We start from the raw sequence: 285976 nt of genomic DNA on the forward strand, positions 1-285976 counted from the left end.
CTAAAAAGTAGTCAATTCTGGAAAAACTCCCATGCAAGGGGGAGAAAAAGGAATATTGTCTGTCTGAAATGTGCTGGAGCCTCCAAATATCGACCAGGTCTAGAGATTTCAGTAAATTGTTAAGAACTGAAACAGATTTTAGTGACGGCGCAGGTTTAGCTGAAGATCTATCCCAATGGGGGTCAAAGTAGCAGTTAAAATCCCCACCAATAATTATATTGCAGTCAGTATGCTCAGCGACCAAATTAAAAACTTTACAGAAAAAGTCAGGACAGTCAAAATTAGGGGCATAAATATTTAGAAGAGCTAAAGGAACAGAATTTATTGCGCCAATAACAAGAACATATCTCCCACCTGGATCGGCAACCATAGATTTAAAGGTGAATTGAATAGTTTGGCGGAAAAGAATGGCAACCCCTCTCACTTTAGAAGAAAAGGTAGATTGGTAAACATGTGATACCCATAAAGATCGCAAACGCCTCTGCTCTGTTGGTTGGATATGGGTTTCCTGTAGAAAAATAATGTCAGCTGATAGAGATTTTAAGCGTGAGAATACTTTCCCCCTCTTAAGAGCTTTGCCCATTCCTCTACAGTTCCAGGAGGTGAAAGTAATAGGACTCATTCCAGGCCTTGATGAATTATCATTTTGCATTTAACAGAAAATGCAATGAACTAGAAGGACTGACATGCAACGTGGATATAAATGGCAGTATAACAGATAGTAACAACAACAAACCCCAAAAAACACCCAATGCCGCAAAAAACAGCTGCGGATCCCAAGAACTAATGTGGAGGCTGCCGGGTAACCGAGCAAACAAACCGTACATTTAGGAACCAGCCTATACTAACCGAACCGTGCGGTCTCTACTATATAAGATAATTAACTGTTAACTGCGCATATTGACATATCAAATTATTAATTATGTCACATATTTTAAAGAACAAGTTGGGAGACAAGAGAGTCTAAACCTCGCTGATGTGTGAGATAGGAAATAAAAAAGGATGCACACCGGGCTAATCAAATATTCGTGACATCTCAATAATAAAAAGGAAAGGGAAGGAGAAAAAAAGTACAGATGAGAAAGAAAACCCACCGGTGAACATTTAGCACATTGGAAAACACATCGTTTATCCAAATGCATGCCTGTATGCATGATAATAGTCTGTACTCGAAATTATATCAAATAAAACAGGTCGTGCGTGAAGAAATAGCTACACAGGATAGTGCCATAGAAGAGAGAAGAGTCAGCAAACCGTTCTGCATCAGCTGGTGACTCGAACGTGTTGACCCTGTTGTCTATTGCCACCTGGAGCTTTGCTGGAAAACGGAGAGAGCACTTGGCACCGGCCTCCACAAGCCTTTTCCTAACGCTGCTGAAGGACTGGCGCTGCGATGCTACTTCAGCCGTGTAGTCAGGAAATATCGAAACCTTCTCACCATGGTAGCGTAACGGTGCATGTTGGCGGCTGAGCCGGAGGATGCTGATCACGTCGGAGTCATTGTGAACCTTGGCGATGATGACTCGCGGCCGCTCGTTAGCCTGGGGTTTCGTGCGCAGAGCACGGTGTGCACGGTCTATTTCACGGGCTTGGTGAAGTTGTCATGGCCAAGTAGCTCCAGGATTAGACGTGAGATAAATTCCGTGGGACGTCCGCTTTCTTCACCTTCTTTAATGCCCACGATCCTTATGTTAAGCCTTTAGCTCTAAGAAGGCTGTTAGCCACCTGTAGATCTTTGCATGTAGTTTCCAAAACCGTGAGACGATTATCAGCAGCAGACAGAGCCTCATCCATGTCATCCATGCGATGTTCCGCTTCGCGATGTTCCTTTTGAAGAGATAACAAACTGGCTTCAACTGAGTCGAAACGCCCCTCCATAGACTTCGTCAAGTCGTCCACGAGTTTGGAAACTTTAGCTAGCTCGGCGCCGTGGCTGGTGATGGCAGCTAGTATAACTTCGTTGCTAGCTGCAGGCCAGCTCGTCTGGGATGCAGACCCATGGCCTCGGCTGTCGCCTTTCTATGGTGGCATAGCAACAAAACGAGTCCAACAAGTTGCGTGACAACTTAATAACTAAAGTGACTATAAATAATGCGCAGGTGCAATATATTAACGGTATATTGGAAGACACGACACGGAGGTCCGAAAAACTACGTCTACTCCATTACTGCGCACAAGCGCCCCCCCAAGTGCTTTCCCTTTCTGACTTGTATTTTCCTTTGTTGTTTGAGCTTCAGGTAGATTTCCTGCCTCAGTGTGATGTTAGAAAGTTATTGCAAAGCGTAAATGAGGAACTCACTCTGACTGATTGAACAGGGTTTTTTGTTTTGGCTCACCTTTGCTGATATGTTGATGGTTTGGATCATATGGTTAATTTTTTATGTATATCTTTTATGGCAATTTTTTTTATAGTTCTTTTGTGGCTATGTGTGTGTGTGTGTGTGTTTATTACAGTTTCTGTTAAATGGGAGATATTGTTCTGAGTACAGTCAGTGATAGTATATAACAACCTTTTGGAGGCTGTGTAATTGCATTTTACTCTGTCGTATCTTATGATCATATATTTTATCACATATTACATATCCTTCTGTATTGAAAGAGACCTTAAATATTATTTAGAAGTATATTAACAAACGTTTTCATTTGTAGATCCTAATAACTCTTGGACATTCATCTGGAGGATTTTCATATTTAAATTTTTCAATTAGAATTTATATATTTAAAAAAAAGCTTTTTCAAGTGCAGCGACAGCAGAGCAACATCCTGAGCAGAAGGATAAGCAGAACTGAATAACCACACAGTATATGATGCACACAAAGTGACTGGGGCTCACAATGCAGTGGAACACTTAAGCCTAAAGGTTCAAAACGGAACAAGTGTCAACAAAGAAAGTTGTCTGTTTTTGTATGAAGGGTGTAAAATTTCTATCAAAGTATAATCTGAAAATGTAGCAAACGGTGTCCACAATATAATAAAGCAAACAAAAATCTAATTGTTAGATTGTGAGAACTATTAAATATTACAAACAAACATCTTTGAAATGTGCCTTTGATAGTGGTTTGAATGAAAATTAGATGCAGGGTTTGAAAAATGGTCCAAGTATGGGCTCACCAATTTACATCAGCTCCACAATGCTGGTAACTTAAAATCATTTGCACAGCTTTCGGAGGAATTTAAACGACCAAGCACAGATTTCTTCAGGTACCTACAGCTAAGGGATTCCTTATTAAAACACAAGGACTGGGCTAAAGTTGTTAAGCCAACGCTAATTTGTTGATCGCAATTGTTGATAAAAGTACGAATAGGAAAGTCGGATAAGAAACTAATAAATTATTGATACCAAATATTCTTGGGCATGAATTTGAATAATCCTACACAGATTAAAGAAAGATGGGAAATTGATATTAATTCCAGCATATCATGCGATATGTGGGAAGAAATATGTACTGGTGTACATTTGGTAGCCTATTTTTATTTTATTTTATTTTATCTATCACATTTTTCTGTATTTCATTTATTTATATTTTCTTTCTGTCACTATAGCTCCGCCAACATTTTTATTTCATAATTGTTATTATGGCGCTGTAAGCACCAAGTTGTTATGAAAATTTTGAGGGGAAAAAAAGGAAAAAAATAGCAGATATGATTAATGTGTTTTTGTATATATGATCTGAATGAAACTGAAATAAAAACTAAGTTCAAAAAATATGACTGAGTCGTAAAACTGCTAAGTCGTCTGTGTTGGTTGTAGTAATTTGGTGAGTAGCTACACAATTGTTGGGGGTCTGGGGTCCTGGAGCACCTCAAATTGGTAAACCAGCGGTAAAGAGCGTTCAAGCATCTTCAGGGAAAAGACTCCCTCAACCAGGAAGCTATTTCTCAGTCAATGAGTTACGACATCAGTAAAGTTTGAGAGAAAGTTTCTCTGCCTCCACCTGCATCACCCTCTCCTAAAGATGCTGAAGCTGTTTGAACATGATTGACATCAAATGTCTTCAACTTCACATCATTTCCTACTGAAGGCGTGTTGACGTCTGACAAATCTTGCATCTGGTGTGAAAGCTCACACTGTTTCATCACTCTCACTGACCACCAAAGTGCGTCCAATCACATCAAGCTACAGTTCGGTAGACATTGATCAGATGTAAAGATGGAGGGAAATCTGATGATGTAATACTTTGATGCTGTGTGTGTGTGTATGTGTTAGTGTGTGTGTCTGTTTCCTTTTTTCAAACCTTGTTTCACAAACCTTATTTACCAGCCACTGTCAGATACTACAGGCCAATGGAAACGCTGTTTGAAAAATTAGCCAGGAATATGGACACATAAGCACATTGCCAGCAGGTTATTGAGCAACTTGGCAATATGGCCAAGATTGCAATCTGCTGATTTCTCATCAATCAATTGATTGTTTGGTTTGTAAAAATTCAGGAAATAAAAATGCAATCACAAAAAGTGACGCCTTCACAATGCTTTGTTTTCTTCAACAAAAAGCACAAAATTCAAAATGAATGAACATGAATTAAGTAAAAATTATAATAATAATTCAGAGAAAATCAGCAAGTGTTCACAGACAGGAAATGCTTTTCATGAAAAATGTTTGTCAAAAACGGTTGTCAAAATACAGTAGTTGCCAATTATTTTTTTGTAATAGCTGTAATTTTCCTTTCAATTTGTAACAAAACATCATATTTTATAAGCTCCTAAGTTGCTTAAAGTTCTTAATCTGTAAAGTAACTCGTAACTAAAGCTGTCAGATAAATGTCCTGGAATTCCCTCAAAAATAAATGTTGGATGGAAAAGTGGACATGTAATTCAATTCAGTTCAATTTCAATTCAATTTTATTTATATATCGTCAAATTACAGCCAAAGTTGTCTCAAGAGTCGGCGAGCCATCGGCCTGCTAGCCTCCCGTCAACTCCAGCACCTGCCTTGGCTAGCCAAGACAGCTCTTATTTTTTTCAGTGAAGTTTATGCACGAAGTCAGGCTATTATGTGCATGTCTTTGTACCTGTGGGGGAAACCGGAGCACCCGGGGTAAACCCCACAGGGATGGGGAGAACATACAAGGTTCACACAGAAAGGCCAGTTTTTCCTGTGAGATGACACTGTTATCCAGTGAATTGCCTTGCCTGCCTCAAAAGGCGTGTTGAACATCTTTTATTGTTTATCTGTATTGTCCTTTCTGATTTGAAGTCTCCTTCTTTCACATCTGTGGTTTCCTTAACCCGAATGTGGATTGTGTTGTCTCTGGGCTTCTCCTCAGAGACTTGAGGCTCTTTCTGGGGTTTGTATGGCTCTTTCTGGGGTTTGTATGGCTCTTTCTGGGATATAGATGGCTCTTTCTGGGGTTTGTATGGCTCTTTCTGGGTTTGGTATGGCTCTTTCTGGGGTTTGTATGGCTCTTTCTGGGGTTTGTATGGCTCTTTCTGGGGTTTGTATGGCTCTTTCTGGGATATAGATGGCTCTTTCTGGTGTTTGTATGGCTCTTTCTGGGGTTGGTATGGCTCTTTCTGGGGTATAGATGGCTCTTTCTGGGGTTTGTATGGCTCTTTCTGGGGTATAGATGGCTCTTTCTGGGGTTTGTATGGCTCTTTCTGGGGTTTGTATGGCTCTTTCTGGGGTATAGATGGCTCTTTCTGGGGTTTGTATGGCTCTTTCTGGGGTTTGTATGGCTCTTTCTGGGGTTTGGATGGCAGGTGAATTAGGGGCGGACTCTTTCGTGTTTCATCCTCAGGCTTCTCTTCACGCCTGGCTTTTTTTCGGGGAGGTTGACCGTCTTCTCTCTCATCCTCAAGCTTTGTGGAAAGTTGAAGGTTGAGTGAGATCTGAGCATTGAGCTGAGTTTTCAGCTCCTCTATTTCTCTCCCTAACAATCTCTCCTTCTCAAAGACATTTTGCTTAAACATATTCATTTCCTCTGCCATCTTGTTTAAGAGGGTGCCCTCCTCAGCCCTCAAGGTGTTGATCATATGCCAGCCTTCTGACACTGTGTTTGTGTGAGACTTGATTTCATTGTCAAGGGCAGACTGAAGGGTGTCAACCTGCTGTCTCGCAGTGATGAGATCAGCTTCATGCATTTGGCAGATCACATGGATGTTCACCAGTTCTTCCTGGAAAAGTCTGTTCTTCTCCTTCTCCTGCAGGAGCTCATCTGTGAGCATCTGCTGGCTAACTGTATATGCCTGTTGGAGCTCTTGGTTATATCTTAGAAGGAGATCCTTCTGCTGGAGTTCTTGCTCAAGCTCACACTGAAGGCTGTAAGCCTGCTGTCTCACAGTCATGATTTCAGCTTCATGCCTTTGCCAGGCCTCATAGTGTAATACGTTGAACTTTTCTAGTTCTGCTTGGCGGAGAAGGTTGTTCTTCTCCTTCTCCACCTGGAGCTCAAAAGTGAACCTCTGCTGGCTAACTGTATATGCCTCTTGGAGCTCTTGGATATGTCTTACAAGGAGATCCCTCTGCTGGAGTTCTTTCTCAAGCTCACATTGAAGGCTGTAAGCCTGTTGTCTCACAGTCATGACATCATCTTCATGACTTTGGCTGATTGCATAGTGTGAAACATCGAACTTCTTCAGCTCTGCTTCGAGAAGCTTGTTCTTCTCCTTCTCTGCCTGGAGCTCAAAAATAATCCTCTGCTGGCTCAGTGAATATGCTTGTTGGAGCTCTTGCAAATAATTCTGAAGGAGATCCTTCTGCTCGATTTCCTTCTCCAGCTGACAGCAAAGGCTCTCAGCCTGCTGCTGGACAACGTTGATTCTCTCCAGTTCTTCTAGGGGAGCAAAGAGCCAGAGCTCATGCTCCGTCACCTCAAACTCAGCTCTGATGTCTTCCTCGCTGTTTACCTGAGCTACTTGCATCAACTCATCATCTATCTGGCAGTCTGTCTTCTCCTTCATCTTGGCACTATCCTCTGCCTCACTGTCAGTCTCTGAATTGAGACTTTCCAAACAGCTGTACGTTACCTGACTGTCCAGCTCTCTCTTCCTTTTCCCCCCCTTCTTCTGCTCGTCAGTACATTTGTCCACCTCTGTGGTAGCTGTGGTAGACACTTCATTGTCTTTTCGATCTTTACATTGATCCCTACGGGACCTATGTGCTTCTTCTTCTATGTTTGTCATCATTTTGTTTGGCTAGTAGAAAACATCTCAAAGAAATAGTACGTTGTTGTCAAGTTTTAAAAAAAGTTTGAAATGATCAATTTGATGCTGATGTTATAATACTCATCACAATTTTCTTTGGCTTTAATTTTTGGCTTTGATCTTTTGCTTTAATTTTTGGCTGTAATTTTTGGCTTTGATCTTTGCTTTGATCTTTGGCTTTAATTTTTGGCTTTGATCTTTGGTTTGATCTTTGGCTTTAATGTGTGATATTTGCGTAAGGCAGAAAATTACCCTGGTGCGCCGTTGCTATGGAAACGGGAGGAATCAAGCACGTCTGCGACGGAGTCGAGCCTGTCACTTACCTGTCAATCAAAAAAGGAAAGGGGCGGGCTAAGGTAACGCAACAACCAATAAAAAAGTACTCTTGTCACGTGATTCTGCTACAGCGGAAACCGCGGAAACAGATCGGGTGAGCGCTACACAGGAACAGAGCATAGAACAGAGTAAGTCATATCGAGTTAATATTATAACAAATTCACACCTTGTTTGACAACTTGACTGCTGTTAAAGAGTGTTGCCCAGATAATTAGCATCGACATGCGTGTGGGTACGATGCGAGTGCATCGGTAGTCGAGCAGCCATGCCGTTTTGGGACAAGATGCAGATGTTGGTGGTGCGGGGGAGGCAAAACAAATACACACCCACCAGCGAAGTACAGTATAACAACAATAACTGACGCTGGTCAGTAATAGTAACTGTAAAACTAACGTGTTTTTAAAGCAGCATGTGAAAACCAGGAAGAGTGAACATTTTAATTTGTCAGCTGTTTATGTCGAACACATTTTTTCAGGAAAAAACAAGTTGTCTCAAGATGTTTTTATACCAGAATGCGTTCCAGCTTGTGAACCCATTGCGTTCTGCAAAAAAGAAGCACAAGGTTTTGGCTGTGTACTTGTCTCTAGTCAACGTGTCATGTTGACCACATGCAGCTGGTTTTATTGTGCACAGAGAGAGATTTTAAGGAATTTGGCCATGCCAAGGTTTTTTCTGAACTGCTTACTGATCTGAAAGAACTGGAGGAAAGTGGGATAACAATGGGAGATGAACTTGAAGTAAAAGTGCTCTCCACTGCTTTGCTGGGGACAACGTTTCACCTCTCACATCATTGGGGGTTTCACAGAAAATTTCATTTCATCTCAGTACAGTACTACTGCAGATATTGTCTGATTTCTCGAACTGAATTTCAGGATGCTGATCCTAACATCTGTGGACTGGAGCAGACTCCAGAAACGTACACATCATTGAACAGCTGGAGACAGAGGATGCTCCACAAGTACAACAGATAAAGTTCAGGTCTGTATTTAATACTACAAAACTTTGATGTTTGTTCACCTGGCGTGCCCCCCTGTCTCGGTCATGACATCTTCGAGGGTGTCCTCTCATGCTATGTTGCTTTTTACCTGAAGTACTTCATCAGCCAACAAAAAAAAAATGGTTTCACAATTTTGAACAGGTGAATCAAGCAGTTCAACTACAAAGCAATGGATGTTTGCTCCAAACCTTGTGAGGTCAGTCCTCAAACACTGAAACTAAGTGGACATGCTGTTCAAAATTGGAACTTCTTGAGATTGTTGCCTCTGATAATTGGAAACAAATTGCAGGACCCCTAAGAGAATGTGTGGCAGTTATTTTTGCAGCTTAAGAACATTGTGGACCTGATTTGTGCTCAGCAGATTTCCAAGGCTCAGGTCGCCTATTTGGATGTTCTCATCCAAGAATATTTGGAAACCAGGAAGGCACTATTTCCAGATATCAACCTGAGACCTAAACACCATTATCTGCAGCATTATCCAGGATTGATTCTGAAAGTTGGTCACTTAATCAGGGTATGGACTCTGCGTTTTGAGAGCAGACATAGTTACTTCAGATGTACAAGGCATCTGAAGAATTTCAAAACTCTGTGTTAGACTCTTTCAGTGAGGCATGGGTCTGTGAGTCCTCCACCTTTGCAAATAAAAGATGCCTCACCATTTTACTCAGAACTTTGCAGTGAGCAAGTTCAAGGCACAATCCTCCATTTTGGCTTCACTGAAAGAAATAGAAAAATACCTGTTGATATGCAGTATAATGGGATAATTTACAGGAAGGGCCAATTTGTTGTCACTAAGAATGATGATTCAGTGGAGTTTGGTAAACTCATCCTCATCCTGAAAGATGATTTTGCACTTCATTTTCTGATGAGAGTGTGTGGTGGGGAATTTCTTTCACACTACCACATGTACTCTGTAAAAGAGGACACTGGAGGATTAGAATGCAGACCTGTCAGTGAACTGATTGACATGCGGCCTTTATCATATTACATAACAATGTCTCTTTTTTGTGTCTTAACAGATGTGGTTGAATCACAGATGATAAGCAGCAGTGCTCCGAATCTTCCTGATCAAGTCGTCAACTCAGTAGAAGACACTTTGAAGGCACTTAATGCCCTAACAACAGATGATTTACAATCCATTACAGAGGGAGACTTGCTGCCAGTATTACAGCCCATACAAGCCGAAAAGACTGGTTGCTGCCTGGGCCCAAAACAGTGAGTGTAAAACATTACCACCACAACACAGCACACTTCTCTTATAGGGCTGCACAAGTAATGTAATTTTTTATTAATCTTTTCAAAATCATATCTAAATGCAATCAGTCAAAATAAATGCAATAGTTTTTGATAATATCTTGCAGCCCTACTATCTAGAAATGTATCAGTATGCTACATTCTGTTACAGAGTACAAAAACGTTAAAGGTTTAATTAGGGGTGCACGATAAGTATCGGGTCGACAATTATCTGGCAGATAACAGGAAATCATCTAACATATACACATTTTTGTCAGCACGGCAGTGCCTCGCTCCCACTATGAGACCCGAATGGCCTGCAGTGAATGCTGCGTTCTTATTGTTGGTGATTTGAATATCCATGTGTGTTGTGAAGGCAGCCCTCTGGTCAAAGATTTCTTATCTCTGCTTGACTTTTTTAACCTCACTCAGTGTGTGTCTGGCTCCACAAAAAGGGACATACACTAGACTTAGTGATGTCTCATGGGTTGACGGCCTGTGTCAGTGAAATCTGTGATAGTGCCTGTATTTCTGATCACCTGCCTGTTTTATTGTCTGCCACCATCCCGTGCACTGTTGTTGCTGCTTGTCCACCTTCTTGTCATCGACGTGTTATCAGCACCAGCACTCACGCCCAGTTCTCTGCACTATTTAAAGACTCTGTGCTTTCCAGTGCGGATGGGTCCAGGTCCGTCTGTGCTGAAGAGCTAACTACTCTTTTTAACTCTACCTGCAGCAATATCCTGAACTCCATTGCTCCTTTAAGAATTAGTCGTCCTAAAGCACATCATGAACCATGGATAACTGACTCTGTCCGTGCTCTCAGACGCTCATGTAGATGTGCAGAGAGAAGGTGGAAGAAGGATAGGCTGCAGGTCTCCTTTGAAATTTTATGGGACTGTCTTCTGGAGTACCAGAGAGCTGCTAATGTAGCAAAATCCAGTTACATTTCAAACCCAGTTTCTACTAACATTAGAAAACCCAACGTTCTTTTTAGTGTTTTAAATTCAATCGTGACCCCTCAAGATGCTGCCTGCGTTGTTCCTACTTCCACCCTCTGTAATGATTTTCTCAGCTTCTTCACTGATAAAATCACTGCTCTTCGGTCTGTCCCTGTCTCTACTGACCCTGACCCCTGTGTCCCTCCACTGTGCCAAGCTGCTTTTAACCAGTTTGAGCCAGTGTCTTTGTCTGAGTTGTCTGAGGTTGTTCATGATTTGAAGCCTACTAGCTGCTCTTTAGACAGCATTCCCTCCAAGTTTTTAAAGGGGCTGTTTGACTCGGTAGAGTCAGTGCTTCTGGTGTTGGTAAATGCCTGTCTCAGTTCAGGTAGTTTCCCATCAGCTTTTAAACATGCTGTTGTGCAGCCCCTTTTAAAAAAACCTAATCTTGACCCCTCTTTGCTCTCCAACTTCAGGCCTATCTCCAAACTGCCCTTCCTGTCCAAAGTGTTGGAGAAAGTAGTTTTTAAACAACTTCAATCCTTTTTAATTGAAAACAGCGTCTATGAGAAGTTTCAGTCTGGGTTCAGAGCTCGTCATAGCATAGCTCAACATAGCTTTAACTGTTGACTCCGGGTGTGCTGCTATTCTGGTGACCTTAGATCTGACAGCAGCCTTTGACACAGTGGATCATGAGACCCTTTTACTGCGCTTAGAGTATTGTGTGGGGATTAAAGGTACTGCCCTAAAGTTTTTTCACTCTTACTTGACAGAGAGAACCTTCTCCGTCCATCTGGGTGAGTTCTCTTCAGGCGTGGCCCCTCCTTCTTGTGGGGTTCCCCAAGGCTCCATTCTAGGCCCTCTGCTTTTTGTTCTGTCCATGCTGCCCCTTGGTTCTATCTTTCGCAAGCACAATGTCCCTTTCCACTCCTTTGCAGATGATCTTCAAATATATTTTCCTCTGAAAGTTGATTGTAAGGATTCTCTGCAGCCTCTGCAACATGGATGAACATCAACTTTCTAAACTTAAACGACAGTAAGACAGAGGCTATTGTGTTTGGAAATCCAAATGTCCTGGACTGCTCAGCCAATTTTTTGGAGCACCTTGCACCTAACTGTCGCTCCTCTCTAAAGAGTCTTGGTGTGACTTTTGACAGTGCTTTTAAATTTGATAAACAGATTGGCTCTGTGGTTAAAGGTGCTTTTTATCAGTTGAGGCTGCTAGCCAAAGTTAAGCCATATCTTCGCCCCCAAGATCTGGAAAGAGTGGTTCATGCATTCATCACCTCCAGGCTTGATTATTGTAATTCCCTGTATGTGGGCCTAGACCAGTCCTCTATCCAGCGCCTCCAGCTTGTTCAGAACGCTGCTGCTCGATTACTGACTGGAACAAAAAAAGAGAGACGGCGTCGGCTAGTTTAGCTGTAGTTTGGCACAGCTATGGTTCGTTATTGCGTATTCGTAGCCGACCGCCGCAGAGTTAGCCGTGTTGTGGCTGGCTGCTTGCAGCGCTCTGCGTTCGGTAATGACATTCTCCACGTCAGAGGTAGTTGTCTAGAGACGCGGATGTTGATAACATGCCACCACGGGCTCAGAGGGGATTAGCACCAGCATATCATAACAAAATATTGGAATATGAACGAGTTTCGCCGCAGATTATGCGTTATATAGAGGCTGCGCATGGATGCCCCGAGTACTCGCATTATACGGATATACGCGCCGCTCCTCTGGGGCTAATTTCTTCAAAACGACTCCAAATGCCACCAAAGTTGTCTGGGTGAGTAAATGGTCGTATTTAATGCTAGAAATAAGGTCCAGGTTGTAAAAAACTAAAGTTATCATTTAAAACAAAGGGAGAGCGGGCTTTTGCTGTAGCCGCCCCAAAACTGTGGAACAGCTTACCACCCCAGATCAGATCAGCTTCAAGCCTTGGGATTTTTAAATCAGCTCTGAAAACTTACTTTTTCTCACTAGCATTCAACAGAGCTTGAGATTGTACATACACTTTTTATTGTCTTCTGTCCTTTATTTGTTTTATGTAATGCCCTTTTATCATGTACAGCATTTTGGTCAACTGTTGTTGTTTTTAAATGTGCTTTAGAAATAAATTTTGATTGATTGATGTAACGTCTGCATAATCAGAAAAACTCTTTCTCACTGGGAAAAATCAAGAATACCCCCTCATGCCAGAAAACAACTCGTTAACTCATAATTTTGGTAGCTATTGACTTGAATTGATATTGGCAGTATTTTTCCATATGTTACACATAAAAAATGGAAATATGAACTTTGAGAGGCTTGCTAATAGTTTTTCATTGGAAAAAAATAAATATCTCTTGATTTAAAGGGTCAAAACAGTTTTTGGTTTTGTTCATAGTATTGATATCATGATCTTATGTCTGTGCTATTTATTATCGGTATCAGCTTTTAGGAGCTGAAAGTTATTGGTTTTAAAAAACAGTTATCGTGCATCCCTAGGTTTAATGATTTCAAATCTCTTTTGTTGTACTTTTACAAAATCATCCAATCCACGAGAGAGATAGCGAGAGATTATGACTGGTGTTGTTTGTTCTAAGTGGTTGTTGCCTTTTTGTAGTCCTTCATCATTTGTGTTGTTGGTTCCCACTTAAAACAATAATAAATAATAAAATGGAGATCCTACAATGTGGTGGATCAGAGTGAACCAGGCAAACTGCCAGATCTGAATGCATGTGCTTTGTCCCATTATTTCAGTGCGGAAATTGTTGACCGTTTACACTAGCGGTAGCTAGCGGTAGCGTCCAACTTTGGCAAAGTTCAGTCTTCAACCTTGAATTCCCAAAAATGGGCAAAGCTTCCCATCCATCCTCGAGCTCTGCCTTGTCCTTGAAATGGACTCTCCACCCCCTGATTAGATCTTCAGTCAGGATCAGTCGCTCTCCTTCCCTGCTGCAAAAGACCTGGAAACCGAAAAACCCTCCTCAAGGTCCTCCCACACAATGTTAAAATTCTCTGCATCACTTTGTGAGTAAACCTGGAAGATCCTTCTGTCGCTCCTCCTGCACAGAGAATCCCACTGCTGCTATGCTATCAAAACACTCACCAATGTGGACATCAGCGAGATTTAACACAAAGATGGGCAAAGCTTCCCATGAGCCCTAACCTCTGAGGTGTCCACAAAAGACAAATGTTCCTCTCAGCCCCTGATTGGTCTACTCGTGGCCCCCCACCCAAGTCATCAACACATTCCTCTAACACAGGGGTGTCCAAACTTTTTTCACTGAGGGCCACATACAGAAAAATATAGGAGGGGCTGGGCCACTTACTAGAGGTGAGGTATATAGCCTCACCCTTAGTTAGAAAAATCAATTCAGAGTTAGTCAAATATGCTATATTGTTGAATATAATTACAGAAAAACTTCCTTCATCACAGCTTTCCAGAAATGGATTTTTTATTAATGTATTCAGAAAAAGGGTTGGCAGCTCATTCTCAGAACAGCAGCCTCTGATTTCTTCTTAGTGAGGATGGTGACCCCCCACAGTACAGAGAAAGAACAATCAAGGGGAAAATAGGATGGGTACATTTCAAGCTTATTTAACTTATTAGGCCTATTAACACACCTATTAACGCTCGTTAAAAACTATTATCAGAATAAACCGACTGAACTGGACTTAATAACAAGAGTGCATATAATTTTAGTCAGTTATTCTGGTGAGGATCAGCTGCGCTGCGTATTTAAATCAGTCAAGGCGCTGACGGTCCAGCTGCGGTGCTGTTCCGGACAGATGTCACTTTGACCTGCATCAGCTGAGATGAGCTGATTTTGCGCAGTGTATGCGCTGTGCACAGCGATGTGTACTCTGCATGTTGACAATGCATATATAAAAAAAGTGGGAACAGCATTGCACTCAGTGGGAGCAGTGATGCTGCCTTCAGCCTTCTGCCTTGCATTATTTTGGTTCTGCCATGTTTGGTAACCTGGGGTAAATTTGTTTTGTGATTGTGATTTGTTCTGCCTTGTTCAACAGTAGCTCCCCCTGGTGTTAAAACTGTGCAATGTGCTCAGGCAAAAGTTTCAAGAGCAGGCCATATTCTATTCTATTTATAAAAATTCTTGCAGGCCAATTAAAAATTGACTGCAAGCCGCAGTTGGCCCGTGGGCCATAGTTTGGACACCCCTGCTCTAACAGGAGACAGTCTCCCTTCACCTGGATCCTGAGCTACAAAGAGAACAAGTGTTCCTCTCAGCCCCTGATTTTGTCTTCATCTCTGAGGACTCTCCTGGACTGTCAACTCCTCCACCCTGGTCAAAAAGACACAACAGCAGCTTCACTCGTTGAGGAGGTGCTACATAAATCATCAGATCCAGACAGGTGACCAATACATCTAAAAATCTATATGTAGATGCCTTCATACATGAGGAGTCACGGAATAATCTGATGAATATGAAAATGATCTGAATCACATATTGATGCCTTCACAGTCACAGCATCTTAACCCAACTGAACAGCTACAGGAGGTGGACCTCACACACTCGGAGAATCTCTGACAAGCAGCACCGAAGCTGGTCTGAAGCCTCGTAGTGGCCAAACACCAAAAAGAGTCATAACAGGCATCAGTATCAGGGCTGATCATTTACATAAAGAGCCAGGACGGAAGATTATTAGATTCAGACCTGTTATTTAAGTTAAAGTTGTAATAACACATATTGTACTTATGTACTTCAGTCGCTAAAGTAAAAGCATTCATTATGCAAATTGTTTTCTAATATTATATAAAACATTAACACTGAATTAACATGTAAGCAGCATTTTGATATTGTAGCTGGTAATGATGGAGTTCATCTTAACTATACTTTAATGCAGGGGTGGGCAAACTTTTTCACTTATGGGCCACAAAGGGTTCTAAAATTTGACTGGGGGGCCAGACCAGGAGCAGATGGATGGAGTGTTTTGGTAATCCACCTCATAAGAGAAAATAAAGTATCATGAGATATGTAGAAAACATGTGCTTTAATTTCAATTGAAAATGAACAAAAGCATTACAACTAAATATCTGTCTTTGAAGTCCCACAGAACTGAGTGATTTAATTGAAATGACTCTTAAAACACTGAAAATTAAATGAATAAAATATTTTTTTATTATTTTAAAGCACTGAAAGTTGTGTTATCCTTCAAGATATCATCATCATCACTCTCCTCCTGACTGTCTTTATTTAAAAATTGGTAGGAGATGCAGGTCTACTTGTCCTCTCCTATTCAATCATCCCTAAAGCCAAAACTCAACAACGAGCAGCGCGAGGACAGAACAGTGACAGCGCGCCAGTATGTGGAGCGCGTTATATTTGATCGCGTTGTATTTGCGCACTTGGTTTTGAGAACGTACGTGCACCTGAGCACCACATATGTGCATCCCTTAACAGACAGGACATGTAACATGTAAGGCTTATTGAAGAAATTATTTTCAGATGCATTTTTTTTACATAACACAACAGAGAAACGTACTTTTAATTTCAGTGGGAACAGTGTTGTTGGTCTCCCTTTTTATCCAGCGCATCAAAGTCTGGAGTCAGTTTTCTTGCTGTATCATAGTCTTTAAACACCGCCACAGTCTCTTGGCATATTAGGCATACAGCAGCTGATCGGTGTTCAGTAAAAAATATTTAGTAGTCCACTCCTGATTAAAAACTGGACATTCTCTGTCCACTTTTCTTTTATTAGCTTTTACAGAAAGGCTGAGGGTCGAAGAGTAAAGCGAAAACGTGGAGTAATACGCCGCACCTCAACAAAGCTCAATGTATCTAGAGTGCGCCATCTATTGGGAAAAAGCCAGAATTGCAGGGAAAATAAAACATTAACAAAGTTTATTGATATAATTTCGGCGGCCGAATTAAAATTTGTAACGGGCCGCATATGGCCCTCGGGCCGTAGTTTGTCCATGCCTGCTTTAATGTTTAGTTTAATCTGTAACAATGCCTCATATTTTAGAACTTTATAATGTGGAAAACACCTTAATCTGCAAAGTAACTATATCTGACAAATTAATGGAGTCAATAAAGAGTATAAAGCACCAGAAAATTAAAACACTTCTATAAAGTACAGTCTCAGTGCAGTACTAAAATATTCATCCTGTGAGTACTTTCAACCACTGATTAAGAGAAGAAGAAGTCACAGAAGAAGGAGAGGAAGTCAGAGGAAAAGAAGAAATGAAGCTTCTGATGCAGTGATTTCAGCCATTTCTCTAAAATTCACGTTCAGCCTCCAGACGTTACTTAAACTTGACAACAGGTTCCTGCGAGGCCTGAATCCTTCAAGTTGCCTTATTCAACCCTGACAAGCTCAAATTAGGCGTTCAAACTCGCAGTTACTTTACACTTTAAGATTTTACATGACACATGATTATCTTCAACACCTTGTTAAATGTCTGACCCCCCTTTGATTCATTTGGCAGTTTGTTATCTTTGGATGCTGAGGAGAGAAATAAATGGCATCAGTATGCGATAACTTGTCATTGAAATGCTGTTAGAGTTTAAAGCATGATCACATCAGGGTATGTATATATATTTATGCTATGCCCTTCAGTTTTTCAATCTTCACATTCTTTTCTTCTTTTTTTCTGACCAGCACGACACCAGCAGGTCCAGAGCCACAACCAGCAGCACCATCCACAGCTACATCAGCTGCGTGTGAGAGGCTTTAGACCTCACAGCTGTTCGGAGGAGTATTTCCAGTTGGGATGAAACTTCCAGGTCTTGAAATGTAAAGGTCATACTAGTCCTGTCCACCACCATCTTTTGCCAACAACCTACACCGCTGTCTCCACCGTTAGAATCGTGGAGTAGATGTAGAGACATTCTGAATCAAAGTGGTGACCTGCACACCGGCAGAATGATATTGCACCATTATATTATATACAGCAGCAGAAAAAAAGTGACTTGGCAGTATTAATAAAGAGGTGAACTGGAGAGAACTTGCTCATTCTGGTATGGGAGACTGTATTTAAAGGCCAGGCACCAGCAGCCATGAGGCATCTCTGAGCTGGTGCAAAGTATTTTATCTAATATCTCAAAAACACACTGATATGCTAAATTCTTGCATTTCTGAATAATCTCAGGATGTTACAGTATTTCTATCCTTTAAACCTGTATGTCTTCATTGTGCCAATGTTAAAAATACACAGTGTGTACGCACTGTTAGCTTCCTCAACATGCATGAGTTAAACTTTGGTGCTGACGCGAGTGGCAGCCTCTCTAGCAGCTCTGTGTGATCCTTGCGCTCTTTTGTTTTTCTTTTCTTCCTCTTTCTGGGTTTCTTGGAAAGTACTTCTCTATCCTATGGATATGGACTCTTCAACTTCAACGCCGACACTCGTTTATTCGAGGAACTTTTTATCTATCTATAAATTTTTCTTTGGAGATTAATTAAAGTATCTCTCTATCTATCAGATCGACCCATCTCCTTCCTCATGGAAGAATCTTTGATGACATAATGCTGCCCTCTAGTGGTCCATGATTCTATTACACTTTATGTCCGTGTTATCCGTCTGAACCCATTCATTAGTATTACTGTTAGTTAGTCATTCTGACATCATTCATTTAACAACATGTCAATTTTTTTTACAATGTTTTATTTGAAAACAGCTGACTGGGTTCCAACAGTAAAAATAATCAAAAATAAATTCATACATCTTTCAAAATAAGTCCTAAAGTAAAATTGTACTGCTTACATGTTATGAATATACATGAAAGGAGACATATACAATAACTGTCCTTGTGAAGCAAGATCACATGTAATTAAGGACATTTTATTATAACGCAGGGTGATCTTTCTACTATGTACTTGTATATATTATACAAGTCTAGCTCAGCCACTTTTACAGTAATTAATGTTCTATTTCCCAACTGATATTTTCACATAATTTTTTTTATCATCTACTTTGCAGTAGTCAATAAATAAATTACTTTGAAGAAGAGGCAACTTCATCCTTGACCTTGGAGATTTCATGAAATAATGCTAACTCAAGGTCCACTTATTACTTTTCTCATTGTCTTCAACCTCGTCTCATGATCTTCATCACTGGATGGATCGATCATCTCACATTTCTCACCGGTGAGACGTTGTGTTGATGAAAACCACGAGACGCGGTCGAAAGGCTCAGAAAAAAGGTAGCAAATGGACCTTTAGTTAAGATATATTAAGATATATTTTCTGTTTTTTTATTTGTTTCTCTGAGCTTGACAGTGTCGTTACCTTTGCATTACGTGTACATATTACAACCAAACACCAGGAGGCGCCAGCCCATCACAGCGTCCTACATGGCTGTCTTACTGGGGTTGTCAGGGTCAAAGGTCATGATCTCCATGTGGATGAGGCCTGACAGGAGTAAAAAAGGAAAGCAGCATTAAAATTGTTTATTTTTATGAGAGAATGGCAGATAGTCATTCCTGATACTTTCACACCAAATACTGATCATTTCTGATTTACTGTCATACTCCAACGTGTCCAGCCTCCCGTGCTCAGACACACTTACTCTTCCACTCCCCAATGGCGAGCTCCAGGCTCTCGAATGAGTCGTCATACGGGTCAGAGTCTGGCTCGCTCTCTGGGTCATAATATTCAGCCAGGAAAGGGTGCGACAGTCCCTGCTTAGCCGTCAGCCTCGTCTCTGGGTCCAGCACTAACATGCCCTCCAGTAGGTCTACAGCTGCAAGCATCAGCCCAGAAAACACATTTTCACATTCCTGCACAAAACTGCACAGCGCTCTCATTTAAATAAGGCTCATGCTGTGTAACTGCAAACTCACACAGAGAGATCAGGTAGCCCCAAAAGAAGTTAATATATTTTTTCAATTAAAAATGTGTTGGATTTCAGTTTGAATTAAACAAGCAGAAGCAGCTCAGCGCACCATTTTCATCCATGGACACAAACACTTCCTTGAAGTTTCTCTTCTTTTGTGGAGGAAGTCCTTGAACATATGACTGCGCCTGGAAAACAGTCGAGGGTGGTTGCATTTCATTCCAAAGAATGACTTAAAACACAAACAGAATAAGACGCAAGGAGAGGCAAAATAAGTTGTATGTAACTTTCCACCGATATTTGGAGATGCATGCTGCCTTTCTGAGTTGGACCAAATATGAGAGCTGAAAGTGCCGATGTCAGCTGGAATAATAAGGCATGGAGACAAGACAAAACTCACGTCTTTACTCTGCATCCTCTGAACCAGGGAGGAGTCTGGGGTTCCTGTCAGACGGAGGATCTTCTTCAGCTGATCAATACCTGAGCGGGCTGGTTAAGGAGGCCTCATAAAGCACAGGCATTGAAACTGCTTACATCCTGCACGACGCAGCAGCACTGTGTTACAAAGTTCTGCAGCTGCTTCTGATACTGGCTACGATTTTCTCCTTTAAGACACTAAGGACTGATCTCAGCATCTCGACAAAATGTCTAGTTAAAGGGGCACTCCAGCGAAGACGAAGTGAAGCAGCGTATCCTCACTTTAACTCTTTAGTACGGTTCAAGCTCCAAAAACATTGGATTCTACATTTCACATAATGCAACCAACTTTGCTTCACCCTCCTTTTCCAGTAAATGTCCCATTTTTTTAAACTTCACACCTCCAGTTTGATGAAGCCTGAGATAACGCTGACAATAACTCCCTTGAGAGTCACAAAAGACATTAAACAGCTGTTAATCTCCACAGTCTGAGTCACACTAAACTGACCTCTATGTGTAAAATTGGTGGATGAGGTGGTGCTGCAAAAAAACAAACAAAAAAATGTATTTTAAACATGAAAATTGTCTGGGACAGTGTGAGTGTCCTGCTACTGTAACCGAGCTCACGCGGCTTTATTCCAACACAATGAGCCGAATGTGTGAAGATACTGTCGTGCCCTGGGAAAAGCACCTGGCCTGTAATCATCTCGGCCAGGATGCAGGCGGCCGACCAGACATCCACTGCGAGGGAGGGGACGGAGAGAGAATTTTAATAATAAAAATCTAATACTTTGTCAGAGCATGTTGCAAAATTCTGTCATATTTTCAACAAGTTGAAAATGACTATTTGTACCAAAGGAAGGCAATATTATTACCTGTCTGACTGTAGTGCATCCAGTTGAATATGACCTCTGGTGCTCTGTACCAGCGCGTCACAACATACCCCGTCATTTCACTCTCTGTCTGTCTTGCCAGGCCAAAATCCAGGATCTGACCATAGTTACAGTGAAATCATTGATTCATTAAAGTTTGTTAATTGATTTTTCAGCTTTTGTTGAATTTGCTGTATTAGGGTTCACTTGTGTCTTGCACACTGAATAAAAGGGTGAGTTCAACGTCTCAGAAGTAAACTGAATTAAAATGTGCTTTCATATGTGAAGTAGAAAATAATCATCATCTCGATCTGAAAAATCTGGTATTCAAACCTTTTTGAGTGTTTTTTAACTTACCTTTAATTCACAGTTCTCATTCACAGCAAGGTTACCAGGCTTCAGATCCTAAAATCAAACCACATCAGGTTTCTTAGGACTATTATGACTTGACGAAAATACACTACGAAATAGTTCAAGCATTTTTTCAACATAGTGGGAAATACATTAATTTGCTTTCTTGCAGAGAGTTGGATGAAAAGACACCACTCTCATATCTGTGTGCTCAACGTGACGCTACAGTCAGCAGCCTCTTAGCTTAGCTTAGCACAAAGAGCGAAAACAAGAGGAAACGGCTAGCCTGGCTCTGTCCAAAGGCAACCGGCCTACCAGCACCTCCTCTGCTCACTAATTAACATTCAATTTGCAGCGTTTGATAGGTGAATTGAAATATGTAATCAATGCACTCAGTTACATTACTCATTACGTCACTCATGTTGCTCAGCCCAGCCCCAGCAAAGCTGCCGTTAAACAACTCCAAAGCCTCCACAACCACACGGCACATACTCATTATGTAACGGGTGTAGAAACTGGAGGGGTTTACTGACCATCAGCAGCTGTCAGCCTCTGTGCGGCAAGAAGGCGAATAAGCGTATTTCCCAAAATGTCAAACTACTACTCTTAAGTGAACAACTCAAGTAAAAATACACATAGTGTATTTGTGTATAGTTTATAATGACAGTGAAGTGTCCATGAAAGAAAGGTTCAGATACCAACCCGATGAATGATCCCTGCAGAATGAATATACTGTAAGGAAAAGGAACATATGTTTAAGCACACAGTATGTAACAGCTTACACAGACGCACTGCACATACACAAGTACACACACCCACATGCTTATGGCTGTCTAAATAGCACGGTGTAGCCCACAGCCCTTTGGGAGGACTATGTTTTGTATATTTTCCATCCCTCAGAGCTAAACCAGACTCACAGCAGAGACGAGTGCTTAAAGGACACAATGCACACAGATAAGAAGGGGAAAAACGTCTCAGGATCAAAGCTGTTTGCACTTCAATTCAGAGCGAAAGGGCCATTTAGGACACGCTGGTCTTGTTTTCCAGTTTAAACTGTGCTTCCTCCTTTTTTTCCATTGAGCACTCTTGGTTACACATTGACTAGCGCTGAGTGGGAAGGCATAAACAAAGGTAAAGCAGTCACACATCCTGTCTCTGAATGGCATTTATAGTTCCCACACTGACAGCATTAAAACTTGATGTGCTGGTAAGATATCAGAGCTTGTGCACTTAAAGGGACAGCAGGGTGTCATAAAACATGAGGGGTCGAGCTGCTTCCCTGTGGGCGAGGGCCATTCAGTTGGTTGCAACCTGCAGCCTCACCTCGAGATGCCACTAAATCCTACACACTGGCCCTTTAAGCACGTATTTAACCGACAATGATATATTTTCCCACTTAGGGGCCGTGCAAACAAGCTTATCAGAGCTTACAAAACAGCTGCCCGCAGAGAGGTGAAAGTGAGTAAAACCAGTTATGGGGAGTAAAATCTAAACAATGATCTGCACGGATACTAAAAAGCTCTGTGGAACAGAGGGAAACTCCAGAGTCAGTGTGGGTTTGTCATGAATGACTCCTTCCACATACACAGTCATCACTGTTAATATAACAGTTTTCATTAGAAGTAATAGTATCCTGTGTTATCTTGGGACCTTTTTGCCTTTTTGTGCAACCTTATTGGTTTACTGCCAAATTACGCTTAGGCCCCAGAAGGGTTTAGACCAGTCCTTGGTCCCCAGTATTTGCTGCATCAGGTTTTAAATAAATTCTGATATGGAAAATTATAGGGAAGTTATTAAACAGGAAAACAAAACCTTATATTCAATGCAAAGCGTAACCTTGGTCTCCTGCACGCACTGAAACTGAAACTGTTGCTTTGCTTCATCTATAAATATAAGGACTGAATGGATGTGAAGCAACAACACTGCAGAAATCAGCTTCTTTCACACCCCTCTGCAACTTGACACTGAGTGTATTACAACTGCCACCTCCATTTATTTCAAGTTTTTCAGCAGCACCTTTTCAGCTGGGAACAAACATTTTCTTCTGTTTTTATTCTGTATATCAAACGTTGGTTTTATAATGTATGTGAGTGTTTACAGTTCGTGTGTGTGTAAGAGTCCAGATAATTAAAAAGAAACTTACCTTGAGTCCTCTTAAAAGCTGGTAGAATAGGTATGTGATGATACGATCAGTTAATCTTCGCCTCTTCATAATGTGGCCCAGATCCTGGGCTACAAACGGCATTACAATATAACTAAAGAGAGAAGAAGAACAAGAAGAAGAAGAAGGGTGAGGGAGACAAACAGTGAGAAAGAAGCAGCGTATTGATCAACAAATAGGTAAGGGACAAAAAGATAAGAGATAGACCGATGACGGGAGCTCATTGCTATGGTGAGAAAATCCAGCTGCACAAACCAACCACGACAGCCATGAAAAAGCCTGCTCTCACACATCCTTGCTTGTACATTTCATGCATGCACACACACGCACACGGGGTCTCGACAAGCTGCGACTCCCAGCAGAAGAATGTGGTCTCTGGCTGCTCACTCACAAGGTTTGGAATTTTTCCAGCGTGGAGTCCGGAGTGAAGACGTCAAGGAGGCAGATCACCTTTAAGGAAGAGCGCAGAGAAGACATTAACATCCAATATGTCCGTTTTACAAAAAGTCAAGGGGTCACATGTCGGGCAGCGTTAGCTGCACAACCCCGGAGTAACATCCAGCGGACACGTCATGCTTTCAGCACTGACGTTTCTGTGGCAGCTGAAACCTACGTCTCACACTCTCCATCTTTAAGATCCACAGTCAGTGCTGTTATGTGTATGTGCTGCATTTCCCAGCATTCATAAGCATCCATGCATCCAGTGCTGATGTCACTGCCCTTTGATTTTGAAGTTCGAGCTCATGCAGAAAAACAGTTTGGTCCTCCATTTGTATAAAATGTACATATATATAGTAAGCTTTTATTTTGTATTTCCCTATTCTGTTGCTATTTTTTTCCAACTATTATTGCCTGCTGCCTGTAACCCCCGAATTTCCACGGCTTAGGATTTAGTAAGTTAATAAAGTCTTATCTTATCTTATTTATTCTGAATACAAAAATAGAAGCTGACAACACAAGATACAAAATGGATCTCAAGTGTTTTGTTGACATGTCTCCATAATACGACAAAAGAAATAAATAAATTAACAAAGTGGATTTGGTGTCTTGCAAAGAGGCCAAGTCAGTCAGGCAGTTATGCAAGCAAAAATACTGAACCATGAGGGTTCCGACAATACACAACACTCCCAGATTGTGAGCACTGATAAGATAATGGGCTCTTGTTGAACAGTCAACAAAGTTACTTGAGATCAACCTGCCTGGTTGAATAAGGACTGAGCAAATCCCCTGAAAGTACAACTCCACCCTCTGTGGAAGCTCACGCCAAATTCCATCCGTGGCCACGCTTTTGCCAGGTTCTTACATTTTCATGCTGTATGTGTCGGAGCAGCCGGAGCTCCCTGTAGGCCCGTTTGGCGTGGATGAGGGACTGGAAAGGACGATGCAGCTTCTTGATGGCCACCTTCTCGTTGGTCTTCTGGTCAATGGAGGAACTAAGCGCGAATGAAACACAGTGCAAAGGGCCTGACACACAGCGGACACGTAATGACTCATATGGCGACTGTAATCTCATATGGGCTGTGATTATTCATCAGTCTCTTGAATATTTTTTTATTAATTGTGATTAATCAATTAATCATTTAATTTTATAAAACGTTGGCATATACAACCACAATTCCAAAAGAGTTGAGAGGCAGAGTAAAACACAAAAACAAACTATGCTGACAGCAGCTGTACGAAGCCCACGTAGTAACATCCCTTATTTAATCATGTGTTCACAAAGTGGTGAACCTCGCTCCATCCTCGATTGTGAACGACTGAGCCTTTCCAGGATGCTCCTTCCATACCCGATCATGATACTATCACCTGTTACCAATCAACCTGTTTACCTGTGGAATGATCCAAACAGGTGTTTTTGGAGCGTTTCACTACTTTTCCAGTCTTTTGTTGCTCCTGTCCCAACTTGTTTGAAACATGTTGCTGCATCACAGTCAGAATGAGCAGATATTTACAAAAACCAATGAAGATGATGAGGTCAAACAAATTTATTGTCTTTGTGCTGTTTTCAATACGGTTTCTTAAAGGATATTGCAAATCTTCCCATTCTGTTTTATTTATGTTTTACACAGCTTCCCAACTTTTTTGGAATCAAGGTGACGTTTTCAGATTGTTTTGTCCGACCAACAGTCTAAACCCCAAAGACAATTTGCAATCAATTTGCAATCATATAAAACAGAAAAAAAGAGCAAATGTTTGGAGCTTTTCTTGATAAAAAACATAGATGAGCAATCGATCATCAAATTTTGGGTTGCTATTATAATTATTTAATTGTGCACAAATTAGTTTCCTTCCTGTTTACCTCCCATCAAGACTTTGCAGCACATTGAGAATAAATTGATTGGGGATTTGTGGAGTTATGTGTGAGTTTATAAGATAGAAAAAACATATCTTGCATGTTGCAACTTGTACATGTAATTGTACCTGTTTAATAAAGTTATTGTAGGTCTTACAGAAAATAAAATGATAAAACAAGCTTGCTAGAAACCTATTTCTAAGTAAAGTCCAATCTAAAACAATCAGATTAGTCAACTCTCCGGGGCTGATGTCCCCTCTGTTCTACACGAACCCAAATGTCATCAAATCAGGACTGAGGTCTTGACTGTTAGTGTCTTATCATCAGATAGAACTATGTCGGAGATATCTTGGATTCCTGTAGGCTGGGTTCCTCTGTGTTGGTGGGGGAGATTCTTGTCCTATCGGAGGACCTGCGTTGACTTGCTGACTTGCCTCAGGCGGACAATAGTGCTTCTGTTAGCAGATGTCAGTCTGGGCCTCTTGGGCTGAATGCAACAGAGTCTGGAGTGGAATGCAGACTTAAGGCCTGCATACATGTAGCGGCTTACTGAAAATCATTTGTGATGCCCGAGCCTTCAAACATTCACACATCTTATCATGTTTACATGACCTTGCTATGATAAAAACAACAGCAACAACAATAATCATGATAATAATAATTATAATCAGAATAATAATAGTACTTTATGGATGTTGGAGGTCAGTAATTGAAGTCTTAAAAGCCTTATCATGCTCTGCTGGGCTGTGTTAAATAGAAACCTCACAGGAGCATAACTTTCCTGCATGGGGCAGACTGTAAGTATAAGGCAGGACAGCCTTTAAAGACTTTATGTCCAGTATTTTGTGGCAGTTTTAATACTCAGGATTACAGTGTGTTAGAGGATTATTAGTCTACAAGGCCTGAATAGCTTGCACTTTGCAGTGCAAACTGCGAAATGACTGCCACAAGCTCTCTTCGTCAGTCTGGCAGAAGCCGTGGTCCCCCTCCCAGGGTAAACTCACCAAACTGTCCCGTACGCTCCGCAGCCCACCGCCCGCAGCGCCGTGTACCTCTCCGGGATGTCCCACGTCGTTTTCTGGATCTCCAGTCTGTGAAAACCCCGTCTGACGGGGGAATCCTTCACTGGAGACTCCATGGCGACGTCTTGGTTGGATTTCCAGTCCGGCTTTTGGTCATAAACGTTTCTCCAGGCGTGAAGTTTCAACCTGCCAGGTGAGATCTGGCGGCAGAGATAAGATCAGCGCGGGGAGGCAACGCCCCCCCTGCTCTGCACAGCCTGCCCTCTGGTCACGTGGGTGAGCTGTCATTCCCTCCACCTATCGGCTGTCAGAGACATGTGGACACCTGTACGGTGTCAGTGACCCTTTTACCCCTTCAAATAAATGACAAGCATAGATTGAGAATATGAGAAAAAAAAAAAATCATACAGGTGAATCATACCAGGTAATACCAGTGGTGGAAAAACGAAGTACATTTACTTAAGTTTTACAAATCGGAGGTAATTTTGCTTTACTGCAGTCGTTTCTTTTCATGCCACTTTCTACTTGTACTGTATCGCAGTTAAGAGGGAAATACTGTAAACTACAATACCTACCAATTACCATTTTTACGCACAAAACACATGAAGAAACAAAATGTGTTTCAATTAATTAAGTGACAGAAAATAAATTGGTAGCTTTTACAAGCAAAAACATGTCATGCTCTAGCTGCACAAATGGGAGGATTTGCAACTTTTCTTTTGAATATCTTAATTATTGTTAAAGAATGTTGCATGTTTGGGACTGCTGGTTATCCTGAACAAGCACTGTGGAGGTGTCGCTTTGGACTCTGTGTAACTGTGATGACATTTCTCACTATTTTCTGAAGTTTGACAAACCAAACAAGCGATTAATCCATAATGAAAATAATCATCAGTAGCAGTCTGACACAAAATAGTTGAATATGAGCTCCACCTCAGCGCACTACAACAGCAAAATCAACGCTCAGCCGCAGGCCAGCAGAGGGCAGTCACGCGTCATTCCAGTAGGCCTACAAAAGGAGGAGGGTCCACATGGCTTTAAGTCATTGTTCATTTTTATCCCGAAGGATTTTAAAGATGGAGTTAGAGATTAAAAAAAATGTTTTCAAGAGTTTGCACCACAGAGCAAAATGACAACCAATGCCAGCGTGCTGTATTTGTTAGAGCAACTGTGTGCTGTGCAGAGTTAAATGAATATAGTATTTGGTTTGGTTATAAGAAAAATGAAATGATGATCAGAACCAATTGATCAGGACCTGTCTGGTCAAGCAAAGACCGCCATCTATACTGGGTGGAGACCATATACTGATCAGACCTACCTGTCAGCATGTACAAACCCATGTTTCATACGTGTTGCATGTTTTTCAAGTGTACTCAACAGTGTGAGCAGGATCACAGAACCAAGTTTCACATATCAGTAAGTTTAATTAAGTTCATGTTTGTACAATGAGTCCAGCGAGCCGCCGGCAAACTGAACCTCTGTGTCTGAGGCGGTCAGACTGCAGCAGCCCAGCGTCAAGCCAGCAGAGGCAGAGAAACGTGTCTGAGAGGCATTTTCAGAATAAAAGCATTTGTTAGAGCACATTTACAGGTGCAGAAGTGAGGCTAAGAATTCAGTGGGGGCAGAAATAAAGGGAATTTCCTCCAAGCCGAACTATAGCAGAGCTCCAGCTCCACCTGACACGACCGTGTCAACACGAAACCTTTCATTGGATAAAACTTTTTAATTTGATACACAGCCAAAGTCTTACTTGGCTACAGATAAATAGCAGCCTTTTTTGAATCTCTTTCTATGCTTTACATGAGTTTGATTTTTGAGTGTTTTTGTTAAGGTATAGCTCAGTAAAAGCAGCAACGCCACATTGTAGAAATACTGTGACAAGCATTTTAATTTTTCAAGTATATAACACAATTTGACCCCAAGTATTAAATCATTCATGAGCACAGCACCTTAATGTTGCTGCTGGGAAAGGTGGGGGTACTTCTAATCTACAATAGTATGTCATAATTTATAAATAAGCGGGATCCGGAAATGGACTTGTAACTCTTCTGTTGGGTCTATGCACTGAAGTAAGAGTATAAAGTAGCATAGTGAAGAATTACAACGAGCTTTTAGCCGTACTTCATTACACCACTTCCCCATATCGATTTAATTGCCACACATAATTAATGTTCCATTGTTCCCCCTCAGGTGTGACAGGGTTTGGGCATTTATTTTGAAAGCGGCACATGCCGTTTCCTGTCCCACCCTGTCTGACTCCGTGCCTCTTGTCTCAGCTGTCCGCTGTCTCCAGTGGAGACCTGCCTGTCCTGAGCGTCTCTGCAGCCGAACAACAGAGGCTGCCTCATGTCCTGAGGGAAGCACACGCTCACACGCACACACACTAACACACACACACTCACACTCAAACACACACACACACACTTTCTGGACTCGGACTCTACTTTTCGCTCAGTTACTTTTTTAAAAACTGCGGCGGCTTTTTATTATTTTTTTAGGGAAGACTAACAGTATCGTGGAGTGGAGCCGGACCGGATCAGGCAACCTTCCTCTGCCTGTTAGCGTGGATGTGAGGCTGTTTCACGCAACACCATGGACGGCTGATTCACACACTTTACTGACCCAACAGGTAAGTCCAAGGCCAACATTTATTAACACAAAGTACTGATCCTAAAAGCAGCACTTTTGCTTGTCAAAGACAAAAATCCTGATGTTGGCCGTGTCAGCTCGGCACTTGCTCGTGTGATGCGTTCAGAAGCAGCTTTCACGATTCACCGTTCATATCATGAAGTGGTTTAATAGTCCGGCATGGTCGAGGGGTTTGCTTGCTGCTTTCAGGTGTGTGCAGAAAGTCTCAAATCGCTCATGTGCTTTGTTTTTACCTCTGAACAGCTGGATCAGCGGTAGCCTTGAAGTTATTCTGATCGTTTTGGCTGTAACAGGGATGCACAGCAGCTTTGGACCGTGGTGAGCACTGGGCTTCTGTCGCCTGATGTAGGAATGTGTGTGAGCCAAATGTCAAATGCCTTGTTCACCTGCTGGCATTCTGCTGGCTACACACTCAGATGCCTGTTTACTGCCTCAGTTAGACCAAAGCAGGGATCTGCTTTGGTCCTGTTCACTGAACTTGACAGCTTGACAGGAGTTTTGTGGCTTTTAGATGTGCGTTTATTTACTGGAATCTCTGTCACTGATGGGCGATGATGATGATGAACAAGGTATGTTTGTATTGCTGCTGGTGAAATATGAGGAGGAATCAAACAGGCCCTTATAACATGATGAAGTTGGCTCTCGCCCTTTACTTGCAGTAAATCTCAAGGCAAAGCCTCACAGCCAGTTTAGTCTTTAGACTTTGCAGTGAACAGTTGAAATTCCTCTGTCACAGGGAGTGTGTGTTTAGAGCCAGTTATGTGCAATGATTTCAGCTGTTCAGAGACGAGGTGAGGCTTGGCTTTCAGAGGATCCCCCCTCAGTTTGTGTGTTGCACCTGATGAGCCTGCGGTGCATGAGCCTGCTGCATCCGAACTCAGAAAGCTCTCCAGTGTGGGGTGTGTTCCTGATTCTGTGGAAATGGCTAAAAAAGGAAAATGGAGTTAAGTTCGGCAGCTGGTTCCCCTCTTCCATAACAGCTGTTGGATTTTATCTTGCAAAGGGGAAACAGCTTAGAAATGTATCACAATCAAAGCCTCTCCAAAGCATCTCATTTTCATCCCAAACATTCGAATATTCTCCTCTTATTGTGAAGCAGACACTGCTGTGGAGAAGAGCGCTTCTCGGCAAATATATTTGAAGAGGGTCGAATGTTTCGAGAGCGCAATTTCATATACAACCTTTGCAAATATTCTAGTGCTTGTAAAGCCTTGAACCTCACTCTCCTCTTTTCTGTGGTTCTGCTTGGGGTTCCAGTATCCAGGCATTTCTGAATAGCTGGCCATCTGCTTGCTGAGGGTCTGTTCCAGAAGCACAATATCACATTACCCACACTTGACTGTGGGGGATGAATGAAAGTGTGAGTGGTTATGGCATTATCAGAGACTGTAGTGTGTAGAGAAGTTAGATTTTTCACTGGCTGAAGTCCTATTTGTCACTTTTGGCGGGTGAACTAAAATAACTGTGTGGAGCCCCAAAATGAGCTTTAAAAGGTCAAAAATGCAACTGAATACATCAATAAAAAATACTATTAGTTAAATAATTAAAACTGAATGTAAAAAGAAGAATTCTTTATAAAATCACACCAACCACTGAATATTAGTCATCCATAGACTGTGCTTACTGCTGTGATGTCACACATGTAACAGTAGCTAATGCATTTAAAGTTCTCATGAATGTGTAGGTGTTTTTATCACATATATGATGTCTCACCTACATGCCAGTATCTGGGCCAACTACTGCAAAAAATAAAAAAAGTAGTTTCTTTTGCAATATCTTTTTGGAAAACGAGAGAAAAAAAATCCTGCACTCAGCGGCGTATGCTAAATTTGCATCCAATGAAACGCTTTCTAAAGAAATGACTGTGTGCCGCCAGCATGGATGTAGTCTGTTTGCTACAGTAAACGCCAAACGACAGCTGCGACAAGTCTCTCGCTAGCTGCTTGTTTTTACAGGAAGCGTGTATTCGCTGCTCTGGGCATACATTGGCACACCCATCTCGTTATCATTTAGGCATTCAGAAAAATGAAACATGGTGCGGAAACAGAAAATACTGCTCAAGGAGTATAGCAAATAGATAAATGCTTAAAGATAATTTTTTTGATTGGATTAAATTTTAAATGAAAGTATAAAGTTTTATCTTTCCTCATACAGTCCAGTGTTATTGTATAAATAATAATTTGCATTTGACTTGTCTGATAACCTTTTCAACATTTTGTCAGTTTCGGGCCTCCGTATTCCAGAAATGTTCTCCCTCAAAATCCAAAACAATATTGCAGACTGTTACCATTTCTGCATGCAGCACTTTTGAATTCAGACTGGCGGATGATTATTGTCATTAGGTGGCACAGGAAGTGGCTAGGTTACCATCCGGACCTCAAACCTCTCAGACAAACATAGAGGAATGGGTCGAAGGCCACTTCAAATGCAGCTGGTCATTGAAAAGCGGCGCTCTGCAGCTGAAGCGACCGTGTTCCAGCCACTTGTATGTGGTATGAATCATTAAAAGTGAGACTGCTGGGCACGTATGCAGCAAGGACGGGTGTTATGACTTATCGGTGTCAAGTGTTGGGCACACTGTAGGTTAAGTAGTTTGCCTTTCAACAGCGTGAGAACTGGAAATGAGTGGAAACAACAAAGGGATGGGAGTGTTAATGCTTTTTGAAATCAGACGCCAAGGGAGCCCTCCTCAGCAGGCTTTCTCATTTGTTCATCTCATGTGTCACATACTGTAGTAGGATGTTAGATATATTTTTAGCGCTTCTGTCCTACAAGCATTTAGTCGGCCGGGTGACATATTGTGATGAACACAGGGAGTAAATGACTCGGATGGGATATGATGACTTGCTGAGTTTCTGATAAACTCTTGGCCTGTTAATGAATGGCTTGTTGGATGGTATGATTTCATAGTAATTATTAGCTTAGCTCCTATAACAGACAGGAAGGCATCTTGTAAGAAATCATCCAGTGGAAAGAACGCGACCATGTTGATCTTACTGTAGGTGTGCAAGTGTATGAGAGAGAATGTGCATGCCAGATTTTGATGATAGAAGTATTTTGGGCGTTCCCCATTTCGGTCACTGCAACAGCTGGTGGTCCCTCATGGTACATTCTTCTGTGTGTGTGTGTGTGTGTGTGTGTGTGTGTGTGTGTGGCCTGTGTTTGTGCTGTAATGGGGTGTGGGAGTGGAGATTCTGCGGAGAGCACTTGCTGGGGCACCACGGTGGCCACAGGAATCCTGAGAAGATAAGGAATATGACCAGCATTGTGCAAATCCTAAACCTGTTTTTTTCCTCCACTCTGTGTATCACCATGTAACCTCAAACCACTTCTTTATCATTTTTACAAGCGTAGTGGAAATGCTTTACAAATGGTTGACCCTGGTTCAGATATGCTCGCTATCTGCTGGGCACGAGGCCTCGAGGGAGTTTGGCTGACGGACAGATTGGCAGCCTAATAAATACTTCTTTTCATTAGCAGCAGGCTTCCATCCACTGTACTTAAATGGAAATCCCTTGCATTCTCTCATCCTATTAACCACACACAGTCCAAAATAGAGGTACAGGATGAGTAGACTTTTGTTGTGGAAAGTTCATGTAGGATGTATCATGAAGCATAATGGGCCCTCATGAGGCCAGATGCCAATCTTTGGATCCACCATGGCGGTACAAAGTAGTGCCTGATAGTTGACAGTACGTATTTGTATGAATTCAGCCTGAACTAATTGGCACATTGACTAAAGTGAGTCAGTCAGGCGCCCAGATTTCCAACACTCCACAGATCCAAGTTCATTCCTCGGCAGTGTTGCTTCCGGCTCGGCCCAATCAAACACATTTGGCAATGCTCATGGGTGGGAAGCTGTTGAGGGATCCTCGAGTGACTCATTCTGTTTGGTCTGTCTGCATTGTCTTTTTTTTGTCTGCATACTCCCCAGGCCAAAAGTGGGAGTTAACTTACCCGGAACAGCAACAAGGGGAATGTGTCTATTCTTAATTATGGGGATAAAGTAAAAAAAAAAGTGGTACGCTGATTTTTCTCAGTATTGCTTGATGAGCTTAAAGGTACACTTGGGATATGTAATTACTTTTTGAAGTCACAAACGGAAGGCAACACAAATTGGCTTACAAGAAAGCATACCCTGAAGCACTTTCAGGTTTCAGTCCCTGCAAGAAGATTTTGTTCTACTTTTTTCTGACACTAGAATACATTTTCCTCTTTGTGTTTCTACCACATATTGATGGTCATACTGAGAACAACAGAAGGAAGTGAGGATGTGAAGGCTTTGCCTTCCTCACATTTGTGGACTTGCACTCTCACTGTGCAGAGGACAGTGTCACAGGTTCGAGAGTTGGTATAACATAAGTTCACTTTGCCACTTTGTTAGCAAAGTTTAAATCACTTCTGTGCATGTTGAATGAAAGAGTCATCATTGGCACTGATGTTCAAAGCTGTCCCACTTGAGAAAGCTGCAGTGTTGTTTAGCGGGCAGAAGGTCTTGGCTGTTTGCTCCTTGGTGTCCACCTTCTTTGTCCTTTCTTTTACAAGATGCTCATGAACTCCCACATTTCTTGTCTATCACAAGTGCACATAAGGCTGGAATAAATACTGTTTCCTGATCTATGAAGGCTTTGACAGCTGTTAGTATTTGATATTATTATATTATACATATTTATTATACAAGTGATGCAACAAAAATGTAAAGTTTTTGATTTCAAAATGAGCAACATCTCAAATGACAAAGGAACCTTTTAATTACATCAGTGAGATTAGTCACTGAAAGTTACAAGTAAGCATCAACAGTAGTCAAGATTAGCCCTCACTGATGTAATCCTTTTTGAAAATCTAATATTCTTATATTAGGTCAGAAGCGGGCATACCATATTAAACCCGGAGGGTGTGGTGGTTTTTTGTTCTGAAGCACACCTCGGCCCCGAGACAGTTGTGTATGTACCATGCCACGAGCAACAGCCCCTGTCCCCTTACCCAGCTCCCTGGAGAGCCTCAGCCCAGCCCCGAGACAAAACCTTAAACCCCCAGGCAGCTGCCCTATTCTGTATCGCTGCCTCAGGCTCCGTCCACTATAGAATCAGAATATATAGATGTTCCTTTTGTGTACTCAGGGTAAACACCTAAGATTACTGGAATGAAATCTTGATCCTGTTCATGTGGAAGCTGCAATGTTTCATATGTGACGTTTCCCAATGACTGACATGTTCGAGTTCTGTGCAGATTTTGCACTGAAAGTCGTGTGACATTGCTGCTACTGTGGGAACGGAAACTCTTGTGCACGACTGACCAGGTTATCAGCTAGTGATGCACCGGTTAGATTTTTTTGGACAAATTCAGGCTGCAAATTCTTCACTGGTAGTGATCAGGGGCTGATTGACTATAGAACCTGTCTTGTTAACCAAATGACCGCCCATATGTTAACTCGAATTGGAGTTCCCATTCTGTCTGTCTCACTTCTGTCTATATTTGAGTCCTTGGTGCCTAGACTGCTGGACAGCTACATAAAGTACTTGGGCCCAGTTGCCTATAGCCAGAAACATAAACCTTCTTCCCCCAAAGCTGTTGCCCCTGACACGCTGCCACAGGCCCAGGGACAGTTGTCTTTGGACCCAGCAGAGCTATGCTAGCGATCTGACTGACTCACAGGTGGAGCATTCCCTTTCTTGAATAAATGCCTCTGCATTTGTCTGTAGGGTTTCTGGTGTGAGCTGGAGCTTTGGTGGCACTAGCAACTGTCATTAATGCCCTGAAACTGAATCCTAAATGTGACACCCCCACTGACATTAGATTTGTGTTATTGTTAGTTCTCAAGATCAGGCTGGAATTAATTACTTATGCTAACAAGGAGTGAGAATGAATGGTCAATGAACGATCAATATCATTTGCACAGTTGTCAAGATAACATTCGGCGGACTGATTGATCAAACAAACCCAACTCAACTGCTTTGCTTCGCTGTCAGTCTGGCTAATGGATTTGGAATTTACTTGTTAGTGCACACAGAGAGCAGGTCCAGAGGCTATTGCGAAGTCAGCTTTTCTTTTCTTATTGTCTGCAGGGCCGCTCTATTATACGGGGGTTCATCTGATCCTCAGGTTTATCAGCAGTGCAGAGGATTTTCAGTGTCAGTTAGATCCCAGTCGAGTGGATGGGTTAAATCCCCCTCGGCTACTCGAGAGAAGGGGATGAAATGAGAAGAATCTTTTCCTGCAGGGCCACATCTGTCCAGGACTCTTGATTAGCCCATTGATTATCTGCAGACCATGCTGCCTGCATTTATTTTGTCTGTGTTAAACAGTCACTGATATTATTGCCGTTTTGTGACCCCTGACTATTTGAATTTTACAGTTAAATGTAGTTTGGAGTCCTAGTTTACCGTTTGACATTGGCCCAGTGAGTTTTCATTTTTTTTCTTGTGATACTTATTTGCTAATGAAGTAACTTCAAAGATATTAACTGTAGCTCTATTACTTCCAGTACAAGACATTAATTTTATAATATGAGTTTATTGAATTAACCTATTCAGCTTTTTTGACTTCTTAAAAGTTTCTGTGTTCGTGCAGTTGTATTTTAAGAGGATTCTCATAGTGTTTACATTGTGCAATCAGCTCTCATGGTACTTCAGATTATTATGTTGTGATGTTAGGGAAAGTAAAATCCTCTTAAGACTCCCGCTGATTAATGAAAAGCTGAGGGAGAGGAATAAGGTTGAAGATTAAACCATAATACCTTCAGGGTGAGTTTGCCAGCCACCCAGTATGAAGTCCACTCACTGTCTAGGCCAGATAAAGCCGGCTATTGGTTAATTTAAAAGCATCAAAAGCAAAATCACATGTAGGTGACTGTCACTGAGCGTCACGATGGCTCTTCAGAACCTGTGGGTGAGGTCATGGAGGCTGTTTTATACAGTCAATCAACATACGGTCACTAACAACCTTTCAAGGCCTGGTCAGGTCAGAAAGTGGTCTGACTAGGGTTCTCTCCCTCCCCTGGCATATTGTTCTCAGGATTGTTCATCATTTCACTGAATAAAAAGTTATATTGACTAGGGAAATAAAAATTCTGAGAGTTAACAAGCTTCCTAACTGTTGGATAGCAAGTTTATTAGCTCTGTCGTCAATGCTCTCCCATCGACTCCTCTCCCATGACTGCCTGTAAATCATGTCTCTTTTATGGAGCAGTTTATTGTCCGACAAAGGAGATGAAATTAACTGAATGGTGCAACGCAGCTATTAAGCTGCAATAGCAGCTTCCCTCAGGTTGGACTCTCCGGGTCTTTGTTCCTTCAGAGGTCAGCGGTGAGAAGACTGGTTGCCATTGTTCAGTGGTGCAAATTCACAAACCCAAGTTTACCAAAGTTGAGCTTGTGTGCATTCACTTTACGCCTGCAAGCAAATCCATTAATTGCCTGAGTAGCTTTGTTAGGGTACACAAGTTACAGATTTGTCACTACATGATTGGCTGCCAGACATTGACCTCAGTGATCACTGATTGGTTCTGATACTCCACCGCTTGGGTTTAAATTTTCTAATGGTTGCAAATCCTGCAGTGTTGGACTCAAACTGTGAAGCCATACTTAAAATTCTTTCAGGGCCCCTTTTTATCAATAGAGTTTAAGTAATTGGCCCTGACTTTTATGAAAAGAAACATCTGTGTAACATGCATACATATGACTGACAATCATTAACAGTCTTTTTGTACAGTGCATAGTACGTCATGTATTTCATGATCAGCAATGATCTTCACAGTGTGCTTTATAATCACTCGCACCCAATCATGAGGCAAATGAAACACAGTCAAGTTGACCTCTGGATTTATTGAAAAGTGCTGCTGCAACATTTCTTTTTTAAAAAATGGGTAAAATTACATTTTGCTTTTCTGTCAGCAACATAACAACAACACTTCTTACTGAATACAGTATATTTGATCTGAGAGAGATCCACACAATGGATCATTTCACAGTCTTCCAAATAGAAAGTCTGTCTGACAAGCAAATCTAGAAAATGATTGATAATTGTCACCGTCCATTATGATCTTGGTTTCTTTTCGGAAAACCAAGTCCTCCTCTAAAATGATGTAAATGGCACGTCCTCACTGGCTTGATGCATTTTGTTGAGTTGCGCTATAAATGTTGGCATCCCACTTACTGTTAAACAGTAGCTCAGTGGGAAACGCTGATCTCGTTCGATGTATGATTTATCCGGAAGGTTGGTATTGAACCTGAAAAGTGGCTTTAAATTACCCTGCTCTCTGGCTCTGAGCTGACAGATAGATGCTCCTCTGCCAAACCGTTCCAAGCTTTTGTGAGTGGCTGCTCGCTCACTGTTTTATTAGATGAGGAGAGGAGAGGAGAGGCGTACTGTTCTGTGCTCAACGGTATAATTTAGTAAAGAACCTTGGCCCGTGGGCAGAGTTTAGCAGAGAAAACCACGATTTTCTGTGCGATTCCTCCAAATGCGGCAGCTGCAGCAGAAAGAGGAGGAAATCATTTAGATGGTTTGTTTGACCGGTTTGACCACGGCAGTCGAAAAGTCTGCCTCATTTCTGTGATCCAGTTGGCAGTGAGCCACAATGAAAACATGCCTGCTTATTAACATGAAGCCAAGATTATTGACATGAGCAACCTAGACCCCTGTGGAAATTGTTTTTCTGCTGGATTTGTTGATGTCTTCAGTAGGTCAGTACTGTAATTATGTGCTGCTCAAATCTTACAGAACAAGACGTTTAGTCTAGTTCTTCTGAACTGTGTCTTGAATTGATTCGCTGACTTGATCAGTGGTTTTATTGTTTTATTTTTTGTCTAATGCACAAATTTCTTCTTGAAACACTAAAAAGCATTATGATGCTCTTTTTTATTCTTTATCCTTTTTGATCTTTCATTGTCTCTTTTTATTCTTTGCTGTCTGTAACAATTTAATTTCCTCTGCATTGGATTAGTTTTATCTTATCTTATCTTATCTTATCTTATCTTATCTTATCTCTGACCAGTCATCAGTGATGCAGTGATGGGTTGAGTAATGGCTAATCCATTACTGATCAACAACTCAACAGTAATGCTCAGTGCTTTGTTTAGATTTTCCGGATGTAACAGGAGGAGAGGTCCAGCAGTCGGGTGGGGGGGGGGCTAACCAAACAGACTACAGTGTGTCTGAGTGTAGACAGGGAGTGCAGATTTTCACAGTGGTTACAGCACAGATGACCACACAGTGAGTGAACAGCAGGACATGACACAAACACAGTAACCGGATCTTATAGTCCTAATTGTGCGAGAGCTGGACATTTCTGTAACTCTGCTCTTCTGCGCAGATCATATAAAGTAATTCGGTTTCACATTCAGTCAACTGCTTCATATGTTTCTACTTAATGCTGCAAAGAACAGCGGGACAACGCTGCATGAAGGAAATGAAGCAGATTTCAGGTAACCCAGGAACGATTGTTTTCACTCCATTAGTAAGTTTCTGCTTCAATAGTAGACTAAAATCATGTTTCTGTGACTTTGCCATAATAAGACATCTCAGATATCACAGATCATCACTGTACAGTATTTATAATGCCTGGCAGTTCATCGAGGGGTCTATCTTCCCTTAACCAATACTGAGCCCCATGCAGAACATTTTTGCCCTCTCATCCTAAATTGCCCTTTCTTTATTCATGCCTGCTTGTACAAGCATTTCAAGTTGGATTTATCAAACCCTCTTAAATGCACAAACTTGTCTTGAATTGCTTGTTTCAACTTGATGAACGCTTCTGGTGTTGCTGTTTGAAATCAGTAGTCGTATTTGGTTGTATCTGAAATATAATGAGAAGATATTACTACAACTGCTGCAAGTGTCATCGGAGCAGCGGCGCACTGTGACTGATATAAAGAGGGAAAACAGCAGTCCAGGATATCAAGAGGACATGACAGTCATGGAGATGAATGACAAAATATTATCCATTCGATGTTCCTTTGGACAGTGACCTGCATAAAGAGGCGGCTGCTGGAGTGAGAGAACTAAGGACCAAGGAAATACTGAACTCTGAGCTACACAGAAAAAAGCCATTGGCAGTTAGCTTAGCGTAGCTTATCTTAGCTTAGCATAAAGAGTGGAAGCATAGGGAGGCAGGTAGCTTTGGCGGCCTAGTTTGAAAATTGTCTCCCGGCGAGCTGTTTCTCCCAAGTCTGTTGTTGCAGAGACATTTATTTGACTGAACTTGACTACACAGTGAACTTGGTTACGGACAGATGGTAACTGCTCACTGCACGTCCATCTCCACCCCCCCAGTGTTGTTCTGGGTTTACACAAATGATACCTCCCACCAGGTTCAGCCCACAAGCTATGCACCCTGCTTATTATTGTAATATCAAGCTTTCACATGAAAGTGGGTGAACGTAATATGAGAAACAGACCAGAAGTTGTTATTGTGTGTGTGTGTGTGTGTGTGTGTGTGTGTGTGTGTGTGTGTGTGTGTGATTGTGAGTGTGTGCTCCAGGCCGTCAGTGGTCTCCATTAGTTGAACAGTAGTCGGATCAGGTCTGTTTGTCCAGCTGCTGAATCACCCCCTACCAGGCTCTCTCTCTCTCTCTCTCTCTCTCTCTCTCACACACACACACACACACACACACTTGTGCTGACTACAGTCATTCCTAATCCGAAACAAACTTTAACTTTAACCCTTGACCAACCTAACTTCAGCCTTAGCTAATTTTTTTTTTTTTTTTTCAGGATTGAGAGTCACATTGCAGAAAATTCCTCACTCTTAATGTCTAACTGGTTTTCAAGTGGGTTATCCTATACACCCTCCACACACACACACACACACACCATGGCCTTCTGCCTTTGTGTACCATCTAAATGGATCTTCCTCTCCCCCTCTTCTTACAGAGGCATGTCTAGATAGGCCATGTCCGTCTGCCTCTCTCTCCTCCCTCCGTCACTCCCTCCTGTCATTCTTTGCATCTTTTCTTTTGCCGGGGTCCACAGTTTGACCCCAGTTGCCCTTGACACATACATTTCTATAGCTTCAGCCAATCAATACGGACTCCTGTGGCCCGGTGTCAGATGTTGGGCCCACTAATTGAAACCAACAACAACCCGCGGCGAGCGAGAATGAGCATTTTTGTGTGCATCTGTGTGTGCTGGATTGATGAATGAGGAGGATGGAGGATCTGCCACATTCACATGGTGATCACCCAGTCATCAGCTATTGTTGAGACCTTAGGTTTTTGCAAGATTAGCGAGAAAAATCGGGCCGCAATCACGGCCGCTGTATGACAGCACGATGAATGTGGGTTGAGAATGGTGCGTTCCAAAAATAATAGAGTCCAACTTAAAGGGCAAGGCTGGCATTATTCTGTATTTATCGTATTCTCAACAAATCCCAGGAAAACCAACTATGATTGAGTCTGTCTGTCAGTACTTCCTGACTTCCCGAGCTTGTCTGTGGCAAATGGCAAATGGTACCTCTATATTGAGTGTTTGATGTACCAGCAATAATAATTAAAAGGAAGTGATATTCACATGAGAACAAGATTTACACCGTCGTGCATTTGGTCCGGAGAGTTTGTTGCCTTATAAACGACATGATGTGTTTTATTACTCATAGATTCACAAAGCACTTGACTAAACAATAGAACTCTTTCACTGAAAGGACTTCAACACATGTTGGTTGTGTTGATGCGTTTCATGAGCCAGCTGCACTTGCAAGTGAGTCTGTTGACAAAAGAGGATGCAAATGGGCGTTAACTCAGAAGCCCTGTGCCTTTTAGCTCTTCTCCGTGTGACCAAAGCAGGTGACAACAGCACGCTGCAACTGTTGCTCTCTCGAATGCGGAAAAAAGCGCAGGGCACGCTTTATGGAGTGTGGAGTGGAAATAATTGACCAGACAGTAATGTCTGTCTGGGTGTCCTCAGTATCAAGACTTCTGCAAACCACTTACACAGTTTAATTCTGTGCTTGAATGGGAAGAAAAATAATGTCTGAACGGCTGTGTTGGGCAAACACACTGAAAAAAAAGGGGGTGGGGTGGTCTTACAAAGCTACTGTAATTAATCCCAAGCATCAGTCAGAATATTCTCATTAATAATGCATTTCTAAGCATCAGTCGTGACACAGCGAGTGGATCGTCTTTATTCAGAGATTCAGCAACAATAGCGAGCAACCCTCGGAGCCAATCTGCTTTACCCGAAAGCCAGCAACCGAAAACAACATGTTTCATGTTCAGCCGAGTTTAGGTTTTTGAACAATAAGCCACTCGGGTCACATGGCTATCACTATTTTTTTTTAAATAAATCTACACTGCTCCATAGTCTGCCGTCATAACAAACGCACTAGAATCAAATGTGGGTCAAGGTCCTCACCGAATTAAAAGGAACTTGTTTCCACCTTGAAATGAATGATAATATTACTCGTTCTATTACCGCAGAACTTCTTCCTGGTCCATTTTGCAGGTTTTGACGTGGTTTTACTGTGATACACTCACACGATGCCACAAAAAATGGCACCAACACCCTTGTAACACGGATGAATCGTGATCTTTACAGCAGGTGTAACAGGATTTGAATTTGAAGGTTAAGGCTCTTACAAACTGAACAGTAAGAAGCTTTGCAGGCGGGGGGCCTATAGTGGAAGAAGTGCTCAGATCCTTGACGGCTGTCACAAGCCCAAAAATGCATTGTACTATATTTTATAAGCTTATCATACCTAACAATCGCTGCTGTGTGTGGTGCTTAGTGAAGTGAAAGTATTTAGTTTCCTTTCAACCACTAGAGGCTTTTTAATGGAAAACATAACAAAAAAATGTAGCTTTTATTTTCACTTTGAAATAACTGTTTTGGCAGTTGAGTTAATTTGCTTTGCTTTAACCTGTCTGATGCCACGGCCTCATTGTCACAGTGGATGCCATACCAGCTTTGTCACTATGTCACAGTGAGGGCACTGATGTGTGTGCCTGTGTGTGTATATGTACGTGTTTGTGCGTCTAAGAATAATGTTCCGGCTCATGTGGACCGGTTTGAGATTCTGTTTGTCTTTCGCTGGTCTGAGCACAGCCAAAACCATGCGGGCGGGCAGCAGGGCCTCTGCGGAGCTGCAGCGGCTTGGCTTTGATCAGGATGTTTGCTTCCACGGCAGCCTCTCAGGTTTACATGCAGCGGACTCAGTCTGGCTTTTTACACGTCTTCTGTTCAAGTGGTTTTTGTTGCTTTTTGGTCAATTTTTATGTTTTTTTCTGTTTGTTTCTCTCCTTTTTTTGTTAGAATCCCCCCCTTTTCTTTCTCATTATCACACACACACACACACACACACACACACTCCTTTGTATTTCTTCCCCCTCAGCCCCTGTTTTTTACCCACCTCTCCCTTGGTTAAACCCTCTAGTTTGATCAATCATTGATGATCCCAGGTGTCCTGAGAGCTCAGGGGAAATACTAGTTGGCTGCACCCCCCCGCCAACCCCACCGCACACACACCTTCTTTACCCCTCCACAGCCCCTCCTTCCTTTTCAAGATCAGAGTTAAACCCTACTCCTCACCCTCTCCCCAGTCTCGCCCTCTCCTTTGCTGTTTCTTATCTCGCCCTCTCCTCTCTCTCCCCGCTGGACGTCAGAGAGCCAGCTTCAATTAAAGAAGCAATGGGGTTCCCTAAGCCATTAGCCATGTTAGTGTTGGGTCCATGTCTGTGCCCCTCCTCGAACAAAGACCTCTCAATGCTTCCTGGAGCAGTTTGGTTGGCATTTGTAGTCACACACCCTCTTGGAGACGCAGTCGGCGGTGGCAGCGTGGACGTCTTTTTGAATTGTTTTTGAACTTCCAGGTGAATTTTGCCGCAGTGAATATTACTGCAGCTGATTCCCACTGTGCACCAGTGACATTGTTAGTTATTGGTAGAAAAAGATGACAACTGAGTTCATGTGATTAATGACATGTAGGATCCTTTCCCTGCTTTCCTGAGGGTTTTATCGCAGGCTTAACCTTTGGCAATGATTCCTTTGTCCCCAGATCACAATCACACACCTCAGACCTTCAACACAGCCAGACTTCACTCATCAATCATCTTTGATTTTCTGCCAGAGGTTCAGATACTGGGCGTCGGGATACTGTGTGTGTGTGTGTGTGTGTGTGTGACTCTCACATGCATGTTCCCGAGCAAGATGGAGAGAGCACAGTCTATTAAGCATCTGACAATTGAAGACCTCCCACTCTAAAAGACCTGCTCGGAGATTGTCCTCTCTCCCAATCCCAGGAAGCTAAGGGGTGGGGGACAAAGGCGTGTCTCCGGGGGGCGTCCATTTTCTTTCTAATGAAGCTGTCCGTCACACGGCTTGTTGACAGAAGGCCAGGATATCACGCCCACCTGCCCACACTCCAAAAGCACTAGTTCGGGAGCTAAATGAGCTGAAGTCATTTTGAATGTAAAAAAGAAAGAGGAAATGGGATTGATCAAAATATTGTGATTGGAGCATTTTGTCGTGTTCATTTAGGTTCTGCACTACACGTTTCACCTCTCACTCACCAGTTGTCCACAGCAGCGCAGCTAAATCCTGCTACGAGCTTCATGCTGAATAGCTGTAGTTTTAGTAGTCATGTGCCACGTAACAGAAATAGCACCAAGCTGTTTCTGTGACTTGAATTAATGTCTTCCCATTATTTAAAAATAAAATTACTGCAATTTCCCTGTAATAATTAACAGAATCTATGGCTGCCTTTTTGTATAGAAGCCCTGAAACGATCTGGTGTACAGATGATTGAATTATATATGCTTTATTAGTAATTGATGAAATTGCTGAATATTTGTAATGTATGCAAAGTACTATTCTGCATTTCTGGACTTCGATCGTTTGATAGAGTGAGCGCTGTGTTCTGGATCTGGATCTAGTTTATATTAAAGGTATAATATGAAGCATTACCCCATTAGAATCTCTACTAGCCCTGTGTCATATGTTTTGATAGGTTGTTTATTCTGGTTTTTACTTTTGTTGTATTGCTCACTCCAGATGGAGCACGATTATTGACCTTTGCTGTGCCTTTTCGCACTGAAGCTGTCCTCGCACAGGGCTTTTAATTCATGGTTTCTTGAAACAACGATGAAAAGTTAATCATAATAATTTTCATCATCATCCCTGGAGTTTTGTGGAGGGCTCTATTAATGGCAGTGTCTGTCGGTTACCACTTTTCGATTGCCATGGAATTTCTTTCAGACATGGTTGGAATTAGAAAAAGATGAAAAACCGCTGAAATATAAATAACTAGAGATAAATAAGTTATCAAAATAGTTGCTGATTATCCTCTCTGGATCAGGTTTTTATGAATTTGTGATGACACGGTTTACATTGTATTTTTTTAATCCCTAATAATCCTGAGTGTTGTATCTTCTTGATCTTTTTCATTGGAAATTATTTAAAACTGCCAGTGTTGCATGCATCGTTGTTTTTTTAACTCACAGAGCGAATGCACCCTATGACACATTCCTCGGTCAACACATCTCAGTCAGATATGAAGATTTCTTTCTGCCTCAGTAACTGTTTGCAGCTTGCTTTTCTTAATATTCCTGAAAGCATTTTGTTTTCAAACGTGTTTAACTAGCCACTTATACCTTGTCTAAGGACCACACTGGGACCAGGAAGTACCCTCCAGTAGCTACCCAGTGAGCAAACACCCTGTCTGACTGCAGAGTGCGACCGGGAATGAAATGTGAATTAGGAACGCCTGTCACTGGTCCCTTTTTAGGGATTCAGTGGGATTATGTCTGCATGGCTGCTCTGGCCGCAGATGAAACACGTCTGGGATGAAAGTGGGCAGCCTCTGCATGCATGCACATCGAGGTGACCAGCCGTGCCAGTGAGGTACTAAGGCCAAGCGTTGTTGTATTGTTTTTCCCGTGGTTTAGCAGTCAGGTAGCCCCCGACAACCAAGCAGAAACAAACGCTGACAAAAAAAGCACAAGGTGCTTTTAGAAATGTCTCACCACCATGGAGAGATATTAAGTCAACAATTGTGATTCTGAAGGAGTCGCCATCATGTTTTGTATTCTGCCTAATAGATCCTTTGTAGAAGTGTTTATTTATTTCGGGTTGACCACATACACAACCCTTAAAGGTTGCAGAGACCCACGCTGATATTTGATTTTCACCAGTGTGACAGAGCAGTCAGTGTATTCGTAGAACTGACCCTACAACAGTCAATAGGGCTGCAAGTTCAGGTCACCACTCCCAACTGCAAGCACCAGTTGGCACTGCTTCAAAATACATAAAGCTAATAAGGATATAAACTTGTGTCTCCATTTCCTGTGGAGTTTATTACAGCTAGAACAGCTGAAAGTAATTTATCTGCAGTCTGCGGTTGATATGTTTCAAACCATTTGCTGATAATGAAGCAGTTGTTAATTAGGAAGTCATTAAAGTTGAAGTTTTGACAGCCTGACCACTTGGTGTCACCACATCTGGAACCATGAAAGCTGATGCTCGCTAGACTGCTTCCTTTCTATAGTACAGGAGTGTGCAGGGATGGTGAACCTTTTCCTTATCAACTGTTATCAAATGATTTCAAATTTTATGGCATCCTTTGAGGGCTGTACTAAATTATTTAACACATATTTCACGCCAACCTCTGCGACGGCTGGAACCTTCTCACTACATTAGCAATGTAAGGCAACACGTCATAGGTAAGAAGAAATTCATCCATCCATTATCTATACACTACTGAATCCTTTGCAGGGTCATGGGGGGGCTGGAGCCTATCCCAGCCGTCTCTCGGGCGAAGGCAGGGGACACCCTGGGCAGGTCGCCAGCCTACCACAGGGCTACACATATAGACAGACAACCATGCACACCACTCATTCACACCTATGGACAATTTAGAATTATCACTACCTCTACTATATCATTATCATTACCTCAGCGTGTTTTTGGACTGTGGGAGGAAGCCGGAGAACCTGGTGAAAACCCACGCTGCACAGGGAGAACATGCAAACTCCACACAGAAAGATCCCAGGTGGGATCGAACCGGGGATCTACGCTGCTAACCACCTAGCCACTGTGCAGCGTAAGAAGAAATTATTTAAAAAAAATAATGTTTATTGGCTCCAAATAGGAATGAAAATGAAGTATAAGTCTAATGTGTTTTGGAAGGAGTAGCCTGCCTCATAAAGTAGGTTAGTTAGTAAATCATAAATGAAATGTGATTCATTTAAATAAGGGATGGATTAGATATCTCAATGAGATTTATTTGTCAGGAAATAGAAATTATTGAAGTACAGAGCAGTCAGTGTACCACAGGGCATGTCTGTCAACTGCTTCCTGTAACAACCTCCTCCTGTAACACAACCAGCATGAAGTGCGGCGATAACGTTAGCTCTACCTATGTGAGATGAAACCAGAAGCTACATGTGAAAACAGTTGCCCACATCCAATAACAATAGATGCTACCAGCCACGTTAGCCACAGAACATGCTGACACCGAACCGAACAGGCCAACCAGGAAAATAAACAGTAAAGTGACAGAAAACTGGCAAAACCTCCAGGTTCTCAGTTCTAAGTCGGATGAGCTTCAGTTCTGAAGTGAATCCTGCTTTGTGTTGACCCTCAAATCAGTCCGAAGTAAAATTATTAGCGCAGACATACAGCTCAGAGTACAGAGAAGAGTTGTCCATTGTTGTTGTCGTTCCATAATGTTAAGGCGCTGGGTCTTCACTTGGTGAGAGGAGATGAAGACTTTTGTGTTGGTTCTTGCGGCCACCAGCAGAGACATTTGTGTGCATTAGTCATAATTTGACCTTCCATGTCTTCCCTGTTATATGGAGGAAAATAGTAGTTAGTGGATGTAACTGCAGTTCTATGGGTGCAGCTCTCTTCCTGCATGTTATCACAGCCACAGTAAAACGCAGCTGTAGGTCGTCAAAAACATAGATGCAAACTTCACTGCATGTCTCCTCAGAACGGGGAAATCTTCAGGGCGTCCACAGTTTCTAGAAGTCCAGCAGCAGGTTGTTGTTCTACTGTAGCTTCGAGCTCATCGTTGCTTTGCTTTGCTTTGCAGCTCAGTGAGTTCATGTTGTAGGTTGTCAGAAACATCAGCTGGTTCCACATTAAACAGCAAATATGTCCACTTCCTTTTGTTTATTGTTCATGTCCTGAAACCTGAAGGAGTTTTCACTCTCACCAGCATGTTCAGATCTCATAGCAGCTTTTGTTCTTGCAGAGTAGGAAAATGCATTTCCATTTGCACCTGCCACAGCTTTAATTTCACTTCAAATGATGGCTTGCCTTCTCTTTAACAAGGAAATAAGGATTTGTCCATTTCTCTTTCAAAGCGTGACCCTCATCACCTACTTTTGCTTTCTTGACAGTCACCGTGACATAAACCGCTACGTGCATGTTGTGTTCAGGGACCACTTGGAAGCACATGCTAGTGGTTATTTTCTTTCATTGCTGAAATCATTGGTCTTGTATGAATAGTCTTGTTACCGCTCTCATATACGGACTGAAGGCCAGAGGTTCCCCACCCCCGATGTAGTTGGAATCCATGCTAACTTAAGCAAGGACATTAACCAGCATTCATGTTTATTAGATAAGTTTATTAGCCTGGTTTGCTAACATAATAGCAGGATAGTCCTCCTAAATGTTTGTTGTAAACTTAAATCACTAACAATACATTACCAACAGTATGTGGGCCTGTTGGAAAATGGAAATATGTCAAATATATACAATATATACAAATATGTCTTTAAAATGTTTGATCCCCTTTTCCAAAATGGGAAAAATATTACTTTTTGCTTACACTTAAATGAGAAGAATTACCATTTCTGTTCAGGTTTTAAGAGATTGGTCTGGTCTAACCTCAAGAGTATGTTTTTCTAGTTAAGGAATGATGTAATGATATGATACTGCAGCGTTTATCACCAGCAGTCCTGCAGGGACGACAGCCACAAAGAATCCTTGACTAAACATTTAGAAAATGTGTGGCATCCAGATAGGCGCCTGAGATACCAGGCACGGTGGCCAGAGATGGAGAGAGGGAGAGACAGGCGAGGGGATTTGTCGAGAGGGGTGAGACAGACGGGGTTGCAGGACTGGCTCCACTTAGCGTGTTATGAGTCAAAGGTTCGCAAGGGGTCATGAGCTGCAAACTCATTCATGAATAAAACAAATCATGTTCACAGATCCTTGTTCCAAACTCAAATATCCAGCAGTAAGCTCCTCTGGGAATACAAGGGCAGTTCTTTAGACTCATTCTGGGCTTTTGAGAAGACATACTGCATGTTTCATAACCTTAAAACTTATTAAAGTGGAGGATGGGCAGAAAGCAGACCAGATTTTCTACCCTCAGTCTAGGAATATTAGCAATAATGCTCTGGTTCACTGTCACTGGTCTTGTGGCTGGATATGGCACTTTTTTCCATTGTCGACTGTGTAATTCAATAATAGAGCAGAAAATCAGGCTTGATGCTTCCCAGAGCTCCCTGGATCATAAAATGACGCTGAAATTATTTTGCTCAAGATGTGCAAAAAAAAAAGAAAAGAAAAGAAAAGAAAAATGGCTAAGAAGCGTCTCTGGCCTTATAAAGAGACAGAGGAGAGCACAAGTGTTGTTAGACCACAGACAGTGTGACAAGCTGATTAAAATGCCCACAGACTGGGAGAGCTAGACCTCCACTCTCTATTCACTCGACCCAGGCACGTCGTCACGACAACGAAGGACGACAAAGGGCTTTCTCAGGCTATTGAGTGCTGTGAAAGAAGAGGCAGCCGTGTGTGTGAGTGTGTGTGTGTGTGTGTGTGTGTGTGTCTGAGAGAGAGAGAGAGAGAGAGAGAGACTTGGAGTGGACATGTGGCTGTACAAGCCGTAGGTGGTAATGTATGCAGACCATCCACAAACAAATGAATACGCATGCACGTCCCACCGCCGCCTCCTTAGCATTCTGTCACACAATGACCATACCAGTGCGCCCGCGATGACGTGATGCTTCATCCGAGCATATGGCCAGTCTAAATTCAAACCCCAAACTAGCCACAGACTAGCTATTTAAGCTTTCTTTGTCTTTTTTTTGAGACAGAATGCAAATGAACTTTGTTCATCCTACCAGTCAGTTTTTTCCTCCTTACTATGGTAACAGCTCTGGAAGTGAACAGGATAGATTCAGTGTATTTGACGGTGGCTTTAAACCTCAGTCTCTGTTTGAACTATTACTCTGAATCATGGGTAATATTGAAACTTGTACTGGTCTGTTTGACACTTAAGGGAAGACTGCTGTACATTACTTCTGTCCACCAATCAGGATTTAGCAACATTTGAATCTGAATCTAATAACATTTGGAGAGTTGTTTGGTCCCTGTCAATCAAATCTGATCCATCCACACCTGCACAGTCCTGATGAAGGAGGTTAGCTGAGTTTTGAGTGTTAAACTGTAAACTGATAGAACTTACGTAGTCATGAATATTTAATGTTTTAGGGAAAAAATAAAGATTTGAAGCCAAGTTGTGAGGGGCTTTAAAGTGTGTTGACTGAGCTCTGCAGCCATGCTGTACAGCATTTGAGTATATTAGTGAATCATATCAAACTTCAGTCAGTATGTCCATATATATGCTTGTCACTGCCGTCTTTTTTATCCTTAGTTTGTCCATTTACTAACATCCAGAACTGGAAAATAGAAGCATGATGGGATGGTGGGTGAATCTCCCCCATTTAAGAGTTAATAGCCTGTTTGTACCTTTCCAGACCAAACCTTCCTGAGTATGAACAGTCTGAACAGCTGCACCAGTGGGAAAGTTAGGAGGGATCCCAGTCCCCTCTCTGTTTCCTCTCACTCGTGCCTTACAAATCCTTACAGCGTGGACAGAACGCGTTTTAAAAGGGTTGTTTTTTCAGCTCCAAATAAAGAGATACGGCCCTTCCACATATTCTTTACATTTAAGGACACTCTTCATCCCTGTGTTCCTCTTTAGAACAGTTTATATATCCAGCGTCATCTGAAAAGCACTTTAAGCAGAGTGTGGCTCAGTAAGCAAACATAGGCTCCTGTACTTTCAAAGTTTTTTGCTTTGTCATCCGTTCCTCCCTTTTTCTCACGTTGTCATTCGCTGTGGCCGACTGGCTGCCTCTCCCACGGGAGGCCCGAGAGCTGAGCTCTGTAATTGTGGTAGGATTTGTTGGCCGCTGTCTCCGCTGTTGTGATCCAACCCTGTCAGCAGAGGCTCTTTCTAAGGATCTGACCAGCAGTCACTGAACACTGTCATACACACACACACACACACACACACACACACAAACACACACACACACACACACACACACACACTGCCCTGTAAATATTGCTTTGAAAGATTTCATGGATAAGTTTGGGTAAGATTTTTGCGGACACGCATGCTGCACTTAGAAAAAGGTCTGTAAAGGGCAGAAGTGCACCATGGTTAGATGACGAGTTGAGATCTTTGATGCTTCAAAGGGACAATACCAAGGCTGCCGCTCAGGAATCAGGGTGCCCTTTAGATAGATTAGTAATAACATCAAAAAGAAGACATATTTCAAACAAAGACTTTGCAGCTCTATAGATGATAGAACAAAATGTGGAAAACTTTGAATGAAGCAATGTGGCAGAAGTCAATTCCCAAAAATACTTGGGATGTGCAGGTCAGTTCATCAGCAGCCCATAAGATGTTGCCAATTATTTTCATTTTTTAAGCAACAGGGTTTATAATTTGCATGTGTGAGTTGAGTATGGAATTTGATGATGTTACCTTGGAACTATGTTAAGAGCATTAAGAGCGATAAACCATGCAGTTTCACATTTGATTTTAGCAAGACGAAACATCTCCTGTATAGATAACCTGTATGGACTAATATGCTGTGTTTTTATTAGGTGATTACTCAGTGGAACCTTTCCAGAGCTTTGAGAAGAGTCTACAATCATACCTTCTCCCAAAGATGGAAAAGCAGGTCTTACGAAACATGCTTCATGACAACATCAAACAGGATTTCCTTCAAGACGTCACTTAAATTGAGTGATTTTTTGTGGATGCTGTTTGTATTATAGCACTTTTGGAACCTCAAGGTCACCGCGACCCATTCTCGTGAATGCTGTGTCTCATAAACGCCTTGTGGGAATTTCATCAAATTTGATAGTTTTACAAGGTTAAAATTTGGTCATCAAAGGTTAAGTTCAGTGTGACCTCAGGTGGTTTGACTGGTTGGCAGAGGCATACAGCCACGAGGAGGTCGTTCTAGTCTGTTTATTTTTTTGGTGCCAAAGCTTTTTGGCAATTCTTGTTTTTGTTTCAACCATGGGTTACTGCTGTTGGTCGTTTATTTCATTTATTTTCTGATCTTTATGCTTGGTTCACACTGCATTTTTGGTCTTCTTCATTCAGTGCGATTTTAATTTGTAGTTCAGTTGACATTCAGCAAGGACCGCAGGGAGACCAGTAAACACTCTGTGGAAGCTATTGGGGTTCCTATAAAGAATAAAGACCACACACACAAGCACACATCTTTATACTGTCCCTCCGAGGACAATCATGAGGACCATTAATTTCCTTCAAACTGTCTTCAAACATGCATTTGTGCATTTATAACAGAGACATGCTTATTAAGTGGCCATTTTTCACTGGCATTTTTCCACACTTGGGTCCAACAGTTAGGGTCCCTGGTTAAAAAGTTAAATTGGGCCTCAGCTGCTATTGTCAATCATTTTCATTCTCTCTCTCTCCTCTCTCTCCTTGTCTGATTAAGCCCCTCTTCCCCTCTTGCCTGCTTCCTCCTGACTGCTCTTTGATCCCTGTGCTTGTTGAATGTTGAACTGAAGAACTACAGCACCATCAGTTCCAGTCTATCATACTTCCATGACAGCTCTAGTCTCCCCTTTCTCCCACCCGGTCAAGGTCAGAGGGTCAATGGCGTTATGCTCACATGCTCAGTGAAATCAGTTACACCTTCCAATGAAAACCGTCTGCTCTCCTATTAGAAAAACATCCATATAGTTAGCAAGTTAAAAATGCATATATTCATTTTCATGGTGAATTGTAAAATGTATTATTAATTATATTAATCTATATAATAAGGATTTCAAAAATTTGCAGGACCTGAAAATAATAACTTGTTTGATATAAAAAAATAGATATGACATTATGAAATAAATAATCATGTAAATTGAGTTAAATCCTGTATATGAAAGAACCAGTAAATTGTCAAATAATGTAAGAAAATTAAACAAATTATTATGAAATGTTGTTTCATCATTCCAGTTCTTGTCTCTGGAATTCATGTTTATTTTATTATAGATTTTTATAGAACTGGCAGATTTTGTTTGGAAATTACACTTTGATTTCAAAATTTTTCATGATCGTGGTGACCACCGCCTCAACTCTCAGCCAGTTAGCATGAGTAGGTGGCATGTGTCGCCTTGTAGAGCTAAATGAAACTGTGTTTATTTACAATAGCAGCTGGTTTACACAGAATTGCTATGCCGTTGTTGTTGCTCTAGCTAACAGGAGGGAACTGACTAAACTTGGTAACATAGTTGAGCTTGCTAAAAGAAGCAGAGGACAGGCTGTGATTGGCTAAGAGGTGAGGAGGTGTCACTGGGAAAATTCCTCTGTCAAATAAAACCAGACTTTTGAAAAAAGGGCATTTTTAAATAAAAATGTCCATAATTGAAAAAAGAAACTGCAACAAAAGTGGCAGAAAAGTAGACTGATTAGATAACAGTTCATAATAATGAGTTCAGTTTTATTAACTATTAATTGGTTCATTTACACACATTATTTATGATGATGTTTTCCCTTCTGTCTTTATAGCCTTTCTCATAGCAGGGCTTTTGACTTGTCATAGTAGGACAAACAAAGGTTCCATTCAAGTGCTTCATGAAGTCATGACAGTGTGACAGTGAAACTGAAGCATCTTTCATTTGATTACTTAATCATGTGCTTTTCCTACTGTGACATGTCAAAATGCCTTCTGTGAATGCCTGTTTAATTATTTAATGCTGAATGCTTTGGGATTCCTTAAAAATACTTAGAGGTACATCTCTTTCTCACATTGGCGTATTGATGAAGTTGCTGTGGTATAATAAATGGCCTTTTTGGCCTGGACTGATAAGCATTTTTTAAAAATGAGCTGCTGTGTTGAATAATGATCATGTATAGAATAGAGATTATGAAAGATCATCAATAATAGATTAGAGCAGTGCACTGGTCTTACAGATGTCTGCTCGCGCATGTCATGCTGTACCAAGCAGCTAGGCTTAACACCTGCTTTTCCCAGGGAGAGCGTTACTGTCTCCAGGGTGAAAAGATCCTGTCATAAAACGGGCTAAGCGGGTGTGTGTGGGTGTGCGCACATGAAAAACTGTGTTGTGTCTCCGCACTTCTGTAGATGTGTGTGTGGACTCCCTTTCCAAGGGAAGTGGCTTTTATCCTGTGTCCGTTCAGTGCAGCCACTTGGTGGGAGCGCTGTGAAAGGGACACTATTCCCTCCAGAAGCAGACAGACAGAGAGCCCCTTCAGCACACCGGAGGGACCTAGAGAGAGACCCTCTGTGTCTGCATGTGAACTGAGGGGAGAGAGACGGCCATTGACCCTAACGAAGGCGACGGAAATGGAGAGGGGCCAAGCATGTGTACATCTGCCTCTCATAATATTAGCGCTTTTACTGATCTAACCATCTAAGTAGGGACACGCAAGCAGCATCCCCACTGCATGCGGACGTGATCGCACCTCTAGTTTGGTGTGTTTTGTCTGAACTAGAGTGGAAAAATGGACTTTAATATGCCTGCGTTTTCTCCATGTAGCTTCACTGACAGTGACAGTTGGGTTCACACTCACGGTGGCTTGTTTTTTGGAGTTTTGGTCACCTGTCGGGACTTTAGCAGTTAGCCATGTGCTAGGTGGCTACCTAGGACAGGTTTCTAATGTAGAGCAATGATGGGTAACACACGTACTTATAGAGCTGGAGAAGAACTGGAGTTGCATCCAATTAACTTGTCATTTTGACAGGAGGATACTTTAATTCACAGTCATGGAGGGTGGCGATTGTGGCAAGCGGAGGGTTTGCAGCAGAGACGTCTTCAATTACTGAGTCTTTCGCCACGTCTTTACAGACGTCAATCTCCTCCAGCATTAGAAGCAGGAGGAAACACAGCACAAGCTAAGGCACTGAGAATCACATTTTCAGGCTTTGCAAAGACGTTGTTTCAAATCTGTCCACTCCCTACTTTTAAATCAATTGCGTTTACTGGCAGACGCTGGTGTCTGCTCTGCATCGTCTCACTGTTAGCCTGTGTGTGGTCATTGAAAATCTCGCTGAACTCAAACAGACACTCCGCTGCTCTCTCTACTGTACGATCTGGATGGCATCCACAGAAGCTAGTGTTGCAGAGTCTGGGGCCCGGGGCGAGACGCCAGCCGACCTACCGGAACATAACAATGCAAGGCAGTGCTCCGTGGCTCCAGGCCCAAGGTCCCCCACTGTCCCTGCGCCGATGACCCCACATATTTTATGGGGTCTTAGCCGTTCAGTGGGCTGTCACGGCTCATTAGGAGCTTTAAAAATGAACTTGCACAGCAGACTCTCTCAGTGATTAATAAACATGGACAGGGAGAGAAAGCGAGTCGGATAGGAATGGTTAGGGCAAAAGTTCACTGATGAGACCTCATTCTGAGAGGTTTACAGAGGTCTTGAAATACACTTGTTGGTGCACGCAGCTTACAGACAAACTGCTTTACTGCTACTGTTGATTGGGATGTTCGGGTCACCCTGCTCTCAGCAGCTGCAGCAGCTCGCTATTATTATGGGTGTAAGTGGAGAGCTTATAGTCAAACTCCTGTTTCAGAGGCTTTCTCACCCCGACAGCAGGAAAATTCACTCATACCACAGTATGTTTATATATATCCTTGCTTGCATGTGAATATTTACTCCAGGGTTGCCTTGTAACTTCCTTTCCCCTCCCCAATTCAGTTGACAGTCTCATGGTCTTGCAGAGGTTATTTATAGGTTGTTGGACTGTGCCCCGTGGCCCAACATGCTGCCTACCACACACAACTGATGAACTCTGGAGATTGTCAGTGAAGAGCATAAGGAAAACCGCCCCTCTGCTCCTCTAAAGGGTGGCGGTGCTATTTGCATTACTACCAAGCACTTCCACAGTAGCACTTCCAACACTAGTAGACTGTGGCAAAGGCCAGGTGTAGTGTAGATGTAGTGTAGCCTTTTGGATAGTGGATAATGGATTTGTGCATGTTAGCTTGAAAGTAAGCTTGTTGATTGATGCTACTGAAATGTTGTTTTTCCGTGGTCATTTACTTGATGAATTAAGTGAAAATGTTGAATAGCCTTAATAGGTCTCAGATGTCTAAAAACAGACTTCCCCTCTTGTCTTTTACATTAACCACAGCTGTATTTGCTCTGTGTTCCTCCATCTCCGCTTTGTCCCATACCACAGTCATCCTTGATCTCACAGTAGCTCGTAGGACGCCATCATTGCTGGTTGGTAAGAGGAAGTTCCCATGGCGATGGGGTCGCCGTAGGCTATAAATACGCTGACTGCTTGATGTTGGCCGGTCAAAGAGCAGGTGAGGACGCCTGCTCAGAGGAGCAGTGAGAACTTGTCTAGAATTGTTTCCCGGCTCTCTGTTACTGAGGCTGGACGAGGCAAAAAATATCTAGATGGAAAGTTATTAACTTTGGTACTAGATGCACTTTTTCTGTATCGTTTTAATTCTAGAAAATTCTCGAATTAAGGTTGATGTGCTTTAGGAAGTTATTTGGACGGGTCTAGGACGACTAGTAGCTCATGGTGGCTAATGTTAGCAAACTTTAGATCATAATTGTTGATTTATAGTTAGGCTATACTTAGAGTAAAGTGTATTATTGTTTCAGACTCTTCTCTACTTACTTCTTTACTTAGCATCTCTGACAGACAGGACTAAACAGTCGACTGCCGTGCTAACTGTTCAGTAACCTAAACAGCAGTGCTTATAGCTACATGCTAACATACGCACAATGACAGTGCCACCGTGCATTGTCACTGCGACTGGGTTAGCATGACGTTTAGCAGACAGCATACCATTTTAAGCATCTAAGTTTAGCATGTTACCATGCTAGCATTTGCAAATAAGCACTAAACACAAAGTACCGCTGAGCTTGATGTCATTTGTTTTGCAGGTATTTGCTAGCATTTGACACTAAAAATTTAAATCAATGATAGATGAAAATGGCATCACCAGAGTTATAACAACTCATTCTGAGGTGAACATGAACATCTGTACAAAATTTAATGGCAATCCAGAGAATGATTGTTGAGATTTGTTGTGGACCACAGTGGTGGACATTACTATCTCATAAAGAGACCTTGTATCTGAGAGATCTAGCAATTTTGACTCAATAAAACATGGACCGCACAGATTGAGTTTGTTTTACATATATATTTCATAAAGACGGTTCCTCCCATGTCTCAGAGGACTGTGGATTTTCAGCCCTGTTTAACAGACCGTAATGGCCACTCCTCTTGACATCCACACACATGCACGCCGGACTCAAATCCTCCGACAGTGGGCGTGGAGGTTATTACTTATTGTACTCCTTAGTCTGCTCATGAATAAGTAAAGAGGACGCCTGAGACTCCCCCACTTACCAGACACATACTAAGACACATGCACCTGCTCCTGTATGGCCCTTGGTTATGTACACGCACACACACACCCACACACACACAGCTTCCCGTTCCACCCCCCTTGCCTTTCTCCTGATTGCAGCCCCAGGGGGTGGACAGTTAGGTGAGATGGCACTGCATGTGTAATGTCTTAGCAATCTATTCACACGGCAAGGTAATGGTGCACAATACTGCCTTTTTTTCTAAATATTACACTCTGACAGAGACATAACCTTCTCTACACATGCTCTCTCTCTGCTGTTATGCAGAGCGTTGGGGCATAGATGATAATTCCCAGAGCCCAGTTTTAATTTACATAGTTCTGCGTATCTAATTCTTGCATATTGCCAGTTTAACGCTTGCTCGATACACTCTGGTTTACAGGAGTTATTTATTTATTTTGATGTGACCTTTCTCAGGGAGGTCAGTGAAAGGTCTGAGGAACCTGTTCAATAATTAAAGGGGGTTTTATCTCTAATGCAAAGGCTCTCAGTGTCCACAAACCACTCTCTGCAGAGGTGTTGAGTGATGGCTGTGGAAATGGGAAATGAGAGTTGCTGTTTTGAATGCTCCAGCTGTAAGGGACACTGTGGCTGCTGGTGTTTTGATTCCAATGAATACACTCAGCGTGGTGGTAAAGGTGTGAACACTGGCACAAATCATATGCTAGATGTTGTGGAGAGTCACAGGGAGGGAAGGAATGGGATATGATTGCAGGTGATAAGAAGGAACAAGTGTTTAGTTTAATACTGAACATAGATGGTGGGATGTTATTCCTTGAAAATTGCATTTAAAGGATAAGACTGGCAATATTCTATTTGTTGTTTTTATTAATAAATTCCCTAAAAAGACCAAAACCAATAGTTTGTTAGCCCATGTCTCAAAACTTTTCAACTTCCCGAGACAAAAATCTTGAAAAGTCAGTCTATACACTTCCATTTACAAAAAAAGACTAGATAACTTCCCAAAACAGCGAGGACTGTAGTTTGTAACAGATGTTACTCAAACACATTGTGCATTTGTTGTGGGTTGATTTGGTGAACTAGCAGGTATTTACACCAGTAGTACAGTGGAAAAACATATATCAAGCTTTGGCTAAACAGACAGTAAATGCTAGAAGGGTGAATTCAGTGTTGGGTTGTCAGTGATAAGCAACCACAGTTATCCTTTAGTATATTCTTTAAATAATGAGAGCTAGCAAGGAAAAAAGAGCCTAAGAGGTTTTCTTCATCCTCACATTTATCTCAGCCTAAACCTAAGCTCTCTACAACTCTTGAACTTGGACTAAACTCAACTATATGGAAGCAGCTTTTAGCCTTATTTAATGTTGCTGAACCTCCAGCATCTGTTAGTGTGGCCTCTAACCCTGCTGTTTTTTGTCCTCAGAATATTTGCCATGCTACATGGGAAGACTCTGAACGCCACCCTGCTCTTACTCCTCATCCTCATCATCTTTGCCACTGCCCATGGTCGCACTTACCCTCGTTTTTCCCATAATGAGACTGAGTTCCAGCACCTGGTGCTTCACCCAGACCCCTCTGTGGGGACGGTGTACGTGGGGGCGAGAGACCACCTCTTCCAGCTGGATGGATCAGATGGACTCCAGCTGGAGCAAGAGGAGACGACTGGTCCCGTGAGCGACAGCAAAGACTGCCTTCCCCCAGTCACTGAGGTTAACTGCCCCCAGGCCAGAAGAACCAGTAATCACAACAAGTTACTGCTGGTGGATCCTAAGGCACTGGAGTTGATCACCTGCGGCAGCATCCACCAGGGCACATGCCAGAAACGCAGCCTGGCATCCATCAGGAAGGTCCTCTTCTCCACGGAGAGGCCTGTGGATACGCAGTATGTTGCAGCCAATGATCCATTAGTGTCAACTGTGGGGCTGGTGGTGGAGCTTCGCGGTGGGGAAAGGACAGTAATGTATGTGGGTAGGGGTTATACCGCCAGCCACCCGCCCATCTCCACCCGCCACCTTTCATCAGAGCCCATCTTTTCCTACGAGGAGACCGCTAAGCTGGCTGTGGCTGGCCGTCTGTCGGAATACGACCATCATTTTGTGATGTCGTTCACGCGCCGCACGTATGTCTACTTCTTGTTCTACCGCCGTGACATCAAGTCTGCATCGAGGGAGTACCGCACCTATGCCGCCAGAGTATGCCTGGACGACACCTCCTACTATTCTTATGTGGAAGTTCCTCTTGTTTGTCGGTCCCCTTCCTCTCCTTCCAGGACTTACAACCTGCTCCAGGCTGCTCAGGTACCTTTCTTTGTGTGTATGTATGTTCACTGAATGTCATCAACATCCTTCAAAGTACTTGCCTTGCAGGGAGAAACCATTCAAAACATCCCTGAAATTCTTTCATTCTTGCTTTGAGAAATAGGCTTACATCAAGGTTAAACTGAAGCCGGCTGTGTTTAACTTTCCCCACGCCTTTGTTGCAACAGGTGGGACAAGGTGCAGGCAGGGAGGGCGAGGATCTGCTGGGAGTCTTCTCCACCCGCATCGGCTCCACAAACAACAATCCCTTGGACGCCTCCGCTCTGTGCGTTTACCCACTGGACGAGCTCGACAGACACATCGACTCCACCCGTGACCTCTGCTACACCCAGGATGGCCGGGTGGAGGGAAGAGGAGAGGTGGCCTACATAGAGTACGAGGTCAAGTCCAGCTGTGCCAACCTGCCCATGGTAAGGCTACAGTACATGAAGGAAGTGCGGTAAATGTTTTTGTGTTTAAGCATCAACATCAACCAAATATTGAAAGTGAGCCTTTCTCTGATGGAAGAAAAGAAAATATTTTGGAGCTATGTAAAACATTTCTATTGACAATCATACGCTCATATGAGAACCTCAAACTACTGTTTCTCTTTGGTCCCCTTTGCAGAATTGCATGCTATATTTTTTTCTGCGTTGTTTGCTTGTTAGAGCATGGATACTGGTCATATAGTACATACATTAGGTCTGGCATATTGTATGTTGACTCAGTTGGTTTCAATGGTCACAAAAAGACAAAACAGAAAGTAGAGCACAGTAACAAGGGATGGCTGGATTGCTGAAGCCGGAAGAAACGAAGGCAGGCAAGTCTTGTAATGAGACCCTCGTTGAAAAGCCCAAATCGCTCAGATGCCCCAGGAGTAGCTTTGCCCAGCTGCAGCCCCCCGGTGGCCCCCTCTGCTGCCCTGCTCTGGTCCTGCCAGCCCTCAGAACCATTTAATGGGATCGTTAGGGATCAATAAACCAAACTAACCCTGAATCAGCTGTGCTGCCGCTTAATGAGCTCTGACGAGGAAGCATAGCAGTTCTTTTGAAACTCACTGACATAACAGGACAGGGAGTGTGTGTGTGAGAGAGAGAGACAGAGAGAGAGAGAGAAAGGGGGGTGGGGGTTGCTGAAAGAAAAATAGAGAGATGATTGAAGGAAGTGAAGGAGGATGAGAAAGATGCATTAGATCACAGTTCCCCTTGCAGCAACGATAATCCTATTCTTTTGATAAACTCTCAGTAGACTAAAAAAAGATGTCCTATTCTACTTCCTCCTTCAGGACCAATTATCTGGAGCCAGAGCTTGGAGACTTATTGGAAAGCAGGATTTGGAGGGGTTGTTTTGCTGAACCAAAAGAGCGAGTTGGCTGTGTCCATATGAGTCTACTTTAATCTATGGTGCAATCCTCTTACCATGAATTAAGAGGATTCAAAGGCTCTGGGGCAATTGTAGGAAAGAATGGAAGACTAATTGAAAAGACGTGATTATGAATATGTTAGTCTGAAGGTGTTTGTCATATTAAGACCAATAAATCAAAAATAATCTTTTTCATCTGGATCACTTTGTGATGCATTCAGCTCAGATAAATACAATTAAAATGATAGCAATACAACGTTCTGTCTTGTGTTAATTTAAGGACAAACCAGCTGACCGATCTCTCTGTTGTGGTCTTATGTTGTAGAATACCCTCAAGGCATATCCCTGCGGCTCTGACCACACCCCCAGCCCAATGGCAAGCCGGGCCCCCCTGGAAGCTGAAGCTGTGTGGCACAGCTCAGCTGCCCGTCTCACTGCTGTGGCCGTCAGCGTCAGGGAGGGACACAGCATCGCCTTCCTCGGAGACTCCAAAGGGACTCTGCACAAGGTAGCTCATCCCACGAGCTCTCACGAATGTACTTTTATTCTTGTGCCAGTTTCTGTAATCTCTTGAGTCTGCCCCAACATGCTTTAGGTGGAGGGCAGGGAGACGCCCTGGACACATCACCAGCACATCACAGGGATAACAAAGATCATGGAAATATTTAGCCCATTGGGCAATTTCCTATTAAGGCAGTTCACCTAATTCTCCATTCGAGGCTATCACAAAAGTAGGTCTTACTTAATACTTTGATCCCTTGCAGTCGTGCCTTTGCGGCTGTTACCGCCTGCTCCTTCTAAGGATGTCTATGAATCTTTTCCCAGCAAAGCAAACACACCTGACACTGCATAAAACATTTGCAAACAATCTCAGGCATTCTCTATGCCGGTTCCCATATCCGTCTACATTGCTGTGCAACTAGAGCCTGGTAGATTCCAGTCATTCCAGCATTCACAGTTTTCCAACATACACAGACGAGCATACCACCATGATCCCAAGCCTAACACGTTTGCTTTTTGTTCTGTGGTGAGCAGTATGTGATTGTTGGAGAGTGGGACTTTATGCATTTTTGAGCTAATGTTTCAAAGAATTTAAGTTTTTGGAAAACTAGTTCAATATATTTCCATCAGCTTTTTGCAGTATTGTCCAAAAAGTGCTGTGTATCTCCACCTTCAGAGCAACATCTGCATTAATCTGATAGTTACATGTAGGGACTGAGATAAGAGGATTTGTAGACATAACTCTGCTGTGAGGCATTCAAGGAGTTGGTTATCGTCTTGTCGGTCTGTTTTGCTTTGTGCACATGTGTGTCCGATGTGTGTGTGAAAAAGAGAGTGAGACATAGAGTCAGACATACAGTAGTGCTTTCAGGTAGCAGATCAAAGCAGCACTCCATGTAGCCATCTAAAGCGAGCTATTGTAACAGGATTATCGTATCACAGCAGGACGAATTCCACAGCATCAAGAATCCAGAAGTGTGTGTGTGTGTGTGTGTGTGTGTGTGTGTGTGTGTGTGTGTGTGTGTGTGTGTGTGTGTGTGTGTGTGTGTGTGTGTGTGGCTACTTTGGGGGACACATTGCACACTCAAGACCAGTTAATTGGGGATTGCTAGTGCAGTTGGGGACAAAAGCCATGCCTCCAACTGGAAAATAGCTGATTCTCGGTTAGGTTAAGGTAAGGGTTAGGTTTAGGTTAAGGTTAAGGTAAGGGTTTGGGGTTGGCAAGTAGTGGTTAGGGTAAGGATAAGTCTCCTGGAAATTAATGTAAGTCTGTGTATTTTTCTCAGAAGTGGCCTAACTAAGTGTGTGTGGTTGTGAAGTATCCCGCAGGAGTTAGGGAATAATCCAAACATTTTAGAATATATGCAGATTCACTTTCTTACAGACACTTAGATGAGAGGATTTGATACCACACTCAAAATAGGAATATGATAGCACACGTCTCTATGCTAATTATGAAGCTAAAGCCAGGAGATGGTTAGCTTAGCATAGCACAAAGATTGAAAGCAGGATGTAAAAAAAAAACCAATCCTCCTAGCACCATCTCCAAAGCTCAAAAATAAACAGGTAATGTCATTTGTAGAATCTGAACAAATTGAAGTGTACAGGGGGGGTTAGGTGCTGGACTATTTCTTGGCACAGTGATTTATTGGCGTGTCATCACAGTGAGGTTGCCAGGCAACCTGCAGAGACTTGTGGTTTTTACACTTTGGTTTTTTTATGCTGATTCATCAAGCAAGATATAACATGTTGATCAGTTAGCTCTCGAGCTGCTGAGAGGCACATCTTGACCTTTTGCTGTACCTTTTTTCACCCTGCTTGAAGTCTTTGGGCTAAGCTCAGCTAACCATCTCAGAAGAAAGTGGTATTGATCATCTCATCTAAGCCTTGGCAAGGAGCGAATCAGCGTATTTCCCAAAAATGTTGAGGCATTGCTTTGAGGTCAGGATAGGCCTGTAATATAAATCACTGCATGTAAAAGTTGATCAGCGAATGTCTGCCCGTTCGTCTGCCCAGCTTTGTCTCCCATACACCTGTAAAACAGACTGCATGTTCGTTACAGCATCATATTCTCTTTAAAATACGATATGCAAAACGACAAATGTTTGTAAGTCACCACGCATTAAAGAGCTCCTTCTCATGCCATTACACAGTACGCTGAGTGCATTCTCTTAATGGGACAACTGAGTCTCCACTCCGTTCACAGTGATCAAGTGCGAGCCTTATGGAAAGAGGCATGAAAACCTCTGCTAATCTCATTAGCATGAGGTAACATGAGAGTTTGAAGGCCTGGGAATCACTTAAACCAGAGGTGTCTTCCTGTGCTTCATATTAGATTTGACTGTGCCGTAATCGCATTCATGGCCACTTCTGCTGCGATTCTGCACAAGTGTGATTTGATTTGTGTTTTGAGTTGTAAGCTGAAGAAGATATTCCTTTTGCATTATTTTCTTTTTCGTCAGCTCTGTATTTTAGTCCTGCAGTGTGAGGAATGTACCACTTTTCTCTAAAAATGCTTGTCTGTAGATTTAAGACTTTTCTGGTGTACCTCTTCAGGTGTATCTGGGCGAAGATGGCCAGGTGGAGGTATATGCAAACGTGACGATCCAGCCCAACTCGCCCATTAACAGTGACCTTTTACTGGACCAGAATGGAGCACACATCTACATCATGACCAAAACTACTGTAAGTCTAAAGAGGTATTCGCCCTGGTTTGGACGTGGCGTTGGCTGTTTGTACACAGTATGGAAATCAGCAGATTAGGTTAGCAATAAAGCTTTCACATGTGTTTTACCTCGACTCCACATCAGCAGCCGTGGCCTTTGACATTCAAATGCTCGCCCAGATGTCTCCGTACACGAGACTAAACATGGCTTGTCATTCACCGTCAGACAATTCATCATTTGTCACTTTTTCAGGCTTTGATACTTCCTCAAGCTGTGTCTCTCTCACAGATAAAGAGGATAAAACAATAAGAGGCAAAGAGCGTAAGAGAAAACAGAGAGGCCAGCTGGCTGCACGGGGTCAAAGGTCACTAACCCCACTGTGATGGGTACAACAGTCAGCAGGAGGTGTGAGGTCAGACATAACAATGGTATTGATCAGAGAAAGTGGCCTCCATTGTGCTGGCACACTCCCTACAGCGTGTCTGTGTGGGTAGCCGTAGATGCTGATAAATGGATATGGGAAACTGCTAGTCTATACACTGAAAGGCCTGTCTCACGTCTGGACTACTGAAAGCCTTCGTCCCAATGCAGAGCAGTAGCCTCAAGTTATATTTAGTATACATATCCAGAACCACATCAGTCTGAAAACAAGCATTGCAGTTGCCATAATGCTGCTGGCAGAGTGTCATCAGCTGGGTTTGATTTCTTGGAGTCTGAAGTGTGGGCAAAGACAATGAACCACCGCTTTTTCGGCTAAATAATGCAGACTGAACTGAAAGAGGCAAAAGGTAAGAAGACGTAATACTATGAAATGAACTGTAGCCCTCATTACTGACTGAAAGACAAAAAGCCTATAACTTTGTTAATTTAGGAGTTGAAAGTTCTGGGGAAATCCGGTAAGACCTTAATTCTCACAGTAACTTTGAAGCTCAACGGACTCAGCCAGTGTTCGCATGATATATTATAGAAATATTGCGATACTTTAATCAGACATAAAGCTGAAACAGAGAAGATCGGGACTTGTAGCATTCCCCTGGTATTCACCTTATTTGGAAAGTTGTCTTTGAGTGCTGCCCCTCACTCATCTGTTATTTTCAGGTGGAGAAGCGTCCAGTGGCAGAATGTGGAGATCACCTGGACTGCCAGTCCTGTCTGTCTGCCAAAGACCCCTACTGTGGCTGGTGCGTCCTGGAGGGACGGTGAGTCAGTGTGCATGTGAAATGATGGGGCTGCAGCGTCCCGGTCCACGTTCCCTGTCCTCGTCTCTCTTACTTCTCTCCGTGGTATTTCAGGTGTGGTCAGCGCTGGGAGTGCCAGCGAGGGTCTGAGCAGGGCCAGTGGCTGTGGAGTTTTAACCAGACGCAGCAGTGCCTCAGCATCCAGCACCTCAGCCTCTACAACATCAGCCGTGGGGAGAAAACTGATGTAATTCAGGGGCAAGAGTGGGGAACTGATGGGAGTAGTGCACAATGATAGTCTGCTGCATGCCTGTTGTGGTCTCCTTCTTTTTCCTTCCTTTTTTCATGTTCCTTTCCCATTGTGTTGGCCTCCCTCAGATTACAGTGTCAGTAGAGGGTCTCCCCAGTCTAGGAAAAGGAGAGGCCTACTCCTGCTTCTTCCAGGACACAGAAACTCCTGCCTCACTCACAAACACTGGTGTAATATGCTCCACCCCTGATGCCAGCAGTCTGCCCCCCATCAGCCAAGGAGATGGTCAGTCTCTTTGTATTTGCGCAGCAATTAGCATGTACAAAACATATAAAAGCAGCAAGGATATTTAAATCGTTATTGTGGGTCAAAAATGTGAAATTTAGCACTATGATGCTTATGAGAATGACACAGTTTCAGACTGACCCGTACTGGCAACTGCTTTGTTCTGATGCAGAGTTTGTGATGGTGACCCTGTCACTGCGTTTCATAAATGTGACGGTGGTAGAGACAGAATTCACCTTCTACAACTGCAGCTTGGTCCAGCAGCTCTCTGGACGCAGGCCGTGAGTACGCACACACACACACACACACATGCACACACACACACACACGCACACATGCACACACGCACACATGCACACACGCACGCACACACACGCATCAACTCTTCTACATTTTTTTTAGAGGGAAAGTTGCAGCTGAAGTTATGTTATTCTGTGTTATAGTTCAGCATGTATGAGATGCCAGGGAGTGCAAGCACACAGCAAAGTAGAGATGATACAGCGTTAGATGATCAGAGATGTCGTCACAAGGGCTTTCTAACATTTTTACTGTCACCTAATTGTTACCGTGATGTGTTTTGTCGTCCTGCCTGCACTCCCGCTGTGTGCTCGGCTAGATGCCAGGGGTGCGTTAGCAGCCGCTGGGGGTGTAACTGGTGCATCCACCAGCATGTCTGCACACACAAACACACCTGCAGCCGAGGAGTCACCATCTACAACCAAAACGTGAGTCCACAGGAAGGCTTTTGACTGTACAGAGAAATGTTTGAATGCGAAGAGATTTCAGGGGTGTATACACTCTGTTGCCAGTTTATTAGGTACACCGAGCTAAAACTAATGCAGTGTGGAACAACAGTCCTGCAGGAGGTTCTGCCCTCATTAAGGTTAGAACGTTCGCTTTCTGTTGAAGATGTCTGAAGTTTGTGTTTTTGAAGGATGCAGTCATGGTGCTAGTGAGCTGTGTTGCGTTATGTACTTCTAGTATTTTGTCCAACCAATTTACATCAGCGAGTTTACAAAATAAAACGAACAGAAACACCTCTCAGTGTAGGCAATCCAACCTCCTTCACAAAGGCAGGATTTATTTCACGACTGTTGGACTGCGGTAGTTTTAGCTAGGTGTACCTAATAAACTGGCAACCACTGTGTATTTAAGGGAAAACAGTTAAAAGCAGGAGGTTTGTTGTGCTAGCATCTCTCATACTGCACTGTGCACCGTGCTGCACACATTAGTCCACACGTGCTGTCTGTTTGCTGTGCTCGCTCTATTTTTGAGTTTGTTTTCTGTTTGTCTTTTCAGTGCAGTTTGTACCATGAATCCTTTTTTTAATGTCACTCATAAGTTGCTTCTTAATGTGTTTGCAGACCCATTTGTTTTATCCTAATTTTGTCTTCCCCCTGCCCCCCTTTTTTCTTTCTTTCTTTGCTTGTTCACTTGTGCTACTCCCATCGTCAAGTTCAAACCTCCAACACCAAACATCCCACCACCCACCAGAAAACTGACCTCTTTACCTCCCACTGTCCGGGCTGCTACAACAACAACAACAACAACTACAGCCACAGCAACAACACAGCCCCCCCCTACAGTGACACCTACCCCCAACACAGCAGCTGGCCCTTCAACTACCACCACTGTGACACCACCCACCACTCCTAATGCTGAATCCACCTCACCCGTTGTCCTGGCCACTACTTCCCCCTTTGTTAGGATCTTCACCCAGGCCACTACCATTTACACTGGTGTCACCACCACAGGCGGGCCCCACTCTGACGTGGAGGAAGTGACGGAGGGAATTAGTGGCACTACGAGAGGTTTTCCCGAGGATGAGGACACTAACGCCTGGAGTGCGACTGATGAAGCTCCCCACACGACATTACGCAGCAGCACTAGTGGCCAGGTAGACTCTGACCTGAGATACTTAGAGCCGTTTGGTGAAGTGGTGGGCTCCTCCTCCGGCGTTAGCTCGACCACCTCCAGCGAAGTGGACCTTTTCATAGATCTTCCTGCCGGCGACAATAAGGAGGCCGTCCCTCTGGACGACCCTGAAGAGACTGACTCACCTCCGCGGTTGAATGAGTGGGAGAAGACTGACGTGGACTCTGCAACAGCTTCACCTGCTGCAGGCGTCAGCGAAAAGGCCTTCATCTATACACAATCACCTGATATAGTTACTGACCCCAGCTCTGAATCTGCAGCAGACTACCAATCAGACCCTTCGACTGACTCTTATTTCCTGGTGAGTGCAGAAGCCACGTGAGCAGCTAGTGTAGAAATCATACCATGAGAAACTGCTGCGAGGAAAAGTTTAACGTTGTGGGAAATATTATTTTCAGTTTCTTGGTGAGGTTGGATGAGAAAAACCACTTTTACTTAAAGTTCACTAATTAACATGTTATATCTTGTTTAATCTGTCTAAAAGAGCCATGCTAGCTGTTTACCCCGCTGCCAGTCTTTAAGTTAAGATAAGCTAACCATGCCCTGGCTATAGTTTGGCACTGATATGACAGGGCGATCCGTCTTGTCAGCTCACTTTTGACCGAAAGAAGCAAATAGGCACATTTCCCAAAATGTTTTTTCCTTTAAAAATGCTGCAGAACTAACCCAGGAAGATCGCAGCTGTAACCTGCAGTCAGTAGCTCCGCGGTACACTCGTATTGCAGTTATCTTTATTAGCTCTCCTGTCAACAAAAGACAAATGACTGACACATAATCAATGTAATCTCAGACGCGAGGATGGAACTGAGAAATTCAAGGCACGACAGCTCTTATTGACTCGTCTACCCTCTCCATAGCATTTCTGTTCACCTCGCTGAATGCAAGCAGCAGATAATAATGTTCCACCAATCCACGACGTACATTTTCTACTGCGAGCGAAGGAAAGGCGCTATCCCTGATCATGACATCATTTCTTTTTCTCCCGCTTTGTGTTTCACTTGTATGTCCAATGTTTCATTGCTGTGGTGTGTTTTTGTGGTGGTGAGGTCATAAATTGGGTAGAAGATGAGACATCTACTCCCACTTTGGATTTATTTATTGTTATAGAGAGTTTACCTTTTTTTTTATAGTATCTAAATCCTTTGATCATTTTTACACTGTATGACCAAGAGTATGTGGACTAGCTCAGTTAAATTCCTTTGGGCAGGCAGCTCTAGGCTTGCTGGATGGGAGGGGAATGCCCAGACTTTTAATACCAACTGCAATGGTTCAGTTTGAAGGAATGCTTTTCATGGTTCACAGTAAGGCCCTTAGTTCCAGTCAAAGGAAATAGCAAAGGCTCAGTGAAACTCTTCTCATGTTGTAGCATAACAATGCCGCCATGCACAGTGTCTCCACAAAACATGATGAGTTCAGGGTGGAAGAATTTGAGTGACCTGCACAGAGCCCTGATCTGAACGTCGTTGGTACCACTGGAATATGAGCCAGGCTTTATTGCATCACAGCAGCACCTCACCCTAGTGTCACCTGTTCCAACGGATGTTCAAACATCCAGAGGAAGTCGGAGAACTCATTACTGTATGTTCACACTAAGAGCAACAAAGCTAAGCACCAATCAGAGCTTGTGACATAGTTATGTCCTCAACGGCTTGTGTGTCTCTGCAAGCATAGCTAAAGAGCTAAATAACACATTACTATAGCTAGCCATTGTGTGTTTAAAAACTCATATTCAATATATTCATATTCATTCATATATTACATATATATAATGTAGCTACCGCTCTCTGCGAAGCTGCATTGTTCTAGTTAATTTCCCAGTAAAAACAAAATACAAAAAAAGACAGGGTTAAATACCTGATGAAACAAAAGCGTATGATTGGTTGATGCTTCATGTGTCACTGGAGTGCTGACGGGTCAGCTCATTTTTAATTTGTAGTGCGACAATCATTGGCTGTCGGTTTGTACCTTCATGTCGACTTCCATTGAAAAGGACTAGACTGGTGCTTTGTCAGCAGTAGTCTGAACACACCAGAAGTCTTAGCGGCGTGAACAACCACATCTAAATGTCATTATCATGAAATGATGGTTAATAATGTGTCGTCAGGAATGTCCGTGTGTGGAGAGAGTTCAGGATTCCTCTCTCCTGCCTGTCAATGTGGAGAGGAAAGTCACCCTGGTGGGACAACACCTAAACCTGTTTCAGGTAAGGGAACCATCCTCGGGGTCACAGCCCCTTGCCTTCGTGGAGTAAGACTACATTAGCGCTGTGTTCACCCAGGTTATTCACATGATCACTGAACATGAAATTAAATCCACCGTCCAGCTTCATCTAAAGGCTTCAAGTCTGGGATTTGTTTTATGTTATTCACCAACAGTGAGTATGAGAGCAGCCTGAGATACCGGTTCATTTTCTGTTTCAGTTTATAAGGCCATGAAGTCCATTAAAGGTCCAGCGTGTAAGATTTAGTGGCATTGAGCGGTGAGGTTACAGATTACAACTCTCCTCATCCTCCCTTACCAAGCCTGTAGGAGAACCGACAGTGGCCACAAAAAATGCCTCAGTAGAGCCAGTGTTTGGTTTGTCTGTTCTGGGCTACTGTAGAAACATGCCTGTGCGATGTGGCTGACTCTGTGGTAGAGGACCTGCTCCCTCGGTAGTTCTAAACAGCTCATTCTGAAGTAATAAAACACAAAGGTTTTTTATTTTCACTGATTATACGCTGATGAAAACATACTTAATATTATATTTCATTTCTGCAAATAGACCCCCTTAATCCTGCACACTGGACCTTTAAAAGCTATAGAAAAGGCTTTTTGATGTATGCTGTGGTTTAGGATCGATTTTCACTCATATAACAAAGAGGGCTTTATTGTGTCGAGACTTTCAGTGTATTGTTTTCTCTTCCTGATATTGAAATTGTGCAGCTTTTGCAGTGACACTCAGTACCACCTACTGCAGCCCTACTGATGTAGGTGAAACTGAGCTTTTTTTTGTAATGTGTGTGTACATTTAGGATGAGAATTTGGACTACGAGTGTGTGTTGGACATTGAGAATCAGTCGGTGGTGGTGGATGCCTCCGTGGAACCGGACGCCACACAACAATCAGTCTTCTTTATCACCTGCCAAGCCCACCAGGTCAGAAAATATCTCAAAGCTGTGATTTTTGAACCTTTCAGTGCACACTCCTCAAAACTGGAAAAAACTATCTTTCTTTTTTAGTCCTTAGTTATTATGCATTAAAAGACTCGGCTGATCTGCATCTTCAGTGTGGGTGCTGATTTGATTTGATTTGACTTAATTAAAACTTAAAACAACAACAATAAGGCCTGGACTTCACTGTTGGTCTATTTGTCCGTGTTTTGTCCTATTTTTTGAGGCTACAGTTACGAGCTGTTGTTTACACAGCTGATGTTTTATACTGGTTTTTAGAAATATGGCGGTTGCCGGGGCTGCATTGGCTCATGTGTTTCACCCATCACTGTACTGTTCCTCTTATGCTGGAGAGCACCTACACTGAAGTAGGTGAAGTAGTAAAAAAGTCCTTCAGAATGGTGTTCTAAGAACCATGATCCATCCCAGTTCTTGCAGTGTGGACACAATAAAAAGGGGGTGTCCTAAAAACTATGAAGAAGTTCCTTCAGTCCAAAAATGCCTGTAGTTTGAGTCACCGTTGTGCAGCAGCAGAGTAAGAATTTTATCAACTGTATCTCTCCCAGTCTGATGGAATAAACCCAATAATCCCATCTGGTACCATTCAGAACGACTGTAAATCACTATAAATCAACAAAAAGAAAGGTCACAACCAGCAGCAATAAAGCAGAGGCATGCAGTATTAACACACATCAATAAACTGCCGTCTCCTCATTATGTACTCTGTGTGTTTCCATGAGTGTTTCTCATTTGCTCTCACAACCAGATAATTTCCACACATACTGTCACTGCTTTGCACATGACAGCGCATGACATCAGCTCATATGTCAGGTCACAGGTAGCGCTTAGGCTGGTTTGACTGTTTATGCTGTTCTCGATTCAGTATGCCTACTCAGCCTCGATGGAGGAATACGCAGCCATGATCAACGTGAGGAGGAAAAACAACTTCCACATCGACAGCGCTGAGGATCTGTATGGTGAGGACTGTTCTCGGTGTGTGTGAGAAGTTACAGCGCTTGCGAGTGAGAGATGTGAGACAATCTGATCGCATGCAGCAAGGAGTATATATTGTGTTGTGTGGCATTAAAATAGCGTCATTCCCTCACAGACTTTTGCTTCTCCGCCTTGTTTCAGTGACTCTGTTCAATTGCTCAGTGGGACGGTCGGACTGCAGCCGCTGTCGCACTGCCGACCCCAAGTACGGCTGTGTTTGGTGCGGTGGTGCCGCTGGCTCTCGCTGTGTGTACCAGGACTCCTGCACTGAGGAGGTCCAACACACCTGTCCTGCACCAGTCATTCACTTTGTAAGAACTTTATATCCTCTTTTGAACCCTTGTTTTTGCTTTTCTTTACAGTTAAATGTTCAAATTCACCCGCCGCTGAATAGTAAATCATCATTTTGTGTCTTAAATTGACCAGCCACTTGTTTTATTATTATTAGTAATGCTATTATTCAACTAATTTCTCACCCTGTTTATTTGTCTCTGATTTTTTTTTTCTTAGTTCTTTATTTGTATTATTTGGGCCTTTTCTGTCCTAATCATAAGCCAACAGTAGTGATATGGAAATGAGAGGAGAGACATGCTCCCAAGAGCTGACTGTGTTATTACATGCTCACTCGACTTCCAGTCGTATGTCATGCTGTCCTAGTGTCTGAGGCACTACATATCAGAGCAAGGCAGGATATACATGTAATGCGTTTGGTCCTCTTGTGTTTCAGTTGGACCCAGTGTCCGGTCCCATAGAGGGAGGGACAGTCGTGACTATTTCAGGCTCCAACCTCGGCCAGAGGGCGGAAGACATCCAGAACTCAGTCACAGTGGCCGGGGTCCCCTGCAGCGTCATCCACAGCAGATATGAAGTTTCCTCAAGGCAAGTCGTCGGTACCCCTGGGTCCGAACAAGTTCTTTTAAAATAACCTCATCTTTTGTAACAGCGACAGTCTTATGTCTTCATCTTGTAGGATCGTGTGTGAGACTACAAGCAGCGGCGGAGAGAAGAGCGGCCAGGCCTCAGTCAAAGTGAGGGGAGGAGGACTCGGACTGTCCGCTCAGATCTTCAGTTTCCAAGTAAATGCAGCAGCGGTCTGTATGTTTACATGCTCACAAGAAACCTGGTTGCTCTGACAAATCTGGTAACCTCACAGCTCTCTCCTTCCCTAAGCTGAGATTTGTTAGTCAGCTTGTCCTCACAGCACCAATATGTCTGGATTTTGCATCATTGTTTTACAGTTTTAACTCCACGCCCCAACATTGTTCTCATTTTCAGACTAGCAGTCTTCAGACCCAACTGACACAAACTCAAGGCACATCACTTGAAGCGACTTTTCAGCCTGCATGCAGCTCCCTCTGGAGCCACAAAAGCCTCTATGCAAGTGCTTCGAGTAAAGCGGCTGTTTGAATCGGGTTACTACAGAATCAGAGTGCAACTTGCTTACTTTAGTGCATGAAATCCAGCTGAATCTCTACAGGAACTCCTGCCCCACCTACAGCAAGCCTGCCTCGGCAGGATTTTGTAATTATGCTGAAGCAAATAAACGAGCATTTAAAAAACAAAGACATTTCTAGGGCATTTTCACACCCAGTTCACAAGCAGCAGTCACTTTGAATTCTCGCATGTTTCCCCATGAGTTTGGTTCAGTTTCACGTATGAGAGCACAGTAATCGGTGTTGGGTGTGGACCAAAACAGATGCATCGAGTGCTCTGTGAGAGGGGGAGTCCCTTGGTATTTTTCTGAGCTAATCCTGAAATGCCTCCTTTGGTGAATGTGATGCAAATGTGATCTGTCAGCGATTGAGTACGACTTCAGGAAGCATCAGCAACGATCGGCTGTAACAATCCTCATAGCTGTTTAATGTCGGTGTTTGTTTATCCATGAAAGAGAGAGACAGCTTCCTGCTCCCAGCTTTTGTTAATTAGGCTTCACTTGAAACTGGCCCTTGTAAAATGTAAGTCAGCCACTGCTGTGCAGTAAAGTACTAACACGTCTCCTCATTTACATTGCAGTAAAAGGATTGTAGGTTTGACGGCAGCCTTAATTAATTGGCCCGAGTGACAAGCAAATTAATTGTTATACTATCTGAGAGCGAGGCAGCCTTGTAGTGTTTCCCAGAATGCCCCGCTGTCTCTTTTATCTTCCCAATAAATCACCTGCTCGGTATCGGGTTATTGATCATACGTTTTTCCTCTCTGTGCATCTTTGCATCTCATCCTTTATCTTTCCTCTCTCCATCACCAGGATCCCGTACTAAGCAGCATCTTCCCCCAAAGAGGTCCCAAGGCGGGGGGCTCGTCTCTCACCATCAGAGGCCGGAGACTGAGGACCGGACACCCGAGTGAGGTCAGCGTCTTGATCGGAGGAGTGCCGTGTGTGGTGTAAGTGTCTCTGATTGACCACGAAATAAGAACGCCCCGTCTCCTTCTGTGAAAAGCCTGAGCTGGACGTAACCGTGACATGTTTCTGTTCAGGCTGAACATCCAGGAGGATCAGATCAGCTGCCTGACCCGAGGCAGCAACAGAACAGGGGAACACAGCATCACTGTGCGGTTCGGTGGGGCAGAACGCCACCTACAGGGTTTGGTGTATCATTACACCCCAAACCCCAACATCACAATGGCTGCTCCGTCTAAAAGCTTCCTCAGGTGATTATCAGACTAAACAGAGCGATCTTCAGGCATTCAGATATTTCCAATCTATTGTATATGTGGTGTAATTTGACCATGTGTATAATTGCAATGGTGACACTGTTTTCTGAGAGTGGTACAATCCCTGCTCTTAGAGGTTAAGGCAGACATGTGGCAGTAATCCATCTTAAGAAGTAAATTGATGTTTGTGTGTCTTGATCTTCATCTTCTGGGTGTTTCTAGGGAAGAAGCTGGACTGATTTTAATCTAGATTTACACAAATGGCCAGAAGGCTTCAACTGGTACTTGTGCTCAGGTGTTAAAGCAGCTAAGAGCTTTGTGTAACAATGATTTGTTTTTTGAAAAATTAAGAGGTGATGACCCTGTTTTACAGCATATTGCCTTTGCAAAGCCAGGGTATTTTTAAAAAGGTCGGGGTCTTCTGCTCAATCACAACCAGATGTCCATTCTGTTAGTGTCTTAGTACAGACGGAAATAAAATAAAGTTTAAAAAACAAAATGAATATATAGTAAGCAAATCACTTCAGATCCAGATATTTCAATTTTTTTCAATATTTCTCACATTTTTATTGGCATGTTTGTTCTTGTGTGTGTGTATTGTCTGTTGAAAGGTTTTAAAAAATGCCCCACGCTTATATTTCATGGTTCATGGTCTTAGTAATGCTCCACTGAAGGTGGAAGTGACACAAATGTTTGTGACGGTATTTTTGACAGGCTCGGTAAACGTCCCGGTTTGTCAGCTTTTTTTAAAATCTTTCCTCCTTTTCCTCTACTTTCCCCTGCAGCGGAGGCCGAATCATCAGAGTCTCTGGTCAGAACCTGGATGTGGTCCAAGAGCCGAAAATGAGGGTCACCCTCAGTCCTCCTGATACTCTCCCCCCGAGGAGGAGAAGGAGCATCGATAGGAGGAATGAAGGAAGCCTGAGGACAGGAGGACAGGTGAAGAGATGGAGGAGGATCGTCCCAGAGACGGAGTGTCCTGAGGGTACACTCTGTCATTTCAAACAGGTGTGTTTATCTGTGCTGTATCTACGTTGTTATGGCTTTTTTTAAACCTGTAAAATGTTAATCAAAGAAATTCTTGAAAGCCGTTGGAATATATAAACCTCAGCATGGGGAGTGGTGATGATGATCGTTCCCGTGCTCTCCCCCAGTACGAGTCCCGCTGCACAGTGAACAGCTCCTCCCTCATCTCATGTCCAACCCCGGCAGTGGGTCCAGAGGCCAGGAGGGCCAGGGTCAAAGTTCACTTCCTGTTGGACAGCCTCCATTTTGACTTCAGCACTGTGGGGAGTGAAGCCTTCAGCTACGAGCCCAACCCGCAGCTCTACCCACTGAACCAGAACGACCCCAGCAAACCCTACCACCATAAACCTGGCAGCATCATCTCTGTCGAGGTGGGTGCCACTAACCTTTGATGTATCACATCGCCCCAGTGTGAGCCCCTCTCCAGGCTTCAGAACAGTGCATCAACAGTAGCTTTCCCACATACATAGTAAATACTGCAGTTTAACTTTGCATCTTTCCCCTCTAGGGAGAGAACCTGGATCTAGCCATCTACAAGCATGAGGTGGAAGCTCGGATAGGGGAGGGGGTATGTTCGGTGAAGACCCTGACCCACAACCACTTGTACTGCGAGCCGCCGGCCCAGCAGCCCTCGGTCACATCCAGCAACAAACAGGATGGCGTGGACAGTCTGCCTGAGTTCACAGTGAGTACATGTTACTGAGAACCCGGAACTGACATTCACTCCACATTCAGTATGACTGACCTGCAGACCAGTACTCTGGTTAGGTGGAGCGGGTGGAGAGTAAGGATTTAAAACTAAATCGGTATGGAGGAACAACAGCGGGTGATTGCATACCAAGCTGTTTTTCTCCTGCATGGTGTAAAGAGTCTATAATTGTGTTTTCCAGGTGAAAATGGGGAACCTGAACTTCTCTCTGGGCAGAGTACAGTATGACAGCCAGGGCCAGTCTACGTTTCCTCTGGAGGCTCAGGTGGGAGTTGGGGTTGGAGCTTCCATAGTGGCTCTTATTGTGCTCATCATAGTCCTCATATACAGGTATACACATACAGCACACTACAGTTATCATAGATACATTTTTTCAATAGTTGCTGCAAATGTATGTCTTTACCTGAGTGCTGTCTGTGCAACCTTGCTGTTTGTCAGGAGGAAGAGCAAACAGGCCATGAGGGACTATAAGAAGGTGCAGATCCAGCTGGAGAACCTGGAGACCAGTGTGAGAGATCGCTGTAAGAAGGAGTTCACAGGTATGATCCAGACCTTCTGTTACTGACTGTTAGACAATGACATCAGCTCAATCACTGTCCCAAAATAAGGAGTCCCTCTTTCCCTTTAACGTCCTTCAGACCTGATGACAGAGATGATGGACATGTCCAGTGATTTGGTGGGTTCGGGGATTCCCTTCCTGGATTACAGAGCATACGCCGAGCGCATTTTCTTCCCTGGCCACCAGGAGTCGCCACTGAGACGAGATCTGGATGTTCCTGAGAGTCGAAGGCAGACTGTGGAGCAGGGGCTGGTTCAGCTGTCCAATCTGCTCAACAGTAAACTCTTTCTCACCAAGGTCAGCCAGCAGGGTGATGGCTCTCATTCTTAACTGAAGCAGGTTATTGGATGAAGGGTTTGTTTTAAGGAATGTGGGTTATATTAGGATTCACTGAGGAGCCGCTCACAGCCACATTCCCCCCTGGAGAAACACATCTAAACTTTTGAGTGCAGAAACTGTAATGCTTTTTTCCAGAATAATACTTTTCCCAGTCACTTGCTGTTTCTTCACATCTTCTTATTCCCGTTGTCCCTCCAGTTTATTCACACTCTGGAGGTCCAGCGGACATTCTCCCCCAGGGACCGGGCCTATGTGGCCTCTCTGCTGACTGTAGCCCTGCACGGTAAACTGGAGTACTTCACAGACATCCTGAAGACGCTGCTCAACGATCTAGTGGAACAGTATGTGGCCAAGAACCCCAAACTGATGCTCAGGAGGTGGGGGTGAAGTCTTCTTCAGCACTGGGTCCAATGTTCCTCCAACCCAAAGCTGTTTGCTTACATGTGTGCTTTTCTTTTTCCAGAACGGAATCGGTGGTTGAGAAGCTTTTGACAAACTGGATGTCCATCTGCCTGTTTACCTTTTTGAGGGTATGTACTCTAGTATTTTACACCTGATCGGAGACCAGTGAATAATGATTAAGTCTGTATTAAAAGCCCTTATTTAGTGAGGCATAAAGTAGTAAAAACAAGTGATTACACCTATTGTCATCATTATTATTATTGCTATTATTATTATTATTATTATTAAACAGAAAGAACATGGATCACAATTCAATCAAAATATTCATATCATAAACGATTGCACTTTCATTAGTTAAGCAGTTACTCTGTTGTTATATAAAAGCAGCCTCTTCGCCTCATGTCTGAAACTGTCAGAAGCACATGTTACTATAGTGCAGTGCTTTGCTTTTGGCTTGTGATACCTTATAATGAAGCAAAGTCTATGTGAGACCCTCCATCACAGATTGTGGCTTGGCTGTAGACAAGAATTGTTCAACAAAAGAGAGATTTTCCTCTCAGATTGTTCAATTTGAAGGATTTTAAAGGAAGTCTCAAAGTTTTTTCTTATCACTTTATTCATCTACTGACCTTGTATATATATCTTGGGACCCCTTTGGGGGTCTCCAGCCCCAAGTTGAGAACCACTGTTACAGTACAGGTATAAGTAAGTTTTTGTGCAGGAGTCAATAAAATGATTATTTTGTAATAAACAAACTGTTAAATTAGAAAATGATAATTTATGTGTCACAAATGGAAACTCTCTATTGAAGCCAGCACAAATGAAATTCAGCTCATCATCGTGGCCTCGTCCACAGGAGGAGTGAAGGAGGCCGCTTGGTCAGGACGCTTGCTGATGACTCTTAAATTAGACTGTGTTGTGTTAGGACATCGTTGACCTTCCGTCTTTATGCTCGGCCAGGAATCAGCGGGAGAGTCGTTCTACATGCTGTTCAGAGCAATAAAGCACCAGGTGGACAAGGGACCTGTGGACGCTGTGACAGGAAAAGCCAAGTACACACTGAATGACAACCGGCTGCTGCGAGAGGACGTGGAGTACCGCACGCTGGTTAGAGCCCGCTCACATTCAATATGCAGTATATCATCCAACCAGCTACACATGCTCAGTCTTTTCCCCACAAACTGAAATTCTGCACAGTGGTATCACAATACCTCCACCAATAATCAGCCCCCCTGTCTCTCTGTCCAGACCCTCAACGTTGTGATGCCGGCTGCAGCTGCCAGCGGAGGCACTACTACCCAGACCGTACCGGCCAAAGTCCTGGACTGTGACACCATCACCCAAGTGAAGGAGAAACTTGTGGAACAAACCTGGAAGGGAACCTCCTTTTCCCAGAGGCCACACATTGACTCATTACACCTCGGTGAGTCCAGTTTATTTCACAGCATCACACTTCTCCTTAGCATCTGACTGTAGTGATAAGTGGGCTGCTGGTCATATGGAGCAGCTGATCAAATACATACAAGTTTCCATTTTGACTGTGAGTATTTAGAAGAATAGAAGATTTCTACAGTGGTAGCTATGGAAGCCATGCATCAAACATTTAATCCAGCTTTAGAAATGCAGGTCATCATGCTGCTGGTACAGTAGAATTAGAGTATTCACATTGCAAACAGTTCAATCTTTTGATCAGAGAATTGCCGGGCGAGACGAAAAGAGATGAAAACATGTCTGTGGGATTCGGACGTGTGTCATGTCTCTGCCGTAATGGTACTGAAACTCAGGCTTACATCTGCAGTGAGAGCGGTAGCACTATCTTACGTCAGCAATTTCTCCCCAGAGTGGCGTGCAGGTGTTGCAGGTCACCTAATCCTATCGGATGAGGACCTGACGTCGGTAGTACAAGGCTCATGGAAGCGCCTTAACACACTGCAGCACTACAAGGTCAGTGCAAGTCACGCAAACACTAACATGCACACACACACACATCAAGTATTTGTGTAAACACGTTATTGTTTAAGACGGTTTTTCCCAGAGCGTGACAGCTGTGATGCAACTATGCATACAGGTCCCCGATGGAGCGACTGTGGCCCTCGTGCCCAGGAACACCAAACATCACCTGCATGACAGCCATGATTACATGCCTGGAGAAAGTGAGTCTCGTGCTTTTTTGTGGCTTGTACTCAGTGAGGATTTAATTATTCAGACCAAGACCAACTTTACATTCCTGTGGGCCTCCTCCCATTATATATGCAATCTCCAGGCTTTAAAGAAAAATCATGCCACATTTGCCTGATGCCGTTCTACTCTGTTAACACCTCATGTTCTATTTCCACTGTTCATCTTCAGCCAAACAGTTAGCAGCTACATCAGTTTGTGAGGTTTCGTATGGAAAAACAGCCCCGTTCACAACTAGCACAACCTGTGAAGCCTTCCTTGGCATTGTGGAAGCCGGCCCTGGATACTATCTGAGTTCAGAGTAATATTAGTGATTATGTCCTGGTCTTTGTTGGATTTGGGCAACACTCAAGCAACCCCATCTTATGTTGCAACAAAATAGCATTACGTTCATCATGGACATCGCTTAGTCTCGGTCTTTTCTCGTGCAACATTAAAAAAATGAACCCTTACTGTTACTCATCAACTCACTTTTTGCCTGGGACATTTAGCATTAGCTGCAGTCTTTAACATATACATATACATATGTACTGTATGAGGTAGAAAACAACTCAGCCAGATGTTGTTAACAACTGCACCTGAACATGCACTCACACCCACACAAGCAGCTGTATCCAGCTGTAACTGCTGTATAAGCATGTTGATCAATGCAGTTATTCATGTTGTCATGTAGCTGAAAAGCTGAGCAGAGTCTGAATGACCAGGAGAGGTCGCTGTTTGACTGCGTGTACATATGTTATGTTGCAACGGGAGGCTGAGAGTCGGCAATAAAGGTCGTTGTAAAACAGCAACAGGCCAACAAAAATATACTAATACTGTTGCTGTCGCTTCCTGCCAGAGACCCCTATGCTGGATGATGGGGAGGAGGGAGGAGTGAGGCTTTGGCATCTGGTGAAGGCCAGCGAGGAGTCCGAGCTGCCCAAGCACAGGAGAGGTAGTCTGAGGGAGAGGGGTGGCGAGAGGGCCAAGGCTATTCCCGAGATCTACCTCACACGACTGCTCTCCATGAAGGTAAAACTGATGCATCATCAAGGCGGCGATCCCTCACTCATATCTGAAAGGGTTCTGCGTACTTACATGTATCACGCTCGTTAGACGGCCACATTCTTTTCATGAAATAAAGGTGTGTCACAAAGCCGCAGTATTCGAAAAAAAAAAAAAGACAACAGGACACTAACATCAGGAGCTAGCTTACATTGCATGTAACTTACAGAAGGCTGTTGCACCATAAAGAGCAACAGAGCTGGTCTTCTTTTATAGCGAGTAAACCCCTCTGGATAATGGCTGTGAGCATGGCGGCCGTCATCACCATGGCTTTGTGCTCTGCTCTGTCTCAGGGAACACTGCAGAAGTTTGTGGACGACCTATTCACTGCGATCCTCAGCACCAGCCGTCCCGTACCGCTGGCTGTCAAATACTTTTTCGACCTGTTGGATGAGCAGGCTCTGCAGCACAACATCACCGACCCTGAGACCATCCACATCTGGAAGACCAACAGGTAACTGGCCAGCAGCAGCAGCAGAAGGTTTGGATGTTAGAGACAGGGTTGGAGACCAGAAATTAATCACAAGGGGAATTTCATCCACACGTTTATGAACATCTTGTGTCAGCAAAACCTGCCCACACAGAACATATGGACTACAGTAGATAGACTGGTTTTACTATGACCTTGTATTAAGATATACTGGAAATGCAAGAACTTTATGATAAAATATCAAATTTATCTCTTAAGTGGTTCCTGGAAATATCAGCAGATGTCTTGATCCATTTTTTTAGTTTGGTTCATTTGGTCAGAACATGATACATTTTGCACCTTATGGTCTTTGGTGTCCACCAATGGTTGTAATCTGAACTGTTAACACGTGTGTGTCTTTCTCGCCTTGCCAAACAGTTTACCACTGCGGTTCTGGATCAACATCCTGAAGAACCCACAGTTCATCTTTGACGTGCAGACCTCAGACCACGTGGATGCTGTGCTGTCCGTCATTGCCCAGACCTTCATGGATTCCTGCACCATCGCTGACCACAAACTGGGACGGGTGAGCCCATCACTTTAAGGCACTGGCAGCATCATATCACAGTGCTATTCTATACCACTGTGTTTCTGCTATTAAACAAATCAAAGACACTAAACTAGCACTACAGAGTGAAATACTACTACACTATACTGTACAGTAACACAATATCATGACTGTATACAGTACATTCACATCACAGTATAGACATGGATGGATAAGACACTCATAATGTAAAAAACATGTAATATCTAGCACTTAATATTGCTACGAATTGGGATTTGTAAAATGTGTAAAACCAAATAAAATGAAGCATCTTGTACCATGACACCAGCTGCAATGAGCCTTCAAGCGGTGTTCTGTACCTGCTGCATAGTTTAATCACCAAAGCTTCGTCTTACCTGTCATGTGTGATATTCAGGACACGTTTCTCCATTTGTCTTCCTTGCACAGGACTCTCCGATCAACAAGTTGCTGTATGCCAGAGACATCCCACGCTACAAACAGATGGTGGAGAGGTAAGAATATGGCAGCCATTTGCCCCACTGACCCCCAGGCATAAAAAAAACACTGGAGGAGAGAGCAGGAGGGGAAGGAGGGAGGGAGCGAGGCCTAGGACAATCTGTCAGTGGCAGACAGAGGGTAGACTAAGCCCGCGAGGCTTCCATGCATGGATTGTCTGAGAGCAGACTGCTACACTTACTACTGGCACATTAAACCCTGCACATCACACTGGTGATGTATTAAAGCTCGCTGGACCAGGTTTTTATGTAACAAATATGGCTGTTTTATAAGCCTTGTCAATCTTATCTACATAAAAAAGGGTAACTCCTGCAGAAAATTTTCTCCACATATTTTGGTATGCTGCAGATTCATCCTGTTTTCCTATGTGGAATTATGCAGCAGAGACGCTGCACATCTTCTCAGGATGGTAAACATGATTGTTGGCTGATGATTGCTGGCTTAAAGAATAACCAGTCTTGTTTTGCTGTCCTCCCGTGGTTTAACTTCTCACCTTACTGCAGTGATGTAAAGTGTATTCAAACTGGGGTCTGACACTCTGACACCAGTGCTGCTGCTGCCTGAGGTACAGCAAGCTTTTAGCTGTTCAGCCACCGGAGGTCAGTGTAACAAAGCTTTTCTAAGGCTCGTCTTCGTCAGTCCAGAGCAGCTACCGTATATATATCTGTCCCAACACAGCACATATATTTCCTGTTATTATCATTGGCCTATCCAGCTCCTATTTCACTCTGCTCTCATCAGCATTTTATGCTGACAAATGCAAAACTGACTGTGTGTAATGTGAAAGGGGTCGTTCATCGTGATGAACCCACAGAGAGTGATCACCCCACTCTGCAGCCCCCCTCAGCTCCAGGGAGAGTTTCAGTATCTTCCAGCTCATTCTTTAGGTTTGACGGCCCGTAACCCAATATGTTCACCTTGCCAACTACAATTTTTTTTGTTCCTCTTGGTGTCCATGTCTCCCCTCACTCCTTGGCAAATGGTGGTAAATGGTTAATTATTCATGCTTTTACGTCCTCACGGTTGGACCATCGTAATGGTCTTTTAACAGGTATAAATCAGAAGTAAATTAACAGACTCCAAATTGCACAAAAATGCAGCAGCGAGAAAAACAAAAAAGTTAATGATCTCACCCTGGCTGCCCATTTGTTTTAGAATTGATTTCAAAATTTTGCTTATTACTTTTAAAGCCCCTCATGGCCCCAGAATAAATATGAGAACTGCTGTCCCCTCACCAACCAGTGAACCAGTGTGCAGGCTGAGATCCTCAGGAGCCTGCTGCCTGTTCCCAGCTCATGCTTAAAGACTAAAGGCGACTCCTGGGTTGTGGAACGACCTGCCTGAGGAACTCCAGCTACATCAGTCCCTTCTTTTAATCGCTGTTGAAGACGTATTTTTGTTCAAAGGCTTTCTCATCATTTTTGCTTTTAATTCTTACGTTTATTTTCATTCTTAACTTTCGGTTGCTCTGCACCCTTAAACCTTAGCTGATGCCCTGATGTTTGTGTGTAGTTTGAGTAGCTCTGCTCCTCATACAAGCTCGCCTTAGTTCAGTTTGCATTACGGCCGCTTCACATGAATTTGCCTCTACACACTGTACATGTTCTCTGTGCAGTGTGCTGTCAGCATGAGGTGAAGGTGCCTCATATAACAGCTGCTGTAAAATACTACCATGTAGGGATTCACATCGCTCGAGGCGTCAGATTTCCTTAAATTTCCCTGTAGTACACGCGGTTCCTTCTTTCTTTTGCGTGCTTCACTCTCTCCTCCTCTCTCTCCAGGTACTATGCAGACATCCGTCAGACCATCTCCGCCAGTGACCAGGAGATGAACTCCGCTCTAGCAGAACTCTCTCGTGTATGTTACCCGCTCTTGTACTCCCATTTTGCAAAAATAACTGTTTTAGGCAAAGGTTGAACACATAAATCATCTCAGGACCTGCACGTTTCCATCTGGGTGTGAGCGTCACAAGCGAGATGTGGAGTTTGTGAAATATGAATGCAGGCGATGCAGTTTTTAACAGCTCCGACGTTTCTTCACCTCTCTATTTTTACTCTCCCAATACAGAATTATGCTGCTGAGGTCAACTGCCTTGTGGCTTTACATGAGCTGTACAAGTACATCAACAAATACTATGATCAAGTGAGTAAAATGAAAGTAAAAAACCATGACTGTTGGGTTGCACAGTATGATGTGCTGTGGTTCAGATGCATCTGAACTGCATGTACAAACACAGAATCTCTTCAAGTGCTGAAAATACACCTTAAATATGAATTTGTGAGACGTAAGCCTCACCTGCCTCAGTCACCATTACTATGCCTGTAATTCACTTTAGAATGACAACGGTGTTCATATGCATTTTTGAAACAATGGGTCCTGGTTTCAGACATCACAGAGGTAGACAGAAGCTTCTCAGTTGTTGCAGAATGTCAGATTTTTGGGGGTTTTTCTGATCTGAATTTGCGACTGTAGCTGTCAGATGCTATCAGCTTTAGCTTCCTGCACTGTAAAAGAGGCCTGAAATGTGCACATCATGGCTAGATGGTGATCATGCTTAAAGACTGCGGCTAATGCTAAATGTCCCAGGCAAAAAGTGAGTTGATGAGTAACAGTAAGGGTTCATTTTTTAATGTTGTACGAGAAAAGACCGAGACTAAGCGATGTCTATGATGAACGTAATGCTATTTTGTTGAAGCATAAGCTGGGGTTGCTGGAGTGTCGCCCAAATTCAACAAAGACCAGGACACAATCACTAATATTACTCTGAACTCAGGCAGTATCCAGGACCGGCTTCCACACAGCCGAGGAAGGCTTCACAGGTTGTGCTAGTTGTGAACGGGGCTTTTTTTCCATACGAAACCTCACAAACTGATGTAGTTAGCTAATTATGTGTTTGTAGCCAGATTGTCGGGCATGGTAACTATTGCATCTTATATGAGGGCAGACAAATACCCTGTTAATGCATTCTTTACAGACCTGCCATGCCCCTTACAGTTGCCGTTCAGTAGAAGGGGTTTAGTGAATGGTCATTTGCATTCATATCACTGATAAAAAATAAACCCACTGAGATAAATAGGCAATATCCCAAATTGCAAATCTGAATAAGTACAGTTCTAATGACTTTCATCCATATTCTTCCATCCTCTGTCAGATCATCACAGCCCTGGAAGAGGACTCCACAGCCCAGAAGATGCAGCTCGGCTACAGGCTCCAACAGATCGCCGCTGCCGTAGAAAACAAAGTCACAGACCTATGACCCCGAGGACGCGATAGATTTTTCCTTTATCCTTAAAGCAGAGGACACCGATGAGAGAAGGTTCCATCTCCTGGAGTAAAAAGTTTTTTCTTTTTTAAGACAAAGGAGGACCAGGGAACATTGTGGCACACACTGTGATTTTTCTGTCATTTTAGCAGACTGATGGTTAGTGACGGGAGGATCACTGACACCGGCCATGTTTCCTGTCCCGTGTCCAGGAGGTGCAGGAAGATCCCGGCACTGGGAGTAAAATGACACGGCTCTGAGGTGGAAAAAGAGAAAATGTGAAATGAAGCACAACAAAACAGAGGAATTTTCTCTGAACTCTGACACCTCTCATAAGGATTCCCCATACTGACTTCAAACTAAAGGGAAACAACATATGAAAAGAGATTTTTCTGTTTTTCCTACGTGTCTCGGTGGACTCGGTGGAGATTTGCTTGACACACTGCACAGAACATTCCTGCAAGTTTTCAGCTATACTTATTTGTCTTCTGCCGAGGCATGGATGCTGTAGCTGAGCTGGATGAAGAAACCGTGAACGAGGGAGAAAAGGGAAGAGGAGGACTGTAATGTTGACGGCTGTGGCGTTTTCCACATCGTATCAAAGTCTTACATAAAGGAAACATGGATAATGACACGATGTCAGGGTGTTGTGGAGGCCTGAGCGTTTGAAGGATGTTTTCATTCTGCTTTTAGCTTCTTAACTCATTCGACCAAGTCTTACTCTATGAAGTTGAATTAGTTGTTATTAGACAGTTTGTTGTTCTGTGTAAACAATTTCTCAGCATAGGCTTTGTCCTTTTACTGCGATTTATAGATGCTGCCTCATGTAGTTTGAACTTAAAACCAGTGTTTTGTAAAAGTGTTGATTTTATTTCATTGATCTGCTTCCTTCTCATGATGACCTACAGCTATTGTGAATGTTCCTTTTCTTAGGTAATGTTTTGCAAATGTTGATACCAATTTTGTAAACAATTCTTTTCCTCTGCATTAGACAATTGGCAGGGGTACTTATCGCTCACTCGATTACTGATCCGTCCTTAAAGAAAACCATGAAAGTAAAATCTTCTCCACATCTTTAACTACGTATAGACAAAAGCCATAATAGCACCACTGTAATCTGTATTAAAGCAGTGAAAAAAAGACGTTCTTATCACGTGTGAAAGACCAAGCCTGACTTATTAGGAAGTAAATGCACAAATATACGAATAATGCACAAAGAACTGAGGAATATGTCTTGAAAACTCCAGTAAATAAATTCTACATTATTTATTTTAGGTTTTACTGCCACCTCAGGATTTATGTCCCTTCAGCGGTGGATGTTTTTTTTTTATGTAGTGCAGTCAAACAACCCTCATAGGCTCTATTGATGGGTTGTAAATCCTGAGATTTAATGTGACATTAAATGACTACATATCTTTACTTATTTCTCATAAACTGTGTACACATTTCATTTTAGGATGTATTTAAATGGCTTTGTCCAGTTTATTTTTGTATTAACTTTTATTTGGTTTAAGTCAGGTTTTCCATATTTCTGAGTTGTTTTGGCTGTTTTCAGTTTTCTGTTTCTGGATCTACATTTTCTTTCACTCAGCCACTGCTCAAGTGACTCGTTCTCCCCTCCCTGTGGTCTCTTGACTAGACCGCGGTCACATTTTGCTCCTGAGCTGCACCTGTAAATTCAGTCTCCGTGACTGAGCCCTTCAAAGCTGTTGTTTTTTTTTCAGGCTGAAGAAAGTGGGTGATCATTAGAGCATCAGTTTTCCACATCAACATTTCACGCTGACAGAGCAGCTGTGCCCTGATTTTAAGCTTTAATTTGCATTCATGTTTTTTGGTGTCAGATTTTAACAGCAGAGCAAAGCTGCACTTGTTTATCTATAACTGTCCTCTCCAGACTTAAATCAGACGGTGTGATTAATGAACAAAGGTGTTCCCTGTTGCTCTGTGAGGCCACATGTGAAGTCTCTGACTAGTTTTTCCAATTTTATTTATTTTTATTTATTTTAATGCGTATGTTGTTAGATACTTTTTTCTGGCATATAAAATAATAGTGGTTGTACCCCTCCCAGTCAGATCGCGTCTGCTGTCATGTTGGTTGTTTTTTTTTTTTTTAATTAAAGGAAAAGCAAGAGCTTTGTGATTTTTGTACCTTTACGGTGTTTGTTTTTATCCGTTGATTTACTCTGAAGATCGTTGTGAGGAGTTGCTGCAGGTCAAAATCGAATCCACAATCAGCTGTCTAGAAATTCTGGTCCAGTTTCAATATCTCCTTTTGTATTTTGCATCCATTTTAGAGGCAGTAGGAAAATCTGATTTTTAATGTTCCCAGCAATTATTCTGTACATTAAAGAAACATTACCACCATTCTTTGTCATGCACACTAGTGTTGCTTGTGGCTTACTCGTGTATGCAAAGCTCCATTCTGATGTTCTGCCATCGTCCTGTAGATACATACTGCTCTGAAGTAATCCTGACTTTAGTGTTCTCTAACCAATTGATAGGATGAACCTAACAACAACTTAATGTGATGCAATAAAGTGGTCCCGCTGTTAATGAACGACTGAAGTTATTTTGCTGTTACTTTGCGCTGCGGATTCAGAACATTATTTCTATGGGAAGGAAAGTGGTGTTAACAGTTTTTACCTTTTAGTTAATTTGTGTTTCTATCGCAGATTACACGTCAGAATTCCTCATTTACCAGCACAGAATTTCTTTCCTGCTCCCGTTTCTTTTCTTTTTCTTCCCACTTAAGCCATTTATGTATCAGAATGAGGTTGTTTCTTATGTTAGTTGCTATATTTTAGATGTCAAACTGTTCACCATGCAAAGGGCCCATCAGAATGACTTATACCCACAACGCAATTTAGAAAGACACTTAGTAATAAGCAACAGGTAACAAGCAATAGCACATCCAGGCTAATCCTGTGTTTGTTGACACTGATGGGCGCACTGGCTTGGTGTCAGCTAGCACATGTCCTCACTCCATATTTGGACATCTTCTCTCTCAGTAGCCTATAAATCTGAGAGTATGACCACCTGTCACACACAGCTGATGATGCTCAATTATGCCTGGGCCTCAGGCTGATCCTAAAACCATCCAAATTCCATGTCATGTTTTGTCCAGACATGACAGGTGAAGGTATGTGTGGAGGTGTGTTTGTTTTTTCTTGTGTCTGCAGGGTGATGAAATGTGACCTCTAGCCACCCTTGAAAGTGTTTTCCATGTGTGTGTGTGTTCAAGCGCTAAACCTGAGGACCAGCAGGATCAGTGTGTCTTAAATTAGCAGCAGCACGGCAAATGAATGCTGGTCACGTTTCACCGTATGGTGGAGGTGAAGGTGGGGGTCACGCAGGCATTTCATTTTAGCTATGTAGCATGTGTAGAATAAAAATGTGTATCCTCTCCTGATTGGTAAGAGGCTGTTGTGGGATGTTACTCCTCCAACACTGACAGCTTGATTTATTTGTGGTTTGAAAAATAAAAAAAAGACAGTAACAAGAGGATAAATCATCAAACAGCTGCCTTCACACCATCGTGTGTTTCAGTGTTTATGATAAATGTGTGGTTATTTCTGGTTCAGATGAAACAAAAATATGTTGTGATACAGACCTATTTTATCACCTGATATTTATCCCCTACTAACCCAGTGTTCTAGATCTGTGCAGGTGCTGTGATGGTGTCTCTCAGCACACACACACACACACACACTCATGCGTCCTGCTCCTGTGGGAAGTGTCTCATTACAGCTCTCTGAAAAGGGAAAACAGTCACAGGCAGCACAATCAGCTTAAGACTGGACCAACATTAGACAGTAATAGCAGGACACAGGAGGACTGAACCACCTGCACACACTCATGCAATGCAATACAGCAACAACTGCGACTGTGATGAAGCTTTAGTGCTCGGTTCTGTGTGGAACGTCAGTATCACAGAGGTCAACTGACCGAACGCCAGTAGCTGTAGTTTTACAAACGGCCGTTTGGTACTGGAGATGAACTCTCTGGCAAAGTGCTCAACATTAAGAGCTTGGCAGAGATAAAGCTTTGATGCAAGGCTGTGCTGTTTTAAGTGCTCATGTCATTGTGTCCCATCAGAGTGTGCATACGCAAGCCTTCCATCGTCTATATATACTTCACATAGGCCTAGATAAATGCTACCGCTTGGTTTCTCTTCACAGATCACACATGTGACAGCCTCACTGGCCAATATCATTCTCACGTCCTTATGCTAATTATGCTATAGCAAGCAGGTGATTATTATTTTTTTAATATTTATTTATCTACTTTTAAACATGGAGTTACATGATTTTTAACTTCTTTTTTTTGGTACAGATTAAACAGGGAGATATATAAAGTGTTAATTTAGAGGTGCTGGAAGGTATATATTCAAGCTCTTGACAGAGCCAACCTTTTAACCCTTTTTTTCCCAAATATTTTTATTGAAAACAAGTAAAATACTTTCAATCACAAAATTACATTTTACCTTCTTTTGTTTTGTTTTGTAACTAAATATATACATATATGCACATACATACATATACAAACAAAAAAACATTAAATGAAAAAGCACTCTCTAAACAGAGTGTAGAAGAAAATGAACAAACTACATCCACCCACCTCCCAAACCCACCCTACCCCACCTCAGCTCACCACGACCAGTACCTGCTAATGGTTACTTGAATATAATTAAATGCAAAAACAACAGGCACACATTCAATCGGACAGTACCTCTAAATTTGTGAAATACGAAATAAAGGGTTGCCATTTAAAGAAAAACTTGTCCGTACAACCTCTCAGCGTGTATTTAATTTTCTCAAGTTTTAAAAAAACATGGTGTCAGTAAGCCAGCGGGAAATGGAAGGGCATTTAGAAGACTTCCAATGCAACAATAAAACCCGTCTTGCTAATAAAGATGTATAAGCTATAATATCTTTTTGCATAGAGTTTAGTACAAGTGAGGCATCAGGAACCCCAAATATGGCAATCAGAGGGCAAGGCTGCAAATTTACTCCAAGAGCGGTGGACATAATAGTAAAGTAGCCAGTCCAGAAACCATTGAGATCAGGGCAAAGAAAAAAAATGTGACTAAGGTGACAACTGCCTTTAGTCTTTATGTGAAGCTAAGCTAAGCTAACCGTCTCCTGCCTCATACTTGAGTACTCCACTGATTTAGCATTGCACTCCCGTTACATTGTCAGAAAACAAAAGAATGAAAATTCATGCAGATATCATAGTTTTTATTTTCACGCATTCTTCTTCTTTGTCAGAATCTGGTGCCACTGATTGGCTGACGGTTCAGTCAGAGATTCAGGTGTGTTTGGTAGCCGCTAGCCTCAAGCAGAGGCTACAGTGTTCTGGTGAGCTCACTCCTCTCTAACTCCACACCTCTACATATATTTGTTTGGGTTTTTTTTTTGTTTTTTTGTTTGTAATCTTCAGCCCAAACTGGTGCTGACTCAAGTGACATCACTTGAGGACTGACTTCACACAGCTTCCTCTGGAGACACTAAAGGCTTTATACAACTTTTTCACATAAGAGTGTTCAACTTGAAAAGAGCTTTATGAATAAAGTGACTTGACCTAATTTGCATTAAAGAAAGACTTTCTGGGTGTTGGGCAAAAATAACACGGTCTAACCATGTTGGTCCCCCCGGTTTGAATGTGTGTTCACTTACAGTAACGTTCCCACAGTAAGCACGCCACTCCAGCCATAGTGTGCTCTACAGTATAGTCAGGTGTCATCTGACTGTGAACAGGTATTCACGTGAGGTCCTCAGTGTCTGAAAGGTGAAAGCCAAGTGTTCGCACAATTACGTCCCATCACACCTCACACACAACACACATCTTATCTCTCCTCTCTCCCCCTTCAGCACCACCAGTTCTCGTTGTCTCCGTGCTCTCTGCCGTATTACCCAGCAGCCCTTTGGCTCTGCGGTATCAGCCAGGAAATCTTGTGTCATGTCGGAGAGGGAGTGTTAACAGCACAGTGTTGGCAACAGAAAGCAGAGAATCAGGCACACACACACACACTGAGGAGTGATGAAGGTTGAAACATTGACTGTATGTATATTTAGAAAGATTACACCACATGTTTGTTCTCTCACAGAGAGCCGTTTGTTGATAGTTTAATTAAAAGTTCATTCGAGTTTTATGGACAGTATTATTTAGCAGCAAAGTCCTTCAACTTATAGTGAACGCACACATTCACACCTGGGGTCTGCCAGTGTCTAACAGGCGGTATCACAGATAGGAAAAAGACGGGAGCGGATGCCCATTTTTGAGGCATGTGACCTCGGCTGACCTTCGTTCTCATGACTGTATCGTGGTACTTTATATCGTGCTGGAGGACGAGGATCCCATTCTGAAGCCAGGTTTAGCAATCTGCGACCCCCGTGGCTCAAAGGTCAAATGCATCGTGAGACGGGGGGTGGGGTGATGCCCCGAGATCAGCAGCTGTCACTCCCTCGATGTGTTTGGCCTCGCACGCCACTCCTCTCATCTCTTACACCCTCTCTCTCTTTTATGGCTTTCCTAAAGTAGCAGACAAAGAGAAATCGAGGAACAGAGATACAGAGAGAGAGAGAGTCCAGCTATGCTATCTACCAGGAGTGAGTGAAGGATATAAATGGCACAGTGAAGCAGGTAAAGGCCTGGCAGGCAGTGAGGCTGCTGGGGATTTCCATGTTTAGACTCTGCTGACTACTGCTGCTGGCGTTCCCAGTCTCCTGAGGGATCTACTGGACCTCCCCCCAACACCACCTCTCAGCTGCTCATCTGTTTTCAAGTGGTGCAACAGTAAAGGTGCTGCAGCTCCACTTGCATTTACAACTCCATCTGTCTCTCTCCTTACTTTATGCCAAAGGTCTGACCCCTGCAGGCTTCAGATATCCACCACTTTTTAAGTCAAGACCTTTGATTGCCGCGCTGGCTGCTGTGTCTGCAGGCTGCATCTGCTGAACCACACCATGCAGAGGAGTCCCCGCTCAGCATATATAGCTGCTCAGCAGCATCATACGTAAGTACTGTACGGGGTTTCCTTTATCTGTGGTACTGTGGAAAAATCTGCTCAAGCAACTGGGTACTTTAACTGCAGACAGGTTGTGTTTTAAACCTGAAACACACAACATGCAGCAAAGGCTTTCTTTGCTGTAGACAAGACTTTGCATTTTTCATGGATGCATTTGCTTTAATGTTTTCATGTAACCTTGAGTTCTTGTTTGATATCATCAAAAAAGCAGATTGGCTCATAAACCTTTTTTTCATGGCCACAGCGGCGCAGTCTGGAGCAGTTAATCTTAGCAGAGCGATGCACAAATTAAGCTTGATTTAAATGGTAGGGTTGAAGTTTCAGGTAGGATGTCAAAGTGTCAAATCTTTGCAAGCCTTCATATTACACTCTGCACATTTTCCTATGTCCAGTAAAGCTAAGAACAAGGGGCCATAATCTCACAGCAAACTCCACCGTGCGTCCTTCCAGCAGTATTTTCAGACATGACGTGACCAAAACTCTTATACATCCCGAGCAGCTGGGATGAAACGTTATCAGGTTGCATGAACACACTGCAAAATGATTTACAGTTAAGTCAGAAATAGTGCAACTTCCGATGCTGCTTGTCCACTCTTAGCCAGGCAGCGGGACAAGTTTCCATGGCAGGATGAGCCTATGGGAAACTCTAAAAGTAGTTCAACTGTCCCGGCTGCCCCCAGCAACTCGACACTGAAACACACATGCACACACTTTGTGCAGAGAATGCACAGGCAGTAATACAGGAGAATCAAGCTTTCATGTGACATATCTGTGTGTGTGTTTGCAGGAGTGAAGCTGGATCTTCTAATAACTACAAGGTCCTGGGATGCCACGAGCAGCTGGGTCCAAAGGACAACCAGGACTCTGAGGACCCCAGAGAATACTGTTATGGTACGGCAGAGTCTCCTGACTCACTTCATCACCTGCAGATGCATTTACTGCTGCCACACGTTTATGCTAAGCCTCTCCATGCCCTCGGAGTAGCTCATAAAAGTTAGTGTAAAAATGATTCTTTCATCAACAATGCAGACTCTGTGGTACCAGCAGGCTCGGGCAGGAATCAGCCATGTATATATGATGAGAGGTTGTTGTTGCTACAGTATACTGCTTCAAATAAGAGAGGCCTGTCCACATATGCCTCAATTTATTTAGTTCTTCATTGAAGTCACTGGGCCAAGACACAAAAAGCAAACAGGACTAGAGTTTGAGTTGAGGAAATGTGACATGGAACAACAAAAACAAATATTTGACTTAAATATGTGTTCAGTTACTTACTCACTTCAAATTATTATCCCAACTCAATCAAGCAAAAAACTACAGCCTGACCGGTATTTAAGTGATAACGATAGATGACTGTACTTAGGCGTGGCAGTGTTTTGAGCTAAATGCTAACATCACTGTGAACACTGCTCACAATGATATCAAACTGAGGATGATGATGTATATATATTTTAGTGCACAACATAAAGTACAATTGAGGCCAATGGGACAGTACAGGACACATTTTTTGACCTGATGATGGTGTTACACAAAAAGAGGATCAGCAAAGTTAGTACAATTCATCCTGAGTGGGACATGAATGTGCGTACAAAGTGTCATGGCAATCCATCAAATACTTGTTGAGACATTTTACTGAAAACCAAAAAAGTCAACCCCATGGTTCCACTTAAGTAAAGGTCTGGGGATCAAAAAGTCAGCAAGATTCATCCTCTGGAGAACATCAATGTCAGCACAGAATTCCACTGCAATCCATTCAGTATTTGCTGAGATAATTTAGTCCGGGCCAGCGGCGGACTGACCAACAGCGCCATACCAGGAGCCACAGTGCGAGCACGGCTATGGTCATTTTTAACACTGGTCATTAAAGAATTGTGACCATGATATGTATTGAGTGGGACACTTTACACTCCAGCTAACTTGTCATTGCTCTCTGGTGGACGCACTGTACAATGGTGACACTGCTGTTTCTAAAGTCAAGCAAATCTTTGGCATTTCTGTGCAGCAAGTTCTTGTTACTTCATCAACATCTACACTGATAACAATAAATCTGCAATAGACTAATATGGGCACAGATGATCTTTCCCTAATAATTCCATTTTCTTGTAACATATTATGACGTTGTACTGTTTTAGGCCTTTTAACTATTCAAATGAAACAATTTGAGCAGGGGAAGATCACTTTGTGTGATTCCTGCTCTTCAGTTTTGCTCACCCACACGCACGGTGTTGTGAACTTTTTGATGACACAGTGTAAATCATTTAATTAGATCCCATCCTTTAGTGTGAGCTGCCCTTCTTAGGCAACACTTAGACTTTCAGTTTCTAAGCACTCTCAGTGCTTCTCATGAAGCCCTCATGGCCACACTCATCCTTTGTCCCTCTCCTATTATGCATCACTTTAACCTGCAGTCCTCTGACCTTGGTCCCTAATCTTCTCTCCCTCCCTGCTACCTGTGCAGGTCTCTGCGTGAACCTCTTAAAGCAGATAAGCTACTGTGTGTGTGATACCACAGATACCTGACACAGTAATAAATCAAACGGCAGCTTCTGTCATGTTCAGTTTGAATAGAAATAGAGATTCAATTTCAAGATCTCCGACGAAGCCCAAGAACTGTATGTGATGCTGGCTGGAAGAGAACTGATACAGAGCTTATGCATTGTCATTTCTCAGTGTCCCGCTGGCAGATTTGGATGTATTACTGTAATGTTATAGCTTAGAGGAAGTTGTAATGCCAGAAATAGCTTTAGTGTCACATTGCAGCGCTCTCTCAGCTCTAAACACCAGATGAAAAATGTTCACTGTATGATGAAAAGGTTTCACATTTCACTCATGAACTGCATGGATCAAGCCCATGAGAGCCACCTTGCCAAATTAAAATGATAAATATCATATAAACAGTTAAGTAATAGATTGTTTTGTCCATTGTTTATATCCCCTCAGGTGGGTACCACCCTGTCCAGATAGGTGACACCCTCAACAGAAGATATCAGGTGGTTTCTAAGCTGGGCTGGGGCTATTTCTCCACTGTCTGGCTGTGTCTGGACCTCAGGTAGCTTTACAAACAATCCCTAAAAGTGCTGATTTTGGTGTGGTGGTCTGGAAGCTGATTTATAAATATGAATTAAAAAGCCCAACTTTTCCTTTCACAGCTAAGAAACACGTAATAAATATTTTATTACTAATATAATTTCAAAAACGAGCTTGATGCATAATAACAAGCCCATGTTATGTAACATCTAACTAGTGCTGCTATGTAAATAATGGTTGATGTTTCTAGATGACAAAATGATGGAATCTGTGTACTTTATTTTTGCGAAAGGAATGAGCTTGGGCAGAGATGACGTAAAATCACTAATATCCATGAGGAGCTAGATCTATCAGTAAGCTGATTGTGGTGGGTGGAAAAATAATCAATCCTGCAATGGAAGGCAAAAAAAAATCGTGTTACTGTGTCCTGTATTGAGCAGCTCTGATCTGGTGTCTGTGTTAGCAGGCTCGGTCTTCGTGTTGCTGTGAAGGTGCTGAAGAGCGGAGCTGGCTTCACCCAGGCAGGACAGGATGAACTTGCTCTCCTGCGATGCGTGAGTGACCTATTATTTGTGTTGCTTCATGCCTTATTCTTTCTGTATTATATCTCTGGTTTCTGATTTTTTTGTTTGCATTTCAGTTTAGAATTGAAGGAGGAATGATTTCTTTCTCCATCCGCCACTACTCACTTGCTATTAACAACATACTATTAACTAAAGTGCAGAATGCGTTCCCTGTCCTCCTTCATTGTCTGCCTCTTTCCCTTCTTACTCTCACCCCTCTCCCTCCTGTTCTCCATCTAATCAGGCAAGTGGTCCCACAAGCCGTCATCCATCCAGTCAGAGGATTGTTCGGCTGCTCGATGAGTTCAAGCTGGCCGGGGTCAACGGGGTCCGTATCCTTTTTACACGCTGTCATTTCTTGGGCACACGTTCTAAACCTGACACCGATGGCTGAAGAGTTATCATGTGTGGAAGTGTGTGTGTCTAAAAGAGCATCCATCACATCAGACAGTCAACATCAAGTCCAGTATATAGAATCTATCAGGTGTATAAATCATATGATAAAATGAATATATCTAATTAATGATTAATCTCTGCAAACTGTGATAGAAGACCTTTTTCAGGGACGTAACCATCACCAGTGAGAGCATCACCAGTGTTGGCTCACTGGAAACAGTATTGCATTGCATCATGCAGTGAATACTGCTAGCCACTAGCTTGCAGACATGTAAAACTGTCCTTGATGCCTGGTGGTTAGACATGTGCCTGGTGCTGGAGCTGCTGGGGCCAGACCTGAGAAGCTGGCAGCTATGTTTTGGCAATCCAGGACTGACGCGGCCTTGGGTCAAACAAATACTTACTCAGGTAAAGATCTGCAGTGACTTTAGACATTAGGATCACGCAAAGATGTATCTCTGTGTCACTCAAGTGGGATGAATATCTTAAAATACCACTGAAGAAGTTCAGAAATCTTGTATGCAGGCTAAGCCCAGTTGTCCCGCAACAGTTGTCTCTCATGAAGTAATGTGGCATTAACTTAGCAAATACTGCTATGAGTAAATTAATGAATCGCTCAACATTCTTTCCGCGAGTTAGATGAGAAGATTGATACCATTTTCAGGTTTGCACTTGCTTAGCTTAGCATAAAGACTGGAAGAGAGGGGAAACATGTAGCATGGCTCTGTCCAACTTGTTTTTACATTTCTGCTGGTTCTTGCCTGTTTTGTGTTCTCTCTAGGTTTTGCAGGGCCTGGACTACCTTCACAGTCAGTGTAAAATCATCCACACAGACATCAAGCCTGAGAACATCCTGCTGTGTCTGGAGGAGCAGTCCCACAAAGTCCCAGCAGGGGGCAGCAGCTCCTCCTCTGTACTGACCGGGAAAGAGGCCAAGTCCGCAGGCACAGTTATTTTTTTTATACATACAGGGTTCATCCTGTGTGAGTGTACGAAGCAGATGTACTTGGAGCCAACTTGTGTGCTAATGTCAGTATTTTAATATACAAAGTCTCTGCTCTGTACACATCTAAGGCCTTTTATCAAGCAAATGCATCTAATCTAAAATTGCAGATGGGCAAAATTACCCAGTATTTGAATTTCTCATTATATCTTGGAATGAGTAAGATGTTTTAATACATGATTTATCTTTGTTCTTTTCAGAGAAGGAGCAGGTGAACCCATACAGTTTAAAGGGAATTACAGTGAAGATTGCCGACCTGGGCAGCTCCTGCTGGGTGGTCAGTAGCTACTCTATACTAATTTACAGCCATTACACAACTCTAGGTTTGATTTATTACACTAGCCGTGTATGCATTAATTTTTTTTTTTTTTCTAGACCTACAAGAAGGGTACATCTTGGAATTTGGCAATATGGTCTTAAAGCCCCTGAAATGATTTCAAACATGTCTCAGTAACCTTAAGTACAGGCAACAATCAATGTTAAAGTTATTAAAAAAGGTTTATCAAGAAGAGTATAAAGAGGCTATAATCAGTCTCTCATAGTGTTCTTTCTTTTTCAGCCACAGCAGGCAGCTGCTTTCATTGAAAACCTATTGTACACAACCTGCTCAGCACCAAACAGCAGGCAGACACAGTTAGAAACTAGCTGGTGAACATAGTGGAGCATGTAGCAGCTGAAGAGCCAGATGTTTCCCTCAGGAGTTAGTGGAGAGCAAAAACTGAGCTGGAAGAAAGTGAATATTGGACTTCAATTCATAAGTGTCCAGAAACACTGCTCCACATGATCCCAACATTGCTCTGTAACTGCTGGATGACTAAATAAGCAGCTGTTTGCTAACATATTAACTTAAACGGTGATTATTCGTGTCATGGTTATGATCACAACTTGTTTCCGCTGTGCCCAAGTGAGTGCAGATATTGCAGATAAAATCAGATATTGCAGTCAAAAATAGTCAAAACCTCAACTAATCTGCTTCACCAGGACTCTGTGGGTGTGGTTTGATCAGATTTGACAGAGGGCCTGATAAGATTAGCAAACAGCCCCTCAAACTGTCATCACATTTTGATTTACATGTAGTTCAACTCTGATTGGTGCACAAAAACAAGTGACATCGCTTTCTCACTTCAAACTAGTGAGATAAGCTCAAACAAAAACACGAATACAGAAATGTCTAATGTGAAATATCCAAAACCATTTTAACTTTGGTGGAAGATTTTGTGTTCACATACGACCTCAACAGGTATTCAGTGCCCTAATCAAGACACTAAAAGATTACAATAACGATTTTCTGTCCGCCTCTTTTTCTTGGACCAGTACAAACATTTCTGTGAGGAGATCCAGACCCGTCAGTATCGCTCACTAGAGGTTTTACTGGGGTCTGAGTACGGCCCGCCTGCTGACATCTGGAGTGTCGCCTGCATGGTGAGGAAAAAACTAAACAATAAGATGCTGACACTGTGCAAAATGTTTAAACCAACACTGACTGTGTAACAGTTATATCCCCATACATACACACAGTATGCAATGTATGGAAAATACAAAGTGTATAATGAAGCTTGTTCCAAAAAGTCCTTAATTTTATACAGTATTGCAATAGATTTTTAGATTTTTTGCTTTGGTGTGGTTTGGTTTCACAAAGATGAGACTTCAGACAGTCTTTCAATTTCAACCACTTATTTTATTACAATGTTTGATTTTGTTAAAATCAAACAACTCTTTAGAAATTCTAATTCTTATTTTTTCACAGTATATCAAAAAGAAATTCTTCCCAGAACGAAACTGATCTGTATCGTCTGCAAATAACACATATTTTAATGTTTCTGGGACCCTACAAACGCAATATATGTATAAAATCAACATTAATGAGCCTAATTCAGAGCCTTGAGAAACCCCACAAGAATCCTTAATAACTGTAAAGAACAGCTGTTAGATCAAATATTTTTTTTATCTTTAGCAGTCATAGTAAAGCATGTGGGTGGTGTCATTTGGTGTATTTAGCATCCTTTATCTCCAGGAATTATCATGTTGTGAGTCTGAATGTGTAAAGGCGTGTGTGACAGTAATACATTCTTTATTCTTGTGAGGATGCTGTAAGCTCTGATTGCAATCTGATTGTTGTCCAAGCTTTATGATACAGGCTGTAGCGGTTGGTGCCGCAGTGACCAATCAGTGTGGGTGGGACTGGTCCTCTTTAAAGCCGTTTACGGGGCTCACCCTTTAATTTTCTCCTGCATCCTCTCAGGCCTTTGAGTTGGTCACCGGAGACTCCCTGTTTGAGCCCAAAGTGGGCGAGTCCATCTCTCTGGAGGAAGGTACGTTTAGCACAGTGCTGACACTGACAAAGGCCAGAGAAGAACAGGCTGCATTGTAATGCCTGATGCAGCGTATGCTAATGAGCAGTAAATCTGTGTGTCTCTTCACCTCAGACCATATAGCCCAGATCATGGAGCTGCTCGGCAAAATTCCACCAGCTGTTGCCTTGTCGGGTAAATACTCTGCAGAATACTTCAGCCGCAGAGGTAAGTAAGTCCATTTGGACGTCATGTGCCACTATGATTTTACTTTTATCGATTTGAGCGTCCCTGTGTAATACTGCATGTTTTTCATGCAGGTGACCTGCGCCGTGTCGGCCCACTGAGGCTTTGGGGCCTGTATGACGTTCTGGTGGAGAAATACCACCTCCTGTTGGAGGATGCCTCTGGATTGTCAGACTTCCTTCTTCCAATGTTGGATTATTATCCGGAGAGGAGGGCCACAGCTGCACAGTGCCTCCGCCACCCTTGGTTGACCTCATGATAGCTCCCTAAAGACCCTACAGGGCTCGTTCCCATGTGACTGCCCTCACAGCCAGATGTTATCAGCAGCTCGACCTGGCCAATGTACCAGCCTCCAACTCAATCTGTGACACGTGAAAAATGCATCTTGATTTTTTTTTTTTTTATACTGGAGGACTCCAAAGGGTAATATAGAAGCCAGTTTGTGTTTCGCTCAGTTTGATTTGTGAATTCCTGTGGAATGTGCTTTCCTCTTAGCGGATGTCCTCCACTGGAGTGCTGTTAAGGTGTTTTTTACATGGATCTTTTCTAGTGTAGCTACAGTTAGTCTTTGAGTGGCAGACATTTGAATCTTATAAGTAGCAGCTCTTTTGAGGGAAAATGACTCTGTTTGGTTGCCAAACTGACAGGCCTGACACTGCTAGCCGGTGTGAAGTTGCTAATATTCAGTGAGACTGAATGTTAGCCATCAAATCATAGAATGATGAAAAATGTGATCATGATCTTTGACATTGTTTGTACCGTAAAGATGCTTGTCTTTCCGTTTCCTTTTTGTACAGTGTAATGACCAGCTCTAAACAATAAAGGCAGATCAATTGCAGCAGAAATGTGTAGTTAGTCACGAATCAGCAAATCTGATTCACTTAGCCCAAAAATCTCAAATTTACCGAACAGTGCTTTAACATCTGTACAGTACAGAATACCCACTGGACCCTTGATGTGTACAGAAAGACTCCCTTCAATCAGAACTTCAAATTGTTATAATTAAGGGTACTTTGTCTCACAATGCTTTTTTAGAAATTAAAGAGCCTCTTTCTTTTCTATACATGTCCAGTTTTGTTTTGTCATAGAGCCTCCTGCTCTACATTTAAATCCATTCTCCAAACCCCTGAGTGAAGATTATACAGTTATCACAGGGAACATTTTGCACTTTATTTCAAACATTTTAAGCTGCACAAAGCTATATTTTTACATAAACAATGGATCAAATGACTATATGCAATGTAAAAGGGATCACATACAGTAACAAACTCACAGAGAATTACCACCCGAATCTGGCGTGTCCATCTTCTCAACAGGACTTTTTTGTTCACTGCTCTGCTTTTCTAGGCTGCAGACCATGCTCTCATCAACGCTGTTTCCAGATGTAGCATGCAGCAGTTTTCAGTGAACCCACCGTGCAGCCCAGCAGAAAACAACAGGCCGTAAACGTGAGCAGCCAGCAGCTGAACACTGTGGAGCATTCTAATACAGTGGACTCCGTCAAGCTGCCAGAAACACGACTCACGACTCACAATACTGTATAAATGTTGCTTTGTGTCTGCTGGATATTCCATTAGGCTGCAGTTTTCTAACAAGATCACAATATATAGTTTATAAAGCAATTATATGTTAATGTTGGGTTTCCAGCCGGTCATTTTGCCCCCAAGTGCTCAAAATATGATTTGACCTGTCCTCATTCAAACTTTGATGTCTGGAACCCAACTTTGACAACTATATATACATAGTATGTACTATGTGGATCATGCATTATCTGCATATTTAAAATAGTCCAGCATGTCATCCTATCCAGCTGTAGGCTCGACACTCCACCTGTGGGTTTTCTTTATAAACGACCGTGTAACCGCACCCTGTCCTGATCCGCCGACACTTCCTGGGCCAGGAGGTGGGCTTCATTGGCCTGGAAGGATGGAAAGGAGACATGATGGAAGAGAAGAATTATTAGACTATGAGAACAAGCCACAATGACAGAATTCCCAAAAGCCTAAGGCTTTATATAATTGAAATCAATTAAAATGACCTGAAGTGAATAATCTACTTACGCGAAGCAGTAGGCACCAAAGTCATGACAGAAGCACTTGTCACAGCCTCTCCGGAAAGAATCTCCTGGTTTGTAGTACTTGTCATTATATGAACAGACGCCTGTGGAAGAAATGGCATAACAATCTCTTTTGTGTCCACATTTTTAACTTTTCTTTTCCTGTCCTGTTCCACACATGACCCTGCAAGGTGAAAATCTTTTTCAGGAGGTTACATCAAAACTATTTTCTAGATTCTATAAATATCTAGCCTTATGGCAGAATATATAAAGCCCTGCTGCAAGAGGTCAGGCTAAATGTAGCGTCAGCAGTGAATTATCCTCCCTCTCCTGCAGGCTGCAGGAGCTATCCTTATGGGGTATGTCAGTCACCTTGGGATGGGGATCAATAGGAACACACTGATGTGCTGTGAAGAGACCCACGGGGCTGCACGCAAGGTCACGCTATAGAGGACATTGTCTGCGGTCAGCCAGTAGGGGTCGGTTTAATGGCTAGAGGTACCATAAGTCACAACGCAAGTGTTGACTGTCCCCGAGCAGAAAGCAATAACCCCGGGACTGAGCTGGGGCACGTACACATGTGATTTTGACTGATCATTCTACGGGGAAACAGAAGCGGTTCTTACCTGCTATGTGGTATATGGAGGCCTCTGAGTGTCCATTGCTGAACAGAAGAATGGTGGAGAACCAGAAAGCAAACACCAGCGTCAGAGAGCATCCATGAATGTTACTTATTGCGCGTAACATGGTGAAAAAATGAACTGAGGAGAGAATTATGACGTCTTTCAACCCGCTTTCTACCGATTCTGAATCTCGATGTAAAAGTTTGGTGGTCTCACTCATTTAAACCTAATGTGAGCGTCCAGTAAAATCCAGTAAAGTCCTTGTGATGGCTTCGAAGACACTGGCTAATATTTATAGTCTCACATCACTGCTGGGCAGAGAGAGAAAAAACCTCTGTCCACATATTTAGATCCCTGGTTTCTTCCCAGCGTCCAACTTTTGTTTCAGAGTGAGGCGTGTTTGGAGTTTAGCTGTGTACCCATGCGTCCCTAAATATTACCTTTGGCCCTCACTTGCTGCGTAAGGCTGCGTGGGTGACGTGATGGCCTGTGCTCTGACCAGACAGTCGATTGGTTCATTGGTGGCCTGTAAGCAGCTGAACTTTTTCAGGTTTCTGTATCTTTTTGTCTGCCTGTTTCTACCATCATTTTATCTTTCCCTTTAACATACACATTCTCCCCTTGCCCTCTTTCTCTCACCCCCACCACCACCTCCTGACACACACAGATGCTGACTATTAAAGCTAAAAATATCTTTTATGACTGCTGACATTGTCCAAAAACAACTCTTTGTGCTGACATTGTCCCTTGTGTGTATGAAATTGGTTACAGCCAAATGATCACAAAGGTGAATTCTAAAACATTAAAAATGCATGAAAACTATTTAAAACTTCAAAATCTATCTAAGCAAATGAGGAGTGTGTCATGGTTTGCACAGTTTGTGCTTTTCACTGTTAACATATCCTGCAGTACAACTTATATCGCTCTGATTCTCTGTACACACCCACACAGGCGGCTTTTACTGGCTGTGTGACTGACCGCAGGACAGTTTGTGGTCAGTCCCTTCCTTCCTGACCGCCTCTGGCCAGTAACCAGTCGACACACCATGCCCTGACAGAAGAGAAAACAAACAGGACATCAAGGGACTGGAAGGAACTTGTGGTTGCCGAGGGGCTCCAGCTAGAAACCACCACTGTCTCCACGACAACCCTTTAGTCACACGGGACCGCTTTCAGGGTGTTCGGAGGCTCAGTGGTCAGCGGTGGCGCACACAGCAAGGAGCTCCTGTGATTTGCACGTATCCAGTAATGCTGAACTTTGCATGTTCTTCCTGTGTCTGCATCCAGCTTTTCACCACAGGGAACAAACGTTAGGTGAAATGGACATTTTAAAACTCATAACCTAAATGATAGGTCCCATTGTAAGATGATTCATGCCCACTGCCAACAGTCAGAGCTGTTTTGCAGTGGAGGGCATGGAGGTCGGCGTGGTCGTGGTCGTCATGCAGGAGACCTGAGTTTGCATCCTGTCACAGACTTGGGCCATTTCATTACCTTTAACCACAATCTCTCCCTTGCTTTAGCCAAGTCTTTTATTTCCTAACACTAACTTTAATTTAACCACAGTTTATTTGCCATAACGATTCTTGCACAGATATTGTTGCAAGGGGAAACTATAAGAAATGTTGGTATTGGACAAAATTTGATGGGTTTTGCAGAATCATCTAAAATCAGCTTTTTTGCCTTGCACAGGTAGACAATAGATGGATGCAACACTATGATCATTTTGAACAAGAAATATAATGCTTGTATTTTATAGCAAGACATATCTTTACAAGCAGTGCTTCGACAAGTAAATACACACGAAGGACCCAGGCCCTGTTTGGACTGTTTGATTCATTGTGAGAGAGACACTCCTTGGTGCTTTCCTGCAAACTGCTCAGGGAAGCAGCTGCTCTTTAACAAAGGTAGGAAAGGTTTTGGCTTTCGCCTTGATTAGAGGAGAGGAGTGTGGAGAGAGAGTGAGGACGGCATGCAGCGAGGGGTCACAGGTCAGGTGAGGTGCTAAAGCCCCCCCCCCCCTTACACGTACCACAGTTTCAAAAGGTGGTTAGGTACAAAGACAACTTGGTTAGGGTTAGGGTGAAGGGTAGAGCTTGGACTGTGTTAAAATTACTGCTTTGCTGCTATTAGACCTTCATTGTCACGGTTACAGTAGTAACTATTTGGCTATAGTTAGAGAGCAATTATATTTATGATTAAAAGAAACCAACTTTAACTCGCAATGAGAAAGGGGAAGCAAATCCCTTGTCAGAGTCCAACATTCTGTTGTCCCATTCCTTCCCCTCCGACGTTGGATGCCACCTGACATTGTGCTTTGCTCCCGGTGGTTTAGTATGATAATTAATACAGCCGCCAAAGGATTTGGTCACTTAAATGTTGAAATTTTGGGTAATTTCCTGAAACAAATGATGCTGTAGACTTGTTTTTCTTGGGACATTGAGTTTGAATCTCATCAAACGTTGCCACATTGGGGGTTTTCAGCCCACTACAGGGGGCAATAATGAGCATATGGTATGTTTTGGTTGTACAAGAGAAAATGATTCAAGGAAGAGGAGTAAAGTCTGAAAAACACCTCTCCAGGATGAACGTAGGCAAATGTGCGTGGGGGCCGCGTGAAGACGTTCATGTCCCTGTTTCCTTTATGCATGTTTGTACAACTGAGTTGGAGATTTGTCATGGTGACAGAGACCCAGCAGAGTGCAGGAAGTTACTGTGCCTGAATAACAAATAGTCCTGCACACAAATAAACAATAATATAGGCCTATCATGTTAATTTGTGAGCTTTATACTGTAGGTGGATAGCTGTTTCTCATGTTTCCAGTATTTGCTAAGCTAGGTTAGCAAGCAGCTGTACACTCTAACGTTATGGCTGTATTTGTTTTGGACAGTGTGTGGCTGAAACAGGACTCTCCTACTGTACTTCTTGTAGCGGTCGCTGCAAAACTTGGGAAATAAAACAATCAGGGGGAACAAATAATTTTTTGCTCCCAGATCCCATGACCACTTGTTGCGGCAGACACACATGCTGCATTTCACCTAATAGACACCCTGTAATTTGTACGCTTGCTCTGAAACCACATCCTGGAGGATGTGCACAGAAAATCTTGATGAGCATTTGCAATGAATGGCTGACCATCACACAGTGTGGTAGGTTGAGGTCGACAGACTGTACATGAGCGAGGCTGACTGTGGAAGGCTGGCTGTAAACAACTGTAAGAGGTTTTGCCTCTGGAGTGTAAGAGTGTGGTAGGTCCAGCAGGGATGAGCAGAAAAGGACCACACAGACATCCAATCCACTGGTGATCACACTGCTGTGACAAGGTGTGGATCCATAAGTCAAAAGCTTTTCTTTTAGCCCCATTTCACACCTCTAACCTACAGAAACCTGCTACTGTAGATCAACACCTGCTTCTGTTACTCTCTTAGCTTTTCTGTGGTTTTTGCACCAGTTCCTCTGGGGGATTTTATTGGGCATTTATTATACAGAATGTGATGGGGAAAATTTACACTGAAAAAGTGTCAGTATTATTGTCTTAAGAGACATAAATTGTGAGGCAAGAAAAAGCTATATCATTTCACTGAGACCCGATGCTTTTTTTTCTAGCTTCTTGAGCTCCATTTGGAAAGGATTTATAATTTGCATTGTCCCCAGCTTGTGTCGGACCAGGGACCTCTGACTCCCCCACCGACTTCAATGATGATGATTTGTAATAACGTTTGTGATCCTCAAGTCAAACTTTTGATTTGTTCAGTTCAGCACTTTGGTTTATGGCCAAATACCTGCAAAACTAATGATGCTCCCATCAGCATAAGCTCTACTTCGTATTTAGTGCTAAGTAGCAAATGTTAGCATGCTAACATGCTAAATTAAGGTAGTGAAAATGCTTGCTGAACAGCCGCATGTTAGCATGGTGGCGTTAGCATTTAGAACAGAGGCACAAGAGGCATGAGCATGGCTGCAGACTTTTGTTTCATTATGTAGGCTATAGTGAACAGTTTTTTGGATTTTTCTGTTTGCTGTATATATGTATATACAGTGTGTGCATGTGAAAATAAAATGTAATGAAATCGGGCCAAATTTAAGCGTTTATTTATTTTTAAGATTATGATGAAAAAACAGTCGTAGCAGTTAAATGGCTCATATAATAAACCATGTTCCATCTTTACACCCCTTGCAATGCATGTGTATATTGAAATGAACAGAAATATACTGCATCATTCAGAGTTGGATGTAGGATGTGGTGCTTTGACTGCAAGTGGTTTGAGTCCCAGATGAAGAGTTAACTTAGATTTCAGCTCCAAGATGGCAGTGATGCTTTTAAGGTTTCAACAGATGCATTTTCAGTGACCTAAAACTGTGTTTGTGTGTGGACAAAAGGCCAAAACACTAAGAAAAAGCTGCGCTTCATAAAATACCAACCTCATTCCCAGAGTGTCAGATACGGATGCTTTGTCGTGACCCTCTGCGCCTCATACAGAGGCACAAGCTAGCCTTCAGCGTCTGTATGAAACGCACAGGTCTTTTAACTGACTTCAATGTAAACTCATTCACGTCAGTATTAGATCCGCCGATCCAGCACATTCTCATCCCAGCGTCGCCACAGTTTACAGTGCACCAAGAGGCATGAAAAGCGATGGTATTTGACCCTCTGGGAAGGAGACCAAGCTCAAAATACCGGTGTACGTGTGGACCAGGCATAAGTCTCATCCTGCTTCACAGTTCCAATTGGATAAAACACATCATTCAATAAATAACACTCCTGGGTGACCAGTGCGGTAGCTGCTAAAAGCAGACCACACAGAGGACGATCCCACCGATGAATTACAGGTAGGCCTACATACTGTCACAAGCTGCTGATTCTCAAGTCCCAGGCGGTCTCAGGCTATGCCACCCTCTTAGTGTGCATCTGTGTGCAAAAGCCCTGTGTGATATTTTTGGTTGTGTGACTCACCCTCAACACTGGCAGCAGAACTGAATGCTCCGGCTTGTCTGTTAATTACATAAATTATCCTGTTCCAACCACAACTTTGTGCATAGTGCTGGATGCAGGCATCAGGACCCCTCTGTGGTACAAATCAATATGTTGTGCGTACCAGAACAGTGTTTATTGCTTTGCTTCAAATCCACGTGGTGAATCGATTCATTTATTCAGTCCGTGTAATGTTTTTGAATGTAAAATATCTTTATTCGACCTTCTCAAAATGTGTTTCAATAACAGAAATTGTCATCATGGTGAGTTGGAATACTATTCACAAATAGGAATTAATTAGACGTAATTTTCAAATCATAATCAGCATGTCGTCATAATTCATGAAAAGCAACAAGCCTCTTCCAGACTCTGTCCACTTGGCCACGATCGAGCAACTTCATAAATAGACTTTTATACATTTTTGGGTGTTCAGATTTCAACAAGCAGTCGTCCATTAGCGGGTCAAGATTGAATCTGAGATGTTAAGTCTGATGTGACAGAACAACAATCATCATACAGCACACCAAAATACACAGAAAGTAAACCGTAACAGAAAGGAAAGATTCTGTAGTTAACACATAAAACAAAGATCTCATCAGAAGTACTTGACAAATATCAGTATATCATTCTTTTGTTATACAAAACAAAAACTGATCATTTCTTTTTTTTTTTAATGTCAACACATGATAGTTGATGGTATTTTGGCAACATCTGCATTTCAGGAGTTAACAGAAAGTCAACTATTAACATAAGTCACTGGACATTATTCATCTTTGCCCCCGACCCGCCCCATCCCCAAAGTTATGTCTTTATACATGATATTGCATGATAAAAACTGTGATGAAATCATTGACACATCAATGACATTTACAGAGTCAGCAAACATTTTGTTTGCTGCTAAAGAATGGAAATGACGTCTCATTGTCTCTGTGTCCTTTTTTATTAGCTTTTCATTCTTTTTTTTAATGTCTTTATATGATTCTGCAGCTCAAGACTGAGGCGAATTCAGCTTTGACTTCCAATCACAAACTGAAAATAAAGGAAAATCAAGTGCTATTCTTTAGGTCTACATATCAAAAATGTTTCCCCCGAATTAGGTGAAATAACTGGGGGAAAAAATACCCTCTTTACTTTAGTTTCGTTTGTTCGACTTGAAACTGAATCGACCCCAAGTCTGCCGTGAAATCCACCTAGCTTCAGCACTCGGTTGGAGTATGTAGTCTTCAGTAGAAAAAACTACAGTGTCACTACTTGTTTTGCTGGTTCTGCACCACATCTGAATTAAATCAAGAGTTCTTAGAGGCACCTGGAGTGGTACAAATATGTGCTCATCAGGGTTAAGGTATTATCAGTTCCTTGTTAAGGTATTTTTCAGTTCATCGTCAAGTCCTCAGGAACAGAGTACCCGGAGAGGAGACCAGACCAATGATCACACAGGTGATGATGCTCGGAAGCCTGACGGGGCCACGTGGGTCTCGGGGCTTTGTTCTTTGTAGTTTTCTTTTTGTCGGTTTGTCGTAAAACGTGTCCTGGGCCCGTGAAAGTATTCCCAAATGAGAGATGCACACTACAGGAGATGTCTAAATCACAATATATACTATATAAGAGACATTACCGCCATTTATACCGTTAGATATAAAAAATCGTCATGCTGATGTCTCAGCAAGTGCACTGATTTTCTCAAATTATCATGTACATATCAAAAGCAAAGACATATTTCTTGCAATACCAAATGGATGAGGTCTGTAGATACCGTTATTTCAGTTATTTCTGTTGTATTTTTCAAATGCTTGCACAGTTACTTCAAGGTTAAAGTGAAAGAAACCTAAATGAGGGCCCAGCGCTCCTTCCCCTAAGATGGCTGATAGATGTAGGCCAAGGTCTGTGCAGAGCCTGCGTGGACAGCATCGTAAGATTCAGCATGAGGGCTGTTTTCATATTGTCTTAAAGGCCCAGCTTGGAAAACCAGGGTAGTGATACTCTACCCAAACGTGTCAGACTGAAGGTTTGCTAACAAGGGATGCCGTCGAGCAATGCGTCATTGGGGATGAGACCACATCAAACTCGACTTTCGCTTGTGTTGGCTGATCATTTCCATAATGAGCCTTTAATACAGTACACAGTACACAGCTTCCTGAGAGTTAGCTAGCTACCATTCTGAATAACACACTGCACATCTAGCTATCTGCTCATTATATGTATATGGATATTGCAGGGATGCACCAATAACCAATACAAGGTACATGTACCCTACTGAGCCAATATCCGTCTGAAATTAGGTCTCTTACATGAAGCCATTAGCCATGTGAAACACATTTTTTAATATATTTCTTACGCTGTAACAGCTATGCTGTTTGTAAAAGTAACAGTGTCGTCTGATAATTTAAGATGAATACTTGAATGTGTTAGTAGTGCATCCCCAGCAAAGTATAACATGGATTACAGTTAGATATAATGCAGTATACTCAGTCCCTCGCTGGGTTGAATGTTGCCTGTTAGGTAAACGGCTGTCTCTCTGACAAAACACACGTCACCCTGTGTGGTTGAATTGCTCCGTGAAATAGATTCAGTTACTTCTCAGGGTTTGCAGTATGATCATGCCTTCCCCCCACATGGGCAAAGCATGCTGATTTCTCATATGAAACAATCAACTATGTTTTTTTTTTTTTTGGTTTGTTTGTTGTTGTTTTTTTTTTGCTCCAATCATGTCAGATTCCAATGATGACTCAACCCTGGTTTGGTGCCTTAGGAGCTTCTGTTACAGCCTGGAAGTGCTGCTCTGAGAGGGATAAGAGCCCCATGGTGCATCCGCAGCCTGTCATAGCAATGTCACTGATATCACGACGAACAGTGTCACTGACATGGACACATCATGTGGCTACAGCCTGTAGAGGCCAAAACGGTGCTCACGGGTACGGTGGTGAGTCACAGGCCTCATCGCGGCAGTGCCATCAACTCGAGTGATCAATCAAGTAGTGCACGTTCCGATGGTTAAAATCATGAGCTGTCAAAGCAACCTGCCAGGTGCGTCAGGCCAATCACCTCTGGGTTGTCTTCTTTGAAACGTCCTGCAGAAATTTCAGCTTTTATGTTGCTGGTGTAGCGGTGATCACTGTTATAAACGTGTCAGCAATAATTAGTGTCACAGGTGTTTCATAACAACTGATGACAATAGAGCATTTTCTTGAGTGCTACATCAAGGTACACTGTTGGGGCAACAGTAATCTGGGTGGTGTTGGTGGCATGTCACAATAACAATGCTACATAAATAATGCTATTGTTGACATTTGAAGCCACAATCAGGATAGTAGCTACCACCGCAGACACTGAGGTCATGTGGTCTGCATGTCTTCTCGGAGTTTGGGCTCTTTTTTTGAGATGGGAGGGTGCAATTTAGCAAATTACTGCAACACGTGGTGGCTATTTCATAGGCTGGTTCCTGTATTAGTAGACTTGAAGGCCCTCGTGCTTCAATCATCCATACAGACGTCATCCGATCTAGAATTTTCAGTCATGAACAGATACTCTGCAGATACTCTGCAGTGCTCCACTGAGAGAATTACGCCTGAAGTTCAAATATATTGCAGAAATCACTAAATAAAAATATTCACGGAGAAGATGGACCTTTTTGCTTCTTTTTTTGATTTATGATTCTATTGATATATTTTTGACAACTTATAGAGATCAGCAGTTTTCCAGGGGAACGTTCTCTGTTGCAGGGTAAAACACCACCTACTGTATAACATCCGCCCTTTAATCGCACTGCCTTGACTGCTTCCCATCAAAGCCAGGGGTTGCTTTGCTTTAGCAAGGCATTGTTGTAGCATCTCATTTCTTGTCAAGCCACATGCTTTGTATTTGTGTCACTGTATGGCACAGAATGGACTGGGACAGGCAGCCTTACGTAGCACTTTATGCCAACGATCCAATCACATGCACCTCCTCAGGAAAAGGTGGCCCTCGCCAGGGTGAAGAGGGCAATTTACGACAACTTTGCCGAATCTGACGTGAGCGCTCGTACACCAGACCTCACTGAAAAAAACGGCATTTTAAAATGTTCTCACATGAGGACAGACATATTTCCGTTCAGCTACGTTTACGCTACTTCACCATAGGGGGCGTGGGCAGTGTCTCGGGAGGAAATCCTCCTTAAATCCTGCCCCGTCCATAATAACATAAAAATTGATGTCTAACATGCTAGCGAAGATTAAATGGTATGATGCCACGTCACAGTATATTCTGCTGACTAATGCTCGTGACCAATAGTTTGATGTGATTTTGTTCTCTATTAGGACATTTTTCTTAATTTTTAGGGATTATTTGCTGTGTTTTTGTCCCTCTTATGATTCCTATGACTACAACAAGCAGCGTGGCTTATTCAAAGAGGCATATAAGTGACATCACCTTAAGACAATGCAGCACTTGGGGCTTCCCTCTGAGAGAAGGCCGACTCATACAACCATATTCACACAGTCTTAAGACATCTGTTGAGTAAACTGATCACTGTATGCTGGAACTATAAACTGGAGTAAACTGCACACTGGAGAAAGGGTATTACAAAGGACTGAACCCAGACAAAAAAAAAAAAAACACAAAAAAACATGACTTTTATGTCTGACTTGGACAGCTGCAATTCAGTTCAGCAATTTGAATTTTTACTATATACTGTAGGTGGAAATACTACAAGAGAGACTACAAGAGGGTTTGTTTTGAGGCCATGTTGTTGCAGGGGAAGCGTCTTTTTTCTGCGTCAAAAAATTGTGATTAATCTCTTAGATTCATGGTCCTCCTCTTTTCTATGGAATATCCAGCTATAAGATATCCATTTTATTCCCATATGTCTAATCCCATCAAATCAGTAGTGTGGAGTCATGTAAACACAATGGATCTGCACATACTCCGATGCTCTTCCGGCACGAGGGACACTGAAACCAAGGGTAGAAATACTATACTCGAATGCATTAGAGTCAGATGAGGTTTTGTTGTCGGCTGTTTTCGTCAGCAGTAATGTTATTTACATTGTTAAGTATGTACAGTAGAGAATCTCCCAGAGATGTTAAGTTCTGTAAAGCTGCAATGGGGTACTCCTTTAAATTCCTCACATTTGAAAGTCCTTAGATGAAGAGCCATACAAGTCCCTGTCGGAGTGTCGTGGATGTTTAATAATGTACTTGCTGCTGTATTGCGAGTCTTGACTCTACCACTGCACGAGGAGCATCAATAATCTGCTTTCTGAAGCGATGAAAGTACACAACACACAAACTCAAAGTCATTACACAGCAAGATTTGAAATAAATCATCGTAAAATCATAGATGGACATTATGGTTCTTCATCTTCATCTATAATTTTTTTTTCAAAATATAGTTTATCCCAGTGTGTTTTGTTTTTGTTTTTTTATCTTACAGAATCCTGTACACTTGGTGTCTGCATTGAGATTGAGGGTGATATCCTGATCATTGGAGAGAAGAGAAGAAGAGAGCAGAGGGAGAGAAGAGAGGAGAGGCAGAGAAACAGGTGAGAGAAGAGAGAGGAGTCGTCCAGTGGCGCTGCTGGCCTCAGTGAAGACGCTGCACTCCGTACCTCGGCTCTCTTCTGTCCCGCACCTCAATCTGAAGAAAACAAGCAGAGGAGTCTCGTTGGGCTGATTTAGAGACTGGGGCCATAGACATTAAACATCATGAATGAGCACTGAAAGCTAGAGTAGGAGTATCTGTGGTTGTTGCAGGTCTGTAATGAACCCATCCAGTCATTTCATTTGAAATGACTACATGCATGTCAACGGGTAACCATGCTAGACTGACAGCTGTGGGTACTAACATCAGTCATGTTCGTCGTTTCTATGCATCTATGCATCATGATAATGCTAGGGGCCTTCTTCCATGTGAATGTGAAAGGTGATGTAGTTGCAGTTACAGAAACAGATGCAGGTGATGGAGGGGGTAGTATTTTTTTGTTTTTTCAAAGTCTAGCTTATCTTGCTGGTTTCTCCAGCATTACTAACCCCACCTTGAAGAGGTAACAGGTAAGAAATCCACCAGCTTTACATATAAACATCAGTTTACTTGTCAGGAGGAGTGAAAACAGCTGTATGAGGTTGTGATGTCACAGCAATATCATCAGGCCAGTTTAAAAACACTGACAGCAAAGGTCTAATGAAAAACTGATACTGAGTTGCATCATGGACAGTGAAAGGATCTGGCGTGTCAAGGTTGCCATAGTGACACAATGTGCTTTTTGTGCATGTGTGTGTGTGTCTGTATGTGGATAGGGGAAGCTAGCTTTCCCATTATTTCGTGGGTGGGTTTAGGGGGTTCTGTAAATTGCAGGTATTATTGTAACTCAGCAATAATGACCATACAACCTGTCAGCTAGCAGGAAAACTAATTTGTCTGGCCACTGCACTATGCACAGAAGCTAATGAGGCTTTACGTTGGCACACGTTAATGCATTCATCAAACATATGAAACCAAATCAACTCACCCTTGACACAGCAAAATCTGCATGGAAAAAAAAGAAAGAACAATAGTGTTGGCATGTGGTTCACAGTGAGGCAAGACCAGAAAAAGTGCATGTTTGTGCAAAACAAGAATCTGCTTAGGGTCATCACTTTGTGGTAAAAAAACCCCCATACATTTGGAACACATGTCCAGCTCAACTCCATGTTTTCATTCATTTTCTTTGTTTCTTATAGTCACTTCATTTTTACTTTATTAATTTTACTGAAAAAAATGCTCTTTTTTTCAGCACATGTTACTATCACATGTTACTATAGACACTCAGTTTGCACTTTTGTCACTTATACAGACAATAAGTGCGTTCATGCACTGTCCATAGTTTTGTTGTATCAGCTGACATAAAGAAGCTGAAGAAACATTTATTTCAATGAAAGAAATGTGAGGGGAAAAAGGAACTTCACACAGCTGGTGGAGCATTAGATGCTTTACATGTGTAAAATCATTGAGACTGTCAGTGAGGTTAATCAGATAAAAACAGAAAGACACGCCCACGCTCTGGAATATCTCCAGTTACCATGGAGACCATCATGGAGAACCGAGACATCTTATGTCACTTTTCTCCCTCTTTATCTCTCAGTCTCTTCCTCCCACTCCTCCTCTCTCCTTTACTCTATCTTGCTCTCTATCTGTCTGTATGTCTCTCACGCTCTCAGTCTACTATGTCTCATGTCACAGATCTCTCTACCGCTTCTATCTATATCTCTTTTTCTTTTGCCCTTGCTCTGTTTCTTTTAGCGATGCTGTTCATTCGGTTTATGGCATCAAATCCAAGACATAAAGACACTCTTTATTGTTTTGCATTGTATCTTTTACTCTTGCCCCTCCATCGCCTTCTCCTGCCATTCCTTTCCTCCTCCTCCTCCTCCTCCTGTCTCTTCATACAGCTGAAACAATGCAATCCAAGTGTCCTGATGCAACATCGTGTAAACTGTCAGAAACCCTCTGGAGGACTCTCTCCTGCACTTCAATACAGCACCAAAAGCAATTTGGCTGGAGTTACTGAGGTCAGGTTGGAGATTAGTCATTTTTCAACTGGGCAAATTTTGTTCATGTTAATGGCCTCACAGTTCTGGCCTATAAAACTGGAGCAGGAGGAAGCCTGACTGGCTAACCCACCTTTAGAGGTAGTGAGTTTCTGTATTACACACTATGCCCTCTTTTTTCTTTTATTTTTTATTCAGGTTTACCACTAACATGCTAATTTGGGGTATTTTCAGAGCTGTAGTTTGTTTGCTTTGTTCAACTCAGGGACTAATTTGATGCAATGGTTCCATTTGCCCCTTGGTTTGTTTGCTCAGAATTCCCATATATAGGTGACTGCATTATTATTTGAGCTTACATTACGTTGCAAAAGCCCTCTGAGGACTGGCCAATCACTGTGTGGGAGCCAATTTTCTACTAGCATTACATGTAAATCAGAATTTGGAGTTATGTTACCAACTCTTTTTGGATTTAGGAAAGTTTACACTCCAGAACCTCCAGCCAAACCAGACCTGAGATAATATTACCGTTTCCTAACCTCACCATTAGTCTTGTGTAAGTGTAATATATACGAACAATAAAGATATATGCGTAAATCGAACCTGTGTGTTGCTTTCCCAAGAATGATTTTCTATAATCAGCGTCCAAACATTTGCCATGTCATAATGAAATGACCTTGAGCTAAACTGCAATGCCAGATCAATGCTGCTCCTTTTTTTTGTGTCCTCTACATGGATCATCAGCTGGTGAGGATGATGTTTTTTCCCCTGGGACGTGTGGATTTAACCGCAGTCTCGTCAAATTTTATCATGTTTGTTGAAGTGAATCAAGTGCATACGTATTAAAATGTTTAAGATGAAAACATTTTTCAGGACTGGAGCTTTCAGCCAACTCACAGTGTTTGCATCAATAAACGAGCTAGCTACCTACAGCTCATTAAATCTGCTCATGACACTACTATAAGTTCTTCCTGGCAAATCTGCCACGATTATTGTAAAGTGCAGATGTGAGGTGCAAGAATGGGAATTTTGACAGGACATCAGTTTAGCCATCACATTGTTTTTTGTTATTTTTGTTTCGCTCTCCATTCAATTCTACAAAGCGGTTGGTCGTTATAATTCCCTCACTCACCTTTGTTGTCTGTCTGCAAATCATCAAGATAGAAGTCCGTCTGCCGGTTACCCAGGACGAAGGCCAGGAAGGAGAGGATGAGGGCGTCCAGGATGCCCATGATGGCCAGCATATAGGCCCAGCGTACAGAGCAATCACCCAGGGAGTATTTCCCCGTCTGCTCCCCGCACATGTCCCGGATCACCTCGGCGTCCCATCCGTCGGGGAAGATCATGCAACCCAGCACCAGGCACACTCCTGCAGGAGGACCCAGAGGAGGAGAGAAGCAGGGTTAAAGAGGGAATTGGAAATTGGGGAGTGGGAAATGTGGGGGATAAAGACAGAGATTACAGGAGAAAGGCAGGAGAAAGAGTAAGGATGAGAGATTCTAAGCAACAGAAGGAAGAGATGAGAATGAGATTAAGACAGCGGTAACAGGGAAGAGAACATTGTTGTTGCTGGAACTTACAGCAATAATGCAGCACTGAGCGAGTGAATGTTTTACAAAGGTGGTTGATCTGCTTCATATTGGATATGTAATTAGATGGTAGAAATCTGTGTCCTGTACTTAAACGCACCTTGTTTTATGCTTCATTGCACTGGTCCATATAAACTACTGTTATCGGAGAAATCAGTGTCTACATAGGATTCTATAGTAACTATTTTTATCTTGTTTTTATGCCTGTGAACAATAACTTGGATCTAGAAATATGAGGTATATCTAAGGTAAGGTCATTTTGACCTGTAGCATTGATCCCCATGTTTTTGCATTTGTGAGTTTGTGTATGTGTGTATGTGCGTGTGTTTCATATACATGCATGTGTGTATGGGCTTGTCTGTGCAAATGCTTACGTGATTTTTGCTTTTTTGCATTGGTCAGGTTCCTTGAGTGTTTGTATACTGTACATATGGCTTGTGTGACTGTGCGTGTGTGTGTGCTCACATGCATGTGAACCATATCCTTTGCCTCACTGCCGTCAGCTATACAGACAGCTCTCCAGGTGTAGAGGGGTTAACAGTGAGACAGCAGCAAGATGGAATACATACATGCACCGTATGCATTATTCACCTGGAGACAATTGAGTATGTGACGGAATTTAAAACATACAGATCGCACACAAACCACACGCTCTCACACCCACGAACAAAAGCGAGTGCTTGCAATGGACACAAGCCCTCATTCAGAACAAAGTTCTCTGGGGAAATGCATACAGGGAATTTCAACACCACAACAAAAATGGTAATCTATACTTTACACCTCAGCTCATTTATCAAAGCGAGCCTCACTGGGGAGCTGATTGTGCCATATTCTTGGCTCGCCAGCACTGTTTAAATAGCAGCGAGTCTGTGCCTGAGGGGCTGTAAGTAAAACAGTGGGCTCCACTGGGAGATGGGGAACATACATGGCAGACGTCACACTGAATCTTCATTCCAGACAAGACATGTCTTTTCCACAGGCGACGTGACTTGCGATACACGCGGAGAGGCAGACAGGCTTGCCTGAGTTGGTGATTATTACGCTTCAGTCGAATAAATGTTCAAAAGATTTAACATGTGGAACTCAATTGGTGTGCAATTGTGAATGTCTGAATAAGTGCTGCATGTGCCATGTGTGCCTGTGAAGAGTGTTGGGCTGCATTCAAACACAGTAGGTGCTGTGTAGAATTAGACGCACAGTTTCAATGGGCTTTCAGTAAATGCTGTTAATGAGTGTATGAAGCTGAGGGTTTTCTGTTGGCATCAAAGCCTCAAAGGTAAACAACTTGTTTAGACAACTACTGATAGTCTAATACTGATAGACACACACCTGAGCCCTCCATTGCTGTCCATAGATTTCTAAAAAAGATTTCCATTATCTGATGCATTCTGAAAAGTCCAACTGACATGACAAAGTTCTTCAGAGCTGCATCTGTTTGATTGACAGCTGAGCCTGCAGGTGCACTGAGACGCTATATAAACAAACTTGCGGTAACTGGAGCTTACACGCTAAAGGTAAACAGCTTGTTGGACAGCTACAGACACGTATTCAAGTGCTTCAGTGTGCTAATTAGCTAAATAGCTATCTGGCCTGCAAGCTGATGTTAGCAGCATGCTTTTTTTGACCATGGATGTTTGTTTGGTGGCTCATGTAGTAAGTCACAGTGCAGCACGTAGTGCTGGGAAATTCAGGTGTCAATTGTCTGGACCAAAATACATTGAACTTCTATTATTAGCCATTGTGTGCCTTTTCATGCACACAGGGCAGGCTAATAGGATGCAGATTTTGCATCATTATTGTTATAGCAAGTCAAGCATGGCGGTTTGTGGGGGTTTAACCATTTCAGTAGTGAGTGCATACCGGGAACCTGTATCATTCAATTACCACCTGCAGTGTTTAAAGAGAGCTAAACTTGGACACAGAACTCAAGTGGGTTAGGGTCATTGTTTACGGTTTTAGTACTTTACTTTCGATCGCTGACAGGTGGTTTGGCAACACAGAAAAGCTGAGTAGGTGGGACGAGGTGAGACCTATTCTGAGTGGACGAGACGTGTGTACCTTTATGCATAAGATGGAAATGTTGGAAAGCTAATTTGAGCTCAAAGTCTGTTTGTGTTGTGTAGTTAACAATGTGTTGGTTTCCCCATCAACCAATAGTAAATTGGTTTATATAATAAACTACGTTCCTTGTCTGTTTGTTGCAGATTTTTTGAGATTTTGTGCCGTCACTGGACATCTTAAAGTACTGAAATGGTCAGGAAATACAAAGAGAGAGCAGTGCACGAGCAAGGTCCCTGGCTAGAAGTGGACTGGGGATGTTGTGGTTTTTAATATGCATCATAGTCATTAGGCCACTGGACGCCCCGATCAAGAACACAGGACTTCATGGGCCTGTATGCCGGTGCAGAAAACAAACATCCAATTTAATTTTAGCTGGACTTTAGACCATGAACGATTTTCACCAAAGGGCAGAAGTGCAGGAAGATGAGCTTGTGGGGTCTGAAAGTGATGGATCCGAGTTTATTAAAATGAAGTCCATTAGTCATACGGTTGAACCCTGTCACATTAGTGATTCTCTCTGAAGACCCCGTGTTTCACCTTGTAGCCATCCATCATGAGAAAAATGGTGGGTGCTGAACTCATGGCAACAGATGAGGGAGGATATCAGATTAGTCACCACCTCTCTGTGGAGAGCGGAACACCATGCGAGTATGAGGAGTCTCATTTCAAGCTGAAACGTACACCGTTTGAAAATGTGACCGCTCGTCTTACTAAATGATTGCAGGCGTAATGAGGGAATGTAATGAGAAGGAATATAATGACGATAATACAGTAAGTAATGAGAGAACAGAGGAGCAATGGAAGCAGTCATCACGGGAAATCATCGTGTTATTAGCTTCTTTTATGACCTTCATGCAAGATATTAACATCGATGAGCGCTGATAAAACCATTAACTGAGTAATGAGCGTCAGGTAACATGTTTTATGGATTTTTGATGAATGTTTCCCCATCTGACATGAAACTCGTCCGATGTTATTGAGTGTGGGCTTCCTGAAAGTGTGGATGCAGAGCCACTCCAAGAAGCCTGATGGGCAAAACATCTCAGCCTCATGGCTTCCCATTAACCATTCATCTGTCCTGGTACTGAATGCTAAGAGCTCTTGTTTTTCAAACTGTACAGTAAACTGTCTACGGTGGCACATCAGCAATTTTGTTCAGCAGCTCATAATATATAGAGCATTACGGTGGCAATCAAAATCATGCTCTGGCATGAAATTAAATCTCACAGTGTGGTATTATTTCATGTGAAGGAAAACAACAGTTGATTAGAACTCAAGTTTTGTCCTCGTAGATCCAGCCATCGGTTAGGTTTGAAATCAATCTTACTCTCCAAAATCATTGATCAGATCATGGAAAAGAGTGACATAGCCTAGAATTCAAACGAATGAGAAAATCACAACCCAAACTGTCCACTGTAAGCATCCATCGCTTTTTACAAACTGGCTTTATGCTTTCATTTTGACTTTCCTTGTCTGCGTGTTTGGTGACTTTTGAAAGTTGACCTGTTGGACCTTTCCTACCTACGTGGCTGCTCCACTCCACTCTGGATGCATGCAGATATTTACGCCTGTCAACCTAGAAGTAAATACTTCCATGTCGGTACGTGAACGTGGGTTGCTGTGTTCAATGTTTTATGAAGCGTGAACAGATTTTTTGGGTTTTCTGTATGAACCTGCCCCCTGAGGTCAGATCCACAAGTCAGCGATGCATTGTTTAGATTCGGGAGGTGAGCGTGAAACACGCTGATTCAAAACGCTTTGTTCAGTTCAGTTCGAAGATTTGTACTCACTATGTAGTCCCAATTTTTCCGATACAAGCGATTGTTTTTGTTCAACTGCACTTCCATGCGTATAACAGCAAGATGACGCGTCGCGATTCAAATGAACTGCATTACAGCGAATGCATCAACGCGAATGAAGCTGTGATGAGGCCTGTAGGAGCACAGTTTCTGGTTAGCAGCTCAGCGGCAAATTGTTTGCAACAGCGGCTGCAAATGGTGGTTTTTGCATTCTTTTATGCAGCATTTAACCAGGAAGTAATCACGCCCGAGCTGACACCAGTGAACGGGGCAGCATAGACACTGTGTCAAAACATACATTTGTAAATGTACTGAACATAACACACTTCTTTGTTTACAGATAACTGTATCTTCACATTTTCAGCCTGTTTCCGGTCATATTTCGGAGATAAAGTCATCCAGTTATATAAAAGAGCGATTCAAAAACACATTAATTAAGTTCTGCGTGGCAGTCGAACAGTAATGACCATGGGGCATGCCCTCTTCCTCTATCTGTCCTTCTCCTCATCTTCAACTCAAGCATTTAAGTGGGCACCAGTGGGCTAAAAATAACCCCCACCTTCCCACAACCCAAGAAAAGCCCTTTGAAGTTGTGGGGGTGTTTCCTCTTCCTTCCTCCCCTCCGCTCTCTCAAGACACTGCATTCTGAACTTGGAGGGGAGGAACTTCAAAGGCGGCAAGCAGAGGGATCGAACAGAGAGGGAAGCGATGGGAGGGAGCGAGGAGGGACGGGCAGAGCTGGAGAATGAAAGGGAAAAACAAGTCATATGAAGGAGAAAGAGAGCGGGATGGCTATTGCTGCCCCGCTCCATTGTGCATCCATTTTTCTCCTCTCAGTTCATCACTTCCTGTCATTTGTTTTCATTGCGGCACTCGCAGCCCGTCAGCTGTAAGAGACAAGCGGATCAAACTGAATGACAACGTTTGAAAATAGGTTGCCAGGACATGTTTGTGATCCAACTAGTTAAAATTACCGTGGACCAGTTTATTTGTAGCCCCTTAAAGATATTAATAGACTTATTATATAACAATTTTGTCAGACTTTCTGATCTACATGTCCACATGGATCCTTTTTTATTCTAGACAAACAGTCAAAAATGATTATATAAGTGCTCTAAAAATACCATCAGTGTGCTATATATATAAGTGTGTGTGTGAAGTATTTTCGATGGGAGCAGCTTCAGGCTGCTCCTGGGCAGCTTGACTCTGTGTCTGCTGCGTACGCGGCCGTGACGCCATCCAACAGTGTCATGTGCTCTGACGGAGTTAGACAAATGACGCTGTCCCAGCGGTGTCAGATCAGCAAATGCTTGCATGTGTCCCTCTGGAGGGCGGATACAAAGAGCATGTTCTGTCGTTTAGTTTGGTGGACCCTAACGTATGCTAACATTAGCCACCAGAGAAAGTGAGGCTGCAGCAGCAGAAACCCACGAATCCATCCTTTCATTTGTGGGGTGTCCAGGTAGCTCACATGCTAAGGCTGCGTCCTTACTGCGGCGGCCTGGATTCCATTTCGAGCCGCTGCCCCCCCCTTCACTGTCGATAAAGGCTAAAGCCAAAAAAATATGGTCTTCCGTAGTTTTAGAAAGAACACTTCAATCACCAGTAGTTATCCTGGGAGTCTGATAGCTAAGCTGCACCTCTGACCAAATTCTAACACCCTGTTAAAACCATTGGCCTGCTCATGAAATCCAACTCCGGCAGCTTGAGGTCCAACTCAGGGTGGAAAGGTGTGAACATGACTGCATTAAGAGATCACCATGTCCCGTCTATAATTTAATAAAGCTGCCTGAGGCCTGCCCTTCCCGCTGCTGTCGTGTCTAGACCTTGGCCTGCTGTCCTCCATCCATCTAATGGATGGCCACCTCGCTGATATACAGGGCTTTTATTGGAGCTGGGATCAGGTCGGTTGTGTTCTGTGTGTGTGTGTGTGTGTGTGTGTGTGTGATTGTGTGTATTGCTGAGGGGGCACTTTACAAGATGTTGCTGCCGCCAGGGTTCACCGGTCCACTTGGCATGGAGCTCTCCCTCTTTTTCTCTATCCTTCATTCTGTATTTAAGCTCTTTCACTCCTTCTACCTGCTGTAAATTCTCTCTGTGCTTTTCTTCTTCTTTGTATATTAATCATTTATTAATCATATTTGGGGACTGGAGGCTGACAACATCTTTCTTTTTATTTATACGTTTACACACTTCACCAAATTGTTGACCTTGCCTAAAATGTTAAACTTGATATCTTTAACTAACTTGCTTTCTGGGGATTTACCACCCAGCCTCCCATTCTCCCCTCTATCTTTCTTTCCCTCGCTCGTCCCCGTGTCCTTCACCGGCTGAGGAGGAACTTGCTGGCGCGAGTCCCAAATCTGGAAAGAGGATTGGCAGGCGTACAGAGGCTTGCACATAACCATATAATGTGTCATCGCACACGTCCAAGCATCGATTTTCATTGAGCCACGCGAAGCAGTTTTGTGATGTACTGAGGGATCAGCGAGCGGTCCCTTCTGGCAATCCATCTAATTCATAATGAGCGGAGGAATATCTCCCTGAACCAGCACCGATACCGACGCTACACTTTACTCCTTTTTTCATCTTCTGATCATTGTCAAACTCCGTACAATGTGTACGTTGTGTCTTAAATGTGGTTTGATCATATAGAGTTTTTTTCAGTTTACCATGTCATTTGGAAAGTTTGCAGCTTCAATGGCAAATGTACAATAATCCTAAAAACAGGATTATCTGTCTTTAATGATTGGTGATGGTGTAAAAATCACTGACAGCCTCTTTTTATTCAACCAGCCATAATTCTAGCTGGTTTAATGGATCGTATAAAATCCTCTGACTGAATCAAGAATAAAGAGTCAGTTCACCCACAGTAAATGTATTTCATGTGTGTGTGTGTGTGTGTGTGTGCATATGTACGCACTTTAAAACAAAACAAAAAACATTGGATATAAAAAAAGTTGTCATTGAAGAACAATGGTCCAATAATGGTCCAATGGCTGGCAAGAGGGTTGATGTAACGCGGCCGCGCCTGAGTCAGACATTTTTTTTTGCTTGCATTCTATTAATGTATTGTTTTTAGTTTATTTGATGACTTCTGAGCTTTCTAACATTTAAGCATTTACTGTAATTTTGTCTTGACCAGAGTTGGAAAAAGGATGCTGTCGCCGGCGATCTAACCGTTTGCAAAGCTCGTCCCCAATTGGACATCCTTATCCCCTCCCCCCCAACACAACACTGAGCGCTGCTGGTTTTGCGAGGGTATCTGGCTTTTCCCGAGTCAGCAAACCGACATCAGCGCTGTCAGCACCGTTCTTCCTTCCTTCACAACAAGATAACATGCTTCAACAACTCCACATTATGCAGTTAAGGCTAAAGCAGTGCAGTGAAAATACAGAACACACACATTTCTGCTGCTTTCTCTCAACAAGGTCACTTTTGTGTAGCAATTACATCCGTTAATGTTGTTGCATCCATATGAAATTTGATATGTAGATTCTTCCGACACTTTGGAATATATATATATATATATATATATATATATGTGTGTGTGTGTGTGTGTGTGTGTGTGTATATTGAATATTGGATATATTTTAGTCATTCATCCTGCTGTTCTTGCAGACCCTGCCACTCCCACCTACGAGCCCCTGCGCCAATAGTATCACCTCACCTGCTCACCCTCCCCACTCGACCGTTTCCCTCATTAGCTCCCAGGTCTATTTAGTGGTCCATCTGCCAGTCTGTCTTTGTGTGCCTTAGCTTTCCAGTGTCTTGTTTTACCTGCTTTTTGTCTGATCCTGGTGTTGTTTTCTGACTCAGCCTGTGTTTATTGGACTTTGCCTTAGCCTGACCCTGCGTACCTTGTTTGCCTGCTTGGATTTTTGTGTCCTTGTGAAAACACCTTTGATCATGTGATCAGGAGGAAGCCCCGAGCTGCAAATCATCGTCAAGAAAAATTATAGCTTGTTTAACATTCTGAAAAGCTGAATATTAAGCCTGCTATACTGAATGAGAATGAACAATATATCCTTTTGAAATGCAGGTATGTATGTTGTTCAGTAATGATCACACATTAATAAAAAGCATGCATGACGATTTCTCAAATTTATGCAGGTTTCTGTCTCTCCCTCTACTACTTTCTTCCTCTCTCTTACAAGCACACACGCACACTGAGTGACAATGCTGAGAATGGTCAAAGGAATCCATTATTCAGCTGTCAGGTTATTTTTAGAAACACCCTGGTGACTTTGGAATTATTTATTAAGCGCCTGATAATTAAAACATGTACGTTTGGTTGGGAAAAGCCAGCCATAAATCTCACGGAGAGAGAGGGAGGGAGGGAGAGAGAGAGAGAGAGAGAGAGAGAGCTAGAGGGAGAGGGGCAGGGATATCCCCCAGGGAAACTCTCTCTCTCTCTTTCTCTCTCTCTCTCTCTCTCTCTCTCTGTAGTTCTATATTTAACTCGACCACCGCAGCATCATTTTGTGTCCTGTTGAAAACACATGCACATTGGCGTGTTTATCTTCATACGTTACCGCACACATGAAGCTATACACACGCTTGCACACACATAGGCAAACACGAAAGCACACACACACACACACACAAACACACACACACACACACACACACAGTCTTTACACATTTACTAGTGCAGCAAAAAAAGGAAATAAATAGAGCGTTTTCTTGCTCTTCTGTGCAGCCAGTGTGGGTCGTTCTGATTAATAATTCAACTCTCACACCCTCACGTACACATTTACCCGCTGTCTTACACGCTCACGTGAACAGGCGCATGTGTGGCCCCGCAGACACATACGCTCATACACACATAGGAGCAGCACACACTCTCTCTCTCTCTCTCTCACACACACACATGCTTTTTCAGATGCTTTCAATACACTTCGCACTGCTTGTTAGAACAAAAATGGGCACAGTAGCACAATCCTGTGTGTGTGGTGACAGAGCAACAAAGAGCAACAACAAAACAAGAGTAACACTGGTCATTTAACACCTCAAATAAACCCCCAGTAATGCGGTTGGATGCAGATTGGATGCAGAAACACTTATATCTGCTTACAGCAACATTATGCTTGGTTTATAAACCATTTATCAAATGTCTGTATTGCTGCAGTGAAGTGAAGTGTGAAGGAGAACACTTGGTGGTTGAAGGAAGACAAGGGTTAACTGGTTGACGGTTGATCCAATTGCCACCAATGAATTTTGATGCATGCTCATTTCTGATACCACAAATCCAACCAGATGCCTGCTGGACTTGGCCAGACCACAGTGAAAGTGAGACATGGGGCTGGCTCGTAAGGCTGCTCTATTAAGTTAAAATGGTGTACACACGTTATCCAATCAACTCCAGAGTGCCTGCATTTGTCAACCCACTTAATGCAAGACCATGTACCATGTACGGTAAGTTTTACTCCTCAAAGAGACAGGAGTCCAGGGTGCAGCAAGGTGTCAGAAGCAAGAATATAAGCAGATTTAAACATCTTTTGAGTTCTGCAAACATTTCGAGGAGACAGAGCTGGCATCTAGCATCTAGCCTGGCTGTGTTAGCTATACTGTGACATATGGATGTGAATATTAATGAAAATGTGCTCCGGATATAATGATTGCATTCCCCAAAGAGTCCTGCCATGTCCGGCTTGTGTTGTTCGCGAACGGACTGTGGAATCCCGGTTAAGACTCAGCAGCTGCTTGTCAGTTGGGCAGGATGATGAGTAATGGTAAGTAATCATGAGGTACAGTAATGACGCGTTCCTGGGAACAGCTCAGCACGATGCATGACTTTACTTCGGAGAAAGCAAAAATAGTAACTAATTTGCACGTGGCATGATTAGTTGTCAAGTGTTATTTAGCAGGTTAATCACAGACATTTAGCGTCACGATGCTGATTCACATACAGCCTGCATGCTAATCATTTTATTCTACTCTCACGTATCTTTTACTCAATACTGTCAAACACGCGCTGAAAAAAAGCCAACATTTCTAACCACCTTAAAGCAATTTAGGAAAACAACTTACACAAAATGATCCATCTATTGTGACTGTATCCTGCTTACTGCACCTCACTGGCTCAGGCCGGGTCTAATAAAGCTGCTGTCTTTCCACTCTGTGTTGCACTTCTTGGCTGCACTTGTCCCTGCTGAGGTTGATAGCTTGGTACTTCCGCTACTTCCTCTTTATTGCTGAAATCTACAAAACTGCCAGTAGTGGCTGATTCTGTGGAATAGAAGAGAATATTCACAAAACATACCAGTAAACCACTTAGAAACAAGAGGCCATGCACGGCCATAATCGACACACAGCAATCTGCAACAACAACAGCATTACCATCCACCACATTAAACTAGTTTCTCTGTTACAGAATGAAAGACACGCACAATTTCTCAATGACTCCTGGTTCAGCTTCGAGGCAATAAAGTATTTAGTTAATGGCAAACAAACTACATACATGTCCAGTCATAGATATCCATCCTTTTGTTTCATACTTACTTAATATATATCTTATGCCTTACAGATACAGCAGTGAGTTTAATCAGTGACAAAAATAAAAAATAAGCTAGACTGCCCGTCACTTTGGGAGTGAGAAAGTAAGAACGGGTTGGCTGTCGCAGCAGTAGGGTGTGATGTGATGTGTGGAAAGTGTCGCTTGTAGTGTCAAACAAACACTAAATTATCAGTTGCACCTGTTTCAGCTTTTTTTAGCTCGTCGTTTTGGTTTTTTGACCCTCAACTCCACGAATCGTCCCTGTTTTCAGATGCGGCAGGCAGCTGTCATCAGTGAAAACACTTTGATAAACCTCGTGTATGCCACCTGCCCAGCGCCAAACAACAGACAGCAAAGTTAGTGAGTAGATGGTGAACATAGAAAAGGAGTTGGTGGAGACCCAAACAGAGCAGGAAGAAGAGTGAATATTGGACTTGTATTCTTTAGGTGGCCTAAAACATGACTTGAAATGAATGCTAACGTTGTTCTTAATGTGGCTGATGTGTAAATAGGCAGTTGTTTACGAGCATGTTAGCCACAGCAATGGTATAAGGAGATGTGTTATGACCCCCAAGTGGTCGAAAAAGCCACCACCATCGCCTTTTTCCTCTGTAAGTAACTAACGTTGTGGTTGTTTCCTTCCTACTTTTCCATTGCTTTGGATTCCTCAAACTCTGCGCACTATTTCCATCTTTTTTTCTTTTTCTTCTGTGCTTTTACACACACACACACACACACACACACACACACACACACACACACACACAGCTAGAGCGAACAGCCACTGACAGGTCGTTTCTCCCAGGACAGCTCCTCCCCTGTGCCACGGCCCATGTCCTGCTTAGTTCTGTTTAATATTGCAACAGACAGGGAAAGACGTGAAGGATGGATGGAGACATGAGCTGATGGAGGAGTGGAGGGAGAAAGGGAGTGACTTGTGGGCTACTGAGCTTTTCCTGTGGTCGCTCATTTCTGCTGTAGGGACGGAAGGAAACGATAAGAACTGGAGAAAGATAGAGCAGGAGATACAGGGGAAGAAGCCACAACATAAAGACACAAAGCAGAGTCTCTGGCACTGAATCCATTTTTGCTCAAAAACGGTGAATTAAATCTAAAGCTCTAACACTTTTCCCAGGAGCATTTTCCACTGAATTAATCTAAAGGTGCTTCACAGACCCCGGGTGCTTTTGGCAAATATACTCCTCCTCTTGTTCTTTTCATGTGAGGAAAAATGCTGCTTAGTCTAGATTCTAAAATGACCCCATTATTCACTTTCCCATCTCTCTGTGACATAACTGGGGGATCATAGCGAGAAAGTCACCCATTAGCAGGCAGCTGTTGATTCACCACTTTTAGCCGCATTTTGTCTGTTCCTTACCCGCTGACCTCATTATTGTCTTAAGTCTCCTCAATAACCTGTTTGTCCATCTTTAAACCTGCTTACATTAAACTGCTGACAGCTTCAGTGCGAGCCATTGTTGCTGTTTGATCGCGGCTCAGCTGTCAGTCTTTGAGCGACGTGGCTTCACAGAGCCTAACATCAGTGGCCGTGCTATAGCTGGTCATCATGTGGGTCACAAGCTCTGAATTGCATGAAACTTTATCCCACGCATGGATGGAGGACTTCATATTGTACGAAATGAATCAGCGATGGCCGCAACAGCTGCGACACCAAATCTGATTCATAGCCTGACGAAATATATAGAATCACACAACTAGAATATAGCAGGAATAACATCCAAATGTTAAACATGGAGGCCATGGATAATCTTGGGAATTATTACATTCCGTATATGTCTCATTAAAAGTCGCTTTTTGTCAGATTGCTGATGTTTCTGCTATGCCCAAGAGAATTATTTTTACAAACAAAAGTAATTCTTCTGATGTCTGTCTCTACTGCTCAGTCTAAACTCTGAACTTTTGTCCATGTCAGGACCCTGTAGGAGTGACGACCTTTCACACTGGAGGAAGGGACTTCTTCACTGCCAGTATGGATGATGAACGATCACGGCAATGAATAATTCTTTAATGTGTACATACAAATTTCAGTACGGTTGTAGGACAGGCTTGAAAAAAATCTATCCTTTAACCTGCTCTGGAGCACGTTAGCTGTGCAGCCTAGGTTACCATGGTGACCCATCCCTTAAAAGGGAGGCAGCTTTGCGACCCCTGAGTGAAGCCCATGGCTGGATAACCCACAAATCTCGCGCTGTGATACATCCCCCCTGCTGCAGGCTTTTTTGCAATCAATTCCTCTTGGATTTCTAACAGCAATGCAGGAGCAGTGCAGCATGCATGTTCAACCTGAGAGGGCTTTGCTGGTGCTTTAGTTTCTTCTGCAGACTCTTTCTTGGCGAGGGCTCAAATCGCTGTTGTCCCACAGCTTTGCCAGTGGTTGTACAATCAGTCTTAAACCTATGTTTGTATGTATGTCGTTTCATTTGGGCATACAGTCACTCTTCGTCGCCAACAGTAATGAGTGGCACCTTATAGTTCTCCTCAAGTGCATTAACCTTATTCATATTTGGTCAGTTCAGTATACATAGAGGCCAACTTTGGCCCATTTTCAACTTAAAGATGCCAAGACACACTGTGTGACTGCGCTCTGCCAGGAGGGCTGCATCCCAGTGTTTTAGCCTAGGCTCTCTTTTCATTTTAGGCTCATCTTTCATCTGGACTTTACTACACCAATACATCTCATTCCTTCACCCCAGGAATTATATTGGTGTGACTGTTGCAGTGTCTCCTACCTGGAAGAACCATTCACTTAGAATTCTGGCATCAAGTTACGCCACTAAAATTGCTGTCCTATGTGGACGTTCAAACTTGTTTTATCTTCCTGTCGCAGCAGCATGTTAGCAGACCATCATGATCAGGGCCCAAACTGCTCCCTAATTGACACTTTTGGTCCATTTGGCCCAAATGTGGGCCACCACCGGTTCAAATTGGCTCTTTCTGTATTTGCTCTGGTACACTCTGTCATTGTGCAGTGCCAGGAGACCTGCTGCTACACCCAGCAGGGCAGAGCGGATGATTAAATGATCGTCTCCAAGGTGGTGAACAGCATTAGGCTGTCTGCCAAGCCTATTAGACAACTCACCTCCGCCACACATCATACCTATCCACTGGAAGGACAGTAAAACCTTCTGAGGTTTCACAGACTCTGACTCTATGTATTTGCAAATTAGAGGGAACACAGATACAAAATGTATTTGTAGAATAAAAATGAGTGGCATGTTTCGTTACAGTCAGCACTGAGCATATGTGGGACACCAAAGATACATATAATTGTTTTAAAGACCCAAGCACACTAAGTAGAGGTCAATACAGCATATTTAAAATATATTGAGATACAGCTGTACAGTTGTTTGATGCTTCTTATACACAAGACTGAGATTTTGTTGACAATAAGACTCAAATTTAGATAATCAAAAGCTAAACCAAGCATGTAGAAAATTATGGAAATCCAAATGTGATCTTTTTGTGGAGGCTTTGGCCTTCCTGCTGTGCAGAGATGGACCTTCGTCCTTGTCAGCCAGATGGTGATGGATGCTGGGAATCTGGAGTATTGATAGCAAAAGGGTTTGTGTCGACGGAGTCATCACATTCACATTGATTTTATGGAGCAATGCAACATTCCTCATTTACATATGCTTCGTCCTTGTCTCCATCATAGTGGAGAGCTAGTGAGGTTTAAGACCGTGAATTGTTTGACTGGGTTTGTTTATACTTCTTTTTTTCCAGTAGTGGACAGGTGGACATTTAACTCAAGTACTGTATTGAAGTACATTTTTAAGTACTTGAACTTGACATGATTATTTCCATCATCTGCTACTTTATGCTTCTACTCTTCTACAATACAGCAGTACATACTGTTCTTTTTACTCCTCTACATTTTCCTAACAGCTGTAGTTATGAGTTCGTTTTAAATTAAAATTTATAATAAAAAATGTATGATGAATCTTAAAGAATCATTGAAGGCACGCCCTCATTTCAAATGATGTCAAGAATACAGTAAAATTAGAGTTACATATATGTATACATATGTATATACATAAGTATATGTGTATATATATACATACACACATTATATGTGCTGTATATATACAGTATATGTGTGTATGTATGCGTGTGTGTATATATATAATAAATGTTGTTCTACATGTTATGTATGTTTTATAATATATATAAACTAACTAGGAGCTAAAACATTTCCATTAAACAGTGCAGTAGTTTGCAATCATGGTTTTAAATTGACCTATTAGTACAATTGTTTTAACTTTAATGTGTGCTGTAAAATGTTTCAAGTGTGTGAAGCACAAAAACTAAAAGCACTTTTCCCAAATTCAGTGTTTCCACACAAGGAAATGAGTCTATGAGTTGTTAGCACTTCTACCAAAGAGTGGACCCCCTCAGACCTGGAGGGGGACAACTCATGGGTTGGGAACCACTTGTTTGAAACATGTTGCTGCATCAAATACAGAATAAGTTGGGACAGGAGCAACAAAAGACTGGGAAAGTTGTGGAACGCTCCAAAAACACCTGTTTGGATCATTCCACAGGTAAACAGGTTGATTGGTAGCAGGTGATAGTGTCATGATTGGGCATGAAAGGAGCATCCTGGAAAGGCTCAGTCGTTCACAAGTGAGGATGGAGCGTAGTTCACCACTTTGCGAACACATGATTGTTTAGTGGATGTTAACGGACGACTTGAGCTCAGGAACACTTCGTACAACTGCTGTGAATGATTGCTTTCTGTTTTTTCACCTTTAACACAGTGTCAAATGTTTTTCGGGACCGGGGTTATAAAAACACTTACTAATACCTTATGATGGGGGTTAGGGTTTAGAAATTAAGATTTGATTTATTATGTACGTAGTATGTAGATTTAACATGTACCTTACCATCAATAAGCTCTCATTTAACAGTCTACTGAGTGAAAACTCTTATCAACAGCCCAGTAGTTGTAGAATATTGTCATGCACAATAAGGCATTAAGGAGATTAGGAGATTTTACAGTGGCCTTCACTTCAAAACATAATGCAAAAGGCACTTTCTAGAGCCAGTGTTTGGTTTGTCCATTCTGGGCTACTGTAGAAGCATGGCGGTACATTTTGGGCTCCGTTGAAGATATGCAGACATAAAGAGCTCATTCTAAGGTGACACAAACTCAAATACTCTTATTTGAAAGCACACACACTTCTAGATCCCCCTAAATCCCACGCACTGGTCCTTCGAGTGAAGGGTCTGAGTACTTCTTCCACCTCTGCTTCATACCCATGATTTTCTTGATTAATGACTTGTGGGAAGAGCCAGGTTCAGTTCCTGTTAAGTCATGAAAATTTTGCTAAAGAGAGAAAAATCTTTAACGATGCTATTCTGTCTGATTCATGCTGATTGTAGTGCACCAAACCATTTCAACACAGTCGGCAGAACAGAGGACAGAGTGGGCAGATGAGGATGAGGAAAAGAACAATACAGAAGAAAAAAAAGTGCTGATCTCTCTCTCTCTCTTCTCTCTCTCTGTCTCTCTACCTTTCTGCCTCCCTCTCATTCAGTGTGCTGACTGTTTCCGTACAGAAAACGGACTCCCACGCTATTCTGCCTGGCCTATTTATCACATTGATCATCTTATGAAGAAGTCGGATGTACACAGGAGACTTGCGAGAAATGTGCGTGTGAGAGACATCATGATTTTTTGCACCCTCTGGCAGAGACGTGGCGCTCTCGCTGCTCAAAGGTTAAGCCTTGCTGACATGGTCATTTTCCTCACTTGGCCTTGTGATGTCTTAGCATCATAGATTAGCTATAGTCTTAGTCTTAGTCTCACACAACAATCTAGTTGAGTACCATCTGAAAATCAGAGGAAATTGAAAGAAGCAGTAGCAATGAATTAGGTCAAAATTCATAATGTTTCTGTGTTCAGTGTGAAAACATCAGTTACAGAGGAAGTAAAGCTGAAGTAATTAGTCAATCGATCAATTAGTTGGTTGACACACAATAATGTGCAACTATTTTCAGAACTGAGAAATATTTATAGAATTTTTCTAAGCAAAATGGCAAAAGTTCTCTGATTCCACCTTCTTAAATGTCAATATTTGGTGTCTTTCTTCATCATCTGTGATACTGAACCAAATATCTTTGAGTTTTGAACTCTTATTCGAACAAAACACAACATGTGACCGCTCAGGGAATTTGGGATAACCATTTTTTGCTATTTGCTGACATTCTCTTAATTGAAACCTGAATTGGACATATTTAATTTCTGGTGCTATTAGTTAGAACCATCCCCTACAGCTAATGTCATACTCTGTGCCTTTCACAACGCCATGTCCAAAAGCCTTTTAGCTCTGGCTCCTGCACAAACTTAACTGAACCATCAAGCGACCATTTATAAATACTCAGGCTATTCAGTTGTCCGTGAAGGCAGCAACATTGAGAGGCCTACGTCCTGGATGTGATGAGAAGCCAACGTTTATCCCCAATCATACCAACTGTAATCTAACCACAAGAGCAGGAAGCAAAACATCACCATCCTGAAAACGGTAATCCAATCGACCTGGAAGCATCACCTCAAAATAACAGTTTGGCCCTCAGTCACAGAAGAATGAGTTCATGACTCCACCACACTGTATTGTATACCATGAGCTGAAATGGTTGAATGAATGACACTTGCATTTCATCGGCATAAAGCTGTGATCCTGCTGCTGCTCTCTTTAGAGATGCAGTCGTGTATCCCCAGAATATCAATGGTAACAGGGGAGCTTTGGGCCTCTTATTGCTTTCAGTGCATGAATAATCGGTCAGATGTATTCCTACTGTCTCTGTGCTGTTGTTGCAGGAATGGAAAATCTGTACAACACTCCTAATTAACTGTAACAAGACATGTCCTATACCCTTCAGACTACGGTGTATTGATTCCAGCGAAGGAACAGATGATGAAACTGCTGCACAAACACCTTCCACCTTATTTCTACACAGGCAAGAAGTTACACGATTCCTGTGATGTTTCTATAGGAACGTTGTTCTCAATATACTGACCTCAGAAGTCCGCACTGGTGTTTGATTGTGTCACTACAGCAGCCTTCAAGTGGAAATGTGCTGTTTTGTGCTTTTATATGTACAGTATGGCATCTTTTTATCATCTTGTCAAGCAATGAGAAATTATCTTTGGGGCATTTTTTTTGTCTTATCTCACAATATCTCCTGTGTGCATGATAGAGACCTACAGATTCTGCTAGATTCAAGCAAGCAGAAGGCTTTTGAAATAGCATAGGTGAGTGTAAAGGGGAGCAAACTGTATGACTGATCGTTTCAAGGCTCCATCTAAAGAATGCATTCGTGAAAGATGCTACGTTTCATCTTAAAAAGATCACAGGATGCAGCAGCAGCAACACTCCACATATCTGCAAATACAACAGGAGACTGAGCTGAGGTTTGGGTGGGTTTTTTGCCTGATTCCAGGGCCCCGATTTTTGCATCTGTGTGACCGAAAACACGAGACATAATGAAGGCTGTGAGTGAGAGCGGCTGCCAGAGCGCCTACCGCACAGCAGCTGCATCCAGGCGCAGGTCTTGTAAACGGTGGAGGTGTTGCAGAAGAAGAAGAGCGCCATGCAGGCGATGCAGCTGAGGATCAGCACCATGGACAGCAGCACGAACACCGAGGCCGCCTTGAAGGCTCCGGACGGGATGGAGCTGAAGTCGGAGAAGCTGCCCACGCAGGTGAGCTCCCGGCTGGGCGACGGCCCGGTGCCCACGCAGTAGTGGAAGAGGCCGAAGTAGCCGGCCTGCGGCGTGTTGACGCTGTCGCCGATCCAGTAGGGCTGGATGAACACCACCACGTTGACGATGGCGAAGCAGATGGTGAAGATGGCCCACAGCACCCCGATGGCTCGGGAGTTGCGCATGTAATTGTCATGGTAGATCTTGGAGGCTTCTTGGGAAGGCAACATGTTTGGTGTTTTTTTCTCTCTCCCTATATCTCTCTTTCCACCCCCGTCCTCCTACCCTTTAGACTCTTACAAGAAAAAAACGTAAATCTTCAGAAATTCCCCGACAGCTCCACACCCTTCGCTGCTTAGATCTTGTATTTATATTTTCTCTAATCCTGCTAATATTCCCCGCTTTGGCTGTTTCTTCTGTGGCTGTTAAAGGCTATTAAATGGGCCTACATAACCACACCATACAAATGTAACCTGCAGTAATGTGTATGGCATGACAAGACTAATCATTTGTAAAAATGAGTGAGGGAAAATGCTACATTGAAGCAATACAAAATCATAGCCTACCTATACCACTAATGAATTATTTACCAAGACCAGTGATTCAACATTGCTGTCTAAGGCTCGTTTCCTTGGGGCTACACCATGAATGATTTAAAAAACCCATCAAAACAGGATTTTCTTTATGTCACAGTGGTCTGGTGGAGGGGGTTAAAGCTGTTTTCCATCCTCATCCGTCAGTCCAGAGCTATCTTCAGGATGTCCTTTATTACCATCCGTGAGATGCGACGCGTCTTGTTGCCTGTAGCGCCAGCGGTGGACCCCGTTTTTACCTTCGGAGGCATCCGTGGGTTGCTCCTCTTCCTCCCTCTGCTCGCCTTCAGCGTCCACGCAGCATGTGGAAATCAAACAGGATGGATTAAAAAAAAAAAAAAAAAAAAAAAAAAAACGAGAGCAGGTTTCAACGCGGACCCTCTGTCAAATTTCAACAGTCCTTTCTCGTAAATCCGACATCCTCCACCGCCTCGACTCCATTATCATCATGGATTTTGTCGAGCCTTTATCCAGTATGTCTCCTCTCCCTCTCTCTCTCTCCTCTGTCTCTCTCTCACTCCCTCTCTCTTTCTCCGACCTCCTCCTCTCGTTTCTCCGCGCGCCCCCCGGAAGATGCTGATGTTGTACTGATGACAGCGACGGAGCGCGTTCGCGTGCGCGGGCGCAGCAGCAGCAGCAGCAGCAGCAGGGGGACATTTGCATCAGAGCGCGTCCCCGCCCCTGTTCACCTTGAATTTGAAATAAGACCGACAAATATTCCCTCACGTGCGGATGAACAATGAAAAGGACCACGGACCCCTGTTTGGTAAAAAGACCCCAGTGTGAGGAGAGGTTTGCTGCTGTGTGAGGTGACAAATTCCAGCTGTATCCCAGCTAATTTACTGTAGTAGTCATTGAAAGCAAGGATGCTAATGAAGTAATCATTTAAGTCATCATACAAAAACATAGAGGCCTATGTGAGGTTCATGCCAGCACATCTGGAATTGTATATTTTATTCCACATTCCATTATATCCACATCTGCATACGTGTGAATTAATCACATGTGAGCAGTGTTGATCCTTAACTTGAGTAAAAACTACAATGTACAAAGGTCACCCATATTAACTTGTGATTTTGGACGCTTCAACGTGAGGAAAGCCTTTTAAAGTATCGCACGTGAATATTCTGAAAGTCACAGCAGCCTGGATGTAACATCTGTCACGCGTGTTCCACATGTGATGAGCCTGTGGAATGTTTTTTTCTGTCCCTGTGTGCTTTCCATGGGACCAACGGGCCTCGTTTTTGACTATTAAAATCAAGGTTAACGAATAATGCTAGCCACACTAACATGCCCACACTGATGACGCTAACATCCAGAGCACTGGTCTCGTCGCCGTTGTGTAAATAAAAACAAAAAACTCAGTCATTCAAGCTGAAATTCCAAGTGGGGAATTAAGGACAGGTGTACCCAGCCCCAGTTTGCTGCCATAAACGCACCTGATGGCAATATGGCAGCACACACAGTGAACAGTAAGCAGAGGTACCTTAACGTCGACATGCCTCAGGTGTCCATGAGCTGGTGCACCGGAAAACATGTAGATTGCAAGTCGGGGAATACAGCCTCAATGCTATCGACTTGCAACTCGTAATGCATTTCAGCATCAGAACCCATCCTGATGGGGACGTGGACGTCGGGACCAAATGTGATGACAATCCACCCAATAGTTGTTGAGACATTTCTCTGAAAATCACAAATGCCATCCTCACGGCGGCACAACAGGAAAAAGTCAGGGGGTCAAATTTATTAGGCATCATCATCTTAGAAGCATGAAAAGTGTTGGTGTAAAAGTATTTGACATAACAAGTGAAAACTGGTGGAATAGTTACCAAATGGCCATCTTCTGTGGTACACAGTTATTCTTATGAAACTTAATGGTAATCCATCCAGCAATAGAAATGTTTCAGTGTGTAGAGTCGTCTGCCAGCATGGCTAAAAATCCCAGCCAATCAAATGAATGTCTTTCCCTCTTAGCTTTGGTGAGCGTGCAGAATATAGTGATTGTTAGGTTAATGGGTGAACACGCTGCTCCGCGGCAGAGTGCATGACAGTACTCACTCGTGCGCTCTTCATTCAGCCATCCTTTTCTCTTCAGGGCCAGATGTTGCCTTAACTATTGAAGCCTTCACTCTCTGTCCATTAAAAGCTCTGTTACTCACTCTGGGGAGAGACACATCTGCCCTCAGGCTAGCGTATTCATGGAAAACTAGGCCAAGACAGTGGTCTCAGAGAGAGGGTGTGTTTTAGAGGTGGAACACACAAAGACTGTGGTGTACGGTGGTCACTGGAGGGCCCAAATTTGGTCCTCAAGCAAGTTGTATTTGAGTTTGGGACAATGAATACGCGGCAGGGGTCTTAGAGGAGCAAAAGCACACTCCTTCATGTTTCCACATGCTTAGCAGTTCACATAGGAATGTGATTAATAATGCACTGGGCTCATCCTTTCTGTCATATCTTCTGGCCACAGTGAGCGCTCACGACACACGTGGCACATCTGGATGCTGTCTAAACAAACACGGATTTTTGTTCTCCACTTCCACAGGACTCAGACTGCCTTTCTTCATGCCGAGGCCTGCTGTCATCTGTTAGCAGCAGCGGGGGAGCTGACAAGCCGTGTGTGCGCGTGCACGTGCCTGTGTGTGTGTGTGTGTATGTGAGTGAGTGCATGCTTGTGTGTGTTTTCACGTGCGTGGGGATTTACGTGTGTGCTAAAATTGGCAGAGCGAGAGCAAAAAGGTACAGTGTGGCTGCCGAAGTGAGGACATGTCGGTGGAAGAAAATAGACTTGTGCACAGCGAGGGGAAGCCTCTTGAGAAATGAGGGGTGTTTTCAGAGAGAGAGCGAGAGGGGAAGAGAGAGGAAGAGAGGGTTTGTGAATTTCGTGTGTGAATATCCGCATGACTGCACTCATCTGTGTTAAAAGCCTCATTCAGCTGTGAAACACCTCATGAGAGTAAGAGTGATTACAGCGTGTGTAAGAGTGTGTGTGTGTGTGCGCGCGCTTGTCCACGTGTATGAAGTTTTTTTGTCCCGTTATTATATTAATTATACATGACACATTTTTAGACCTTGCAGTGTGTGTGTTTAACACACAGTTTTGGCGTGCGCGTTTTCATCTCAGCACACGGTGCTTCACAGCGCCTCCCATGAGCTTGTCTTGTGTTGCCATCTGTTGGAATGACAGTGAACTGCAAGTATGTACGAGGAGAAGTCCATGGTTGCTTCCCAGTCCTGACTGAGGCTTTTCTTATTGTCAAGAAATACCGTGATACATGTAATACACGCTATTTTAACATTTTAATTGAGAAACTGTGACATAAAAGTAACCATAAGTGTCGAGAATTGCTCTCTTGTAACAGTTGTAGGAGTTAATTGAAAGTGTTCATCAGATTTATATTGTTTAGAGTCGAAAAAGCTGTAACGAAGAAATCAAAAACAATACCCAGTTTATGTCTCTACTACGAACGCACTGCTTAACCCAACATCTTCTCTGTGCTGTGACTGAGATCCAGCTTCCTGGTCTTCTGATGAAGATCCAGCCGCCTGGTCTTTCATTGGATAAACACCTTGATGCTCTTGTGATGAAGATCCAGCTTCTCTGATGGAGCTGAACCGACACCATCCCTGCTGCAGCCTCAGACTCCTCTTTTCGTGTTAAAAACTTTTTGCAGATCTGCAGCTTCTTCAGTCTAATCACTTAGCTTCGTCGTGTTGCTGCTGGCGTCCCACTGTGTCATATTCATTACTTCTGATTACATTTTTTTCAGATTTTTGATTAACTATGTGTAGTGACTTTTGCTTGTCACATTTTGATGATCGATTGATTGATGTTCATTAACACACACTCCTCTGAATATTCCGACCCTTCTCAGTATCTGAGCTGTGTAAAACAACGTAAAGAGAAACACCGGAGAAGCCTCTGTTACAGCTGCTCTGCATATGAGTCAAAGTTACAGTGTTTTCAATGCCGAGCTTCCTCTTTGTGTTTTCTGGTGGCTCAGTGCGGGAATGTGGTGCTAAAAACTGTCGTTTTGGAGTGGCACTTTATCAGCATGGTGTTAACATTTAAACTGAGCCCTGCAAAAAATAGATGAAGATGAATTAGATGCCACTAGAAGACGATACCCCGTCCCCTACTCCCACAGTTCTGACCTGAGATAAGTGGACTGACAGTGACACATGTCACAAACAAAAATGGGTACCATCAAAATAATTTCCCAGCTGCTATTCATATTAAAGCATAAAGTGGCTTTAATGCAAATTGTATATTTAAAACCTGATCTTTGCTCAGATTTTAAACGGATATATGTTAATGTTTCAAAGGTAATTTAGTTAAAGTTTTTCCAGGCAGTGTTGTTGGTTTTTTATCATATAGCACATTTGGAGTACTTTTACTCAGTATTGTACACAAAACAAGCACTGTGAAGGTGTCACAATCAGTGGATTCATGGTGACACCAATTAACAGATGAATCCATAATGATCATAATCAGAAATTGCAGTCTGATACAAATTAGGTCAAAATAAGATCCACCTCAACAAACTGCCACAGTAAAGTCTTTCATACTAATGCATGAGTAATAGTAATCTAATGATATAACATACATTTAAGCGGTATTTTAATGTAGGAAGCTTACTTGTAAAAGAGTATTTTTACTGTTTGGCAGTAGCATGCTTACTTAAAGGATCTGAATCCTTCCACCACTATAAATTCTAAACACACACTAAAGTTCATTCCTCTTGCTGTCTTGAAATGAAACAGATGTTGCATCCTGTGGCTAAAGAGACATAAAAATACAGGAGTAGACTGAAAAATCAAATGGATCCTCTTGTATGAGAAGATGCGCATGCAATGTCCTGCACTGAACACTAGAAGGGAGCATTTAATCAAATCTGGTACAGTTTCAGCACAGCTTGCTCTTCCTTTCAATGCACTATGGCAGGGACATTCTGCTCATCATAATTGTCTTTTTCACGACCATGTCTTTTTAATTAAAGGAAGACCAAAAAACCAAAGCATGGTTTCCAGTCAGTATCAAATATCTGTGACAGAGATTTGAGGTGTGGGTGTTTTGACTCCTGCTGTGGTCAAAACTGTGTAGAAAAATGATTAAAATTCACATCACACTCTGACCCTCGACCCTGACACGATGAACATAGTAATATATTGGCTCCTTGGCTGGACTTAGATGGTTGTGACACAGCATTAGTTTGGTTTCGTGAAGCTCAGAGTGTGGTGAGCTGTTGTTCCAGCTGTCTCGTGTGCAGAATGCCGCGCCAGCTGATCACACACTGCATGTTGGCAGTGCCTGTGCTGAGTTTGGGGCATTCGGACTGAAGCCTTGCAAATCAAATGTGCTGTCACAGCATCAAAGGCATCAAACCGTGATTCGAGCTGGACGTTGGAAATGGTAAGATTTCGTGAGGCTGGACACGGTCAGAAACACACCAAGAAGCACGCGACTAAAGCAGAGGCCACTTCATTCATCTGCTCGCTCAGAGGAAAACATTTTGAAAACAAGGGGCAACACATTGTTCATTCTACAAGGACTCTGGGATATACTCTTCTTTTATTGTACAGCTATCACTTCCCCAACTCCTTTTAGACTGAGTCACGTGGACATACATTACACGTTCCTGCTTGTCTTGCCATAATTAACAGTGCTTGTGTGCATTGTGGGTAGATGTGTACCACTGAAGCATGGAGCGTCTCATTTAGCACACTCAGACGGGCTCATCACATCCTAATCAGACACAGTTGTGAATGTGGCAGAAATGAGACACGCTGCCGTTTCAGTGAGTTCTATATTCAGGTCTGAAGCAAAGTAGAGAAATCAATTAGAACACAATTTGTGCTTTTTTTTTTTTAAAGGAATAGTGATGTTGCTGAATCAAAAGTATCAAAATAAATTCCATTAAGTAAAAAAAGGGTGTTTTTTTCAACAATACAATTGTTGTGAAGATATATGAGAAAATGTATATTAAACTATGCAACACTGTTTTCATAGTACACAGGACAGCCATAAGAATTATCACCAAATCCGATCATAAATGACCCAAAAATACTGCGTTTGAGTCCTCCATAACTTGACATCAGAAGGGTTGTTTATGCATTCATCTGCTGAAAATGGAAAGTTTCTCTGAGCTCACTTTAAATTTTAGTTTTACCAATGCACAGTTTGTATGAGCAGGATTTTCTGACATAACTATTTATTATTTATCTATACTTTATTTTAGAAAGTAGGAGACAAATATTTGCATGCTCATAGGTAAGAATATATATTTTGTCTGATAAGGAGTATTCTTATACTGTATAAATATTTCTATAAGGATTTTTTTATGATACAGCAATACAAATACAATAATTTCTGACATTATTTAGAGACATTAAAATGTGGTCATGAAATATTCCAAATATGTTTACAAAGACGGAGAAAGTACCACCTTGAAAGAATATGCTAGCTTTTGGCCAGTGGCATGGCTCTGTGGGAGGCGATGTCATTGTCAATGTTGGTCCATCAGTTTGGTTCAGACTGAAACATCTCAACAGCTGTTGGACTGAACCAGAAGATTTTGTAGAGACATACGACGAATCCTAATGACTTTGGTGATCCCATGACTTTTCATGTACTGCCATTATCAGGTCAACAAGTTGGCCATCACTGAATCCTTATCAAAATTAAAGACATTCCCATCAGCCTCAGCTGCAACTTTGTGCGCTTTGTCAGCATGCTAACATGCTAAACTAATATGGTGAACATGGTAAACAGGCCTGTTAAACACCTGCATGTTATACTGTGACACCGTGAGCATGTTTGCTTGCACCTCTGTGCAGCCTCACAGAGCTGCTACGCTGGCTGCAGACTGAGGGTCCGGAGAACATTCAGGAACAGCAGTGGTTCTGTGGGCCAAATTCAGGACGATTTTAATTGTGCAGGCAATGAAATGCAGAAGTTCAAAAGAATGTTCAAGTGTAAAAGACAAATAAAAATATTGGCTTGATATCCCATCATGCTTTGTGGACATGGTTGTTATTCCATTTATATAATGTATTAATACAGCATACCTGTAAGCATAGGTGTATTAATGTGCATGTGAGTCTATCGTGTATGTAAGTATGAATGCATGTGTGCATGTGACTATATGTGTGTGTATATGTGCATGTATATATTTGTTCATAGATCGTGTAATTAATGAGGAGGGTATGTGATTACACCCAGCTATGGCTTCAGCCTACACATTCTCAGTTATTGCTATAATTTCTTTTGCTATTTTGTGGCCAAGCACTTGGAAACACTTCTGTTCTCCATTCGAATGTTATTAATAACTATAACTGTTTTAACTGAGGACCAAAACAAAGATTGATCAACAGATCAATCAATAGTCGCTGTTCAGCCCATCAAACAGATGTTTAAATCACTGTTATCAAGTATATTTTTAATGTTGACAAAATCTAGCCACTACCTGACATAATATTAATCTAATCTAATCTAACGCATTCTCTAATTCAAGAACCACAAATACATAAAACCTCTCTGTTGTTGTTGTTTTTCTTGTTTAGCAATATTTCTTGTTTGTTGGATCAATAAACTGGACCAAAACTTCTCTTTTAGTACCCTGAAATCAGTATTTATCACCACTCCTCTGTCAGAGGCTTTCAGAGCACAGTGACCAGAGATGGGACAGCAGACATGGTGAGAAATGGAAAAGGAAGAAGGCCGAATACCTGAAGAAAAACTACAAATGAGGAAAACATCCATTTGTTTTTCTTCTGTTTACATTATTGCTGGAGGCTTTCACCATTTGTCAGACACCTGCTTTGCTCTGCAGTGAAATGAAAACGAAGCAGGATTTCTGCTCTTTGAATAATTAGCTACCACACACACACACACACACACACACACACACACAGTCCACTCTGTTGTCTGTTTGCTCTATTTCTAAATCAGCCACAGACGGGAGAGTGGAAAATGGCTAAATAACTCCACTTTCTCCTCCGTCCTTTCATTCCCTTTTTTTTTCTGTTTCACATTTTCTTCATCTGGCTACCATTATCCATCCACCCTCCCTCTGTTTCTGCCTCACTTCTCATTTCTCCTGCTGCTGCTGTTTTCCTCAGCCCATGAAAAATTTCAATTTCTGCCTGATCAGCTGCAAAATTGAGTGGTTTTGCACACATGCAGACACACACGCACACACACACAGAGAAAGAGAGAGATAGCTGGGAATAACAGCTATTTGTCAGAATTGGTCAGCGGAGAACTGATACAGTCAGGCTCACTGTCCATTAACTCTCAACCAATTTTGGCCACATAATGACTGAGCCTGTGTGTTTTACAGGAGATGCAGCTGCCTCAGTCTCCTCACAGTGTTTTTCTGAAACCCTTTTTGTTGGACCCCTTCCGTCACCTTTAGCCTCCCACTAAACGCTGACATCGCCCTCGCTTGTAGCACTTTTCCTGTTGTTCTTGCAACATACTCACACTCTCCCCCTTCCCTTTGTCTGACTCTCAAAGACTTCTGTAGCTTTGTTTTCCAAAAATACAATATTTCAAAACGCAGCTATTTTTGCCGCGGTTTAGAAATGTAATCTGGGTGATGAGGTCGCAGTGGGAGGCTTTGAAGAGTGTGTCATGATGCTTTCAGGAGAGCAGGCTAATGGAAAATTACAGAGAAGCCCCTCCACATTTAGAAGCACAGACATCTCATTAGAGGCTGACAGCTTGTTTCGTCTGTTTAGCTAACTGTCCAACAGTGAGACTGTTAAAGTCCCTGCCTCAGAGAATGTACAGTTTGCAGAATCATGCATGGAACATCCCGCTTTGCTGTTCTAAGGTGAACAATAAGGCCAGAGCAGAGGGGGACGGAAACATAAATACCTGCAGATGTCAGGGAAGCAGCTCGCTAAAAACTTACCTCTACAGTTTGACCTTTAACAAGCTGTGACTTCCTGATAAAGGCCTGAAACCTTTGTGCTCTGCCATGCTCTTATGCATGCTGCACGTCTTTTAAATTGTTTTATTTCACTTGATTTTATGCGTACTATGTAATCTATTTTATCCTAGATTTTGTTATTTTATTCTGTGGTTTTATGCATTGCCTTTATTTTTATTTTCATCTTTAGTTTATCTGACTTTTACTATTATTATCAAGAGGGTTTTATTCTCCATTTCATTTTATATTCATCTTTTATCTGTTTTTATGTCCCTTCTGTCCGTGCAGCGCTCACTTGGTGCATGTGATTTCTTTGTTGTAAAGCACTTTGAGCTGCAATTCCTGTGTGAACGGTGCTATACGAATAAAGTCTTTTTTTTTAATATTCTTCTTCTTCTTTCTTATATGTAATAGCTCAACTTGATGTTCTCAGGTTAACCTTATACTTCCCACTGGAAACATGATGTCCTACGGCTCATTGCCATGGCAACATGAAACTGCCAGGCAGCCATGAGGTAAAAAATAGCTGTTGGGCCCCCAGTGATCCCCCACCTCCACATGGCACTCTATTTATGACGTATGTCACCTCCAAGTTCCCATTAAGTAAAATGCACACAGCAGATTACTTTACTGTACATGGCAGGTTCACTGTTCCCTAAAGCGACCGTATCGCCACACAAGAATGTCGATGAATGGAGAGAACGACTGAAAAATTGTTATCAGTCAGTAGCTTAAAGATTTGGTCTGTGAGGGGATGCAAATTCTGGTCACGCTACACGACGCTCGACCACCCAAACCTCCGCTCCCTTTCAGATACATGGGTCACGTTACTTCCTGTTGACACATTTAAGACGGGCATTGGTTGGACACTGTGAGGTGCAGAAATTGTACGCGCTTCCTGGGGCCACTGAGCTACATTAAACATGGCCTAAATGCACCATGTGAGCACAATATATATGATATAATCCAGGCAGCAACTACGTTTACATCAAAACATATTTGGCATGTGGGATTATACAATAGGTTTTATGATGGTTTTATGATGGTGGACTGAAAGTAATTGGTGTTGTGCTTCAGTGATGCAAATTCACCAAGAAATTTTGCAATAAATTATATTTCCAAAACAAATTGCCTCGCGGTAGAACTTGAACTTCTGTGGCCTCTTATTTATCTCTCTTGGCAAGTGTTCTTTTGTGAAACACGCAAAGAGGAAAAATGTGGTAGTTCCATTGTGCTGACAGAGCTGCCTTTGTAATTTCAAACCCACAGAAGTGTTATCTCCCCGGAGCTTTCTAGACTAAACTTCAATGCTACATTTATTCATAACCCAGCCCCCTTTGTCATTTTAAAACAGATGATGGGTGATGTTAATATTTGCTGATGAAAACTGTTTCAACTCCCAGAAATTACACGACTCCTTTCCTTTTCTCAAAGAGCGTCATGAACAACAGGAAGGCCTGCCCATGAGTTCATCTTTAGTGTTATTGATTACTTTCAGTTCCCTGGAATTTTCCTTTAATGGCAGTGTTTTCCCATTTTTGTGACATCCTGGCACGCTCTGTGTCCATGACACAATTTGGTGAAACTTTCCTTCACCAACGGTTGTTTACTTCCACCAAAGGTCGTTTGGTTTTCAGAGTAGCACACCAGCTTTTCATGAAACAGGCTGCTTGGTGTTCAACCTAAAAGCTGCAGTATGTACTGTTTGATCAGAGTAGTGGATCAAACAATCAAACTTCCACTATCCTGGTTCACTGAAAGTACAGCTGGGCAAAGACAACGTCTCGTCGTACATAAGAACAACTGATTTAGAATCTGAAATAGATGCTTTGGAAAAAAAACAAAACAACTAGAGGCACATTTTGCATGGAGATCTCTGTATCAATGAGGTGAATTGTTTTTAAATTGAATTATAAGTTCAAAAAATTGATCTGTTTTTTCATTTAAAACATCATGCAATGAGCAATAAAATCACAAAAGTGATATTGTTTTCAGTGTCAAGTCTTTTCTCTTCAGGGAGAACATTAAACCTGAGTGGACTCTCCTGTAGCACACGGGACCGAGTCAGTCATATTCAATGCACAACTCTTCTTTAACCCACAGGGAAATATAGTATATTTACAAACATGGGAAAGAATTGTAGACTATTTTAAAACACATTTGGAAAAATTATACTCATGATGTAATTCATGAATTAAATAACAGGATGCATCATCATTAATAAATGATCAAGTCACTATGACGTCAACACCTTGCTTTTTTCTATGCACTGAGATACTGTTACTGCATCTGCTTGCAGTGACAGAGGAACAAATTATTCAGTTTCCTGTTGCGCAATATTTCATGTTTATCCGACAATTTAAATGGCTTGAACGCGCACCTGAAACTACCTTTTTTTTTTTTACACAAGGAGGGAGATTTCACCTCAGGAGACAGAAGGAGGAGAGAAGCAGCTCTGATAAAGGTTGAGAGCATCTTCTTGGTCAGGAATCAATAAAGTTGGCTGGTGTTGTCAGTTTAAACCTAGAAAAACACTCAGTGCGTACCTGCGCGAACAGCCTGAGGAGCAGGTGACTAAATGTGGGTGAGTAAATGACACACAGCGGCAGGGAGGAGGGAGGGAGGGGGAGAGCACCGTGTTGTTGCCGATACCTCCGGTTGGCTGCGCTCTCCTCCTCCTCCTCTTCTTCCTCAGCACCGGACAGACGCATGGAGCGCACCGTGAACGCATGAAGGATGAATGAACTTTAAATCTGCCTCCCAACTTTCACTGCCTCCCTCCCTCCCTCTCTCTCTCTCCCTCCTCCGCTGCTCTCTGCTCCACAAGCGCAAGAAAACAAAACGAGAAGAAGAAGAGGAGGAAGACCTCGACAATGGATTTACTGCAATCACGATCGCGCTGTGAATGATCTGATCTTCCTTCTTTGCGGATGCTCGTCAGCGTCGTGAGTCGAGATGATGGCATCAATAGGGGAATTCGATCCTCTCAACACCAGAGTCCCTGCAACTAAAATAGAAGTTACCGTGTCGTGCCGGTAAGGTCAAGCAACTCTCACCCAGACGCATGCACATGTAATCCAGTTTGGAGCCAGATTTGAAGTCTGTCGTGTCTGCTGCAGCGCGGGGATGTGCCTGATCTGAGGTTCAGATTAACGAGCAGCATCAAAGTTGACTGCGGACATGTGTGGTGGACGTGAAGGCTGTGTGTTGAGTTGTTTTTTTCGTCTTCTGATGTAAGAGCGATACCTTCTGCTGAGGTTATTCCTCAGTGTGCCTCCACACCTCCACCACCTCTAAAAAAAAAATAAACAAACCTCAGGTTTTGTCACATTTGAGATTCTACGGGTAACCGTCTCGTGCATTCCTGTGAATCAAAAGAGGGAAAGAGCTTAAAAGAGGGGGTATCTATCTATCTATCTGACCTTTTACGCTCGGATGCCCTTTACTCTCAGGTAAATCAGCTGCATCACAGCCTGTGAAAATCCTTCAGACTCTCTTAATTTCTCCGGGTCGAGCCAGATCCACAAGATTACCATTGATATTCACAGCCATGCAAGGTTCATTTGTGATGTTGTGGCTGGATTGCTTGTGTCGGACTGTAAAACATCAGATTATAGATGATCCACTGCAAGGTTCATAAAATTCAACACAAAAATGTATAAATGAAACAGTGCCAGTACCATTAATAATCCTCAGAAATGCATGATTGATATTGATTTTGTAGCTCTGAAACAGAAGACAGCCTTCATATATACCTGAGGTGAGTGTTGGCTGGCAGGCTGCCTGAGCTGAATGGTTGGCTGCTCTGCGTACCGACTGGCCGGCTGACTAACTGACGGAGCAGTAAAACTCAGTCAGGGTTTAGCAGACTGTCAGGCTGCCTGGCAGTGCGCTGACTGTCCTTCCAGTTCACTCCTGAATAATGAATGGCTGTTGCTCCTGCACTCCTGAGATCGGCCGGTCTTGGAGTGGCCAGACACCTGAGTTAGACAGCCCAAACCTGGGAGGGGGCACTGAGCTCCGACAGGGAAATGAATGATGAAGTTCTTTGGGTTTTCATTTCCTTCAAAACAATTATATTTCAGGCATTGAATCATAGAGTTTCACAAAACCAGCAACTGGCAAGTTAGGATTTTATTTTATTTACATAGTCTAATAGCAGGGGTCTGAATGGGCTTATACATGTCCCCTCATAATGAGCTGTAGCCAATTTAAATTTGTTCCTAAATACTGTTTTCACAGTGCTGAAATGAGATCCAGTCTGAACCAAATTAAGTACCTAAAATCCTGAATATTGGTCAGAAAAAAATCTTAATTCTTCAATACAGATTTATTCTCAGTTTAAATTGCGATAATGTGGCCTCTTTACATAGACATCGCTGTAAATGATGTCATTAATAGAGTGGGACCCTTCGGATCCATTCTGACCTGCACTGTCGCTGTTTCCACAGGAGTCTACTGGATGTGGATACTTTCTCCAAGTCAGATCCTGGTATGTATGAACTCTTCACTGTCTGAAATTCATGTCTGCTGGTCATGACAGAACGTTTGCTTTGTCGTTACTTGAGAGAATAAACTATTTCATTCTCAATTTGGCTACTGAGCTCAATATCAATGCTATATTTTTATTTATTTGAATCAGGAGAGACTTCATTAAAGGTGAACAAATATTTTATTTACGTGTGTTACTATAAAGATGGGAAATATGAAAAGTCTTTGGCGATTAGACCCCAGCATGACGCCATCATATATTTAGGGGGTAGTGAAGCCATGAGCAGTGTAGGACACCCCCCTCATGGAGTGTAGACACTGGTGGTGGTGGTGATGGGAAGAGAATGTCTGAGATCTGAGTGGATGTGAAGAGGAGCAGGCTTCAGGTGAGCTCAGACCTGGGCACCAGAGGTGATGAAACTGGAGGGGAATGGAGTGGAGGAAGGTGGTGAGCATTCACACTGCAGTGACAGCTGACAGAGAGATCCTGGCAACATGTGGTTGGTTTAACTGAAAGACTTAAAACGTGGATAATCAGGTGATAGGGGGAAGCAGGAGAAGAAGAGATGTATGAGTGTGTGTGTGTGTGAATGAATGATTTAAAGAAAGTCTTTCTGATTGAACCTACACTAAGCTTCATTTCTGCAAGTTTTTTGTACACCAGTTTTCTTCCTTGGAGCTATCAATTGGCGACAACTCTGCTGATAAAATACAAGAGGCTGAAAATCAAGGTCGAAGAAAGGTCAGGACCTGAGGCTGGCTGAGCATTGGTGCGTTGTGCAGAAGGAAAAATAACAGGAATAGGAATAAAGGGAAGGAGCTGGAAGACAATGCACGGGTTAAAAAGCCTGCCTCTGAAACACTAGCAACAACAACCTGTGGCCATTTACTCCCCATATACACAAGGGTGGTTGCGCTTTTTTGGTATTAAGGAAAACATGTAATGCAGGACGCTGGAACTGCAGCTGTTAACCAGGTGTCTGAGCCGGTAATGATCCTAACTGAGTTCCACTAACCACATAATTCAATTTAGATCCTTCAACCTAAACCCCAGCAAACAAATTAAGACCAAAATCACATCTTCAGGGAAACCAGCTACAAGCATGCATGTGGAAACTTTAAATATGACATTAAGCAATAAGGGAGAGCCTGCACATTATCTAAGGTAAGGTAAGACAGGAGTGTAGCCTGACAACAAGTTTGCAAAGACAGATGCTGCATACAAAATTTACCCTACACTACAGTGTTTTCGCTCATAACAAGTTATTATTATTATTATTATTATTCTTGATTCAGATGCTTCACTGCCAATCATCTCTTGGCGGGAAGTAGCCTGACTGTCACCACCAGTAAACAATAAGAAACATCATGGAGAGGCTCAAAGATCTATTTTGTTACCAAAGTGCAAAATCTTGCCCAGTGAAGAAAATAAAGGAATCAAACACACCGAGCAGAAGAAGGCAGTTAAAAGACATGATAAACACAGCAGGAGCTATGAAAGCGTTAGTTAGTTAGAGAGTGAGACAGAAGACGTTAGCGCACTGCTTCAGTCTTTTGATGCAACTATAAAACATGACTAATCGAACTACGCTGCCTGTTCCAAGGGATCAATTAATGCACTTCTTAAGAGTTCTGACAAGGACGAGCTCTACTGTCAGGTCCAGCTATGATAAAATCCATCACAAAACAATCATTTTTAGCTCTGGAGATGTTTTGAAGCGTTGTCTCTAATCACAACCAAATAGCTGGGAATGTTACATCAACAAGACTGAGTGCATTTGTCCCTCCACAAAGACTACAAAAAGCCAGGGAGCTGTAAATAGAAAATTACAGAGTGCATCTTTTCTACACCTGGCAATCCAAAGTGCTCTGTTAGAAATTTTAAGTATTTATCTCTTTTGCCCTCCTGACGCTCAAGCTTTCTGCCTTTATCGTCTCAAACGTGTCTCGCAGAACAGAACAGCAGCGCGGTACCTTTGAGAGCCCGTGGGCACAACTTCGTCTGACAAATGTTGCTCCAAATCAGCCAGACAGTCGCGCTTTAAATGACTTACACAAATCACAGCTGGAGAGCACAGCTGTCTAACGCCTCACACAGGCTGGTGTTGAGGCTCGAGCGATGATGTCTGCGACTGGCCGCAGATGTGGGGGCAGCCCGAGGAGCAACTGGGCTGCGACCAGTACAGACAGGGAGGAGTGGGGCATGAGCCTGTCCTTCAGTCCGGGCGACATGAGCAGACGTGGTGAGCAGCGCTTGGAGCCGCCTGTTGCTGCATGCACCACAGCTGGAAGATGCAAGTGGGAGAGGAACTGTTACCGACTGTAGCTTAAGTGACGGCAGCTTGGTGGCTCGTAGCTGCAAGGTCCTGGGTTTGATTCCCGGCCTCCTGGTGGTGACCTTGAACAAGATGCTGGCTTAGAGCTGGAGCTGGCTCTGGGACGCTGCGCAGTGGCAGGTGCAGCCGTTAAATGCAGAGTTAAATCATTTGTACAGTACATTTTGACGTGCAATAGGGACAGCAGGCTGGACGGACAGTATTGAAAGCGATTTCTTGATGCTAACACAGTGGAATCCAATGAAAATCCACAGGGTTGCCTTATTGAGCCTGGCTCAACTTTACCTGCGATACACCATAATGCCTTCATGAATAGGCAAGATGTCAGTACCTCTATGTAATTGTGAGCACTGACTATAAAGCCATACTAAGAGGTCAGCAGAACAGGGCATAGTTTTCACTTTAAGATAAACCTGTGCATCCTTTGTTGAACTTTCCTGAGGTCCTGACAGCCACCCTTTTAGATTTTGACCACTCTGAGGTTTCATACAGCATAGCGATCCATTGTGTGCCATTTTGCATCACCTTGCGAACCACAGTCTGACCTCACTGGCTCTAACAAGCACAAAACAAGTTTCAAAGTGAGGCTGAAGTGACTGACAGGCGTAATAACCTCTTCCCTGGCAACATGTTCACTAACGTGTTGGAAATTACAGCAAGTGCACAGCAACAGACCATTTATCCCTGAAGTCTCTATCTGGACATTTCTGAACACAGCGATAATCATAACAGAAACGTCAGCATGCCACTTTCTGTCCATTACAAGACAACATAATGCAGAACGCTGTTATTGATCCCGGTTAAGTGTTACCTGGACATGTTTCTGAATACACTCGTCTGCAGGTGTTTTTCTAAGCTGGACCACAAACCCTCAAACCTTCATTTAACTGATATGTTTACGCTCACAGCTGATCCCTGCTGTTTGCGTCCAGCCTTTCTGACTGTCGAGGCTCAGCTGTTGGTTATGCTACACGGGAGCCAATGCCACGGCAGTAACGTGACTGTCGACTATGACAGGAAGGACGTAATTAACAGTGTGGGTGCCATACAGGAGAGAGGAGATGGACCTACTCACTCATTCTTTTCCACTTCTCATGTAATCAGATTTAATCAAATTATGCATGCTTAATCAGAGCTACTTGTTTTGCAGGAATTACCATAGTCTAGTGATTGTGTGAATGCTAAATATAGAAACTTCACAGGACAGAGAGAGCAAAAATACACAATATATAATCAGGCCAAGGAGAGTTTACTGACACAGAGCTGAAGGTGAGATTAGCACTCTGTTGTGAATATCACACAGAACTAATAGGCAGCACTCACTAACGGGGTCAGCTGTATGTTGCAGCTCCACATCGGCCTGTAGGGGAGAGGGGAATAACATAAAACTAGATGAGGTGTCAGTTTGTTCAGTATTTCAATCTTTTGCTGCCAGATATGGATTAGATCTAACTTTAGGGAGAGGCCTACCCAAAAGAACCACTCCTGAATAGAAAGAGAACTATAATACTGAATTAACTACCCAAAGATAAAAGTTACAATCCTTAACAACCCCCCAAAAACTGTAAGAAAAATGGCAGACACAGACACAAGAGTCAAAAGAGTCGTTAAACACAAAAAAGTCATTAAAGATTAAGATAATAAAGTGGGTTAATGAAATGTAACAGCAAAGTCACCGCTTTGCTGACATTAATCTGACAACAACATTTAAAAGAGCTATGACTAAATCCTGACACACAGGGCACATTCTGAGTGTAAGTAGGCAGCAAACAGAGCCAAGGGGCGTACAAGTGCAGCTCCTCTGCATTTTTATAGCCCCAGATGGAGCGTGATTGGCTGCAGGTCCCCAGATTCAGCAGCACATAGTAAGTGGGGGTGGGGGTGGGGGGGCCAACAGAGCCTTAGGATTAACACAGCACATTATTGCATTCACCTGTGTGGGGGAATGTAACATGCCTCACAGAAGCACATAGGGAGTCGTAGGTTCGGTAACGAGGGGACTCAGTCTATCAGGAAGATCTAGTTTTCCTTTATAGGTGGGACTACTTCAAGACAAACAGAAAAACGGATAATATCAGGCATACATCAGTCAAACACAGAATTAAACAATGGACAGAGTTTCCAGGTCTGAAAAGTGAAGCCAGTGTGGAAGTGCCTTAAACCTGCATTCTTTCTAATGGCCAGCAGGGAGCCAAAGATTTGTCCAACGTCTGATTTGTTAATTAATCAGTTGGTAGAAAACGAATCAACAACAGTTTTGACAATTGTTCCTAATTAAAAACATTAACAAAGTTTCAGTTTTTACTGTAAATTTTGAGCAAATTTCCAATAATGTGAATTGATTTATGTTTCAATCTACTATGTTCACAAACTTCACGTACATCATGATTTATTCACTAAGTCTGTTTCCATTATCAGTACACAAACTTTTCCATCTTGTCCAAGTGTAAAAAGCATTTTTTTGGGACATTACTACTATTTCTTTTATGGCTGGCATTTCTACTCAGGTTTTTTTTATGTGCAAATTTAAAATGCACATAAAAACTGGTGAGTGGAAACACAATTATTCTGATCCAGCTTCTCAAAAGGTGCGATTTTGCTGCTCAGGAAAGCTGCGTCCTTCCGTTTTCACCAGGCCGTCTCCCAACATTGCCAGTGTTTCATGATCATAAATTTCAGACCAATGATTCCATTAATCTGTTCTGTTTCTCAACAAAGACAAAGACAGAACACAGGTTTGTTTAAATGTTAAAAGTTTTATTAATGTTCCACTGGTAGAAGTATTCAGCCCGACTGTGGTGTGTATGGTGTTTTCTCCTCTTTCTATTCTGCCTGTGATGTTTGGGCAGCTCATCTGCACAATTAGTGAAAACAGGTGAGCATCATTAGGTCCTGTTAGCAGGGAGTGACTGAGCTTTGTCAAGTTGTGTGAGGAAGGGTAAAACTGCTCTACAGCAGATATCATCAAATGTACACGCCTCTCTCACCTGAGCAGGTGATATCTTCCGACTGACAAAACCATCCATGAAATCTGGGCTTAATCGCCCGGGAATGAAGGACTTTGGCAGACATGAGGTGTCCATATTTGCCTGGTTTTCAGGCACTTATGTATTATGATACGTCAATTTGTTGTCTTGTCTAGAAGCTTTTAGAAAAATCTGTTTCCCATTTGTAGTTAGGATTTGGATGTTGACATGAGCGCTATATATCTGTCGCAGTCTCTTAAAACAGGGTGAGGCTGTGTCTGAAATTTCTCAAATTTCTAAAGTCATACAAGTGTAATCTCGGTTGACTCTAGGAGCGAATGTGATACGACTTTGTGCAATTGAAGAGAACAAAACTTTTAATGAAAAGGATCCTGGACTATTTCACTCAATGTCATCCCACAGTATGAGCAGACTAAAAAAAAAAAAAATAAAATCACTCTGCACATGGCAGGAAAGGGGAATCATATATTACTGTAGAGCAATTTGATTGATTGAGTGATTTACAGTCTATACCCATTTTGATTTTTTTTCCATGTAAATATTAAACCGACCAAAATTACATTAGCAAAAATATATGCCAGGACATTTATCTACAGTACACAATCACAAAACATGTTTAACGATAATTAAACATAAATTTACATAAATATCTTCAAACAACATATCTAACTTCCAGTTCTTAGCAAGCATTAAAATTCAGATTGCGATGAACTGACTGTGAGCCGCAAGAAAAAATGGCGACCTCCTGCAGTACCTGGTGGCCAACCAAGGAAAGAGGGTTTTTTCCCCCAAAATCACTGACTCACAAAACTCTATGCAGAATTATGCTCCTTACATTGCACATATTTTTTTAAATAAAATACATCTACGATTGTTTTTTGTTGCTAAAAGCTAAACCATACTTATAAATTAACAGAAGAAGTAGTGCACCAGATTTACTGCTAGCTTGACTTAGTATGTACAAATACCATGCTAACGCTTCAACTCTCTGGAGATTTTTCAAATGAAAAAAAAAAAAAAAAACCCGCCACATCACTCTCTGTCTCGGACTTTTCTTACCAGAGATCTAACGTAATCAGACTTTTCTAGAATATACTTCCTGTTTTCGGTAACAGGCAAAGATTCCTATATCACTGAAATGGCTAAAACAAGTCCAAACTATCATCTCACAGTCTTCAGCAGCACGGCCTCTTCCCAAGCTCAAGAATGAAGCACAGCCTACTGGAAGCAAAGAGAGACTCAGCCAATTATCCTGTGAGGATTTCACGGATCAAAGTCGGTGATCAATGACAGATCAACAGCACAGGCAACGCAAGAGGAATAACAACACAGACTTGTAACATGGACACATACGACTGAACATTTAGGACACATGCAAAACAGAAACAAAGAGCAAATTAGAGACGGAACCCAAAGGCTTCTGCAGTTTGATGATGCTTCACATCAGATGATCCTTGATGATCCTCAGTGATCCTGCTGGTGATATTCACTCTCATTTCAGTGCAGTATCGAATTCCATTTTTATTTCTAAGACCTGAGGGGGTCATAGATTTTTCCTTAAGAATGCGGTGGGAAATAATAACTAAAGAATTTTCTTCTGCTATGTTTCCCTCTTCAGAGCTGTAGTCATCTACTCTTGCTAACAAGTTTAAGCCAAAAGTGTGTGTGTGTGTGAGTGTGTGTGTGTGTGTGTGTGTGCGTGCGTGTGTGTTGCATGTCTTTGTTGCAGCTCTGCACAAGAATGTGCCAAGATATCAAAGCAAGACTGTGAAGCTCTTCTCCTTATCTAATTTATAGATGACTCAGAGTTTGTCCTTGGGGATGTTGTATCACGTTGCCTGGTCATTGTGTAAATTAGATTTGAGTTTCTTTTAGCCCACCATCAAATTACCTGACGCCCCTCTGCATCCGCCCACATGTGGAGGATGTATAACTTTGCAATCAATGCGTGAAGTGAAGAGCTAAGAAGCTGGCTTTCAGAGGATGGACATGGATAAATAAAAGCATAGAGACCAGTAGGCAAACATATGAGAGGTAACGCTTTTCCAGCTCAGAGCTCTCGCTTCTTTTTACTTTTATTATTCTTTCTACTTTCACTTTGAAGCTGGATTACATTGCAGATGTTTATTTTCCCGACTGTTGACATTAACAGTTGTCTTTTTTATTCTCAACATGCTTTACAAAGACCGTGAACTCCAGCCATGCATGTTCAGGGAGGCAGTGCTCAAATTTTTTTAAAAGCTGCAATAATCAATATAAGTATATCAACAATGGCTCAAATCACTGTGGGTAATCTGAAAAGGGTCTTTCATAGCTGTAAACCCACACAGATTTAGCATCAAACTCTGCCACTCCCCTCAGATACGTGGAGAGTTTTTGCCTCTTTCAGCTCAGTGTTTTGGTTTTATGCCCCTCAGCTGTGCTGTTTTGGTTCAGTCTCACCACTTTCAAAAGCCTAATTTTCTAGTTGCAGCTAACATGTCCCAACATACTTCTCAATACCTGTTATTATATGTGATTTCCTTACTATAATCTCTTTAAACAGTGTCATCTGACTGTCCAGCTGCCAAAATATATATCATAGGTTGTTTGGACAATATTATACCAAGAAAGACTGCAGTCACTACTCAGGGCTGAAAAAACAAAAAGACAAAAAAAAAAGGTTTATTCTATGGTTGTATTTTCAGTTGAAATTCTGATATTCTCTTAGAACTGACCATCAACCATGTTGCCATGTTGCTGCTAGACTGATATAAATTCGCCTCTATAAATGCAGGAAAAAAACATTTATATATTTAATCAATGGACCCCCCCCCCTCTCCCCCAGTCCCAAATTCTGAAACCAAAACTACACCCTTGGCACCATTAGTTTTGTTTACAATGAAAAACCTCTGATAAGCCCACCGTACACATCCTGATCAGCACCAAACAGCAGACAGACACAGTCAAAGACTAACTGGGGAACACAGCACAACATTTAGTGTCTTCAGAGCTGGACGTTTCCCTCAGGAGTTGAGACAAAAGCAGAGCTAAAAGGAGCGGTATAAGATTGGACTTGGCATTAACAGAGTGGCCTGACACGTGGACACTTTACTCCAATCATTTAACAGTCGACATTCGTCAGTGCTGGATAAAGTGTCACTTAATGAAACTAGCACTTTGTGACTTTTCTACGGTGCTGTGCTTCCCCTCGGATAGCCCTCTTTCACCGGGGCCCCACCACGCAGGGTGACAGGATTGGTTCCTTAAGTATGTTATGTATGAGACCCTGGCCTTCTGGATCTGTGTTTGTGAGACTCATTGGTTCACTGCGGTTCCAAGGTGGGAATGCTCAGGCATGGTGTTGACTGCTTATTTTGCTCCCGATATTTTTTGCAATATATAAAAAAATGTGGCCATGTTGACAAGGTTAAAAACTCTCTTCTCTTTAAATGGAAATCATTTGATTTTTGTTGCGTTTTAGTTTTTCTGTCATCTCCAGCACGTTTGGACTCGGACAATCAATCAATCAATGCTTGGTTTTACACTGATGTGTTGTTCACCAAGGACTGAAGTTATGTAAGCCCTTTTGGAAAGTATTGCTGCATGCTGTGTACCAGTTAACGCTGTCAGTCAGTGCTTTAGAGTAGGTGTCAGTTTTTTAAACGGTGGATGTTTTTAAACAAAGCTCTTCTCACGCACGATGCTCTGTCTTGCTGTTTGTCTGCTGGATGCTCATGCTGAACCTTTGCACAGTTTTATTCAGTCCAGTCTTGCCTGGGTTTTAACATATTCTAGGCATGTGTGACCTCAGCCACATTGACATTGCCCTTGGAGAGATGCAAACGGCTCTCATGCATTTCCCTGAGGGAGTCGAATTCTTCTCCATTTGAACTGCTGTAGTAAGAAAAATTGAAATCTCTGAAGAGATTATGGGCTGTTCTGTCATTTGGCCAGAGACAAATGCATCTGTGTGATATGTATATTTTTTTTGGACCCAGATGAAAATAATGGAATTCATGAAACATTTTTCTTCTCTTTCCCGATAGCTATTCTTTGTGTGTGTCACAGCTTTTCTGCCACTGAAGTGACCATTTTGCACTTCAAAAAGCTTAATTTTGGGCTCCAATTCCTATTAGAATTTGATATTTCGTTGATATCATTTCCGTTCTAAAGCAATGTGGAAATCACTGATGACATTGGCTCCCTGACTGAGGAAATCTTTCAGCTCCTGAAGCTACACACTTCTCGCACAGTTCATCTGGCTCTTTTGTTTCTCTCCACCACCATCTAAACTGCTATCAGGCTCCCATATGAAACATCCCACTTCTCTTATGTAACATCATTTACCGGTGGAGTACTGACAGTTTCAGCCACATGCATGGGTGTTCCACTCCATTAAAATCAGTAGGAGAGATGGGCTACCTGCTCCCACCAATCTCAGAGCATTAAACATTTTCAATTAATGTACTGACTCATTGATTCAATACACACAGTTGTGCATGATTTTTGCTTACACTCTCACATTGCATAGTTCGTGAGTCATGTTCATTAAATTCTCTACACTATGTGTTACTTCCTGTACATTCATTTGGTGTATCTGCTTGTGGATTGTGACTCACTGGCGGGTAGGAGGGGATGTTTGTTATAGCACAGCAGGTATGATTTTAGTTTTGAGAGTTTCTTCCTCGTCCTGTTCTGAAAAAAAAATTGTTTTGGTGCCTGCTGTGGTTTTAAAATGACTCATCTGCAGGATTTTATGTTGACACCTAAAATATACGATTATGCTTCCAAGTGTTTTAAAAGCATTTAGGTATTTTTGGCATTTTAGTACTTTTATAAAACTGCAAATTTCTCTTTCTTTATAATGTTTGTGAAAATTGCTTTTAACTATGGGAAGATAAAAAGAAATATTTTCCTCATTCATTGTGCATACAAATATATATGTGGATCAATCATGATTTTATAAAGGCTTTGTGGCAGAAGTGAATAAAAGCAAGGCCTGAGCGATACCATCTAAATAAAGGTCACAGGTCTCTAATGATCCCTAAGGTCTCCTAATGAGATCTGAGGGCAGAGCGAACGGCCCCTGTTGATTCATACTGTCTGGTCCGTCTGCCCCACACCTGCAGCATTTAATGGCCATATTCACTTAAAAAGCTATTTTTTTTTAAAAATCTCTCCCTCCCAGGTCAGTAATGTGTTGATTTACACAGGACAGTAATATCACACAGGAATATTCTGCTGCTACATATTTAGATATTCACGTCCATTATGAGCAGAGGTGTTCAGATTTAAAAAAGCAGCTTAACACCGTGTTTTAGCTCGAAGGCTGGATGCCCCGTTCACAAGTAGCCAAATTGTGATGAATGAGTCGATGAATTTTATATATGAAATAAAACTGAGTGCTGCAGTTTGCTTGACCACTGGGCTTTTACTGCGATCCCCATGTCTGTGTGTAAAATACAGAGCTGGAACCGAAAAGCGACCAACTGGCGTAAAGACTGGAAACAAGCTTCTCACTTTTCTCACAGTTTTCTGGCCTTTAACTCTTCTGCTCTTTTGTGTCACTGTTTTTGTGTCATCAGCGTGATTTCCACTCACAGCAGGCCGTTGTTTTCAGTGAAACTGCTCTAAAATCTCACTGTAAGCTTCCCGATCAATACCAAACAGCAGGCAAAGTTAGTGACCAGCTGGCCAACATGGTGGAGCCTTGAGCAGCTAAAGAACCAGATATAACCCTAACCTGTGCTTAGATTCTATACATGAGCTTTTCAGCCACTAGAGGTCACACTAGAGCACCAGCATCCCTGACCATTAAAAAATGGGTGCATCTGCCACACCTCCCCCCTCCATTCATATTCCTCCCCCATCCCTTTGTGTTCGCAGTAAGGTGAGAGAGACCCCTGTACACATGCTATAAATAATGGCATAAATCTACCCTTTTGTAAACAATAGGCAAGCAAGAGGGTATAGCGTTACATAGCTATTATTTGTTGATTGGAATATTTATTTTTACTTGATTCTCTGCCCAGGATGCCAGTACTCCACTATGTATTTACATAGCAAATAGCTGTTTGCTGCTATATTAATGTGTGTGATGATCTGTCAGTGTTGTGTGTCCAGCTTGTTCTCCCAGGTGGAAGATCAATTATTGCTGGTTAAGATTCAGCTTATGATTGTTTTGGGCAAAGGAGCATCCGCACCCAATGCCATGACTTGATTGAATCAGGGGAATCCACGGCACCTTATATAAAAGCGATGGGGTGCTCTTCGCTCTGGCAGCGTCACTTTGTAATTTTTACCGAAAAACCCATCTCCCAGTTGGCTCCCCACCATGCAGTTTTGTCATAGCTGCTCCACTGAGGTTCAAGAATTGGCCTCCTCGGGTGTGGGGCTCTCTGGCCGTATCCCTCTCTTGGCAGGAGATCAATAGATTAGTGGTGAGCTGTGTGCCCACTCTGCCTCACCTAAATTGCTGTGTGAGAGGTGTATCTGTGAGGGATTTCTGACAGCTAAACCCCTAAAACTCACCCTTCTCCAGATGAAATCTACCACCGCCTGACTATGTTAGACTCCGATTTCTTCTCCACTTCTATTTGCCAAACAATCACCTCATCTTCTTGCCTTCATCACGCTCCCCTTTTTTCATCTATTTCCATATTCCTGGTCCCTCTTAATTTCTCTATTATTCTTATTTTACCTTCACTCCCTGTCCTGGTCTTTAATATTCTGCTTTGTCCTCCTTCAGTCCTCCCTTTCCAGCCCCCCCCCCCTCATTCTCCTGCCTCCCGACCACCTCTCTGTCTCACCTACCCGTGAGCAGTTCGGGCCCTCAGCCTGTAAGTAAGCCCGTGGCATCCTGCCTATGTCTGCCTTCTCTCTGATTATATTTTCCTGCAGCGCAAATCCAAGAGGCAGGCAGCAAGAAATCCCCAGCCGGAAAACCTTCACACAGGTGACTTGCTGTCAGCTCGCTCTGCATTAGCCGGATGAGTCCGAAAGTACACCCTGCCATTTTCAATTATGCTCCACACACTGACACACTGAGGCAGACATTTTGATATAGAAGGGATTGAAACGTCTCTTGCTTTCACGTATGTGAGTACACGCTGGAGATTACATGTTCTTTACGTCCTGCAGTTAAAAGTGGTGAATGGACACAAATCTTCCCTTCTTGGTGACACTCAGCACGAATAAGGATGCATGTAGTAGAAAGTGAAAGAAAGCCTGTGTGGGGAAGTGAGCTGAGTGGATGGATGTGTCACAGAAAGGATTTTTCACACAGGAGAACAGGGTTCGACCCCCATGTGAAACCAGGGGTCATCTTTGATTGCTTTAAGGAAGTAGTTATTTGACCCCAAACCATATCTTCCCCTAAACCTAACCAAGTAGGTTAAGACCAACCATCCCTGAGAATGTAAATCATAAATCATCATCAAATTAGTGTTTGAACCTCGTGCACACAAGCACGTATGTGTGTATGTCTTTCTTGGCACACAAACAGTTTTATACAGCGTGCCAACATCATGAGGAGGCACGAGGACAACAAAGAGGTGGTGAAGGTGCCCTTTCAAAGTTAAGCCACTGCTGGTGAAAACGTCTGCGTATATTCATGTTTGCCTTGTTGTTTCTGTGCTCTCTCTCCTGTATGCTCTCGAGCTTAATATGATTTGCGCTCAGTTCTGATTCACTCATGTTCAGAGTCACCTGCGTACCCGTCCTGCAGCCAGACTATTGTCAGGAGTTGTAGTCGGAGTATGGTTCGGAGCGCCGACCAATTGCCTTGTGATTATGCCACTCCACGGGTGACCAGATGGGCTCTTTCCTTTCTTAGTCACTTCCCATAAAGCAGGCAATCAGCCAGGTTCTCCGGACGCGGCCGACACTGATGCAGCCTTGACGCAGATTAGTCTGAGCCCGCTGTCGGGCTGTGCCGCTGGTATTCTGCAACCTTGGGGAACATAAAGGTCCTGTGACAGAATCTCTGTCTCTTGAATGTCATTATTTTGGTTGCTGGGCCAGAGAGGGCATTGAGGTATGACTTTGATTCAAACAGATTTAATCTCTGGACTGTGAATGTTTTCTGTAATTTAATTGAAGGCTAGCATTATTCACAAATGGATTCGCTTATAATCCTCAGATTTACAAAAAGCAGCACTGTACGCTTCGTGTAGTGTCAACAATCTATCAAAGAAGAGATTGTTTTCTTCTAAAGACACAATGCCCAAAAGGTTTACTGTGTGCTGCCCTTTCTCTGCTATCTCTCCTCTGTTAATTGCTCATTAGGAGGGAAAATGTGGTTTTAATCGTCCAGACAGCCTGAAGTTCATTAGAGCTAATGTCTAAACTTCACAGAGACACAGAGTGGCTGATGGTGCACAACGAGACACAAACAGCAACGCTTGGCCAATTATTAATCCATCCCACATGAGCCCTTAGTTTGTTTGCATATGCAGGAACAGAGACGTGTTTGATCCTAACATGACAATAAGATAAATGTGTGGGTTATAATTGGGCCGTCTCTGCCTTACTTATGCAGTTGTACTCGAAGCAAAAATCTCTTCAAAAGACAAATGTAATGTTTGGTGAACAAAAGATGAGATTTTGTAACCAGTGAAGCACAGATAATGGCTCGTCAGGAGACCCACACTTTAACTTTGGCTTCTACTCACCGAGACTGCTTTGATTTCAAACAACACTACGAGGTTAACGGCTATGCATGTGAACATGCTCACATGCAAAGTAACACTGACTCAGAGAACAGCTGAAGCTGTTGGGAATGTCATGAATTCTGACCGTATTTGGTCATAAAGTGAAATGTATCACTAAAGTCACTTTGATTGGTCTTCTGGAGAAAATGAATGTCTTTGCCGGGGATCAAAACATTACCATTCATCCTCTGGACACCATGACTTGCAAATTTTGTGCCGATCCAGCAGCTGTTGAGATATTTCACTCTGAAACAGAACTGTCAACCTCCTGGTGGAGCTGGAGGATCACCAGAGTCAGTAGGATTCATTCTCTGGGGACCATGAACGTCTGTAGGAGGCTTCATGGCAAGACACCCAACAGTTGTTGAGAATAATGTCACCTGATGACCTCCCTTGCACCCGTTGGATAGGAGTCGTGATTACTCCGCCTGCCAGGGGGCTTTGTCAATTCAAATATGCTGTTTTGGGGAACTTTTTCGATTCTGCCTCTCTGTAATTATAGATATTGATAGTCGGGGAGAGGACTGGCTGAAGGTGGTGACAGCATATCTGCAAGGCAAAAAATGTAGAGATTGATTACTCCTGCATTGTTACGTAGGTTGGCGGAATAGTGAGAATGAACCCGAGAAAAACAGACTGTGTTAGCATCTTATCATTATCCTAAAGTTCAACTGTACTTCTGTTTATTTATTTAGATTGAATGTATTCATTTTAGATTGAATATACGTAAAAACCCTTCATTGTCCCGAGTTGCTCAGTCTGACATAGGCACTGTAATGGTTTTTATTAAGGAATTATTGTCTTTGCTTCTAGCTGTGCCAGATTTAATGAAAATGGATGTAGGTCACATGATTTGCTGTTTTGATACTGTATCTGTCAATCGCTGCAGGTGCCAACATGTAAAAACCATCATCTAATCACTAAAATGAATCACTCAATAGCTTCTTTTTTCTTTCTTCTTTTCCTCGTGCTTCCCCTTCGACTCCCTCTCCTCCTATTTCCCTTCCAGTGGTCGTGTTGTATTTGCAGGCTGTGGGAACCAAAGAATGGAGAGAGGTAAGTTTTGTTCTGCAATATCAATATCCACTATAAATATCACAATATCTGTGTCCACCTGTCTGCCAGACATGTGCAAATTTTGTTAGGAATGCAAAGTAATGAGCATTAACTTGAAGACTCTCAGTCAGCGCTGGGAGAGGAGTTATTACGATGAAGTCCAGAGGCAACTCGCAGCAAACCCCTGAGAACACTGTTGAAGAAAATTGAAAGTGTCAACCTTGTCGCTTGCGCGTTAACCCCTGTCTATAATGGAATCAGGAAGGGAAAACAAGCTCCATATACCTGACCCAAACTGATGAATTAATAGTACAGGTTAAAGAATAAATAGATACAATTGATTTCATTATATCAGGTACCTGATGTTAGAAAAAGGGACTTCGCATCATGACTCAGGGTAGGTAGAAAAGAGGGGAGAATCCTTTCCAGCCTCATCAAATATGCACCATCTGCTCCCCTTGACTCCTTGCTGTCTCGCCCTCTGTCACTCCTTTTTCAGGCTGGGTCATGTGACCTTCCATTCATTGCTCCTCTTTTGAATTCCTTCTCTTTTTCATTTTTTTTCAGTAAGTCTCTCCGGCAAGCGGACTCATTTCCATGTCATCTCTTAGCAATATTTTCCCCAACCAATTTGCCTATGACATTCCGCTTTTAGTCGGTGTATTTGCCCCTTTGCAAATTCAAAGTCAACACTGATGTGTCAGTGAGGATTTTGCCCCCACTGATCCCCTCACACCTTTTAATTCCATGTGGCAGGGCTTAATCAAAAACATGGCATGAATTGCACTGTAATCAGCAGAGTAAACATCTCACAGCCGTACACATGTTGACACCATGAGCAGATAATTGAGCTTGAATGGAAACCTGACAAATCCTTTGTTTTCCTTTGACATCATGCTTTACATTCTGGCAATGCTCTCTATATAATGACTTTTGTCAAATTTTCTCATTGGCATTCCTTATTAGCAAGCAAAAAAAATAATTCTGTGCAAGTTGCATTTGTTTTATTCTATCACTATGTCCTGAAGACCTAGTGAGAAAGACACACTGGATACTTTGGCAGATGTCTAGTCGATGGATCTCATTTTCTATGGCTAGCAGGAGATCCGGCCGTGCAGTGCATGATGGGTACAGGATGGCGAGTTGACAGATCAAAATGCTGAATTTACATAATCACTACTCCTCATCAGCTTTATGCAAATGAGGCCATCCAGCGCATCAAGCCTGGTTTGCAATAATCAGATCAGACTGTCAAACACGGCGGTGCTGATAAAATATGAATCACGATTCTGTCACTGCATTGCTTATTTTTTAGTACGAAGGACTGTTTAGCTGTAATATGAGAAGGTTTGTGACCTGGCTGCCATGTTGAAAATGGACGACCAGCTCGCAGTGCGTCACACACCGGCGCCGCTTTCAGTGGTCTGATGTGTTGAGACGTATTCTCGACAAATTCTGTGTGTCTGTACCTTAGCATGATTCCTCCACGTAGTCCATCTTCCACCCTCTATCCTGGACTGTTTCTTTTTTTGCGGTTTGTGTAAGCTTGCAATTTTGTGCTTCTTTTCTGCCCATTTACTGTTCCCAGAGCATCAGTGTGTGCACAAACCTCCTGCTCACAAATAGTTCCATTTTCCCCAACCTGTTGATATAATCCTCCACTTACAGGCTCCCACAAATCATCATCCTGGTCGCCCATGGAGGACTACAACCCTGTCTGTGATTACATGCTGTAAAGCCAGAACACAGGTCTGGTCACACCGGAATATAAAAAAAAAATGTGGTGAAATCTATGCATTTTAAATTAATCGGCACAATTACCGCATTAGCTTGAGGAGGTGAAGAAAATCCAGGCAAAGTTCAAGTGTGGTGAACCTCTGTCGTATAAACTTTAGTACTCAGCCGGCATCTGATATCTATTTAAGGTCAGAGGTCCAGAACAATTGTGATAACAAAATAATCATTCATTGAATCAATGAATTAACATCACATCTCTTGTGTTTGAGCCAGCATGAAACCGAGGCAGACGAGGCTCAGACAGTAAGTCCATGTTTATCTCTGACTCACATTTTCTAATAACTACATTTACACGAGTTATTGTGGATCAGAGAAAAAGAGACACAGTCTGTACCTGTGATTCAGGAGCTGACAACAGATTTTCACTTTCTTACTAAATTAATCTTGGTGGAGTCTATGTCAGTGTGAACAGACTCCTTTAAAAACTTGGAAAATCCATAATAACCAGATACTGAACTAGGAAAGACCTCTGCCAAAGAGGGAGTCAGCTCTCACCCACAGAACCCACAGTTCAACCATCAATGAGTCCTCAACCACAAAAAAACTCTTCTTCTGGGTTTCAGGAAGCGAACTAAAATACTCAGATTGAGACTCAACACAATCGTTGGCCAACAAACTGTTTGGCTTGTGTCAGGTGCTGGCAACCTGATCGAACAGTCCCAAAGTCTCCAAACTTCTACAACTAAATATGTCGCAGGGAAGTTTAAATGAACTTAGCTGTGGCACTTTCTGGTGTGACCAGGTTTGAATATTTGTCCCCCATAAAGGGTCCTACAGAAACACAATGTCTGCCATGTCAGAAACACTTTTTTTCTTTTTTAATGTGAAAGATTTGCGTTTACTTACTTACTTTACTTCCCTCCACCAATCAGGGTTTAGCACCATCTGAATCAAAATATAATTGTGGCGTTGTTTGCTTATGTTCTTAGGCCACTGTCAGTCAAATATGATCAAACCACACACAAACACACACACAAACACAGTCCACATATTACGTGTTTTCCTCTGAAATGATTTGATCCAGTTTCACCCAAATCAGTCAATAAAGTTATAAAGCTGTGTTTATTTCATTGGATGCAAAATTAGTATGAGTCATTTCCCAGGAAATGACAAACAGTTTGGGCAGACAGTGTATACCTAAGAATCAGAGCAAGTCTATTTATATTTAATGGGAACTTTATATTTAGTAACCTAGGGATGTTTTTTGATTATTTTTTCTGATTCCAAGGTGTTGCTTATTCAGCCGTGCACATACACACACACAGGAAACAACTTTAAGAACAAATCCTTCTTTCGTACGCCGCTGTTGTGTTTGTTTGACTTTGTAATGAATGTTTCTTCTCAGAGGTTTCCTGAAGTACAGTAAATCAAAGGGGTAGAGTTGAGATAGTTGAAAGAATTACACGGTATTTGTTAGATCCATTTGATAGGTCTGCGCAGATGGCATAGGCTGAAACCAGTAACTGTCTTGCCAACTGCTCTGCTTACTGTTACTCTCCCAGTAACAAAGCAATTCCTCAACCGCCACCTACAACACCCCAGCACCTATTAGCCAATCAAGTCTGAGTGAGATTATAAACCAAAAGGCCTCCCGCCCCTATAAATAGAAACACAACAAGGAAACGTCATGACATTTTCCCTTTGGGTCGATACAGCAGGTAGGTTCTGAGGTCCAATACACTCCCCTGTGAGGCTTTGGTAATGGATAGGCTGGGGATGCGGTTGATAGCGAGGATTATGTGCACTGGACACTAAAGACAGGAGTAGAGGTATTGAGGCTGCGGTGAGGCAGTGCCAAGATCAATAGCTCATTACACGATGCTGTCGGGCCAGACCTCGGAGGCGAGGCTGGCAGTCCACCGGGGGGATTACTGGTGTGATTGTCACAGAGATGGAGAAACGGGCCTGGCCCAGGTGGGAGGCTGGGACCGGGACTCTGCGGGCTCGCCGGGCAGAGAGCTCGCTCTAATCTAGCGGTCTGATTTCTCGGGGGACACGAGATTTAGCACACTGCACGATGAAGCTCAGTGTGATAGAATGCGGTCATATTTTTGCAAAGCAGATTTGCATTTCTGGATTCCAGTCGCGTGTGAAGCGTTACAATGATAATTCGGGTTGCTGCTGAATCTCATTAATTGTATTCACTCTCTTCTCCAGTGTATTTTTTCTTGATCATTAGGTTAATAACATACTTTGACTCATAAGTCAATGCTGCTATTACCACCGATTATGACGTTCTGTTTTTTTGTAGTTTGGCAGGACGGAGGTAATCGATAACACTCGGAATCCAGATTTCGTCAGGAAGTTTGTCCTGGATTTCTTCTTTGAAGAGAAACAAAATCTGAGGTTTGACGTGTGAGTAATCTGCCAGTATTTCCTTTATTTTTTTCTGAATAAGCCTGAATAAATGTCATTCTGAGCTTGGGTGCACTCTGCTATGTAAGTACGTCAGTGTGGATTCAAGCTAAGGAAGCAGCGCCTGTGATTACATTAGAATAATTTCTCTCTCTGCCGGTCTTCAGTTCAGTGAAAAGATAATTTTGCTTGATTAGGATGGATGAACGGGCCAATCGCTGCTAAAATTAGATGCTGGGATGCCACACAAGGAGTTATAAAAAAAAGGCCTCTTGCCAAGGTCACTTGATGGCCCCACTGATTAAATTAGTGTCTGTTTACGCACTTGGTTATTCTGTTCGGTTCGCCTACCTGTTATCTGTAATCTATAGCAGGGACAGATCACCTCCATGGCTGTGGAGCTTTAATCAAGGCACAGACATGTGCTTTTACTGCTCAGTGGGGCCTGTAGAGTCGTTGTTTGTGTACGCTGTGAACATGAAAATGGAACAGGAACATTGTTTATAATGATGCTATTATGTTGGTGCTGTGCATGTTTCCAACCAAAGAGCATCCCTCCTGCTTTGCAAGGTCTTTTTCATGTTCAATCCCCAAATAATGGGCTTTCTGTGAAACAACCCAGGTACCACAGCAGTGAGAGCTAGCAGCACTTTCAGATATTCCTTTATTCTTGGTTCTGTTCGTTTCTAAAAAATGAATTAAGAGATTGGAAAGAGTTGAAGCTCACTTAGCATAGCATATAGACTATGGAGGAACTTAAAGGAGGAACCGGCTTGCATGTTTCATCCAGATGATTTAATCCATACACAAACCTGAATTTTAAGTGCTGGAGCTATTTCTCTCCTAATCGTGAAATATTCAGTGAATGATCATATTAATCATTCCACAGCAAAAGTAGGCTACTCATAACATGACTGACTGTTGCTCTAGCCGGCTTTACCTTTTCCACAAACTCCAAAACCACATCTCTTCTGTATGAGTAGCCATAGATGAAAATATTGTGTCTGTACATGCAGCCACCCTATGGTTTGTTGGTATTTACTGACCGTCCACTGCTATCTTAGCCCTGATGATGGTGCAGCGGCACTCCAGACGTCCTGAACTCTAGGTGAATTCTTGAAACTCTTTCCTGAATGTAGTCCTGGACCAGCCTCTCCACTGAACGCACCGATCCCAGTGGTGCTCTGGCGTGACAGAGCACTACTGGGATTAATTGCAGTAGAACTGTAGAATTTCAAACCTGTAATCTCTTGCAGTACTTGTTAGCAGATAATGTGTTACTGCCCAACACTGATGATTAACAGCAACTAAAAACAATGAGCGGAAACTGATGTTGTTGAAAGTAAATGTTTCTACTTTTCAAGACTGGCACCGGTGGATCTTAACATGTAGTCACAGCGTTACAGGCTCTTCCAATCCTAACCCCCATTTGTTTCTGGCAGGTACAATGTCGACTCCAGAAGCTGTAACATTTCCAAACACGTAAGTACAGCCTTTCCAACTGTTTTGACTCAGCTCTGACAACTCCCCTGTGCCCTCATCAGCCCTTAAATATATCACACTGCATTCAGTGTTACCCAAGCTGTTAAAGCTCATTTACAGTGAACGAGTGGAGCCGTTGATGATGATTCAGCATAAATAAAGTCTATTATTTTGTCTACTCGAGTATTTAAATCTGACAGAATCGTTTGTTCTTTTTTTTAACAAATCAACTCGTGTGGGAGCGTAGAAGGTGAGTGCTGCTTCTGCAGACTGTGTTTTCCATTTGAGTCCTGACCCTATAACATAATTCATTCATCTCACTTTTTGTTTTCCAACATATGTCAGTGTCCCCGGAGAGGAGACTTGTGATTGTTTGCATTGCATTCACTTTAATTTTATTGTATTTTTCTCCCATTATTTCATTTAATCAAGGACAAACACCACCAGCTTCCATCCAGACAGCCTCCCCCGTAGTGTTTGTCTGTCTGCATTTTCTCATTCGCTCAGGTAAAGCTGCCTCCAGAACCCGACTTCAAAGTGAAAGCAGCTGTTGCTGTTTGAGACGGTATACTACAGCAGATTGTTCATGTCAGGACATTTACAGGAGCTACACACATTCACTGTGTGGGACTCACACCTACACCTGCTCTCACCCACGAATAACAACCACCAACATGCAGCACTTCGATTGTGTCCTGTCATCTCTCTGCCTTTTATGTTGCCGTACGTTTTTCTCTGTAGTTCAGGGGCTGGTTGTAAACTTCAAAATCTGTTGTTCAATGAAAATGCTGATTGAAGGGGAAAACTCTTTCTTTTCCACTATGAGCACATCTGCCTCATGCGGTCAACAAGCACCTGAAAAATGCACCCCACTACGACTTCCTGGGCTAATGCATGCTTATATGAAAGGTGTTATTAAACCCTAAATTTAATGTTTAATTTAAAATGACACCTCAATAAAATGAAATTAAACTTTAATGGAACTTTCATAACTTTAATATCTCCATTACTACTGCTGTTGATTTTATAGTCTTTTACAATTCCTACTGAGCCTATTAGCCTGAGTGTTGACCCTGTTTATTAGAGCACATAAGGTCCAGAAATGTGTGGGGTAATTAGTTTAGTGTTCATATTTTAATTGGCTGCTTCTGCTGTGCTAACTCATAAGATCATATGTTAGAAAAGTTTCAGAGCTCATCAAATAAATGGGAATTTGTTACCACTGAGTGCACAGTGGTGTCTTAGGGAGTGTAAAATTAAAAACACACCACGGCAGGGCAATATTAAAGGATAAGTCCACATATTTTTAAGCTTTTTTTTTTTTTTTAAATAGTAAGGTGCTCATATGAAGACATATAAAATAAATATGTTTTCCTTGCTGCAATTGTCCTTCCTGTTCATACTGGCCATGAATAAATCCCTGCTAAATGTGATTCCAGTGTAAGTGATGGGGGACAAATTTCACAGCCCTCACAGCCAAAACACGTTTTAAGGTTTAACTGAAGCTAATACGGTATGACATTTTGGAGAAAGTTAAACAAATTACGTTGGTCCCTTCCAAGGTTGGTTTTTCATGCTGAAGGGTCATATTAGCTTCAGATAAACATTGGAATGTATTTTTGAATGGCAGGACTATGGATCCATCTCTTACTTTTGAGAAGCATTAGGAAGGCATGCCTTCAGGGCCATATGAAGAAGAGGAAAGACTACAGCAACCCTGAACTGTTTGTCCATATAAGCATGTTAGTGTTGTTGAATGACTTGAAAAATACTTGTTCTTTAAGTTATCTGTGGGTCATATTTATGTTGGTTAGTGTTTGGTTTGAAACCTGGATCTCCTGTCACGCAATTAATTCTCTCTCTTGTACCTTTCTCCCTCAAAGGACTTTCTGGGCCAGACTTTCTGTACCCTCGGAGAAATCATCGGCTCCACAGGAGGGCGGCTGGAGAAGACTCTCTCGTAAGTCCCCCGACACCCTAACATCCTGTCTATTGTATCAATGAGAAATTGCTGCACTGTTTTTCTTCAGGTGCTCGTAATAGAAATTATGCACATAAATAATTTAAACATAACCGACCAGCAAAGTGAAAATGAAACAGTCCCTTCCTGTTTCATATTTATTGATGTCTGCAGTGGAAAACAAGTCTATGGACGTCTCACTAATCTAATGTGTGTAGACCTGCCAAGTAATATCCCTTTAACAGCCTCATCTATTACATTGAATGTGAGAGGTCAGATCAACCTGAGCTGTTGTTGTTGAAGCAATATTTGTTTTTTTATATGTTGCACAAAAAAGCCTGCGACTGCTTTGCTGTGAGTGAAGTCTGTGTAAATTAAAATTTTGCATGTACTCATATATTCTGCTTGGTTTTATGCGGATAGTAGAAATAGGTGTATAGTAGAAAGGGTGGTGCATTTATTTTGAACACAATACCAGAGATGTGAGGTCAGAGAAGTCCTGAGCCAGATTTGAACCCATTTTATTGCAAAGACAAGGTAACCTCCCATGTCCGCCATTACACTGTGGAGCTCACCATACAGTACAGGGTGCCGGGAGATAATTCTTCCCAGTAAGAGCAGAGCAGCATATGCATCAGAAGCTGTATAATATCAGCTGAACAAGTGTAAGTGCTGCACAGCAGCTCATTCTCCTGAATGAGTAAAAGGAAACAACTTGTAGCTGTGTTGGCAAGGGCTCCCCCCTTGTCTTGGAAGGAGGAACTTTATCAAAAATTATTGTTGTAGTGAAAATTTAAATGATCCGTTAGTGTACGTACTGATGTGTTTCATGACTTTTAGTCCATAATGACAAACTGTTATTGATTTCCTCATGCTGTACATTGAGTTGTGTGTGAGCTGATTTGTAACAGATCGAAGATTGAATTCCCTAAACATGGAGGCAAAAATAATCTAATTGGCTGAATGAATTTATTAATGGAGTCAAAGACCAATGGAACAGAGTCATGAGGGAGGAGGGAGATGATATTTCCCCGCTGACAGGCTAGCGTACTGGTTACCTTGACGGCTCCAGCTGCAGCTCTGCCTTCCTCTGAAGTGTTCCAGGTGGTGTTGTGCGCCGCCAGGTGGTCACCACCACCTGCGACACATCTAAAGAGGGCTAAAGCTGTATTTGTCAGCGTAACCAAGCAAGTGAGCTACTCTGAAACAGAAATAGCTCACAAAGTATCAAAGACAGACCTTTTCCAGCTGTGAGTTGTAGTACCCCGTGCTCTCTCCTAGGGCTGAAACTAATGAGTATTTCCGTATCAATTAATCTGCAAATTATTTTCTCGATGTTTTTTTATATAAAATGTCCACCAGCTTCCCCGAATCTAAGGTGTTGATTCAAATGTTGTGTCTTGTCCAACTAAGATATTCAGTTTACAATAGCTTGTTTGCATATGACATCACGTCACTCTTTTGTTGTGGTGCGAACTAGAGATGGAGGGCCGAGAAACCACGAGGAGCTTTTAGTGAGTACCAAAAGTTGTTTTTCATCAGGGTGAAAAATGCAAGAAATTGACTGAAAAATGGCTTGATCACATACATCTGAAGATGCTTCTGCACCTTGAGTGAATGTTGGCTTGGCCAGGTGGAGTTGATGTCGTCAGGTGGGTGTTCCCACCCTTAACCACAACACCCTCCCGGTGGTGGGTCGGCAGTGGTGGCCAAGTCACCTCCCATCTTCTCCTCCTGGCTTCCAGCTTAACTTAACAAACAAGCACCTTGATACCGAGGTCATGGACCCAACCGCTAACTAAAAGCAAATAGTCAGCAATTAATTTTTTGTCAGTTGACTCACTGTTTTAATCAAGTATTTTTTTCAGCTCTACTAGTTTGCTAGCACTACCTTAAAGCTAAAGGAAAGCTTGGAAAGCTCTGAATCCTAAATGCCATGGTCACAACTGCATAAAACAAATCATGAAGCAAGACTTACCTACATCTAGCAGCGCTGCGAGGCTGTACTCACGCACAGTGGTGCTTTGAGCTCAATGATGCTAACATGTCACAATGAGAATGCTTATGTTAAGCCATTTTTACTTTGTTCACCATCTTAGTTTCGCCTGTTAGCATGCTTTAGCATGCTAAATAAATAATAAGAATCAGCTGATGATGTTTAATGAAAAGTTAAGGAGACAGTTAATCTGTGTACCACACAAGTCATTAGGGTACATCTCCTGGGAAAGGAATATCTGGGCAGAATTTTGAGCCAGTTCATCTTGGAGATGTTCAGATATTTTGCTCCTGGAGTTTTAGCTCAACCAGCAGCTCTGCTCATGTACTAGTGCTATTTTAAACTCCAATTTGCCAATAGCATCTGGGTCCAGTCCATCTGGGTTTGTAGAGTTTTTTGTCTGGTTGTACAGTATATGAATTACTGCCACTGACTCCCGCAGGACATGAGGATGAGTCTAGTAGGCCAGGGACTAGTTTATGGGCCCTGCCACTGTCCCCTGCCAGTAGCACTATTGACTGGTTTTAGAAAGCTTATCATCCTTTAGACAGACCAAACAATCAGCCAGTTATGTGGTTCGCTGTCGGCCCGAACACCACAGTGCTGGGTGAGCAAGGAACGAAGAGAAAAACAGAAAGGGAGTGGAGAGAGAGAGGGAGACCAATACAGTATTTTACATTTTGGCATCACAGGGATGTAAAGTGAGTGTGATGCCATTGTCTGTTGAGTCATACACACCAAAAGCAAAAATAGCCATCAAACCTGACATCGAAATGCTGAAAAATTATTTCGGGAGACATTCAAGTCATAATTTATGCACAACTCAGTTAACAGTGTTTTTAAGCATTCAGTATGTCTCTTTTCAATCCTGTAAACTCTGTCAGACACACACACACAGAAGAGATACGTATATAGATTTATGTCCCCCTTTTTTAATTAAATTGACTTTAAAGACAGGGACAATTACTCACACTCATCACAAACCTGCCATAAGTTCCATGTGATTAATCATCTTTTCACTGTATCCATTCATGGGATTCACCTTGAGGAGAGAAATGAGGAAAGTGACATAAGTGAAAGGTTACATACAATAAGACCCCTGTCTGAAGGATTGCTATAATGACTTACTCTATGATTAATGGGGCACAGTGGAGCTTTAAGACTCTGACAAGGGGGATCTCCAAAGCTGTACAGATAACAGCTCAATCTGTCCATTAAATGGAGGTATGCCTGAGGAAAAATGCATTTAAACTCACATTTTTTATCGACACAAGTAAATGTGCCAGTGAAAATGGGAAAATATGGAAAGTAAACCTGATGTGCAAACGTTTGAAATCATTTTAATTCTTGAAAGTATTCTTTAAAATCAACAAGTGTCTGATTCTAAAATCAGCTATCTCAGCCTCTCAGTGTTGGGCACCACTGAAAAAGTCTGCCGGTGTTTGTTGCAGAAATAATTCCCAGATTTACAGCATAAAGTCACCGAAAGGAGAGAACAAAGTGGTGTGATGTGATGTGACATGATGTGATTATTGCGTGGCCAACTGAAGAGACATTAAGCTAAATGTCAACTTTATCAACAGTAACAACAATATTTTCTATGTTTCCTGCAGTGGATTTATTTTTTATTACCATCAAGCATTTGCCGTCAGATATTGAAGTGGGATTTGAAAAGCTAAACGCTGACATTTTCTCGGAGCAAAGGTCTCATCGGACTCCATGAAAAAGCAAACAATGCACACCAACTCCTGTGTTAAAAATATGGCTGCTAAATGCTGCGCAGTGCTCGCCAGTTAGTCACGAAGTGGGTGCCATTTGGTGCTGGGCAGGCCGCATACAGCAGTGTTTATCAGAGCTTCTACACTGAAACAGCTGCCTGCCGGGGCTGGGAACAAATGCTGATGACAGCAGTGGAAGTAAAGTTGTGGGCCGTAAAACCAAAACAATGAGCCATGAGAAATACACCAATACACTCTGCAAAGCTGAGGGGAACTGAGTGGTGTCAGAGTGGAGGGAGCCCTTTAGCATGATACATGGTCATTTTGTCCTTTGGTAATATGAAATTTTATGAGTGCAGCTTTAAAATTATACCTGCACTCCAACAGAAAGAAAGAGAGAACTCTTACAACACTGTGCCGTATTCTGTACCAACGCTGTGCTGTGCTGAAACGCACAAAGACAAGTGGATAACTGAGGCTGACATTTTATTTCCCATAAACCAACAAAATGCTTTTTTCCATTTTTATCTCAATTGTTCTCTGCCATGCATACAAAAATCCTAAAATACCTGAGACAAAAATACCTGGTGGCCTCAATTCCCTTTCAAGACAAATGTCTTCAAATGAAAAAAAGAAGCAGCTTAAATAAGTGAAACAATACAATAGAGATACGCAACTGTCACATTATTCCCTAATGAACCTCCAATGCACCTTGTGTCCATGGCTTTGTCATGAAAACACCTACTTCCCCTCCACATCCCTCCCCTCTCCACACAAGCCCAGCAGTCTGGCTCATGACCGCCTTAAGGATTTAGCGAGAAGCAAAACGAAATGAACCAAAAGGAAGGGATATACAGGAAGTGTTTCGGGAAAAGGCTAAAAATGAAACGGGAAACAAACAATGAGAGACCAACAGAGCGCAATCACTATTCCTCCCATATGGTCAGCGTCTCTGATGGCTGCCTGCAGGGAATAGACAGCTGTCTGGAGCTTCTGATAGATCAGACACAGCAAAGCCCAGGGGGAGAAACAAAGGAGGATGAGGGAGGAAAGGGAGGTAGAGGAGGGATAGAAAGTGAAAAGGGGGTTATGTGAAGGGTGACAGACTCCTCAGCAGACAAGGAAAAGAGGAGCGATTGGAGACGAGGAAAGAGAAACAAATGGAGAGGAACAATATATGTTGAAGGACATTGAAAAGATGCAAAAGATGAAAGAGAAGAGAGGATGATGAAGTTGGGATACGGGAGTTGATGCGACTGTAGAGGAAAACAGATGCAGGGAACAATGAGTTTCGTTCGTCAGGCAGAAAGAGTCCTCCATATATCTGCGGTCATTTAGAAGAATCACTGCATTGGTGGTGCAAGCTGTGAGAGGCTGCACACACACACACACACACACACACACACACACACACACACACACACACTAATAAAAAAGCTTGGACAAAGACAATACAGATCCAGTATATAAAAAACTTCTGTTATCGATTTTCCTCAGTATTTGCTGTCATCAAACACACACACACAGTCCGAAACATATATGGTTCTGGTAGCCTCCACATGTTTGTGGGTGTATGTTTTTATAGGTCAACAGTTTTAGAAACGGGCTTCATGCTGCATGGCGGACTAAGCACTCCTTTCCACTTACCTGCGTGTTGCTGTGGTAACCGAGGGGGCTATTAGCCGAGGTGGTAAAGGTATAACAATGATCCAAAAACCACCCTTTGAAAAATAAGTGGGGAGCTCAGCGGGATATATTATATGGACAACCATACAGTACGACCACATGCCAGAGGTAATTTTGAACTGAAATAGACTAGAGAAACATAATATGTATGTGTATATATATATATATATAATACAAAGATTAATTTATACACACACACACTCAAACGCATATAGGAAGCAGAGCAGTACTGCAAAGCAAGCAAAAAAACAAATCATTCAATTTTAAGTGTAATGAGAAAAAAATGAGGCTGATCTATTAATAATCCCAAATGCCGCCAGGCATCCAGATCTAGATTGATGAGGTGGATACTGGACTAAACAAGCTGTCCACATGGATGGTTATGTTGCCGGGCGTATGATTGCACAACAGCCTTCGTCACAAAATTATACCTGTCTGGATTTTGCTGCGAGACAATGGTCAGTCTGTCGACGCTGTGTGTCACGGGGCAGGGTGTGTAATTGGGGCCTATCAGTGGGATGCCTTCTACTCTGTGGCTGATGTCACATAGACAAAGACCAGCACACAGCACCTCAAGCTTTTGGCAAAAAAAAAAAAAAAAAAATGTCAGCGTCAAAACACATGTTCTGCTCTGTGAGAGGTAGCAAACAGTGGCAGATTGAAGGCAGTATGTTTCTGTAACTGTATCTGCAGATGTTGTCTTATGCTGTTGCGACTATGATGCCGACAGACACAAAGCAACACATTGCTAGAGAGTGAGCTCTGCTGGATTTAATCATGGAGGTCCAGATATTCTTAGATTGCTCAAATGACTATATTGGGGAGAGATTTCATGGTATTATAGAGCTGTCTAGGGTTGGGTGACATGATGATGTACACAATGTCAATTATCAGAGAATTTTCCATATCCCTTTAATATCTCTGGGTGTATGAGGCTATTGTGGGCAATGTTATATATATCAGTAATTTTAACTGAATTTCAAGAAAATCTGCGAAAGACATTGTGAATGAACGCTTGTTTCCATCTACAACTGCCATACAATTATTAGTAGCTTGTTCATCGACATTAGCAGTATGTGGTGCAATTATGCCCATGTAGAAGAAGAGGGCGCAACAAGATGATGATATAAAATGAGTGCCAGTCAAATCTCAAACAGTGAAAATCAATGCAGGAAACACAATGCAGCCTTCTCATCACTCCACACAGATCTGATGTTTTAGTCTGCTGCCATTTTTCAAGACTTTATTGCAATATATTTTTTAGATTTTTTCTCTTCTGCATTTCCACTCAGGTTTTTTGATGTGCAAATGGAAAATGAACATAAAAAATGGGTGAGAGAAAATGCTCCTAGTAACTGGATTTTAAGCCATGCTAGAGGCATGACTTTGGAGATGGAAATGTAAGACTGTCAGTCGTGCAGTTCACCATTGTGGTCCAGATATGAATATCCAACAACTATTAGATGGATTGGAGTAATAGCAGTTTGAACATACTTTCAAATAGAAGGGGGTGGAGGTTTTTTCCAGAATATTTTTTTTTGCAGATATGTGGGATGTTTTAGCTGGAAAACGCAAAGGGACCACAGCATGAGGCCTTACTCTTCTTCACGTTTGATAAAAACTGATAATAATATCACAGAAAGCAAATGTTTTTATTTTGGTCTATTTTGGCGTTCTCAAAAAACCCTCCGCCAATTTACTATGTATTTATATACATGAATAGCTATATTTCTATTTCTATATTTCTAATCTAGTTTTGCCATCTATATGCATATTTAAGGTATTTATACCCATATTTTGGCTTTATATCTTTATATTGAGGCCATTTACTGTATTTATCACTTGTCATTTATCACAAAATATGCACTTATTGTGTGCATTTAGAATTTCATTGGCTGTTCGAAGCATCAGTCATCTTCAAAATTGGCTATGATTGGGCGATCTTCACACGTGGGGGAGAGGGGGGGCTCCTCTGGTTGCTATAGGCTCCATGTGCCAGATGATTAGTCAAGTGATGTGTTATTTGAAACCCGAGACTCCAGAGAGTAACTGTAGGCAAGATAGTTTCCTTCTGTATAAGCTGAGGGAAGTTATAACTAGGAAAACACAGACGAAAAGCAAAAGACGAGCACTTAGGGTGCCATTGTAAAAGGAGAAAACAGCTTTCTATCTTATTATGGACTAAATATCTTTACTGCAGTGGATCCTGTGGACTTTCAGTGATTTTGCGGTGATCTCTGGATCACAGAGACATAGTAGGCCAGTTGCTAAATTCTGCATTAATTTTTAACAGGGTTGTTTGTCTGCTGTTGACCTTTGTTGTGTCTCCTGTTGTGTTTGTATCTTGTCATGGTTTGCATCAATCGGTTCATGAGACACTAAGCTTTCTAATGGTCTGTACTGTGAGTATAAACATGAATGTAGTGATTGTCTCAATAGATGGAAGACAAATAATTTAAATGTTCTGACGACCCACAGGTGGGCCGTTGCAATATTTTGGGTGCTGTGCCAACAGCTTCACACAGCCGCTAGCATGGCTGTTGACTCTTACTGCTATGATTTTTGCATCGCAGTGATACTTCGATTTGTCAGGTATTTAATTTGCTGGTTTAGGGGGAAAAAGCAAAGACATTCTTGTCTGGTTATTTTATCCATAAACATTTTGTCAATTAGAAAATATACTCCACTGCACACACTGCACATCACACATTGTATGAAAGCTACATTGTACCTTTAAGCTCTGGGTCTTGTTAGAAAAAGGCAAGCTTGGTGTCATAGTGGCGTTTTACAGTTTTTCACAATGGGCTCTGTTTAGTTTCAAATCAGGCAAATTGGTCTGCTGCTTTAGTATTTCTTAGCACATCACACGCAGAAGCAGTCTTCACAGTTGACCTTTATTTGCATTTGCTGCTTTTGAACATGTCCTTTGACTTTTTTTAAGTTGAGCGTCTGCCTCTGATAACTTCCTTCCTTGTTGTGTTGTGTTCCTGTTGAAAGATTTGCGTGTGAGGTTACATGATACTGCAGAAATGTGTCAGCCGTACATGCACTGGTCAGCTTGCACTAAAAGTACTCTGCTTGCCAACACCTGCTGTATCTACTATAGAAACTACTTAGCAAGCCTACTGACCTTTAAAGGTCATATATGCCATGATCACCAATTAACATTTACTGTATGTTTAATCGAGACGATTTAGTTGTTCTTAGTTGCTTTTAGGTTTTTTTTAGATACCCGGTAAAAGACTCAATGAGATGACACACCACTGATATTATATTTTGACATCAGAGTAGCTTAAAGTTTACATTTCAAACTAGAGTCCCAATCTTGCAATAAAACTCATGCTCAGTCTCGCTCCCTTTGTCTCTTACTGTTTATTTACCTCTGTCCCTCACACACACATCAGTGTCGTCAGTGTCTGTCCCCTGTGGTCGGTGTCCTACAGAACAGTCACCTGCCATCTGGTGTGGCGGTTCAGGTCTCATCTGGCCTGCTCTGCTATGACAGGTGCAAAGACATAACACTTCTGCTGCTGCTGCTCTCCTGCTGTAGGGAATTTTAAACCCTATCAGCCGAGAAATCGAATATGTGCCGCTGAATTTTCCCCCTGCCACAAATGTGATTAAAAAAGTGTAGTAATCCTTGTCCATGTCAAAGTACTTGACTTCTACGGCACCTTTTTGAGTTCAGTCTCAGCAAATGCCACCCTGAACGTGATTCTTCCTTGTTTTATCAGTTCATATCAATTTCCCATTGAGATATATTAGGCTCCACTCCACAACAGATGAATCAACACAGAGATTTACAACTGTGTTTCTTCCAACTGGCAAGAATTAGCTGTTACTTTATCTTGTAAACCAATTATATGTTTGCAATTGTCTCTGTTTGAGCAGGCGGAAATTAGCTTAGAGCTAGTTTCATGCTTGCCAGCTTTGAGCATCTTGGCAAATAATGTGACAATGTTGTTCTGTAACAGTCACAGACAAAGACAACACCTGTAATCTGTCAGCAACCAACAGCACTTGTTGAAACAACAAAGGATTTGGAGCAGGATGATACAGTTTTTGGATAAGATCATTAGGAGTGAATGGTGAGAGCTTTTGAAAAGAGAGCTTGGGTGTTTTATTTTAAATGATGTTTTATCATTTTAATTTTTCAGCAGGATTTGTTGTAATGAATTGTTAATGTCATTGCTTGGTATTGCTCAGGTAGGTGTGGTGGAGTCCAGTCATTTTGCTATTGCAAAACTACAGTATTATCTTCATATTGTTCTGTTTTTTGTCTTTCTATATATATATTCTGTATTCAAATCAAAGCCATAAAAAAATACAAATAAAAATAATGGTGGAAGCCATAATTCTTCAAAGGTCATTGTGACTGTGGCCAAAAAACATCATCCTGAGTGTAACTTCACTTACTGTCAGAATACCACAGAACCACACTAACAAATGAACTCTTGAAAGAACTTATAGGACCTGCATGTAAATCATGAATGACATGCAAAGTTGACACGCTGATAAGTGGAGGCCTCGATTGAAACAGTTTGTTGTTGAAATACCATAATAATGGATTGGCCCCAGTATAATACGACCTCAGCTTTTTCAACATCTACCCATTTACATCCCATTCAAACCTGGTATGTGATCTCTATTCAGACACATTATCAGATAATAAACAATCTGATCTGGCCTTTACATTTACGCCTGCTAATTTTAATACATTCTCATTGTCCTCATTGAGATCTCTGTCCTCCAGAGCAAAACCTACACGAGCACCAGACTCCCTTAAAAAAATCATAAAGAGTTTTGTGAAATAATTGAGTTGGGGCAACCTTAATAAACTGTAAAATGCTGTCAATGATCAATTCTTATGCAATATTATTATTAGCAGTGATTCCTGTCTTTGTATAAAAATACTGTCAGTTTGTAGTGTGTTGTGGTGTTGCAGGCCAGTGACTAGAGAAATGACATGCACGCTGTCACCCACACAGTTATTTCTTACTGTATAGCATTCATTTCCCACCGGTATTGCTTTGATTTTCATGCAGTCCTGTCGAATAATGCATCTTTTCAAAATGAGCAGTAAAGTCTTAAAACAGTCTAAAACTGTAACCATTCAAGAGCAGCAAGGATCGGTGTGTCGCTTCCATGTTAAAAGCCAGGGAGCATGTATACATTAATTAAGAGGGGACCCAGAACAGACCCTTGTGGGACCCCACAAAAGAGAGCAGCACAAGAGGAGGAGGCATCTCCAAGCCTCAACAACTTCATGTTGCTTCTAACCTTCACATCATCACTCGTTTTAAATGTTGCTATAATTGACATCATTAACGTGTGTTTTTGTTTGTTTTGGCTGGTGTCCGGATTGTTAAAATAATGATTTAACCTGCGGCTCAGCACCTTGGTAATGACTGCATTTATGAGGCGCAATCGCATTTCATGCTTGTTCTGTTGTCTGACAACAGAAACAGAAAAATATGCTAATAATTCAGCTGCATTAGAACACAGTACAGGTGCTCACAGTGAGGAGGAGGGAACAGAACATGTTATAGTAGTATGCAGTAAAATATTTTTCTATACATTTACAAGTAAATTTCAAGCTTCAGTGACGCGAGCTGCTCTGGCAAGAATAGTCCTGCACAAAGATAGCGAAGCAAGAGCTCAGACACGCTGCTGCTGTATGCACATTGCACTGTGCCCTGCTCCTGCTCGTTAGGCTTCCCAGGAACACTCAGAAGTTCAAGGAAAAAATACTATATAAACACTGTAATATCTTGCAGAGGAACATACCGTACCATCCATAAAGCATTTTTTTGTAAAAAGAAAAATGAAATAATTCAGCTGAACATGAATTCTACGTTGGTGCAGCTTGTCCACCAGTCTCATACTTACACTCTCCTGTCACGCTCTCGGAAGCAGGAATATGATTCTCTGTGGCAGTTAGCATTTTTCAAGCTGTCTTTATAAGATCCTCAACATCTGTGACAGTGGTGTTTCTTGGCAGCTTGACGAATGATTCAGTCCTGCATCTGTCTTGGCGAGATGTCAGGAGACGCTTTCTACTTGTTTTCACCCAACAAGAATTGATTGCCTTCGAAACATGTTACTCTAGCTAGTGTTGACTAGCAGACACACTGTAGACTCACAAACCTTATAATGTAAACCCATAATGCAGAACTCTCTGTAGAAGCTGGTCTTATGTTGGTACTCTCCATTCAAAAAGAGTATATATTGTTTTGAATAAGTGTCTCGGCCTCCAATACAAACCCTGCTTTTTTCAGAAACATGTACGGTCAGTAGGGTCATGGCATTCACACATTTCTTTTCTTTTCTTTTTCTTTTGCTGTAGCAGTCAGGAAGGAGAGGAAAATCATCCCCTATTTTGTTGGCTTTTTGGGTTTCTTCTAGTATTTGCAGGCTCGTGTGAAAAGTGCCGTGCACATGTATGTTTGTGTTTGTATCTGTCAGTGCCAGCTGCACAAACAGAAAAGGAGGGCGAGGGCCAGGGAAACCACACAGTCCATCACATGGTCCCATGTCACCTACATTCATACAGGCTTTACAAATCAGAGTGTCCTCTCTGAGAATGTGAAACACATCTCACACATGTCTTATATAGATGAGGCGATGATGTTTGTCTCACATGGTGCTTTCTGTGTACAGGTGATGTCAGATTCAGGTTAAGGTGTTACCCTCCACCCTATGGTTTCTCTGTCACAGCTTGTTCCAGCTCATATGTTTGGTCATGTCCAGGCACACAACACCACACGTTTTACTGAACAAAGCTCCATGTGTCGTGAGTGGTGTGAGGTTTACTTAGATACTGGCCAGCTCGATGGGAACATCTGGCCACATTTGATTCACATGTGCAGGACAAAACATTTGTTGAATTTTAGGTTTTAATTTTATTATTATTATTAGAAGTAATAGTCGTAGGGCTGTAACTTTCATGGAGGCTACAAGAGGGCAGAAGGTTGTATCGCAAAATGTTTCTCAGTAAGACTGAATGAAAACAGGCTTGTTTACAAGAACACTCGAAACAGTAACTATGACAGCAGCAGACATTTAGGCCAGATCAGGGGTCGGCAACCTTTACCACTCAAAGAGTCATTTGGACCCGTTTCCTGCAGTAAAGAAAACACTGGGAGCCACAAAACTCTTTTTGCACTCTCTGCATTTAACTTCTTTTTTTTTTTTTTGCCTTTATGCTATATAAACAAACTATAATGTGTTGCATTCACGAAATTACTGAACAACTGCAGAGAAAACGAAATTTCATTTCTGAGTGCAACAAAAACATTTTGAACTCAGAAATAAAGACTTTGGGTTGAAGGTTACTTGGAAGGAAATACTCAATGTCTCTTTGAGTCCCTCTTGTTTATGAAAAAAAACTCATAACTTATGCAACACAAACTAAAAATGCCGTCCTCTCTCTGTGTGCCTTCATCCTTTTACTGGCCCGTGCAGTCAACCTAATAAAATAAAAGGACTATTTCAGTGAGCAATAAAAAAATATGAATATATGCAAAATAATAGGCAATTAAAATATTTATCATACTTGGTTAATGTGATTTCTGCTCCTGAACCTCAGCGCACGCAGGATCGTAAGCTGTCATCTGTGAGGCGTGCGCGATGTTTGTTTTAAAATCGAACCAACTAAAATAAAATACATTTAAATTAAATACTCATCTATTATTTTCAAATGCCACAGGGAGCCGCATCAGAGGGTTGAAGTGCCGGCTCCGGAGTTGTGGGATTGCTGACCCTGGGTCTAGATGATGGTTCTTCATAGCATACGTACAACACAAATGAACATAAAAAGAACATCATAATCGTATAGAAAAGCCTGCAAGACCGTCCATGTCATATAATAACAAGGGAAATGTGAACATACTGTGAAACTATCTTGAAAATTGGTGAAATGAGGCTGTGTCTAAATGTTAGAAAAACAATTACAAAACAAAACCAGTGTTCTCTTTCACAGTTACGCAGACGACACACAGCTACATGTTCAGTAACAGCCCAGCTGATATGCTTGCCTGCCTCACTATTATAAAGCTGTAAGTCACAGAACCTCTTAAAACTTAATGACGATGAATCTGAAGTCATTGTTGTTGAACCCAAAAAAATCCACCAGACTTTTTAATGGCAACTATTAAGGCGACAGCTTGGTTTTTCATGCAGATCTGTTCTGGCAAAAAAAAAAAAAAAATGTACATGCTTTTATTTTTTCAGGCCTGAACTCCTGAAGCCCAGCTGGCAACATAGAGCATATATAAAAGATGCAGAGATATGAGGAGATGCATAAAGATATAATCTAAGAAGATGTAACACAGTGGCTCTCAAACTTTTTCTGTCATGCTGCACACCCCACCCTACAATTTTTATCAGCCATTAAAATTATAGAGGAAGCCTCTAATGAAAAGAATCATATTGAGTTTTAGTCAATGTCAGCACGACAGCATCAGCGTCATTTATTTTCCTTACATCATCTATCATATTCATTCAATGTGGCGTCCCCGGGTGATCCATGTCCCCCCCTGCAGTGGCTCCCATCCCTCAGTTTGAGAGCCACTGATTTAACGTAGCAAATTAATTCCAATTTTTTAAGGTTATTACAAGGAGCAGCTATCAGTAAATGTACAATGGTGGACAGTAAGATGTTTTTCAGTGGACTTACTGCACAGAGGAAGAAGCTGTTTTTTTTTTAACCCGGTCAGGGGATTCTTAATGCTGCGATACCTGCAATCACAAAGCTGAGAGAATAGTCCCTGACCGCAGTGAGCTAATCGGTGAAATCACATTCTGCATTGTTTGTTCAGAATGAAACATTGGCACACTGAGCTGTTAGATAACGCCAGAGTTGGAGAGCCTGGCCCGAGCCACAGAAATTATTGGGTAGATTCCCGGGAAAAAAAAAAACAAACAAAAAAGACAGAAAGACAGAAAAAAAAGAGGCCAATACACTCATGTGTGGCGCTCTGTGCACTTTTCAAATGACATCTATGGCCCCAAAGTTAATCAGTGTCCTGTCGTGAGGCTGTACTTCATGTCACTTCATCAATAACAGATGGCAGCCTAGCTTGCTGCGTATCCCTGGAGCTGTTTACAGCTCATGAAAACGCTCACAGCTGCCCCACTTTGATGCTATTTTGCGTAGGAATTGCGTACGATTTTGCAAAAAAAAATCCAAATGAGCACACATAAACTGGACGTTGTTTCTTTGCATCGTATCATTCGACCTTCCAGCGATGTTAACACATCTTAAAAACTGAGCTCTAACGAGTCTCTGTGGCCTCAAATGCATCTCATGATGAGACACATGCCAGACTTAACGCTTGCAATATCTAGCAGAGGAGCAGCGTGTCATTATTATTCTGTAATCAGTGAGCGGTCGAGGCTCGGACAGATACTCCAGAGTCCAGGCAGCTCCTGCATCTGGTGGGCTAGCTGGCGGGAGCGCAGTTAGACACACTGCGTAGATAAATTCATAAATAATTCTCTCGCTGTAGCTGCCTGCTACAGCTGGCGGGCAGCGTGAGCGAGACAATCCGTTGACTTCAAAACTACATCATGGAAAGCTGTGGATTTATGAGTCGTGGCTAACAGACACGGTCATTGTTATTTGCTTTGTTTTCATCATTCTTTCTCCCCTCTCTCCTTCTTTGTCCTTAAATCAGTTTTACCTACATGATCACTTCTTTTCCTCTTATCTATCATTCTCCACCAGTTGTCTTGCTCCTTCTCTTTCTTTAGTATCAAAGGGAAATAAGTCTGTCAGCGGTTCTTTGATGGGCCGTTATTCTCTAGTCTGCTTTATTGTGACACTGAACTGGGACACAGCTGAAATATTCAGGGTCAGTGAACAGCAGATCTGCCTCCTGGCTTCGCCTCAGGCCCCTTGTTTCCAAAAAGTTGGATTTGGGCACCGCTGTGGCACAAAGCAGCAGATGAAAATATGATAAAATTACTCCCAGAAAGCACAGAAACGGCAGCTATAAAAGAGAATAATTACTTGGAATAAAAACTGCAAAGCCTTTCATTCATTCTTACTTTCATGCTCATGACATCAAATCATGCTGAACTGAATTTGAATCAAAAGTAGGATGGCGTCTTGTGCACTGGGTTTTAATGCAATAATGTGTGCTGCAGACATAAAGTCGGAGTCAGATTTGAAAAGGCACTCGGGATATCAAGGCCCAAACACATTGAGCTCGTGCCACACAATTTGACTTCGCTGTCACTGGAGCTGTCAGCTGTGGAAACAATGGACGTCTGTCAATAAACTTCTCAAAACCACAAGTGGTTGTAGCCCTTCTCTCTTTGAGCTTCAGACCAACTGAATAAAACCAGTGCTGATGGAACGCAAAGGAGTTCACTGGCATAAACTACCAGCTGATGACGTGGAAGTGCTTACTGAAAGGAACAAAAGCTTTACTGGTTCAATAAACTGCCATTAATCAATGCTGTTAAATGTTGAACCTGAAGCAGTTGACGTGTAAAATTGTCCTGAGTCGTGTCCTACAGGAACGTCCGCTTCTGTGACAAACTAATCTGAGCTTTGCTCTGCCTTCAGCCACATTTCACAGTCACCATTCAGTGGGGAGACCAGGCTCGATAGTTTTACCTGTCACTGCAGTCAGAGTTAAAAAGGTTGTGTTTTAGAATGAGGTGCGAGACCATACTGTGAAACTCATTCTGTAAGAGACAGTGAGCTGGTGCGAAGGCACTAAAATTGTGGTGATGTGGGAAAAACAAACTGGTCTTCATTAGTCGTGTGGGTGCCTCATTGTGCAGAACTCAAGGCTGTGCTCAACCACTCAGGTAAGTGAATAGGGAATTAGTTAACACTTTTGATTACAGTCTGCAAATTACAGAGTATTTATTTAGTATGTGTTGAATATTAATAAAATATGTTTTATTTCTGTTATGTTTACTCCACTAGGAGCCCCCTCGAGGGCACTTTGTCATGTTTTATCTACCATACGGTGAACTTGCCAGTTGATTACCTACTAAAGGGTTGGGACTGGAGCTTCAGCTCTGTTTCCTGCTCTGCTTTTATCAGAAATCCTAATATGCTAATTAACCAAAGCACTCACAGTACTGTGTCTGTGTGAATTAGCTCAGATCTGTATAGTTGTTTGTGCTGTATTCATTTCTGCACTATTGAATTGTAATCTTGCACTAATACATTTAGTTAGCATGGAGAAAGTGGAACATAAAAATAAATCATCTCTAAAATGCAATACAGTGCAAATGGAAATGAAAAATGTTGTTGACATTACTCACAACTTCACAAACAGTTACAAGATCACAGCAGAGTCTATTGTGGTCCCAGTGCAAACAACCATTGGATCATTCACAATCCAAATTTTATTTCCAGTCGCCCCCTGCATACAATTGGGATGTTTTCAATACAAGAACGTTGTTTCATGTATCTTATGGAATCCATCTAATATACGGATATTATTGTGACCTATGAAAGGTTTCATTAAAACGTCTTTGACTGTCGGCTGCATACCAACATCACTGATGTCTGAGTCTGCCTTTCCTCCCTCTCCCTTCTCTCATCTATCTTTCAACCCTATTTTTTCATCCTCATGTGTCATTTCTTCTTCTTCTCCCCCACACCCACTTCGCTTCCTCCTCCTTCATCTCTCTTAAACTCATCTTGTGATTCAGGAAAGCATAATGAAGCATTAGCCAAGCTCGGCCCTTTTGCGCCCCGGCTGTCACAAATTTACCCCTCATTTTTCTTCTCTCACTCCCAATCTGTCTCTTCTTTCCTTTTCTCTGAGTCTGCTCAATAGACATCCTCCCTCCACTCTCTCTTTGTTCAATTTCTCCCTCTCGGGGAAATGTTCTTTCACTGCAGTCAGTTTAGTCTCAAGATTTCACTTTTAATTTGAGTTTAAACAGGAGAGAAACAAAAGGAAAGGGGATAAAAGCCGGCTTTACAAGCTCTGACTTTAAATGCATTGTAGATAAACAAAAAAACTGAGGGCGTGATGGAAGAGATGTGCACACCTGGGTGCATTTTTATTTTTTGTTTGCTAGTCATTCCTCTTAATGGCTACCTTTAAAATGATTTTCAAATTCTAACATATTCTTTAACGTTAGATCACTAATTTAAGACAGAACAGAGGGCGATCATTATTTGGGAGCATGTTGTACTCATGATTAAAAATAATACAAGGATTACTTAGTGTGTTGGCTCTAAATTTGTGCTATGGATTATTCAGACTGAGTAAAGTGGCTACGCTAACAAGCAAAGGCTAGCTTTAATTTTAGCTTTGGTTTCAGATATATGAAATTACTGCCACTTCAAAAGCAATGCATGCACCTCAACGACAGAGTGCATGAGGAACTCCTTAATTTAGGGCACTTTGTTGCATTACACTGTCAATAAAGACATGAATACAATAAATAGACATAAAAACCAAAACAAAAGGGTGGGACCAAATCATGCACTGGTGTGGCCAAATGAGAAAGTTGGGAGCACCAGTTCTACTAACTAAAAGTTAGTCTTCCGTATTGGTATACTGTATTTTGGTCAAGGTTAAAACAGAGGAAGCAGAAGCACATTCCTGCTTTAGGGTTAATGCAACAGGCATTTTCACAGCAGACATTTCACCTTGTCCAGCCCAGGCGTTCCCAAGAGCATGAACAATGGCCTTGTTCAAGTGGCACAGTGAGCCAAGACACTGCGACAGCAAGTGTGTTTCCATTCACCTGTTTTTATGGGCTTTCTCAAAAAACCTGAGCGAAAATTTAACACACAGAGCAAAACAGTATTTACATTGGGCTGAGGTGGAAAGGTTGGTGCATCGATAAAAACAAACTTGGGGAAGAAATCATGACGTACATAAAGCATGTGGCTTAAACGTCCACTGAAGCATTTGCTGCACTGGATAGGTGAAAAATGGCAACAAATGAAAACATCAGCTGTGCGTGGAGAGATGAGGAGACTGGAACGTTCCTCAAATTACTGCATGAAACGGACATAAACGTCATATTTGCATCGTGATTTCTGTTCATTTGAGGTTTGACCAGAGCTCTTTTTCTGTAATAGGGAATTGGCGCTGCCACCTCTTCATCATGACCACACTCCTAATATTCACATAACGGTGGTGGATTGGAACATGCATTCATTCTTATTCTCTTTTGCAGGTTTTCTTGAAACTCGTTTAAAGTTTGCATAATTTCGGCTCGTGAACAGGACCCTGCAGCAGTTCAGTACACTCAGAGATTTTATAGCCTTGCTCGTGGCTTACTGTGGCTAACGTTAGCTAATGTTGCTTACATTAGCCCCAGTGTACTGACTTTGTGACTTTTCGCTTCCTCTAACTGCTGCCTCCTGCCACAGTGGCCACTGCTCAGCAATATTTCATAGGGTCACTTTAAAACGATAAAAACCATGACTTTCTGAATTAAATATCCTTCCCACCCTTTCTATCTCAGATTTGGGGTTGATTTCCTGGACTGGCAGGTTAAATCTGGAAAGGAAGGTGAAAGATTTTGCCCCTCCATTGTTACCACAGCTGAGATGCCCTTGAGCATCACTTAACAATGCTCCAGTGGAGCTCCTCAGTGCAAAACTCTAATGTATGGCTGCCAGCATTAGTAATGAAACTGCCACTTTATTAAATAAATATTGCTTTGCAGCGGAGCGGAGATGTTTAATTTTGACTTTCAAACCGCTGTGTGAGTGTATAACAGGCCTGTGGTAGGAATGATGTGACTAAAATGTGCTTGCCTGAGATTTTGGGTGTTTTTAGTCAAATGTAAATCTTACAAAGGATAGGAAATGAATAAATAGAATAAAATAGACATCAATGTGTCCAAAACCCCTTTTCAGAGATGACATTAGAAAGTAAGTGCAGGACTGCAAATGTGAGCTTTTTCTTGAGTATATGACAAACTGCATGCTGGGCTTCCACCTATCGCAGAAACAGCTTATAGCATTGAATGACATCTGCTTGGTAAGTGTATCATTTATGTCATGCTACAATTACCCTCCTTCTCAAATCTCACTTCCCACCTTCTTGTTCTGTCCGTCTCTGACTCTCCTGCCTTTTGCTCTCAGTGGGATTCCAGGGAAGAAGTGTGGAGCCATTATCTTTACAGCAGAGGAGCTCAGTAACTGCAGGGTCAGTGCGCACGCACACACGCATACACACACACACACATTCAAACGTGCACACAACCCAAATGTTGCTGGAATATTTTCATATTGTCTGCATGTTCTGTTTGCCCTGATGCTGTTGTTGTAACAGCTTGCAGTCCTCTCCCCCGCACGCACACCCACACACAGCCGCACAGAAAACAGGAAACGATGGGACAATCTTTCAAAAACACACCATGAAGTGCAACAAATGTCCACAAGTTTAATCTGTAAATGACATCACTGGGACCCCCAGCCTCAAGTTTATTCTTTTTTCAGTGTTCAGTGCCAATGAACCGTTGATGTTGTGTTGCTCAAACCTCCCCGCAGTTCTTAAATGTGTTTAAAATGAACTGTCAAGATGGTGTCCTGCTATGAGCTAAGTGATTTTCCCTTCCAATTTTGCCGTTCCCCTGCCAAAATAAGATATTAATACCAAATAGGTTGTCAGATACTAACAGAATTTCCTTGTGTGTGTGTGTATGTGCGTGTGTGCGTGTGTGTGGGCTCCAGAGACCATTATGTGAACAGCCTTATCTTCGTTGTGTTTACCTTCGTTACTCTGGGAGGTTTTGCTCCTGACAACAACCAAATGCTCTTCAGAAATGTTGTTAAGAATGTGTGTGTGCGTGTGCATGTGTGTAGGCTGACAACCCCTGTAATGTCATTCTATCTATCTATCTATCTATCTATCTATCTATCTATCTATCTATCTATCTATCTATCTATCTATCTATCTATCTATCTATCTATCTATCTATCTATCTATTCTCAGGAATTACACAGTTTGCCATTAACTGCTGTAACCATTCATTCATGTGTATGAAGCCATTCTGCCTCTCTGACTATACTACAGACCATAATAGAATCAGTTTTTGCCATTTAAGTCAGTTGACTGAAATGCTGGGTTACAGTCACTGTACTCTATGTGTGCCTCACTTATTAAGCCATTCCAGCTGCTGCTGTTTGGGATTCTGACCCACATGTGTGTTGTCATCATGCATGTTTTTACACTGAGGGAACCTCAGTCACGAGACCGCTGCACCCGCGTCCTGCAGAAACCTGCGCCACCATCACGAGAAATGAGTTTCTGAAGACGGCAAGCTGCCGCCTCAGAAATGACATTTCATCAGAATGACTACATTGACGTTTCACTAAAACTGCTTGTCTTCTCTCTCAGGATATTGCTACCATGCAGCTGTGTGCCAACAAGCTGGACAAGAAAGACTTCTTTGGCAAGTCGGACCCCTTCTTGGTTTTCTATCGGAGTAATGAGGATGGAACGTGAGTCTGCACATTCAGGGTGGACTCAGACGCCCAGGACACACATACATGAGCAGTCTGATTTCACCTCATTATCTGACAATGACGCCTGATGTTAGGGACAATCCTAAAAGTGCATGCAAAATAGCCCTCCACTTTTTGTACATGGACACTTCCGGCCAATTTTATTTTCACCCAGGCCGCCTCCCATCGTATACACAAGCTCTAGTTTTAAGAAAAACAAAATCATGCAATAGGGCCAAACCTGGTCCTAAATTATGATTTCATATTTAAAACCTCCTGCTCTATTTCCACTATTCATTCGCAGTCACGTACAACACTTTTGTTTTTGCTGCCATTTTTCATGAGTTGAAATAAAGGATAAGACTTCTTCTGTGCACATGAAAAACTTATTTTCTCCCATATTTTGTTCACAAATTTGTTCGAGTCTGTGTTAGTGAGCACTTCTCCTTTGCCAAGATAGTCCATCCAGCTGACAGGTGTGGCATATCAAGGTGCTGATTAACCAGCATGATTAATGCACAGGTGTGCCTTGGGCTGGTCACAGTAAAGGGCCACTCTAACATACGCAGATTTATCCCACAACACAAAGTTTTGAGGGAGTGTGCAATCGGCATGCTGATGCAGGAATGTCCACCAGAGCTGTCGCTCATGGATTGAATATTCATTTGTTGCCATTAGCCGCCTCCGGTGTTGGCAGACGATCTTGCATCACCTGCAGGATCTTCTGAGACCAGCCGCCTGGACGGCTGATGCAACAGTGGGTTTGCACAACCAAAGGATCTCTGCACAAACTGTCAGCATGATCATGCACGGCCTGATGTTACACAGATCTTTACACAATTCCTGGAATTTGAAAACAGTTCCTGCATGGCTACTCACTCACTCTGACATGTCACCCATCGGGCACGGATCGGCATGTATAATGACGCTGATTTGTCACCATATTGATGTGCCACACCTGTCAGGTGGAAGGATTTTCTCTGCAAAGGAGAAGTGCTTAAAATTTGAACAAATTTGTGATCCAAATTTGAGAGAAATAAGCATTTTGTGTGCACAGAAAAAGTCGTAGCGTCTCGTAAAGGTGGGGATCAAATACAAGTCATGCTTCAGATGGACAGACAATAACGTACTTTATCAATCCCAAAAGGAAAGTGCAGAAAGGTGCAGCAAAAGGCTGCTGCTATAGTGGTGCCATCTTGCCCAAAACAGTTATTGATTAAATTAGTTAAGTGGTTAAATTATTATATTACAGTATAAATCCTGTTCTATGTATTATGTGGACCTCTAAACATACATATACCTAATGAGGAGTATAAATGGCTGTAGAGAGCAATGGAACAATTTCTGTCAACCTCCCAGATATGAATACAGAAATACAACAATGCAGACAGTAGTTTAGCATTGCACCTGCAAAGATCCCCCTGACAAACAATAATCCCAGCACAATGCACACCTTCAACATTAGAAATGTGTTGCTTCCATCCCCTCAAAGCAGGCTGGCTCTCCAACAATTTAAACTTTATGTCCAATTTCCTGACAGATGCACACACAGAACAGTTTGTGCTTCATTTTAATTATAAGATTTAACTTCAGTGAGTATGTTCAGGTACAGGGATTGGCTGTAGCTACAAGCCATTTCCAGCACTTATCCCCAGGTGGGTAAAATGTACCATGAAGCTACTGCTGATCAAAGGAAAGTGTTTGACTAGCAGTCTGGAGGTATGTATATATACATGTGTAAAAGCAAATAATTACTGGTTTTCACTTATTCCTTTTACAAAGCTACCTTTTTTTTTATTTTTTTTTTATTTTTTTTTTTGTATGACTTGAATCTGAATCATACGGCACCGCACTTTGGGGTTTATCTCAACCTTTAAGACTAATGCCTCATCCTGCTGCTCTGCCTTGGAGAGATGTTTGTCGCAATAAAACGTAATCTGCAATTCTGTCATGTCCCCCAGATACATTTAAGCAGATAGAAAAAAAGACAACAACCTGCAAAACACTCTGTAGCACCGCAAAGGAAGCTGCAGATAAGCGATGTGGGATTATCTTCACAGGTACAATGTGAGCAGTATAAATGTGGTCTGCCTTTAATGGCTTCATGTCTCTTGCTTTGCCGGCAGGTTCACCATCTGCCATAAGACAGAGGTGATCAAGAACACACTGAACCCAGTGTGGCAGCCCTTCACCATCCCTGTCAGAGCTCTCTGCAACGGCGACTATGACAGGTCAGAAAATATTTTGCACAACTCTGTTTCTGTATGCATCCAAATGAAGGGTGAATGAAATGTCATGGTGAGGTATTTAATTACTGTTTAGACACAGAAGAATCACGTATGAAACAGCACAGATGTCACAAGCCACCTCATTTTCACTGCTGTTTACATGAGCGAGCTAAAGTCTGTGTCCTGGAAAAGCACACATCATTTTCTTATTTCTTCTTATTAAATCACGAAGGGAAACAGGCACAGGCAGATTCTTATGTGGATGACATCACCTGTTGCTGGGGCGGTCAGAATAATGCCAGCAGTCGGTCATAGTGTCCCAGGGACCAGCACTGGTGTTATTGAGACTGACTCAGCTTTCGCACAGCACTCTGTTTTACTTTCACACTCAGGTTAGGCTGTGCGAGTGGCTGTGAGAGCCACTTGCTGCCAGGTACACACTGCATACAATAAGTATACAGAGGTGCACACAGTGCCACTTTTGCAAAAATAGGAACTATTATCCTCCACTTATCTTTGTGATATTTTATAGGATTTAGTGACTTACCCCCCCTTTAGACATGGTTTATCTGAATATACTTTTTTTTATGATAGATGAAAGTGATTCTCATGTGATATTAAACCCAAAGGAGTCGCATTTCTTAAGAGGTAGAAAGATAAGGCTAGCATTATCTTTTTTGTCAAAATTTTCATGAAAAGACAATGTTAGTCCAGCTCTCAGTGCTTTTCAACTTATCTTCCCTGTCTGTGGCCCTCTGTCCCAGGGCCTTTCATTCACAAATAAAACCCTATAAAGTTGAGACACTGTTTAAAACATAAGTTAAAAAAAATAAAAAAACAGAGTGCACTGATCCCCAAATCCTTTTTGACATAAATACTATTGAATAGTACAAATAGTATGTGTATGTTAATAGTACAAAGACACGAGACTTAACGATCACACTGATAAACTCTTTTTGTAAGTATGCACTCTTTCTGAATTTGAAGGCTGCAATTCATTCCAAAACAGTTGGGACAGGAGCATGTTTAGCACTGTGTTACATCACCTTTTCTATTAAATTAGCAATAGGTGGTAGGTGAATTCTGTCAGCCAGCGGGTACCATCTCCCAGGAAAATGAAGGCTGACTGGCGATCCAGTCCTCCTGACTCTCCTGGCATCCTCGGCATGGCAGAGGCTTAACTTGCATTTGTAGATGCAGCGATGAAACTGTGTTTACTCATGATGATTTTGCGAAGTGTTTGCAAGCCCACGTCCTTTGCTCCTGTTCCAACTCGTTTGAAACATGTTGCTGCATCAAATTCACAAAAAGCAGATATTTACAAAAATCAATGAAGCTGATGAGGTCAAACATTAAATATACCTTTTTTGTACTGCTTTCAATTGGTTATATGGTTTATTTACATTTTACAGAGAGTCAAAACTATTTCGGATTAGGTATTGTCCTTTAGTTTATGAATACAAGGGCAAGTCATTTTTAGAAAACAGCTTGCTACTAAGTGTCACTACCTTAGTTTCCCCCCATCACCTACAGATTTGAATGAATAGATGCAAATTTGTCTGGTGCGGCATGAAATGAGGCAACCATGTGACTTGGAAATGTTTCACTTCAAGTAAAAAATGAGAGAGATGGGAGGAAAATAGCAAAACCGGAGTTTGTGTTGAGTTCAGTCAGAATTTGTGCTGAAGACAAACAATTAATACAGTTCACACAGTGAACTGTTTGGTGCGTTCACTGCTAGCGCTCTTACAGCTAATATCTTTGCAGTTGATACATTGAAGAAAATTTGCTTCATTTTCTGACTGAACAATCCCACTGAGAGTGAAATCATGCAGCCTTGCCTCTGGTATGTCTCACTAGTTTGCTTTGCAAACGTGTAAATTAGGAGCCACGACTCTCTCCGACATTTTGATTACTTTGTCCCTTGTAGCACTTTGTTTTCGTTTCTAACTGTAATCTGGGAGACAAGCAGCATGCACAAAAAAAATCCCACAATGCCTTGCAAAGCAGGTCACTTGTCCCTCAGAGAACAGCTTCACGGGTCCTCACAGTAAACGACAACTGCAAAGCCCACAGTAGCTATGCTAATGACTAAAATCTGCAATATTTTAACCAAATGAAGCATCACTCATGTAACACAGCCAAACAGTATTTACATATGAAGCATACCTGACTCTTCACGCCTGGCTGGGATATTCATGGTGCTGCATGCAAACGTAAAAGCTTCTATTCACTTTTCTCTCCTCTCTCTGTGGAATTGATGATGTTCACTTGCTGAAAGTAGTCTGAGCATAGATGGGCCTTGAGTTCATAAAACAACCTGTACCTGCTGCACCAATAACCATCCTCAGTGTGACATTATTAAAGCAGTGAAGGTTTAATTAAGCAGAACTTCAGGCAGGGTTTTTATTGACAGCAGATGATCTGGTAAAGAGCAGATCTCAGAAATAAGATATTCTCTGTCTGTTTCAGGACTGTGAAGGTAGATGTCTATGACTGGGATCGAGATGGAAGGTAATAAAATCATCTGTGGAAAACCACTCACTATAACCTTGTGATTCACATTGATGTCTTTCAAATGTCAGAAGAAAATGAAACGCCTCATGTCTGCTCTGTCGGTGAAAATTTGAAGAGTTTCGGTGTCCCACAAAACAACTTATTATGCGGCGAGAGATCAGACAGAACCGGGGAGACTAACAGAAACAAAGAAGGAGAAAAAGCTGTGGATGGAGACAAGCATGTATATCAGATTAGAAAAATGTGTGTTCATGCTTGCCTACATGTGTGGGTGTTGTTTGTCTGCAGCCATGACTTCATTGGCGAGTTCACCACCAGCTACAGAGAGCTGTCTCGGGGGCAGAACCAGTTCAATGTCTACGAGGTGAGACATGACACGGGGGTGGCTTGTTGCTTCTCGTCGCTCTTGTCTTATGAAGACCTCGCGGCTCGAATTTAGGTGATCTGGATGTTTTTCACTTCAGGCTCTCCAAAGGCTGAGAAAACTCTACAACCCCTGCAAACGCTTAGACAACCTTTTTGAAAATGAAGTAATAAAAATTCAGGTGATAAAAATGGCTGCTCTCAAGGTAAAAAAGGCCAAGGAGGGGATTTTACAAACAGATACACTGGTGCATGAATAAATAAAACGCTTTAATCACTGATGGGGCTAAGCAATGACTAACGCTGCCTGTGTGGCCGTTCTTGCTGTTTTGATGACCTGCCTGTACAGATTTTGGATGGATGGATAGTTTAATCTCCACCTCTCCGAGTCCATTTGTATCATCTCGACTCTCTGTACACACACAGCTAAACATGATCTCGGTGTCAATTCACGGGCTGCCGGTATTCTCGGGAATCAGTTGAATTATTCATGTTCGTTATTAACCATCGTTCTGGGGTATGAAGTGGTTTCATGAGTGCCCTCTCAATCACTGACTTACTTTCTTCTATCACCGGCAGGTTTTAAATCCCAAGAAGAAAGGCAAAAAGAAAAAGTACATCAATTCTGGGACTGTGAGTACACCCACCTCTCCCATGTCATTTCTTCTGTATTGCTATTTTATGTCATCTTATATATTTATATAGGTATCATCACCTCTGAAATCTGCTTCCTTTGCTGTCTGGCCACCTGTTTGTCTTCTTCCTTCCCGTCTACCTGGCCCTGGTCCCTTTTCCACCCTCCTCCTCTGTTTATCACTCTGTATGCGTCTTGGTATGTGTGTTTGTGTTTGTGTGTGTGTGTATGTGTGTGTGGCAGGTAACTCTGCTGTCCTTCAAAGTAGAGTCCGAGTACACCTTTGTGGATTTCATCCGAGGAGGGTGAGTGGAATAATAATTACCGTGCTCTCACAGTGAGTGTCAATAGCCACCATTTTGGTTGTTGGTATCTTAGTGTGTGTGTGGAGTTATCTGGAAATACTAGACTGAACTCCCCGAAAGCTCTTTTGTGAGCAACATACTGAATTCATATTGGCTCTGAGGGGGGGCAGTTTTGGGGGAAGTTTACATTGGTAATTCTCTCAGCAAATACCTAATTTATTCAGTTCATTCACTTTTAATTACTGGTTCCATTTGTTGTACCTAATTAGACCTTCAAGATGGGGGAGGGAATATTGTCCCACCATACTAATTAGCCAGTGAACCAGTAAACTCATTATACGGGAGTCCATTGTGTTGGTGTGTGTGTGGGTTGGAGATGCAGTGTGCATGGAGTATTCTGAGGTGTGCGATGCTATTATTGTTTTCCTGTTTTCCCCTCTTTCATTCCCATTTTCTTTGACAACAGGACACAGCTGAACTTCACAGTGGCGATAGACTTCACAGCATCCAACGGTAGGTCACTCGCTGGTGTGTTTCAGACACACGCCGTTGTCTTGGATGTATTTCCATTTATTGTGGCGAGCATGTGTGTATTAGAACACTTCACTGGCTCCCTGCCATCGCAGCACAGATAGACCAGATGTGATCTCTCAACCATTGCGAATTTCCATCATACATAAAACAAGACCCTTGCAGATTGCAGAATGTCCATCCTGCCGGTGATGGATCCGCTGTTTTCCATAACTTTGGGATGACACTGATTCATTGTTCAAAGTCACTGCCTCAGCTGTTGTTCTCACATTGCTGTTTGGGATGCAAACAAGATACAGTCTCTTAATTAGCGAACTTTAGAGGTGTGGCCCAGACGAGTTGTTTCTCCCTGTTTCGAGTCTTTATGCTAAGCTAATTGCCTGCTGGCTCTAGCATTGTATTTACCACAAACATGAGAGCCATATTGGTTTACTTGTCTAAGTCTAATGATTTGATAAATAGTGATAAATTTATGTTTTTTTTTTTATTATTTTGAAGTTCATATGTGTCTGTCCAAGGACAGCAGATGTAAAGCAGCAGCTGGAATTCATTTAAAGTTAATTGTTTTTTTGTACACCATCCTGCATACATTTAATTATCAAACAATGCATTTAAAAGTCATGACTACATTAGAAAAAGAAACATACCTGTATTAGGTCTTGGCCAGTTCAGTTGTACAACCCAGCCTACCAAGTCCAGTAGCTATTTCTCTACTAGACAGTAAAGTACAACTACAGTGTGGTGTACCATCAGGTAGATGACTGGGCCCACTCATGTTTTCCATTTTTCCAACACATTTTGAGACTAGCAGTTACTGTGTGCAGATCCAACATTATATTATGCTGCAGTGATCTGAATGTTGAAAAAAAGTTCAGTTCTAATAATGGTTAAATTCTGAAAATGGTCTAAATGATCAATTTCGACCCAAATTAAGGTTACTGATGCAGACTAGTTGGAAAAGGCTTGAAAAAGATCATTTTGTTAAACAATATTATACTTACTGAGCTGCTAGTGAATGTTTTCAGTTATGACAGGCAGGAAAGGAACTTGTCCCCTTTCCCCCTCTGGAATGCAACACGTGACCTTTATTCATTTTTCATTTACAACCACGACCGTGAATAGATTGTTACATTTAGGCTCTTGTTTTCACGCAGTGGAAAGTGCGGTCGACCGTGCAAGGTGCGCAGGGTGTGGTGAATGCGTTTGGTATTTTCATGGCCGGAGGCAGGCGGTGCACCTGCAGTGCAGTTGGAAGCTATGGGATTAGGAGGAATACATTATCAGTAGATGTGTTAAGAGCAGGCATGTATTGTGGCTAATCAAATCACCCCCCTCCTTTCATTCCCTTTAAAGCAGGGCACCTGTTTCATAATGGAGGAGAGGATCTAGACATGTTTATCCCAACGGGAGAAGTCAGAGTTGGTATTCAGTCAGATCTGGCTTTGTTTTACATTTGTGCTATAATTTTACTGCTTAAAATATAGCAGTTGTGTAAGACATTTACATGATTGCATAAACTATTATTTCCTTTCCTGCAAGTATGACATTAGACTGTAAATACAGCGCAGACATAGTGTGTCTCTATTGCAATTAAAATGCTACTTTATGGAAACCAGTTTGAAAGAAGATGGAACACGCAGTATTTTCCTCGCATGAATCATCTCCTGTGTTCCACTGGTGATGTACTACAGTTTGTGTCTGGCAGGTGAAAACCACACAGAGCGAAGGAGGGAGACATCATTCAGTTCATTGTACTGTGTTTGTGTGTGTGTGTGTGTGTCCTCCATCAAGGTAACCCCTCCCAGCCCACATCCCTCCACTATATGAGTCCCTACCAGATGAACGCATATGCCATGGCCCTGAAAGCAGTGGGTGAGATTATCCAGGACTACGACAGTGACAAGCTCTTTCCTGCCTATGGTTTCGGAGCTAAGCTGCCCCCTGACGGCAAAATCTCCCACGCCTTCCCGCTGGTAAGACGCACACATGCATACGCATTCACAACCGTATGAATTCGCAGCCACGCGCATGCACAGCTCACCCATAGCAGGGTGTGGTTAGGACCAGGAGTTGTCGCTGCGGCAACAGCTGGTCGCACAAGTTGAGAAGTTGGCTCATCTGCCTGCCAGCAGGAACCTCCCAGCACCCCCTCCACTTTGTCCCAGCATCCTCCTGAGGGATCAGGGCAGCCAGTCAGAAACCACTGGATGGCAAACTGAAGTGAAGCCAGTTCTCTCCTTGTGTTATCAAAATCAGTCTGTTTGGGCTGAGTGAAACCAACTTTTAAAATACTGAAAGAATAACGATTAAAGTGGAGATTTTATTAACTTGACACTTTTTTGAAGACTAATGTCAATAGGGTAATTTCTGCTTGGGGTTTTGAGAGCTTGAATTCTTAGTAACAGGAAGCCGGCTTTATTAACTGGGGGCAATGGTGTTTAAACGATTATTCACCAGGCACAGAGTGTCGTTTTTTGGCAAAAAGTGACTAGTATGGGTCGAGTAACTGCTCTGCTGAACATTCTTTCTTAAATACCACTCCTGTGAGTCCCTGTACTTGGGTGTGGTTAAATACTAAATCTCTTTATGTAATGTTTTAAAAGCACCTTAAAACTTTACGACTGTAATTTAACAGACTATTGAGTCATTAATCCCCATCAGTGCCCCCTAGAGTTCACGCTGATTTTGACACCCACGACATGACAAGCAATGAACTTCCACAAACTTACTATCTTATTGTACACGCAAACATGCCCAAAAAATGTCATTACATATTTCTGCATGTATCTGAATTAAGATTAACCACCTGATACTATTTCTTTGTGCACAGTGTATCAGACAATGTTAATTAAGTGGAGATAGAATACATAGCATCAAGTCTATTAGCATATTTAAGACATTTTGAATTGTCTTTGGAAGAACCGTGTAGTTATGTACAGTTATGTCCTCTGGATTGGTGTTTCTTGCTTATTGCACTGCCCTGTTAATCATACTGTTTGTGTACTGGATGTATGAGTGCACACTGTGTGCTTCATTAATGTGCTGTATGCTGTCTGTTGCAGAGCGGTGACAATGAGAGTCCAAACTGTGTGGGCATAGAGGGGGTTCTGGAGGCTTATTTCCAGAGCCTGAGGACGGTGCAGCTGTACGGACCCACCAACTTTGCACCTGTTATCAACAAAGTGGCAAAGTAGGTTTGTGTGTGTGCGCGCGAGTGTGCATGTGTTAGAGTCAGGGTACAATTTGTTTTCTGTCAACCAAACCAAAGCTAGGGATTTTTTTCTTCATTTTGGTATTTACAGGCCTCGATCAAAGCTTTTTAGTGACGTGACTCACAAGAAGCGTTTTCACCAGATTAGAGATTTTGTTTTATTTATGAAACAGCAGGGGGCAAGTCAACATGTGCAGGATAATCCCATCAGCTAGCAATCAGTTAAAGCGTGTCATCAGATTTGAGCAGGACTATTTAAACAGTTATTTTTGGGAAAAGGGGTCATTATTATTACTATTAATTATGGCAGCTTTATATGTTGTTAAACGAGCAAAAAATGAATGCATACAGAGTCAGCAAAAATGAACCAAAATGAGCCTGGTGTCCATAGATACATGAACATGAGATACATCGTCTCAGAGACCTGGCTGAAATGGCAAAGGTATTTAACACACTCTCATATAAAAATATGTTTACAATATTCCCATCTATCACACTAGATGCGAGAGGCATATAAGAGAGCATGATTGGTTTTAAAACACATTACATCTTTCATAAAATGTGTTTTGAATGTGGCATCTGGTATGAAGGCAGTGTTTCCAAATGAAGTTTGCCTTGTAACTTATTCCAGGCCCTGGCTGCAGACTACAAAAATAGAGACACTGGGGAGGATTATTCGTCTTGGAGATGTGATCTGATAGCAGTTCAAAAAAGGAGAAAACATTTTACAAAGGTAGACAAGGAGTTTATGGACTATAGAACGGTTATAAAGATGAAAAGGTACATATAAATCTTCCTCTGTATTTTCAGTGAGGTTTATAACAGGACACCTAAATCACAGTGAAGAGTTCATGATCCAATATTCCAAATAAAACTTAGAGATTTTTAACCAAGCCTACGTGAGTGAGCCTGATCCAAACTTGTGGGGTGTCATGTAATCCAGAACAGATAAATATGGACGAAATTAGATTTTTTTTCTAATTAGGGCATACATATTTCAAGATATCTGGAATCTTTTTAATTCAATTCAAGCTACTGTTTAAAGAGTAATGGTCTATATCTTTTGCACAGGATGGGCATGATTTCTATAATAAATTAGGATGTTTGTACATTCAAAGTTCATTTTAACTTATAAAATGATACTTGTAGTTTGTGAAAGGTAAGCCGGAGGTCAGCGAGCTAGACATGTGCAGATAACTGTATCATCTGCATAGAAATGAATCTGCCGGCTGGATGTTCCTGCCTTTCTTGTTTATAAGAATGAGACAAACATAACAGGTGGCAGTATATAGAGCCTTGCAGTACAGCTTTTGTGATCTTTAGGACTTTGGATTTACAATCACCAACATTAACTCTTTGTATTCTGTCTGCTGCAGTAATTGACTGCATTGATTAGTTAATTACTGATTTTTGATGGCGATTGGTCCCGGTAATTTTGTACACTTACGACTATTTTTGCGTTTGAAACAAGAGATATGACTTATGGCCAAAAGGAGGAGGAGGAGGAGAAAAAACATCAGAACCACAACCAGCAACTAGTACTCTTTATCCTCCACGGCTAGTCGATGGCCAGTGGCCAGGTACAGGAATGAATTGATTGATCTCCGTCTGCTTTTGCACCATAAAGCTAAAACCTACTTTAATGACCTACTTTAAACATTACTTTAATGTTTAAACCAGGCATGTCAAACTGATTCCATAAAGGTCAATAAAACATAAAAAAGATTCTGCTGCCACAGGTTATTCCATGTCTTTGTTAGACATGGATTTACCTGGTTGTTAGACCAGATAAGTGTTTGACATTTTAGCCCCCGTGTCACTGCACAGAATTATCAGTTGTCAGTTTTTTATCCCACCTTATGTTTGACACCAATATGTCAAGCGGCAAGAGGCACAGAGGTGGCATACAGATCATCCGCTGAAAAAACAAAACACACAGGAGGATAGAGGTGCAAACACACACACACACACACACATACAGGCTCGCTATTACATAAGGCTATATTCCATACAGGTGCACATACACATGCACATACTGTATATACACACACACACACACACACACACACACAAAGACATAGACTCATAGATCAATGTTGTGTTCAGCCAGGTGGAACAGCTAAATCACTGGTATTAGATTCTGTCTCCTTGCAATAAATGGACAAACAGCAGGTGAAGGACAGATAAACACACACACACACACACACACACACACACACACACACACCTACGTGTTGAAACAGTCCTTCAAACTCATCTGGCATCATATCAAGCCAGAGCTGATATTTGGCAATGTGGACGTATTAATTTGTTTTTTTCATTGAACCCCATGCTGGAAAGGGAATGAAGTGCGGCGGAAAAACAACAAGCAAGGTCACATGATTTTTCTTCTTGCCATGTTTTCAGGTGCTTGTTATTTTTGAAGGGTCTCTCTTTTGCTCAAGGTTCTACTTTTAGGTCGTAAACAACTCAGAGATCTGGTGTGGAAGAACAAAGGGGTTGCCATGGTGTGCAGCAGGGGATCAAATCCATTTTAACTGAGGTTTTATGTTTATATGTTTTAGATCAAAAGGTATTTGATTTCAGAGATTCCATATTGTAATATTTGTTATATGTTAAAATATATAATCACTTAAACAAACAATAATCCAGCCAGATCATCCAAACAGGCATATTTCAGTTATAATGCCAGTGTTCTAAACGAATGGATGTATTGGTCTACACAATCCACAGCAAAAAATAAACATGATAGATAGGACACTATGAGTCATGTGCTGCTTGTCATGAATACAAACTGTCACAGGTAAATAATGAGTTATCATTGCATTTGATGTGGTTTAGAGAAACACTGTATTTAAAAAGTGTTGGAGTCAACCAGAGCATGATAGCTGTGTTTTAGTGAGACTACGAGGACAAACAGAACTAAAAGGCCCAATCAGAATGATTTTGCCCCACCCAGACTTGAAATCCTGGCACCGTGCATGGTGCCTACAGGAGTTACTGATGCTAAGCTGTGACTGGACAGATGCTGTTCATAGGAGGGACTCGGTCAAGGACCAATAATGGAGAGCTAGTTGACCACGAAACAATGAAAATCAGAATGCCACGTCTAAAGTTTATAGCCTGATTATCCGTAATGGCCTAAGTTGTACATAGTGTTTTGGCCAGTGTTCAGTTATTGTTTCTTTTGCTCGGTACAAACAGCGTAGGCTGATTTGTGTCTTGTGGTAGCATCCACAGATACAGCCAAAGGGTTTGCTACACTTTCACCTGTGAAGACAGTGATGTCATCATGGAGCCAGAGCATCTTCCCAGAGTCATTTACATTTCAGCATCCAGAGGGCAGAAAGGAGACAAGACAAGGCCATGCAAGTGAAGGTCAAAGGGTCAGACAAATGAGTTGCATTGTGTTGTACCATCAGGGCTTCACTCAGCCTGAGCCTCTGTAGACTGAGGAATAATGTATGAGGCCGACGGGTGTGCTTTGTGTCTGCCTTAGGAGTCTGTTAGTCAGGTGCATAGACAGAATGTAAACTTTAATCTGGGTACGTTTTCTCTCTCTCTCTCTCTGTGTGTGTGTGTGTGTGTGTGTGTGTGTGTGTGTGCGCGTGCGTGCGTGCGTGCACGTTCCCCAGCTGTGCAGCAGAGATTACAGATGGCTCCCAGTACTTTGTCCTGTTGATGATCACAGATGGAGTGATATCTGACATGGTCCAGACCAAAGAGGCTGTGGTCAATGTGGGTAAACACACACACACACGCACACACACACACACACACACACACACACACACACAGAAGGATAGGAGTACTTTTCCCTCAGTCACTCCATCTTCTTGTCTTTTACGAGCGGTGCAGTGATCTTTGATGTCTGGATAAAACAGCTTGCTGTGTCTCAGCAATCAGCATTGTGTGAAAAGCAATACCTCAGAAAAAAAGGAGAAAAACAAAAAAACAACTCAGATTTTCTCATCATGGTTCAAGTCAAGGAGAGGAAAAGACATTTTTTCTCTCAGTTTGACTGATCTCACTTTTATGGAGTAATCAATAGTTGGTTCAGTAACCTGTCAAATGAATGTACGAGAGGTGTCTGATCCACTTAGGTTGGTTCTGAGTGATTTCTCTCATGACAGACGGTGTAGAATATTAAAACTGAAGTTGTTTGTCATTTTCTCCCTCCTAATTATCTTACATGTGCAGTGTAGAATAAACTTAGGTGAAGTCTCAGATGTTTGCTTTAAATCACCCATGTCATACTTGGTCTTGTATTCTTCAGGTGCACAACATATGAGCTTAAGGTTTGTAGGATAAAGGAAACATTCATGTCCCATAGACCCCTCAGCTGTAAGCATGGGACACTGGATCAGGTTATAAGGCTCAAATTCCAGATTAGAATAAAAAAAAGAGCAAGTTTGCACTGGTTTCATTTATTTTTGTAAGCTAATGCTCACTGAACCAACAGACCCGATCTCTCTTTAAAGCTCAGTTATTCTCCCAAAGCTTATAAATGTCTCAATGCACCTTCAGGGTCTAATGAATCTACTGAACTGATTGCTCTTTCTATACAGGCAGCATCACTCCCCCTTTCCATAATTATCGTGGGTGTTGGACCAGCTGAGTTTGATGGTGAGTGCTCCATTTTGGTAAAAGGTCTTGAATTTTTCATGTCAGCATGAATAAACATGACAGAGTAGAGGAGGGTCGTGTATTAACATCTGATAGATGAAGAAGTTTGATAAACTGAACTTCTTCCTCATTCCAATGCTGGATGCTCATTGCTTGTTATGGAGGATGGACCGGTATCAATGCCACCTCAGAGTGACTCCTTTAGCGCGACCTCTGTCATTATTCGTCTACATAAGAAAGAGGAAGCAAACACACATTTTTTCTTCAGAATCAGATTTTTGTATTTGAGAATAACTGAATGCACAGTATCAAATATGTGAGGCAACTGATCTTTGTCCATTTTCTAGCAGATATGGAGCAACATTAACATTCAACAAGTCGTGCTTGTGTCCACCTGTTTGACATGACAGCTGTCACTGCCGTAAAACAACCCAAGAGCTAAATAAAATAAATAAATAACCTAAAAGACCAGATTAAAACAATAACTTAATGAAATTTACATATCAAGATGCTCAAATTAATGCGTAACCTTGGCTGGGGTTACTTGGAACTTCCCCAAATCCAACAAAAGGCAGGATAGAGCTGCTAACGTGGCCCTTAACTGTGGTCCTGTAGCATCAAGAACTGCTTTCCACACAGCTTATATTGATGTGTCCCTTGGCCTTGAAAGTATCATTTGGTTATCAGGGTAGATAGTCAGTTACTTAGCTGCACGTGCTAACATCAGCAGATTACATTGGAGCAGATAAACTGTTTAGTCTGTTCCTTCCATTTAAAAAAGTTTCACTCTTACTTGAGCCCCATGCACATGGCTTCAGCGTGTGATTGACAGGCCAGTCGTGCTCAGGTATGATTGCTAAGCTACGATTGGACATTGCTTTCGGGGAAAGGGTTCAGGTAGGTCACATTTATCAAACTGATTCCATAAAGGGCCGTGTGGCTGCTGGTTTTTGTTCCAACCAAAGAGGCACACACCAGGCCAATCAATCAACATCAAGGGATCATTAGTTATCAGCTGAAGACTGAGATCAGCTGATTAATTGAGTCCAGCCTGGTGTGCTCCTCCTTGGTTGGAATGAAAACCTGCAGCCACACGGCCCTTTATGGAATAGTTTGACATACCTGAGGTAGTTGATGATTCAGTTAAAGCTCTCCTGTCCACAGTTAATGTTTGGTAATCATTGGTATTCCTGACAAAAGGCTGAATGTGTTTACTAGCCCATAAACAATAGGGGGATGCCGCCGGTGGTCAGGGTCTCTGCAGTGCACCTTTCAAGGCATGTAGCTGAACAGAATTTGATAGCCAACGACAGGAAGCGGCGGCCATGGGAGGCAACGTGCACTGAATACGAGTGAAATGTAAGCAGTCTTAATTCAATTCGGTGCAGTTCAACAACCTTGACACTGCAAAGACTATACGCGATGTTTTAAACGAAAGGCTGCGTTCGACTTTGGCCTTGACTTTTCTTGGCTCGATGTGGTTCTCGTGAGCAAAGAGGAAACCATTATAGCGACTCTATCATAATCGATTCTGTGCATACACCGGCTTGCCGTTCCCTTCCTGGGAGAGCCGCTGCAGAAAGTCAATGCAGTCAAGTGTGCAGGCATCTTACAGCCCACAGATCAATGACTTTTCAGTCGGGACTGTTTGTGTTTGTGTGTGTGTGTGTGTGTGTGTGTGTTCGCACGTGTGCGTGTCTGTGTATGTGTGCAGTCTGTTACTGCTCAGCAGGGCGTGACGACTTATGCCTCATCATTGTGGTGGATGGGCCCATCATTTTCTAGTAGTTTATGCAATTGAATGGTGGGATTGGTGGTGAAAGCAGTCAGGCATGTTATGGGGTCACAAGGTCACGCTGGCTTAATAGCACCTGAAAGTGTTTGTGTGTGTGTGTGTGTGTCTGTGTCCGTGTGTGTCTACACCTCATTGCCAGGTCTAATTTCCTCTGATTGTTATTTTCTACAGTCTGTGCACTCCATTTCTGAACACGAGTGTTTTTAAGCGCTGAGCATGTCAGTAATCTGCTGTCAGTTCTGCTGTTTGTCCACTAATGCTTCCCTGATTTGACCCCACGCTGTGCTCAGCCCCCTTTCCGTGGCGGCGCCATACATCCCGGCTCTTTCCTGTCCTTGTCAGAGCGACTCCAGTTGCAGGATACCCAGGTTCTGCTTTTGAAAACAGCTCAGGATGACTCTGAATCTCCCTCAGAGCGCCTTAGGTGAAATGACTGAAAGTGTTCCCGCAGCCACACGTTTAAGCTATTGAGTGTTCACCATGAGTGACCAGAATTACTTTGATTTTCTGACCTGCAGTGTAATTGCGCATCCTTTTTTCTTAAGGAAAAATAAAGTGTCCTAACCACTCTGTGCTGAATACCTGTTCTTTCTCTTCATGCTGTGCTCCATGAAAGCACTCACGCTACAGTATGAAAATACAAAGAAACATCCTGTACCTTCTTTACGCTCTCTCTCTTAATGCTCCTAGCATTAAGTCATGCTCTCTCTGTCGCTTTGCTACCCTTTCAGCCATGGAGGAGCTGGACGGGGACGAGGTGAGAGTGTCCTCCAGAGGACGTCTTGCTGAGAGAGACATTGTGCAGGTACTCATAATTCTGTTTAACTTCACATATGAGACGTGAGCTCACATTCATAACATACTCGAACACGCCGGGGGGATTGCCTCATACAATATACATTACTCAATCTATAGTTGGCCACAATAGACTCAGGGTCTTGCTCTCTGATTCTGGTTTCACTTGTCCACACAGCTCAAAAGTCCATCTGACAAGAAAAAAAAAAAAATCTTCAGTTACCTACTACATGTTTTTTACTCCTAAACAGGTTCAATGTAAAAGCCTAACAAAGAGTGCATACAGTCTCATACACGTAACCACATTGTGTTTTTTTTTAAAGGATTTTTCTTTGTACATTGCAGAGTGTTGTGCAGAGTAATAGATTATTTGATACTTTGTCAAACAAGCCATATGATTGTTGATCTGCCACCTGTGTGGTTTGAGTAGGTTTAAGCCATTTGGACCATTCAGCCCGCATTTCACCGAATATAACATAACTCACTGTTTGATGATCAGAAAAATGCTGAAGAATGAATGTGTGAGAAGAATGAAAGGACAGTGTCATTTACTGTCCGGCATCAATGCCTGAATGTGTGTTGTATAACAGCAGTTGGTGTGTGTGTTCTGGAGTGAGGGAGGAAAAAGGAAACGGAGCGCTGTGCTGTGTTAACGTCTCCTGCAGTGGAGAATGCTGCCCGTGCTGCAGCGGTGCCGGGGAAACCCATCATTATCCTCAACCCGACATGGTGCAGATGTTTCGAAACGAAACAAAATCATTTGTATCTGCCATAAAACTGGATCTAATAACACAGAGTAGGTCAGAAACCTTCTGCTGCGGAGCTTTGAGGACTTCCTCTCTTCAACGTGAACTCAGGATTTCAACAGCTGTGGTCATGTGATCATTTTTACTACACAGGGGATGGGACTCAAATCTCTCAACACAAGTTGATCATGTATTATACATGCGATTATTAGAGCTAAGAAATATGTTTATAGAAGTTAGTTAATTTAAACACAAGATACTTGTGCTCAAAAAGAGGATTCATTCTCAGTGAAGAACCTTGGAGCTCTAATCTGCCTCTATACCTGCCAAAGAGCAGTGATTCCTAACACGTCTCTGGGGGTCATCAGGTGGAAACCTCCCTTCAACAGTGTTTCGCCTACTTAGTCCCACTACACCTCCAGGAGGTTAGGCAGTGAACTCCGGCGTCCCAGAGTCACCCCCCCAGTGCCAGTTCACACTGCTCCTACACAATCCAAACAGCACCGCCACGTTCAACTGACCCAGAGATGCTCCAGGTAGTGGCCAGTACCGATGCTACCATTTAACTATTGCTAATGCTACTGCTAACCGCTAGGAAGAACAGAAGAAGACAATACAGTTCCGATGCTACCATTTAGCTAATGTTATGTGCTAACCGCTACCTGCTAAGAGGAACAGAAGAAGACAATAACGCTAGATTCACCTATACTGTTAATGTTAATTGCTAGCTACCAATACTAACTGCTAAGATACTATCATACTCTCACCGCTTTAGCTATTGTTAGCTGCTACAATGCTACCACAGGCCTAGATGCCACATGTAACTGCCGATTGCCACACTACCATCATCTACCCCTGCCTCTCACCAACTGCACCAAGAAAAAGCGGGGTGGGAATACAAACCCTGGTTCGGGTAGGGGATAGAAAATAAAGAGGTAGAGTCAAAAGATGAAAGTAGGGATTGGATACAGACCCTTGTTCGGGTAGGGGGTGGAAAATTTAGAAGGTGCTGAAGGTGGAGGCCTAAACCACAGACTAGATTTAACAGCCTCTTCTAACATTTCCTTCAAGAAGCAGCAAACCCTACCATTTCCTTCAAAAAGCAAACAGAGCAGGAAAACAAACCCTAACATTTCCTTCAAGAAGCAGACAAAACAGGAAAACAACCAAAAAGATCAAAAAACAAGCCAACTCTGTGTCTTACCACGCAAACTCACCTGAACAGGCCGCATGGTCCCAAAGAGAGACTCTAGCTGGCCACACCACCACCTTATCTAAACTTCCTGGTTCTCTTCCTATTGGCAGAGCGAGAAGATGGGGTGGGGAAAGCAGAGCAGAGGAGAGGTGTCTTGTTCAGACTTTAACCTCTTCTCTTGCCGGGTTAGGCATGCATGTCCTCTGCCTGCCCCCCCACTGTCCCTATTTCACCCCCCAACTACTATTATTTCTCCTGATCCATATCCACTGACTAGACCTAGCAGCCTCATCTGACATCTCCCTCACTGTCTTTCTTAAATTTTGCCCATGCACTCCCAGCTCCCTCAACAGTGAAAGAGAAAAATTTTGAATGGCCACTTTAAAAACTGGCCAAACAAAGCGAAGACATTTCTTCCTAAGTCTGCTCTTAAAGACACTTCATCCATTATTATCTTTAGACTCAACGAGAGGGAGCAGCTCTTCCTTTCTATCGGTTAGCAGTGAGTTTTATAAAGAGCGAGCAGTAACCTCATCAGGGACAGATAAAACCACCAGTGCGAACAGAAAACTGACTTTCAGAGACATGTGTGAGAATACAAAGAAGAAGCAAATACAGCTGCCCCTGATAACAATGTATTATTGGATTTTGGTATTGTGTTTAGAAGATTGGCCATTCAGCTGGCGGAGCATAAGGTGCGATGATAAATGAGCACTTACAATGATGAGTGTGTAGCGTCTGGACGTTGAGAGGAGGCATGTGAGTGTATAAGACTGCAGAAATGTAATTCTAGCGTGGCAATGACCGTTTATTGCAAAAGAAGTTATCATTTCAACGTTAGCATCATATTAATGGGCTACAGTCATAAATTAATCATTATATATGCCAACATACTTAAAATGTTTGACTTAATGGCTTTGTCAGGGAAACGACGGCCGTGTGAAACATCATTGTAATAAGCTTGACCCCACACCAGGCTAATAACTGGATCATTCCTGCTTTCATTCTCAAGCAGTATTGATATTGCTATCGTGCTCTCACAGTGCCGTCCCTCCACTTTGTTTCGCTGACAGCAGTAATCACATTTGCATGCTCACAGGAGTCCTTTGATTGCCTTTATCCTTATTATGGCACTAATTCAATCAGGATGTTTACAGAAACAAAGTTCACGCACTTTACACTTCCATGCATTCTTGTTGTTGATGTTTCAGTATGATGAGTGCCGTCAGTGCAGTGGCATCGATTATTTTTCTCCTGTAATACGTTACCTGTGTGCTGCAAACTGAGGGACAGTTGTTTTAAAGTGTTACTTTGACTTGACTTTTATCTATTTACACGTGAGCAGCTTGTGTTGCTGGAGATGTGTGCCTGACTATAGGTGTGTGTTAAGTACAGTTTTCTTGCAATGTAGTGATTACCAAAGTACATATGTTAATACTCTTAAATTTGTCTTGATTGCATCTGCACTAGGCATATCTAAATGTACATGCTAAATGGATCATAATGGTATATAGTTTGATATACAGCCTGTCTGAAGAGGAATGAAGGAGCTGGAGTTGGAATGACGTGAGCTGACCAGGCCCCTGCATCTCTGCTGCAGGCTCCAGCCAGCATTAGCCATTACTAGCTTTTACACCCGGATCTCCCATCAAACTGTCAGGGGTCAAGTCGCATTGTAGCTAATGTGGGTGCCAGGTTGAAGAACGCACTGAATGAAAAAGATAAAACAAAAAAAAGACAAAAGACAAAAAAAACAAAAAAACAATTTGAATATGTCAACTTGGTCCATGGCAAATTGGAATGGACCAATATGATTAACAGATATATTGATAACATATCTGTATGTCATGTGTATTTAATTATTTATTCATGACTTAATTATGATCCCTTATGAGCAAAGAAAGAACAAAATGCAGTTCAGTACATCTTGTATTGAAGGAGACAGTTTCAGTGAGCTCAGGTCATCCATGCACACTTCATGGTGCAGGGCTTTCATCAATGCCACCCGCATGTCTGAATGTGTGACCGCCCAGAACAACGACACCTGTGAGAGAACAGGAATCAAAGAGTTCCAGCACAATGTCTGGTCACCCTATGGCCGCATAAATCGCCATTTAATGAGAGATGAAACTGTCGAGGAAATGAAAGTGGGGACTCACTGTGAGAGGTGGGGGCGCTCGTGATGCTCATTAATTAAAGCTTCAATGGCAAGACAGGTTTTAAACTCCATCGCTGGTGCAGCCCGAGTGTTTTTTAACAGACACATGAAGCCAGCGATGTTATGTACTTCATGTCTGAAACATTAACATTCTGATTTTTATTCATTATTTATTTATATGATAGATGTTATCAGTCTCACAGCCGCTTCTGTCTATCTATCTATCTATCGAGAGAGAGAGATACTGTATATTAAAATCTACACTCATGTCCCCCCGCTTCCAGTTTGTTCCATTCAGAGACTACATCGACAGATCTGGCAACCAGGTCCTCAGCATGGCCCGGCTGGCTAAGGACGTCCTCGCCGAGATCCCCGACCAGCTGCTGTCTTTCATGAAGAGCCGGGGAGTTGAACCGCGACCGGCCCTCTCCTCCTCGCCGCTACCGGAGCTGCACCACCACATCTGACCCCCACACAGCCACCCGTCGCCGCCTCTCCCACCCTGACTCTCCACCGTCCCCCCTCTGCTTATCTACGCTCACCTCCCGTACGGTTATTTGTCACTTTGAAGGAGCAGAAGGATCTGCCCTCTTCCCCTCTTATCACCGGTGAAGTCAACAGGCACATCGCAGGGACGCAGTGGCCGCTCATCCCTGACTCACCCGCTGCTGTACCTCATCTTCTCCTCTCTGACTCACCCAGTTATATAGCGTTACTCTTCATTTACTGTATGGAAGAACAATGAGACTGAAGCATGACCGTCCCTCTCCTCCCACTGACTATCATTGGAAGCTTTGGCTTCTTGAATCCCACCTCACCCGGCACAAAAAGTTTTTACATTCGTCCTTGTCCTCAGCAAGTGTTGACACTAGTCACATTTGGCAGGAATCCCAGGAAGTGTAAGACACTAAATTAAATTGAAGCAAGTCCCCAAATGAAAGCAGAGCCCTGATGAGCAATAAATGCCAGCTTGAATCAGGTGCTTGAGGGGTATTTACCTGTTTGTGGTTTATACTTATATCGTCATTATCATCAGACTGTGCCAAAATTCTTGAAAGTGAAATAGAGGCTGCCAAACAATTAGTCCAATCCAGGGTGTTTCAATCTGTGAGGCATGCCTTCCCCGGGGGTGCAGGGAAGTTGAAGGCAAAGACGCTGCCTGAGGTTAAAGGAAAACTTTAGTTACTGTAGTTCAACCCTTTGACACAGTTTGTAATTGGAGCTGCAGCAGTGGCCGTGACGTACAGCAACTGGACTTTAAAAACACACACAAAAAATCACACTCTGTGATCGTAACTCAGTCAAAACCTAAACACACAGCTGCAATGCTGATTTTTAGGTCAGTGTGACCTACTCTTCCGGGGATGGACACTATCTCCGATGTCCGCTGCAAATCCATGAAGCTGCGAGGTAATCCATGGATGGTTGTCGGCCCACCCTGAGTACATTCAGCATACTTTTAATGGCCAAAATATGAAAAAAAAAAAACAATAATAAAACAAACCAGGCTCAAGTTGTATCCCATAACAACATTATGCTTATTGCTTACAGCCCCCAAATTTTGGGAGCTATTGCTTTGAGAGTTTGAGCCTGATTACTGGTGTCACTCTGAAAAGCCCTGGTTTAATGCAGCCTTATGAATCTGTGAGGAGAGGAGTATCAGGAAGAGTTTCTGAGGTGGACGTCATACGGAGGGTAGCAGACAAGTGCTGGGGGTTCCAGTCACATGTTCATTATTGCCAGTCACATACCTTCATACACACACATGTACTTATACACACACACAAACACACACACCTCTGCCATGACACACCCACCCTCTCTTTGCACAGCGTGGGCCGAGGCTGGGTGCAGATTCCCCCCCTGCTGTTACAGAAATGCCAGTCTCTCCGGCTGCCCTGCAGAGAGGAGGAGGAAGGAAGGAAGGAAAGGCAGAAGAGACGGGGAGGAGGGAAGAAGGCAGAGGTGGGAGCAAAGGGAAGAGAGATAAAGGTGTGAGAGAGGGAGGGGGATAGAAAAAAAATCAAAGACAAGGGCATGAGATAGCGGAGCAAAGAGACAGATGGACGGAGACAACAGGAGGAGGAAGGGATACAGAGATTGTTTTTTTTTTAATGTCAGAATGGAAAGAAAAATGAAAGATGAGAGGCTGAACTGGAGAAAGCAACAAAGAAGACTATAGCTCTTCAGAGTGTCTGTAGTGTTTAGTTGGAGTTTTTCTGTCTGATAAGTCTTTGTATGCATATTTGTTGGGAGAGAAACCCCAATAAATGATAAATGCACATTCTCCGAAAAGCAATATACCTGACTCCCAGTGTACTGTTTGTCCTATGCATGGCCCTCCCTGTCCCCTGCCATGACTTGACATTTTATTCCCAGGCAGACTGAGCTGTGTACAAAGTGGGCAAAATCTGCCACCTAGTGTTCATCATTTATATAGCAGGGTAACTTTATTATGCATGACTGCTGTACACTCCTATACTAACTCACACAGCGCACACAGACCTGACCTGATGCAACTGTCCTTGCTACCATAACTGACTGTAAGCAGAGTGAATTCAGGCACCCCCAAAGGTTCAAACAACATGCTGGCCATAAAGAACTACAATCTCCAACACATCTATGTTCTTATGTGAAATGTGACTTTTTGAGGACGTTTTGTTCATGTCGGTGTGAAGACGGTGGCTTAGAGGGGTGTTTATGCTGTTTCATGTGTTGTGCAGGTATATTCACTTTTATAAACCTTGTCAAGTTTTTGCATGTTGACGAATAAATATGTGTTCATGTGGTCGTTGTCATTGCAACTGGTCAAAAAAAAAAAAAAGAGAAAGAGATTTACATAGATCTCAAAGTAATATGCATTCTTTTTTGTGCCACTGTACATTTTCATTTGTAGAGTTCAGAGAGCTAACTCGTATTGTCTTGCAGAAACCTGGTGCGTTCAGTAAGTGACGTTTCCCCATTGACAGACAAGTATTTTTGATATTTTGCAATGATATGGCCTGTTCCCAGGGCCACTCAAAACAGACATGTAAGGCCTTCGAGATAAATAGGGATCCTGAGGGCACTGAAAGGCTGTAGTGTGATTTTTGTACGACAAGAGCATTTCTGTCTGTCTCTTATCTCTGTCTTATGGCTATATGAACATGCGTATACTCAGCTCGCCAATCATAGTGCTTAAAAAGATGGGTAAGGTTTCTGTTTATATACATTACAGTACATGATGAAGTATGTTTCATTTGCTCACAGTAGAGCTACAAAAACCTTTTACATTTGTGTCTCTAATAATCTATATTGTATGTTGGCGTTTTTATGAATGTCCAAGTAAAAACAATGTAGAAGTTTGAAGTCGAAACCCTTAACTGTTTTGACAAATATGTCGTGTTTTGATATGAGGTTTGACTACGTCCGTGTTAACTCGTATCTCCTGAAGTTGTTGAACTGCATTACAGTAATACCAAACCTACAACGCAGTCTGATTATTGTGTGCTGCTGTTTGTGTGCAGAAGGCTGGTTTAAAGTGGGAAACTGATTCTATTCGTGTCGCTTGTGGTGATTCATTCTACAACACTACACAGAGCGCAGAGCCTCCTCCCAGGAAAATGAGTTCCGCCTTTAAATGGTTGATTAAGTAAACAGATTAAAGCACTTTAATACACAGAGCCATAGATAGTGTTTGCCTAGTAACTGATTTGGAGCACACATGGATTTATCACTATCCCCTGTATCTGCTTCCTTCTTGTGTTGAAAATAAATACAGCACCTGGCAGGGAGTTGTTGGAAATACAAATATAATATGACACTGTATGGGTGAAAACCATGCGCAGCTTCTGTATGTATACGTACATATAACATCCTCCACTGCTCTGGGTTTCTGAGGTGCCAGAGTGTCTGCGTTTCACTTCATCCCAAAGGTGTTTGATGAGGTTGAGTCAGTGTTCTGTGCAGGCCAGTAAAGTTCTTCCACACCAAACCAGGAGGAAAAAAAAAAGAAAATGTCTTTATGTCAGTATGTTAAAACGGGAAAGGACCTTTCCCAAGCTCCACTTATTACCACTCTATTAGTAATCTAAAATACTGTACAGCGTAGCACTAAGACTTGGACGGGGTGTCCACATAGTGTTGTGTAAAGGTTTATCAGAGCTTCCTCTCTGACAACATGTTTATGAGACAGAACCAAAACATGAATGAAAAGAAATGGTGAAAGAAATGAATGCTCCTTTCACATTACAAAAAATAATTTGATCCGTTGTTAATTTAAAAACATTATTATAGCGACTTGAAAGAGTCAGCTCGGCCAAGTCACAAAATACACATGTCATTTGTGCTTGTGGCCACTTAGGTTTCCTTTCAGTTTATTTAGTTTATTCATTTTCTGAGACGTTTGCCTCTGTCCAAATACAACGGAGGTGACTGAGTTTTGTTTTGATGCTGAAATTGTTGAAATATTGCATTTCAGGAACTCAACAGTGACAAATCGAACAAGCACAATGTTCTGGTTACTTTGGATAATCCACAGACTTCACTTTTTCTTTGGGAACTGATCAAAACTGGCCACAATGAGGGCTGTCTGGCCTTGAATGCACCTACATCAATAATAATCAATAATGGATTTGAAAATATTGACAGTGATGGATTATTCTTGCAAGCTGATTTTCAATTTTCAGTAGTTAACTACATCACGTCCAAGTCCCTGCACAGGGGAACAGTCAGCGCAGGACACGCTGTGACGGCCTATTAAACATGACTTAAAGAGGCAGTGCAGGAGGTCAGCCTGGATGTAAACATGCTACTGAAGGAGGTGTTTTGAAGCGGGCAGGAGGCAGGGAGAGACATGAGGAGGCGTCATTCACAGAGACTGAGTTCACGGAAGTGAACGACCGCACTGTAGAAACTTTAAATGAGACAGACCCATCTGTCTTTCATGTAGGTGCACTCACCAAGGATGATTTCATTTTCACAAACCCACCAGCAACATCTCTCTCCCGCAGCTCTTGACAACAACAAGCAGATGCTGATGTCATTACACCGTTCTTTCTTTTTTCCCCCCTTTCTAAACATAATTTTTTATGAGTATGTGGAAAGAAACAAGGAACAACATCTGGCAAAAACGTGTGTTTTTTAAAGGGACTTGAACAAACCTGGTTTTGTGGGACTTTGGGTAATAGGTCAGAGAGGCTTAGCTCAGGGAAACTTTGGGCAAATATAAATGAGGCCTTCAAGCTTGGAAAAAAAAAGAGGGAGAAAAAAGAAAAAAGAGGCACACTTGTAGTTTGCAGTGAGCTGCTTGAAGGCTACCAGAGCTGGACAGGCTACTGTAAGATCACATGTAACACTTTTGAAGAAAATTACTTTAAGTAGTGGTCGCAAGCAAAAGGCCATTGAGGGTTTTGTGCATGTTCCAAAGTGGTTTCCTTAAAGAGTAACTGGAACCAGTAGCTCAGCAGGGCTACATGATCAGTTAGGGCCAGCAAAGAACAATTGTGCTTAATTCAAAGTGGCAGATTCAGCTGTACACGCTGCAAATTAAAGTAGAGTAAATAATCGTGTCGAATTTTAAAAGACTCAATAAAAGCACCAGCGGTATTACCAATCACAACAATGTAGCCTTTCTGCTTTTCCACTTACCTCACCACCGAGCTGCTTTATAAAACAGGTTTTGTTGTTGTTATGCTGTCACAGCTGAGAGGTGCTACGGACGGAGTTATTAACCAAAGAGAAACGCAGCCAAAGTCGACACAATCACACGTTGTGTGAAACCATGTAACGTCTCTCTGGAGGCGCTGAGTGTAATCCATTCAATGGAAGAGTTTCATGTCGTGATTTTTTTTTGTACCTGAGATCTGACAGTTGTAGGCCTGCATGCACAGCGAGGATAGACGCCACATCTAACAGACTATATCGATGTGCAACTCATGAAGAAGCAGCTTTAGATATGAGCAATTTATGATGCTTAATGTTAACCCTGCGTATAGTTCAGGCGTGGTGTATATTTGGGATTTTGGACATCTGTTTATTGATATTTTATGTGCACTTTCCTACTTTGTACTACAACTGCTGCACGACAATTGATCAATTAATGAAGTTCTATATAATCTAATCTTAAATACGCTTATTTGCTTTCTCGCGGAGACCTAAATGATAAGATTGATACCACTCTCACGCAACAGTCTGCACTCTGTGCATGAAGCTACGGCCAGCAGCCTGTTAGCTTAGCTCGGCATAAAGACTGGAAGCAAGTGGAAACAGTAAAGTAGCCTCGCTCTAAACCGCGTAAACCGTAGTATACTTTTGGTGTCTGTCTTGAGCAAAATCCACCTATCAGCACGTCTGAATTTTAAGAATTGACACATATAACAAATCTGAGAAAAGAAAAAAGGAAGTCAGCACACCTGCACCAAGAAATAGTTCAGTGCAACCCCTTGCAAAATGTCAAAGTGTTCCGCACTTCTCTTTTTGTTCATTTGAAACAATCAAGAACATCTCATTCACTGAGCTGGGTTTAGTCACCTTTGGACAGGCACAGCTGTTTTCCCCTGCTTCCACTCTTTACTCTGAGCTGAGCTGATCGACAGCTGGCTGTACCTTCATATTTAGCTTAGAGACATGAGACGGTTATCGATCGTATCCATCGCTCAGCAAGAAAGCAATAAGTGCACGTCCACAAATGTGAAACTAGTCTTCCACTTTGATTTAACGTTGAAGAGGATGCACTGGAAAACAGTTTGTGGTGTGACACTGGCTCCCGGCTCCCGCTGCACCTCCTTGCTATAAAGTTATTCACTTGCTGAAGGGCAACTGGGAGTTTGGAAAAAATCATCCACTAACTGGCTGGTACGTTCTGCCACCGGTGCGGCTACAATTATGTTAACAGCATACTTGGATGACATTGCATCTAATATATTCTGCGTAACTCATTTCACTCAATTCCCTCAAATCCACTCACAAGTGATTATCTCCATGTGAACAGGACGTCTAGTGTTTGACAAGCCTTCGCTTCCCCATCACATAATCCCTCTGTCTCTTCCCATCACTGGAATCTGTGAATAAGCAGAGACATACTGTAACTTGAAGCAATTAAATAAGCGGTTGGCCGCCATCTCGCACAGACTCAAGCATAACCATTTTTAGATCAGAACAGACAGAGGAGGGAGAGGATGTATGGTTATACCCCTGTTTTGGAGTTTGAAAAAGGCAAAGCTTTGTTCTCTGTGTCTGTAAACGGTTTGGATTAGAGCTACAGATCCAGGACTTGGCGGCATAATATTCTCTGTGGAGCATGGCAGTAGCCATGGCAGCGATGCTAAACACTGCAGCCTCTGTCCTGGAAAAACAGCAGTATCTGGGACCTGAGTGCTTTTGGAAAACAATGGCGCTGATGACTGAATTTATTGTTCCACTTTACAGCGTAGCAGATCTTAGCAGCGAAATGTCATGTCTTTAAAGGTTGGAGTGTAAGAGCTGCGTGAGAGGGGGTGAACTGTGAAGCATCCCAGTGATGGCGGCTAACTAAAACCTGCATTAACCGATTTTGTTGCCACCTGGGGGCAACATTAGCGTTAAGTCGGAGATGTGTTTCTGGCCATGTGATGAATGCAAGTCCAGTATTCACCCTCTGTTTGACTCCTGAGAAAAACATTCGCCTCTTTAGCTGCTAAATGCTCAGCCGTGGTCACCAGGTAGTCGCTGCTGGGCAGGTAGTGAAAGATGCTTGCTTGCTTTCTTGTTTAGAGCTGAATGAGAAGATTGATGTCGCTCTCATAGTTGCCCAAGCTATAGCCTGGCTCTCCTTAAAGCTCGCACATCCCAGTCATAACATATCTCATTTGCTGAATCCAGAAAGAAAAGCGTAACGTGAAAAAGTGACGACAGCATCAACAGCAGGGACAGGTATTCCGTGGAGAAAATCAATATGGCAGCAGCACTGGGATCAGGAGATAAGAGGAAGACAGCAAAGCAAAGAGAGACGCTCTTCTGCGTCTGTCAGGATATTCCCACTGATGCTGTCCATCTTCTTTTTGAGGGCATTTTCCCAGTTGAGTTTGCACAGTGCTTTGGTGCTTATTTCCTATCAGTTGTTTACATTTGACGCCCTCAATAAACACGATAAATCTCTGGATACACGGCGGGTGAAAAAAAAAAATGGCCTCATTTGCTGCCACGTCATTTTGTACGTCACAAAACAACTGGCGGCAGGGTTTGTTGTTACCGTTTGTGATTTGGCAGCTGATCTCTGGAGATGAGCCATCCTGGAAAGTGATTCCAGACTGGGAAGACATTGTGGAGCTTGCCGTTGCTCCTGTCCTGTGAGGAGGCTGTGGCGTATTTAGACTGTAAAATCTCAGAGCACAGGCAGGGGTACAAAGAAGTATTCCCAGATCAGCGTCACTTTCCGGAGCGTCATCCAGACACGATGAAGCTGTTGTTTCGGACCGTGCATCTGAGGCCGAGCACGGTTTTTTCAAGCAGGCTTTCTGACCCACGAAGGGTTTAAAGGACGTTACGCTCTCGGAGCAGCCGATGATTGTCTATCGCATGCACACACAAGGAGTTATGAGAGCTCGGCCTTGGATGTGAAACAGGCCTCACCAGCTCCAGCAGATGTTATGAAAGAGGACATGAAACCTCACCTAAGTGAGAAATGAGCTCATCTCACAGCTGTTATGCTGCCACAGAGCGTCTCCAGCAGTGACATAGATGGGATGATTATTATTATTATTATCATGGATCAATGATTGGGCTGCATGAATTTGCAGAGGCGCCTCAAATGTGTGTGTCGGAAAACGATGATCTTCATCAGGGTTGGGCAAGTTACTTTAAAAACAAGCGTTATATATTACGAGTTACTGTCATTTGAAAATAGCAAGTTACTTTACCATACTATTGTCTGTGTGGAATAATCCATTACACTTACATTATATACAAAAAGAGTATAAAAAAATAATATTTTAAATAATACTATTAATAATAACTTCCCCTGTGATTGCTTTTGACAGGGGTTTTTCTGACAGGCCTAATCAGTTGTGTATTTCCTTCCTTCCTCAGTTCCTTTCAACTGCACGTCTCAACCAACAGATATGCAGATATTTTAATGTGTGCAGCTGTCGCCGTGCAGACTGTTTCAGCTGCGCGTCACAGGCATAACCTCGACCTGAAGCGCTCATTTACGCTGCAAGTCTTTTTTTTTTTTCCAGACAATACACCTGTAAGTACAAGGTGTATGCACAACAAAAAGGCACTGAATAAATATATTTATCTACATTTTGAAGCCAAGGCGGAACAGGGTGTGTTGCTCTTTGGACAGATACAGATACAGCCACAAACACACTCACAGTTGTCACCTCACAGTGACAGCTGTGACTGAGCAGTTTGTTAAGTTTGCTGTTTTCTATTTTCCCTAACCCTGACACTGTCCACTATCACTTTTTTGTGCTTTTCTTCAGAACAACCTCTCGACCAACAAGGCTACTTCAGCATACGGCTCTGCTCGGGAACTTGAGATAAAGAGACAATATGAGGTGTCGGGAGACTTTAGACCACAATACAAGGACACTGATTTTGATGAGTTAATAAACATGACATCCACCCCAGATGTTCAAAACAAGGTTACAATAAATGGGATTTACCTCCAAAGTGCCTTATCAACAAGTAGTCCTTGCCTCTCTCACCCAGCCTGGATCAGACTAATTCCATTACATCTGGAGAGGCTGACATTCTCTGACCTTTAGTCGTCATCATCTCTCAAATGTGAGCCTGTTTGTCTACAATGTACAGATCCAACTCCTGCATGTAAATGGTGAATTTAAACCTCTGGTCTGACATTCTTGAATGTTGGGTGTCACGAACAATCAAATCTAAAGCTTTTCCCTAAAGTTGATGGATTCGATGCAGCAGCTGAAGCTCGAGTGATGAAGCACCCACGTTTAAGGGAGCAAGGTTCTCTTACTGGCCTTTATGCGTGGAAGATTAGTTTATTAGAGATGTAAAATGGCAAATTAGTAGCACTAGTAAGCTTTAGAACATTGCATGTTCCGAGCTGAATGTCAGTCCCTCAAGTGGAACCGAGTGATGAACAGCTACTGTCCAGACTATCCAGCAGGCCAAAGCACAGAGAGCAGAGAGGAGGAGAGGCTGGCACTGTTGTCTGAGAATACGTTTTAAGAAAGCTTCATGTTCACAATGAGAGTTAGAAAAAAAAGGGGGTTGCATTTCGTGTCCGTTAGAGAAGGGAACAGCAGGTTGAAGTGGAGAGAGTGGAGAGTCGCCGGCACCAAATCAACAACAAGACAACAACTAAAACAATGGAAGCTGTTGACTTCATTATTTATTCATTTGATTTTTAAATATTTCCTATATGGCATACAACATGGCTTATGTAGATGGTTCTCCTGTGTTATTAAAGGTCTTAGTTTGGTTTTCTATGGTGCTTTACTGTGTTTCATCGGGAATAAATTAACTTTTTCACACAAACAGAATATGTGATTGAGGATGTGCTATCGAATTTTAGAGCTGATGTGCGGCAACATTTTGTTTTTCCTGTTTTAAGAACTGACAATGGCGAAAAGGGACCTGCCAAACTCAAAACAACTTGCTACACTACAGGAAACACATCAAACATGAGAAGCCATTTGGCACGTCGTCACCCAGGAAAGCTCAAATCACAACACCATAAAGCGAGAAAAAAGCTCCAGCAAGGCCAAAGTTTTCTGCGGTTGAAAACGATGGATTTCAGAGGTTAGTGAACACGATGGAGCCAAAGTGTACAATTCCATCAAGGCCACACTTAAGTCACACAGTGGTAGCAGCTCTGTACCAAGAGACAAAAGCTAAAGTGACACAGAGCCTCAAAGAAGCAGAGTGAATCTCAATAACCACAGATGGGTGGACTTCCCGAGCTGATGTATCACAGTCTCAGCTCGTGATACGACCAGCGAATGGGAAATGAAAAGTTTTTTTCTTGCTTTTTTTTCGGCATGGTACATGGTTCAATCATTCACTGCCATTTTTTTGTACATGCTTCGGTCATGGCTGCTACTTTTATTTTATTAAATGAAATTAGGACAGCAGAAGCACTTTAAGTTAAAAACACATTTTATATGAATAAAAACTGTGGTACGCGCTCATTTATTAATAAGGGGCCTTCTTTCTTTTCTTTACATATTGCAATAAATATCAAATGTGTATCTTATCGTTTTTAATCGTGGTATTATTGTACAGTGACTTTTTGGTGTTGTTACATCCCAAATTTCCACTATTTAAGGTATTAGGTTTGTAAGTGAAAAGTTGGATTGTGGTCTTTTCATTGTTTGTACTGAGATAGAGAAACACACATTTGAGACAGGAGTCATTTGCAGAGGACAGTCGTACGTTTGAAGGATTTAAGCTTGAAGGTTCACTCTCCACCTTGGAAATCCTAAACTGAGCAGATTGCACTGAAAAACATCAACGTGGCCGAGCTCAGGTGCCTCTGGTGCATCAGGTAAGATGACAGCACACAAACCTGTACATGATGAAAGTATCGACTTTGGAAACACACTGTGGACACCAATTTGTTCCAAACCAGCAGCCTTAAACTGATCCTGACGGGTAATACAGAGCAGAGCATCTCTGTATCAAGGAGAGATCATTTCTGGAAATACTGATAAGAACAAGGAGAATTACTTTATCTGACTCACCCAAAATGTCTTTATGAGTCTGTTTCCCTGAATAGATAAATGAATTGAAAAGTAATTCTTCACATTCTTCTTCTTCACACGGTCTTAAAATGACACACACTGAAATATAAGGGCATGATTCACGGTTCAGGTGTGTGTTTGTTCATGTTGTGTTGACTGAACGGCCCTCACAGACTGGAAACACTCTCCTCACAGTCACACTGTTTGAACATATGGGACAGAGAACTGGACAGGAATCTCTATGAGCTGCTCCAACCAAACCACTGCCTCCAGTCGAGCTGAGCAACGCAGGTACGTATAACAGTAATATGGAACCAATTATCGATTATCTGCTAGTCATCAGTGAAGAAAACACTCAAACTAATCCTAAAGCCCACACAACAGCACATGGAAAACTAAATCCCAAACTTGTCCTTTCTTGTTTTGTCCCTGCGGCTGTTGTTTGGACACTCAAGGGTCTCAGTGTCCTGCATGCTGACATTACGCCAGACTCCATTATGTCTGTTAACAAGCAGGACCAGCCCCTCAGTGTAAAAATAATAGACATGGAGCCAGAAGAGCGGACCAGCTTCACTGACCTGTCCAGCTTTGTGGATGTTCTGGTTAATACAGATACTCTCTGCTGTGGTTAACGGGTAAAGACTTCATCAGAATCAGGAGAGGCTGGATCAACTGAACTGAATCTGTTTCCAAATCCAGACCGATCCAAAAGGGGAGGCTGCTGAATTTGAGGACAAGAGGGCCTTTGTGGACCTCATGGCACGGCTGCCGCATCTCGACAGGGATCAAAGAGTCTCTCTCCATCAAGCTCTGCAGCACCCGTTCATCACAGTGTCCCATCAGCACCCGGACGGCAGCGACTGCGCGTCTGGTAGTAAATATCACATGAGGCTGGATATGCTGATGGCTTTCTTCACTGATTCACTCATTGATCGTCACACTGACCACCTCCCGAGCTGTGACGAGCGTCTGCCCAGTGGAGGACTCAGCAGACAGGGCGAACACCTTCCAGACCTGGCCGAGAGCCCCCCCACTGAGTGTTATGTCAGAGGTCCATCTGCTGGTTCCAGTGATGATGCTCCATTACCTACATTTTCTTTGAAATTTCAGGCCCATCTTAGCATGCTTCCTTCATTCTTCAGGGTTGTCATTCATTAGGAACAATCAGTTTTGATGCTTGTGGATGTTTCTTGCTACAGCTGATTGCTTGGCTTTGACTAAACATGTTAAATTTCAGACAGCCCAAGGTAACATAATATTCTCTGTTAATGTTTTATGTTAATGATAGTGAGTGATGACAGAACAAAATAAGATAAGTGTTGATCTGTGACCACTTGGGATCATATTAAATCTGTACCCAGAGTGAGTCAGTCCCGATGCTCGACGTGTAAACTGACTAAATCCTGAATGGGCAAGTAAGTTTAATTGGTCACTAACTTTTACTTTGTGGATGGTATCTAAAAATGAGTCCTAGCAGAGACAAGCAGCAGCATCATGCCGGAGTATGCAGGTTACTTGATCAGTGTATTTAATGTATTTCCAAAGCTACTGTACATACCAGGTGGCAAGTTAAAGATATTTTGACCACAACACTCCCAGCCGTCCTCCCCCTCCTCCTCTTCCTCCTCCTCCTCCCTGTCAGCACGCCTCAGAATGACTTCACTCACAATTATAACATGTACAGTATTTTCATAGAGCGGTCCATTAAAGACACAAGAGGCTCCTTCTCTCTCTGTTTCTCGGCAGGCCTTCAAGTTCAAAACGGCTCAACTGCCCACTGTTGAGAATGTTAATGATTACACAGTAGTAGCAGTAATGAGTGTGTGTGTTTTCTATGAGTGTGTGTTTTGAAGGGTACTTCATGAAAACTGATGCAGACAACCAGTATATGAAAACATTTCTGTGGCTGCTGTTGCTTCTTGCTTTTTAATCATGTATTAATGGCTTGATTATAATCTAAAAGCCAAACTTTTAAAGTTATAGCAACAGCATTATTTATTATAGCACCGAACAAGTTGCCTGTTCCACCTGCTACCTGTAGTATATATGACACTAGACTGAGAAATGCAGTCAGACGAAAAGCAAACAATCTTTGATGCACCTCATCCACGCGGCCACCAGCAGGTAGAGAGCATTAGCAGAGACAACAAAGCAGGGATATTAATCTCACAGCAGGCATTATGGGGATTTTGCACATTGTGGTGCCATCAGTGGCGTCTGGGCCTGAGTAAACTGCCTTTCCAACAGCAGATATTTATCAAACGCCCACTCACAGACAGATAATTGAATATCAGATCAGAGTTTCCCACAGGATTTTGTGATTTTGTGGTGGGGGTTTGTACATTTTCAAATTAAATTAGTCAAATTAGTCTGGTGCACTTTGAGAGCAAAATCAAAAAATGCAACAACACACGCAACCACTCACTAGCTAGCATGCCATGCGCCACACACACACAAACAATGTGACATAGCGCTCAAGTTCTGCAGCTAACAAGCCTACAGAAAATGCAAACATTTAACAAATAATCTTTCTGTTAGCCAATGTTTCCAAGCAACACAATGTGGCAAAGCTCATCTCAAAGATGTTGTCCTGTTATATGCATATTCAATGTGACACACAATGCTGCAGCAGTCTGGTGACATCAACAAAGGTCCTGAAGATCCACTGCAGTAAAAATATTTAGTCCAGAACATGATAATAATCCACAGGAAGATACCGTTACTACCTCCAGAAACAGTTCCTCTGTGAAGTCTCAGGTTCAAAATGACACCTCACTGACCAATCACCATGTGCCATATGAAACAACCAACCAGGGAGGCCAATGACTGTCTGAGATGAACAGAAGGGCCTCCTCCTCTTCCGTGACCTGGTCGAGCCTATCACAGCCGAATTTGCAGATGACTGACACTCTGAAAAACCAGTGAAATTCTGAACACAATGTGCTATATGTGCCACTTCAGGGGTTTATTTACAGCTCTGGTCACCATAAATCAAGGAAGTCAGTGCTAATAGTTTGAAGTAATATAAATAGTATACGGCCTTAATCCAAAAATATATAGCCAAAATATAGGTATAGATACCTTAATATGCATGTAGATAGTCAATTTTGATTTTATGAATAGAAATATAAAACTTTATGTAGATTAACATGTAGTAAATAGAGAAAACCTAAAAATAATCAGTTTTTTGTGGTATTGTTATCAGTGTTTATTGAACTAGGACTAGAGTAAGGCTTCATGCTGTGGTCCCATTGTATTTCCAGCTAATAAGACCCAGATATAGCCATCTGCAGGCATCTATTTGCAAAAAAAAAAATATTCTGGCAGAAAAAGCTAACCCCAGTATGGACTGTATAAGGTTACAAGCTGTTGAATATTAGATCCTAAGTAGCCCCCCTCATACGCCTGTGGTTTCATTGCATTGAGAATATTAGGCTGGTTAGCCAAACATCTAGCTAAGTAGTATTACGTGATACCATTGATGTAATTAAGGAATGCAGGCAAGTACAAGTAGTTTGTGTTTTCAATGATGTAATTTACTTGTACCGCGCAAACAAAGCCGCATTTGAAACATCCATTCTGGGGAAAGGCTGCATTACAGGCAGAGGTCAGGCTTATCTAATAGGTTATGAAAAGGTACAGTAGCTCAGCAATTCATCAATCATTTCCTGCAGACACTGGATGCAGCACGAGCTGGCCAAGGTCAACAGGCTGGCTTTGTAATGTGTCTACGGAAATGCATCACACATGAAGAAACCATCAGAGGAGTGACTAATGAATGTAAGGATGTTTGACTTCAATAGTTAGTGTTAGCTAGCTGTGGACTGGAGAGCTCACTGTGCAGCTCAAAGGCTACCGGCAGCTACTAGCAAAATTTTAAGGTGGAATGGTTTCTTGCATGTTGCTGAATGCGTGATCTGATGTCGTAAATCAATCAACACACCTTAAACGGCAAGATGACAACTTTGACCATTCCATTTGTTTTTATTGGCTTTCCTGCATGACTTCAGAGGTGATTGAATTTTCAAGTACATCAAAAGTGAATATGAATTTTCAACCGGTAAAAATATTCACGGTTCATTCTGAAATTTTTGGTGGGACAAATTAGACTGTGGTGATCACAGTCCAGGTAATTAATCCGAAACACGGCGGATTTACGACCTCAGGTTGAATAGTGACCAACCTGTTTACACAGGACATTACAGGCCTCATGTTGTCAAATATTCACACAAAATTGGGGGATAAACCTGCAGTGGATGATGAAGAATAATTGAAGAAGTATGAAAAACAACAACATCAGAATGGTTTCAGGAAGTTGCCTCATAGTAAAACAAGTGTGTACGTGTGTGTAGGTCAGCAGGCATTCACCAATAAAAGCTTGGCTCCTGAGGTGTGTTGACAACAGAACTAGTTCATGACCTTGAAAAGCAGGTGATGAACTCTGACCCGGTCCTGTTTTTATAGGTTAAACAAATAAAAAGGGAAGAAGCACAAACAAGCTGCAGGATGAATGGGCTCCGGCTGATTTAGCCTCTGTCTTACCGAGTGACGGAGCAGAAGCAGCCACATCAGAATGGATGTGGTGCTGAACACTGGACTCGGTTACATTTCATGTGCGTCATTGTGTCTGAAGTCATGGTTCATTAACCTGTCTCTCTTGCTTTCCCTCTCGCTCTTTAACCTTGACAAATATCTGGACTCACTCCCGACCAAAGAGCCATGTTGCTTCACTCTGCAGCCACTGCTGTCTTGCACAAAGGGCCAAATATGTATTACTGCAACACTCACTTCAGTGTTTTACTATCATTGGATCTGTGTATTTAACATGAAGCAACTGACACAGTCTGGAATCATGGAAAGAAATTAGAAAATAACATTCATCCATCCATTTTTTTTTAACATTAACCAATAACATAAAGCAATATTGTAAATAAGGAGTATCTGAAGGTGGTTGTTAAAGACTTTTGGCCAAGGTATGTAACAATCTAAAAGTCAGCATGCCTGTCTAACAAGCATTCCACCCTCAGTATTAACGCTAACTCTGCTTCCCATGCCAAGGCATATCATTAGCTGACGAAATCATTTTGTAATGTGGGATTAAAGGTTACATTAATCCTGTTCAGAACTGTCACATCCACTGAATAGGAGCCGACACCATACGATTCTGTATCAGGCTCTAGGCTAACGTAACAGCCTTTTCTCTTAGAACAGTGAATATAGGCCTAAAATACAACAAATAGCATAAATGTAGCCTCTGTGTGGCTTATCCAAGTATATCTTCATATAAAAAGCATGCAGTCTTCATTCAGCTCTAGGACATTTTGTGCCATCCAACCCTTTATGTCCTCAAGGCAGTTCATGGGACTGACTAGACTGGGCTGGGCGCTGGGTTTCGGGCGGAGATAAAGCTGTATGTCATCACCATAACAGTGGAAGGATGTGTTGCATTGTTCAATAATTTGGACGAGGAGACCAAAGGGTGTAACACTCTGAAAGGATTTAATATCCCACCTGGTCTGGGAAGACCATAAGCAGCAGAGGATGGATGGAAGCATCTTTGGCATTTCTGCACTGCAGTTTCAATTTATACTATTTGCCAGAGACAGCAGAGCAAAGTTTTTAACCTATACACATAACATAATCATAGAAATACACAATTCAGGATCAGTTTGCAAGCACAAAAGAGTACAAAGTGAGATTGTCAATGATTATTTACTGCATTGTGAGTCTGAGTGAATGATCCTATACCCTTGACTGTGAGTCAGTATGTAGGCAAAAGGCAAGGACACTTAATCCATCAAATAGGATGAGACTTGCCAGTGTAACTAAAAGCCAACTAAGCTGTCTAAGAAGTGCATTAGACGCAGGAGGGCTGTTAGTATGACTGTGAGTGTTTGTGTTGGTGGTAGTGGTAGTGATTGGTTGGGGGCAGGAGGGTTGAGGTTATGCTTTATTAAAAGCTTGCGTAATTCTCGGAGGGAATCTTTGTTCCCAACAACAAGTTTTTTGGGGTTTTTTTGTTTTGGTTTGGGTTTTTTTTAAAACAAGTATTTCAAGTTGGTACTGTGAGCGTCTCAGTGGAGTGTCTGAAAATAGATGTGTGTGTGTGTGCTGGGTACTTGAGAAAAACAGTCACTTTAGGCAAAGGGTGAAGTGTCCTGTAATACATGTAATCACCCACAAAAACACTTTTCTTGGAAACACATTTTTAACATCTCAGAGGTGCAAAAAAAAAACTAAAAATAAACACAACAGGTCACAGTTGGATCAGTGTTTTCTCCACTGCTGAGGCACAGATTTGATCGTCTGACATTTCACAACCATCAACGCATGAAAAGCCCCAAGTCAGATTCATTTGGTGTCACGGCAGCGTCGGCTCAGCGACGGGCTTGCTCCGATCACCCAGTGAACGGCCGCAGCTTCCTGTTTACACGGCAGGGTTTAAAGCCGCAGGGGTCTGGGTCAGAAGGTGAGGCTAAAGCCGGTTACAGCTTGAACACTGTACCCACGGTTACAAACAGTTTCGAGTAAACAAAACTCTGTGCGATCTAAAACCTCCAGCTCCCGACAAAGATGCAACTGCCACTATCACCAAAATCACAAACACGTGTACGTTTATTTTTTACTCCACCAACTTGTTGACCAGATTGTCCAAAATGGATGAGAAACTTATGCTGCCTCGGAAGTATTTACAGATATCTCCCTTCCGGTTCTTCTTGGTGAGAGTGCCAGCTTTGTTCTATGTATCATCTGTGATTGTTACAACCTTGAAGCATGCACCCAAGAAGCACACATTTTCCCCATTTCACTTTTGGCACGTTGCAAGCATCACCAGAGGAAATAAATCAATTTGATTCATTAGGTCCATCTGGGGCTTACATAATATACATATGTGTAGGTGTTTGTGAGTTTGAATAGAGCAGCCGAAGCCAATTAGTCTGTGGGGCAGAGAAAAGAACCTCTGTGGACCTCATGAGACTCTGTTTGTAAGTAATCACTTTGAGCCCTGCATTGCCTCAAATATAACGTCAAATTAGACTCAAAATGGCTGCAGAGGTAACTCCTGTAAAGTTCAGCCTAGCAAGATACCACGATTTCCTAATATGCTTAACAAGCTGGCTATTGATATGAGCAAAGATGTAATCTGTGTGGGGAAACAGAGATGTGTTGACTGGATGCAGTGAGCAGCAGCAGCCCTGCTGCTCTGTAACCAACAACCTTACAGGACCTCTGCCTGACTTCAGGTCAGTTTTAACCGAGAGAGGATTTGACTTTGGTTAAAGAGTCATTTCCTGTGTGTGAGAAAGCAAAAGTACAGAGATAAAGGGAAAAAAAACGGTTCAACTCAAAATGTTATCACAGATGAAATCACTTCAGCTGCTGTGGTAAGAGCCATACTGGTGTGGGCCTTTTTCCACAGCAGACATTCTGACTTGTCATAGTAGGAGAAGCACTGTTACTAATAACATTGTGTCCCAGTCAGCCATGACAGTGAAGGCACCAGTGTACTCTGCAAGAAGTGCCTGTCGAACGCTCGAATAACTTCGGAAAGCCCCTCCACCGACAACTTTCCTGATGCGGACGTAGGAAAGTGAACTGGGTTTTTAACGTGTCTCTCAAGCTCTTCCTTTTCATTTGTTACACAACAACTCGCAGCACATTTCTTGCGCACGGCTGAGTCCAACACTTTGAATGGCTTCCAGGTCAGACGAGGTCGGACGACACGTCGTGCAGACCGCTTCTTTTAGAGCATAACCTGTGTCTTCTGTGAAAAAGGCCTATTCAGAGATGTAGTAGCACCTACAGTCGCTCTAGCTTCACCAATATTGCATCATGTAGTAGTTTTAGTAGCAGTTAAAGTATTCATGGTGAATACTTAACATAACTGATTAGTAGAAACTGTAGTAACCTAACAGCTGTGGCAGGTGTTGCAGGCGCAGTAGTAGTAGTAGTTGTAGTAGCTGTATCTGTAGGAGTTGCAGTTGTACCAGTATTGATAATAATTGAAGTAGCCTACATATCAGGGTACGTGTTGCAGCAGTAGCAGCAGCAGTGGCAGTAGTAGAAGTTGCAGTAGCAGCATTAGCAGTAGCCGTGCCAATGGTGGTAGCAGGAGGTATTCATATGGCGTAATAGTAGTGGTGGCAGTTGTGGTAGCAATATTAGAGTTAACAGTAGTAGCAGCAGCAGAAGTACTATTAACAGTGGTAGTTGCGGTAGTAGATGCAGCAATAGCATTATCAGTAGCAATAATAGTAGCAGTATCAGTAGTATTCAGTGGGAGTCCTCTGCTAAACAGACCTCCTCAGTGTGACATTGTGTATCCTTTTACACTGCTTAATAGCCACCAACTCTCTACTGTATACAAGTACACACTGAAACACTCTGAATGTTTACAAGCAGGCTGAAAGTGGATCATTCATCCAAACACACCGAAAGGTAATCTAACCTACGCAGGCAAATCAAATTAGGTCGGAGCCAGTAAAGTTGCTCCAGCCCAGCTGAGCTGTTTATATGAGGTCTGCTCAGCTGGAGTGAGAGCAAAACTTCTATTACTGGTGTTATTAGGAAGCATGTAAACACACACACACAAGCCTGCTCAATGGCTCCCTCATTCACTCAGCCGCTCTGCCGCTTATTCAGACGTGCTTGTGTGTGACAGGCAAGGAGCTCAGAAGCTTTAAAATGCTGATATTTTCTCTCTGGGAAAAATCATCCTTACACATGTATCTGAGCAGCTTCAATACCAACGTACGTAAATCCATCGAAATTAACGTGCACATTTTAAGTCTTAGTTACAGTAGAGCTCTATGGTGACCTATGTGAAAAGAGATGTATTCCTATAGACCAATATTACATGACCGGATGATCAGAACACTACTGTAAACCCTTAGAGCCCTGAGGGGAATAATAGAAGAGCAGCAACATGTTGATAATGAGTAAACAACACAAGTGGCCAATCGAAGTCTTCATAGTTATTGTAAGGGAATGGCAGTGCTTTCATGATCTGGTCACACACACACACACACACACACACACCCTCTCTCCATTGACGCCAGACTCTGAGGCCTCCCTCTCTCGACCGAGAGCCAATTGCGGCGCGCCGATCAGGCGAGCCTTCATGAGCCGACCCCCTCATTTGACTGGGAGCTATAACATACCCTGCCTCGATCATGTGACGCCTAAGCGAACCACCAGCCCTCTGGAGAGAGTAATACTGTGCGCGTGCGTTTGCGTGCGTGAGAGAGAGAGAGAGAGAGAGAGAGAGAGAGAGAGAGAGAGAGAGTGGAGGCGTACAGCTATGCACAGACCGTGTCGTGGCGTTATATTGCCATTACGCGCTATTACGCACTGACAGCTACTTTGGAGAAAAGAGCGCTCGGAGCGGCAGAGCGGCATCTCGGAGTCCTCACATGCAGAGGTGAGTGCGCGGGGAGCGCGGACGCTGCTGTCATTTCCAAGTGTTTGTTTGTTTATCTCCGTGTGTTTTCTGGCTCTCATTGCGTAGTACAGTAGGAAGCATGCAAGCAAGCAGTGCTGCCGAGTGAATGAACTTACATTTGGTATCTAGTCTACATATGCGCGTTTGTAGCGACGCCCCATGCTGCCCACATAATAATAATAACAATAAAATGTTTAAAATCCTTCCTTGGACGCGTATCACGTGTGCGACATTGTTGACTTAATGTGCATATCATGTTAATTTTTTTTCTCTGTGATCTGCCAAACTGTCACAGCCTGGAGTGTTAAACATGCCGTAAATCCCACAAGTGATTCTTCACGCAGCGTGGTGAAGAGCAGGAGCGCATGCTGTCAGAGCCGGCAGGGTTACCATAGGGCACATGACTTAAGACTTGACCAAGCCAAGATGTTCCAAACTCTCTTCCCAAAGGTTTTTTTTTTTTTTTTTTTTTTTTTCCATGAGGTATCAGCAGCAGCAGCAAACCAGAGGACCCTCGATGTCATATGATGTTATCACATCAGCTACCATATCTGAGACCAAGTTTGAGGTTGGATCGCTGTTACATAACCAGCTGAAGCTGGGACACAACAGCGGCGGCATGACTGTGACTCCAAGTCAATGAAGTAATGGTGTGATTCACGTTAGATCGCTTCCCGGGGAGCAGCAGCCACCTCAGTGAGGACCTCTGGAGGTCTCCACACTTTGGACGCGGCTGCTTTTTAGCTTTACAGAAGAGGGCGCACAATCAGCCTGCTTTCAGTCTCGTGCAGCGCACACGCAGCCTTTTAAGGTTTTAAAGGGGATTTCAACGTCATGTTTAATCGTCGTAAGCCACTCATTGCATTTGAGGCCGTTTGATAATGTCTAGCATTTTTAATCCATGCAAATGTAGACGGGGTGCATTGTGTGTGTGTGTGCTATTTGGTGGATAAAAATAGACACTAAATCCTTCACTCATCATCCCATTGAAATCTGCTGATCTTAGACTGTGAGAAAATACCACCCTGTCAACCGCTGACATTACCTCTCAGCTCTCACTGCAACTTGCTCTCACTTGGTAGTCTGCTGGAAACGTTTAGGTGAACTTTGCAGTATTAGACCACTTTCTGACACTGTATCAGTGTGTCTCTAAAACTTCCGTAGCTTCACAATCGTTTTGCCAGTCACGCTCATCTCCAATGAGGACCGCTGGAGAGAAGTTAGAAAGAAACACGTCACTGAATGACAGCAGGACCATGTGGCTTTAATGTTAGACGTGGTGAGAAATGGGAACCCCTGATTCCACATGGTCAGCGTGAAGTCTGAACCAGCAGCTGCAGAGCTTACACACACACGCACACACAGTCTTCAAATTCCACCTCCTTCACACGTGGTTGACTTTCCTTTTGAAGTGTCATCAGCTGCAGACCTCTTGAACAAGCAGCATATAGACTAAATCATAATAGTAATTTTCAGTCAGTCTGCTGGTTTACTTATTTTTATGCAGTATGAACTTGAGGCATTGCCCTGTAAAACATTAACCTCGAGTCAACTGCCCTCAGAGTGTCAATGTGTTCTCATGCTGTTTTTGCTTTGCACAAATCTGTCAACCATAAAGTCAGACTTCATCAAAATGGAATCAAAATCAAGCAGAGTGGGTGCCACCACATGGTCAATAAGGTATGCAGTCCAGTTCTTTCATCATCATAAGTGTTGATCACACTCGTTTGTGTTTTGCAGGAAGAAGGAAGTTTTTCATTAGCATTCGGCACAGCACAGTCCGGCAGCCATTCATCCGCACAGGAATGGTGGATCATTTGTCACTTGGTGAGGAGACCTTCCTGTATTATACCGGCTCCCCGGGCTCTGACTACAACTGCATCTGTCGCCACGCCAATGGTGGCGTGTTGCCGGGTATCATGGTAACCGATGCATGCATCTATGATCACCATCACCACCCCTACCAAGGAGTGGCACTCTCCTCCTCCCCTCACCTCTCTGAGGATGACCTCAGTGACTCCTCCAGCCCTCGTTCCTCCCTCTGCTCCAGCCCTGAGTCCTCGTCGCCGACGTTGCGGCATGTTCTCGACTCCAGCTATGACAGCAGGAGCAGCAGGAGCAGTGGGAGCTGTAGCTCCTCAGGAGGAGAGAGTCAAGACAGCCTGCTGGACCTCCTCCTCTCGCAGGCCTCCCTCACCACCTCAGTAAGCGCCAATGCCAACAGCAGCTGTCATTCTTCGTTTCTATCTTCCTCCCTGTCCCTATCCTCCCCACCCTCTTCTTCCTCCTCATCTGCCCCTCTTTTACCCATGGGCCTGGCCTGGGAGTCAAAAAGGGAGCAGCGGCTGAGTCTCCTACAGCAGCAGACGAAAGAGGACTGTTACGAGTTCCCCGTCTTCCTGGAAGAACTGCAGGACCCCGCGGCGCTCCTCTTTCAGCCCACCCTAGAGGAGATTGAGGAGTTCCTGGAGGAGAACATGGTGGTGGCAATGGAGAAAGAAGAAGAGGAGGGCAGCGATGAGGGGATGTCGACAACATCAGAGGATGCAGAGGCGGAAAGTTCAAGGACGTTAGTAGGAGAACTCGTCTCAGTCTCACAGAACTCAGATCAGACTGTGCCTGTGGCTCGTTCTCCACTCTCCTCCTACACAGAGACCAAACACACAGCATGTGCATCTGACATGGACGGCTCGCCGTCCGCGGTGGATGCTCGTTCTATGTCTACATCTGCTTCTAGTAGTAGTGGAGTTGATGAGATCAAACAGGAGGACTGTGGTTCATCGCCAGCCTCATCAGAGGGTACCAGCGGTGCCTCCAGCGTGCCTGTCATCCTACAAATCCAGCCCATACAGATCAAACAAGAGCCCAACCCTAGTGCCATATCAGACGCTGTCACCCAGCAAGCCCAAACCCAGCAAACCGAGTCACAGCCGACACAGACGACGTCGGATATCAAAATCGCCCAGCTCCTGGTCAACATCCAGGGGCAGACCTTTGCCTTGGTGCCTCAGCTGCTTTCCCCGGCAAACGCGGCCGGCTCAAGCAAGAACAGAAGCGCCGTTGCATCCAAGTTTGTCCGGATCGCGCCGGTGCCCATTGCCGCAAAACCCATCGGGGTTGGGGAAGGCGGTTTAGGTGGAGGTTCAGCTGCAGGGGTCCTCACAGGAGGTCAGAGGTACCAGAAGAGTGCAGTAGCAGACCTTATTAAAATGCACAAGTGCTCCTTTCCCGGCTGTAATAAGATGTACACCAAGAGCAGCCACCTTAAAGCCCATCTGAGGAGGCACACGGGGGAGAAGCCCTTCGCCTGCACGTGGCCCGGCTGTGGATGGAGGTGAGCAGAACCGAGTGTTGTTATATGACACGATTAGATATACACACACACATCAAAAACATGTATAACATCGCACACATTCCAACCTAGCATTGATTAAAGGTTTGACGGTGTGGCTAAATGGATATGTAAAGCATTCAGAGTGCGCTCTACACTGTGTGTATATACAGACTACAGATATTACAGTAACTGGGGTTATCATCTTCCGCTGTGGTCTCATAAACAGTTCAGACGCTTGAAGATAACTCGTCATAACTGTCTTTTCTGAATGTGTGTAGACTTTGTAGAGGTTTACAGAGTGCTGCTCATTACTCTGTCATGCAAAGAACAGTGATGATTTGTTTACGAGACCCGAGGTTTTGTTCCAAAGGGGAGATAGAGGATTAATATGCATTAAATATACGATGAGGCACAGTGTAGATGTTGCATGGATGGAAGGGGCAGGGGCTCATCCTCAGGCAAACTACATGAAAGAGGGTTATAATTTGTTGGATTTTACACACTGGCTGTGTGTCCCCACTATCTGTGTATTTTTGTACTATGGTGAAGTTGTAGATTAGATAAAGTGCCCTTTGAAGCTGTCTACATGCAGACTTTGCCCCTTGCCAGTTATTCCACTTGTTTGCTCACTGTCTACAACCACTCACACAAACACGTTAATGCAGTGGAGATATGAAGGATTATTGCACAATCAATTTCAAAGTTTTCACTTCAGACAAGCTCTCATGGTAGCCAGAATCCACCTTCGATCCGTGATACATTTTTGGTCACGGATGGTTGTCAATGGACTCCTCCATACATACAGTTATCGCTCAAGGGTGCATATAGAGTCATGCACGTTCGCGTGCGTGTGTGCGTTTCCACACATGGACGGAGGCAGGGTTAAATTAGGTCAAGCACTACGCTTAAGGTTAAACTATGTTAAGCATTTTGAGTTTGAGGGTTAGGAGTTAAGAGGTCAGAGTGTGTATTCCGGTGCACACATCCGTTCCGTTCCAGAAAGTAATGCAGATGTGCTGTGTGTGTGAGACGCAGAGTCAGACAAGTTTGGCCCAGCACAGCGGACACTTCTGCCTCCCTGCAACACCACACTCTGCGGGGAGGCAGTACTGCACCTGCAGCTATTTAAAATCCTTCATTTCTGAGACAATTTCCCCCAATATGCATTATGTCTGAGCATACATCAAAGCACATTCTGTCTGCACTCACTGAGAACGTGGTATTATTTTTTAATGCAGCATCACTTGATTGTTTTGGCACACACACGCACACACACACACACTCTTTAACTGAAGAAAATCTTCCCAAAACTGCACTTCTGCAGTCTTTTCCTGACAGCAGCAGTATACTGTATTATACGGCTGCCCTCTCCCTGCTCCTCTCCTTATGGGCCAGGAAATGGAGTTTAGCTTGGGAGTCAGGTACCTCTTACCCTCTGTAACCTTAGAATGGATCCATGTGCTGGCTCCTGTGAAGTGCAGAGGAGTGGTATTTCATTGGCTGGACTCCTGCGTATAACTCTGTGAAAGTTATATTTCTTCCTTTGCCAAACAGTTTTCTTGTTTAAAGCTTTTCGGACTTTCACCCCCCACCCCTTTCTGCCTGGCTGTAGTTTATTCTTATGCTATGGACAGATCTGGATGCACAGAGTCACGTGCAAACACTTAAAGGTACACATGCGGGCACGACACACATGAGCATGCAGTATTTTGAGCTCAGACCTGCATGGAGACTGTCAGCAGTGGATGGCTCCAGCCCAAACAGTTTGCTGTAATAACACCGTGACGTGTGTGTACTTGGCATCTGTCATCAGGGCAGCGGCTTGCTGTCCTTGTCAGCTGATGCATTCATCGTCACAACAAAACAATGTTGTCGGGCGGTGACAGAGCTATCAGACTTTGATTTAGCACTGGAGCTCAAATGACAGGTAAAGAGAGAGCACTGACCTTACTATCCGGCAATTATGATACCGTATATTATTAATCCTCCTAGGAAACTGCCATCTTCCAATCCAAGCTGTGCAGGGAAGTCAGCGAGGCTGTGGTCACCTTTAGAAAAGCCTTTGTGGATCTACAAAGGATTCGGTATACTGCTGAAGAACAACAAGGAAAGCGGTCGGAGGTGTTTTATGGTTGCTTGTATATATAAACGTTCTGTCGCTGATTAGTGCTGTCATGCATTAATGTGAGTTCCCTTTCATCTTACACAGAGTTGAAACTGAGCCACTCATAAGCTCAGTGATCAGATCAGTCTCTGAGTCGGACGGGAAAAACTAAACAAAAGAGACAAAGGGAAATAAAAATGACAGATAAACAGAAACTCTGTACAGTACGTGTGCTCGCCAACATCTCTGTTACTGTAATTTTCCAGGTGTGTAACCAACCTAACCGCCCCACCTTTCTCAACTGTTTTCATTATGCTCTTTAGGCTGCTGAGCACAGTTTAGGGACAAGCTAGAACAAAGCCTGCATATGTGTTTCCCACAGCGCCCACACTAATATGTACACTATGCGTTGTGCTGCAGACACACCAAGCCGCCCTGAGGGCCTAAGGTGCAAAAACCACAGTCCTCGAGTGATCCACGCAAGTGCCTTCCACCCTGTAAACTCAATGACCTCGCCCACCCTCCCTGGAACATATGGAGCCGAGAAACCTCACACAAGTCAGATTAGGAGAAAAGAAACGGAGGAGGAGCTATATAGCAAGAGAGGGCCTGAGTTTGAGAGAGACATATGGTGAGGCTATGAGGGAGAACTGGCACACGATCAATGTTAAAAAAAAATGGATTTGAAGAACAATCAGGCTGTCTATTTGCATAAGCCCTAAATGCATGTTGTGTTGAAAGATCCTCCCTGGTGCACTATGTTATATTTGGACTCAGGCCCAGTTTGAGTCAGTGGAATGGCTGTACATAGTTTGTGTCATGCCTCAGCTTGATTCTGGGATAGTGCAGCTTTAGTGTGTAATGTGTGCATGTGTGCACACAGATTACCATAGGGAATTAACACACAGTCACATGAAGCACAGAGCACACAGAGACTGATGTTTGCCTCGAGGCGTTTGTCACTTGTGCCAGAAAGCGTTTGTTAACTTCAAATCTGCACTAATGAATGTTTCTATATTAGAAATGGATCAAATGACTATTTTGATGAAACCAAAGATCATTTTCATCTGACTGTAGTTCCCCTCAGCCCATTGTTCCTTTTTTGTGTAACTTGACTGTCTCGGTTCAGTCCAGTGCTCTCTGCAACCATGTTTTGATAAACCAACTGCACACTACCTGCCCAGTGCCAAACGGACAAAGTTAGGAGCTAGCCAGCTAAACAGTCAGATGTTCTGTAATGAGCTAATGGAAACAGAGCCAAAAGAGTTAGTTCAGGCAAGAAACACAACTCCGAATGGATGCTGAAGCTGCTTTGCGTCTGCTAGATTTATCATAGGCAAGATTTGTCAACTTCATAAGGTGATAATATGTCAGCATTGCATATTCAGATTATTCTGCTGCCCCAAGTGTCAATGTCTCTCTCTGTGTAATGGATCTAGGTATAGCATCTTTGCATGTATTCTTCACTTTAAGTATAAAACAGACTGCACTGATGCTATCCAGATGAGAGTCCTACAGTTGTTTGTAGCTTTGAGTGAAGTGTCTGTAAACTGTAACTAACTGTAACTGGATGGATTTCCATGACATTTGTTGCAACATTCATTTGATCCATTTAACTCGTGCAAGTATCATAATATTTTGGTTTATGAATAAATACGGCCTCAGCTCCACTTTTTGTATGAGTGTTAGGTGCTAATTAGCAAATGCCAGCATGCTTACAAGCTGCACTAAGATGCCACATTGTAAATATTACACCTGCTTAGCATGTTAGCATTGTTATTGTGAGCATGTTAGTACGTTGACATTAGCATTTGGTAGTGTCTAAGCACAGTCTGACAGGGCCGCCAGCATGGATGTAGACTCCTAGTGTTACAGTGATTGATTATCTGTACTACTTTGTGTATTCTGAGCACCTGAAAGTGTGAAAGGTAAACAGATGCAGGGCCACCAACTATATAGCTGGCTCAGATATAGATTAAAACTAAGTGTAACTGTCATTAGACTTAAACTAGATATTCTGTGGCTGTCTGACTGTGGGCCAAGTCAAAATTCATTGTAGATAAGCAGGTTAAAGAGATCTCACTATCACACAATCAAGCAAATGAATCGTCTGTCTGTTTGCTTTAAGGTTCTTAGCCTTTCAGATACCACAGCTTAGCTTTATAAGCTCTGTCAGATATCTCCTTTTTATTACTGCGCCATTAAAGTGATGAATAGGCTGGTTGTGTAATCCATGTCTAGAGTGGAAATGGTTTGAAATAACTGTGAGTGACGTTGACACCTCTGTGAATTATCGCCTTCAGCCTGCCGCTGCTGCTGCTACTGGAAGTGTGCCGGTGAATCAGTCTGTGTTACAGATTAATCTGATCTTAACAGCTTTACTCATATATGCAGATGCACACAAAGTCACACACACACACATGCATATATATAACCGGCACTCCTCTATCATCTACTTAACCCTACACTGTCGCGATATCCAAGCTGGCCAGAGCCCATAGCGACCGGAGCAGAGCAGGCCAGGAATAAACTGTGCATGGATTTGCAGCGCTCATGTGTTGAGCTAAATATGGAAAAGCTCTTTGACTCAGAGAAGACGCAGTTCAATACACATGTTTAGTGTCACACCTCCGTGATCACCCTTCGATAAAACAACTTAAAAAAAAAAGGAGAATAAAAGGCAAAGAATTTAAGAGATGAGTGTGGAGTATTGCTAAAGAGATGCTTAATGTTCTGGAAAAATGTGATCGATTTGATCAATCACATCCTGGGTCTCCTTCCGACAGGTTCTCCCGCTCCGACGAGCTGTCCCGACACCGGCGCTCCCACTCCGGAGTGAAACCGTACCAGTGCATCGTCTGCGAGAAGAAATTTGCCCGCAGCGATCACCTGTCGAAACACCTCAAAGTCCATCGCTTTCCACGAAGCAGCAGGACAGGGCGCTCTGCAAACTGACTCCTCTGACCCCACTCTGACGGACTGACGCTGAGCAGAAAGGGGGGTGGCAGGAGGGGCCCGCGTTCGTGTGTTTGTGTGCGCCGAAAGACAGAGGAGGGGGTGAAAGTCCAGACACCTTTTAAAGGGGGTCTGTGCAGGACTCTTTAGCCTGTGCGTGTGTTTATGCTCAAGCATGTACGCGTGACGTACATTCATGGTACTGTGATAATTTATTGGGTGGCGAGGAAAAGACTGTAAAAACTGAACTAGAGCAGAAAACTGTTACTTGACACAACACCCTCACAGGTGCAATAAGCTTCTTGTATATTACAACTTTTTTTTTTGTCACACTCAAATATTTTAGCTAATCTAATTTGAAGAAAATTGAATTTGCTATTCAGAGTATTTTTACACTTTGAGGTATGTGTTGTTGTTATTGCAGCCAAAAGCCTAATATCAATAAAATTTGCATCACTAAAGGGTCTGCTACTACTTAAAACAGCCAGTTTTTTTTTTACCTTCCTAGAGCCAAATGTTTCGAAGTAATAATGACAAAAAGTCACCGCTTAATGGCGATGAGGTGTGGTTTTTTTTTCTTTGTGCTGACTGGACATTGGGAACTATTGGGGCCTTGCTTTAATTCTTTCAGCAGAGTAAATGATGCATCAACATTCCTTTAGCTTTGAAGAAGCAACGTTATTGCCTTTGAGTCTGGTTACAGGAAAAAAAGAAACACTTTGGAAACCTCAAACACAATAACAAAGCTCAAGTTCGTGTTGAATTACTGCTCACCAACAGAGATTATCTCACTATGTAATTTGCACTGGCACACATGAAATTTCTGGTTGTCCGCCCAAACAAAGTGTTTTGAGTATTTTTGTAGCTGTATTGTGGCCTGACTTGACTCTGCAACACCTTTTTGACTCGTCTGGTCGAGAGGCTGTTAATCTCGACGTGTCATTTTTATGGCCCTTTTGGATCAAAATGAATTCGGGGTGCAGTTCCATCCAACACAAAATATTTCAAGCCAAGGTTGAAAACAAGTATGTGTCTGTTGTTCTTTCTTTAGCTCATCATATATCACAACATTTGTTTTCTGGCTTTGTTGTGTTGTTATGTGAAGCCGTGTCATTTATTACTTCATGTCACTTTATTTACTTCATATCACTGCTGTGAAAAGCTACGCAGAATAATACAGGATGGTGAATCCACATCGCTGAGCTGAAGCGAAGGAAAGGCTGGCGTCAGTGTGAGTCAGCCCAACACATTTATTCACGCTGGTCTTGAACCTGTCCCATCTCTTGCCTCCGTTCCTGCTAATTCAAGCCTCTTTTTTGCCTCTTCTTTCCACCGATTAACTTCGACACAGACGAATTTTCAAATGAAGTGAAAAAGATTTACATGTGAAATTTAAGTGTTTCTTTTTCTTTTATGCAGTGTTACAAAGTGAAACACAGAGTTGAGCCCAGACCACCAAAACAGATTCATTAAAGCGGGCCTATGTAGCTTCTGCTGAACAGCCCCTGCTGGATAGGACAGAATAGTGGTGAATGGTAAAACGTAGCGTAACAGTTGCACAAGTAGAGATGAGTTGGACAGCGTTGGCAAGAAATTAGCATTAGCGACCATAAGCTACCGGGCATACAAGTCAGGCTGTTGTAGCCGAACACCCGAGAGTACTGAATTTAGTGTTTTTGCAGAAGAAAAAAATATAAACATTTTGTACCTTTCTTGCAGAGTCATCAGGTAAAATATGGCTCTGTTAGCTCCCACTGAAGCCTTTTCTCTTGCCAAATCAAGTCTTTTTTCCTTCGTCCTTCCATAAATGAATTACATAAACTGAAAAATGAAATGGTTTGCATATCAAATTTAACTGGAATGTGCTTGTACTTGTTGCCCGTTTGTTGAGACTTGAATTGTGTGCCGTTACTTCATCAAATAACAAATTCATAGGGAATATTTTGAGTCCTTTTCATGTCAAGTAACGTCATTTGTTACAGCATATTCATCGATCATTTAAAAACCCCTGTTATCTGTCCCTGACCTGAAACATATCAAATCTCTTGCCATAGAATGAGATGCCTTTGTCTTGCACTGTAAGGGAACAGTGACCATTTTGCTTTTTTTCGTCGTATTACACATACCTGTATAGATTGCTTTAGCGTGTGTCATTCTGCATCTCAGCTGAATTGAACCAAATCATGGGAGACACACGAAACGCCAGAGTCCGGAGATGGTTTCCTGTGCCATGAGGATGACACCGTTCAGTTCTGAAACGGTCTGAAGAGAGGAATGTTCGTGTGAATTGGAGTTGAGTTGCTTTGAAAATGTTTGATTTGCTGAAAACTACAATGATTGACAAACCTTTTGAGAGTTCGGTACACAGCACCTGAATGCGACACTGTATGGAGGGAGTGTGTGATCTCTGTCGAGCATTCCTTCCATACAATCGGAAGAAACACTTTTCTGAATGGGTGTCATACGTGAGCCCACGAATGTATGTAAATACTGTATATGCATCTGAAAGGAGAACTGAGATATTCTTCTAGTGATTTCTGTGATTGATTGTGAAAAGATTTTTTTAAACTATGTAAAGAAAGTGTACATAACGTGATAATTCAAATATATAGTGAAAAATGTGGTAACTTGCTCTTTTGTCAGGTTTTTACACAACACATTATTATAAGGCTCATGAAAAGTTTCATAATACATCCATGGCTCAGCATTTATGATGCAGTTTCCTCATGTATTTCGTAACATTTTCTTGACTTGCACACCCACTTTGTCAGGTGCTCATTGCATAATGGCACAATGTATTATGAAACGTGTGATGAGTTTGTTGTGTGCTCTGTAAACACATGGCAAAGAAAGAGTTGCTTCAGATCTTATATTTTTGCTTTTGTTCTTACGTAAAAAACACATTTACAATAAAAAAAATCCCAAAACCAAAGACATGTTTTCTGTTGTTTTCCTGTCACTAATCAAAAAGCCAACAGTCGTTCTCAGCTTTAATCTCCCGAGTATCCACAGTCTCTTTTCTCACGTCGCTGTCCTGCTTATTCCTTCACTTTAGTAGAATTTGGTTATTCCAGTCAGCTCAGGAAACTTAAAAGATGACATAACGGGCAGATACTTTTCCTTTCCACTACAAACCACAATAAGCACCCCCAGGCCACCAAAAAACAGTTCATTAAAGTGAGACTTCAGCTGACCAGTGACCACCACTACCACAAGCGATAATTTGGTGATAATGTATAAATGCTTAAATGTAGCACAACAATAGCGGAGAAACTGGCTCAGTGAGATCCAAACTTTGCTAACATTAGCCACCATGAGCTGCTTGTCATACCCGACCAAGTAAAGCTAAAGCTGCGAAAACTCTGAGTGTATTGAACTGAGCAGGGGAGAATCTTGTAGCTTATGAGCGTAACATTTAATTTGTAAGACAATGAATGTGCTGATGCGTAAATGTCGGAGTACGATGTATCTATCGTAGAGGGGCAGCCTGTGAAATACATCTCTGAGTGAACTCCCACTGGAGCTGAACAACACTGTCCAATTTCCACAGACAGTGAGCCACACTAACTGCTACAAAGAATACAATGGACAGTAAATTATCCAATGAACAAATCAATAGGAGCCACGAGGATTCAAACCCATGATGTCCTTTTAACCACACGGGAAGTTATACAAGAGAGAATGGCAGCTGTTGGAAACACTGGAGCATTTAGCAGCGATAGACAGATTTGTCCCTCAGGAGTTGGTGGCGACCAAAACAGAGCTAAAAGGAGAGTGAATATTGGACATTCATCAAGCGTCAAATGAAAGCACATGCTGCTGCCGATCTGCTGGATGTGAAAAAAGGCAGCTGGTTTATTTAAAGTTACGTTTTAGCCACGGCAACCTCGTGAGGCGACGATGATGCTTCTGAAATCCCCTCCATTTGGTAAACAGTGCGCTATATTTACCTTCTGTGTCTGAAGTCTGAGAGTGACATTTATATACAGAATGGGCCGTTTGCATTTTTGAGTGCCCTCAGAAATGCAAATGAAATGAAAAATGTGTCCATAGCAGTCAGACCACTTTCTGCTATTAGTCACACTATGTAATGTGTTGCATTTTCTAGAAACTGAAATTACTTCTGTGCAGCTCTGCAACTATCAGTGACGACAAAATGATTGCAGCTTTAAGCTGTAACTGCTCTTCACATCTTACAAAGTCACTTATTTAAGTCTGTGATGTTCTCTGGTATGAGCTTATAAAATGCCATATAGAAAAGCAAGGTTAGGTGACTCATTTGAATATATCGTCCTTGTGCTTTTTGTATGCAGCTTGGAGGGAGAGACAGACAAAGAAGTCGGTTCCCGTAAAGTTGCATAAGCAACATACAGCTGGGAAACAGGAGAAATGTCAGTGTGAGATGTGTACCACATGGCAAATTTGCATGGAAATTATACCCCCCTTCTCTGCGCTGCCTTCGTCCAGACTCTCTCTTTTTCTCCCCACTTCCTCACAGCATGTTAACGAAAGGCTCTGGATGTTTTCTGCTTCTGAGCGTGTTTGCTGAGTCATTGTGTAAAAAAGCGGAGAGGAAGCGGCTAAGAAAGAGGTAGCAGCTAACACAAAGGCAAGCCGTGTCTGTCTGCGTGATGTCTCTCCTGGATGTAGATCATGGTGATTTATGAGCCAGCGTGGCCTCTGAGGCATTCTGGGACGAAACAGGAGGATTTAATTCAACACATCTGCATCTGAACTACCCTCGATGGGCTACTCATCTCAGGTTTAGCATTGAGGGGTCCTTTTCCTGTTGATGTCCACGGGTCTCAGACTTTCTGAAAGATGGCAAAAATCCAGGTTACTTATATTACTGGATGTTAAAATACCAAGGCATACTTGAACACTGATTAAGTCATAGTGAGCATGTATGAACATGCAACAGCAGAATCAAATCACAGTCTAACACCATACTGGTAACTTAACATACAGGTGTGCATGTTGACACACTGCTATAAAAATGTGTTAAACTCAGCTTTAATTCAGTTTAATCCACTCCTCACATCGTTCTTGTAATTTAAGTTCTTGAATGACACCAAACTCTTGAGGTAGTGAGTATCATCTTCTCGCAGCGTCACACACACTGCATCAACATGTGTATGTGGGAAATGTAAAAGCCCGACCGGCCTGCCGGTGCCTAGTTACAGTTACTAAGCTATGATTGGACAGTGGTGCTTTGGAGGAGGGGTTAAGCGAAGAGTCAACTGGCTGAGAGCGAAGGCTCGTCAGCTCATCTGCTTCACCTGGGCACCCAGACTATAAAAAGCTGACCCAAACTGCGATGTGTTGCCAATGTTGCTGACCTACGTACCCTACTGTTTGTTTGACGCCAATCTCTTGACACGTTTGCTGGGCCAGTTTGTAATAAATGGGATCCTCACAGGCATTGGAGAAACAAATAGCGCTGCAAACACAGGGGCTGCAGTTTAGAAAGGGCCCAGCTGAACTGGAGTTTGTCAAAATAAGCGCAGTTTCAACCACTGCTAAACTGCAGCTAAACCAGGTGCCTGAGCCGCCCAAAACAGGCGTGTCAGAGAGCCTTAACATCATGGGAGTGTGTGTGTGGGAGCTTCCCAGCATGCTCTGGGGATTAATGAGGTTATCACTGCTCTCATCTTTTGGTTTATGTTTCTGCGCTGTTGCTGGTGTTACTGTTACTCTGCATTGTGTTCCGCTTTGTTTCCACTGCTGTTCACATTTCCACATTGTTGTAAAATTAGAACAAATATGAGTGAAAGTAATTACACCCAATTTTTCACCCCTGACAGAGAAGCAAATCATCGGGTGAACTAAAGTGGATTTAGTTCACTTTACATGAGAAAACTGTCTCCCCTGCAAAATTTTAACCCATCTGAAACCCTTAACAGAACATGCCTGCTGGGTGGTGGTTCGACCTCAACTCCTCGAGTCTGCACTTCGAACTGTCCCCGTGCAAGAGGCCATCAGCGTGTGAATGTGGCATGTGCTGTGAAGTGCTTTGAGTGGTCGATAGACAGGAAAAGCACTCCGTAATTGATGTCCATTTGCCATTTACTTAACTACACAACCATTAAGTTATATTGCTCTAAATATTACAGTCTAATGAAGTATACAGTATTAGCCTATATTGAAACTTGAACTCTTGTGAAATACAGGGAATGTCATTTGGCTATTGACTCATTAACCAATTTGACAAATTGTGATTTTGACCTAATGATGGCAGTCAAGGAAAGGTCAGGGGATCGCAAAGTCAGAATTTAGCCATTGGGGACCATGAATGTGCTAAAATTTAGTTGTGGAGACGTTTAAATCTGGACCGGCCGACCAACAAAATGAACGCTAGCGTGGCTAAGAAATATGTGCTCAAACATATTTGATGGACCACAACCCTGCAATTTTGAGCATGCTAGGTGTCCAAGAAACTGAGTGGGGAGAAGACCACTGACTGCAGAGAGCATAGTGCCAGGATCCATTGAGTTTAAATAAAGAAAATAAAAAACCCACAGTTTTCTGAGGTTTTTAAATGATCTCTTTCCATAAATCCAGAAGTGTAAAGCAATTAAGAAATTCAACCTGCTTGTCACTTTCCAATATTCATAGCAGTGCAACAAGACATGCAACAGAGTTATGATGGTCTCAAAGGAAAACCTCAGCGTACAGTACAGGCAGGCTCCTCAGGTAATACACACACAGTCTGACTTGACAGATGTTGTTGTACTAGTTTCATGTGTTTTTCTTTCATTACCATCTGACTCTGTTCTCTCTCAAACACACACACACAAGCATTCATTCACACACACACACACACACGCTGGGCTGAACTGAACTTGGCTGAGAGTTGTAAGCAGTTGCATAACAGTTATCATCTGATCCCACATGTCAAATCAGCACATGGGCTGTTGTAGTCTGCTGCAGGGCATACTTTCTTCTGACCTTCACATTTGTGTACAGTATCTGTTTCTCCTGCTCCCTCAAAAGCATTGACACACAGTGTGAAGAGTACACACAGCTGGTGGTCACTCAGCAGCTTTTTAGGAGCTGGAAAAACCCACCACCTTTTTTCTAGATTCCCACAATAAATATTCAAAATACATGTGAAATTAATAGATAATTATATATCACATGTATATTCATAGCTATCTCAATTTTGCTTTCCATAGATTGCTAAGCAAGTCTTTGATGAACAAACAAGAGGCCTGTATAGGGATTTGGAAACCAGGATAACAGTTTATCATTGCACAACTTCTAAACTTTGATGTTAAAGCTGCACTAATCATTTTTTGTCCACTGGGGGGCAGAATATCACATTGTCAAGCTGGTTGATATGAAACCACATCCGCTCTGCTTTGAGCTCCTGGATGCTTCACGTTCGCCAGCCTTTTTGTCAGCATTTGTTAAGGCAGGTTTTGTCTAGTGGCGACAGGTTTGCATCAGATTGTTGCAATTTGCATCAAGAAACACATAGTGTTAATGCAACCAGAGCACATAAACGTGCCGCTGGAGGCATCACAGCCTACAGGGGCTACTGCTTTGTTTACCTGTGGTTTAAGGTTTAAGACAGCTTTAAAACCTATTAGCTAGCTAGAGTTGCGATGACCGAGAGCTCAGAGCATCGTGAGGCTGTTGCCGTTTGAAACGCCAGCAACGGCGCCAGGCTAAGCAGCCTCCCAGTGAACATGGGAGTGAACACAACCTCTGAGACCGTCAGAGGCCAGTCTGACGGCAGGGATAACAGTGCCGAGGTGATTTACAGCGGCAGGACTCTGGGGACGATGAAGACGCGCCAGGCTGGGTCAGGAGAGCTGTGAAGCAGGAGAGCAGCTGGAAGAAGATTGGTTATCACAAGCGTCTAAAAGTGGTGTCCAGAGCCGGATTATTTTCACATCCAACTCAGAGAACCAGACCAGAGTTTGTGATTCTGGAGCGGTGCAAAGTCAGTTTGGGTGTGTTTTTTTTTTTTTTAAATTTCCTGTCAAATTTGAATGAAGTGTGTTTTACAATGAGTTAAGTTACCACTTAGGCTGGGCTTGGTTCGGTAGAAGAGAGAAGGTGAAGGTTGTATTTTTCTGTTTAATAAGGAAAATAGTTTTATGAATTGTTGACATTTTGTGAGTTTATTTTGTTGATTTACTGGACTAAAAAAGCTAAGAGAGCTTGTGAAATCTAATTATCACCTCTTGAGGTATTACGAGACAGAACGGGCCGCAGCTAGCTGGTTAGCATAATAACTTCAGTATGTATGCCTGCAACGCAGCACATGTCTACGTCAACCCTCAGAACTGTTACTTGTGCACACTCTGTGGATAATGAGAGTTCATTTTGAACATTTTCAACTGAAATCCTGCCTGTATCTTACAGATAGCAGCTTTAAACCCCATTGCCTTGCCCCGAGAAGCTGTGGTTTAGTCTGAAACTGGTTGCCGTGTCCTGTAGAAATCACCTAAACTCCTGCAGAGCTCTCTCTATCTGTTGCAGAGGAGGACCTGGTTCAACTGAAAATTAAGGTCACAGAGTTCAGTATCAGGACAGATTGGAATTCTGATTTTTTTGGTTGCTAACATGCTAAACGAAAACGGTGAATACAGAAATCGTTAAACCTGCCTAAATTCAGCATGTTAGCATTGTCTGCGTGAGCGTAAAAAGCGCTGTGTCAGCCTGACAGAGCTGCTCCCATGGCTGCAGAGTCCCTGCCCCGTCAACCCAATCTTTGGCAATACTTTGAGGGAGGGTCAGCACAAAATTTTACACAAAATTTAAGTGGAAACAGACAAACTGTCAACCCCTCCTAACATTTTTTAAGTGGTATGACTGTTGGTGCCGCTGTCGCCAAGACATCTGATCGCTTTCTGCTCCTCTCAGAACTCAGCAGCTACCAACCACACAGGACTCACTGCATTTGTTTCCAAATTTCCACGAAGATAACGACCAACACCACCGTGGAAATACGAGAGAAAAAAGAAGCATGTTCACCGAGGAGGTAAAGTGAAACTGTCGCCATTTTATTTGGCGCGTAGGTTGAGTATTGCTTCACACAGCGGCAGCTACAGCAGGGGTTGGTGTCGGGGCGGAGGGGGGAGTGGAAGACAACATTTGGAGAAACAGTGTGAGTTCTTTCATTCATTTAATCTATAATTGTGGCGTTAAAGCAAAGAGAAACGGCACCAGCTGGACTGGATCGCCAGCCAGCTTTCATTTCCTGGGAGATCACACCTGGCGGCAGATAGAAGTGAACGGTAAAGGGCTTATAGGGAACCAATCTGAATGCAGATGGTGTCATTATTCTATAGCCTGTACTTTAAAATGACAAACTGGCAATAGACAAGTGTGGCTTTAATTCTATACAATGGATCTTTATAAACCTTCTACATAATTTTAATACCTGTAGCTATATTTTTTATCACACAGTGGCCTTTTTCACTTGAAGCTAAGTCTGATCTGTGATCTTATTAAAAAAAGTGTTTTACATGTGGTGGCCAGATCTCATGCACACAGTGTTCTTCTCTGCTTGGCCAGGCGGATTATTAATGGTCCAACCAGAGCCGATGCACACACATAACCGAGCAGCCTGCGGAGATGGGTCTCCTGGGTCCAGCGAAACACCAGCACAGTTCATTTCACGAGACTGCAACAATGGGATCGGTAAACGCAAACCCTCTCACACACACATACATGACAAGACGCACTCAACAGGAGACAAAACACATCAGCTTGCACACTTTGGTTGGTTAGTATATACATGCTGTATATACTATCTGCACACACACAAACACTCACGTGAAGGATTGAAGAACTCAGTCCGAAATGGGAAGCCAACCAGCCAACTGAGGGCCAAATTTATGACAGCAAGAGGGAAAGGAGTCCACTCTAAGCAGTCTGGCTCTTCATGTGTTTCAGGGAGCCCACGTCTTACATAATTCCCACAGGACACTACACAATGAGTGGACACAAAGTACCTTCCTGACGATGGAACCGCTGTGGCTCACAAGGAGCTGTGATATTTTCAGAACTGACTTAACTTCTGTCGTGTGGAGTGGCCTGACTGGACTCGGCATGTGTATTTACAAAGATCACCCTGGCATAATGGTCTCTGACGTGTCTGAGAAGTTTATTAGCTGCAACCATCACTTACAAGAAGTCACTGTTGCTTATCTGCGGCATGGAAAAGCTTTACTGCACACAAGTCTGGCCCAGCTGGAAAAACTCTGATTCGCCACTCATCATGTCCTGGGCTCTGCTCCCAAGTGAGCTAAATTAGTGTCATGCTGGTCACAGCTTATCGCAAATGATGTGTTTGTTTATGTACACAATGATCCCAATCAAAAACATGACTCTGAATTACAGGATTACATTTCATGCAGTTAAGACATGGAAAAGCGCCTGAGGGAACAGTGGTCGGGCTGTTTTCTGGAGCCACATGACCATCAGCCCTCAGCAAAAGTTCTCACTTGCTTATCTGCCAAAAAAAAAAGAGTCTGTTCAGATAAGTAACAATCTTACTTGAATAGAAAGTGGTTTTCAATAAAAACTGTTGCTAACCAGGTCAGTAGATTCATCCCAAGACACTTTTCAGTTGATCAGAGGTGGAGCAAGTATCCAGATCCTTTACTAAAAGGTCCAGTGTGGAACAATTTGCTTGATCTATCACAGAAATTGAATGTGACATTTGTGAGTATGTTTAACAATAAGGATATTGCGTTTTTGTTCCCTTAGAATGAGCTTTTTATATCTACAGTGAGCGCATGTCCTCCTCCACAGAGTCGGCCATGTTGAACCACCATGTTTCTACAGTAGCCCAGAACGGACAACCCAAACACTGGCTCGAGGGAGCGACTGTCACGTTTTTAGGGGCCACCATAGCGGAGGGTGAGGCGAGGGGTATTCAGTTTCAAACTGCAACCTCACAGCTCAATGCCGTCAAATCCTACACGCTGGTCCTTTAAATGAAAGCAACACCGCAATATAAAAATACTTCATTACTGATAATGGGTCTGTAATAAATGTAGTAAATAATGGGTCAACATCTGCCACCATCTGTGGCTACTTCTTTCCTATATTTTTCTTTCCGTCCTTTTCCTATCCATCTGCATTAGCATGTTTTACATTTTAAACAGCTAACACTGACAAACAGCAAAAGGCAGAGCAGTGAGGAGAAATCAGTAACTTTTCTTTTGTTCTGCTTCGTTAAATTTACCTCTGGCTGTCTAACAGTCGGTCGGCACAGGGCCAGAGAGCCCCGGCGCTTGTGGGTTTGGGACTGGAACGTGACCATCAGCCCATCAGGTTTAGGGATTCAAAGCTTTTTTAACTGGTGTGACATACTTACTTGCATCACTGGGGAGCATGAATTGCAGTTTTACCTGCTCGCCAGCTGTGAGTTTGAAGTAATGCAAATGTGTTAAATCGCAAACCTGAATTACAGACCTTTTACTCGTGGCCTTTTCAATTTGTGCAAAACAAAATCTGAAAATGCTTTTTCATTGGGCTGAGGTGGGAGAAGTTGGTATATCACGAAAAGCAAAATGCGACAAAGAGTAATGGAAACAGACTCAGTGAATAAATCATGATGTACATGAAGCATGTGACTTAAACATCCACTGAAGAGACGGAAACTAGCAGCAGACTAAAATTTCAGATCTGTGTGGAGTGATGAGAAGACCCTGACGTTCATCAAATGAACTGGCTTTCTGTGGTCATGTCTCAGGCCATCAAGAGAATTTAAGTCCAAAATTCACTCTCTGTTTAGGTGTTGTGGTCTCCATCAACTCCTGAAGGAAACATCTTGCAGGGTCGACTTGACCACAAGGACCCAAGACCTGAACCTTGACCCATATGGGTACGTTTTATATGACCAGTCGGGTCCATGTGTGTGTCTGTGTGTGTACGTATTCTAACTAAATATTAATGTTAACTTGCAATCAGCTGTGACATTACAGCTGATAGTCTCCCAGCTGGGTTTGGATCTGGCATTCCTCAGTTCTGCACGGGTCCGGGTCCCCAAATGATATACCAAAAATAATTTGAAACATGGACTCATCAGATCACAGCACGCTTGCTGGCAGCGTTTCTGGCTTTTGCTTTGCTCGTGTTCACTGAGAAGATTTTCCAAAGTATTCTGAGCCCAAGTGGTAATATCCATTATACAATCATATCAGTTTTTAATGCAGGGATCGAGGGAATCGATCACATGGTCCCAGTCTTTTGTTCCCTACTGTCCCAACTTGTTTGAAACATGTCATTGGCATCAAATAGGATTTTTTAAGTCATTGCATTCTGTCTTTATTTACATTCTACTCCGAGTCCTAATGTTTTTGGAATCAGGGTTGTGGGTAAAGCACAATAATAAGAACATTAACGATGGATCTGTTCTATTCAAGTGTCCCAGTAAGCTGTGACAGTGTGACGGTGAGCGGGGGTGCACAATACCAGGACCCTGAAACTGAAGCAGCTAAAAGGAATTCAGTCATCGAGAATTTTATTATTTACAATTTTGACGTGTCAAAATGTCTCCTGTGAAAAAGCTCTTTTATTAATGTTGGCCACAGTTGAAATTCTTTGTTCCTGCTGTAAATTAAGCTAACAACAGCTGCTGTCCCCCATGAAGGTGCAAGCTATAAATTTCAGAGAGCTGACTTTCAAGCCTATAGCGTATAAGTGTTTGACATTTAAAACACAGGGCTTCAGTGGAGAACTGAGCTACACACTGAGCGAGGTCTAATAAATTAAGTGAAGGATAGTACCCTCTGTGTATGAGGTGAATTTTCCATGACTGCACCGAATGGCACATAACCTCGAGAAATGACTGTCGTTTTGTTGTCGGTGCAACATGTTGGAACATGAAGCAACAGTAGCAAGTTGTTGTGTAAGTGAATGGTCTGACAGTGGAAGGAGAACAGTGGAAACAGGTTTTATCAGACATGATCGTCTCTATCTGCCAGCCAGTCATTCATTCACAGCTGATACCGTGAAGATTTACACTCGCCCTGCCGAGGCTCTGAATAAACAGGATGAGTCAGAAATGATTAATAGCCGTTCTTATGATCTGGATAAGAAAACATTATGCCGCAGAAAAGTCGAAAACATTTTCACATGAACTCGCTTCTAGGAAATTGTACTTTTGTTTGGGCAGTTTAAACAGATAAATGACTTTTTTCACAGCTTCAACTCTTCAGACATTCTTGTTTCCATTCTTTACATTCTGAAAGGTGCAAATCTAATATTTCCAATCAGTATACCTCTTAGTTTATTGTGTGTTATGGTGTGGCCACTATGCCTATATACTATGGCTACTTGACAGGCCGTGATGTAAAGAACACTGGCTTCATCATTTGTTTATAATGAGTCAGCTCTCCTGACATAATCTATCCTCAACAGCGACTACACTCTGCATGAGAGCAGTTTGTGCATTAGTGTGTGAGGGTGTGTGTGTTTCGGCCCATGACTGTACATAAACATGTCTGTGCATGCGTACACACATGCATGATATGCCAGAAAGCTTGTAGAGACTATCAGCTCCTTTGTCAGTGTCACGAGCAGAGCAGCAAACCTTTCCTCGAGTGTGGAGCCCTTTTGAAGCATTGCATGTTTGCAGTAATTAAGCTGCCGTAAAACTGACACCTGTTAATGTGCTTCTAATCCAGGGAGTGATTTGCAGGCCTTGTCGGACGGTTTTTCCACTTATTCATACACTGCCCATTTAAAATGAATGATTAAACCTCCCAAAGCAGGTCCTGTGGGGCATTCCCAAGGTTTCTTGTTCAGCAGTTCTAAATGTTTTGACTTTTTGATTTCAGTCGACGAGGAATGCAGGACAAATAGCAAAAGTGAGGAAAAGAGGAAGAGGAAGGCAACAACACTGTATGCAGCACAGTAGGAATTCTAGTCATGTTGGATGATTTGGCAACTCTTATTTTAAGTCAATTGCCAACATTTAGTGCCAGTGCAGGAAGAAGAGTACCTTCATTTGAAGCAAAAGCAAAGCTAAGCCATGTGGACGTTGTGGGTGAGGGATGGGCGCACAGCGCGTCCAGCATTCAGTCCAGAGGCTGGGGTCAGGTTACCTCAAGTTGTCTCACTTTATTCATGGTTACCAAGCATGGATACTGCAGGAGTAAGTCATCTTCTTTTGGTACAGTGTTTCAAATACACTGGTATTGTAAGTGTTCTGGTCCAATATTTCTACTAGTAAGGCTCCAGTCCAAAATCCCAAGAAATCACCATATTGGACAGATTATGAATCTCAAACGTCCAATGCCAATGTTCTCTGCCAGTGTAAGCAGCGTGCCCTTTATGTGGGGAAGATTCTTTGTAACCTGCAAGGCATCAGTGTGCTATCTCTTGGTAGTTTGTCTTGTCTTCTTCTACTGTAGACTGGGTTCTTTATGTGTGTTTCAGAAAGATTTCAGATACGGAAGATGGCACAGCTCAGCGCAAACGTAATTTTCAAGAATAGGTTCATATTGAAATGTGTCCAATTTATTTTTTCAAGCAAAAACTCATAAAATAACAGTCAGTGTGGTCTGTTGCATAACATCCTAATAGCTTGCAGCCAGCAGTAGCCACTAGCAGGTTAGCTCTCTAGCAGTAGTGCGAGCTTGGTTACCCCCCTGTGTTATGTAACCCTCACCTTGCAGGTTGTAGTCGTCTGTCAGCAGTCTCCCCTTTATGTAGCATGGTAGAGAGGTGGGGTAGCGTGTCTGAGTCCGACTGTCCTGCAAGAGACCAGAGTTTGCAGTTAGTTGCCGAACCTTAATGGTAGCTGAGTCATAGTTTATTTCCACAGCCACAATCCATGGCTAACCTTAGCCAGACCGTATTATGCACAGATGTTTTGACAGTAAGGGAAACTTGTGAGGAACAAATGAAAGATTGATTATTTACCCCATGTCGAGTCGTGTATAATGCCTTGAAACTTAAGATGCTTTAAGTTATTCGATATTATTCCTCTGATATATTATTTATGTGTGTCATACAAAGACCAAAGGGAAAGCCTTATCGCTCCCAACCCTTTAGAGAGACAAACAAGAATGTGTTTGAGAACGGAGTTTGGCCTGAGGGGCCACTGATTGGGAAGCCCAATTAAACCAATGACGCATGAACATAAATCTGAGGCATTATATGTAGGTTGGAGCTTGAATCTGTTGCCAGAGGTCACTCGGTGCCTTTCACTTTGGATTTCCACGAAAAGAAAAAAATCTTCCTTCCATGCAGAGTGTTTTCTCTGACCTCAGAATAAATGCATCAGCTATGCTCCGCTCCTCCAATCTTTCTGATGTTGGAACTGCGCCGACTGCATACATCGGTTTATGTAACTTTCCGAAACAACGGCCGCCGCTCCACGCAGTGATTGGACGGGCGTGTGGAGGTAAAGAAGGCAGGGTTTGAACTTCCCTTTTCGAGCTCTCGTTTTTACATTTGTTGCACAGCTGCTTCGATCGCTTTTGCGATGGCCAACACGATGAATGCCTTTGAGACTGTCTGACAGTGTGTGTTCAGTTCCCTCTCTGTACAATTCATCACACCTCACATGTTACTATGACAACAGGCTTTTTTCAGGACAACTTGAAACACTTTTGTCTTTATTTTTTATTTTAGACTTTTGATGACACGTCGCCTCAGTTCAAATCATACTGAGCCTGTCACTCAGCAGCTCCGACATTGACTACACCCCTTTGTGACCTCATCACTCTCTATGTTAATCAGGGTTTTGGTCTCAAGCTGTGTGGGAAAAATCAAAACATCTTTATACCTGTTATCCAGCAGCAGCAGTCTGTGGGCGGGCGTAATGCATAGCTGAAACAGTTATTGCAGCAGTTCAGAAGTAATGGAGGTAAGCTGCAAGAAGTCCATTATTCATCATGGATTGCTGTGTGTGGCAGTTTATATGTAGCAGACTCACAGGAACAAGTTGTTCTGAAGTCTGTTCATTTTAACAGTTTCGTTCATTTTACTCTGAGAATACACAATAACAGTGGTCTGTAGTGTCATGACAGTTAATGAGCTCATTTCCATCTGCTGATCTCTTGAACAGCACGTCGAGAACGGTCAGCAAAACCCTCATAACATTATTGTTTTATTATGGTCATTGAATTGTAACGTACAGGAAACTTCTTTATAGCTAATAGTTTATCAGACAAACACCGTTTTGCATTTCGCTGTCACTGTTGACAATAAGTCGGGTGATGTTGAAGTCATTAAACACAGTTTAACTTCAGCTACAATAACAAGGTCACTCCTCCTTAAATGTAATGTTTGCCAAAGGTGGACATGTATGCAAGCAATTTTAACACTTAGCTATTAAGTTTACCTCGAATTATGGAGGTTAGCTTCATTAGCAGCAACTTTGCACACCAAAGCCAGGAGCCAGGTGCAGTCAGGTAGCCAGTATAGGCAGACATGTGTAGGGTCCTCGGGTTCTCAGTCAGATCCACAGCTCGCTCCTCGTCAGCGCCTAAAATGAGGCAACAACACAAATAAACAACAACACAAAGAAATACATACATATAGAGACATTAGTGTTGCCCCATATTGTTGCTAAATTAAGTTTCCTTCTATATTGACAATTTGAACTTGAGGCTTTGCAGCCACATACACACACATTAGTCTCTTATGTAATGATGTGTATGTGGGTGTGTGCTTGTGTGTGGCTTGGCTTACATCTATATGTTCATACTCCTGCACATGGGAGCCATATAAAAAGCAATACCTTCACCGCCCTCCCACCCTCGCCACCTTTTACCACACGTTATTTACAGCTGCATAGGAGCTCTGCGGCTACATCACCCTTATTTACGCTGCAGCACTTTCGGAAAAGAAGCCACGACACACAACGAGCACAAACACGCGCGCTTTGAAAGGCACAGCAGAGTGCTGTAAAACGGCGAGCAGAGGAAACATAACACACTTGTGCTGAGCTCTCTCATTCCTTGTTGCCCTCAGGTCTTGTGAATGTAAGGAATTCACAGCGAGGGGTGGAGGAAAAATGCTGTTTGCTAGCGCCGCGTCTGCTGTTCCGCACATGGAGAGAAGTGTGACACACATTCAATCACACACGGACGTGTACCCAGCAGGAGGCTTTTTAACCAGACTCACGCACAGGCACGTGCGCGCTTGCGGTTCTTGAGCGCGCGCAAACACCGGCAAAAGCATTGAAGTGCGCACGGATAACACACAAATGCGCACCGACACACAACAGGAGACCTGTTAAGTAAGCCCATAATAGCTTTCATCGTCTGCTTTCATGTAGCATGTTCCGACACAGGCTTGCGTCTGTCAGGCCGGGCGTCAGCCGTGCACACTGCTGCATGCCACTCGTACAGTTTTCACCTCAGGACACAATCTGTCTTATGGAGGATTAAATTCATAAGAAGAATGGATCATTAAAAAACATTAATTTATTTATTATCCTGTAAAAAGACAATGACTTTTGAGCTATTACATTACATTACAGTTTTTTTCCCAGTGTTGGTCCCTTGTCATATCAGGGTTGCACCTCCATGTCTGCCTTTCATCAAAATGTGGAATTTACAATAATAGTAGAGTTTTTTTTGTTTTTTTGTTTGTTTTTTTTGCGAGTGCTTGGGCTTCCACACATGGCCTGAGATTCAAGATTACTTGAATGCTGCTGATGAAATGAGCTACAATAACGTAATGCTGTCCAAAGTGAGCTGACTTCAGCTTTGTTGGCACAGTGGTGACCCGCTGAAGTTCCCCCCTCATTCACAGTATATGGAGCTCTCTTCTTCTCCAGGCATTGTGGCCAACAGTGCATCAAAGCACCCATGTCTGCTGTTTTAACATCACATACACTGGTGGCGTGTTGACGCAGGAAGGCAGCAATTTCACCAAATATAGCCATCTAGACATGCCAAGTGCTACTTCTGTGCGCATGTTGAGCTTTACTGCAGACATCTGCAAGCGCAGCAGAGAGAAGGAGAGAGGTGGTGAAGAAAGAAAAAGTGTCGGGGAGGGGCACATGGCAAAACAGGAACAACAAGCACTTGAAATCTTGGCTAATGCCAAAAGATGAGTTCGCAAGCACAAAAAATGTCTCCCACCGCACTTGAGTAGTAAAAATATGTTTGTTTTACTTCGCTTCAGCCGCAGTAAAGAAGAACATTTTACCACTGGATACATTACACTCAACCACACAACCTCTCAGCTGACAGCGGATTAGACATTAATGTCCCAGGCCCAGAGGCGGTGGATGAGTTTTACACACCTCTGGCTCTGACTTGTTTACACTGGGGAGACATTAAGCCCAGCGGGATGCAAAACCCCAAACGAACCCTCTGACTCAGCCTCTCGCTTCGCGCACCAAAAGATGTCGGCAATATAGTTTTGACTGTCGCATGTCTGCTTTAACGTGGCTTAATGCGAGCAAATGCAGCAAGCGGTTGGTTTCACTCCAGCTCCAGGTACGCTTCTCTGCAGCTGACCTCTGACGTCCGTTTGGAGGGGTGCGAGAGAGGAGATAATTGTCCTGCAGGGATCAGTGAAGTATTGCAAAATCAGGTTTGGGGGTAGATTTTTCCTTCAAGTTCCTGGCGTACTTGTTTCCGTGAGTGCTGGCTTGTGTTCACTGAGTCCACTGAGTGTGGCGGAAAATAAAGTCAAAACACAAGCCCCTTTCATAGAACACCTTGGGAAGTTTACTTTTCCTGTGTGTGTGTGCGTGTGTCTGTGTGTGTGTGTGTGTGTGTGACAAAGACAGAGCTGTGTCTTCACGCATGTGTGTTTTCTCAGCAGGTAGAATGCACTATATTTACACACACACACACACACACACACACACACGTGGGGGGTAAAAGGAAGGGAGCATTTTACCTAATAGATCTCATCTGTTCGACTTTGTTACGCGACTCAAGTTACCTCCCAGTCATTTACTGTAACTCGGCGGAGCGAGGTTGAAATCCCGCACTGGTTTCCAGAACAATCTGGCTCTGCAGAAACGTCAGGAATCACAGGAAAGCTGACTTGGTCCCATGTCTTTATTTAGACGCCAGAAAAGCTGGCACTTTAGACCACTGAGCCATCCTAACGGCCAGCGTGTGTGTGAAGGATACAAAAGCGAAAAAAAAAAAATGTTATTGCTCTCCAGTGCGACTCCAGATTTGCTCTACAGAACGGAGCTCTGTGGCTGGATTAGTTTACACAACATGTGTCATGCTGAGCAGAATTCAGTGAGGGACTGAGAGATAAAAGAAAGGGTCTGCTGCTATGAAATGTAATGTCTTGGCTCCAAATGATGCCTGTGGGCCTCAGCATGAGGCTAATTGAACAGCTTAAACAGGGCTGTCTTACATCACTGATACTCAACATCTTTAGTATTTTCATGTCTTAACGTAAAAGGGAGGATGACATGCTTCTCTGAGGATCGAGCAAAAACACACATGTTGATGGTTTGTAGTTCCTGATTAAGTAGCTTGACAGAGGAGGCACATACAGGGAGCTGCCAAAGCAGAAAAAATATCCACTTATATTACACACACTGATTCTTAAAGTTTGCTCACACTTTGGAAGGAAACAGCCCTGGGCAACAACAACATGTGACGAGCGAGTCATACAGACCAAACACAGACTCATTCGCATCAAGCCAACATCAAAGACATCTCTGAAAGCTTCCCTCAGACCATTAATTACTCGCTCTGTTATCTTCTTTTAATCTGTCCCTTGCCGATCAGCCTCCATTTTTTTGAGTTTTTTCAAAGCAGCTAAGTGATCTTTGTGACTAGGTCCCCATTGCTGTGTTGCTTTGGCTCTGCAAATCATACAGATTACTTGTTGACCACTTCTCAGTTATGTGTCACCGGTTGATGAAGGTTGAGTTCCTGTAGTTGGAGCTGATTTCTTCGACAGAGATCTACCGATTTTGTAATGACCCGTGCTATGCACGCCGGTTTTGTTTAGTTTTCCTTGTTTGATCCTCATCATTGCCTTATTTAGTTAGTGTTGTCTCAGTCTTGCCATGTTTTATGTAAGAGTTTTTGTATTGTCTTGCCTCATCGTGTTTGTGTTTTGTAAAGTTTCCCATTGTGTGTTCTCTTTGCCTGGTTTTTGTTACATCCTGTTTTATTTTGAAGGTTCTTGTTATGTGTCTTTGGTTTACTTTACTTCCTGTGTTTTCCCTCCTGTGTGATTGTCTGATGTGTTTCACCTGTGCGTCATTAGTGTTCCTCCCTAATGTATTTAAGTCCGTGTCTTCCCTTTGTCCTTGTCGGGTCGTCGTCAGTGCTACCATAGTGTCTTGTCCCCTTTCCGTCTGCCTCAGCCACAGCCACAGAAATAGTAATTGCCATAGTAAGTGTTTGTCGTGTGATTTCTTTGTCATGTCTGCGTCGTGTTCCATGTAAGTTTGTTTCTAGTTTTGTCATCGTCTCTTGTTACCAGTTTTAGTAAGCGTGTTTCTTTAGTGTGGTCTGCGTTACCTTGCCTTTATGTTACCTTGTCGTATTTAGTTTAATCATAGCTATAGCCACAGCCACTGCCAAGATTTCAGCTTTAGTTATAGTCCTAGCCTAGTGAGTGTTTGTTGTAGTGATTCCTTTGTTATGTCCGAGTTGTGTTTCGTGTATGTGTTCATCGTAGAGTTTTCTTAGTTCATGTTCGTGTTTCCGTTCAAGTCTGTGTTATCCCTTTATGTGTCTGAGTTTATGTCTGTGTCATGTCCTGAGTGAGTTTCCGTTTATTGTATTTTCCATAGCCTAGTTTTGTTTCGTAGGTTTTCGCTTGATAGCCGATTTTCTGTTTATTATTGTAGTAATCTGTTTCTTTTGTGACTCTGCATAGTGATTATGTTCCCCTGAGTTTTCAGGCGTGATTTTGTTTCTGTAGTTTTGCCAGTTAAGTTCAAGGTCCTTCACCGTCATTTGTTTCTTCCTCCTACTTTTTCTGTTTACTTTAAGTCATTGATATTTCACTCATAGTCTTGTCTTTGTCTTTAGTCTTGCCGTGTAGTGTGTTAGTGAGTTTCCGGTGTTCCCATAGTCTTTAACTCAGTTGTGTTGCGTGTTAATCCGGTGTTATCTTTGTTCTTTGTGTTTAATAAATTCGTTTATATTGGAATCTACGTCCCCACTGTGTCTGCATCTGGGTTCGACCCATAGTTCCCCTCATAGTTCCCCCTAAGTTCCCCCCTTCCTGACAGATTTCCCGAACACAAGACTGTTCATCTCCTGCACACCAGGTGATATTTCCAAGGAAGGGCCGACCAGACAGCAATTTTATGCAGCATTTTTTAAGGTCAGGGGCAACATGCTGTAAACACAACATATTAGCAATTTTTACACTGATATGGTGAACTTGTTAGCTAGCAGTGACCTGATTTACACGTCCAGCTCATATAGAGTAGTATTAGGATTCATTTCATGTTTTATCCACTAGGTGAGTGCGTATCCAACATTCGCTCTCCTTTTAGCTTTGTTTTTGGTCTCCACCAGCACCTCAGGGAATCTTCTGGCTGTGAAATGCTGCACCGTGTTGACCGGCTGTCTTCTGTTTAGCGCTCAGCAGGTAGTGTACGGTGAGTTATCAGCGCTGTTTCACTGAAAACAGCTGCAGCCCAAAACGAAACTGATGAGAGCGGCCGGAGTAAACAGAACGCTACAGCTGCTGAACCAAAACCCAGATCAGTAAGCTCAAAGGCCCTGTGAAGCTCTGTGGGGCTGAACTGCAGAGATGATAAATATCTGTGATAATGTGAAAATGTCATTGTTAATCTGAAAATACTGATCATAGCCGCTTTAAATAATCTATTATCTGCTTTCCTTAAGGAGAAGATTACCCAGACACCCCATTAAAAAAAACTTTTCTAACGATCATTGCACCTGATTTTGGCCTTCCTCTTGCAGCACTCATGTTTTCAAGCTGAATAAAATTAAAAAACGTGTTCATCTTTTCTGTATAATCCCACATGTTATGATCCTATCAGTGCCGTCAGCCTACCAACAGTAGAGCCTTTTATGGCACAGCTTGAACCTCTTTCTTGACTACTTAACCAAATGACAGTAAAAAAAAAAAAGAGGCAAACTTCAATGATCTCTTCGTCAGTCCGCCTGGTTAAGTGCTCGACCACACCCGTGCAACCAAAGGCAGATTTGTAAGCGGACTCTCGTGGTTGGCTGCGTCCCATGGGTGGACAGGCCATAATTGAGGTGTTTATTGGTGGTCATTTGGCTCAAAATGGGGGAGAATTATTTGAAATTGCAGTAATGAAGGTCATTATTTGGATTTCAAATTTGGTCCGTTCTCACAACCCCATTAGGAGTGCACAGACTGGCTGAACAAATACACATACAGTAGTAATTTAAATATATGGACGAGTACAGTGTGTCCAAATCCATGCTTCACACGCTCGCTGTGACTGCGGCAGGTGAAATAGACGCAACCATGTTGACCGGGTGAAAGCAAGGTTTCCATGAGGAAGTCAGTCAGCTGAGGTATGCACTCCTCACCTTTCACCCCTCCCTTGTACTTGACGTGACTCAGACACAGATTTCTTTCAGTCATAAGCTTGTGTAAGATCAGAATATCTCTCCATGATGCTCTCCTCCAAGCTGAATGCGCCTGGTGTAGGATAACATTTTGTCTATCTTTAAGCATTTATTCTTGCATGCTGTATGAACGTCACCATTGGAATTTGCTGGCCAACATTTTGCTCCTGGCCTCGGTCTAAACACATACATAAAAACTCAACCGCTGCTGCTTGAGTGTTTTCCACAATTCAACAACTGTGTTAGTCTTAACGTGTGTTGGGTGGGAAACCTCGATGTGGAGCATGGTTGATAAGACAGCAGCATTCACACCCTCGTGACTGCAGTTTCTTCTGCAAAAACCGGATCGTTAGTGCTCTTGGGTAATTTTATTTGGATCCCATCGTCCCAACAGCTACTCTTCCTGAGGGTCACGGGGGTCAAAAGGGTCCTATTACTTCCAGTGTATTCCAGTGTTTTTCAATGGTTTAGCCCACGCAAGTTTAAAGGGGTTATAACGAGAGTCACGTGATGCAGGCAGTGGAGATGGCAGCCTAGTCGGAGGCTCCGCAGTCAAGTAGCTTGTTTTATTTAAACTAAGGGTTACATAGTGCTTTATTCTGAAGTCTTAGTGTCACATTTCATGCTGGAACACTCTGAAACTATATTCATGTAGTCACGATGCCCAGTCAGCAGCAAAAATCCGCATCGCGACGCCAGGATGCTAGCAAACCTGGCGAAGCTAGCAAGGATAACACAGCTAAAGCTGGCGGCATAGATAAGGACAACTCGCCATCGCCCTCTGCCAGTCCCAGCACTGGTGCTACCCCCACCGACCAGATGGCCAAGGATATATCGAGCATCTATGAACTCTTGAAGGTAACCTCAGAGACTCAAGAGCGCAAGCTGAATGCTATTCAGCTAGCAACTCAGGCTGTGGAAGCCAAGCTAGCTGAAATTGCTACGCGCATGAACAACGTTGAGTCACGCATAGATTTCCTGGAGGACGCAAACCGGGCGCTGGAAGCTAATCCTCCTGCTACTCAAAGTGAGGTGGAAATCTTGCGACAGAAATTGGACGATTTGGAAAATAGAAGCCGGCGTAATAATCTACGCTTTGTTGGATTTCCGGAGGGATGCGAGGGCTCGGACGCACTCGCGTTTTTACGCAAAGTTATCCCACAGATGCTGAACATTGATTTCCAGGGAGTCCTCGAAATCGACCGTGCACACCGGTCCCTTGCCAGACGCGGACCCGACGGTCAGCCCCCCCAGATCGATCATTGCTAGATTCCTGAGATTCCAAGACAGAGAGCGGATCGCCGGGGCTGCACGGAAGATGGGAAAGGTGCAGTGGAACGAACACCACATTATGGTCTTCCCTGACTACTCCAAACTCGTCGCCGACAAACGGGCCGCTTTTAACCAGTGCAAACGTCTGCTACACGAGCGCCAGATCAAGTTCTCCGTGATGTATCCAGCTGTGCTCAGCCTGAGAGTGGCGGAGGGCAAACGTGAGTTCACAGACTCCAAACAGGCTCTGAAATTCATTCGCTCTCTGCCCGCGTGAGAGTATACTGACTCTTCTATCCGTAAAGTTACAGTTAACAGATACCAGTTGAATTATACAGTTTCTCATTTGCACTGCTGGACACACTTGAATATGAAAGACTGTTAAGTTACTCAAATTTAGCTTACTTCTCTTGGTTACTGTCCTATTACTCCCATCACTCTAGGTTTCGATCTGATTTTGTTGTTTTTGTTTAAACACTACTATCATTAAAGTTACAGTGGGAGCAGGGGCATCATATCAGAAAGTTTTATCATTTTCCTTACTTACTGATTTGCCTTTTATAATTTACTCTCCTACTCCCTGCCTTTTGGGATGAGAAATTCATTTGTTTTGTTCTCTCCTGCTCCTCCCCATCATTTCCATTTGCATTATAAATCAACCTGAAGTTGATGAGGACCTAATGGGAATATATCTCATCCTAGGTAGAATGTACTATGCATCTTTAACTGGATGGGGGGAGAGATGTTTGATACTGACTTGCTCCAAGTATTTTGGCTATGTTTGATTATTAATCGCATATAATCCTTGTACAGTTTTCTGTACTGATGTAGCCCATACTAGCTAGTTACAATTATAGCTGCTTGGCTGCCCTCTTCGTGGGCTGTTGGACTGTTCAGAGTCACGGACCAAGTTTTCTGTGTGTTAGGTTTGGTGCCTTTTGAGCACCTATTGGTGACGACAGTTCATGGTCACCATATAGTTGTATGTATGTTTATGTGCCTTCTTTTTTCTGATTGCTTTGCCCCCCCCCCCCACCCCCCCCCCCCCCCCCCCCCCCCCCCCCCCCCCCCCCCCCCCCCCCCCCCCCCCCCCCCCCCCCCCCCCCCCCCCCCCCCCCCCCCCCCCCCCCCCCCCCCCTTATTTATTTATTTATTTATTTATTTTTTTTTTTTTTTACATTTTTTATTTTTTGCCTTTTTTTTTCCCCCTTGCTTACGTGCATGGTGCTTATTGCTCAGCAATGGTGGTCTTAACGATGGGTTATGCCTCTTATATATATATAGATATACATATGTATATCGGTCACTAGACCTACTCGATGATGCAGGCTGATAAAGGAAGGACTTTGAAACTAATGACATGGAATGTGCGAGGTCTCAATCACCCTATCAAAAGGAAAAAAGTCATAACATTCATTAAGTCGAAAAGATGTGATATAGCATTTCTGCAGGAGACTCATTTACTAACTCAGGACTCTAGGAAGCTCCGCAGAGATTGGGTCGCTCATGTCTCTGCCTCATGCTGGAATAGCCATAGTAGGGGGGTAGCAATTCTAGTTCATAAACGAATACAATTTAAATGTATCAGGGAAAGCATTGATGATGCTGGTCGGGTTCTGTTGCTTCTCTCCGAGATTCAGGGACATAAAGTAATACTAGCTAATGTTTATGCTCCTAATGTTGTTGATCCTACATTTTTTTGGGCAACTAGAATGTAGACTCAATGATATGGGAGACTACCCGATTTTGATGGGCGGTGACTTTAATCAGGTCATGGACAATATATTGGATCGTAGCACCCCTTCACAGCATCAGTACAAATCAATCTCCATTATGCACAAATTGTGTAAAGCTTCTGGTCTAGTTGATGTTTGGCGGCTATTAAACCCTACTACAAGAGATTATACTTTCTACTCTCCGCGCCACAACACATTTTCTAGGATTGATTATTTCTTTGTTTCTGGATTTGGTACCTCCTCCATAGTATCCAGCTCTATTGGTAGCATTATACTCTCCGATCACGCCCCTGTATTTCTTTGTGTGGCTCCTTTCTGCAGTACCCCTAAGTCTCCCAGGTGGAGACTTAATTCCAGCCTTTTGCTTGACCTGAGTTTCAAAGAATCACTAAGAGCTCAAATTAATCTTTTTATAGAAACTAATTTGCCCTCAGCACCATCTGCTGGTGTGGCATGGGAAGCACTTAAGGCTTTTATTAGAGGTCATATAATACAACACGCTTCTTTCAAAAAGAAGTCTAACATAACAAAACAACTTAACTTGGAGAAAAAGATCTATGCAGCTGAGGCTGTATTTAAGCAAAATATGACCCCTTCAAATTTGACCAATCTGACTAGACTAAAATATGAACTTAATTCCATTTTGACTCAGAAGGCTGAGTTTTCCCTCTTCAGAGCAAGGCAAAAACATTTTGAAGAAGGCGACAAAGCAGGAAGATTATTGGCAAGATACATTAAACAGAGAGAGGCTCAGAGCACAATAGCAGCAATTAAGACAGAAGGCGGGGCCCTCACGCGTGATCCCACTGAGATAAGTAAGACATTTAGAGAGTTTTATGCAACACTTTACTCGTCAGAAGCACAAGTTGACCAACAGGAGACACAAGCATTTTTGACCTCTCTTGCTCTCCCCACCTTATCAACGGACCAGGTAAACTTACTTGATGCGCCAATCACAATTCAGGAGATAGCTGATGTTATTAGAGGCCTTCCATCTGGCAAGGCGCCAGGCCCAGATGGCTTCACAGCAGAATTTTTCAAGGCGTATGCTGAAGAGCTGTCTCCTTTACTTTTGCAGATGTATAGTGAGGCTCTGGATAAGGGCAGTCTGCCCCCCACACTTTCTGAGGCATTAATCTCTCTCATTTTAAAAAAAGACAAGGATCCGTTAGACTGTAGAAATTACAGGCCAATCAGTCTGATTAGTTGTGACAGTAAAATTCTTGCTAAGATTCTAGCTGTAAGGCTGGATAAGGTGATCACAAAACTGATCCACCCCGATCAAGTTGGCTTTATTCGCACTCGAAGTCCTGCTGATAATATCAGACGTTTAATTGACATCATGTGGACCTCTCAAAACGTGACCTCTCCTGCTGTAGCCCTCTCATTGGATGCCGAAAAGGCATTCGACAGGGTGGAGTGGCATTTCTTATTCTCCACCCTTGAGGCCTTTGGTTTTGGTAGGATATTTATCAGCTGGGTCAAACTCTTATACACCAATCCCAGGGCTTCAGTGACGACAAATAGCATAATCTCGCAGTCATTTGAGCTCCGGAGAGGTACTAGGCAGGGATGCCCTTTGAGCCCATTACTTTTTGCATTGGCGCTGGAACCTTTAGCAGCAGCTATCCGTAGGGACCCTGACTTTCCAGGTATCCAAGCAGGCAGTAGTACTCATAAACTTATGCTTTATGCGGATGATGCCCTGGTCCTGGTAACAGAGCCAGAACGCTCTCTCCCTGCTTTGTTTAAAATTATTCAATCATTCTCCAAATTATCAGGATACAGAGTGAACTGGGCCAAATCAGAGGCACTTCCTCTGACATCCTACTGTCCTAAGACCTTATTCCAACCTGGGGATTTCTCCTGGCCCCAGTCAGGTATTAAATATTTAGGTATCCTCTTTCCTCCGTCGCTGAATGATTTGGTCCAAGTTAACTTTGAGCCCCTTTTAAACAAATTTAAGATTGATATAGAACGGTGGTCTCCACTGTTACTTTCCCTCTGGGGCAAGGTTAATGTAATAAAAATGAATTGCACCCCCAAATTCAATTACCTTTTACAACCACTCCCAGTGAAGATCCCCCCAAAATATTTTAAGCAGTTCGACAGGTTATGCAACAAATTCCTATGGAACAATAAAAGACCAAGATTAAACTTGAAAAAATTACAGAGGCCAGTAGATCAAGGTGGACTGGGTGTCCCAAATTTACTTTTTTATCATTATGCATTCAGCCTTAGGCACCTGATGCACTGGACGCTTCCTCCTGAGAGAGCACCTCCATGGTTTGGTCTAGAGAGTGGTCTGTGTAACCCACTTCCTCCTATACAGTTCATCACCATTAAGCTTTCTTTAGAGGCACGGACTCACCCTGTTATTTCACATTTGCAGTGGGTGTGGAAAAGATTGGCCTTCCTGTTCGATTTTAATGCAAACCTCCACATAGCAGCCTCCTTATGGAATAACCCTAAACTCTGCATAGGGAAATCCCCCTTTCTCTGGAAGTCATGGGCCAACAATGGAGTCCTGGTCCTTGGAGATCTGTATAATGGGAATACTCTCAAGTCTTTTTCTGATATTAAAACACAATTTCATCTGCCCCAGAATCAGTTTTGGAAGTATTTACAACTCAGACACCTGCTGCTTCACACATTCAGGTCTCTCTCAACACCTCCCCCCACCGCAACTTTTCTTACACAAATAATGAAAATTTTCGGTAGAGGTCATGAAGCTTCAGTGTTCTACTCTATGATTTTAAAACACTCAGACAAAGGTGTGTCTGGCCTTAAATCGATTTGGGAGGGAGATCTGATGGTTACTTTTACAGATAGGGAATGGAGCAGGATCTTACAAAACATGAAAAAGATGTCCAGAGAACTCAGAACCAGGCTTATTCAATTCAAGCTTCTGAACAGAGTCTATTGGACCCCCTCCAGGTTATACAGAGTCAAGTTAAAGCAAGACCCAAACTGCTGGAGATGCCAGAACGGGGAAGGTACCTTAACTCACATGCTTTGGAGCTGTCAAAGAATACAAAACTTTTGGTTTGAAATTCACAGTAATGTAACAAAGATTATAGGACGTGACATCCCCTTCTCCCAGAGTCTGTACATTCTGGGGGACCCGTCCCTACTTGATGACCTCCCACCCCATGTCGCAGAGTGGGTTCAGGCAGCACTGATGCTGGGGCGCAAGCTTATTATTTCAGAATGGAAGGCATCTTCACCCCCCCCAGTCAGCCTCTGGCATACTCACTTAGCCCAATTAGCTGCTTTGGAGGGCCTATCATATAGACTAATAGATAGAGTGGAATACTTCAATCTGAAATGGGAACGATACCTACTGTCGCTGAGCACGTAATCATGTGAGCTGTTGGTATTTTTTGCCCCCCCCCCCCCTTTTCATTTTTTCTTTTCTTTTCTTTTATTTTCTTTTATCTTTTTCTTTTATTTTTTATTATTTTTTTTATTTTTTTATTTATTTTTATTTTATTTTATATATATATATATATATATTTTATTATTATTATTATTATTTTATTCTTTTTCTCTCTCTGATTGTCCTTGTGCTGTTTTGTCCTGTTTCTTGTTGGGTTGCTTTTGTCTTATTGTTGCTTTTTTTTTGTTATATACTAGAGCACAAACACTGTACAGTATTTGCTTACTTTTTATATCCAATTCTCAACATTGCTGTATTGTCGCCATTTACAACATGTATACATGTATACCTGTTTTGTGTGAAAAACCAATAAATTGTGAATCATAAAAAAAAAGGGGGTTATAACGAGTCAAAGTCAAAAAGTCAAAGTCAGCTTTATTGTCAATTCTGCAGTACGTACAAGACAAACTGAGAATAGAAATTGCGTTACTCTTCAACCTCTGTGACAAGACATATATTAAAAAGAAATAAATAAAAACTGTACAATCTAAACAGTGACACATAAAGAGAATGTAGAAGTGCAAATGTATATGGTAGTGCAAAAGAAAGAGGAAAGAAGTTAGCTTATCGACTGGTGGTGTCTGTGTGTTGTAAGTGAGTCAAAACGATATGATCCTTTATTACATATTTTCTAGATGCATTTTTCAGAAAAATATGTTTAGTGGTGGTGGGCTATGACCACAAGCAGTGTGTGTGTTTGTGTGTGTGTGTGTGTGTGTGTGTGTGTGTGTGTGTGTGTGTGTGTATGTGTGTTTGTCAGTGTCAGCTAGGTGATGATGACCTGAGAGAGCGCTGGCCAAGATGACAGACATCTAATAAAACGGAATCTGGATATGTGCAAGCGTATGAGTGAGTGAGTGAAAGTGTACTCCGTGTGTGTGTGTGTGTGTGTGTGTGTGTGCGTGTGTGCGTGCGTGTGTGCATGTGTGTTTGTGGTCCAGCTGGCAGCAGCAGTGTTTCCACCAGGTCAGTGACACTGTCGCGCAGCCAGAAGCAGAGCAGGACCGGAGCCAGGCCACAGGGGAGATCAAGCCAGTTACTGATGAAACAAAGAAAACTCATTCACATTTCCATTTATAACGCCTGCCAGTACACACAGTGGACATGTCAAACATACTCAGATATGCTGCATGAAACTACACGTATGAATGTGCATATTCTTTCCTCACTTTTCAGACCACATCCGACAATGTCTCAGTGTCACCTCTTCTGACTTAATGTATGCATTCGCTTATGTTTATATCACTTTATCTCACTTTCATTTCATCTTGCTTAATTCAAGACAGATAATATTATCACATCTGATCACATCCAACAAATCTTCTTCATCTCCAACATTTCCTCTCTCTTTCATTCTACAAAGCTGAACACTTTTCCGGATTAATAATCAATTGATTAATGGAGAAACAAATCACTACGCTAATCCTTAATGAAAATAATCATTAGGTGCAGTCCTATAGAAAACAGTAAAATCCTTTAATATTAATGCATCTATCGCATGGTATAATATAATATAGTGCAACATTCACTTTATACTCACTTTGATTTATGCCCATACATTTACCTAAGTAACATTTTCAATGCAGTATTTTTACTGTGTGGTATTAGTACTTTTACTTAGTAAAGGATCTGAGTACTTCCATACAGAAGTAAAGATATACATATATACTGAGACAGTAAAACAGTCATGACAGAAGCAGAGAGATGACTGGATTAGTCTTGATTTCTGTCATCCGGCTGAAGAATTAAAGCACGGTGAACAGCAGCGCTGAATAAACTTCTCCGTGTAAAATAGCTGTGTACACAATTTAATCAAAAGACCACCCGAAAACCACATACTGTAATAGATTTGGAAATATTTCCAGGGCTCCAGTTTGGGAAAATAGTTTTCCTAAGTGAGAATTCAGCTGTTATTATTAGAGGCGTCTGTGAGTTTTGGATATGCGTGAAGAGATATTTCTTGAACATGTGAGGCTAAATGTCCCACCACACGTACCGTGTACAATCTCCAAATAAGGGCCTCACTGTATTTATGGCTCCAGTTTAACAGCTTCATTTGACTGAGGCAATGAGTAATGTGTGTGTAAAAAAAAAAAAAATCCTCATAAAAGCATGTTCTTCACGATGAAATGGCCTCAGCTTAGTGAACACTAAATATGTGAATGTTGCACAGCAGATTAAGATGAATGAGACACTAAATGAGCAGCAGCACTGACGAGCATTTTACACAGCAGCTCTGCGGCTTTGGGTCCATTATCATGGGTTTTATTACAGCTGGAGGAGACTCCAGGGTCTACTGTAAAACTCAGAATACACTCCTTCATGATTAGAGTCAAGTCTTTATTTTGGAAGTGGTATTAAGGCACAGAGAGGCACATGGGAGGATCTGCCATCAGTAAACTGTCACAATAATTCAGGGGACTAAAAACGTATATATTTTACATGCTTCACTGTGTAATTCTCAGATGACATGGATTCTCTTGGTCTACACTTAATGTAACATTATGCATCATCATGTCCATGATCTACTCCACTGCGTGTGAGTTTGGCCGAGTCCGGATGCACACACGCCGCACGCAGCTTTACCTCTGACAGTGTTATTGCACCTAAACCCGTCCAACACACAAAGCGAGTCGGGATGTGTGGACACCCGCGGCTTCGTGTGCGTCTGCGGAGGTTATGGCCGTATCACTTGGCCCCGCGCTCTCACACGGTTTGTCGCCGGTGTCCTGCCGTGTCTATAAATCTCAAAAACAGGGTTCGGACTCATTCTCTGCTTTAGGTAAAGAGTTGACTTTTTTTGGGGGGGTGGGGGTTTACAGCAGAAGGCCTCCCAGGTTGACTTTAATTGACTGAATTTGACGTTGGGCCAAACAGCTTCACTCTGCAGTTTAAACATGCTGAAGCTGCTGTAACACACATGATGGCCTGAGGCAACACGTGAAGGTTGTGGTTGAATTGGGTCGGTCCCCTTCCAAATGTGGCTCGTTATGTTTACTGAGTACCTCCATTACATTATTTTATCAACTGAAGTTCAGAACAACACAAATGTCAGATAAATGCATGGTGACTAAAAAGCATATGTGCCTCTGACATGTAGTGGTGTAGAAGTAGCATGAAACTGAAACACTCAAGTACTACAAGCACCACAAAATCGTGCCGACTGTTCTGTCTAAGACATCTGAACAGTCGTGGTCTCCAGAGTATGATTGTTTCCCATTGACAAACACTTCAAGTCAAGGTATTTCAAAAACGGCTGCATTTCACTGTCGGTTACTTTTGAATCTTACTGGATGCTGAATGTTTCTGGTCACCCTTGACATTTCCCCCAGTGCTGCCGCGAGTCCAAAATTCCCACTTGTGTATGAGAGGTTTCAAAACGTAATGGGCACATTGCCATGAAACTCACTGAGAGCATTCACGCTCTCTCAACTTTTGACACTCCGTGAGCTCTGGTCTTGTGCCATCCTGAAGTCAAAGTGTTCATTTAGCAGTCAGCACACACAGAGATTAACCCGGTTCATCTCACGAGTCGCATGACTGTTCCTCCGGAGCCACCAAATGAAATGTATCTTTTTTGCCTACTGCTTGTAACGCAGCAAACCGTCAAGCTTGAAGTCGCTCGCTCTGCCAAACGCTTTGATCTTGGTGGATGTTAGGGACGCTGCAGAACACTGAATTGAATCACTACATAAACGTCCAGGCAGCTACACATCCAGCTCAAATCAGAGTGCTGACTGGGACTGATTACAAAGTCATCACCTCCTTGTTCTAAACAGAGTTTGGGCTCAACTGCAACGGAGCACAACCCGAGCTATTCCAGTCATTAAAAATAAAGCAGTAAATTACATCCTGAACGGCTGCCATAATGGCAACACGCATTTTTTTTCTTTCTGTTTTTCATACGGAGTTCCTGTCATTATTATACCATATACATTCAGCATCTGCTTTCCATTTGTGTTGTGAGGAGAAGATGGTGATTGTGGTTCCTGTCAGCCAAGCTTTTTATGCCTTTGTTTCTATATTTCTATGGTCTCTATTCAGTCTTTCAGTCTTTGCGTGTGCGTGTGTGTGTGTTTGTGTGTGAACAGGAGATGAATGACAACACTGTAATACCTTTATCCTCTGTTGGCATCGACCACAGAGAGGAAGAAAAAAACTGAGGGAAACTGTGGATACTTAATTCAACATAGAACAAAAGACACTTTGATTATTAGATTTCTCAGCTCTTCTGTCTCCATCTGCTGAGCACGCTGCTCTTACCATATGAACACACACTCAAACACACATTCAAATATGCAAGCGGACTGCATATTAAGGCTTTAACACGAGCGCATGGAAGAAAGCGAGCATAAGAAACAGGACATGAATCAAGACGGGAAAGGGAATCAGAGAGTGATTTACTCAGATGGATTAATATTTTGGTCTTTTACGTAACTGTGCCACCTAAACTACGTTTATTTGACCCTGAACTGTGTAGCAGAGGAAGCAGAGAAAGAAGATCACAGTCCAACAGATGATCCCCTCTGGCAGGCCTTGGATTATGAGGGCAGTCTGGCTGATTTCAACATTCACCAGTATCTGTTACAGTTTAACAGATGTGCAGTCTGGTTGCTACGCGCACACACACACTGAAACACTGAAACAAAGCACTTTCACTGAGGCCTGCATGGACGCTGCAAAGCTGCTCTCAGCAGACAGCGTTAAAATGTTGTGTTTACGTTCTTTAACCCTAATAACTGTCGAACAACGATCAAAGTTTCCACCAAAAACATCATGGATTGAACGAACTGTGCTCCAACTATGAAGCAGTAGAGGCATACAGACAGTAAGAGAGGTGTTAGTTACGTCCGTTCCTTGATTAAAGTTTTTTATTTTACCACCTTTCATAGTTTAGAATGAGTGGTGAAACCTGTCATTCAGCTGAGGCACCTGAGAAAACCATTGCACTGCAGAATGGTGCACGAACAGCGATTCAATCACTGAACATAGTGCACACTGAACGTGAGCCCAGAGTCGCTCAAGCCCCCCTCCCTCTTCCTCCCTCTCATGTCTTGGAGTTTGGAAGTCAGAAATAGTACCAAATATCACATTTAATAATCAGGTGTCCCAAAAATATACGTGCTGCACATAATAAGGTCAGACTTTATTTAGGCAGTATTCAGTTCAATGAGTGGGACTACACCAGTCAAACACAGTGTGATTTAGTGGACAACTCCATGAGCAAGTCTTTTAAATGTATCTTTTGAATTAAAGAGGTTGACACTATCATGGCGCCAGTACGACTGCAGAGATGAATGGAGGAGAACCTCGGGGTGTCTGTGTAACCCACAGGTTTAAGACGCTGACCATGTGATTGCAACTGCTCCAATTCAAGTCTGGCTGTGGACTCTTTCTGCCACTTAAAATACTCAAAATACTTGTGTTGTTCACAGTTTCTATTAATCAAATTAGATCCTCTGCAACAACTTGTGTAATGCCTATTTTTATGCAGATGATGCAGTTCTGTATTGCTTTGCTAACGCTGCACACTCAGTCACTGATATCCTACAATGCTTTGCATGTGACCACTGTGAATGGACATCGTAAATGTCTTTGTCAGCAAGCTTTGACAAAAAAGTTCAAGTGATTAGCTAATGTTCAAAGTCCCATGTGCAAAAGCTTTTGATTTTTATGCTACACACACTTAGAACATTTTACAACACAGAGTTCTTATTTTTGTCTTACATTTACTCTCTTAATTGTACTCTCAACACCATTGGAGATGAGGGCATGCCCCAAATTATTGACATTGACATTTTATATAAAGGTTAAATGAATAAAAAAAAAGAGAGACTGCAGTATAAAGAGGGGCACAACGTTAGAAAAATAAATATTGTGAGTGTTCTCATACACTCCTCATCATGCAAGCTATGTTCCTTGTGCATTTGGTGTGAAAACAGCATAAGGAAGCCGGTGAATGGATGAGTGTATCAAGTATTTACCTGAAACAGCAGAGATCTGCCATACAAATGCCACAGAGCAGGGTTTGGTTTCTTATCTGCAGTCAGCATTAGTGTCTTTTGACCATAGAGACAAACCAAACTAATGTTAACCAGATAATGTTTCTTTGTCCTACTAATGGAGGATAATTTCCTAATTTATCCCGTGAAAACCCGGCTCTGGCCTTTGTTGTTTTCCCTCAACAAATGAGATTATTTCTGCCCTGTTTGTGTAACTGCTGCCAGTATGTCATGTCGAGAATGTTTGTCTAGACATGGCTTACCCAGAATGCTCTCTGGTATTAATTGCACTGAGAGATGTTTCAAAGTGCAGTCCACTGGTTACTTCGCTTTAGTTTTTCCTATGTTTGTTCTTGTTGCGCCAGTGCGAATGAGATTTTCTGTTTCGCTGGTCAGGGTTTCATCAATCATTCATCAGCTCTGTATTTTGTAACAGATGTCATAAATGCAACATCGTGGCAGAGAGAGAGACAGAGGGGGGAACATTTCTCTGTGTTTTAACGTCCTTTTTTCATCGCAGGCACCATATCATTTCTGCTGGAATCTGAAAATTAGACTTCAGAACATCTTTGACTCCTCTGAAGGATAAACAGGCTTGTATTGTGGCTGGGGAGGAATGGCTGGAGGAGGAGGGAGGAGGCTAAACAAACAAAAGAAACAACACAGAAAAAAAAGAGTGGGCTTTCATAAAAATGCTGAGGAATCACTTTCATAAGACGGGCTACTGTTCTTATATATTCTTTGTTCCTTGCCGTGTCTCTCTCATCATCTTTTTTTCTTTTGGTTGGAATTGCTTTGGAAAGGCAGTGATGGCATCTGCAGAATGTCCCGCTGGCAGCGAGCATCAGGAATCCCATGTAGCTTTAGACAAAGGCAGGTCAATAAATATCACAAAGAGTCACAAGAATGACATAAGAAATGAAACCGTCCATGTGTTTCTACGGGTACGCTCACAATCACTGCATTAGGTTTCGGCCTGTCGCAAGATATCATCATCTTTCTGCAGCCTGGCCGGTCTGGTTGCCTCTGCTGCTCAGTTTAAATCATTTATTTTCTTCAGCTATATTATAAAGGCATCAGTACGCTCAACTGAAGTGCTTGTGGGATGGTCTAAAACCCTCTCCCAACCTTAAGTCAACACCTCAATCTAGGTTCTGCTGAGATTTGCTGATTTAAAATGATCCACATTAGTACACATAACAATCTACACAAAGTATCCAGAGGTGCACTTTTTCCATGTACATCTGGAATGAGTATACATACAGTCATAGTCATTTACATAGTGGACATACTGAAGCACACTGAAGTGTGTTTGTTCCCATCAGCACATACATAATGTGACTTTCTGATGATACAAATTTCCCTAATTCTATTTTAGTCTGTTGTTTTGTCCATTTTGAAGGAAAATATCTACAATTTGTTGCAGCCGGGCTTTAATTCTCATGGCCTTGTCACTGGTATTGCATACATATATATATGTATATTATATATATATCTCAGATCACAGAATTCAACATGAGCGGAAAAAGCAGAAATTTCAGATGATCAGACAGCTGACAGCCAGTTTATTTGAAGGTAAAACCAGAAGTGAACACACCTGTAACATCACAAATAATCACTTCTTGCATGGGACACTGTGAGTTTGCACAACTACAGTGAGTACAGGAGGTCCAGGATGAACAAGGAGGTCTGTCTTTAAAGCATAATGGCTGGTCCCCGCAGACACTCACCCTTATTTTTCTCGTCCAACTTTGACTTGACTCAGAAATTACTTGTACAATGTTTTCATAGGCAACAGAGCCAATGTGCAGACACATGGAAATGAAAGTCTTGATAAACCATAGTTAGAGCTCGTCTTGATTAAAGGACAGGCCTGGTAATTCTGGTCTATGTTTACTTCACCATCAACAAACTCCATGAAGAGACCAAAAGTGATTCCGCTAACAAGTATTGTCTCCAGTGTTGTTCAAGCCGATTAAAAACACATCAGTGAGTCACACTGTTGCACTGGCTGCCATGTTCCTTCATTACCATGAACACACACACACTGCGGGTTATTTGGAGTCATTTATTTTGGCCAACGTGGTGGCTCGGCGGTTAGCACTGCTGCCTCACAGGAAGAAGGGAACTCCCGGGTTCGATCGCCGCTCGGGCCAGTTTCTGTGTGCAGCTCGCATCCAGCTTCCCTCCAGCATCTCAGGTCGGTTCTCCTGTCAGCGCTGCACAGTGGCCGCCCACTGCTCCTGGGTATGACTGAGTGTGAGTGTGACTGCATGTGACAATCCAGAATCTTCTTCATCTGAGTCATTCTCACACACACCGGTCTGCTGCTGGAAAACACTCACCGGAGCACCAAATGTGGATTGAGATTATTTGTCCTCTTTAAAAAAAAAACAAAGATTTGTATTTGTGACCCATTTTTATATCTGTTTTGAACTAACTCATTGCTGGTTATTGTCTTTTCACCACTGTTGATCCCAGTAGATAAATATGAGTTGTAGTAAGAAACAAAATAACAACATTATAAATGAATGAAGATCTCAACCTTTACGTCACACTCTCATTTTCCAGAGACATGCGTGGAAGTCTCGCTGTGAGGTTCTTCTTTGTTGGTGTTTCATTGTGTCATATTAAACTCAGTCGGTTTTCTTTCTTTTACCTCTTTTTGCCAAATACGCTGTTTCCATTTTTTAATATACTGCAAAATGAAACCACCAAACGCCCTGCAGTGTCTGAGTGTGTCCACCATTTGATAAAGCACACAAGAAGGAGTATGTAAATTTCTCTCTTGCATCATTGACACATTTTCTCTCAAAGTAATGACTTCTGTGAAGCCCTGCTGCGCTCTTTGGATATCCTCTCCACAGGACCTGCTCTCAGGACATAATCAAACATATCTTATTATACATTTTTGATATCCCCCCGGTCTCTGAGGCTTGCCGTTGGAGGCACCCTGGAGGGCATGTCTGAGGGTGTCTGGGACCAAGTGGTCGACCACAGCACAGTCCTGCCAAGCCATTGTAATGTTAAAACAACCACTGCATTCCTGCACTGCAGTACAAGCACTGAGCCAGGCCTGGAAAGTTACTGACTTGGGGCCCATGATTTCCCAAAAGCTTCTTGGAGCTCGGTTAATAGCTGCTCTGCTGTAAAACTAATAGATAAAGATTATCTTTGAGCGAAAAGGACTTTGTGAACCCAGAGTTTTGAATCGGTGCAGAAATGGGACAGTATAATAATGCTGGCGAGCATCCCGTTGAGATATGAAACGCAGCTTTGAGCCTTGGGTGTGATTCTGCACCGACTGATAACTTCAGACAACGCCTGCCAAAATCTCCATGCATTCGAGGAATGAGAACACACACATCCAAACAGCTAGATTTTTATTAGCCACCGTGCCAGTTTGCCAAAACTGGGAAGCCATAAAACAACAAGTCTTAGAATAATCATCACCTCAAAGCTGCTCTCTGATTCCTGTCCAAGCCAGGACCCTGGACTCTGGAAAAAAAAAGAAAGAAAAGAAAAAGGTTTTGTTCTACTTTCAGATATTAACAGAGGCCACAGAGCAAAAGTGCCCTCTAAAGTTCATGAAATGTGTTGGGAATATACAGTATATTAGAAAAATGATAATGAGAAACTTCCATTTCAGCTTAATTACTTTTTTTCCATTTAAAAGTGGCAATATTTCACATCATAACTCCGCCACTTTGCCACTTTCCCTTCACCATCATCCGTCTTTAGCTGAGACGAATTGGCTCACTCGTAAAAATCATTAACTGAATCATTAAGTTGTTTTCTCTTTTATGGCAGTTATTCGGGGCCAAAGTCAAACTAAACACATCAATGACAAAGTTAGAATAACAAACAACAGAGTAGTAATAAGTTTGATTTCGACTCACTGTTTGACGCACTCATATGGAATAAACCATTCTGTAAATGTGGGATACATGCCCCCAGTAGTGTACACGCTAACCTAGTTACTCCCACTGTGCAATAATCCTGAATAAAGCAGTTCTCCTCAATGGCAGCATCAGTTTTCTACGGTCAGTACAGCACACTTTCAGAATAAATCAGAAACTTCATCTTGAATATGACGACCATCTCCTGTGGTGCACGGTAAGGGATTCATGAGGGGATTGATGGGGGGGGTGCATTAGAACATACATATTTGTTCACAGTGAGTGATGGTATAATATCATTTCAAATAAATCTTACATGTATAAAATGTTTGTTTACAAAAATGCAATGTAACATGTTTATGTGAGCGGAGCCAAAATGCTCTGACTTGACTCTGAACCAAGCGAAAATAAATGAATGCTTCATGCACGTCTTTCAGCAAGGCCCCGACCTCTGTGAGCAAATCAACTCACTGCTGTCAAACCGTTCCTTTCTCTGGTCGCCACAAGTCCTGCTGCACCTCACATCCATCCAGATCTTCGGCCATTTCTCTTCATCCCTTCACCACCGACACTCGGCTCACGGTACCCCCTCAAAAATCACGATGCCGTCTAATCGGCAGTGATTCCTCTCATATTTCTTCAACTTGCCTATTGTGCACTATGTCAAATGAATGATTTCATTCTTAGCCTCTTAAATCTCTCCTGATTCAACTTGCTGCTAGAAGGCCCTCAAAAACCGTTTGCCAGTGCTGGCTGGATAACTGTGTGTACGTGTGTGTTCTGCATCATACAAGTTCCTCATTAACCTGAGATTTGAACCCGTGACCTCCTCAGTCACATTTCCAGCCTGCTCTGCCAGCCTTGTCAGCTCAGCGCCCGGTTGACCAACAAACTCGGCTGGATTTATTATGCTGCTGTTGGCACCGGCTCTGCGCCACGCAGGACCTGGAAACTAAATATCTGAACCTGAAGCGGTTTTACGTATATAGCAGCATTTATAAGCCACTCGTGGAGCTTTTACTGTAGCTTTTCTATTCTGTTTTGACTCACATGTTCTGTAGAAGGTGATTTATTTTCCTGCAGTAAAAAGGTCTTTGTCAGGCCAGTGTGAATGTGCACTGGTGTGATACTTTCCTGTATGTTTTACCTTCATACAGTCATATGCAAACATGCAAAAGCTCATAATCACATGCACTTGATTTGCATAGGGCATGATCTGCAAACACATGATTTGAATGAACTGCTTTTGACTTTAGTGCCAATCTTAGACCTGTAATTGGGCTTAATTTCCTGCATGTTGTCCAAATCAGATACTGCAACTTTGACATTACACACACAGTCAGAAAGCTGGCAGACGCACAGTGGTACTTTGTGTCGGCTGTAAGCCTGGTACAAATCCCACTTCAGATATCAGTTCGGGGCTCCTGGTGCCTCAGACAAATCATCTTTGAGGTACCAAAAAAAAAAAAAAGGTGGATGATTGCATCTATTCTCTGGACACGTAAACAGACACACACTCATCCCTTACTCACTCTATCCCTCATTTTCCTCCTCTCTCACAGCTATTATCTTCCCATCTATCTGTCATGTTAGCCGAGCCCTTTGGACTGGCCACGCTCTCACACACTCGGCCCATTCACCAGATCAAATTGAGTCTTTTTTGTGTAATTGCTGCAGCACCGTGTACTGCCAAGTGTTTGTTTGAATTGGAGGGGCTTTCGGTGCGTTCACTGTAACTGATAGGCAGTCTCATCATGCCTCCTACTCCCAGCCTGACTCCTTCCAGAGAGATCCAATCCCCGACCCGCTCACAACCTGCATGTACGATCGCTTTTCTGCAAAAGAATCAAACTGTGTCCTAGACATTACAGTGACTTTCTAACGTATTTCTGCAAAATGTTTTCATCAGTGTGTCACTTTCAAAAGTCTTATCAATATTCACAAACACATCAAGGGAGTTAGTGTCGATGAAAATGCTGGAGTTGATCATTACTGCAGGCTTTACGGTGAACTGACTGGTGCTTTGCTTTTTCGAATTTGGCTTTTTGGGGAAATCAGTCTGATCAAAGGAAGCAAGGAGCAGCCATGCTGCCTCTCCTCCCTGCCTGCCTGCCTCCATTAGCTTCTCCATCCAGCAGACAAACTCGTATTTAACTATACTGTGTGTCCTGTTTCAAAACGATGCGGAGTAAGGGCTCCAAAAATGTTTCACAGCCCGGGGCCTGCATCAGAAACAGGCTGGTTAAACAGCTGCTTCAGCTTCAGGGTGCTGGTATCGTGCATGCTGGCTCACTGTCACACTGCCACGTTTTACTGGGACACCTGAACATGACAGAGCTGTTGTTCAAGTTATTAGTAACACCTGTGTTAAACCTAAACCAGGCCTTAGTGCTACCATGCATGTGAAAAATACTGTATATGAACATAGACATGTATGCAGTGGTGGAAAGTAACAAAGTACATTTACTCAAGTACTGTACTTTAGTACAATTTTAAGGTACCTGTATTATTACTTTATACTTATACTAAATCCTACTACATTTTGGATTAAAATATTCTAGCCTACTTTATCCTCTATTACATGTATCCGACAGCTGTAGTTACTTTTTAGATAAAGATTTTACGAAACAAAGCAAATGAACTTCTACAGCATATTGTTAAACATTAAACCAGCGGTTCTCTTTCTTTTTTTTCCTTGTGAGCCCACAAAAAAGCAGTCGCATCAGGTTTCAGATGTCTATGAGTTGTTCGTTCCACTGAAAGAGGCATTTCCCCTCTCACTTCTCATGTGGTTTTATTTCTATAACTGCTAAATGATTCAATAATTTACAAAAGTCCAAAAACTGAAAACAGATTTGTGCGTCAAAATGTTTGCGTATCAGGAGTTTTTCCTTCTTTGCTTTGTTAATCACCTCACGGCTGCTCAGGCCGGTCTGGTGACATTTGTAGGGGCCGAACCTCGAGGTGGAGAACCACTGGACTAAACTAGCTGACTGATTACTGACAGATTACTAAGAATGAATTAAAAAGTTACAATTCACCTTGAGCTCACAGAGCAGTAAAATGCTTCATCAGTATTAGATCTGTAAAATATAACAATACTATACCAGCCAAGTAGTTTAACTTTTGACACAGCAGTACATTTAAATGATAATACTTCTGTACTTTTACTTAAGTAGGATTTTGAACGCAGGACTTTTACCTGTAATAGAGTATTTTTAGATTGTTGTATTGGTACTTTTGAGTAAAAAATGCTCGTTACATAAGTTATGATCATGATCACATTGAATTCACTGAATTTTCTGCTTAAATTCTACATTTTTATCAAATGTTACAAGCAAACATCTGAAAGTGGTGTCGACTAAGAACCATATTTGGAACAGGACTGTAAACTCACTGATCCAGTGGTTCCACGGAGGGATACAGGGGAACATTATGTATTGAACCATTTCTTCAAATGTTTTGAAACGCTTGTATTGTAGGCTACAGATGTGATACGCAGGAGCAGGAGAGGGAAGTACTTTGAGTTTGAACACTGTCTGTCCCTGTGTGTTGCTTTACGTAAGTATTCGCCATGCAGACAGTTTATGTGATTTTTTACTGGGAGCGGCGCTTTCAGTATCATAGCCTCGGACGGTGTTTGTTATAAAACAGTACCTCTCCTGGGATATCTGCTTTCTCTGTTACGCAGGAATGTACAGAAACTGAGACCTTGCGAAGACTTCAGAGTGGGGAATTAAAGAGAGGGGAGAGAGGCAGCAACACACACACACACACTCACACAGAAGAAAGAGAGCTAGAGCTGTACGAGTGTGGAGTGAGCCTGAGTTCTGTCTTGAAGACGGAGCTTTAAACACTACCACATGCTACGAATCCAGCAGCGAGAGAGGCAGGCTGTGCACACACATGGCTGCATGTTGCATGAGTGTGTGTGTTTGTGTGTTTATGCTCACTTCTCTGAGAGCGTATGGGAGTCAGAGAGAAAAAAGAGAGTGAACTCAGAGTTGACTGTAGCTTTATTATCCACTGTTGACGGCTCAGACCAATTAGAAGACTGATTAGGCTGTGCTTGGCAGAAAACTGCGAGGGTCTGCTCGCCTGCTTAAAGTCAATAAGAAGCACAGCCAAAGAGTTCAAGTGTTGTTTAACTCGTGCGCTCGCACACTTATACACTCACAATGCTTATTACAATGCACAATAGTTCTGTGGGAGAATTATGTAAGAAGATGCATGGCCAGTCAGAAAATGTGTTTTCCAGAAACTGTCATCATCGTCCAACATTTCCTGGTTAGCGTTACAGTTTCTTCTGTGGTCGGACTATTCTCTGCCCTGTGTGTGTGTGTGTGTGTGTGTGTGTGTGTGTGTGTGTATTCCAGTTAGTTTTCCCCACTTTCATATGAATGTCAGACCAGCCCTGGACATTTCCAAGAGAAACCATTCATTCAGTGCAACGATCCCACATCACGCTCCAGAACCACAATGAGATGAGAAAATCACATCCAGCTCATCTCACTGCCGGATTCTGTCCAATAGATTCAATAGAG

General features: G+C 42.5%; 7 protein-coding genes across 7 annotated transcripts; 5 read left to right on the top strand and 2 right to left on the bottom strand.

The window, feature by feature from the left end:
* Nucleotides 1–7575: 7575 nt before the first annotated feature.
* On the top strand, nucleotides 7576–11373 carry LOC121613344. Its single transcript, XM_041946696.1, has 3 exons — nucleotides 7576–7607; nucleotides 8352–8457; nucleotides 9496–11373. Exon 3 carries the CDS (start codon nucleotides 10186–10188, stop codon nucleotides 11278–11280), a length of 1095 nt encoding a protein of 364 aa, XP_041802630.1. The 5' UTR covers nucleotides 7576–7607; nucleotides 8352–8457; nucleotides 9496–10185; the 3' UTR covers nucleotides 11281–11373.
* A 6870-nt stretch (nucleotides 11374–18243) lies between these two features.
* zgc:171775 (STKc_p38 domain-containing protein) lies at nucleotides 18244–26740 on the bottom strand. Its single transcript, XM_041946695.1, has 12 exons — nucleotides 26525–26740; nucleotides 24531–24660; nucleotides 23619–23677; nucleotides 23210–23321; nucleotides 21769–21798; nucleotides 21073–21120; nucleotides 20719–20833; nucleotides 20513–20584; nucleotides 19827–19906; nucleotides 19536–19614; nucleotides 19160–19333; nucleotides 18244–19002 (listed from the first exon to the last, which is right to left on the bottom strand). Exons 1-12 carry the CDS (start codon nucleotides 26656–26658, stop codon nucleotides 18941–18943), a joined length of 1095 nt encoding a protein of 364 aa, XP_041802629.1. The 5' UTR covers nucleotides 26659–26740; the 3' UTR covers nucleotides 18244–18940.
* A 2300-nt stretch (nucleotides 26741–29040) lies between these two features.
* plxnb1a (plexin b1a) lies at nucleotides 29041–86369 on the top strand. The gene is made up of 38 exons (XM_041945273.1): nucleotides 29041–29171; nucleotides 58205–59078; nucleotides 59267–59509; nucleotides 60766–60948; nucleotides 63498–63626; nucleotides 64706–64806; nucleotides 64900–65032; nucleotides 65164–65320; nucleotides 65493–65601; nucleotides 65937–66045; nucleotides 66777–67556; nucleotides 69360–69458; nucleotides 70270–70392; nucleotides 71291–71384; nucleotides 71542–71711; nucleotides 72128–72279; nucleotides 72371–72476; nucleotides 73646–73782; nucleotides 73876–74049; nucleotides 74838–75060; nucleotides 75207–75449; nucleotides 75587–75763; nucleotides 75969–76117; nucleotides 76226–76326; nucleotides 76426–76643; nucleotides 76884–77062; nucleotides 77149–77215; nucleotides 78048–78194; nucleotides 78336–78510; nucleotides 78928–79031; nucleotides 79156–79240; nucleotides 80104–80276; nucleotides 80603–80763; nucleotides 81157–81304; nucleotides 81734–81798; nucleotides 83584–83659; nucleotides 83870–83944; nucleotides 84954–86369. Exons 2-38 carry the CDS (start codon nucleotides 58215–58217, stop codon nucleotides 85056–85058), a joined length of 6534 nt encoding a protein of 2177 aa, XP_041801207.1. The 5' UTR covers nucleotides 29041–29171; nucleotides 58205–58214; the 3' UTR covers nucleotides 85059–86369.
* A 5660-nt stretch (nucleotides 86370–92029) lies between these two features.
* On the top strand, nucleotides 92030–99876 carry si:ch211-220i18.4 (SRSF protein kinase 3). The gene is made up of 12 exons (XM_041946694.1): nucleotides 92030–92079; nucleotides 92879–92982; nucleotides 95032–95140; nucleotides 95585–95672; nucleotides 95926–96013; nucleotides 96379–96485; nucleotides 96859–97017; nucleotides 97283–97357; nucleotides 98395–98502; nucleotides 99323–99392; nucleotides 99507–99599; nucleotides 99692–99876. Exons 1-12 carry the CDS (start codon nucleotides 92030–92032, stop codon nucleotides 99874–99876), a joined length of 1236 nt encoding a protein of 411 aa, XP_041802628.1.
* Nucleotides 99877–112824: 12948 nt separating this feature from the next.
* LOC121613177 (LHFPL tetraspan subfamily member 4 protein-like) lies at nucleotides 112825–134667 on the bottom strand. The gene is made up of 4 exons (XM_041946473.1): nucleotides 134259–134667; nucleotides 115897–116133; nucleotides 113750–113766; nucleotides 112825–112878 (listed from the first exon to the last, which is right to left on the bottom strand). The coding sequence occupies exons 1-4, from the start codon at nucleotides 134665–134667 to the stop codon at nucleotides 112825–112827; spliced, it is 717 nt and encodes a 238-aa protein (XP_041802407.1).
* A 12251-nt stretch (nucleotides 134668–146918) lies between these two features.
* On the top strand, nucleotides 146919–213539 carry LOC121612407 (copine-9-like). The gene is made up of 21 exons (XM_041945279.1): nucleotides 146919–146998; nucleotides 148415–148455; nucleotides 163480–163526; nucleotides 167575–167678; nucleotides 169121–169160; nucleotides 169408–169410; nucleotides 171044–171120; nucleotides 190604–190667; nucleotides 191862–191965; nucleotides 194095–194199; nucleotides 196669–196710; nucleotides 197002–197077; nucleotides 197656–197709; nucleotides 197954–198015; nucleotides 198482–198528; nucleotides 200338–200519; nucleotides 201609–201736; nucleotides 205393–205495; nucleotides 206326–206383; nucleotides 208910–208983; nucleotides 213357–213539. The coding sequence occupies exons 1-21, from the start codon at nucleotides 146919–146921 to the stop codon at nucleotides 213537–213539; spliced, it is 1674 nt and encodes a 557-aa protein (XP_041801213.1).
* Nucleotides 213540–233987: 20448 nt separating this feature from the next.
* On the top strand, nucleotides 233988–245504 carry LOC121612406 (Krueppel-like factor 15). Its single transcript, XM_041945278.1, has 3 exons — nucleotides 233988–234168; nucleotides 235930–237523; nucleotides 242414–245504. The coding sequence occupies exons 2-3, from the start codon at nucleotides 235995–235997 to the stop codon at nucleotides 242580–242582; spliced, it is 1698 nt and encodes a 565-aa protein (XP_041801212.1). The 5' UTR covers nucleotides 233988–234168; nucleotides 235930–235994; the 3' UTR covers nucleotides 242583–245504.
* The last annotated feature ends 40472 nt before the right edge of the window (nucleotides 245505–285976 follow it).

The sequence above is a fragment of the Chelmon rostratus genome, chromosome 10 (assembly GCF_017976325.1).
Source record: "Chelmon rostratus isolate fCheRos1 chromosome 10, fCheRos1.pri, whole genome shotgun sequence".
In the NCBI taxonomy this organism is placed as follows: domain Eukaryota; kingdom Metazoa; phylum Chordata; class Actinopteri; order Chaetodontiformes; family Chaetodontidae; genus Chelmon; species Chelmon rostratus.

What these genes read in the sequence shown, in the direction of transcription:
- zgc:171775 (XM_041946695.1), bottom strand. Translation starts at nt 26,658, where the DNA reads ATGGAGTCTCCAGTGAAGGATTCCCCCGTCAGACGGGGTTTTCACAGA. An exon ending in ATGAGAACTGTGAATTAAAG is followed by an intron (nt 20,834 to 21,072) that starts GTAAGTTAAAAA and finishes AACTATGGTCAG; the next exon opens with ATCCTGGATTTTGGCCTGGC. An exon ending in GATGCACTACAGTCAGACAG is followed by an intron (nt 20,585 to 20,718) that starts GTAATAATATTG and finishes CCTCCCTCGCAG; the next exon opens with TGGATGTCTGGTCGGCCGCC.
- LOC121612407 (XM_041945279.1), top strand. Translation starts at nt 146,919, where the DNA reads ATGATGGCATCAATAGGGGAATTCGATCCTCTCAACACCAGAGTCCCT. An exon ending in CAAAATCTGAGGTTTGACGT is followed by an intron (nt 167,679 to 169,120) that starts GTGAGTAATCTG and finishes TGTTTCTGGCAG; the next exon opens with GTACAATGTCGACTCCAGAA. An exon ending in CTGAGAGAGACATTGTGCAG is followed by an intron (nt 208,984 to 213,356) that starts GTACTCATAATT and finishes CCCCGCTTCCAG; the next exon opens with TTTGTTCCATTCAGAGACTA.
- LOC121613177 (XM_041946473.1), bottom strand. Translation starts at nt 134,667, where the DNA reads ATGTTGCCTTCCCAAGAAGCCTCCAAGATCTACCATGACAATTACATG. An exon ending in CTGGATGCAGCTGCTGTGCG is followed by an intron (nt 116,134 to 134,258) that starts GTAGGCGCTCTG and finishes GTCCTCCTGCAG; the next exon opens with GAGTGTGCCTGGTGCTGGGT.
- LOC121612406 (XM_041945278.1), top strand. Translation starts at nt 235,995, where the DNA reads ATGGTGGATCATTTGTCACTTGGTGAGGAGACCTTCCTGTATTATACC. An exon ending in TGGCCCGGCTGTGGATGGAG is followed by an intron (nt 237,524 to 242,413) that starts GTGAGCAGAACC and finishes TCCTTCCGACAG; the next exon opens with GTTCTCCCGCTCCGACGAGC.
- LOC121613344 (XM_041946696.1), top strand. Translation starts at nt 10,186, where the DNA reads ATGTCTCATGGGTTGACGGCCTGTGTCAGTGAAATCTGTGATAGTGCC.
- plxnb1a (XM_041945273.1), top strand. Translation starts at nt 58,215, where the DNA reads ATGCTACATGGGAAGACTCTGAACGCCACCCTGCTCTTACTCCTCATC. An exon ending in GCAGCATCATCTCTGTCGAG is followed by an intron (nt 75,450 to 75,586) that starts GTGGGTGCCACT and finishes TTTCCCCTCTAG; the next exon opens with GGAGAGAACCTGGATCTAGC. An exon ending in ATCATAGTCCTCATATACAG is followed by an intron (nt 76,118 to 76,225) that starts GTATACACATAC and finishes GCTGTTTGTCAG; the next exon opens with GAGGAAGAGCAAACAGGCCA.
- si:ch211-220i18.4 (XM_041946694.1), top strand. Translation starts at nt 92,030, where the DNA reads ATGCAGAGGAGTCCCCGCTCAGCATATATAGCTGCTCAGCAGCATCAT. An exon ending in GGCCGGGGTCAACGGGGTCC is followed by an intron (nt 96,014 to 96,378) that starts GTATCCTTTTTA and finishes CCTGGTGGTTAG; the next exon opens with ACATGTGCCTGGTGCTGGAG. An exon ending in TCTGGAGTGTCGCCTGCATG is followed by an intron (nt 98,503 to 99,322) that starts GTGAGGAAAAAA and finishes GCATCCTCTCAG; the next exon opens with GCCTTTGAGTTGGTCACCGG.